Source organism: Ovis aries, chromosome 8 (assembly GCF_016772045.2).
Source record: "Ovis aries strain OAR_USU_Benz2616 breed Rambouillet chromosome 8, ARS-UI_Ramb_v3.0, whole genome shotgun sequence".
In the NCBI taxonomy this organism is placed as follows: Eukaryota; Metazoa; Chordata; class Mammalia; order Artiodactyla; family Bovidae; genus Ovis; species Ovis aries.
This window is the reverse complement of record NC_056061.1, coordinates 17,050,282-17,338,639: the sequence shown is the minus strand read 5'-3', so window position 1 is coordinate 17,338,639 and position 288,358 is coordinate 17,050,282. Positions and strand designations below refer to the sequence as shown.

Genomic DNA, 288,358 nt, shown 5'->3' with positions numbered 1-288,358 from the left:
AGATCCAAATAGCCACAGCAATCCTGAAAAAGAAGAACAAAGCTGGATACATCATACTTTCTGATTTCAAGTTTTACTATAAAGCTATAGTAATCAAAACAGTATCACATCAGTATACAAATATAGACACAGAGACTAACTAGAGAGAATTGAGAACCCAGAAGTAAACTTGCACATACAAAGTCAACTATTTGACAAGAGCCAAGGAATACTCAAAGGGGAAAGAGTAAGTCTCTTCAGTAAATAGGACTGGGAAACCAGATAATCATATGTAAAAGAATGAAACTGGACCACTCTCTTACACTACTTACAAAAATCAACTTGAAATGGACTAAAACCTTACATTTAAGACCCAAAATTGTAAAACTACTAGAAGAAAACATAGGGGAAAACTCCTTGACACAAGTCTTGGCAATAGTTTTTTGGATATGACATGTAAAGCATAAGCAACAAAAGCAGAAATAAAAAAAAGTGGGGACACTAAACTAAAAAGCCCCTGCACAACAAAAGAAGTAATCAGCAAAATTAAAAAGTCAACCTATGGAATAGGAGAAAATATTTAAGCTATTTAGCTAATAAGGAGTTAACATCCAAAATATATAAACTCATACAATAGCTATATATATATATATAAAGTTTTTAAATGGGCAAAGGACTTGAATAGGTATTTTTTCGAAGAAGACATACAAATGGCCAACAGATATCTAAAAAGAAGCTCAATCACTAAACAGGGTAATGCAAATTAAAACCACAAGATATCATAAGACATCTGTTAAACTGGCTATTATAAAAAAAGACACAAAAGTCCAAAGCTGTGGAGAAAAAATAACTCTTGTGCACTGTCGGTATGCATGTAAGTTGGTTTAGCCATTATGGAAAAGAGTATGAATGTTCCTCAAAAATAATACCTTTGCATGATCCAGCAATCTCACTTCTGAGTATATTTCCAAAGAAAATAAAATCACTACGTTGAAAAGGCTATCTGCAACCCCATGTTGCCTGCAGCATTATTCACAAGAGCCAAAATATGAAAACCACCTAAGCATCCATTGATGAAGAATGGATCAAGAAAATTTCAGAGTGAGATTGATAAAACACTGATAATCTGGTTGAAAGGAGGTTGTCCTTTGAGGTAACATATCAGAATGTCTGTGTGGGAAGGAGCCCCCTCTTATGTTTCTTTCAATAGGATATCTTAGGAAGGCATCTGCTGAAATGGTCACAGGGGCAGTTATTTCTTTTACTTTTAGCAGTTTTAGCTTCTGTTTTTTAACGTGTAAGATAGTAAATTTTATTTCTTTCCAACTTTATTGAGATATTGACAAGTACCATATTTGCTGCTGTTGTACAATGTGATACTTTGCTACAAGTGTATATTGTAAAATGATTGCCACAGTAAAGTTAGCTAACACCTCTGCCTCATTACAGGACCACTATTTTCTGCGTTTGGTGATAAATTTAAGCTCTACTTTGAACAACTTTCAAATACATGGCACAATATTGCTAATTATAGTTACATGCTGTATGTTAGATTCCCAGAACTTATTCATCTAATTGATGGAAGTTCATACCCCTTGAAAAACAGCCCCCTTTTCCCCCATGACCCAACCCCTGGTAACGGCCACTTTACCCTGGGTCTATGAGTTTGGCTTTATTTAGATTCTACATACAAATGATATCATACGTATTTGTCCTTCTCTGTCTGACTTTTCTCATTTTACATAATACCCTTAAGATCCCTCCATGCTCTTGCAAATGGCAGGCTTTTCTTCTTTTATATGGCTGTATGGCTAACAAAAACTGAAGATATTAAGAACAGATGGCAAGAATACACAGAAGAACTGTACAAAAAGATCTTCACAACACAGATAATCACGATGGTGTGATCACTCACCTAGAGTCAGACATCCTGGAATGTGAAGTCAAGTGAGCCTTAGAAAGCATCACTATGAACAAAGCTAGTGGAGGTGATGGAATTCCAGTTGAGCTATTTCAAATCCTGAAAGATGATGCTGTGAAAGTGCTGCACTCAATATGCCAGCAAATTTGGAAAATTCAGCAGTGTCCAAAGAACTGCAAAAGGTCAGTTTTCATTCCAATCCTAAAGAAAGGCAATGCCAAAGAATGCTCAAACTACCGCACAATTGCACTCATCTTACATACTAGCAAAGTAATGCTCAAAATTCTCCAAACAAGGATTCAACAGTACATGAACCGAGAACTTGCAGAGGTTCAAGCTGGATTTAAAAAAAGGCAGAGGAACCAGAGATCAAATTGCCAACATCCGTTGGATCATAGCAGTGAATAAATAGCAACAGATCATAGCCAAAGCAAGAGTTCCAGAAAAACATCTACTTTGGCTTTATTTATTCTGCTTTATTGACTACAACAAAGACTTTGACTGTGTGGATCACAACAAACTGTGGAAAATTCATAAAGAGATGGGAATACCACACCACCTTATCTGCCTTCTGAGAAATTTGTATAAAGGTCAAGAAGCAACAGCTAGAACTGAACATGGAACAATGGACTGGTTCGAAATCTGGAAAGGAGTATATCAAGGCTGTATATTGTCACTCTGATTATTCAACTTATATGCAGAGGATATCATGAGAAATGCTGGGCTAGATGAAGCACACGCTGGAATCAAGATTGCCAGGAGAAATATAAATAACTTCAGATATGCAGATAACACCACCCTTATGGCAGAAAGTGAGGAACTAAAGAGCCTCGTGCTGAAAGTGAAAGAGGAGAGTGAAAAAGTTGGCTTAAAGCTCAACATTTAGAAAACTAAAATCATGGCATCTGGTCCCATCACTTCATGGGAAATAGATGGGAAAACAGTGACAGACTACTTTTGGGGGCTCCAAAATCACTGCAGATTGTGACTGCAGCCATGAAATTAAGATGCTTACTCCTTGGAAGAAAAGTTATGACCAACTTAGACAGCATATTAAAAAGCAGAGACATTACTTTGCCAACAAAGGTCCGTCTGGTCAAGGCTATGGTTTTTCCAGTAGTCATGTATGGATGTGAGAGTTGGACTATAAAGAAAGCTGAACACCGAAGAATTGATTCTTTTGAACTGTGGTGTTGGAGAAGACTCTTGAGAGTCCCTTCTACTGCAAGGAGATCCAACCAGCCCAACCTAAAGGAGATCATTCCTGAATACTCATTGGAAGGACTGATGCTAAAGCTGAAACTCCAATACTTTGGCCACCTGATGCAAAGAACTGACTCATTTGGAAAGCCCCTGATGCTAGGAAAGATTGAAGGTGGGAGGAGAAAGGGACCACAGAGGATGAAATGGTTGAATGGCAACACCGACTCAATGGACATGAGTTCGAGTAAACTCTGGGAGTTGGTGATGAACAGAGAGGCCTGGCGTGCTGCAGTCCATGGGGTCGCAAAGAGTCAGACATGACTGAGCAACTAAAGTGACTCTGTGTGTATGTGTGTGTGTGTGTATGTATACATATATATAAAATCACATTTTCTTTATGCATTCATCAACAGATACCTCAGTATAATGCCATAATTTCACTCCATCAATCGACACTTGAGTATGCTTAAACGATATATATATAACTTCTTTTACTCCCTTATCCCTACTAGCTATAAAAAGGAAAGGGAAACCAAGGAGGTCGCACTAAATTGCATTTTAAAATAACAGAATTCTTCCCTGTGCAATAATAGGACAAAACTCAAGCCCTTCCTACAAGTGCAAATTAAGGGAGATAAACAAAAATGAGACTAATTCAGTCCAATGTGTGCACACATTAAATGTGTATCTTTTAGCCAGTGATATGAACTGCTTAAACAGATACTAGTTCAGCACATGTTACTTTCTACTCCAATACATTTCCTTAAAAGGACACCGAAACATTCATCAATACTTCTCAATATATGTAACTCTACAATAGTCAAGTTAGTATTCTGGTCCCTATGTTTTCTGCAGTCAGCTTCCTTTACAGCTCCACGTTCTAACACTGCAAATGCGAGTAGTTTACTGGCAACCTGCTAAAAATTTCCTGTGGCCTTTGCGCTAAGAAAGCAAAGTCATTCGCTTTAGCCCTTGTACCAGAATATCACAAGCTGGAAGTCAATGTCTCCCCAGGTGGAATTGAACTATTGCTTTGTCTCTATCTTCAGGAGGAATAATACAGCTCCCACAAAATCCATGAGAGTTAAATATTTGCTAAAAATAACACTGGTATTTGGAATTCATTATTAGAACTTGTTCTAACGGATTTCTCAGACTGTTCCTTGGGTAAACCTTCTCACTACCCCCTGACGAGCAGGAGAAATGCAACAATTCTTACCTTGGCATGAATAACCTGACTTTTAAGTTGACAACATGTTTTGTGCCATATCTCTTTTTCAACTTTGAAACTAACAAACTCTTCCCATAAAAAAACACAAGAATCCTATACATTTTACCACTTTAACATAATTATCATATCACTTCACTTTATTATCAAGAGTGAGACTTGCATACATAACTCTGGAATAATCTACAGAAAGTGTAAACTGCTATACAAATATGTTAGCATCTGCATTGCTATCACCATCAACCTTAACAATGTGTCATTTTTTTCTCCAAAATTTCCCTGTGAATCACTATTTCTTCTCCTGTATATAATCATCATGCTTCTAGACATTCATTGCTTTAGGCATGAATCTCACAATATGTTTATAAACATATCTCCCAGCCCCTAATCATTCTATACAAAACCACTGATTTATCTTGCTTAAACAAAATTCATTCACGATGTTTGAAATACTCTAATTCAAGTCAATATCCACCTATTGAAAACATAATATGTATAAACATTTGCTAGATAAACAAGACAGGAAATGTAAACACACAATATTATAGTCCTAGGCAGAACTAATAGGTGACAGAGCAGAATTTAAATACAGTGCTACGGAAACTCAGAGATGAGAAAGCTTACTTGGTTGAGCAGATTTAGAAAGGCTTAATCGAGGTGGTGAGGTATGGAGGTAGCTTCAAACACACACACAAAAAAGATGAGTTTTTAAAGGTAGGTAGGGAAAGGGGAGCCTGGTGGGCTGCCGTCTATGGGGTCGCACAGAGTTGGACACGGCTGAAGTAACTTAGCAGCAGCAAGGAAAGCTAAAGGAGAAGAAAATTGTGAGCAGAAACACTCAAGAAGAAGAGTGCATATTATATATTGTAAACAGCAACTGAATGATTATACCAAGATTGTAGAGTGTGTAAGGGGCTGCTGCTGCTAAGTTGTGGCTTCCTATATCCATTTCCACTGTAGATACAGAGATCACAGTGTCCTCAGGCCATCCGTCATTAAGCATCCAAGTTAGACATCACAGGGGGAGAGTTGAATATGGAGGAAAAATTAGAGTTCCTTTACTGTTTTTTTAGGTTTTTCTTTTGGGGCGGGGGGCTGGCCACAAGGTACCTGGGATCTTAGCTCCCCGACCAGGGATGAAATCGGCACATCCTGCATCGGAAACCCAAGTCTTAACCTCGGGACCACCAGCGAAGTCCCCAGCACTCCTTGACTCATAAGTGACCTGTCGAATGAAGTTTTTGTGTTGTTGTTGTTGTTGTTTTAATATTACCAGGCCAAAATTGTTAACTTATCTTAAAATAGAACAAAGCAGTTTCCAAGAGAGAAACACTCAGTTCTTTTTGAAGAAAACAGTGACTCAGATAACTAATAAGGAAAAAGTTTGGGATAGTTATCTTCCTTATACCTAGCATAGGCATAATGTAAAAAAAAGGAAATACTTTACTCCTAAAATCAGAAACAAGCAAGGTTATCGGCTCTCAGTCAACATTAGTTTAGTAAACACTAACTGCAGTAAAATTAAAAAAAAAAAAAACCATATAGATTAAAAGGAAGTTAAACTGTCTCTCTTCCCAAACAATATGATTATTTACATTATAAATTCTAGAGAATATACAAAAAAGTTAGCAGAACTGATAACTGGATTTAGCAAGGTCTCAGGATGCAAGATAAATATTTTAAATCAACTGTTATTCCATATCACAGAAGACAATAGTACCCCATTCCAGTACTCTTGCCTGGAAAACCCCATGGATGGAGGAGTCTGGTAGGCTGCAGTCCAAGGGGTCACAAAGAGTCGGACACAACTGAGCAACTTCACTTTCACTTTTCACTTTCATGCATTGGAGAAGGAAATGGCAACCCACTCCAGTGTTCTTGCCTGGAGAATCCCAGGGATGGGGGAGCCTGCTGGGCTGCTGTCTATGAGGTTGCACAGAGTTGGACACGACTGAAGCGATTTAGCAGCAGCAGCAATTTGTCCATATCCTAGCAACAAACAATTGAAAATTGAAATTTAACATACAATATAACTTAGAATACCAAACCAATATGAAAATATAAATTTCACAAAATATATGCAATGCCTGTACTCTGAAAACTAAAACAATGCTGAGAGAATTTAAAGACAGGAATAAATGAAAAGATACACTGTGTTCATAAATTACAAGACTTAACTCTGCTAAGGTGATTTGTCAGTTGATAGACTGATCTCTCAATTAAATGTAATCCCAATCAAAACACCAGTAAATATTTTGTTTTAGAAATTAACAAGCTAATTCTAAAACAAGCTAATTCAAAATGCAGAGGACCTACACCTAGAATATCCAGAACAATTTTGAAAAATAAGTTGAGGCCTAAAATATCTGTTTCTAAGATTTCATAAAAAGTTACAGTAACTAAGGATAGACATAGAGATCAACAAAAAAAAAGATGGTTCATTAAAAATATTAACATATATGACCAACTGATTTTAAATAAAGGTGCTCAAATAACTCAATGGAGAAAGGATAGTCTAAGAAATGGCGTTGGAACAATTGGACATGGATATGCAAACATGAAGTTCAATTCATATTTCCTAACAGAAAATTAGAGATACCAAGGGAACATTTCATGCAAAGATGGGCTCGATAAAGGACAGAAATGGTCTGGACCTAACAGAAGCAGAAGAGATTAAGAAGAGGTGGCAAGAATACACAGAAGAACTGTACAAAAACAATCTTCATGACCCAGATAATCACAATGGTGTGATTACTCACCTAGAGCCAGACATCCTGGAATGTGAAGTCAAGTGGGCCTTAGACAGCATCACTACGAACAAAGCCCTAGTGGAGATGATGGAATTCCAGTTGAGCTATTTCAAATCCTGGAAGATGATGCTGTGAAAGTGCTGTACTCAATATGCCAGCAAAACTCAGCAGTGGCAACAAGACTGGAAAAGGTCACTTTTCATTCCAATCCCAAAGAAAGGCAATGCCAAAGAATGCTCAAACTACCTCACAATTGCACTCATCTCACATGCTAGTAAAGTAATGCTCAAAATTCTCCAAGCCAGGCTTCAGCAATACGTGACCCATGAACTTCCAGATGTTCAAGCTGGTTTTAGAAAAGGCAGAGGAACCAGAGATCAAATTGCCAACATCCGCTGGATCATGGAAAAAGCAAGAGAGTTCCAGAAAAACATCTATTTCTGCTTTATTGACTATGCCAAAGCCTTTGACTGTGTGGATCACAATAAACTATGGAAAATTCTGAAAGAGATGGGAATACCAGACCACCTTATCTGCCTTCTCAGAAATAGCCTAGATAGGATATTAAAAAGCAGACACATTACTTTGCCAACAAAGGTCCATCTAGTCAACGCTATGGTTTTTCCAGTGGTCATGTATGGATGTGAGGGTTGGACTGTGAAGAAAGCTGAGTGCCGAAGAATTGATGCTTTTGAACTGTGGTGTTGGAGAAGACTCTTGAGAGTCCCTTGGACTGCGAGGAGATCCAACCAGATCATTCTAAAGGAGATCAGTCCTGGGTGTACATTGGAAGGACTGATGCTAAAGCTGAAACTCCAATACTTTGGCCAACTCATGCGAAGAGTTGACTCATTTGAAAAGACTCTGATGCTGTGACGGATAGGGGGCCAGAGGGATTGTGGACGACAGAGAATGAGATGGCTGGATGGCATCACTGACTCGATGAGTTTGGGTGAACTCTGGGAGTTGGTGATGGACAGGGAGGCCTGGTGTGCTGCGATTCATGGGGTCACAAAAAGTCAGACACAACTGAGTGACTGAATTGAACTGAACAGAAAAATTAACCCTAAATGTATCACAGACCCAATTGTGGGAGCTCTAACTATAAAATTTCTGGAAGACAATATAGAAGAAAACCGTTGTGACCTCTAGTTAGTCAAATATTTTTACATAACATAAACAAATCACTAGCCATAAAAGAATATAGATAACTTTGACTTCACCAAATTTAACAACTTTCTTCTTCGAAAACTCATTAAGGAAAAAAAACCATAAGCACGGAGAAATCATTTGCAAAATTCATGTGATAAATAGTCTGTATCTAAAATATGTCAAAAACAACCGAAAGCCTCTTATACCTCAGTAATCTAAAGTTCAGAGAACAGTCTAGTACCCATTATCCATATTTGAATATTATCAATACGTTGCTACTCTTATTTCATCTCCCTTTCCACGTTCTTCATGCAGTCTTAAGCACCATATGACTTCCCTAAAAATATTTCAGTATTTCAAGTGATGTGGATTTCTTAGCATAACCACATATCATTGTCACCTGAGACAAAAATCTATGGCAAGTCCTTAATATCATCCAATAGATAGTAAGTTTTGCTTTGTTTTTTTATTTGGAGGAAATGATAGGGTGTTTCTATGATAATGAAAATAATCTAGTAGAGAAAACAATGATGATGCAAGTCAGACAAAATAATATTGTTGGAGCAACGTACTGGAGCAGTCAGTAGAGACATGGGATCCAGTGAACAAGTAGAGGAATGAGCTTTAGATAAGAACATGGATAGTTCACCTATGGTAATAAATGAGAAGGCATGATATTTGTTGTGATTAGAGATGATGGGTACCTTGACAAATAGTGTGGTAAGAGTGTATGAAATTTGTCTTCCATTTGCATCTATTTTTAGTGAATAAGATTTGAGTCATTGCAGAATGGACTGGATGGTGCTGGGGAATGACCAAGAGAAAATTATCAAATAGCATCCAAGAAAATAAGAAAGTGAATAACAACGAGCAACCACTATGATTTTAAGAGCACACTTGAGAGCTGTAGACATATACTTAGGATGAAACTAATCAACTTAATTGGGCGTTTTCCTTTACCACATTCAGCTCCATAATGGTGGGGATATCCAAGAATATTACAGATTTACGTGGATCTCTAATCCCAATAGTCAGATAAAATGCATTTTGAATGATGCAACACCAAATCTGAGTCGAAAGAATAAGTAGAGATTATCAGAAAAATAAAAGCAGTAAAAGGAAGGGTCAAACTCAAAGTGTTAGTCACTTAGTAGTGTCTGACTCTGCGACCCCATGGATTGTAGCTTGCCAGGCTCCTCTGTCCATGAGGATTCTCCAGGCAAGAATACTGGGTTGTCATTCCCTTCTCCATGGGATCTTCCTGACTCAGGGATCAAATCCTGGTCTCCCGCATTGCAGGCCGATTCTTTATCACCTGAGCCACCAGGTGGCACTAAAAATACACACAAAGAGGCACTAAAAATACACAAAGGAACAGAGATGACAAGTGAGTTAATAAAGTACAGCGGTTTGTGCTGAAGATTAAAATGTAAAGAGTGGAAGGGTAACACATCTGGCTATAGAGGGATATTGATCATGGAAAGCTTTAAACAGAGCTTAGATAATGAAAGGGTAATGAATGGTCTTAAGCATGAAAGTAAACTAGTTTAATTGTAGAGTCTGAATAAAATATTAAAATAAAATACCACACATGTAAAGATTTGGGGAAGACACATGCAGAGTCAAGAAACCACAAATTGAGTAATTTGCAGCAGTTCAGACAAGTAGGTCTGAATCAGAGCATGGAAAGAGGTAAGAAACGAGAGGAAACCAATTAAACAAATACTTCAGGGTCTAATTAGCAGATTTAACATTACAATATGTTGGTTATGGGCAATAAATATTAGAACTTTTAAATTATGTTAAAATATTAAAAATAGGCTTTCCTTATATTTAAAACATGAATAATACACATAAATAATATCTAATAACTCATTTTGGAGTGCTTAATTAGTATATTTTACTAAGTAAGAAGACCGAGAGTTTGAACACATTAATTCACTAGATATAAGTAGGAAGCAGGAAGGGAAAGGAATATGGAGGACTATGGTTTCTACTTAAGTGATGAGATGCCTTTGCGCTGTTGTTATTAAATGTGACTGAAAACAACAGATCAGAAGCCAGTTTTAGGGAGAATAGATTTCCTGGAGAAGGAAATGGCAACCCACTCCAGTATTCTTGACTGGAGAATCCCTGATGGACCACAGCCTATGGGGTCACAGAGAGTCAGACATGACTGAGCGACACACACACACACACGCAAAATCGATTTAATTTTGAATGTATGTGGAGGTATCTGAAGGACACCTTAGTAGAGCTTTCGTGATAGTTGAATTAATAGTCTTAAAGTTCAGAAACAATATGTAGATTTGGAAACTATCAGGTAAGTGGAAGAACCCTGGGTGGGGTTAATAACAATATCCGGTTGCAGAGGTGGTAGTATCATTGGTGATGAGTGGTGCATGAAAGAAAAGATGCTCCAGGTGGAAACAAAAAAGAAAGAGAGACCCGTGAAGAGAACTAGAAGAGACGGATACACAAATGGAAAGTGTGGAACACTTTACGGAGGAGTATCTGATCAGTATACTCAACGCAGGAAAAGGCCAATGAAAATAAGAAGTATCAATGGGGTTTTTTGCAACTGGTATATTTACATCCTCTATGAGAGCAGCAATGAAGGAACAGTAATTGGTAGCAGAAAGAAAACTAGTTGGCTGAGAAGTGACTGGGAGTAACAAAAGGGAGAGGGTAAATATAGACCTTTTCAGGGCATTTTGGATGAGCAGGGGAAGAGAAAGATTAATTCTACACATGCCTCCTTCATCGTCTGGCTCATTAAATGTCCATGCCCATAAATCCTACTCATCTTTAGCTGGATTACTGCAATAATACTATCTCCTAGCAATGAGAAAAATGAAGAACATAGAGAAACAGTATCAATGATAGCAATAATAAATACAACAAAAATATTTAACATTTAATTCTCATTAGGGCAACTCATTTAGGTAGGCCAATTTTTCCACTTTTGTAGATGAGCAAACTGAACAAAGTAGTGAAGTTATTTGTCGAAAGTCACACAGACAGTATTATAGAAATGATTGCTGAATACCCTGAGATCAAACCATGTGTAACACAGAGTCAGCTTGGTTCACCTTACTTCCCAGAATCTAAAGACTGGGATTCTACCAGAGCCATCTCTGGCTGAAATCTTCTATTAAGTCTACTGAATTTTTAGTCTTGATTCTGTGTCGTGAAGTTGTTCTTTTCTGTCCACTCTGTGTGCTGTCCTAAGTCACTTCAGTAGTGTCTGACTCTGTGCGGCCCGATGGACTGCAGCCCGCCAGGCTCCTCTGTCCACGGGACTCTCCAGGCACGACTCTTGGAGAGGGTTTCTGGGCCCTTCTCCAGAGGACCTTCCCAACCCAGGGATGGAACCTGTGTCTCTTACATCTGCCTGCATTGGCAGGTGGGTTCTTTACCACTCAGTGCCACCTGGGAAGCCCTTCTGTCCTCGAGGTACTAGCTAAAAATGAGGAATTCAATCACTCCTCTCTAGCTTTCACAAAAAATGAATTCCATTTCATGCGTTGAAAGTCCATACTTTAGAGAAAACTCAGCTAAGTGGAGAACAAGAAGGTCAGCAAAGAGAACAACTTCACATTCAGTATCATTTTTTATTATGCTCCTTTGGAAAATTCTTCCATGTTGCTTGATTTCATCTCTCTCCTGCTCCTCTCATTGGTACTATCAAGACTCAAAATGCTGGCATATATATTTTTTTTACACAGAATAACTTTGCTCTAGCATTAAAACAACAACAAAACTCCTTCAGTCTTATTTCCCTGGTATCTTTCCTTCCAATCTCAGTTTATCAAAATCATTTATCTGTATTTATTTTCCTAGGCAAATAAAGTTCCTTTCCTAAAAGGAACTCTATTTCCAGTGAATAAAAATATACCTTTTCCCCATTCAGCCATACATATAAAAGGTTTTGGGTATGCATGTTTTGATCTAGGGTCACAATTGATTAAGCCAGTTGTTTTTGCTGACTATAGCCATATTTAAAAATTAACAACTACAAATGTAACTTCAAAATAGCTAAAGCAAAGTTGAAACCATGCCAAAACTCATGGTTGACAACTTAATTATTTTCTAATTTAATACATGTTTGATGTTATTTCCGATGAATGATTTAGTACAAAAATGAATTTTGTAAGAATCCACCAGTTCATAATTTGAATAGAAATATACTTAATATAAGCTGCACTGTAAGAAAGCAAAAATTAAAACAATAGCATGTTTAAATTGTGAATCGCTATTTTGTATACTGGAAACTTTTATAATATAGTACATCAACTATACCTCAATAAAAATAATAAAAAATAATAAACTTTGGAGGAAAAAAAATTTACTGAAAGAGAAAGTACTTGTTAAGCAAATAACAGTATTCTCTCAGTTGGTTATTCCATTTCTCACCATATCACATAAAGAATAGAAGTGGAATAATTATAATATACCTTCAAGGCAGAGTTAAATTACAATCTACATGAAGGCAGGCATTGTACTGACAAAGTTTCAAGGAAGTTATAGAACATTCCCTAGTCACACAACTGTAGATGACTGAATTTTCTAATTAGCTTTGTTGTTCTAAATACCACACCTAACTTGGACATTAGTGACAGTGTGAGAATTAGAATATTCTACTAAAAATCTCATTTACCTACCCACTTAACAAATTGCCTTCTTAAAGCTTCTAAGAGTCAGCTTAGCTGCATTTTAGTAGAATTTTCCAGGGTCCTTGACAGTGCTAAATCTTATATCAAGAGAGAGTACTTCTGTATCAGTAAACTACTTTTTAAACTTAATGTTCTATTCTTTCTTGATTCAGTTATCCCCAGAATCCAAATGGACACACATTCTCTAGACTCCTGTTGGTACATATTGGCTAAGTCCTTCCTCTTACAGAGTTAAGTCCTCTGTCATCCTGCTTGGGTTTTTTTGATACCTGATAAGCAGAGAAGTGGAGGAGAATGCTATTTTCAAGAAGAGGTGGAGTGCTAGGTTTCAAAAAGGAAGAGGGGTCACAGCCAAAGCTTTAGAGTGTTCAGGGAATGTGAGGATTCAAAGTTTCCAATTGTGTGGACCCAGATATCCCCATTACAAATAATAAGATTCCACATCTTTCCAAAACAGACTTGACCTTGGTATGGAAGATTTGCAGGGTTGAAAAGAAAGCAGTCTCTGAAGATCTATTTCCCTTATAGTCAAATTCTAGGCCTGATTCTCAGCATATTCTGTGCTCCATCTGCAGAAAATGTATCTACTCCTATAGAGTTTACCATTTACCTTCACTCAACAGTGAGTGATAAACCTGAGAATCATTATTACCCTTAACATATATACCCCTCACTTTTTGAAATATTGAAATTCCCTTTTCTGATTCAACTTCCTACTCCTACAGTTGGACCTACTGATCTGCTCTAAACTCAACATAATTTAATGCTGAGACTACTATCCCTTCCTGATTTCATTTCCTTCCCTATCCAGTCTAAATTTCACTTCTTCTCTTACAAACATTCACAAATCCCAGGTCTTTCCCAACTTGAAGCACACCAACATTTCTAATCAGTCCTTGAGAACCACCATGGTTTTTTGTTGTTGTTTTTTTTTTTTCTCCAGACTATTGCACATGTTGGAGAAAATTCACATAACAGCAGAGATCAGCTACAATAAAATTGATTTTCAACTTCCATAATCCTCAGAGTTTTCTATCTACCATTGTACTCATCAATTTCTCATTGTCAATAGAATAAAGTTGCTTCAAGCCAAATCTAACAAGATTAAGCCCTCATTCTCAATATATAATTAAACTCCCTTCTTTGTTTAAAAAAAAAAAAGGCAAAAATCTGAGTCCATGTGATATTTTCTCCTTCAGTTTCAGCTTGCCTCCCAGGTGTAATCTATAACATCAGTCCCATCTTCCTAAGTGAGGAAAAATGTTTCTGTTCTGCACACCATCACCTCCATCTATGATTTTTATTTATTCCTAACAATAACTTTGATAGCTATTACCTATTGAATGTTAATGGAGTGCCAGGCATTAGAATAAACACTTCAACTGTAAAATTTAATCTTCACCATAATCCTAAATTGGGTTTCCCTGATAGCTCAGTTGGTCAAGAATCCACCTGCAATGCAGGAAACCTGGGTTCAATTCCTGGGTCAGGAAGATCCACTGGAGAAGGGATAGGCTACCCACTCCAGTATTGTTGGGTTTTCCTTGTGGCTCAGCTGGTAAAGAATCCTCCCACAATGCAGGAGACCTGAGTTCAACCCCTGGGTTGGGAAGATCCCCTGGTAGAAGGGAAAGGCTACCCACTCCAGTATTCTATCAGACTCCCTAACAAAATAATATAGTTTACCTCTAGTTTCTCCTTTCCAATCCATTCATTTATCCTCTACAGTCTGCCTTATTCTCTTATCACTCTAATAAAATTGCCATCAATCATTTCCTTGAAAACCAGTAGCCTCCTGTCAACCCAATCCTGTTCAACCTCTCTGTGGTATTTGATTCATCTCTCAGTCATCTCATTCTACAGTCTTTTCTTAACTCATGATATCATTCTCTTTGGCTTTCTTCTTACTTCCTAAGTCCTCTAATTCTCAGTATTATTTATTGCTCTTTTTTTTTTTTTGCTAAAATATTGGCCTCCTTGCCCTTCTTTCCCATTATCCCTCCCCTACATGCACCCCAGTACAAACAATGTAAAGAGCTGAGCACTATCCTGAAGAAGCTCATTAACCAGTTCACTGAGCCATACTATACATAATACTCCAAATACATTTACAGAACTTGTAGTGACCAGATATAAATTACTGTACAAAGCATTATGGTACATTAAGTGTTTGAAGAAGCACAGGGTAGAAGATTCAATTGTTAAGGTAATTCATTAAGGTAGATTTCTCAGAGGAGCTATATGTTGAAGCTGAGGAAAATGACTTCTCTCTCTCATCTACTTAACTTGGAAAAGATGGTCATTCATTTTCCCACATCTTCAAAGAGAGCCAAAGAAAACAATTCAGCAAGCTGCTTTAGTAATCAATCCTGTGTGCTTAATGATCCTTCAGCTATTTGAATTCAGTCATCCATGAATTCATGAAAAAAATGTCTGGTTAAATTCAAATTCATAGACTTTACCATCACTTTGTACATGATCCACATCATGACTAATTAAGTAAAACTGTCTCTGCTTTTATCAAATGCTGGAATGGATAAATTTGAAGATACTGAATGTTCTTTTCATAACTGACTTATTAATATGCTCACAGTCACTCTATGGATTCCATTTCCCCCCTCCTCCAGACCCCACAGCCACTGCATTATTACCATCCAGCGCTGGTGTCACACAGGGTTAGTTCAATTCCTTCCATGACCTTTTATTAGCAATGCAACCTTCTGCTTAATACTTGAGTCTTTGTTTGTTCATATATATGGTAGAGACTGTGATATACACATAAAATAATTAGAGGAGATTGTTGTAAGAATCAGTGAAATAATTTGTGTGAAAGATCTTGACCTAAAGAGAGTATTCCAAGAAAAGGCCCCCTTCTGTTTCTTCCATTTTCATCACAAACCAGAACTATCTCTTTTTTTTGCCTGTTTTATGCTTCATTTATAGTGAATAAGGCATTAGTCTTGAAAAATTTTCATAATTAAGTTGTTTTCCATTTGTTGGTATTATGAATGTGCAGCAATACACTCTGCACCTCTAACATACTGTGTTTGACATTCCCAAGAAGACTTAAATACATATATCTTCTGTTGAAGTCACTCTGTGCTATCACTATAAGAGTTATGATAGAAATAATTATAAAGATATTGCCCATCTATCACGTTGATGGCTCTGCACACTTTCCTGTTGCTTATTCTCTCCTTTCCATTTTATTTAAAGAAATATTATATGGTTCTTTTTAATATAGAGAAGACAGTGAAAATTAGAAATCCAAGTAGGAAAATATGCAAGGGAAATTATGTGAATAAGAATTCAAAGGACATTAAAATTTGAAAAAAAAATGTTGGAGTCTATAGATGGTAAAGCATCTGCCTGCAACCCAGAAGACCCAGATTCAATCCCTGGGTCGGGAAGATCCCCTGGAGAAGGAAATGGCAACCCACTCCAGTATTCTTGCCTGGGAAGTTCCATGGATGGAGGAGCCTGGTAGCCTACAGTCCATGGGATCACAAAGAGTCAGACACGACTGAGCAACTTCACATGGTAAAGTTAAAGTCTCTAACATGCAGTAAGAATAAGATGTTATGGAGAAGGCTTAAAATCTTGGTAGCCACTGAGACTTTAAGGTAGACCAAGGTTAATTTAATGATAATGTAGAGTGCTTCTTGGGGGGGGGGGGGAACACAATGTACTTTTTTCCTTGTCCACTAAAAATGACTATATAGGATACACTGAAGAAATGAAGATGTCTATTTTTCTAGAATAGAAAGAAATGGATTTGAAGAAGATCAATAATGTTTAAAGAGCAGAAGAAATATGTAAAATTATAAAATCAAGTCCATTTGGGATTCATCCCAAAGGTGAAGAAGTAGCAAATATTAGGAAAAATCTTTATTAGCTATATTTCATATCTCCCTATAAATTGGTGAGGGAGCTATAATAAATAGGCATAGCTCTATATAGAAAAACATCTTTAAAAACAATAATGAAAGTCTTATTTTCAGAGAGTAGCAGTGTTAAAGAATGTGCTAGAATCTTTTTCTGACCCATTTTGTGTCATGGTTTTCATTTACTGCCTCTAAATGGTATGTCTCCTTCAGCAATTTCTAAATTTTTAAAGTTAAGATTGCTTTGCATTTAAGATGCTTTGGCAAGGACTCTAATGAGAATTTTAAATCTGAGCAAAATCTCTTGAAGTTCTAAATGAGACCATCAAAGAGAACATTCACCAGATGGAACCAGTGATTGATCTAAAGCCTGGAGTCTTACTTTTAATCTCTTGTTTCCCAGCAAAGAGAAATTTTACAGAATCTTCTCTCTTCTTAAAGACTTAAACTAAAATACATAGTTAAAATAGAGGCAGTATACTTTAGGGATATTTACAGAGTGGAAAGCAAAATAATCTTGCACCACATCCCAATCAAGAGATAGGATATTCTCAACAGAATGTGGATGCTTCCAGTTGGGGTCCCTGATCTGTTCCTACTCCTGGGTTCATTCGTCATCGCTGGATAGAGGGCAGTCTCCAGAGTTCCCACACTCTGAGGTGATGGCCTCTGTCTGAACTTAAAATTGCTCACCAAGATCTAGAATTACCTTGATTCCTTGTGACAGCCTTAGGTGGCATTTCTTACTCCTTCCCACCTAGGCTTTATCCTCACTCTCCTTTCCCCACGTACTAGCTGAGTAGAGAGGACGTTGAGAATGTAAAAAACGCACCAAATAGTCCAATGAGGAGGAAACTGAAATACAGACAGTAGCTGTCTGAGATAATTTCACAAGTAAAACTGGTTTAAAGGATTTTAGCAGTCCTAGTGAGAACAATGATACCTCCATCATTAATATCTGTGATGGTTAATTTTATGTTATATTTGCTATGCCATAGTACTCAGATATTTGGTCAAACACATATCAGCACATTTCTGTGAAGGCATATTTTTAGATGAGATTAACATTTAAATCAGTAGAATGAGCAAAGTAAATTACCATCCATAATGTGGAAAGTCAAATCAGTTGAAGGCCTTCAGAAAAAGAACAGCCTACCCTGAAGAAAAGGGAATTCTGCTATCAGACTGCCTTTCAGTTCAGTTTGCATCAACTTTTCCCTTGGTCTCTAGCCTGCTGGCCAACCTTACAAATTTTGAACTTGCCAGCACCTACAATCACAGAAACCAGTTCCTTAAAACTCTCTTTCTGCCTTCCTCATCCCTATGTGTGTGTTAATTAGCCAATGTCAATCAAATGACATCTTTCATTTTGGAATTAATATACTTGTCACAGAAATATGTTTAGATATTCTTCATGAGTCTTGCTACTGCTTTTTGTACCACAAGAGTATCTCATCTTTTCAATTGTAATTATAAAAAGTTAAAATTTTAAAAAGCCTGCCCCTAACAGGTTCAAATGGGAACATACATACATACACACAAACTTGAGAGTAATCACTCTATTTGAAAGTTGGTTAAGTTATTGGACATCTGTTCATTTTGATCACTGTTACGCATAAGGGATATAAAAACATAAAGGAAACACAGTTCCTGCCTATGGAAAGTCATGTTTTCCAAAAATAGCAGTAATAGCACCTTCTAACTTTCATTCCCTTTTTACTGTGATTTTGATATTTCTCCCATTGGGAGGCAGAGTCTACCTCTCCTTCACATGCACCTGTTGAAGCTTTTGCTTCAACAAATACAGTATGTCAGAAGAGACAGAAGTTTCAAGGTAGGGCCGTAACAATGCCATCATGTTCTTCTGCCTTGCTCTCTTGAGGCCTGTGCTCTGGGGAAAGCCAGATGCCATGTAAGTAGTCCAACAACCCTCAGATTTCTATGCTGAGGCCAAAACGGTTCTCATAGAGACCACAGAGAAACATCCTAAGAAAATATGGGGAGAGAGTGAAACTCAAACAGTTCCCATCTGCTGCAGCACCCCCCGCCCACCGTGTTTCAGCTCCATCCACTGACTGACTAGTCTCCATGAGAGACTGTTATGAACTGAATTGTGTAACCCTTGCCCAACCTTCATACGTTGATGCCCTAAACCTCAAAGTGACTTTTAAGGAGAAAGGGCCTTTAAGAAGGTAATTAAGGCTAAACGGAGTCACAGGGGTAGAGCTATAATCCAACAGAACTAGTGTCCTTAGGAGAGGAGGAAAAGGCAGCAGAGAGCCCTCTCTCCACGTGTATACAGACCATGTGGGGACACAGTGAGAAGCCAGGCATATGTAAGCCAGGAAAGGAGGCCTGACAAGAAACCAACTCTGCAAGCACCCTGATCTCAAACTTCTTGTTACAGCAGCCTGAGCAGAGTCCGTCAGAAACTCTGGGCCAGAACCATACAGTCAAGCCCTCCCCAAACTCCTGACCCACAAAAGCCATGCAAGGCAATAAAATGACGATCCTTATTTTAAGTCACTAAGCTTTGGTATGATTTGTTATCCAGTTACAGATAATTGGGATGCTGTCCTTGAGGCACTCAGGGAGATAAAACATAACTAATTATACATCAAAATGTAACACCAGTTATATATGAAATTCTAAGAGCTAGGAAGTAAGCAAACGGAGAGCAGAAGGTATTTTTGAGCTGGAAGTTTTTAAATAGTACATCATTAATCAGAGGTGCACTTAGGATGATAAAAGCTTAAACAAGTTTGAACTAGAAGATGGTAGGTTTCACTGAAGGAGATATCACTCAGATATACTATGAACTGAATTATGTCCTCCAAATGTCATATGTTGAAGCTTTAACCCCCATGACATGTATTACAGATAGGGATTGTTAAGGAGGTGATTAAGGTCAAGTGAGACCATGAGTATGGAGTCCTGATCGAGTTGAACTGCTGCTGCTAAGTTGCTTCAGTTATGTCTGACTCTGTGCGACCCCATAGATGGCAGCCCACTAGGCTCCCCCCAGTCCCTGGAACGCTCTAGGCAAGAATACTGGAGTGGGTTGCCATTTTCTTCTCCAATGCATGAAAATGAAAAGTGAAAGTGAAGTCGCTCAGTAAAGACTCTTAGCGACCCCATGGACTGCAGCCTACCAGGCTCCTCTGTCCATGGGATTTTCCAGGCAAGAGTACTGGAGTGGATTGCCATTGCCTTCTCCTCAAGTAGAACTAGTACCCTTATAAGAAGAGGAAGCCACCTAAGTTCTCCAAGCCAAGAAAAGGGAGTTCATGAGAACCTGATCATTCTGGCACCCTGATCTCAGGTTTCCAGCTTCCAGAACCATGAGAAAACAAATTTCTTTTGTTTAAGCCAACCAGGCTATGGAATTTTGTTATGGCAACTTAGCTTACTAATACAGGTACTTCATATGTTTTTCAGGACTTAATTAGATTAGGCGTCAAGCCCTTTGTATATGTGGAGAAAAATAAAAGCATATGTATCATTTATCTGATCCACACATTAGTCTATGAACAACTTCAAAGTAGGAGTTGTGTTCCCTGAAGTATCTCCAGCACCCAGATCATGATGATGGCCTGTATCTGAGCCACACCAATTGCTAAAGGAAAGGAGAAAAGGGGGGAGAAAAGAGGATTTAGAAAGCTGAAGGATTTTTTAATAGAAAGCCATAAAACTGCAGTACAAAGAGTTACTTGTCAAACATGACACAAATCGCTAAAATATTGGCTTCTGTAGCCTGGTTCATCTGAAGTAGTTTTCAACTTTGTTTTACTTGGATCCTTTATGATGTCCAAGAGGAGATTAGCACACACAGTACCTGAAATTGTCCTTTCCACATGAGCTACAATAGGAAAGACAAATGTGGCTGTTCCTCCAGCAAAGCCAAATTTGGCAATCTATGTATACTTCCCTTCAATCTAAATAATTACACCTTTTAATCACATTGACAATAATATGGTAGTATCACTCAAAAAGAACTTAACAGACCACGGAATTATAATAACATAAACCCTCCTGTCAAATGTGAAGCAAGGACATGGTAGATTGGAAGTGCAAGGGGGTATCACTAACTTATAAGTAGTAACTTATAACTATGATTTTTATTCGAAAGACTTCTAACTCACCAGAAAAATGTTAACATTTTCACATACTCTAAAAGGAGGGAAACAACAAGTTCCTCACTCAGAATTTTCTGAGAACCCAAGTAACTGTTATAGTGTCAGTACCCTATGTTATACACATGGCATGAACTGCCAGGAAGTATGTATACTGTGCAGGATGCTGGACCCTGAGTGGCAATGACCGCCAGTAAGGCTCCATGGTTGTAGGAATGACCACAGCACAGTTCTCAACTGGGACGCCTAGGTTTAAGTTTGAAGCTGTTTGCTCTGCTACAGTGAGGTGCTGCTGCTGCTGCTGCTGCTAAGTCACTTCAGTCGTGTCCAACTCTGTGTGACCCCAGAGATGGCAGCCCACCAGGCTCCCCCGTCCCTGGGACTCTCCAGGCAAGAACACTGGAGAGGGTTGCCATTTCCTTCTCCAATGCATGAAAGTGAAAAGTGAAAATGAAGTCATTCAGTTGTGTCCAACTCCTAGCAATCCCATGGACTTCAGCCTACCAGGCTCCTCTGTCCATGGGGTTTGCCAGGCAAGATTACTGGAGTCCCTTCATTATTCTAACACTGAGGTAAAGTTGACTATACACATAAAAACTAGATGACAGGTAGATGGAGAGAATGAATGGGAAAACAAAATGGAAGCAATGTTTTGTTCTGCTTTGAGGCAGGATTTAGGATATGACATTGGTGAGATTCCTAAAAACTATATACATTTCTTCCTCATTCCTTTCCAGATTCTGAATAAAGTCCTACATTTGAGAGACAAAAACTCAGACTCAAAGGCAATCTTTCAGACTGACTTCCATGATATCAACCTGTGATTTTCTAAACACAGAAAACTCTTAACTTAGCCTTTCATTACAAAAAGCAATAGATGGTAGATTATAAAACTAATGCCCCAACTGATATAGATCCAAACACACACACACACCATAAACCCCACATTCATATACAATAGAGTGTTTTGATTCAATAATTACACCAACTTCACCACATTACTGAATATAGCTTTAAGTAGCTCAAAACGGAATTCTAAAATGTAGTATATTCCTGGAGAGTAATAACTCCCAGAGCAAAACAAGAGTTCATACCTAAAGCAACAAGTCTGGCCTTGGACCATATCTTCTATCAGATTCAGTCAAGATGACTTCATCTCATAAGGTCCACACAGCTCATCAAGAAATGGCTAGAAAAGGTGAAACTGTTTTCATCTTCCCATCATCAGAAAGTTCTGTAACACAATAAGCTCTGTATTCTCTACTCAAGTGTTTTGACTTGGTCAAAGACTAATACACAATTTTGATGAAGTGTAGAAATTAATTTGGAATGGAATAATTGATGCAATTCTTTTTATTCTAAGAAAAATTAAAAGAAAATTACTACTTTTCCTTTATTAAGGAGGTGATGCTAATTCGCTTCAGTGCTATCCATCTCTTGCATTGGTAGGTGGGTTCTATACCACTAGCATCACCTGGGAAGCTCCTTATTAAGCAGGCACTTGGAGCTAATGAGTCCTCCCAGGTGGTGGTAGTGATAAAGAATTCACCTCATGGTGCAGGAGACACAAGAGTGGGGAACCCTGGTTCGACCCCTGGATGGGGAAGATCACCTGGAGAAAGAAATTGTAACCCACTCCACTATTTCTGCCTGGGAAATTTCATGGACAGAGAAGCCTGATGGGCTACAGTCCATGAGGTTGAGAGAGAGTCCAACACGACTAAGCACATTTTGCTAATGAGCATGCTTAACTACTAGGGCCCAAGAAAAAGAACAGATACGCCTAGTGTGTAAACACAAAAAGTTACACGCTGCCCCTTAGAACTAAATGCAAGAAACAGCATCAGGACTCAATAAAATTGTTTTTAAAAGAGCGTAGGGCTTCCCTGCTGGCTCAGTGGTAAAGAATCCACCTGACAAAGCAGGAGATTCAGGTTTGATCCCTGATCTGAGAAGATCCCACATGCCTCATTGTAAGTAAGCCTACGCACCACGACACTGAGTCTGTGCTCTGGAGCCCATGCACCACAACCACTGAAGCCTTCAAGCCCTGGAGCCTGTGCTCTACAACAAGAAGCCACCGCAACCAGACGCCTGCGCTCCACAGCTAGAAAGTAGTCCTGCTCACCACTACAGAAAAGCCCAGGCAGCAACAAAGACCCAGCATAGTCATAAATAAATAAACCTTTAAAAACTCAAAAAATGAAATACTTATAAAAAAAAGCGTTACTTACTTTTACCATCAGGCTAACAGGACTGTGTCTGGTGCTTCTTGGTCTGCACTTGGCCACCCACAGTGAGTCTTCTAAATAAACCAATGCAGAACAAGCAAATGCATTGCCTCCTATCTGCATAAAGCTCTTCAGGATACATTTCCCTTGGTCAGAAGGTGGAAATTCTTGGCAGAAGTGATTCTCTCTGCCTCTTCACAAGAACACTTGGTTGGATGCAACTCCATGGAGTGTAACTGTGTGTGCACCTCTCAAGTTCTGTTGCAGGAAGGGGGACGCTTTCCAGGGCCTGAGAGTAGGCTCTTGTCTAACACTCAGCAATGAATGGCCCAGGGAGACACAAGTGCTAATAAAGCAAAAGATCATTATAGGGAAGGAGAGCAGAGAGCAGCAAAATAAGGCAACCCAGGAGAACTGCTCTGCAATGCGGCTCACAGTCCCAGCTTTAATGGCGATGGGAGTAGTTTCCGGGTTGTTTCTGGCCAATTGGGGGCCTTTCCTGGTGGCTCGTGCAGTGCTCAATCAAGAAGGATTCCAGCAAACCCTCTCCAGCTGGTGGTAACTTGCGAGTTCTGTGTTCCCCACTCAGACCTCCAATCATAAAATACCTCAGGCAAATGGTTACTATTATGCGTGGCCAAGGTGGGCAGTTTCAGTCAGTGTATTTCCCCTAACAACCAGCAGAGTTCAGGAAAGGTCAAAAGGAGACGCCACATGTCCTACCACCTCCCAGAATTCTTCTCTTTGAAATCCATCTTGGTTGAGCGACGCACGAGCCAGCAGGAAGGACCCTGAGTCAGAATGATTGGCCAGAGACAACCCAGAAACTAATTCCATGACCGTAAAACCTGGGACTTTGAACCCCATGGCTGAGAAGTCTTCCTAAATTCCCTTAATCTGCTTGTCTCTGTCTGAGCATCCCTTCCCAATAAAATCTCTTGCTTTGTCAGAACATGTGTCTCCTTGGACAATTCATTTCCAAGTGTTAGATACAGAGCCCACTCTTGGGCCCAGGAAATGGTCCCTCTTCCTGCAACAGTTCCACCAGGGCTGCAGTCACTGCATTTGTCCCAAGAGCACCAGCCCGTAGCTTTTCAATTGTCTTTAGACAAGTCCACTTGCATACCCATTTATACGCCTTAGCTTTGTATTCCGAATGATAGCCTGCACCTGCATGCAACAAGACAAAGCCCCCTGGCTTCTCTTTATGGGACTCCTTTGCTTCCAACTCTTCAGTTATTTTAATAGCTGAAACCTGAGAATATCTGGAAGGCTGCCCTTCTCCAGAACCCATCCCCTTCTCCATGGTCAATCTCCAAGATTACCATCTTCTACTGGGAAAAGAGTATATTCTCATCCAAAAGTAACTGCAGGAAAGGAACTACCCTGCGTCAGCCCCAAGCCCTCACAGCACCGGAAGCAGAAAACCTGAAATCTTTCAATGATAGAGAACCGAATACCATCTGGTGGAATCTCTAAAATAACTGAGAGAAAGTAACCTTCCAAAGAGGAAAAAGTGGAACAGATCACTTAATGGAATGGGGCCTGCCAAAACGGAGAAAACCTCTATGAATCACTGGGTTTATGAGTGTTGGCAGTATGCAAAAGGCTGATTTGATTTTTTGCCTGTACTTTAGGCCACACATTCTTAAAACTTTATTCCTACTTATTATTCCCTAATAATTATTCAGTGCTGGTAGAATAATTTGTTGTGACCAAACTAGGGTACATAGCCTCCTGCTAGTCTATATCTTGCTTTCCAGTCTCCAACAGCTCTTTCTCTGCTGACTCCAGTGTTACTCCATAGGCCTCCTCACACTCACTGGTCAAATCCTAACTGCTAATATGCATCTAGATTGGAACACTTTTAAATACAAAGAGTGTAAATAAATGCAAGTCATTTTAAAAGAATTTAAAATGTTTTTAAGGCTGAATGCCTGTGAAATAATCATCAGAAGGAAAAGACCATTAATTGCATGTTTAAGAATTCAAAAGGGAGTGTAAGCAGGAAGTGAAAGATATGCAGAAAAGGAAATTCAAGTCCAAGATCTCTTAGAACAGCATTTCTCTTTGTCTTTGTGATTGTAAGCACTCATTTATAATATGTGGAATCTTTAGTGAATTTATTCTAGACTCAATTTTCACCTGGCCTTCTTACTGTGATCAAACATGAATGTAGGAAGATAGATTAGGCCAACGCTTAATGCCTGTGGGTTCTGCTCTTTGATTCCATAACTCTGGGGCAGATTTGGATTTACCTGTTTGATAGTGTATGGGGGAAATTTTTTGAATTGGAACTTCAATTTCTGTTAGACTGAATATTAATTTATAATGGTTTGCTGCCTAATCTTAGGTGTAAATTGACCAGTTATACTCCACAGTTTCCCTCAAGGGAGCTACTTTTTATTGAGATAGGACTAGATGTCCAAATTTACTTTCTATTTAGATGCATATATCCTACTGGATCTCTTATTGGGTAGGTCTCTGCAGCAGTGGAACCTATTGGGATGTGGATTACGTATGAAGGATACATATTTCTGAAAATGACCCAACAGTAAATGTGTGATGAGTTGAGTGCTGCACTGCAAAATAAGCTAGCCTATTATCATTTATTTTATTATGCCTTTATTATACATTTATTTTTATTTTATTATGTGGCTTAACTATAAGCCACACAACAACTCTATAGTACAGACAAACCCTGAGAGAGAATAGGATTGAATCATGGATGACAAGCATTACTTTCCAGCTAGAAGGCAAAACCTCTGTGTTTCAGTAAAAATAGGTGACATCTATCTTATATACAACAACTTGTAGAACCATTCTGATTATAGCCCATCTTCAAAAACAACTTCAGATACAACTGGACCACCGTGGCCATAAATATTGACTGGTCTGAATTAAAGATGTGCAATTGGTTCAAGAGGAAAAAAACTTTTCTTGCACAATTTTAATAGATATATGTGATAGATATAACTATAATTTTTTAAGTTTCCACAAACTACACACTGAAATCAATATATTACTTAGCAAGTGAAATGTTGCATCCTATATTCATATTTAATATTTTCTTGATGCTGGGAGGGATTGGGGGCAGGAGGAGAAGGGGACGACAGAAGATGAGATGGCTGGATGGCATCACTGACTCGATGGACGTGAATCTGAGTGAACTCCGGGAGTTGGTGATGGACAGGGAGGCCTGGCGTGCTGTGATTCATGGGGTCGCAAAGAGTCGGACACGACTGAGCGACTGAACTGAACTGAACTGAATGTTAACAGAGTACAGAATAATCCATAGTATAATATCATAGATGGAATTATGATTATTTCAAAGTTTGTCTCTGACAGAAATATTTTAACATGCCACTTAGCACTGCTTCGGGTTTATAATTATTTTTGTCCTTGAGAATTTTGCAAATAAGTTGGCATGAATTTTTATTTACATCCTTAATGTAAGTAGATTTTAGCTTCTGGAAAACAAAAGTGTTTCTGGGCTCTGATGACTTCTCATGGATTTGATCTCTGTAGCACTGATATATGCTAATTTGACAGTGACTCCTTTGCAAGTTTGTAGCCCCAGACTTCCTGTTTACCCTGCTTCAACTAGAATTCTTACTGCACTTGGTTCCTGGGCATGCGGCTCACTCATTCCACGTCCTCACTCCTTATCCCCTGTTCCTTGACAATCTCTGAATAATGAGTGAGTCTATACTGGGTGATTGCTTTGTGAAGAGAAATGAATAATTTACCTGATAATCATAGTCATCTATCAGACTATGCATTTTTTCCTAATAAGTGATTTTGCTATGTTTGCTTAAAACTTAACGCTGAATTTTTCATGAATTGGAGGAGTGCTTTCCAGCATCTGTTTATATGTCAACCAACATTTTTTATGAGATGAAACCTTGGGAGATGAGAACAGAAAAACTGGATGTTTAAAAAGATATAGTACCTTTCAGAATGGGGGCTCTCTGTACCTGAATTATAAGGTCTCCAGAGGATTCAGAGTTGTTTTCAGATCTTTTGTTCATGCTGTTCAGTATATTGTGCATCATTTGTACACTTCTCAAAAGATCAGCTTGTACTTAATGCTTTGGAAAGGGGGAATCATGGGAGCTAGAACTTATATTCAAGTATTCTTGCTGAGTAACACCTGAAGGTCTGAACACTAAAATCTTCTATTTAAAAACCTAGCTTAAAGCTTAACAAAGAAGCTAATGTATCAGTTTGAGAGTATTGAAGGCATAAACATATTTTATTTGCTGTGATTACTCCTTAAGAAATGAAAAATTAAATAGAATACACAGTAAAGAAACTTTAATTATAAAAAGAGATACAATTTATACATCTCTAAGGAAGAATTAATATTGTAAAAAAAATCTGCATAGTAATTTGTAGTTTCAAAAGTACTTTTAAAGTGTTTATCATGTTTAATATATTTTTAAAAATTAGAAATTCAGAATTTTACCTTATTAAAAACATATTCAACTTAAATATCATTAATTTTAGAAGATGAGTAGGAACAAAATGCATTTAATTCTTTAGTTAATATGTACATGAGAATTATATTTGATCAATGTGTTTGTTTTTGTTGTATAATAATCATTTTAGCTTCTTTTATTTAAAGAAAAGTAGGACACTAGAGTAATTGTATCATAATTGAGTTACTGACTAAAATATCAATATAAGGGAAGAGATAATGTCTTCTTTAAATTTGTATCACCATTGCTTAGGAAAGTGTTTGGCATATATTAGGCATGTCACTTCATGGGAAATAGATGGGGAAACAGGGGAAACAGTGTCAGACTTTATTTTTGGGGGCTCCAAAATCAATGCAGATGGTGACTGCAGCCATGAAATTAAAAGACGCTTACTCCTTGGAAGAAAAGTTATGACCAACCTAGAGAGCATATTCAAAAGCAGAGACATTACTTTGCCAACAAAGGTCCGTCTAGTCAAGGCTATGGTTTTTCCTGTGGTCATGTATGGATGTGAGAGTTGGACTGTGAAGAAAGCTGAGTGCCAAAGAATTGATGCTTTTGCACTGTGGTGTTGGAGAAGACTCTTGAGAGTCCCTTGGACTGCAAGGAGATCCAACCAGTCCATTCTGAAGGAGATCAGCCCTGGGATTTCTTTGGAAGGAATGATGCTAAAGCTGAAATTCCAGGACTTTGGCCACCTCATGCAAAGAGTTGACTCATTGGAAAAGACTCTGATGCTGGGAGGGATTGGGGGCAAGAGGAGAAAGGGACAACAGAGGATGAATGGCTGGATGGTATCACTGACTTATGGACGTGAGTCTGAGTGAACATGGAGGCCTTGGCGTGCTGCGATTCATGGGGTCGCAAAGAGTCGGACACAACTAAGTGACTGAACTGAACTAAACTATTTCATGAATGTTTGACAATGGCAAATCAATAGAAATATACAATTTTTCCACTACCAATGGAACATTGCTATTGATATTTTAAGAATATTTTAAGATACTTTATGATTGTAGTAAGGCTAGTCCAAAATGGATAGGATTTATGGAAAATGTGGGGCAAACTGTGTAAATAATACTGATCAAACTTAAAATGTACTCTTGCTTTTAGAAAAATTTTTAGAATTTAACTTAGAAAATGATAATATTTGAAGTTTGTATAGTTATAATTAAGTGAAGAATTTCACATTATTTTATTTGCTCATCCCTCCTGAGATTTGGATATTAATACCTTATTTACTCTATTTAATTGAAGGGTAAGATACAAGAAAATGCATAAAAAACTCTCATCAGAAGTATATAGCATGATATTTTTAAGGTATTTATAGATCTGACTAACTAAGCTTCCCAGGTGGCTGACTCGGTAGTAAAAGAATCTGCTTGCCAATGCAGGAGCCACAGAAGACATGAGTTCAATCCCTGGGTCAGGAAGATCCTCTGGAGGAAGAAATGGCAACCCACTGCAGTATTCTGGCTGGGATAATTCCATGGACAGAGGAGCCTGGCAGGCTATAGTCCATGGGGTCGAAAAGAGTTGGATATGGCTGAGTGACTGAGCAAGAGCAAAAACAAGAGAACTGATTAACTACACCAACATCAAGATATAAAACATTTCCAGAATCCTATATGCTTTTCACTGTTCTTCATCTATTGTCATTGACTAGTTATGCCTGTTGTTTTACTTCATACAGATAACCACAGAATAAACATGTCTCTGTGCTTAACTATTTTCTGTCAGCATAACATCTGCTGTAGCATGTAGCAGAATTCATTAATTTTTATTGCTGCATAGCATTTTTTGCATGAATATACAATGTTTATTTAACTACTCTCCTATTGAGGTTGTTGTCATTATTAATAAAACAATATTTTGTATATATATTTTTGCTGACATATGCACTCATATGTATTTTGTATGTAACTAGGAGTGGAATTGCTTGCCCATAGATTACATGCATGTGCAGAAGATGCTAACAGTTTTCCAAAGGTTTTATACAATTTTATATTCCTACCAATAATCTATGTTCTATTTGTTCCACATGCTTGCCAATACTTCACACTGCCAGCCATTTTTAATTATAAGGTAGACATGTAGTAAAATTTCATTGTAGATTATGCCTGTTTTAAAAATGAGGATACTAAATTCAGAGCAATTACATGGCTTATCCATCAGTTCAGTTCAGTTCAGTCGCTCAGTCGTGTCCGACTCTTTGCGACCCCATGAGTCGCAGCATGCCAGGTCTCCCTGTCCATCACCAACTCCCAGAGTTCACTCAAACTCACGTCCATCGAGTTGGTGATACCATCCAGCCATCTCATCTTCTGTCATCCCCTTCTCCTCCTGCCCCTAATCCCTTCCAACATCAGAGTCTTTTCCAATGAGTCAACTCTTCGCATGAGGTGGACAAAGTACTGGAGTTTCAGCTTCAGCATCATTCCTTCCAAAGAACACCCAGGACTGATCTCCTTTAGAATGGACTGGCTGGATCTCCTTGCAGTCCAAGGGACTCTCAAGAGTCTTCAACACCACAGTTCAAAAGCATCAATTCTTCGGCGCTCAGCATTCTTCACAGTCCAACTCTCACATCCATACATGACCACTGGAAAAACCATAGCCTTGACTAGACGGACCTTTGTTGACAAAGTAATGTCTCTGCTTTTCAATATGCTATCTAGGTTGGTCATAACTTTTCTTCCAAGGAATAAGCGTCTTCTAATTTCATGGCTGCAGTCACCATCTGCAGTGATTTTGGAGCCCAACAAAATAAAGTCTGACACTGTTTCCACTGTTTCCCCATCTATTTCCCATGAACTGATGGGACTGGATGCCATAATCTTCGTTTTTTGAATGTTGAGCTTTAAGCCAAGTTTTTCACTCTCCTCTTTCACTTTCATCAAGAGGCTTTTAGTTCCTCTTCACTTTCTGCCATAAGGGTGGTGTCATCTGCATGTCTGAGGTTATTGATATTTCTCCCGGCAATCTTGATTCCAGGTTGTGCTTCTTCCAGTCCAGAGTTTCTCATGATGTACTCTAACTGCATATATAATAGAAGCTATGATCTTCATCTTCGTTTCCTGATTCTATATTCATTGCTTTTTCTGTTACATGGTTCTAGTGTTTTTACTTCTATCTCCCCTTTCTGTCTTTTCTTGTCACTGTAATTTTCATTATGAAAAATTTCAAATATGCAAAAAACTAGAGAGGAGTATAAAAAATAGCTATATACCATTGTTGGATAGAACAATTGTTTACCCTCTGCCATATTTAATTCATGTATTTTTTGCTAAAAACTTAAAAGTACATTGTAAACATCATAACATTTCAGCCCTAAATATTTCATTATGAATTTTTACAGTATAAGGATATTTTCTTACATGAAGTAAAAACGTTACATCCAAGCAAAATAATTAACAATAAGTTCCTAATAATAACGAACACCTACTCCTTAATCAAATTTATCCAATTATAATAAGTACTTTCAGCAGCTGTTTTGTTCAAAGTAAGATTCAATCAAGACCACATATTTACTTGCTACAACTCTGTCATACTTTTAAGAATTCAAAGGTAAGTTTCATACTTTGAAAATAAAGTAATTATTTTATTATTATTAGACAAAGTATATTAAGCCATATAAGGGTTTTTATCTTCACAAACCCCTTTTTATTCAAAGTATTATATGTAACATAGCATAGCTAAATGTTCTCTTATTTAACATTTATTAAACTCTGATATATGGAGACAATACAGTGAAAGACAATGTATATTACTTGAGATACCACATACTTTATCTTGAAAAAATACCCCAATGATGTTCAAGTAAAAATATGAAAATTACAAGTGATAACTGAGCAAAAGAATTAGTAAATTAAAGAACTAATTTTGTCTTGCTCTTCAAAATGATTACTATTAATAATTACTATCAGTCTTTTTCTCACATATAATTTCCATTCTCAGTAGGAATTGATTAACCTTTTTTGCTACTGTCATTCCTAGTGGGTAGAACACCAGATGAAAGGACTCTACATTCATTCTGAATATAAAATACACTATTCTCAGTGCAGAACTGCATTAGACTTTTCTTGTTGCTTCAATTAAAATCTGAGTGTGTTTAAATACTCATGACATATCTAGAGCAAATATGTGCAACAGAAGTACTGTATTTTGAGGTATCTAGCAAGGAGATCCAACCAGTCCATTCTGAAGGAGATCAGCCCTGGGATTTCTTTGGAGGGAATGATGCTAAAGGTGAAACTCCAGTACTTTGGCCACCTCATGCGAAGAGTTGACTCATTGGAAAAGACTGATGCTGGGAGTGATTGGGGGCAAGAAGATAAGGGGATGACAGAGGATGAGATGGCTAGATGGCACCACCGACTTGATGGACGTGAGTCTGAGTGAACTCCGGGAGCTGGTGATGGACAGGGAGGCCTGGCATGCTGCAATTCATGAGGTCACAAAGAGTCGGACATGACTGAGCAACTCAACTGAACTGAACTGATTCCCTATAAGTAGAGAAGGTGATCGCACCCCACTCCAGTACTCTTGCCTGGAAAATCCCATGGACGGAGGAGCCTGGTGGGCTGCAGTCCATGGGGTCACTAAGAATCAGACATGACTGAGCGACTTCAATTTCACTTTTCCCTTTCATGCATTGGAGAAGGAAATGGCAGCCCACTCCAGTGTTCTTGCCTGGAGAATCCCAGGGACGGTGGAGCCTGGTGGGCTGCCGTCTATGGGGTTGCACAGAGTAGGATACGACTGACGCGACTTAGCAGCAGCAGCATTCCCTATAAGATCTCAAGCCAATTAGTGTGCCAGAAAGAGCAGCCCCCATGCTCATAAAATAACATGTGGTTGACCAACTGTTTTGACGTGGCTACTATTTTTTTTATCCCTACTACTTTTGAAACTACTGTCTACCACATCAGTCAGTTCCGTTAACTCAGTCATGTCTGGCTCTTTGGGACCCCCTAGACTGCAGCATGCCAGGCTTCCCTGTCCATCACCAACTCCTGGAGCTTGTTCAGACTCGTGTACATCAAGTCAGTGATGCCATCCAACCATCTCTACCATATGTGGTAGTAATATGTCTACCACATATTACTGCTCAGTTACATTTGGATTATTTAGATTTGCATTACCCCCATCTTAAAGAGGAAAACAAAAAAATCAAGGATTACTAGCTGCTTGATAGAGTTCCTCTAAACTGAAGAGAAAGATAAAAATGATTTTTTCTTAAGAAGGAATTCTTCATGCCCCCTTTGACCTCAGTTACACATCTGCCAGCCATCTCAAAGTATTGCCGATCTCAGTCTCCTCAACATTTGCTCTTTTCTAGAGGTTGTACCAAGAGTAGAATAGGAGCCAACTTGCCAACCTGAGGAAGTGAGTGCCCAGATATAGATAAGGAAGAGAGTGGACCTCAACTTTCAAACAGCTGGTTCAGTATCTGATAGGAATACAGTCCATCCCTGTCAGACCCAAGATAGAAATTATTCCTCAAGAGCTGAAGACATGTCCAGAAAGCACACGTTTTGTTTATAAGAGCCACTGACTCTCCCCAGGTGTTCAACATGTTGAGAATTGTGGTTGATTGCTCAGTCCCTGGTTGGTTGGCTGTTTGGCTGGTTTTGAGAAGGGAGGTTGTCAGAATATGACCTTCAGGGGAAATGAAGTCTCCACAAAACCAAATGTTTGTTACTAAAACTTTTGCACCATGACTAACATTCAAACCGTATTTTAAAAAGAAATCAATTCAATCAAAACACACTGCTTCAGAATCAATAGCTTCTTCGAATCCACAGTAAGTGGCATGAATTAAATGCCTATGTTTGGTTGGCTGGAAAGCAAATTACTTCCAACTTGCTCAAACAGAATTTCAAAAAACATGAAGAGTCCACCGAAATCAGCATTGCACAGTTGCTAATATTTAGTCTTGTTGTAACAAGGAACACACCCACTGTCCCACGATCTTCTACCTGTCCTTTCTGCTTAGTTCCATAGTGTGTGGAAATATACTAGCAATAGCAACTCTTGCCTAGATGATAACCCAATTCTTCCTCACCACGAACTGTCAGGTGCAAGTGAGGAGGGGATAGAATCTCCACGTACAGTTTTTTACTGCTTTTTGGTCTGCACACATGCCTCTACTGTGAGGATCTCTAGGACGATGCCCAGTACGTGGGCAGTCGTGGCTGCACGCATCCTGCCATAACTGGTCGTCCCATGTTTCCCGTACACTGGAGAGCTCCCATGGGGACACCACCCAGCTTGGCTTTCAGGAGTCTCTTCCAGTCTTGCTGTCATTTCCATTTCTGCTGAAATTTACTTGAGTGAGGGAGGCAGAGAAAGCCCTCGTGGAACACCCACTGCCTCTTCCTCTGCTCTACGATTCATGCCTGCACTCTTCTGCCTTCCTGCTCGCTTCTTCCAGAATTGAGGTTTGGGAGAAAAAGATTGCAAACTCTCCCAAAACCTTATGAATAGATGAATCTGACGTATGATCCATTTATATAGAGCATCTAATATTTTCATTTCTCCATAGCAATAATACTTTAACTTATGAAGTTAATATTATATTCCGTTTAAATTATGGAATGTGTGCCAAACATGATGCAGGGCTTTTAGTTCTTGCCAAAATTTAGAAAAGGAGCACCAGGGGCTGGAGCCTTCTGTAAAGTCAACTACAGAGAAACCATAAAGGGAAAAAGTGTTAGTTGCTCAGTCATGTCCTACTCTTTTTGACACCATGGACTTCAGACTCCAGCCCACCAGACTCCTCTGTCCATGGGAATTTTCCAGGCAAGAATGCTGGAGGGGGTTGCCATTCCCTTGTCCAGGGGATCTTCCCCACCCAGGGATGGAACCCAGGCCTCCTTCATCACAGGCAGATTCTTTACTGTCTGAGCCACCAGGGAAACCCAAAGGTAAAAAAAGGTATCTAGAAATGAGGGCAGGGAATCCATGAAAAATCTTTAGAGAGATCGAAGGTGGATTTAACTACTAAGTGTCAAAGTAACCTCAGGTTGAGTTTGGTTTGTGGCATGACAAAATAATGTATTTTAAGCTTTATTTTGACCATTCCCTGCTATTAGTTTGGAATCACGCCTACATTTTCGCTACAGAAATAAGAGAAATTGATCATATTGATGAAGTTGTCCATCAGAATAATATGAAGGGTGTGTACAAGTTCTACTTGGGGAGCTGTCCATTAAAATAACTATTAGAATTGACAGTCTGGATACTCTCTTCTTCCCCTCCCTCTGTAAAGTACGAGGCTCTTAGATTACAAACTGCAGTGTCTACCTCCTTCCAAAACCATTTATTTTAAAAAAAGCGTTCATCTAGGAGAGACTTATTGAAAAGTTAAATAGCAAAGACTACCCATTGTCTAGGGGAACCTGGGCTTCCCAGGTGGTACAGTGGTAAAAGAATCTGCCTGCAAATGCAGGAGCTGTGGGTTCAATCGTTGGGTCAGGAATATCTCATGGAGTAGGAAATGGCAGCCCACTCTAGTTCCTGGAAAATCCCATGGATGGAGGAGCCTGGCAGGCTATAGTCTATGAGATCACAAAGCATTGGACACAACTGAACATGCACACACACACACACACACACAAGGGAACCGAGTGTGCTTCTGTCTTAAGGCTTGTCGCCTCCTTTATTCTCAGTTTAACTAAAGGGGAAGCACATTAGGGTCTACATTAGGGAGCACATTTGTGCGCCCCTAACACATTTCACCATATACAGACATGCAGTGTCTCCAGGTGGTACAAACGCACAGGCCCAAACTATAGGGAAAACAATTATCTCAGCTATTACAACCTGAGAAGCAGGCACTTTCTGAAATAGAACTAGTAGAACACATGGACTAAGTGGCTTAAATTAACTTCTTCAGAAGCAGAACCTGAGATAAAAAATCTTGTGCAAATGACTCTCAGAAAAAAAAAAAAAAAAGACTGATGAAAGTGTTCAGTCAGTTGAGTTCAGTTCAGTCACTCAGTCATGTCTGACTCTTTGCGACCCCATGAATCGCGGCACACCAGGCCTCCCAGTCCATCACCAACTCCCGGACTTCACCCAAACACATGTCCATCGAGATGGTGATGCCATCCAGCCATCTCATCCTCGGTCGTCCCCTTCTCCTCCTGCCCCCAGTCCCTCCCAGCATCAGGGTCTTTTCCAATGAGTCAACTCTTCGCATGAGGTGGCCAAAGTACTGGAGTTTCAGCCTCAGCATCATTCCCTCCAAAGAAACCCCAGGGCTGATCTCCTTCAGAATGGACTGGTTGGATCTCCTTGCAGTCCAAGGGACTCCCAAGAGTCTTCTCCAACACCGCAGTTCAAAACCATCAATTCTTCGGCACTCAGCTTTCTTCACAGTCCAGCTCTCACATCCGTACATGACCACTGGGGGCACATAATAAGAATGTAGTAATATGTGAGTGCTCAGTCATGTCTGACTCATTGCAACCCCATGGGCTGTAGCCTTCCAGGCTCCTCTGTCCAAGATTTCCCAGGCAAGAATACTGGAGTGGGTTGCCATTTTCTATGCCAGGGGATCATCCCTACCCAGGGAACCAGCCCGAGTCTCTTGCGTGTCCTGCACTGGCAGGCAGATTCTTTACCACTGGGTCACCTGGGAAGCCGATAAGCCAATCAGGCAAAGAAGGACAGAGAAGCCTGGTGTGCTGCAGTCCACGGGGTCACAAAGAGCTGGACATGGCTGAGCAACTGAACAACATCAGGCAAAACACTGTAAACTGTAGATTCAGTCTGATCCTTTGAAAGTCACCACTTCTCAGAGTCCTCCTGACTCAAGGCAAGATAGAACCTTTCATAGTCACATCGTTTATTGGGAAGAAAGGAGAGGCAAAAGGCAATTTGCCTTTTCTGGATCTCCTTAGGCAATGGACCCTGGTATTTAATGACAGTTCTCTGAAAAAGAACTGTGGTGCTACCTGTTAGAAAAGAAAACTCGCCAAATACTAGAGGATCTAAGTGGAGCTCTAACATCATCTACTTAAATCCTCCTCTTGTCTTGAATACCATTCATGCTATGTCTACTCCATCCTGTTATGGATTGAATTATTTAATTTTTCCTTATATTGAACTATACTTGATTAACAATGTTTTGTTAGTTTCATGTGTACAGCAAAGGGATTCAGTTATACATATCCACGTATCTCTTCTTTTTCAAATCCTTTTCTCATTTAGATTGTTATGGAATATTGAGCAGACTTCCCTGTTTTATACAGTAGGTCTTGATGGTTATCTATTTTAAATATAGTAGTATGCATATGTCAATCCCAAACTCCCAAGCTATTCCTTCCCTCCAACCTTTCCCTTGGTAACCATAAGTTTGTTTCCTAAGTCTATGAGTTTCTGTTTTGTAAATAAGTTACTTGTATCATTTTTAAAGATTTTTCATGTAAGCAATATCATATGATATTTGTCTTTCTCTGTCTGACTTACTTCACTTAGTTTGATAATCTCCAGGTCCCTCAATGTTGCTGCAAATGGCACCATTCCATTCTTTTTCATGGCTGTGTAATAGTCTATTGTGTATATGTACCATATCTTCTTTATCCATTCATCTGTCAATGGACATTTACTGCTTACCCACTGTAAATAGCACTTGCAATAAACATTGGGGTGCATGTTTTCTTTCAAACCATGATTTTCTCTGGATATATACCCAGGAGTGGGATTGCTGGATGATATGGTAACTCTGTGTTTAGGTTTTTAAGGAACTTCCATACTGTTCTCCATAGTGTCTGTACCAATTTACATTCCCACCAACAGTGTAAGAGGGTACCATTATCTCCACACCCACTCCAGCTTTTAATTTTTGTAGATATTTTGATGATGGCCATTCTGACTGGTGTGAGGTGATATCTCATTGTAGTTGTGATGTGCATTTCTCTAATAATTAGCTATGTCGAGCATCTTTTCATGTGCCTCTTCATGGCCATCTGTTCTTTGGAGAAATATCTATTTAGGTCTTCTGCCCATTTTTTGATTGGGTTGTTTTTGTTTTGTTTTTTTTGATATTCAGTTGCATGAACTGTTCAGGATCCAACCACACAGTAATCCAAGTTGGGTGATATAAAGAATTATTCATTATAATAGGGGATTGAGATAACAAAGAATTGGCTAGTGGAAGCAAAGAGAATGCAAAATAATATAGGAATGCCAAAAATAGGGAATAACTTCTACTACCAAGGCTGAGATAGAGCCCCAGAGAAAATCCTACTTAATATAAATTCATGAGCATTTGGGAGAAGATAAGGAAGAATAGACACATTTAGAAAATGTTAAACTGCATTTTTTGTTAAAGAAATATAAATATTAATTTTATATAAATATTAATATAAATATTAAGAAATATAAATATTAATTTTCAAATAGGCAAGAAAGTAGAAAAAACAGAGGAAGAACGGGATAAATTAAAATAAAAATATAAGATTACAAACAGGCAAATACATAATCATTGTCAACTTACATTGATTTAATTAAAAACACATCCTCTCAGATTGTATCTTTTAAAAATATGGCTACATGCTCTTTATAAAAGATATGTCTAAAATATAGATTATGTAAAGTTTGAAAGTTAAACAATGGAAAAGTATGTAACAGAAACAAATGAACAAATGATATTGCCCAACTAACATGAGAGAAGGCAATTTTGGATCAAATAAGTTCATTTGAATCTCAAAATAATACTAAAATATTTAATTCCCCAAGAAGATATAAACTATTCTAAATATGCATGCATAAAGTGAAATACCCTCAAAATATGGAAAGCAAAAATTGAATTCTAGGAAGACATTAACAAATCCACCATCATGGCAGGTAGGTGATTTCAGCATAGCTCTAAAGCACTGCTGTGTCATAAGAAGATATATAAGGAAATTAAAAATATATTTATAAACTGCTAACAAGCATAATTTTATATACACACATTCAACAAGTACAAATCACATTCTCTAATGACAACAATTAAAGTAGAAGTTAATAACAAGATTAATTTTTTAAGATCTCTATGCATATTAAAAATTATAAATACTTTAAAATTCTAATCAAGCTATTATAATTTTTAAATCCATAGAAGTGAATGATAATGAAATACTAACATATGAAATCTTTAAAGCTGCAGCAATTGCAGATCTACAGGGGGAAATTTTAACCTTAAATGTATATTATACACAAGAAATTCTGAAAATTAACAAATTAAGTGTTTCACATATAACTTAAAAAGAGAATAAGTCTGGACAAAAAGAAAAGGAAAGAATGTAGTTTAGAGCAGAATTTTTAAAAAATTAATAACAAAACACATTGTAGATGATCAACAAAGTCAAAAATTGAGTCTTTGAAAAGAATAATGTACTAGACAAACACCTAGTTAAAAACATAAAAAAAGGAGGAGAGAAGGCACAGATAAAAAGAATTTTAATGCAAACAGGAACATAACTATAGAAACAAAAGAGTCTTTTCTTAATAAGAGAAAGCTCCTGACTGTGCCAGTATAGTTAGTGCTTAACAAAATGGATATATCAGTTTAAAATGTAACTTAATAACTTACAAAAGAAATAATAAAAAGCAAATACTACAATTTTCCCCAAAGAAACCACCTAACAATTTCAAGGCAGATTTCACCAAATTTTCAGGAAAGAGCATTTCAGTTTTGTGCACTTCTGAAAAACAGATAAAAATACAGTTTCAATTGTTTAATACAGAGTAATCACTGGTCATAGCAAATACCCTCTTCCAACAACACAAGAGAAGACTCTACACATGGACATCACTAAATGGTCAACACCAAAATCAGATTGATTATATTCTTTGCAGCCAAAGATGGAGAAGTTCTACACAGTGAGCAAAAACAAGACTGGGAGCTGACTGTGGCTCAGATCATAAACTCCTTATTGCCAAATTCAGACTTAAATTGAAAAAGTAGGGAAAACCATGAGACCATTCAGGTATGACCTAAATCAAATCCCTTATGATTATACAGTGGGAGTGACAAACAGATTTAAGGGACTAGATCTGATAGATAGATTGCCTGATGAATTATGGATGAAGGTTTGTGACATTGTATAGGAGACAGGGATCAAGACCATCCCCATGGAAAAGAAATGCAAGAAAGCAAAATGGCTATCTGGGGAGGCCTTACAAATAGCTGTGAAAAGAAGAAATATGAAAAGCAAAGGAGAAAAGGAAAGATATAAGCATCTGAATGCAGAGTTCCAAAGAATAGCAAGAAGAGATAAGAAAGCCTTCTTCAGCGATCAATGCAAAGAAATAGAGGAAAACAACAGAATGGGAAAGACTAGAGATCTCTTCAAAAAGTTAGAGATACCAAGGGAACATTTCATGCAAAGATGGGCTTGATAAAAGACAGAAATGGTATGGACCTAACAGAAGCAGAAGATATTAAGAAGAGGTGGCAAGAATATACAGAAGAACTGTACAAAAAAGATCTTATTGACCTGGATAAAACTGATGGTGTGATCACTCACCTAGAGCCAGACTTCCTGGAATGTGAAGTCAAGTGGGCCTTAGAAAGCATCACTATGAACAAAGCTAGTGGAGGTGATGGAATTCCAATTGAGCTACTTCAAATCCTGGAAGATGATGCTGTCAAAGTGCTGCACTCAATATGCCAGCAAATTTGGAAAACTCAGCAGTGGCCACAGGACTGGAAAAGATCAGTTTTCATTCCAATTCCAAATAAAGGCAATGCCAAAGAATGCTCAAACTACCACACAACTGCACTCATCTCGCTCGTTAGTAAAGTAATGCTCAAAATTCTCCAAGCCAGGCTTCAGCAATATGTGAACCATGAACTTCCAGATGTTCAAGCTGGTTTTAGAAAAGGCAGAGGAACCAGAGAACAAATTGCCAACATCTGTTGGATCATGGAAAAAGCAAGAGAGTTCCAGAAAAACATCTATTTCTGCTTTATTGACTATGCCAAAGCCTTTGACTGTGCGGATCACAATAAACTATGGAAAATTCTGAAAGAGATGGGAATACCAGACCACCTGACCTGCCTCTTGAGAAACTTATATGCATGTCAGGAAGCAACAGTTAGAACTGGACATGGAAAAATAGACTGCTTCCAAATAGCAAAGGAGTGCGTCAAGGCTGTATATTGTCACCCTGCTTATTTAACTTTTATGCAGAGTATATCATGAGAAACGCTGGGCTGGAAGAAGCACAAGCTGGAATCAAGATTGCCAGGAGAAATATCAATAAGCTCAGATATGCAGATGACACCATCCTTATGGCAGAAAATGAAGGGGAACTAAAAAGCCTTTTGATTCAGAAAACTAAAATCATGGCATCTGGTCCCATCTCTTCATAGGAAATAGATGAGGAAACAGTGGAAACAGTGTCAGACTTTCTTTTGGGGGGCTCCAAAATCACTGCAAATGGGGATTGCAGCCATGAAATTAAAAGACACTTACTCCTTGGAAGGAAAGTTATGACCACCTAAATAGCATATTCAAAAGCAGAGACATTCCTTTGCCAACAAAGGTCTAGTCAAGGCTATGGTTTTTCCAGTGATCATGTATGGATGTGAGTGTTGGACTGTGAAGAAAGCTGAGCGCCAAAGAATTGATGCTTTTGAACTGTGGTGTTGGAGAAGACTCTTTGAGAGTCCCTTGGACTGCAAGGAGATCCAACCCGTCCATTCTAAAGGAGGTCAGTCCTGGGTGTTCTTTGGAAGAAATGATGCTAAAGCTGAAACTCCAGTACTTTGGCCACCTCATGCGAAGAGCTAACTCATTGGAAAAGACTCTGATGCTGGGAGGGATCGGGGGCAGGAGGAGAAGAGGCAAAAGAGGATGAGATGGCTGGATGGCATCACCAACTCGATGGATATGAGTTTGGGTGAAGTCCAGGAGTTGGTGATGGACAGGGAGGCCTGGCGTGCTGCAATTCATGGGATTGCAATGAGTCAGACATGACTGCGTGAATGAACTGAACTGAACTGAATCTAATAATCTTAATACTAAATTGAAAAAACATGTTATAAGAAAAAAAAGTTCTGGCCAATCTTTCTCAAAAACATAAAATCAAAATCACAATCAATATTTTGACAAATCAAGTCCAGAAATTTATTGAAAAAATAATGTTTATTAAAGTATAATTTGTTCTAGGAATTCAAAAAAGGCTTAATATTTAAAAAGAAATCAAAGTAGTTCACCAGATTTATAGAATTAGGGGCCAAATATACATCAGTTGATGAGGAAGAACTTAATCAAATTAAATATATATTCCTGATTTTTTTTTAAAAAGCTACCAACTAGGGGAAAACTTGAATTTCTTTAAACTGAAATATATATATATATATATATATAATTCTATTATAAATATTATATTAAATAGTGAATGTTTAAATGATTTACTTTTATGATTGAAGGAAGACAAGCGAATCCACCATTACCAGTTTTATTCAGCATTATACTAGGTGCATAGCAAATTATATTACATATTCTAGCTAGAGAATAAAAAGAAAATAAATAAATAGTACAAAGACTGGAAAATTTCATTTCTAATCATATCAAAAATGACTGTATATAAAGGAAATCTCCCCAAAATACAGATAAATTGCTAAGATAGATGGCAGATAGAAGACTGCTTTCCACAAATTATTTTCATTTTTACATACCAACAGGAAACAGAAAATAAAATTTTAAAAGAGATTTTGGATAGCATGAAAATATTAAATACCTAGAAATAAATAGACCAAAAGTTATGTGAAACCTTGATGCAGATTTTTATTAAAAGTGATTGAGATTAAAAGAAGAAAAAAATAAAGAAATGAGGGATTAGAAGATTCAATATTATTGTCTCTAAATTGATCTATCCATTCTGTTCAATGCCAAACACAACCTTATCAGATTTCCATGTTTGAACTGGGATAGAACTGATAAGCTGATCCTGAAATTTGTTTGTAATACAGATAACTAAAAATATCCAAGAAACTCTTGAAGTAGAAAGTCAGATAAAATTACTTGATCTACTCCATATCAAGCTTATATTAAAATATAATAACTAAGGCACTGCGATATTGCTATAAAACTGGGCATATATACAAGAAAAAGCAAGTAGGGAGCCCAGGAACAAAACTTAAACATACAGAGACCTTGATAATTTACAAAAATATCACTTTAGAGCAAAATAATTTCTATAAATCAATAATAAGATAGGCAACCCAATTATAAACATCAGCAACAAAACAGGCAATACGCTTTGACACACAATATACAAACAGCCAGTAAATATATGAAAAGTTTCTAACCTGAATAGTAAACAGAGAAATACAAACTAAAACCATAATATACAATTCCAGTTTGAAAGAAAAGAACCATACTCCACTGTCGGGAGCTGCATTAGGCATTACTGACAAAATGGAGGCACGACCCCAACCCCCTATTCTCATCTCGCAGGCACGGTCCTGGGGTGAAGGAGTTAGGTTTTGTGATTCTGACTTGCTCTTTCCTTTCTTTGGTTGAGTTGGCTGGAAAGAATGTTAAGGTGCTTATTGTTCTTGAGAGAAGCATGAGAAAGCACAAAGCCTTCTGCAGTTGTGCCCAGAAGATAATCTATAAAGTAACCATTGACATTTGTTCAAGGATTTTTTACAAAGAATGCCCCAGGATGAGCACGTAGGCCGCAGCTTTAGGCCATGGGAAGGATTGTTATCTGAGACCTGTTTGTGAGGGAAATGTTTATGGCAAAGGAAGTTTGCTGAGTTTAGGGTTTAGGATTAGTTCGTCTAATCAAGGCTATGGTTTTTCCTGTGGTCATGTATGGATGTGAGAGTCGGACTGTGAAGAAGGCTGAGCGCTGAAGAATTGATGCTTTTGAACTGTGGTGTTGGAGAAGACTCTTGAGAGTCCCTTGGACTGCAAGGAGATCCAACCAGTCTATTCTGAAGGAGATCAGCCCTGGGATTTCTTTGGAAGGAACGATGCTAAAGCTGAAACTCCAGTACTTTGGCCACCTCATGCAAACAGTTGACTCATTGGAAAAGACTCTGATGATGGGAGGGATTGGAGGCAGGAGGAGAAGGGGACGACAGAGGATGAGATGGCTGGGTGGCATCACTGACTCGATGGATGTGAGTCTGAGTGAACTCCGGGAGTTGGTGATGGATAGGGAGGCCTTGGCGTGCTGTGATTCATGGGGTCGCAAAGAGTCAGACACGACTGAGCGACTGAACTGAAGAATAGTTAGAAGCCTTTTTAGGAGGTAGTGAGCTTAGGATACTAGGGGCAAGAAGGATTTAGAAAGATAAAAAATAAACTGAGGAATGTGGTATAATTTACATAAGCATGATTTACAATGTAATCACAAGTAAATACCATTCTGAGGGAATCACTGAAGCAGGAACTCTGTTTGAAGGGCAACAAATAAATCTTGGTGAGGGGGAACTAAAAATGTCAAACCTCTGACCTAATGCTTTTGTCAAAGTATAAAAGAAGATCTAATGCTTGAAATAAACATGTAGTCCTGTACCTCGAGTCAGAGGCTACATCATTCTTTGCCGACACCGCTCATCCCTTCAGGTTGATTCCCCGGCTGCCGGAGCTGGACTCCGGCACTCCACTCTGTATCCTTCAATGAATACAACTATAAAATGTTGAAAGACTGTGTGAAACAGCAAGACACATAAAATTAAATATCAGAGGAAGATTGCAGAAGACCTAATTAAAAGTGCTACTGAATTGTCAGTGACTTTGACATTTTCTTTCAGTATTCTGTGAAAGTGAAGGTGAAAGTTGTTCAGTCCTGTCTGACTCTTTGCGACCCCATGGACTATATAGTCCATGGAATTTTTCAGGCCAGAATACTGGAGTGGGTAACCTTTCCCTTCTCCAGGGGATCTTCCCAACCCAGGGATTGAACCCAAGTCTTCCACACTGCAGGTAGATTCTTTACCAGCTGAGCCTCTCTGACTGGAACTCAAATCACCAACCACCCCCAAAATGGGTACCTGCCACAGATTCCATCTGGTTCTGGCTCAAGGAGCTGGAAAGGAAACACCTAATCTTCAGAGAGAGAGCACAACATTCTATTTTCTTTCTCTTTTATCTCAACTATTGTCTGGTATTCCAGCCCCCAAGCACTTCCCTGGTGATGCTGTTGGTAGCAATGACTGGTAAAGAGAATCCACAGAAAAAAAAATTGATAATAGGTAGCTTCCTGTCCAGTTGGTAAAGCTGGGGTTCCAAGAAGATGGAGCCAACCTACATTTTTTTTTCTCTGTGCCCTCCCTCCCATCTATCACTTGACACTAAGTGTGAACACAGTCTTGCAATTACACCATGTAGTAGAGGGGGATTGTTAGTTAAACCCCAGACTTCTAATCAGAAGATCAAAAACAGTATTCGACTACCATAGCAAAAGTAGTAGCAATAGAGTAAAATGTGTGGCAACATTGCAGGAAGGATGGAGAAATTGGGGATACATGGTCTTAAAATTCTTGTGTGTGAAAGCAGTGTATTATTGGAAAGTAGGTGGTGATTAAAGATAAAAGGTACATATAACTGTCATATAAGTTATAATAGCTATATTATATAGTATATATACTATGCATGCTGTATAAATATTATATATATACTATATAGTATATATACATATTATATATGGTTATGACAGTTTTATCTGTTATCACTAAAGTATTTTATCTTTTACCATTACCTACATTCCAATAATATACTGTTTCACTATAAGAATTTTATGACCTTCTATTCCTAATTCTTCCTATTCTTACAATGTTGCCACACATTTTACTATATGTATGTATGTGAAGTCACTCAGTCATGTCCGACTCTTTGCGACCCCATGGACTGAAGCCTACCAGGCTCCTTAGCCTGTAGAATTTTCCAGGCAAGGGTATTGGAGTGGGTTGCCATTATTGCTACTCATTTTGCTATTGGTAGTCAAATACTGTTTTTGATCTTCTGGTTAGAAGTGGGGGGTTTAACTAACAATCCCCCTCTACTGTGTAATTTCACAGCTGTGATATATATCTAATAATACGACAATATTTATATAAGTATCTATAACTGTGTATGTGTGTGTGTGTGTGCTGTGGCTTCAGTTTTGTCTGACTCTTTGCAACCCCATGGACTGAAGCCCACCAGGCTCCTCTGTCCATGGGATTCTCCAGGCAAGAATACTGGAGTGGGTTGCCATGCCCTTCTCCAGGGCATCTTTCCAACCCAGGGATCCAACCTGCATCTCCTGCATCTCCTGCATGGCAGGTGGAGGTTTTACTGCTGAGCCACGAAGCTCCACTGCTATGTAGATAACTAATAATGTGATGACAATGGAGATAAAATGAAACATGAAAAATATTCAATTAACCATAAATAGGCAGAAAAAGAGGTAAGTTAAAGAAAAGAAGAAATAGAAAAAAAATTGCAAGATAGTAGGTTTCTATCTAATTATATCAATTATTACATTACATATAAAAGATCTGGGGCTTCCCAGGTGGTGCTAGTGATAAAGAATCCACCTGCCAATGCAGGGGATATAATGAGTCGTGGGTTCAATCCCTGGGTTGGGAAGATCCCCTGAAGTAGGACATGGCAACCCACTCCAGTATTCTTGCCTGGAGAATTCCATGGACAGAGGAGCCTGGAGGTCAACAGTTCATGGGATTGCAAAGAGTTGGACACAACTGAAGCAACTTAGCACATGCACACATAAAATATCTGACCAGTAACTGAAAGATTGGATCAAATGCAAGGCTCACCTACATGCTGTCTACAAAAAACTCACATTAAATACAAAGATACAGGTTTTAAGTAAAAAGATAGAATAAGATAATACATTGCAAAACTAATTAAAAGGGAGCTGGTATTTCTTTATTAATAAAAGGCAAGATAGACTGAGAACAAAGAATTATTATCAAGAACAAAGTGGGATATTTCATAATGGGGCTAGTTCACCTAAAAGATATAAAAATCCTAAATGTGTATGCATCTAACAACAAAGCTTCAAAATGCGTGAAGCAGAAACTGAGAGAATTGAAAGCAAAAATTGGCAATGTGCAAGTATAGTTGTAGATCTTATCATTCTAGCTCAGTAATTTATAAAACAGGTAGACAGAAAATCAGTTAGAATATAAAGTCCTAAATAAGATTATGAACCAACTTGACCTAATTAATATTTATAGCATACTTCATCAATAACATCAGAGTCAGTTCAATTAGTCAGTTCAGTTGCTCAGTCATGTCCGACTCTTTGTGACCCCATGAATCGCTGCACGCCAGGCCTCCCTGTCCATCACCAACTCCTGGTCACTCAGATTCATGTCCATCGAGTCAGTGATGCCATCCAGCCATCTCATCCTCTGTCATCCCCTTCTCCTCCTGCCCCCAATCCCTCCCAGCACCAGAGTCTTTTCCAATGAGTCAACTCTTCGCATGAGGTGGCCAAAGTACTGGAGCTTCAGCTTCAGCATCATTCCTTCCAAAGAAATCCCAGGGCTGATCTCCTTCAGGATGGACTGGTTGGATCTCCTTGCAGTCCAAGGAACTCTCAAGGGTCTTCTCCAACACCACAGTTCAAAAGCATCAATTCTTTGGCATTCAGCTTTCTTCACAGTCCAACTCTCACATCCATATATAACCACTGGACACAGTCTTAAAAACTGTCGTGAAACAATCACCAAATAGTCGATACTCTAGGCCTTTAAAAAGGCTTAACAGATTTTAAATGATTAATATAAAACATGTTTTCTGATCATAATGGATTTAAGTTAGAAACTAATAACTGTAAAATATCTGGAAAATCCTCAAATATTTGGAAATTAAATAGCAGACTTTTAAATACCTCAGGGGTCAGAGAGGAAAACATGGAAATTAGAGAATACTAATTCTGTTTCTTGAGCTGAGTTGTGGTTACATGAGGTTTCACTTTGTGAAAACTCATAAGGTGTACATTTGGTTTTGTGCACTTTTCTGTATATATGTTATATTCTCAACAAAATGAAACAAAAATGGACAAATTCCTAGAAAGTATAATTTAGCAGAGAGTCAAGTAGAAATAAATAGGGAAGTTGGAGCAAGACTGCAAGCTGTAGTGGGCAGCCTAGTTGGGTAAATTCCAAAACCCCACAAAATCCAAGTGAGTAAGATAGCACAGAAAAAAAAAAAAAAACCTATCAGTTCAGTTCAGTCACTCAATCTTGTACGACTCTTTGTGACCCTATGAGTTGCAGCATGCCAGGCCTCCCTGTCCATCACCAACTCCTGGAGTTCACCTAAATTCATGTGCATCGTGTCAGTGATGCCATCAAGCCTCTGTAGTCCCCTTCTCCTGCCCCCAATCCCTCCCAGCATCAGGGTCTTTTTCAACGAGTCAACTCTTTTGCATGAGGTGGCCAAAGTATTGGAATTTCAGCCTCAGCATCATCTTTCCAATGAACAACCAGGACTGATCTGCTTTAGGATGGACTGGTTGCATCTCCTTGCAGTCCAAGGGACTCTCAAGAGTCCTCTCCAACACCACAGTTCAAAAGCATCAATTCTTTGGCACTCAGCTTTTTTTGTAGTCCAACTCTCACATCCATACATGACCACTGGAAAAACCATAACCTTGACTAGATGGACCTTTGTTGGCAAAGTAATGTCTCAGCTTTTGAAAATGCTCTCTAGGTTGGTCATAACTTTCCTGCCAAGGAGTAAGTGTCTTTTAATTTCATGGCTGCAATCACCATCTGCGGTGATTTTGGAGCCCCCCAAAATGATGTCTGACACCGTATCCACTGTTTCCACATCTATTTCCCATGAAGTGATTGGACCAGATATCATGATCCTATTTTTCTGAGTGCTGAGCTTTAACCCAACTTTTTCACTCTCCTCTTTAACTTTCATCAAGAGGCTTTTTAGTTCCCCTTCACTTTCTGCCATAAGGGTGGTGTCATCTGCATCTCTGAGGTTATTGATATTTCTCCTGGCAATCTTGATTCCAGCTTGTGCTTCTTCCAGCCCAGCGTTTCTCATGATGTACTCTGCATAGAAGTTAAATAAGCAGGGTGACAATATACAACTTTGATGTACTCCTTTTCCTATTTGGAACCAGTCTATTTTTCCATGTCCAGTTCTAACTGTTGCTTCCTGACCTGCATATAAGTTTCTCAAGAGGCAGGTCAGTTGGTCTGGTATTCCCATCTTTTGAAAATTTTCCAATAGTTTATTGTGATCCACACAGTCAAAGGCTTTGGCATAGTCCATAAGGCAGAAATAGATGTGGTTTTTTTTTTTGGAACTCTCTTGCTTTTTCCATGATCCAGCAGATGTTGGCACTTTGATCTCTGGTTCCTCTGCCTTTTCTAAAACCAGCTTGAACATCTGGAAGTTCATGGTTCACATATTGCTGAAGCCTGGCTTGGAGAATTTTGAGCATTACTTTACTAGCGTGTGAGATGAGTGCAATTGTAAAACCCATAGACAAAAGCTAAAACAAACGAAATGACTTGTTTTCATCACAGACTCCAGAATACAAGTAGGTGCAGCCAAACTGCTTCAGCAAGAAGACAAGTGTGGTATTAGTGAAAATCCGAACAAAAACAAAGGTAAGGCAAAAAGACTTCTAAGAACCCCAGAAACCAAATTGTCAGCATGTATTCACTTCTAAGGAGAAGGCAATGGCACCCCACTCCAGTACTCTTGCCTGGAAACTCCCATGGATGGAGGAGCCTGGTAGGCTGCAGTCCATAGGGTCGCTAAGTCAGACATGACTGAGCAACTTCACTTTCACATTTTGCTTTCATGCATTGGAGAAGGAAATGGCAGCCCACTCCAGTGTTCTTGCCTGGAGGATCCCTGGGACGGGGGAGCCTGGTGGGCTGCCGTCTATGGGGTCGCACAGAGTCGGACATGACTGAAGTGACTTAGCAACTTAGCAATTCACTTCTTAAGCAGAGTTCCTAATCCCCATACAATGCTCACGTGATATGAGCAGACAGATCTACAGCAGAGCTCAGTAAGTGAGAAGGAAACACCAAATTAAATTCAGGTGGTGGTGAGTTGATGTGGGTCGTAGGAATTTTCGAAGTTAGCCAGGTGAAGCTCTCTTCCAGGACAGAGCCTGACAGAGGAGAGTTTACTTGGAGAATTAAATTGAGAAAGAGAAGGATGAAATGGTCAAGAAAAGGGACATTACAGATAAAATTGGTGAAGGAGAGGAGACACATCTCAAAAAGGTCAGATTTTGAACAGATCAGAATAACCACAGGGGAGGAAGGGGAAGCTAGGTATGTCTCCTTGCCCTCACTTCCCTGCTGAGTTCAGGAAAATCATCTTGCTTTATACTTGAGCAACAGAAAAATATGTCAAATCCTGAATAGAGTTATGTAACAAAGTTATGGAAAAGCCTCCTTTTTAAGAAGACTAGAAAATTACTGAACCAAATCCTTTATTAAGTGGTAACAATTGATTGTGTTATAAGATCATATGGTAGATGAGAGAAAGATGATGTTTTCTGTGGGGCTTATTTGCATTAGTTGTTCTCAAGTTTTGGCAAAAAAAAAAAAAAAAAGCTATACTAATATAACTACCACAACATACATAAAACTTAGAGAGGTGGAATTTTTTGCTTGGTGGTTTCTCATAGTTAAAATGCATCACTGGGTCAGTAAAATATCTTAAAACTTCAAGAAACTTTTCATGATATTCGAGAAGACAGAAGATGTTTGCACAGTGATGGATGATGACATAAACGTAGATCTATTAAATTCAGGAGCTAGCATCATTAATGCCAGTAATTATTTCAAGCAGTGACTGCCCAGAGGAAAAGTGGTCTGAGCCACCACAGAAAACAACTTAGCAATAGCTTTTGGGCATTGTACAGATTTACAACTCTATATACACTCATTACTTGGGCTTTCCTTTTCTTTCTTCAAACACCTATGGTGAGTATAATGAAACTGGACTAAATGGTTGAAAGAAATAGGCACACGCTTGTAGTGGCACTTACAGATAGGATACAGGTTTTGATTAAATATGAAGCCTTTGACCCTTTTTCCAGCTGGGCCCTAACTGAACTTCCATTTTTTCTAGGCTCAGCTTCTGAAATTTTCAGCTTACTTTTTTCTTTCCTCTTACATTTTGTTGATTGGTACATCTTTAATGAAAAAAAAAAAGTATTTCGTTTTGTTTATTGCATGAATATGCGTCTATTTGGCATGATTGCAGCACTTATGTAACTGCCAAAGACAAGCTTGTCAAAACTGATGTTTGAGATAATTATCAAGATATCAAGCATATACTTAAAATATTTAATACACTAATAAGTTATAGCATCAACAGTAACATTTTTAACTGAGGAAGACTGATGGCATTTTTACAAATAAATCCAGTGATAAAAATTCTGAAATAATGCCTCACTGTTAAGGTTTGGGTAATGTATTAAATTACTCTTTGCAACTTTTTTTAACTGTTTAACTTTTCCAATTCCAATTTTCCATTGATTCATTAAAATAAAAACTTCTCAGTTCAAATAAAAAGGAAAAGCAACAAAAGAAACAGAAAAGCAAACTCTTTTGGCTTGGACTGCTGATGTAGCCTATTTAATCTCACCTCCACTTCTGCCTCTGCTCTACACTGGACCACCAACTATTCTGTTACCAAAATGTCTTCCTGTCACATTTATCATCCTTCCTTCCAAAGTCCCATCAAAATATTATAGCAAATGGGTGCAAAAAAAATTAGCCTGTAACAGTTTTGTGCATTGGATTTGGGAATATCAGAAAACTAAAGGATCAAGATGATGTCTGCAAGATGGAAAGAAGGAACTATTGAGAGATAAGCCAGGGTTGGAAGTAAATCTTGAATAGATACAGAGAAAGGGGCTCATCAAAAATAGCTATTCCTGCTATAGTCATCAGGTATGGAGGGCAGGTTAGGCAATGGGGGCAGAGGTCAAAGTTGGGTACTTTCTGAGAACATGGGACATTATACTCAGGAAGAGCTAGGGCTGATTGGGAGTCCAGGGGTTAATACATAGTCAGTCTACCTGCTTAGTTCATACTTTCACAAAGTAAAATCTACCAGTGGACAATATTAAGACATATTTGTTAAACAAATTAATAAACAAATGTGGAATGATTATTTCTGTTGTAATCAGAAGTAACTGTAAGGAAAATCATTGACTGAGCCACACACCTGAAAGCCCTCAGTTCCAGACCCACAGTTATAGAAATTCCAACTCCACTCATTCTTCAGATGAGACTGGAAAAGTCAGGATAAAATCCTCATCAACAACCTTTTTCAAGAGTTCACACTTTCTCAGCCCCCAATATCAATTCATGATTGCTCCTAAGCTTCTACTCTCCAGCCTCAACCATTATTGTAATAGTAGGTTTGACTCCTCTCCAGTTGTTCATAATTGTGCAGTGTTGTAAGTGCCTACCATCCTGCTCCAGATCATTCCATGGGAGCTTTCGCTCCTTCCACTGCAACAGAGAAATTTCTCTCAGTGACATTCATTTCAGTCACTTTAGAAAATTGGATTTCTAAATGATGACACTCTTTTGTTCCACCCTAAATAGCTATATTCTTTTAGGAAGTTACCTCACCTGCCTCAACTAGGCTTGAACTCTGTCCTGGTCTTGGCCAAATTTTTTCCCTCAAGACACTTCATCCTGGTATTTGCACACATGATCGTCAGTTTTAGTCTTACTGTCTCTTTGAACTGCCTAGTGGATCTCATGTACAGAGAATTCCAGTGGCCTACTAAGATGATTCAGATTTCCTGAAATGAATGGACCCTCTAAAGAGAATTGTCATCATTGTCATTGTCTACTTAAGGTGTTTGGACATTTTCTATTTGAGTAGCACACTATTGAATGGGGCTTCACTGGTGGCTCAGAGGTTAAAGCGTCTGCCTGCAATGCAGGAGACCTGGGTTCAATCCCTGGGTCGGGAAGATTCCCCTGGAGAAGGAAATGGCAACCCATTCCAGTATTCTTGCCTGGAGAATCCCATGGACAGAGGAACCTGGTGGGCTATAGTCCATGGGGTCGCAAAGAGTTGGACACGACTATTGAATATATTATTTGTTAATTATGAAGTATTTTAGTGTCTGATGGAAGAAATTTTCACATATAGAGGTATAGAAAAGTTATTCTGGCTTATATATGATTTAAGTTGAACTTTATTTTTATTGGAAGACTCTGTTTGTGACCTATTAAACATGCATGGTACATCTGCTTTAACCATTAAATAAAACAATATATTTAAAAGTGAAAATGGATTAACTGTGGTTCAGACATTCAAAATGGATGTGAGTGGCCATTGCGGATATGTTTTTAGACACATTCCTGCATCACTGAGATTTTAATTTTCTGAACCCTATCAGACTCAAGGACATCAGCAGCCATTCTCAAAATAGTATCTGCTAGTAGCTGCCAGATGCAATCTTATGGTCTCAAGGTCTCCCCTTGTAACTCCACAACTATTTCAGACCCGAACAATCCTTGTTTAATGTGCATCCTTAATTCTTGCCAGATCAAATCTTACTGACAATTTATGTAATATTGTGGGCTTTGCCTTTATAAGGTTCCCCATTTTGTAGTCTGCTGTTGTTGTTTAGTCACTAAGTCATGTCTGACTCTTTGTGACTCCATGGACAGCAGCATGCCAGGCTTTCCTGTCCTTCACTATCTCCTGGAGTTGCTCAAACTCATGTCCACTGAGGCAATGATTCCATCCAATTATCGCATCCTCTGTTGCACCCTTCTCCTCTTGCTCTCAGTTTTTCCTAGCATCAAGGTTAATGAGTCAGCTCTTATCAGGTGGCCAAAGTACTGGGGCTCAGCTTCAGTATTAGTCCTTCTAATGAATATATCAGAGAAGGCAATGGCAACCCACTCCAGTACTCTTGCCTGGAAAATCCCATGGATGAAGGAGCTTCGTAGGCTGCAGTTCATGGGGCACGACTGAACAACTTCACTTTCACTTTTCACTTTCATGCATTAGAGAAGGAAATGGCAACCCACTCCAGTATTGTTGCCTGGAGAATCCCAGGGACAGAGGAGCCGAATGGGCTGCCATCTATGGGGTCGCACTGAGTTGGACATGACTGAAGCGACTTAGCAGTAGCAGCAGCAGTGAATATTCAGGGTTGATTTCCTTTAGGATTGACTGGTTTGATTTACTTCTGTCTAAGGGACTCGCAAGAGTCTTCTCAAGCACCACAATTCAAAAGCATCAGTTCTTCGGTTTTCAGCCTACTTTATGGTCCAACTATCACACTGGTACATGACTACCAGAAAAACCATAGCTTTCATGAGGTGGACCTTTGTCGGCAAAGTGATGTCTCTGTTTTTTGATATACTGCGTAGGTTGTCTTTGCTTTTCTCCCAAGAAGCAAGTGTCTTTTAATTTCATGGCTGCAGTCACCATCTGCAGTGATTTTTGGAGGACCCCAAAATAAAATTTGTCACTCTTTCCACTTTTTCCCTATCTATTTTCTATGGAGTGATGGGACCAGATGCCATGATCTTAGTTTTTTAAATGTTGAGTTTTAAGCTTTTTCACTCTTCTCTTTCACCCTCATCAAGAGGCTCCTTAGTTCCTCTTTGCTTTCTGTCATAAAGGTGGTATCATGTGCATATCTGAGATTGTTGATATTTCTCACAGCAATCTATGCCAGCTTGAGCTTTATCCAGCCTGGCATTTTGCATGATGTACTCGGCATAGTACATCACTGAGGATGGTGACTGCAGCTATAAAATCAAAAGATGATTGCTTCTTGGCAGGAAAGCTACGACAAACCTAGACAGTTTGTTGAAAAGCAGAGACATTACTCTGTTGACAAAGCTCCATATATTCAAGGCTATGGTCTTCCCAGTGGTCACGTATGGTTGTGAGAGCTGGACTATAAAGAAGGCAGAGCACCAAATAATTGATGCCTTTGAGCTGTGGTACTGGAGAAGACTCCTGAAAGTCCCTTGGACAGCCAGATCAAACCAGTAAATCGTAAGAGAAATAAACCCTGAATACTCATTGAAAGGACTGATGCTGAAGCTGAAGTTCAAGCATTTTGGTCATATGATGTGAACAGCTGACTTATAGATTGCTGGGATAGATTGAGGGCAGAAGGAGAAGAGAGTGTCAGAGGATGAGATGGCTTGATGGCATCAACAATTCAATGGACCTGAACTTGGGCAAACTTTAGGAGACGGTGAGTGACAGGGAGGCCTAGAGTGCTACAGTTCATGCGGTAGCAAAGAGTTGGACATGACTGAGTGACTGAACAACAACACTCTTCATAGAAGTTAAATAAGCAGGGTGACAATATAAAGCCTTGATGTACTTCTTTCCCAATTTGGACCAGTCAGTTGTTCCACGTCTAGTTCTAACTTTTACTTCTTGACCTGCATACAGGTTTCTCAGGAGGCAGGTAAGATGGTTTGGTATCCCCATCTCTTTAAGAATTTTCCAGTTTGTTGTGATCCACATGAAAGCTTTAGCCAAGTCAGTGAAACAGATTTTTTTCTGGAATTCTGTTGCTCTATGATCCAGTGGATGTTGGCAATTTGATCTCTGGTTCCACTGTCTTTACTAAATCCAGCTTGTACATCTGGAAGTTCTTGGTTCATGTACTGATGAAATCTAGCTTGAAAGATTTTGAGCATTACCTTGTTGACATATGAAAAGAGTGCAATTGAACTTTGAACATTCTTTGGCATTTCCCTTCTTCGAGAATGGAATGAAAACTTCGTATTTTCTAGTCCTGTGGCCACTGCTGAGTTTTCCAAATTTGCTGGCATATTGAGTGCAGTACTTTCACAGCATCATCTTAGAGGTTTTGAAAGAGCTCAGCTGGAATTCCATCACCTCCACTAGCTTTGTTTGTAGTAATACTTCCTAAAGCCCCTTGACATCACACTGCAGGATGTCTGGCTCTAGGTGAGTGACCACACCATCGTGGTTATCTGGGTCATTAAGACTTTTTTTGCATAGTTCTTCTGTATGTTCTTGCCACCTCTTCTTAACCTCTTCTGCTTCTGTCAGGTCCTTGACATTACTGTCCTTTATTGTGCCCATCTTTGCATGAAATGTTTCTTTGGTATCTCCAGTTTTCTTGAAGAGATCTCTAGTTTTGCCATTCCACTATTTTCCTCTATTTCTCGGCATTGTTCACATAAGAAGACTTTATCTCTCCTTGCTATTCTCTGAAACTCTGCATTGAATTGTCTATTTCTTTCCCTTTCTCCTTTGCCTTTCACGTCTTTTCTCAGCTCTTTGTAAGGTCTCTCAGACAACCACTTTGCCTTGTTGCATCTCTCTATCTTTGGGATGGTTTTGGTCACTGTTGCCCTGTACAATGTTATGAACCTCCATCCATCATTCTTCAGGCACTCTATCTACAAGATTTTGTAGTCTGGTGGTACACAATTCAAGTGCTTCTTGAATCTCTCTACCAGGCTACAGTCTTCAGTGGTTCAAATAAAACTCTTTCCTATTCCTATTACAGATTGGTCTGCTGATTATTTTAATTGACATATCAATTATTTTTTACTCCTGAAAAGCAATTATATATTATGAATTTATTCACTTGAAAATATCAGTTCACTTGGTTTACCTAGTCATACCATGTTATTTTGACCTCAGATCCCTCATTGCCTTTTTCTCACTTATCTAATTTTTTTTTCACCATGTTCCAAAGGTTAAGATTGGTCTAGCCATACTGATTGTAGTTAATTCTCAGTGGTTTAACACTGGGCAGTCAAAACATTTTACAACTTAAAAAGTTGCAAGAATATCTGACAGAGAAATTTGAGCCAAAAAAATTAAATTTATGCTGTGTATTTTGTTTCTTGATCTTTGTTCCACCACTAGAGACTTTTTCATCTCTTTTATCCCCCTTCCATTCCTATGAGAACCCCTGCAGCCTCTACCATATTGATGCTAACAACCTAATCTGTATTTTTCTGTATTTTTGTGTTCATATAACAATTCACACACACACACAGGTGTACACATATACACTTTGTTTAACAATGGAATAGGCTCATAGACATATTTGTGTGTGTGTGTGTGTGTTTTTTTTTTTTTTTGGGCATTCAAGAATACTTCTTGAGAATCTTTCAGTTTAGTTGATAGATCTCTAAGTCATTCATTTTAGTGGTATAGTGTGTGCGGATGCACTTTTTAGTTAGCCCTTCTGTTGATGGACATCCACTTTGTTTGCAGTTTTTCATCATTAGAAACAATGCTGCCATAAATATCCTTGTACTAATGTCTTTCATATGGGTACCTTTATTCCTGTGAGCATCAGCTCCTAGGAGAGGAATTGCTGGGTCTATAGGTATATGTATTTCTAATATTACTAGGCGTTGTTGAATTGCTTTCCAGGACTTTGCTTCTCTGCCAACTATACACAAAAAGTATTGCTCTAGAGGTTTTCCTTCTTACCAAGTACAAAATTTTAAAGGTCTATCTCACTAAACTTCAAATGCTCAATAGTTTAAAGGATGAATTGTTATCAACAATATTGCTTTTCATTAAACATGGTTCAATATAAATTTTATGAACCCAAGCACTATAGTTTCTCTTAATTTTCCAACCTTATCTGCACTAGCAATTTAACCATCAGATTTAGAAAACAAAGGAGACTAAACAGATGTTCTTTCCTACTATTTTCCTGGATACTCAATATCCTTAAAACTCAATTTACTGCCAAATTTACTTTAATGCTTTAAAATCTTGCCTTGCAGGATTCAAATAAAGAATTCACTCCCCTTCCTACCTCTGTGCTTAACATGGTTTTCCTGTTGGTTAGGGATTTTGTTTAAACTGAAATTAAGGAGGATGGGAATAAGATGAGGCCACATAATAACATCTCAGTCATAATGAATTCTCAATAAGGGAATCTAATAAGCACAAGTTTTTCTGCTGTTGTCTCTACTGTTTTAAGACAATCTTTCTTGTTTAACACCTGGGTATCATTTCTGAAGTGTCAGATGCCCATCAAGTACTGGTTAATTATAATTATAGACCAGATTCAAAAAGTATTCACTTATTTCACTGATACATCTATAAAAGAGTAGCTCAGGATTATAATATTCTCACAATCTTAAAATAATGTTTTAAACTAAAAATTATGTGTATTCATAAAATAGGTCAAGTTTCCATGACTGCACAATAAAGGTATCATCTCTGTCACTATCCTACATTTATAACTCCTGAGTAATTTTTTTAATGAGAAATAACAAAGGAGATTTGTATTTTAGTACTTAGTATGTCCATAACCCTTGTTGTTTTGTAATCTCATTTAACAAGTCTACTTGGAAAATGCCAGTGGAACCGGAGAATCATCACTTGAAACTTTTGGTCAGCAATCTGTGCCTCACTATGGATTAAGCTGCAGTAATATGGTATATAGTATTATAGGAAAAGTTAGGCTAGGATGACCCTAAGAAGTCACGTACCCTTGACTACACCAGAAGACATGAGGTCTACAAACATTCAGGTGCTGAGGTGACCTGGTTAGTTGTTTACGGTACCAAGACCAGAGTACATGGTTATTGACATTCTATCCTAGTGTTCTTCACTGCACAATGTAATGTGATTATATGTGAAGAAATTAAAGTTACATAAAGTTCTAGACTGTGAAATACAGAACAGAGGTGACTCAGGAGGAGAACTGATAGGATTAAATTAGTTGGTTCCCTTAGGAAAATTGATGGCAAATAAAGAGGTGGAAGGGTGATGGAGAAGAGACATTGATAACAAGTTTCCTAAGTGACAACTTTGTCCAGGGCCTATGCTGTAGACATACAGCATTTTAAATCAGTAGTAAATCTATTGTTAAGACCCTCTCACAAAGTAAATGTAGTATGGATAGTTGCTTTCAAGGTTACATCCTTTCATCTACTCTCCAAGGCTGTTTTACAACAGTCAAGAGGATTCTGTATAGGCTTTGTTTTAGTTTTTGCTCTCATTAAGGACTCATAAGCTTAATTACTCAATATTCCTTAAGAAACACAGTTTGAAATAATTACTTCATTAGAAAAATTTAGCAGTGCTCATTTGGACTCTCTTGAACAGATTCCTGTTCTAGAACTCCTAAAGGTTTTATTTATCCTTTTGTTCTGAATGTAAACCTCTTAACCTTCACATGGCTTGTAGAATTGCATTTCAAATACCAGTTAACGATAAATTTTTTAAAAACCTACATGAGGTCACTTTGAAGGATGTTCCTTATTAGCATAACTCTGTGTGTGTGTGTGTGTGTGTGTGTGTGCGTGCGCGCGCGCGCACGCACGCTCAGTTGCTTTGCAATCCCATGGACTGTAGCCCACCATACTCCTCTCTCCATGGCACTCTCCAGGCAAGAATACTGGAGGGACTTATCATTTGCTCCTTCAGGGGAATCTTCCTAACCCAAGGATCGAACTCCCCTCTCTTGCCTCTCCTGCGCTGGCAGGCAGATTCTTAACTACTGGGCCATGTGGGAAGCCCTATTAGCATAAATCACAGCTTAAAAGTTCTAGAGATGTGAACCAGTAGTTCACATCTGTAGAACTTTTAAGCTGTGATTTATGGTACTATGTTGAGGTATATGCTATATGGTAAAAGAATAAAGAAAAACATGGTCTTAAGTAAATTGTTTTAAGCATAGCATTTCATTCATAATGGATCAATAAAATTTGTTGAATAAATAAAATACAGTATGTTACTCTACTGCTGAAACATTTTCAGTATTACAGGAGAAAGTCTGAATTATTTGGCCAATCAAGCTTATCTTCCAGTACTTTTTCCCTTAAGCAAAACCTTCGTTCTAACCAGAGCTCTCTACTGAAGTTCCACTGCTCCTTGCAGTCTCACTCCGTCCAGGCTGTTCCCTCTGCAGCTCCATCCCCTGTGCTCCTTGGTGCTTTACTCCTGTCCCTTTAGATGAAAATCCTGCCCCTCCCACAATCAGCTGAAGGTATTTACCCCTCCCTCTGAATCCTCCTATCACCAATTGCTCTGGATATTGCTCAAGATTTTAAAAATAGCAACTTGTACACTTGTCTTTTCTGTTGTATGGGTTTTATCCCTCTCAGTCATATTATAAGCATCTCGAAGGTAGAGACTAATTGTCTTATATTTGATGTTGTAGACTCTCAAATACTCATCAGTTTGAAATGTATTTCGTTATCAAACAATCCTATAATATGGAAGTCAATAATTTCCATGTATAGCACATGAGTTTAAATATTCATCACTGATTAATAAAAATAAGAATTTTCAAATGATTATACAATATGATCACAATTTTGTCCATACATAAAAATTATGTCACTTCATGATAAATACTGGATATATATATTTATATATATATACACACACACACATATGTATTAATGTTAAAAGAGATTATATTTGGGTGGTAGAGTTGTAAAGATGAAATATGAATAGAGGTACATTGAAAACAATAAATTACTATACAAAACTACTTTTGACACTTATTCCTTACATTTATTCTGTCTTTTCAGTGATGGTATTAGATGTATTTTGTTTATTCTTCTAGATTTGTCACTTCTATTTCCTGTTTTCTCTCTTTTTTTTGCATTTAATTCTTTGGGTAAAATTGGGCTTTCTGAAATCCTGGTGAGCCTAAGGATGTGATGATGTTCAAGTATGCCTGAGCCCTGTTTCAGCTTTTTTCCCTAGGATGGACATGGAGTTTGGATCAAGAACCAGCAAAACCAAAGGTTGTAAATATTTCTTTAACCAGAAGAACATGAATAGTTTGAGCAAGCTCTTCCTGAATAATGATATGTGCTCAAAGAATAAAATAATGGTAACAAAAGAAATTGAGCTTTTTGGAATCTTAGAACACATTTTGCCGATTCACTGGTAGATAACCTTCCCTTGTTATTGACTTAGCGGCCAAGAAAGTAGAAATAGGTTACAAATGGTTTAAAAAATATCAAAAGAATAATATTCAATATACCTAACTCTGGTCAAATTTGAGTTCAAGGATGAGATTGATACCCTAAATGGCTGTATCTTTAGATGTCCCAGCCTTCATCTATAGAAACAAGGCTTCCTTGATAGTACAATTATCTGCTAGTCAGATGGTATCTATTATATCTAGAAAAGTGTTTGCTAATTGCTAAAATATCAATGAAGGGTATGATGGAACATTCTTAATTTTGTTTGTTCTAGAAAATACATTCAGATTTTCAATATGAAATCTCATAAAAAACTATAAAATTAAGATTTTACCTATCTAGGGACATAAAATATTCTGAAAGAGGAGCAGAAATGGGGAAACTCAAAGAAGAAGCTGGCAGCATATTTAATGCTAGATACAATTTAAAATATATATATATGATTTCAGTCACTTAACGCAAGGTTGATTTTTTCCTCAGGTCACTGTCCAATGTGGGCTGACAGGGAGGATTTTGCTCTTCAAAAATGTAAGCATCCAGGCTTCAGGGGTACCAGGAAAGAGAAAAGAAAGCTCACCTGCTCCTTAGGCTTTGGTCTGCTCACTTAACACTAGTTAAGCTGATTAAGTGATCTGTAATATACTTAATCCAGGAAGAAGTAACTGATTAGTGAACTAGTTTCTGCTATCCATCATCCATTCTAATGAATACTTTTCAAATCAAAATAATTTGATAGTAAAATACTAATTTGAAAACTTTCCTTTGAGAAAAATAAGAAAAACGTAGTTATGGAGATCATTTTGGTTTGGAGCATTTCGGTTTCCATTATTTGATGATTTTCAGTGAAACTGTAGTTAATTACATTTGATGTTGTAAGAGGAATGACTATATTTTAGAGATGCCTCAAAAAGATCAACTTTAACATTTTAAGAACAGGCTAAATATTAAATGCGTTATTCAACAGAGAACAGCTGACACATATTATGGTAGCAGATAAATGCTTAAATCCTGGATTAGATGATCAAACAGCCAACATTTTAATAAGTCTCCTCCAATGTATCTCAAAAGCACTCTATTAGCAAACATGACAGTCCAATTATTTCTATGGTGCTTAGTATTTCATGGTGGCCCATTGCCAGTGGTAGAATATGGGGTGGGAAATGTTCCAGTGATGTTAACTCATTTTAAAAGCTAAAATATTGCTAGCGCTGAAAATGCATGGTTTATGTGAGGCTAACTGCCCTGACCCTGGTTTAAACTCATCAGTTGAGTAAATACATCAGCATCTATTTTAATAACTTTCTCTTAATATTCTGCTGAAAAAAATGTAGGTAGGTTAATTTTGCTACAAAGAACACATGAATAAAGTTTATGTCACAAAAAAGGAAACGTTTATCTATCACTGTAGAATATAAAACAACTCAGAAATATATCAATAATTCCATATACATTGATCTGGTCTACACTGACTAATCTACAGTATAAAAAATTAACCTTTCAAAATAGGAAAGAAATATGGGAAAATTAAATAAACTACAATAAATGTCTCATCTTGGACTGCACAGAACTTCTATTTTTTTCCTGCCACTTTTAAACTAGTAAGGAAAACATAAATAAGAAAATATAAAATTACTCCATGAAAAGTCTGAATGAGGGACAACGTTAGAACCGTAACTAACAGAGTGCCTGATCAACAGGAGGAATTTAATAAAGGTACACTGAAGGACTAAATGAATGATTAAACAATGGAGCTGAAAGAGGATTGAACTCTGAAGGACAAGGCTCAGACTATGCTATCACTAGCTAGCCACATAGTAGCAAGTAAAAGTTCAGTTCAGTTGCTCGGTCATGTCCAACTCTTTGCGACCCCATGGACTGCAGCACACCAGGCTTCCCTGTCTATCACCAACTCTCAGAGCTTGCTCAAACTCATATCCAATCAAATCAGTGATAGCATCCAACAATCTCATCCTCTGTCATCCCCGTCTCCTCCTGCCTTCAATCTTTCCCAGTATTAGGGTCTTTTCCAGTGAGTCAGTTCTTCACATTAGCTGGCCAAAGTTTTAGCTTCAGCATCAGTCCTTCTGATGAATATTCTAGACTGATTTCCTTTAGGGTTGAGTGGTTGGACCTCCTTGCAGTCCAAGGGACTCTCAAGAGTCTTCTCCAACACCAGAGTTCAAAAGCATCAATTCTTCTGCACTCTGCTTTCTTTACAGTCTAACTCTCATGACCATACATGGCTACTGGAAAAACCATAGCTTTGACTATGTGGACCTTTGTTGGCAAAGTAATGTCTCTGCTTTTTAATATGCTGTCTAGGTTGGTCATAGCTTTTCTTCCAAGGAGCAAGCATCTTAATTTCACAGCTGCAGTCAATATCCACAGTGATTTTGGAGCTCAAGAAAATAAACTCTCTCACTGTTTCCCCATCTATTTGCCATGAAGTCATGGGACTGGATGCCATGATCTTAGCTTTCTGAATGTTGAATTTTAAGCCAACTTTTTCACTCTTCTCTTTCATTTTCATCAAAAGCCTCTTTAGTTCTTCTTTGCTTTCTGCCATAAGGGTGGTGTCATCTGCATATCTGAAGTTATTGATATTTCTCCCAGTAATCTTGATTCTAGCTTGTGCTTCATCCAGCCCAGCATTTCACATGATGCATTCTGCATATAACTTAAATAAGCAGGATGACAATATATAGCCTTGACGTACTCCTTTCCTGATTTGGAACCAGTCTGTTATTCCACGTCCAGTTCTAACTATCACTTCTTGGCCTGCATACAGATTTCTCAAGAGGCAGGTAAGGTGGTCAGGTAGTCCCATCTCTTGAAGAATTTTCCAGTTTGTTGTGATACACACAGTCAAAGGCTTTGGTGTAGTCAATAAAGCAGAAGTAGGTGTTTTTCTGGAACTCTCTTGCTTTTTTGATGATCCAACAGATGTTGGCAATTTATCTCTGATTCCTCTGCCTTTTCTAAATCCAGTTTGATCATCTGGAATTTTGAGCATTACTTTTCCAGCATGTGAGATGAATGCAATTGTGCGGTAGTTTGAACATTTCTTTGGCATTGCCCTTCTTTGGGATTGACAAAGAAAGGCAGTCCAGTGACCAATGCTGAGTTTTCCAAATTTGCTGATATACTGAGTGCAGCACTTTCACAGCATCATCCTTTAGGGTTTGAAATAGCTCCACTGAAATTCCATCAGCTTCACTAGCTTTGTTCATAGTGATGCTTCCTAAGGCCCACTTGATTTCACATTCTAGTATGTCTGGCTCTAGGTGAGTGATCACACCATCATGGTTATCTGGGTCATGAAGATTTTTTTTTGGATAGTTCTTCTGTGGATTCTTTCCACCTCTTCTTAATATCTTCTGCTTCTGTTATGTCCATACCATTTCTGTCCTTTATTGTGCCCATCTTGGCATGAAATATTCCCTTGGTATCTCTAACTTTCTGGAAAAGATCTCTAGTCTTTCCCATTCTCTTATTTTCCTCTATTTCTTTGCACTGAGGAAGGCTTTGCACTGATCACTGAGGAAGGCTTTCTTATCTCTCCTTGCTATTCTTTGGAAGAGATATTTGAAGATGGATATAAGAACATTTAAATTTTTCACAAATTTGTTTACACTGTAACAAAATATAATTATAATAAATCCTGTAAAATATATAAGGTCCTCCCTCACAAATAAGTCCTAGGAACTTACTTTAATTAAAAATAAAATTGAGAGGTAAGACAGGGCTATATTTATTTCTACTCTAAAGAGTAATTTTAAAGTAAAAAAGGTACAAAAATAATTCACAATGGTAGTTACAAAAAATACTGTTACTTTATATGTTATTTCACCAACCTGCTGAGTCATTGTTCATAAGATATTTATCAAAGAAAAACAAAAGCCCTCTGGCTCTAGCTGAAGTTGCTTTTGCAAAATGTAATTATAATCTAGATCTTAAGTTTCTGATCAAAATCACCAATGAATATTATAAAATTAAGTTATAGCTCCTTCTCCAATTGTATTTCCAATTACCATGTTAGAGCTTTTAAAAAGAAATAAAGCTGCAAGTTTCTCAAGACCAGTAACAGTATCTCAGGAACAGAATGGGAAGAAACATAAACATAATCATGTATTATTACAGGTTCTGTGGAACAGCTTTTCAAAATTAAGTTTAAAAGTAGACAAAACTTGGTGTTTTGAGTAACCTGGGGCTTTCTTCCTTAATTCATTTCAGCCAGAGCTAAAGTGAGCAATATGTCAAATTAACTTGCTCAATTTTCTTTTCTCAACTTTTTCAATGCCCTTTAGGAACATCATTACTGAGAAGCTATTGTTGGCATTTACTGCACAAAACCTGATTCTAGAAGGTTGATACTGCAATGGCCTAAATATCACAAAACTGAGGAAAATTGTATGGTACCAGTTATTTCACCATACTAAAAGGAAAAATAGTCTGGAGATAAGCCATTTTTGGTTGAAAAGAAAAAAGGCTTTAGAATGGTTTTAATGGTTGATTTACATTTAAATATAAGCAATGAATACAAAATGACCTTTACTAATAATTTTAAAAACCTGTTGAAATTGCCAACTGAAAAATTAGTATTTTTGTGTCTTTATCTTTCACATATTAGAAGTGATGGTTCTAAGAAAAGAGACCCTAGCATATTGTATTAATCTCAACGGAGCAGAGCCTTGTATTTAAATAAACAAAACACTGTGTTGGTCATTTGAAATAATTTACAAATCTATTCTCTTTAATGTTTTTAAGTTCATTACAAATCAAATCTATCAATAAGGAAACTGCATAAAAAATGAGTGTTAAATGCATACCAGTATGAAATAATCAATCTATCTTTTAAATGAACCATGTTGAGACTACATTTCACATGAAAAATTATAAATTGGTATAGGTGTCAAAAGCAATTCCTAGAAAAACAATTATGCCTGACAAAAATAATTTTCCTACCACTTTTCACGATAAATATGATTTGTTCCTCTATATGTAAAATAAGCAGTTATGGTTTTGCCTATTTTCTTTTATACGTACAGACATAAAAACAAAGAAAGCAACTGTCTTATCTCCATGGACTCTCTTTGGATAGTAGCTATTTACAGTAATGTTGCTATTGAAAGCGGCATATCCAAGCTCATTGGAAAAAAAAAATATTAATCATCCTGGGAAGAAGGAAATGTAGGTTAAGGTTAACTCTTAAACATAAAGAACTATAAATAAGCTGGATTTGATTATAAAACAACCTTGTGTTAGTTGCTCAGTCATGTCCAACTCTTTGCAATCCGAAGGACTGTAGCCTGCCAGGCTCCTCTGCCCATAGAATTCTCCAGGCAAGAGTACTGGAATGGGCTGCCATTCCTGTCTCCAGGGGATCTTCCCAGCCCAGGGACCAAACCTAGGTCTTCTGCATTGCAGGCAGATTCTTTATTGTTTGAGCCACCAGGGAAAGCCAAAACAATCTTACATAACAACAAACTTACAAAAATCACTTTGAGGTGATACCTACTTGAATATATTATTATATTCAAAAACTCTCAGTACTGATCTATAGTATTGTGTATTCACAAAGCATATGTTGTTCTGGACACAGAAAATAATCAAATCCTTGTTTCCTTTAAAAATAAACATAAAAATAAATTGTGTGTTCCATGATCTATGTGCTTTGCACTCTAATGTTCCGCATGTCTCTCAGTAACACTGGTCGGTAGTTTTGTTCCAAAATTTCCATGTATTCAAAGTAATCACTCACTCGAAACCCATGCAGTGCTTCTTCCTGTCAAAAGATATAAAGAAACATTCATTTGCTTGGGAAAGACACACAGTTCTAAGTTAATGGGTTTTAAACAGTTGATACATAATTTTATTTATGTTGCTAGTAAATGCTTTTTATTTAGTAAGCTATATATATATATATATGTGTGTATATATATATGATATATGTATATATATGATAGCAAAAAACCATGTCCCTGTGATAACTAGGTTGTCTGTTTTCAAAACCAAAACTGCTTTATAGCTAACAACAACAAAAAACACTTAGATAATGAAACCTTCCTAATGTTTTAGATATAATAGTTCCAATTATAGAATGATTGCTTACATCTGTAATTAGTAAAGACTTTAAAGCTTATCAAAGAACACTTAAAATATTACATGGAATATCTATTCTACAGCTATGTTCATAAAATCTCCAGCAGTCTGTAATTCATAATGTTGGTATTATGTATATCTATACTAATTTGGAATTTAATGGCTAGTGTCCCAAATGTGGCACTCAAGAATGAAAAATAACAAAGCATCCATTTAGAATCTTATACACTTTTAGGAAATTTTAGGGCTATTTTTATTTTAGTATCTCCAAATACTAGCTGTGGAATGCCAACCTTTCAAAGTAACAACAACAAAATTCTGCAAAACAAACTTGATCCTTGATTCAATGTAACATGTTCGAAATTTTGGATGTTAAAAAAAATTTTGACAATTCATGCCTTTCTGGAGATAACAGCTTAAAGGCAAAAACTACTAACAATAAATACAAACAATTCAAAAGAATTAAAGATAATATATTATCATATACCAAATACTGTGTTTAGAGACAAATCAGTTTGTAGATGAGAGACATAAATGTAGGGTACTAGGAAAATATCACAAATTCTCAGTAAGAATGGATGTTTTTAGGGATTTCCCCGGCGGCCCAGTTATTAAGACTCCATACTTCCAATGCAAGGGTTAAGGGTTTGATCCCTGGTTGGGGAATTATGATCCCCAAAGCCACATGATACAGCCAAAAAAAGAATGCATGTTTTTAAAGGCCTCAGATGTCACTAGTGATGACTAGATTAGTAATAGTTCACAGATAACTTGGGAGAAGAGTATATTACTTGCCACATATTACCAAAAATCTGGATAATCTGAGAGATAAGTTAATTGGTACCTTAAAAACAGAAGCATTCTTAGTGATCTATAAAACTGATATCATAACTAAGAAAATTAGATGTTAAATTAGATGAATAAGATTATACTTTAAGAGTTAATACCTCTGAATGTAAAAATTTGAACTACTCTTAATTTTAAAATACTTGTGACATTATCCGTTTCTTCATTCATTAACCTCATTCATTCCCTGATTGTATGTAAGGTTCTTGGTTATACAGTGAAGACCCAAAGATGAATGAGACAGGTCTCTGTTCTAAAACATTAACAGCTAAGGTATATATCATATTTCCAGTTTTATGTATAAGCAACTGAATCAAAAGGAAGATGTTCATCTTAAGAAGAGCAGAAATACCTCATGTTTGTAAATTTCTCTATCAAACATATTTCATTTTTTTCTTTGGTGTAAAAGTAGGAATGAAGTAAGACTAATCTTGCTATTCAAGAATTCACTTTAACTGTTGTAGTCATGGAACTATTTAAATTATGTGTGATTTGACATTAATCACCCCTTCACTAAAACTATACCTAAGTTGGAAAAGAATTATAGTAATGCGTTATTCTAACTAGAAGAAAAAAACCTTAATGACAGAAAAACTGTCTTTGTGCATATTTATGATTTTTAAAAGAATGCTTATTGTTCATTATATGTGAATTACAATAGGAAATCACCGCATTTGAAAAATAGCACTAATAATTCTTCCTGAGCAAAAGTAAGTAAAACCTACTTTAACATCTTTTAATTATTGCTCTACTTTAGTTTAAAAATAAAAACTACCTATGGAGAACCATAGCTATTACTTTGTTTAAAAATACCTTTTCCTTAAAACATGTTTTTTAAATTGTGGCTCCCATTTTAGACATTAATACTAAAATAAAGAGAAAATACTCTGATAACTATATTGAAGAGACACCCATAAAAATGGCAAATAAGGTTATTAAGGCCTTGTTTCATAAGATAAATATAAAATATTAATTTTAAAAGAAATGTCTTTAAATTATATAGATTTAAAATTCACAGGCAATATTAATTCTGAATAAAATTTCAGAACCTCTGGATTCCACTTTGTCTTCGAAGTGGAATATTTTCCATTTTATCCTGCTGTTGCTGCTGCTGCTGCTAAGTTGCTCCAGTTGTGTCCGATTCTGTGCAACCCGATAGATGGCAGCCCACCAGGCTCCCCCGTCCCTGGGATTCTCCAGGCAAGAACACTGGAGTGGGTTGCCATTTCCTTCTATAATGCATGAAAGTGAAAAGTGAAAGTGAAGTCGCTCAGTCGTGTCTGACTCCTCACGACCCCATGGACCGCAGCCCACCAGGCTCCTCCATCCATGGGATTCTCCAGGCAAGAGTACTGGCTGCTGCTGCTGCTAAGTCGCTTCAGTCGTGTCCTACTCTGTGCGACCCCATAGAGGGCAGCTCAACAGGCTCCGCCGTCCCTGGGATTCACCACTGGAGTGGGGTGCTATTGCCTTCTCCGATTTTATCCTAAATATTCTCTAATTGCCTTTTAGTGAATTACTTTTCTTTGTAATTATGACCACTTAGACTGCCAGCCAATCATTCAAGTTATAAAGGGGCCATTTCCTCAGAATACTGTTTTATTATCTTTTTATTTATAGACCTAAGTATATTGGACTGTGGATAAAAATAAGAATTCCCTTATTCTTTAAATAGGCAGACATATACAATTATATAAGGTAACTATCACATTTTATACAGACAGTACTCTATTCAAGTTTTTTCTTTTTAATAAATTACTTCTGGACAATTTATATCTTGGTTGGGGAGTTCATTTTGAACATATTGCGTTCTCTTTTTCTATGCAGTGGATTTTCAACTGAAGTGCCTTAAACGATTTGCTCTTTTCATTAATGTTGAGTTTCAAACGTTGAACCATGAAAAAAGTATTAAAAATTACCATCCTAAACCACAATGTTGTGTGTGTATTCAATATTATACAATATGGCATATATGCAGCTTCCCTCTCTCCTTTGTACACAGAATCTAGTTTCAAGTATGTATCCACTGGTTTCCTTTTACTAGTGAGAGCATTTAATTAGAAAGCCCACTGAATTTAGGGTCCTTTTTTTTTTTTTTTAAAGTAAACAGATTAGTTAGGGATACACTAGAAAGAGCATTGGAGAAGGCAATGGCAACCCAACCCAGTACTCTTGCCCGGAAAATCCCACGGACGGAGGAGCCTGGTAGGCTGCAGTCCATGGGGTCGCTAAGAGTCAGGCACGACTGAGAATATTCACTTTCACTTTTCACTTTCATGCATTGGAGAAGGAAATGGCAACCCACTCCAGTGTTCTTGCCTGGAGAATCCCAGGGACGGGGGAGCCTGGTGGGCTGCTGTCTATGGGGTCGCACAGAGTCGGACACGACTGAAGCGACTTAGCAGCAGCAGCAGCAGAAAGGGCATAGAATTTGGATTCAGACCAAAATGGGTTCAAACTCACCTGTGATAGTTAGTTTTACCTGGGGAAGTTTACAGATTCTTCAAGCCTCAATTTTTCACTTGTATATATAGACAATAACAACATAAACTGTGTTTTCTAAACTCTTTTCCATGAACTAGAAAGCTTTCTGTGATCTGATTCCTGCCTCATCCCTGACCATTCTTAGTCCCTCACCTTGTTTTGGGCACAGTGGCCCTCTCAACACTTTATAAGTGGGCCAAGCCCATTCTTACCTCTGAGCGTTTACACTTGCCTTTCTTCTCATTCAGAAGGATTTTGCACAGAAGTCTTTGCATTGCTTTCCTTTTTCCTTTGCTTCATTCAGTCTCTGATTACCCACTCACAGCAGCCTTCACTAGACTCTATCTAAATAGCACTTATGAATCTGACTCTCTGACTCCCTTACCATGTTTGATTTCTTTATATTTAAGATCTATCAGTACCTGAGATATTATATATTCATTCACACATTGTTTATCTACTAGTAGAACTAGATGGGGAAAAAATGGCAACAGTGGCAGATTTTATTTTCTTGGTCTCCAAAATTACTGCAGGCAGTGACTGCAGCCATGATTAAAAGATGCTTGATCTTAGGAAGAAAAGCTATTATAAACCTGGACAGCATATTAAAAAGCAGAGACATCACTTTGCCAACAAAGGTCCATATAGTCAAAGGTATGGCTTTTCCAGTAGTCCTGTATGGGTGTGAAAGTTGGACCATAGAGAAGGCTGAGTGCCAAAGAACTGATGCTTCTGAACTGTGGTGTTGGAGAAGACTCTTGAGAGTTCTTTGGACAGCAAGGAGATTAAACCAGTCAATCCTAAAGGAAATCAACCCTGAATATTCGTTGGAAGGAGTGATGCTGAAGCTGAAGCTCCAATACTTTGAACACCTGATGTGGAGAGCTTTCTCACTGGAAAAGACCCTGATGCTGGGAAAGACTGAAGGCACGAAGGGAAGGGAATGACATAGGAGGAGATGACTGGATGACATCCCTGACTCAGTGGATAAGAGTTTGAGCAAACTTTGGGAGAGTGAAGGAGAGGGAAGCCTGATGTGCTGCAGCCCAGGTGGTCACAAAGACTCAGACATGACTTCGTGACTGAACAACAGTAATAAGTAAAACGTTAAAGTCAATGCGGTAGGCCATGGCCTAGCTTGTAACTAGAACGATGCTTGGAACACAGGTGCTGGACAGGGTCAGTGAGTGGATGAGCAATCCTTTTGCCCAGTGCCTGTCATTCAGTAAGCATTCACAGCATCAACGGTGGTCAGAATGTTTTCATTAAGCTACATTCTCTGAAATGATTGAGCTAGATTTTCTTGATTGCACTACAAATTTATAATGTTAAGCATGGATGGGTTCACTAAAAGGAGGATGAACAGAGATGGAGAAACAAGTCACTAGTTTTTTTTTTTTAAAGCACTTTCAATGTACCAGATAATGCTGTACAAGTATTTCACAGATATCACCTCATTTTATTCCTCCACAACTCTAAGTGATAGGTAATATTTCATACTCAATTAACATATGAGAAAAATTAGGCATATGGAGGTAAGCAACATGCCCAAACTTATACAGAGTGGCAGAATTTAACTTGAGGTGGGCTCAAATGATGTAAGGTGAAGGTAAAAAACCTAACCGAAAACCACAGTTGAATAACACACTGAATATCTTGCATCTGTTCCTTCAGATGGTGAATTATTTTTAATACTATAAACACTTCTGCCTTTTAAGAGCTTACTATACAATTAGTTGTTGTTTTTTTTTTTTTCCTTCAGTCTGATCTCTATTTCTTATGCCAACATGTTCGAGTAACCACAGCTGCAAGTAGAAACAACAGAAAAACTCACTTGACAATTTACTGATGGGATGAAATTAATCTGATTTTTACATAATTATAAATTGATTTCTCTGTAATATGCAGGATTTACTTGAAGCATTTTAATTAAGTATTTTGAGTCTTCACAGCCTAATTTTCACTGGAAGGCAATCTTTTCCCCCAGCCTGGCATTTCAGTGATGTTTTTCCCCGGGTTGAATTCATAAACTAAAACCAAGATCACTGCCAGCCTATTAGCATGCAGAAAGCAATGAAATATAGCTAGTCTGCCAAAACAGTGGGTCTTCTTAAATACCATCAAAGTAAGGCTACCTAAACTTGCTTTTGTGTGTGTCTGTATGTATGTGTGTGGGGGAGCGAGGGAATGCATATGAGAGAGAAAAAGGGAGAGAGATTCATTAAAAAACAAACCAAACCAACTTTAGATTTTCGAGTCTGAGATATTGAGAAAATTAATTTTTGTTAAATGTTTTTGTTTCTGAAAGTTTGATGCCTACAAATTTTCTGAACTATCATCTGTCACAGAAAAATGTTAGGTTCAAGGACTAAGATTTTCAGCACATCTTTAGAAGTTGTCTTCTAGCTCAGCAGTAATTTATCCAATGCCATAGTGTGAGAATAATGCACTTAGCTGCTCTTATTATCCAACCCACATTTTTGTTGTGTCTAAAAAGATACTGCCTTTTAAAGACAACACCTTGCTGATAAACTTACACCCATGGCATTTATCTAATCTTTTAGTGGTTTAATCAAATTAGGAAATATAAACAAGTTATTCTGCTTGTTTTTTTTTTAATTAGGTGAAACTTAGTTAAGAAATTCCAAGTCATCTTTTTTAATATACTGATCATGAAGAATTATTCGGGGAGTTACCATAAATTCAAGCAATGAGTCTAGACTCAATTACTTAATTTCAAATCTTGAGCCTAAACCAAAGTGAATACAGAATGAGTTGGTATTTTCTCTATACTATATGCTTCAGAGACATTTTTATTCCTAAAGCAATGCTTCTATCATATCTCTTTCTGTCAATACGTGAAATCAAACAAGGAAAAGAATTTCATATTTTCAATTTTCTGGAATCATCTCATTTTCTCAAGTTTCTCAGAATAACTGATAATACTGTAATTGAAAACATGTATGTGGTTTATCAATATTTTGGAAACTATTTCAACTGGGTCTAATTATTTGAACTCATTTAGCACAGTTGATGCTTGTTCTATCTATTTTTATATAATGATTAATATCCTTTTTAAAAATAGCTTTATTACAAAAGTAGGGGCTCATTCTTCAAAAATTAAAAAAAAAAGAGCCCTCATAAATATATACAATAAACAGTAAAAGTCCCCTGAACTACTCTATGTCCTCTTTCCTCTCAGAAACAGTCATTAACTAAATATGTAGAGTCAGGGCATAACATGTAATCTACATAAGAATATCATTATGGCTGTGGTATGTAGTTATATGGAGAATTATTGATAAGTTTTTTTCCTTTGTACAAGTCTGAGATTTTGGACCAGAAAGTATAAAACATAATTTCAAAGGTTTAATCCCCATAACAACAACAGTTTAATGAGGATTTGTAAAATCCTATGTCTTTCTGACTTGGTGGATTTTCTGAGGAAAGGAAGAATAAAATCACTTCCTTAATCGAAATTTCATTATTGGTTAATATGTGAATAAGTGAAAAATAGTGTATGTATGTTTACATACTTTTCAAAGAAGACATTTTAACTGGGCTTAATGGAGTAGTTAATGGGGTATGTAAATGCATACTTAATAGAGTACACTGGAATTTATCTCACAAGAAAAATAACTGCTCATAAAAGAGATCAGTGACCCTAAGATCTATTTGCTGGAAACAAAAAATAACATGAAGTCATGGTATTAGAAAGGCATTTTCCCTAATACCTCAGGTGAATGTAAACAGCAGGAGTAAGAAGTAAGGTTAGCTCCAGGACAACTGCTAAAATTAATTCTTTGCCAACATGCTCTTACTTTGGATTTAAGCCAATTCAATTAAAATTTTAGTAATTTAAGTAGGACTTAGTAAAGATAATCTTTTATCTTTAAAAAACCCTCATTTTAAAATTCTTTAGTTTTAAATTGATAGCATTATGCCTAGAGCATAATAGAGTTTGGGAAATATTTAAAGAGGTCATCATTTGTAAACTCTATTATTATTCCTGGCAGCAATCAGGAAGAGGTGAGACTGCAATAATCACCAGCATCTATCAGGTTTAAAGATGATGAAATATATGGACACCCCTCTGGTGGAAAGGAAGCTGTTAATAATTTTTGTTATTCAATGTGAATAAAATTAAGTCCATTAATCTCTCCCTTTATATTTATTTACATTCTTTGTTTACTCTAACAAGTATTTATTGAGTACCTGCTATGTTCCAGGTGCTGTTTAAATCACTGAAAAATACACTAGTAACTGAGATAGACAGAATCACAATCCTTGTGGAGCTTACACATTATACTGGGGAAGACTGACAAAAATATATCTAAAATAATTTCAGTCAGTGACAGATACTATAAAAGAAACTAAAGTAGGATAAGAGATTAGATAATTATAGGTAAGGAGGCATTCAAACCTAAGTATTTTGGGAAATTTTAGGCCCTGAAATCCCTTTACCTGACCACTGCAACTAATGAAAATGCCCCTTACTGAAAAGGAACCCATATTTTGTCCTCAATATAATTCTCACTTACTTAACCATCCCTGTTCTCCAAATTACCTTTTATAGATAATTTTTTTTTTCTTTTTCTACCTAACTTTTCCTTCTGCTTGTATGGCCATGGTTGTGTTATACTTTATTTCATTAAGAATGTTTCTAAGATCATAGTTCTATGATACATGTAGGAAGTTTGAGACCTTTTGGATTTAGTATTAATGAAATAAAAATAATTGACAGTTTATCAATCTTAAATGATCAATGACATTTACTTACAAAAGACATCATCAAATGACAAGTGAATCAGAAAGAGAAAGATAAATACCATATTCTAACACATATATATGGAATCTAGAAAAATGGCAACAATGGAGAAACAGACAAAGAGAACAGACTCATGGACATGGGGAGAGGGGAGGAGAAGGTGAGGTGTATGGGAAGAGCAACAAGGAAACTTGCACTACAATATGTGAAATAGATAGCCAACAGGAATCTGCTGTCTGTCTCAGGAAACTGAAACAGGGCTCTGTGTCAGCCTGAAGGGGTGGGATAGGGAGGGAGATGGGAGGGAGGCTCGAAAGCGAGGGGATATATATATTCCTATGGCTGATTCATGTTGAGGTTTGACAGAAAATAGCAAAATTCTGTAAAGCAATTATCCTTTAATAAAAGTAAATAAATGAGAAACAAAAAAAGAAAAATGACTGAAAAAAATCTAAAAATAAATAATAAAAATAAAATTAATTCACATGGAAATTATTTGTCCACCTAGAAAAAAGCTACATATGACAAATGTTGGTTCTGGGGTAAGTGTATATATATATGCATATGTATCTGAGGGTAGCAGGGGGCAGGAAATATACTTTAAATTCAAGGAAATATTTAAACTTAAAACAAAGTTGGATTTACAGCAAGAATCACACATAGGGAGGTATTTATATATATTTTCCAAAGTCCAGAGTTTCAAAAGTCACATTATTGTGAGAAAGAAAGCTATTAGATCTTGCTTTAAAATATTAACTTCTGTACTTCTATATAATAATGACTTTAAAAACAGTGTTAAGATAGATTCTTTCATAGAAACCTTTCAAAAAATATTTTAAAATTTAGAAAAATAGAGTATGAAGGTATAAGAAATTACATTTTTTAAAAAGTTTCAAAGCTGTGTATTAACACATAGTAACTTGAACTTTTATTAGCTAAATAAGATGCAGGAGTATTAAAAAAAAAAAAAAAGTCCTTTAGGCACAGCATACTGGTTAAAAGCAAAATTTTGTAGCCGGACAGCTTAACTTCACATCCCAGCCCCATCACAGTTCAGCAGCATTCACCAGCTGTAAAATCTTGGGCAATGTACTTAATACCTGTTTCCTCACCTCTAAAATAAAGATAATAATACCTACCTCTCAAGGTTGTTTTTAGGATTGCATGAGCATACAGAAAAATATCTGGCACTAGGCACCCCATCAAAGTTGACAACTTTCAACCAAAATTTTTCCTCTAGAAATAAAGTTACTCACTTTTAGGAAAACCTGCAGATCTTGAGTCTGAGTGTGCTGTAGAATATCTTGTTGAAGATGTTTGAATATAGCTATACAGATATACACTTGATAATCTGGACCAAGAAAAACACAGGTCGCAATGTAATGGCAGATTTCTATCCAATCTAAATAATTCCAAAAACACTGAGTTATCCACTGCATGCAAATCTAGGAAAAAAAAAAAAAAGTTAGGTCATTAGAAAGCTGATATAGCCATTTTGACGTTTAAAAAGCAGTACTCAATAACTCACAAAAAACCATTCAATCAAAATATACTGTCTGACTACAAGAAGCTTAATAAGGATATAAGGATGCCTCACCTACTTGCCTAATGTGTGAAAAAACTCTAATGGGCTTGGGACTCAGGCCTTAGGGGTTAACTGACGGTGTTCATATTGTTCCTATGCTACTGCTAAATGCCTTCTTGATTCGTATTGTCCTTCTCTTACCTATAACACCAGTCTGCTCTCTTCAGATAACAAATGCTGAGACTATTTTAATTCAGAAATGGGAGCATCTTCTATCCTACCTAGAATCACAGATGTATAATTATGCAGATGACAGATTGCTAAATGTTACATTAATGCAAATGGACTCTTGCTGAATAATAAAACAATTTAAATCAACCAGAATTATATAACATAGAAACTGAGAGCTAATGTACAGAATTCAAAAATGAGACTTTTTACAAAAATCATTTGTTTTACTTTCTGAAAAACATTTTTCAGATTATAAAAGCAATACATACCTACTAAAAAATAGAAAATTTTTAAAAATGATACAGTGATTACCATTGCTAATGTTTTGGTACATTAATGTTATGGGTGGAATTGTATCTCTCCCCTCAAAATAAGTCAAAGTCCTAACTCCCAGGACCTATGAATGTGACATTATTTGAAAACAAAGTCTTTACAGAGGTAATCAAGTGAAAATGAGGTCATTAGGCTGAGCCTTATTCCAACATGCCTTATATCAAATAAACTGAAAATGCGAACACACAGCGGGAAGGCCCTGAAAAGACACACGTGGACGCTGTCAGGTGCAGACAGAAGACTGGAGCGATGTATCTATAAGCTGAGGCCTATCAGTGGCTACCGGAAGAGAGGAAAGAGGCAGCGAACAGTTCTTTCTCAGTGCTGTCTAAGTGAACACAGCCCTGCCAACACTCATCCTCTCAAACTTTGAGATGATAAATTGCTGTTGTTTAAGCTACTGAGTTCGTGGTACTTTGATATGACAGTCCTGGGAAACTGAGACAATTACTTTCAAATATTTTAATTTTCATTTATGACTTAAAAATTACCACTGAGGAGAATTTTCTTTTATTTAACTTCTCTTCACTACAGTTTTGATTTTTAGGGGTGAGGAGGGAGGAATGGGAACAGATATAGCAGCATATCTCAATCTGTCATACAAAGATAAAGAAGACACACACAGATTTTCCTTTTTTGTTCTACTGTGTTGACCTTTAAAAAATACATTTGCCAATAGTTTCTAAACTTTGCTTTTATATCCCTGACTCAATTTGGGGGGAATGTTGATTCTGCTTTTAACTGCCTTTAACATGGGTATTAGTTTAAGATTGTACACTGGGTGACTTAACAGAAATTGATCTCATAATTCTGGAGAAGTCCAGGATCAAGGTACTGGCAGGGCTTGTTTCTTCTGAGGCCTCTCTTCTTGGCTTATAAATGGCCTTCTTCTCCCTACGTTTTCACATTTCATTGAACAGAGGTTTTCCCTCTATAAATGGCCATCTTCTCCCTACATTTTCACATTTCATTGAACAGAGGTCTTCCTTCTGTATGTGTCTGGTATCCAAATTACTTCCTGTAAGGATAATGGTAATATTGAATTCAGACCGACCCTAATGACCTCTGTGCTGTTTTTAGTCACTCAGTAGTGTCTGACTCTGTAACCCCATGAATGTAGCCTGCCAGTATCCTCCATCCATGGGGATTCTCCAGGCAAAAATACTGGAGTGGGTTGCCATGCCCTCATCCAGGGAATCTTCCTAACCCAGGGACTGAACCACGCCTCCCTCACTGCAGGCAGATTCTTTACTGTCTGAGCCACCAGGGAAGCCCATTTCAATGACCTTATAATTAAGTTTAATGACCTCATTGTAACTTAATAACCCCTTTAAAGCTTCCCAGGTGGCACTAGTGGTAAAGAACCTGCTTGCCAATGCAAGAGACATGTGTTCAATCCCTGGGTTGGGAAGATCCCCTGGAGAAGGGCATGGCAACCCACTCCAGTATTTTTGCCTGGAGAATCCCATGGATAGAAGTGCCTGGCAGGCTACAGCCCTTGGGATCACAAAGAGTCAGACAACTGAAGTGACTTAGCACACACACACTGCTTTACAGACTCCATATCCAAATATAGCCTCATTCTGAGATACTGAGGCTTAGAATTTCAACATATGATTTTTTTTTTTTTTTTTTTGCAGGGAGTATACTATGGTTTTTTCAGTAGTCATGTACAAGTGTGAGAGTTGGACCATAAGGAAAGCTGAGTGCCTCAGAACTGATGCTTTCGAATTGTGGTGCTGGAGAAGACACTTGCGAGTCCCTTGGACTACAAGGAGATCTAACCTGTCAGGAAATCAATCCTGAGCATTCACTGAAGGACTGATGCTGAAGCAGAAGCTCTAACACTTTGGCCACCTGAGGGAGGGGTGAATCTGGACATGAATCTGGACAGACTGTGGGAGACAGTGGAGGACAGAGGAGCCTGGCATGCTGCAGTCCATGGGGTCGTGAAGAGTCAGACATGGCTTAGTGACTGAACAACAAATCCCGTATCAGATGATATTACATTTTTGTTTTCCATACATCATTACTCAAGTCAACCATTAACACTGTAATTTCAGCTATTATAGGCATTTTTTTTTTCTCATCTTCTGGTCATATTTCTTATTATTGATAATGCCAACTATATATAACCAAGTATTTTTTGTAACTGTAATTCTGTTCTCAGGATCAGATTTTTCTTTACAAATATGTTCCCTTCTATTATGTTCTAAAATATTTTTATAGAGCCATAGGTTAACTCAATATTGAATTTGAATATATATATATATATGAACATTCAGTATTTGTCAATGGACAGGATATATTTATTTTGGTCCTAACTTTATTATTTTTTTTCTTTTAGTTTTTTATTTTTTAAATTTTAAAATCTTTAATTCTTACATGCGTTCCCAAACATGAACCCCCTCCCACCTCCCCTCCCCATAACATCTCTCTGGGTCATCCCCATGCACCAGCCCCAAGCATGCTGTATCCTGCATCAGACATAGACTGGCGATTCAATTCTTACTTGATAGTATACATGTTAGAATGCCATTCTCCCAAATCATCCCACCCTCTCCCTCTCCCTCTGAGTCCAAAAAGTCCGTTATACACATCTGTGTCTTTTTTCCTATCTTGCATACAGGGTCGTCATTGCCATCTTCCTAAATTCCATATATATGTGTTAGTATACTTTATTGGTGTTTTTCTTTCTGGCTTACTTCACTCTGTATAATTGGCTCCAGTGTCATCCATCTCATCAGAACTGATTCAAATGAATTCTTTTTAACGGCTGAGTAATACTCCATTGTGTATATGTACCACAGCTTTCTTATCCATTCATCTGCTGATGGACATCTAGTTGTTTCCATGTCCTGGCTATTATAAACAGTGCTGCGATGAACATTGGGGTACATGTGTCTCTTTCAATTCACACACATATGGACACCTTATCTTTGACAAAGGAGGCAAGAATATACAATGGAGTAAAGACAATCTCTTTAACAAGTGGTGCTGGGAAAACTGGTCAACCACTTGTAAAAGAATGAAACTAGATCACTTTCTAATACCGCACACAAAAATAAACTCAAAATGGATTAAAGATCTAAATGTAAGATCAGAAACTATAAAACTCCTAGAGGAGAACATAGGCAAAACACTCTCAGACATAAATCACAGCAGGATCCTCTATGATCCACCTCCCAGAATTCTGGAAATAAAAGCAAAAATAAACAAATGGGATCTAATTAAAATTAAAAGCTTCTGCACAACAAAGGAAAATATAAGCAAGGTGAAAAGACAGCCTTCGGAATGGGAGAAAATAATAGCAAATGAAGCAACTGACAAACAACTCATCTCAAAAATATACAAGCAACTTATGCAGCTCAATTCCAGAAAAATAAACAACCCAATCAAAAAATGGGCCAAAGAACTAAATAGACATTTCTCCAAAGAAGACATACGGATGGCTAACAAACACATGAAAAGATGCTCAACATCACTCATTATTAGAGAAATGCAAATCAAAACCACAATGAGGTACCACTTCACACCAGTCAGAATGGCTGCGATCCAAAAGTCTGCAAGCTATAAATGCTGGAGAGGGTGTGGAGAAAAGGGAACCCTCCTACACTGTTGGTGGGAATGCAAACTAGTACAGCCACTATGGAGGACTGTGTGGAGATTCCTTAAAAAACTGGAAATAGAACTACCTTATGACCCAGCAATCCCACTGCTGGGCATACACACCGAGGAAACCAGAACTGAAACAGACACATGGTCCTAACTTTAAATTTCATTTGGCAGCAATAGGATTCTTCTCCTAGATCTGGACCTGGAGAGCAGATTGGCACGCAAAGTTAATTACCAAACTTCCATTGCCCAATCAAGTATCTACACAGTATGGCTCTGCTGCATTGGGGAGGATGTAACTCTTGCTCCTACTTGACTAGATGGGTTGAAGCAGTCAATGGCTCTTTTAACTCCCTAATGCACTGCTGCCAGGGTTCTGTTCATGCTTTGTCACTATAGATACTAGTCAACCAAGGGCCATGCTTTGTTAATGAAAATGAAAGATTCTAGATGAATGAATAAAAAGAAACAATTAAAGAATGAAAATTAATGCAAATGATCTGGGCAGCCAGAGAAATCAGTTTCCATTCAGCTGTCAGCTTCATGGGTGACTAGCAAGTTGATAATGATGAAGGGATAACAGTTTCCATCTTCTTTCTAGTTGGTCTGACTATTCTACAGGTTGAAAGGTATGAAACTGTTGACCACTGACTCATTTTGACCTTTAAACCTACCAATTTTATGATTCAAACAAAGACAAAATATTTTTTATTCAAAATATTTACTTATTCATAAAGCTTTATCCATATTGGTTAAAAGAAAGTTGTCCCCAAATCTGTAATTACTTATTTATTATACATGGTTTCTAAAGCAACTGCAATTTTCTGGGATTTACGTGACATTCAAGCACTATTTTCTATGTTTTGTTTTGTTTTTTCATTAAATGGAGACTGTGCGTGTGTGCTGAGTCACTTAAGTCGCAGCCAACTCTTTGCAACCCTATGGACAATAACCCGTCAGGCTCCTCTGTCCATGGGGTTTTTCAGGCAAGAATACTGGAGTGGCTTGCCATGCCCTCCTCCAGGGGATCTTCCTAACCCAGGGATTGAACAAGCAGCTCTTACATCTTCTTCACTGATAGGCAGGTTCTTTACCTGCACCATTTGGGAAGCCCCAAATGGAGAATAATACCAGCCTTTTCAACATGTGGGAAATTTGAGAGAGGAAAAATGAAAGATTACAATTGAAAGCATTTTGAAAATATATCAAGTGCTATGTAAATGTTATTCTATAACAAAGGCACAGATGTTTATTATTCATTTAACAAACACTTATGTACCTAATATACAACAAGCATTATTATAATCCTTAAGTGAACAAAATACATTTAGTCCCTGTCCCAACAGAACTTGCACTTAAAGAGGAGACATACACCTTTTAAATATATGAGCTTCTTCATCTGGCGGAAACTGTACCAGCTACTGCTAATACATGAGCAAAATATTCCAGAATTATTCAATTGTGATAGAATTCAAAACACTATATCCCTGGAAGAATGCTAAACTATGAGTTATGCCTTTTAAACCTTAAGCAAATAGCTGCTCTATTTTTATAAGATGAAATTATCTATACATTAGCTGATAGTCTAGGGCTCTAACAGGACAAAAGAAATAATACGTATCCAAACAGACATGATGAACTCTTTTCTGTAACATTTTTATTATGTAATTATTCCAAATACACATAATAGGAAGAAAGCATTATATAAACCAGAGCCATCACAGTTTCAAAATTTGGATTGATTGACATGTCTCTGAAATCCATTTTCCTCTACAGGTTTCCCTTCTTAAAGCTTTTAAGATAAAACACATTATAAATTGCTATATATTATATCTGTGCTTTCATTAAAACAAACTGAAGATCTGAGTTATCAATGGTATCAGTTTTTTGTTTCATTTACTGAACAAGACAAAAATAAGAATCCAGAATAATACCAGCACTACCATAAGCAACATGAATACTTAGAACAGTAATATTTCTATTGTTTTCTTTGTCATTTAGACAACATATCACTTGGCATGTACAGTCAAATGCCTATGTTTTAAAGTGCCTTAAAAAAAAATTAAGTGCCTTTCAGGGTGTGGAGAAAAAGAAACCCTCCTATACTGTTGGTGGGAATGTAAATTTGTACAGACACTATGGAGAACGGTATAGAGGCTCTGTAAAAACTAAAAACAGAGTTACCATATGATCTAGCAATCCTACTCTTGCGCATATGTGTGAAGAAAATTCTAATTCAAAAAGACACATGCACCTCAATGATCACTGCAGCACTATTTACAATAGCCAAGACATGGAAGCATCTTAAGTGTCTAGAGATGAATAGATAAAGAAGATGTGGTATATGTATACACAATGGACTATGAGTCATAAAGAAAGAATGCAATAATGCTATTTGCAGCACATGGGTGGACCTAGAGAGTATCATACTCAGGGAAGCTAGAGAAAGACAACCATCTTAAGATATCACTTATACGTGGAATCTAAAAAAATGATATAAATGAAATTATTTACATAACAGAGAATAAGACATAGAAAACAAGCTTTCTCTGGTTACCAGAGGACACAATAACGGTGTGTGGGAGATAAATTAGGAGTGTGGGATTAACATATAACCACCACTATATATTAAATAGATAAATAACAAGGACCTACTAGAGAGCACAGGGAACTATATTCAATACCTTATAATAACCTATAATGGAAAATATTCTAAAAATTACATATATATATATATATATAACTGAATTACTTTGACATACATCTGAAATTAACACATTGAAAAATTACTATACTTTAAAAATGGTTAAAAAATTAAAGTGCTTCTTACAAGGTTATACTGTCAAGTAGGTACGTTAGGTTCATTTAATTATATGTATTTATGATATGAACTATTTAAATAACTCCAAAGTAAGGTATATTTCCTGACTCTTCAGTTCATTCCTTACTTATCCCTATAAGCAATCACTTAACAAAATATGATACATTCTTTCATTTTTTAATACAAGCACATTTGAACTTGTATTATATTCCCACCTTTTCCCATATAAATAGTAACATTCTAAACACTCTTTTGTTTTTGGTCTCCACCTTTATCTCTCTTAACAAAAGATCCTGAGTATCACTCCATGGCAATATACAGAGGTATTTCTTATTCAGTTTTATAACTGCATAGTACTACCCTGTAAATAAACCATAACTAACTCAACAAGTCCCTATTTACAGACATGTGCATTATTCCTAGTCTTTTTATAGTTATTGTTGTTGTTTAGCTGTTAAGTCATGGCCAACTCTTTTGCAACTCTATAGACTGTAGCCCGCCAAGCTCCTCTGTCCATGCGATTTCCCAGGCAAGAACACTGGAGTGGATTGCCATTTCTTCCTCCAGGGAATCCTCCCAATCCAGGTATTGAACGTGTGTCTCCTGCACTGACAGGCAGATTCTTTACCACTGAGCCACCAGGGAAGTCCCAGTCTTTATACTATATGCTCTTATATGCTATAAAACATATCTGTACACATGCATTTTCAAAATTTTTGTCAGTGTATTTCTGGGATAGATTTCTATAAATGAGATGGCTGGATGAAAGGGTAAATGCATGTGTGCTTTTGCTAGAAACTGCAAAATTCCCTCACAGAAGTCTCAAAAATATACTATTAATGAAATTGCTATTAGCAATTAATGGACTAGATGACAAAGAAAGTAAAATAAACTAATTATGTTTTTATGGTAAACCAATATTCCTTACACTTAATTATATTTGAAACATTTAAATGACTTTTTCAGCCACTAACACATTCGCTTTAGGATAAAAAGGGAGGAAAATCCCTCACACAGTATGTATCAAAATGTACCACAGCCTTCCTAGAAAAGTTTGCTCCTTATACTTAAGCATATGCCAAACGCCACAGGCTTCCCTGATAGCTCAGCTGGTAAAGAACCCACCTGCAATGCAGGAGACCCTGGTTTGATTCCTGGGTTAGGAAGATCCACTGGAGAAGGGATAGGCTACCCACTTCAGTATTCTTGGGCTTCCCTTGTGGCTCAGCTGGTAAAGAATCTGCCTGCAGGAGATCTGGGTTCGATCCCTGGGTTGAGAAGATCCCCTGGAGAAGGGAAAGGCTACCCACACCAGTATTCTGGCCTGGAGAATTCCATGGACTGTATAGTCCATGGGGTTGCAAAGAGCTGGAAACAACTGAGTGACTTTCATTTTCATGACAAAGGACATTATGATGCAACACTGATAAAAACATTATTGTATCTAAGGTAAATTATTCTCAGCTGTATCTAGATATAAAATAATCTTCAAAAAATGTACTTAATTCTTTACTAAAAACATTAGTTAGAACAATTACTTAAGAATACCTGATTAAGTCAAAATAGGTATGCCCTAAATGACTAAGTTTTATGATACAAAGATGGTATTTTTAACAACTCTTCTGGCATTATTTTATTTATTCACCATAGAAAGAATATTAATAAAGTAAGATGTGGTTTAAAGTGAAGTCCTTGCTATTAGGGTTATATCAATAAATCAATTCACTCACTTCACTGATCCTGAATGTCCCTGAATTTCTCCATCTGTCAGATGAAGTTAAAATTTTAAATGAAATAAGATCTGATGACATGATCCTCTACATAGAAAACCCTAAAGACTCCACCAGAAAATTACTAGAGCTAATCAATGAATATAGTAAAGTTGCAGGATATAAAATCAACAAGCAGAAATCCCTTGCATTCCTATACACTAACAATGAGAAAACAGAAAGAGGAATTAAGGAAACAATTCCATTCACCATTGCAACGAAAACAATAAAATACTTAGGAATATATCTACCTAAAGAAACTAAAGACCTATATATAGAAAACTATAAAACACTGGCAAAAGAAATCAAAGAGGATGCTAATAGATGGAGAAATATACTATGTTCATGGATCAGAAGAATCAATACAGTGAAAATAAGTATACTACCCAAAGCAATCTATAGATTCAATGCAATCCCTATCAAGCTACCAGCAGTATTTTTCACAGAGCTAGAACAAATAATTTCATAATTTGTATGGAAATACAGAAAACCTCGAATAGCCAAAGTAATCTTGAGAAAGAAGAATGGAACTGGAGGAATCAACCTGCCTGACTTCAGGCTCTACTACAAAGCCACAGTCATCAAGACAGTATGGTACTGGCACAAAGACAGAAATATAGTTCAATGGAACAAAATAGAAAGCCCAGAGATAAATCCACACACCTATGGACACCTTATCTTTGACAAAGGAGGCAAGAATATACAATGGAGTAAAGACAATCTCTTTAAACTGGTCAACCACTTGTAAAATAACGAAACTAGAACACTTTCTAATACCATACACAAAAATAAATTCAAAATGGATTAAAGATCTAAACATAAGACCAGAAACTAAAACTCCTAGAGGAGAACATAGGAAAAACACTCTCCGACATAAACCACAGCAGGATCCTCTATGACCCACCTCCCAGAATACTAGAAATAAAAGCAAAAATAAACAAATGGGACCTAATTAAAATTAAAAGCTTCTGCACAACAAAGGAAACTATAAGCAAGGTGAAAAGACAGCCTTCGGAATGGGAGAAAATAATAGCAAATGAAGCAACTGACAAACAACTAATCTCAAACATATACAAGCAACTCCTGCAGCTCAATTCCAGAAAAATAAAAGACTCAATGAAAAAATGGGCCAAAGAACTAAATAGACATTTCTCCAAAGAAGACATACGGATGGCTAACAAACACATGGAAAGATGCTCAACATCACTCATTATCAGAGAAATGCAAATCAAGACCCCAGTGAGGTACCATTTCATGCCAGTCAGAATGGCTGTGATCCAAAAGTCTGCAAGCAATAAATGCTGGAGAGGGTGTGGAGAAAAGGGAACCCTCTTGCACTGTTGGTGGGAATGCAAACTAGTACAGCCACTATGGAGAACAGTGTGGAGATTCCTTAAAAAAATGGAAATAGAACTACCTTATGACCCAGCAATCCCCCTGCTGGGCATACACACTGAGGAAACCAGAACTGAAAGAGACATGTGTACCCCAATGTTCATCGCAGCACTGTTTATAATAGCCAGGACATGGAAGCAACCCAGATGTCCAGCAGCAGATGAATGGATAAGAAAGCTGTGGTATATATACACAATGGAGTATTACTCAGCCATTAAAAAGAATACATTTGAATCAGTTCTAATGAGGTGGATGAAACTGCAGCTGATATACAGAGTGAAGTAAGCCAGAAAGAAAAACACCAATACAGTATACTAACACATATATATGGAATTTAGAAAGATGGTAATGATAACCCAGTATGTGAGACAGCAAAAGAGACACAGATGTATAGAATGGACTTTTGGACTCTGTGGGAGAGGGAGAGGGTGGGATGATTTAGGAGAATGGCACTGAAACATGTATAATATCATATAAGAAACTAATCACCAGTCTAGGTTCGATGCAGGATACAGGATGCCTGGGGCTTGTGCATTGGGATGACCCAGAGGGATGGTATGGGGAGGGAGGAGGGAGGGGGGTTCAGGATGGGGAACACGTGTACACCTGTGAAGGATTCATGTTGATGTATGGCAAAACCAATAAAATATTGTAAAGTAATTAGCCTCTAATTAAAATAAATAAATTTAAATTTAAAAAATAAATGAAATAAGATCTGAAAACACACTTTTATACTCTGAAGCACTGATATAAATAAAAAAGTATATTTATTGTACTTCTAGACAAGACACTGTGTCAAGATACTTAAAAAGACTTGAAGATATGTCAGGCATACATATCTTTAAAAAACTTCAACTAGTAAGAAAGAGGTAAACCCACAAATAATGATTCCACAAAGCAAAAGATAAATTTCTACTAGAAGAGTAACACAGAAATTGCACACAATTCAAAGAAGAATCATCTACTTATAAGTGATGCTAAAAGTTTCCATTTAGACAGATATCAAAGATAAGTATGACAAGTAAAGTTGGGGCACAAGGAGGGAGAAGGTATCATTTCAAATAGCAACATCAACAACATAAAGAAAGGGAAAGCTTCAGTACATGCACATACAAGGGGCATTCCTAGTCTTGAAATCTTGCTTTACATTTGTATACTTTGCATTTTCAAAATGCACTGTCACAAAATATGAAACAATAAAATAGTTTTCTTTAATCCTGCTTTCATGGAGGGGAGAAAAGTAGCAATGAGAAGAATCAAGAGATTTTTCTGGAGTATATTTGGAGGATTATCCATGTTAGCTCACTTGCTGACACAATATAGTACAATAATCAATGATATGCAAAATGATAACCCCAAGGAATTACAAAAGTTAAGCCATTAAAGATATGGGGTACTTCTTAGGAGAGGAAAATTACTAAAATACAATACAGTTTTTTCTTTTAAATTAAAGAATAAAATTCTACATTTTCATTAGAATATATGATTTTCTGTTCATTTTAAAAGTATGTTTTCATTTTGACTTTCCTTCCAATCTCAAATGCTAATCAACAAATACGTATTTCTAACTACATTTAATTTTTTGTATTCTAGTTGAGCTTATTACTTTTAGTCTAGAGATCTGTATATTTTATTTAGCAATCTGCTCACAAATTCTTTCATTAATCAACCAATCCCTTAATGTCTATAAGTATACAACTTTAAAAAGTATGGCTCCTAATTAGATCAGAATGAGTAAACTTTGAAATACAAAATTTGTATTTAAATAATTACTTAACTACATATACCAAGTTATTTAAATGTTATTTTCATATTTCATAATTAGCAATAAAATTAATAACAAAACAATGATACATATTTCTTAAGATGCAAAATGATTAGTTCACATAAGGAGCCATAGAAAGGCATTTTTACATTAGATAATTTAAGAAATATAATAACATTACTACTCAGAAATAATGCAGTAGTTTTTTATTAGGTAAATCTACATGTATGCAGCTTCAAATTGATAATAACATATCAAATGGTTAAAGAGAAGCCAGAACAATAAAGAGGTACCAAATTGATATCATGGGGCCTTGGGTACTGAAAGTTTTCCCCAGTTTTTGGTCATACATTCCTAAATGTTTGGCGCAGATGGTAAAGAATCTGCCTGCAGTGTGGGAGACCTGGGTTCAATCCCTGGTTGGGAAGATCCCCTGTAGAAGGGAATGGCAACCCACTCTGGTATTCTCGTCGGGAAAATCCCATGGACAGAGGATCCCGGCGGGCTACAGTCCATGGGGTCCAAAGAGTCAGACACAACTGACTGACTGAGTACAGCACATATTCTAGAATGACAAAGGAACTCTCCTTGGCTTGAATTATATACACATATATATATACAAATAGAAAGGATTGTTGAACTTATTGTAACTAATTCCAAGCAGAATTAAACATTTTGTGATTCAAAATTCTCAGAAGAGTTTTAGGTAAAAACAGTCAGAGTCAGAATTGGCTAAGAAAGAATTGGCCTTTCCACTACATGCAATTCCTTTGTTATATCTGAACGTCTTATTAAACTTCAGGAAATTTAAAATTCAACAGGCAGAGTAACCTGATACAAGTAAATGTAATAAATGACATAAGGTCTCTTCAAAGTAAGCATAAAAGCATATATCATAATGTGAAGAATAATGTGATGTGAACATAATTTTTTTCAAAGTATCTATATTTTAACATAATAAAAATCTAAATTTCAAATTCAAATACCCACTTTGACCTGAGAAAAATCTCCTTAAAGTGCACATAAGAGGAACCAACAGGTAGAAATAGCTAAATTAACTTTTTTAGGAGAGCATTAGGAAGTAAATAATAGGTTTATTTACTCTTACCCCATGTTAAGATGCAATAATAAAGTTCAATAAGCAAAATAGAATAGTAAATACAAATATAATAAGAAATAAGTAGATAGGTCAAATTATAAAATAAGTAAAAAATTATTACTCAAGAACTGAAGGGAATTGGATAGTGGAGGTTACTTTTAAAGGATATTTACAAGTTAATAGGAAGTCCACTAAGACAGATGGGCAATGAATAAAAAGATACAATTAGTTAACAAAGCTGTGGAATTAAAATCAACCTTATTAATGTTCAAAAAAGCCTCAAACCCTGCAAATTTTAAAAATTTAGCCATTAGTTTTGAAAAACCCAAGTACCCAGTGCTGGAGAACAGACACTCTCTTCATTTCTACTAGAAGAATACAAAATTAAAGCAACTTAGGATGCATCAAGAACCTTAAAAGTGTTCATATCTTTTGATTAAGTATCTACCTTCTGGGACTCTGACCTAGAGATTAAATTCTAAAAACGGAAGAAAGATGTAAGTTTTAAAATATTAAATTTTAGCCTGATAACATAGTAAAGAAGTAATCCACACTCTACCACTGAAAGACTAAGCACAGGAGGGAGACATCTTTGGCTACTGCAAATAACCACATGCCCAATTCCAGGCCCTCAAGACTTCATTAAACCTTCCCAGACTCCAAAAGGGAGCTTACTGTTAGATAAGATACAATATCTCACATACCAGATACTCAGTGGTGATAAGAATTCTTGCCCTCAGTTAGTCTACCTAATCCTTGCAGAAGCCTTATGAAGGAGATACTATCATCTCCATTAAAACGTCTACATGTCATAGATTTCCAGAATGTCTGTCTTGAACAGCTGAAACAGAACTCAAAATCTGTGAATGCCAGAGATCAACTATAACAGAAATGTGTATTATGCAAGACCTAGGGGAAGCCAGTTTAAAGATTTAAACACTGTAGTCCGTGGGGTCGCTAAGAGTCGGACACAACTGAGCAACTTCCCTTTCACTTTTCACTTTCATGCATTGGAGAAGGAAATATCAACCCACTCCAGTGTTCTTGCCTGGAGAATCCCAGGGATGGGGGAGCCTGATGCGCTTCCGTGGGGTCGCACAGAGTTGGACACGACTGAAGTGACTTAACAGCAGCAGCAGCAGCAGCAGCAGCAGCAGACATATAACTATTTACAAAATGATGTGATTAACTTTAATGTATTTCTTGTATTTGATGAGAATATAATTTTCTTTGCAAAGACACTGAGCTCTGGGAGTTGAAGAAATACTATTTTCCATGAATTACCTGTGATGGTGCAAAACCAGACATGTGAAAAGCTGAAAATACAAGCGGCACCTCCGCCTTCAGTAGCATTTCAATATAGTGAGTGCTGCAAAAATACACTGGATGAATGCCAGATTCTATAGTGTCAGCAGGTAGGTACCTCTGCATGGAGAAAAATCGAGAATTAATGAATTTTAAAACAAACTCATCTAAATCTTATGCTTTAAATTACTACTTCAAAATTAACATGGTGGCATAACAACCCACTGCAAATTTAATGTAAATTAAAAAGTTAGAATGTTAAACACCAAAGAAAGATAGGGGCTTCCCTGGTGGCTCAGAGGTTAAAGTGTCTGCCTGGAATGCAGGAGACCTGGGTTCGATCCCTGGGTCGGGAAGATCCCGTGGAGAAGGAAATGGCAACCCACTCCAGTACTCTTGCCTGGAGAATCCCATGGACAAAGGAGCCTGGTGAGCTACAGTCCGCGGGGTCACAAAGAGTCGGACACGACTGAGCAACTTCACACACACAAAGAAAGATTAAATCTCAATAAAGGCAGTATGATACTTTCCTTCTGAGATAATGAATACAATTAACAGTTTGTAATTTTGACAAATTCAGTCTCTATGGAATAACGGAGATAGGTATTACATGAAAGAATAAATATATAAATAAGTACATTAGTAATAAATGCTTTACATTTTAATTCTAAGCATATTTCAATGTATTTATATTATCCTTGGCTTTAGTTAATGACTCTAAAATATCAAAAGAGTTTATTTAGTTTGTCAGCTCTTAAGATATTTGCCTAATCAGCTTTTTCTAAGCTAATGTCAAATAACCCAAATCTAAACCTGAGGTACTAATAATTGAACTGAGAAATCCATAAGAAATTCATCTCTAAAACTGTGGTGCATCCTCATTAATGAACCCAGGCTATCTATCTATCTATCTATAATTTATTTCATATATTTTGTATTTATTTATATTTATATGTGTATATATCATATATGTATAGATACATATACACATATATTTACAAATGCATTTTTCAGCAATTTCTTCATAAAGTAGGTTATTTCAATTTAGTTCTTTAGTACAATTTATCATCATGAATGCTGTATGTTTTAATGTTACTGTAAACTCAACATCTAACCACAATACATTTTTTAAACAAAGAACAAACTTGATGTAATTTTGAGTTAAGAAAAATTATTAGACTAGCAATTATATCCTATAGACTGATAAAAAATTTGATACTCAAATTGGATCTGCTATCATAATGAATAATAAAACATGAAAACTACTGATAAAATACTGATTTCAGAAATTTTCATATATAACTCAAATTTAAATTTACCTTTTTATCTTTATTGGGCAGCTCAAATTTTTTTAATAAAGGAAAGTTAATATTTTAAAATCAAATGCACACATAACAATTACATGAGTTAAAATAAGAATTGTTTCAAATTTCATTGCTAAACTGTTTTTAAGAATTTATGTTTGAGTTATATAAGAAAATCAGTGATTTACCAGTAGTTTTCATGTTTTATCATTCATTATGATAAATAATGATTTATCATTTCATATTGGAGAAATATGTATTTGTGGAAACATACAGGTATAAATACATATTTTATAATAGGTTCTTAGGGATTTATCTCACAGCACACACACAAATTAATATTACATATTGATGACTGAAGACATATGCATCATATTAAATGAACATCCTGTAGTCAACTTCAGATGGATGTTCAGACAAAGAAAATTACTTTATGAAATAGTTAAGAATAAAAATATGAACTGAATGAGAATTAGCATCCTTTGATTTATCTTCTTTTGTTGAGTACACAATGTGTTTTCACTGATTACTAGTTGCAGAGTAGAATTAATGAGTCTAATAAATATATGTAAGAGCAAAAAAATCAACTCATACATACACAATACTTTAATTTTCAAGGCAAATTAGATAACAACTTTCTGAATATATATAATAAGAATGCAAAAATAATATATTTTAGAAATATTCTTACACAGTGTTCTCTAAGTTGCTTAATACAATATATTTAAGTTTGTATAGACATGGGGACAATAAGTTAATTAATTATCTCAAAGAAAAAAACATTATTATGTAATGGATTCCCAAAGATAAGGCAAGAATTCTTCTACTTTTATGAATTATACTCTGTTGGAAGAAATTTGCCACGAATTTGGTAAACAACAAAACTCCGAGCACCAAGGCCTACACAGAATAGCTACTCAACAAACTGACTGAATGACAATAAGATACTAATGATTACACCCTGTAATTATAATAAACTCTCTTATAACAACAGAAGTTTTGTTAACTGGTCTATTATCATTTCATAACTCTAATTTACAGTTAATGATATTCATAAACCAGATCAATGACTGCTCTGAGCCACGTGAATATAACAAAGAATTTTCTGAATCATCAAACTATAAATTATATTTGTTATACTTCTAGTGTTCTGATATATTTTGGTTAGTCACAACTCTTGAAAAGGATGGTAACTCAATAAAAGGTAACTAGAAAGAAAATTCAGAACATAGAATTAGGCAGAACACATACAGGATCACATCATTTAACAGATCACCTAAGTAACATATAAACTAGCCTAATATCATGGAAAAAGTTATCAGGAAAACTTTTGGTTTGGGATATACTAAAACTGGCATGATATGAACCCATATGTTCATGTTATGCCATTTCTTTTTAATGATTAAAAATGAAAGATATGTGCTTAAAGAAAAACACAGTATGCAGTCTTAGTTTTTTTTTTTCTTTCATTACAGGCAGTTTTGATGACTCATTTTATTCCTAACACTTAGGAAAACTTATGGATATTAAATAGAAAGATGCTAATATAAAGACAAACTTTCCAAACCCATCCAAACTGATCCAATCCAACCCACTCTAGGGATCTGCAGGCAGAGAACAGGCCATATTTAGTTGGCGTTGCTGCAGTTACTCTGTGAAGCATGTGCAACACGCACACCATGCAGAGGCCTGAGCAGAAAACTCGGAGCTCCCTTTTTGATTCAATTAATTCTAAAAAACAGTATTTCTCCTCTCAGAAAAAAAGAGAACCACACATAGGAAAAAGGAATCTTCTAAGATTCAAAGTCACATATATGAAGGGGAAAGGACTTTAATGCTTACCCTCTTCCCAGTAAGTGACTGGTTACATGACTTACTACTGTTAATCCCTTGCAAATAGGTTACAAGTGTGCCATGACATGCACACTTATGATTATAACATTTAAATTATAACATTTAATGATTATAACATTTAAATCTAAATGAACATTTCAATGCTATTAGAATTTTTAACTTTAAACCTCCTGTGTTGGATTATTATTATTTTATGAAAAGGAAGAATCAGATATTCACACACTTATCTATGTAAAATAATTAAATGAATATAAAGTGACTATCCTATTCCATGATACTTTCTTGTAGAACTACTCTAGTTAATTAGAATGAAACTTTATCCTGATTTATCATCAAGGAAGTTTTGTTTCTAAGTGAATTAAAATACTTCAGTTTTTATTTGAATTTAATTTGTTATCCTTTCTCATCTTTCAACTAACAGAGAAGGCATACATGATTGCTATTTTTATTATAATTATTATTTGAGATTAGGTATTCCTCCATGGAAATAACTGATTTCTTGATCTTTCTTAATCTATATTTATTAACAGCTTTGATGTTAACAATTAATCAAACTGATTCTTGACGAAATTCCATAAAGAATGATTATTTTATCATTCATGAAGAATTTTCTTAAAGACAAAATTGGAAGATAAGTTTAACTATATCAGTACATTAAAGGGTTCTTCTTGTCTAAATGGCTTAAGGACACATTTTTTTTCAAATTATTTTTATCTCACAGTAATAGAGTTTATAAATTTTTGAAAACTTTAATATTTCATTATTTCCTATATTGTTTCTCCTAAGCCAAATTTTAAAATCTTTTTGATGCAATTTGTTTATAACACTTTTAAGAATGTAGGGGAACTCTCTTAAATATATTTTCTAAAGTAATAAAAGCCTACTGTCTTTTACATTTGTTGCTATTGCTCAGTCACTCAGTCCTACCTTACTCTTTTACCCATGGACTGCGAAGAGCTGGACACAACTGAAGTGATTTACTGCATATGCACACACATGGACTGCAGCACAGCAGGCTTTCCTGTCCAAAACCAACTCCCGGAGCTTGCTCAAATTCATGTCCATTGATGAAATTCATGTCCAGTGATGCCATCCAACCATCTCATCCTCTGCTGCTCCCTTTTCCTCTTGCCCTCAGTCTTTCCCAGTATGAGGGCCTTTTCCAATCAGTCAGCTCATCAGGTGGCCAAAGTATTGAAGTTTCAGCATCAGTCCTTCCAATGAATATTCAGGGTTGATTTCCTTCAGGATTGATTTGATCTTCTTGCAGTCCAAGGGACTCTCAAAAGTCCTCCAGCACCAGTTCAAAAACATCAATTTTCAGTGTCAGCCTTCTTTGTGGTTCAACCCTCACATATGTACATAACTACTGGAAAAACCAGTTTTGACTAGGCAGACCTTTGTTGGCAAAATGATGTCTCTGCTTTTTAATATGCTGTATAGGTTGATTATTGGAGAAGGAAATGGCAACCCACTCCAGTACTCTTGCCTGGAGAATCCCATGGTCGGCTACAGTCCATGGGGTCACAAGGAGTCGGACATGATGGAGCGACTTCACTTTTCACTTTCATAGGTTGATTATAGCTTTTTTTCCAAGGAGCAAGCGTCTTTTAATTTCATGGCTGCAGTCACCATGTGCAGTGATTTTGAGCACAAGGAAATAAAGTCTGTCACTATTTCCACATTTTACCCATCTATTTGCTATGAAGTGATGGGACTGGATGCCATGATCTTAGTTTTTTGAATGCTGAGTTTTAAGCCAGCTTTTTCACTCTCCTGTTTCACTTTCATCAAAAGGTTCTTTAATTCCTCTTCGCTTTCTGCAATTAGGGTGGTATACCTGAGGTTATTGATATTTCTCCCGGCAATCTTGATTCCAGCTTGTGTTTCATTCAGCCTGGAATTTCACATGATGTACTCTGCATATAGGTTAAATAAGCCAGGTGACAATATACAGCCTTGAGATACCCCTTTTCCAATTTTGAACCAGTTCATTATTCCATTGCTCCCTGACTTGCATACAGGTTTCTTGAGACAGGTAAAGTGGCCCGGTATTCCCATCTCTTTAAGAATTTCCCACAGTTTGTTGTGATTCACAAAGTCAAAGGCTTTAGCGTTGTCAATGAAGCAGAAGGAGATGTGTGTCTGGAATTCCCTTACTTTTTCTATAATCCAAAGGATGTTGGCAATTTGATCTCTGGTTCCTCTGCCTTTTCTAAATCTACCTTTATATCTGGAATTTATCAGTTCACATACTGATGAAGCCTAGCTTGAAAGATTTTGAGCATTACCCTGCTAGCATGTGAAATGAGCACAACTGTACGGCAGTTTGAGCATTCTTTGGCATTGCCTTCCTTTGGGACTGGAATGAAAACTGACCTTTTCCAGTCCTGTGGCCATTGCTGAATTTTTTAAATTTGCCGGCATACTGAATGAAGTACTTTAACAGAATCATCTTTTAGGGTTTAAAATAGCTCAGATGGAATTCCATCACCTCTACTGGCTTTGTATGCAGTAATGCTTCTAAAGGCTCACTTGACTTCACACTGCAAATGTCTGGCTCTAGGTGAGTGATCACACCATCATGTTTATCCAGGTCAATAAGATCTTTTTTGTACAGTTCTTCTGTGTATTTTCGCCACCTCTTAATATCTTCTGCTTCTGTTAGGTCATACCATTCGTGCCATTTACTGGGCTCATCTTGGCATGAAATGTTCTCTTGGTATCTCTCATTTTCTTAAGGAGATCTCTAGTCTTTTCCCATTCTATTGTTTCCTCTATTTCTTTGCACTGATTGCTGAGGAAGGCTTTCTTATCTCTCCTTGCTATTCTTTGGAACTCTGCATTCAAACAAGTATATCTTTCCTTTTCTCCTTTGTCTTTTACTTCTTTTCTTAGTGATTTTTAAGGCCTCCTCAGACAACCATTTTGCCTTATTGCATTTCTTTCTCTTGGGGATGCTTTGGTCACCATTTCCTGTACAATGTTATGAACCTCCATCCATAGTTCTTCAGGCACTCTATCAGATGTAATCCCTTGAATCTATTTGTTACTTCAACTGTATAATCATAAGGGACTTGAATGACCTAGTAGTTTTCCCTACTTTCTTCAATGAAAGTATGAATTTCATACATATCTATCTAAATATTAATTCATATATTCAGCATATTTACTGAATAATTATGGTGGGGCATGTCAGTGGACAAAACCTTGCCCCAGAGAGATTACATTTAAGTGTGTAAGTAATAAATAAATACACAAATTAAGGAGCATATTTGGAATCAATACAGGCCATGGAACAAAAGGAAAAAAAAAAACAGAACAAGGGAATGGGGTTCAGGGCAAACAGGCTGAAGCTATTTTGAGGTTAATTACATTAACATGGTATTGTGCTAAAGATGGTGGAAAAGTCTGTGCTATTAATGGCTAAAGCTAAAGTGTCTTTAACATGTCTTTTGGCAAATGCAGATTTGTATCTTTTGTCAACCTGCATAGAAAGTATCAATGTAATGCTTACAACCAATGGAACAAATATCATAGAAAAGGGCCACTTTTAAAGTAATATATTAAGTCGTCTATCGCATGCACTAACAAGTAAAAGGACACAGCAAAAACAAAAACAAAAAACCCAATCCAAAAGATTAAATTAAAAGTTTAAATAAAAAACATTTAAACTATGGAGTGGTGATTATACAGACATTAGTAACTGCACTTAGCTAACAGTTCTAGACAGAATCCTGAAAGAGCAATGTTAGCAGAATGTTATTTGCTTTACAAAGACAGTAAAACAAACTACTGGTAATAAAATATTCAACCTTGTTTATCTACAGTTGAAAAGAAAAAAATGATACTACAGAAGGCACTGCATGAGTCCTCACTGACGTTATAGCTGCACTAACAGAAAGGTATAAAGCTTTACATTGAGTTCATTCTAAAACCCTTGAGTAATGTCACTCCATTCCATTCACAGATCTATATTACATATCAAATGATGCTATCAAAACGGTTAATCTAATAAACTCAAAGCAATTAGAGTACTGCCTGATTTCAGTTTTAGGGGAAGAAATGCTATTAGAGCAACTCGTGTTAAAAGTAAAATAATGTGTCAGAAAAAAGGTTTAAAGTGTCAAAGCAGAAATGCAACTTTGTAAAATTATAGTTAAAAGCAGTACCCTGGTGATGTCTGGCAGGGTCACAATCTGAACACTAAAGTAGAATACTTAAAACTAGTGGCATGTAGGTATCTTTTCAAAATACTTGACTTGAAAGTGTATGATGGACCTAAAATTTTTTCTCTCATTTACAAATGTAAGGTAAAAACTCTTTTGATGAGCATTTTAAGATATTCTGAATCTTCATGTACAATTTAAAGCATTGTCCAAATTCTGGTTAACAGAAGGAAAACAGTTCCACTGATTGGAGAAAAGCTAGTACATACTCTTTTGTCTTTGGTTCCTCCTTTTATGTGAGCAAATTTCTAGTTACAGTTAAGTACAAGCAGGAGAAAGTCTTATGCAGTAAGTAAGTAAAGCAAAATGTAGAATCATGAATAAATTAGGAATACACTTACCTCTAAACTAAACTTGGTTCCCATAGAGCTAGTAAAATCTTTAAATAAAAAATACACTATAATATCTTAAACAAAACTCATCATAGATTGGCAAAATGTATAGAAAATTAGTATGCTTTTCCTCTATACAATATGGATAAAATTTCAACTAACATATTATTTTCTTATACTATAATTTAACCAGAGATTATAACAAAGTAACAATAAAAATATCCATTCAAAGGTTTTCTATTTATATATGGAATTTTCCAATTAAATGACAAGTTTAAAATTTAATAATGTACTTATTATTATTAATTCTTCATTCAGTTATCATTAGGTAAGACAGCAATTATTTGAGAAAATACCAAATGTGTATCTTCGAAACAATTCACTCAAAACTGCGTTCAGATAGAAAATGAATATAGAGTTATTATAACACACTTTACAAATAAAATAATAAGATCCTATTGAATCTAAAGAGGATTTTCCTTAAAATTTAAAACATTCCTATAAAACAGACTGAGAAGTCTTACAGAAATATGTAGTCTTGGCAACCAAAGGAAAGCTGAAGTCAGAAGCCTGGAGAACTGCTGAAGAAATCGGAATGTTTTGTCTTTGTCCCCCAACATTATTATGAACAAAGAAGATACAAACCAGTCATGGCTAGTGTAATTCCTCTGCAAGCAGACTGAAAAGCACGGTTAAGGAACTGCTATAATGTTTTATCTTACATGGTGAAATATTAGAACTCTATAAATATCCATTTCCAGAATCTCTATCAACAAAGATATTAATGATACTTAGCCCTCATTTTGTCTTCAACCAGCTTATAAGCTACTGATGTAAACGCCTGTGTGCATGCTCAGTTGTGTCTGACTCTTTGCCACCCCATGGACTGTAGCCTGCCAGGCTCCTCTTTTGCCATTTCCTTTTCCAGCAGATCTTCCCAACCCAGGGATCAAACCTGCATCTCCTGTGCCTCCTACATTGGCAAGAAGATTCTAAAATTAAACTTTATTAATTAAAAAAAAACTACCTGCACAGTAACTATTTTAATATACTATTTGCTGACACGTCCAGGGGAGGCCAAAATCACCAGCAACTAGAGGAAAAAACTATATGCTTTGTGGAAACACACTGTTCAAGTCATTAACACAACAGTACCATCCTTTCTCTAGATTAGGTTATCTGTCAAATTACTAGCATAATCAAGTATTTTAAAAGTCCACATATTTTTAGAATTCAGTAAAGCTCAACATTCAGAAAATGAAGATCATGGCATCTGGTCCCATCACTTCATGGGACATAGATGGGGAAACAGTGGAACCAGTATCAGACTTTATTTTTTTGCGCTCCATAATCATTGCAGATGGTGATTGCAGCCATGAAATTAAAAGACGCTTACTCCTTGGAAGGAAAGTTATGACCAATCTAGATAGCATATTGAAAAGCAGAAACATTACTTTGCCAACTAAGGTCTGTCTAGTCAAGGCTATGGTTTTTCCAGTGGTCATGTATAGATGTGAGAGTTGGACTGTGAAGAAAGCTGAGCGCTGAAGAATTGATGCTTTTGAACTGTGGTGTTGGGGAAGACTCTTGAGAGTCCCTTGGACTGCAAGGAGATCCAGCCAGTCCATTCTGAAGGAGATCAGCCCTGGGATTTCTTTGGAAGGAATGATGCTGAAGCTGAAACTCCAGTACTTTGGCCACCTCATGTGAAGAGTTGACCCATTGGAAAAGACTCTGATGCTGGGAGGGATTGGGGGCAGGAGGAGAAGGGGATGACAGAGGATGAGATGGCTAGATGGCATCACGGACTCAATGGACATGAGTCTGAGTGAACTCCGGGAGTTGGTGATGGACACGGAGGCCTGGCGTGCTGCGATTCATGGGGTTGCAAAGAGTCGGACATGACTGAGCGACTGAATTGAACTGAACTGAAACCTATTTTAAATCTTCTCTATATACACCTGAAAATACGTTCTAATAACTAATTATTCAAGATTTAACTAATACGGTTGAATTTAATCATTACTACTCAATCTAATAAAGTATCTATTTAAAATAATAGAATAAAATACTATAAAGATATAGCAAATCACTAATATAGGTTAAAGTATTATTTTCCTACAAAAGTTTTAAAGTATTCCGTCCAAAAATTCTGAAAGGCATATGAAGAGAGTTAAAGTACTGTCAGTCATTTAGAAAGGATATGAAGAGGAGATTTTATAGAAGCTTGCTGCTGTTTCAGGAATCTCTCACAATGCTTTAAAACCATGGTAAGATCATTTTCTGCACCATCTTTTAACAGGTTGAGGAACTTGCCATATCTAAATTAAATGTCCAGAAAACATACAAAATGAAAAATGTCAGGCCCTGCATAGTAAATTCATTTTTTAAAATTCATCAAACTGTAGTTCTCTTGAGATCTCATAGTTTCAAGTTTTCAAATTTCTACTTTTGGCATAACTATTATACAGAGCACTCATGAAAGAATAACACCTAATATATGTACCTGATAATTATGATATATCAGAATTTGCAGTATTCACCTGATAAAAACAGTAACTTTAAAGGAAAATGAAGTAGTAATGAAAGAATAAAACATGGATACTATAGATGAGTAGTAGAATATAAGCACTTTTTTTCTTGAATTTAATCTATAACATGGAATGCTGACAGGCTAGCTTGACAGAATGCTAAGTCTAGAAGCAATTTTAGGGTTCATTTAGTCCAGTGATTCTACATGAGCATGGCACTGTTTTGGAAGTTTATGGGAGTGTTTTCGTTTGCCACAGTGACTGGAGGACCACTGATACTTGATGAGTGAGTGTCAGGAGGTTAGACTTGGGACAGTCAGCCCTGCACAGTAACAACTTATAAATGCCCTACCCATTATTTGTATAGATAAAAAATTTATTTATAATTATCTGAAACTAATTGTGCTTCATATAAAACCATAATATATTAGTCTTATTTATCATACACTGAACGAAACCAAGTGTAAGTTAGGGAAAGAGTTCCTTCGCTTTGCCTGAAGCCTTCCTAAGACTTTTCATCATTTTGCAAATTCACTTTGTTAGTGGCAACCCTCTTGTAATATTTGAAACACCAAAATAAAATCCACCTCCATTTGTAGCTGCCCCACAGCTACAATGATTCATAGGTGCCAGCTATGTCTCATAGTGTAGCTGTATACAAACATTTCATTATAAATCACTTTCTGTTTATGTCTTAACAATAAGACATCATGCTGAATTAAAAAAAAATATGTGACTAGCTTGCTCATATTATCTATGGATTCCATTTTAGAATGGAAATAGGTCATTACAGTATAAAAGGCAGGTATAGGGTCACAAAACATAATCAGTGGGTTATATAACCTACGTGATATAGGTGGGTGTGCTAGAATCACTATCACAGTTTTTATTATAATGCTATCAATCTACAGTCTTTTTAAAAAACTTTCACATGTATCTTCTTTATACTTAATTCTGAAGATGATCCCCATTTAATAATGAAGGGCTCATACCTTAACACCCAATCTGTTTAGCTTGTCCATTTCTTTTGAAAATTGTAATTTGAGTATGAAAAATTCAAACTACTATAATTTATTTATTCTGCTTTTACTTATGCATCTATCATTAAGATACTTTTATAATCATTAACTATAGTTATAGCCTGAAAATAAAAATTAATCATAGTTTAGCGAGTGGTATGACTTTGCTACCAATGTGCTGATACTTAGAATGTTTCTTTGGAAAAAACCTGATCATCATAGAGACTTAAATATGCTGTAATTAGCCTCTGAAATAATAATGAACCATAAGTGATTTACCTGCAAGGGTAATTTAACCATGTGCCAATATCCTCAAAACAAAGTTATCACTTTCTGAATGATAAACTCTGTATTTAAACTATACAAAACAGTTGATTGTTAACTTAAAATACTATTAAGCACATATTAGCTAGATAAAAACAAATTCTAGAAATGCACAGGGAAATATTTCCCTATAATATACCTGACAGTCATTTTAATGCCAAGCTGTTGCACAGATGAAAGATTTTCATTCTTCACATTTGCATCAGTAGCTAAAAACAATAGAACACTGGGTTATAAAAATGTATAAAAGTCTGTATAATAATCACATTTTAATTGAAAACTGATGAAAGCAATATTTTTACATATTTTAATGTGAATCTTCAAAACACACTGATGAATCCTGTTCTTGTAAGAGAAGTCAGTTACAGTTTTCAAAAAAATTAACAGGAAACCTTTTACAAAATAGTTTTTTTGGCCTATAAAATAGCATTTAAAAATATATTAAATACAAAACAAATAATCATAATTTTCAAGCAATCTACTTTTACTTGGTTTTCCAAACACAAAAGTCATAACACAAAAATGGTCTAGAATATTGTATTTTTATCAAGCAATGCATATATAAGATTCTGAATTACAAATATAGGTAAGTATGGCTGTTTACATCTTAAATATTTAAATGGTCAGTGTCAAAAAGGAATAATTGGTATTATTTCACTTAAAATGTACAGCAATTTACAAAGGTGGACTGAACAAGTTTATTCCTGCATACAGATATTCTTGATAGAGTACAAATTGCGGTCATCTTCCAAAAGTGAAAAAGGGGGTATACAGTACAGAGGACTGACTACAGGATAGGCTGAAAGTTTGGACTGGTCTTTGATAACATTGGATGACCAAATAAAAACTAGAGTCAATAGCATCACTAGACAGCAAGGAGGGTCTAGCTGAAACTTTCAGTTTGGGGCTGACAAAACTGTAGTGTGTACACATTTGTGTACACACACACACATATAAATAAGGGAACTGCCAAGAATCACAAATTTACCTAGTGACAGATCTAGGTTTTCTGAACTCTGTATTGGCAGTTTTTTTTTCCTGTTATACACTGTACATCTCATATTACAATACACCTATTTCACTCATGAATTTATTCCATAGTTTTAATAAATCCCTTCTTATAAAGCAGGTGTGGAGCACCATGCTAGAATCTATAAGGGATAAAAGATAAATCATACATCATGACATAACAGAACTTTCCATGCAGTGTCAGAGATAAAATTTGTATATAGAAAATTCAGATAAAGATGTTTTAAAGTGCAAAGTGGAACAAAAATGATACAGGTAAAGAATTACATGAATTCATAAGAGGAAGAGATTAGAAAGAAGTGGCATTCAAACTGAATTTTAAAATATGGGTAGACAGGTAGAGAGATAGGTATAAATAAATTAAATATCACTGTTATTGACTATCTACTCTTTAAAGCAATAATAATTCATCTTTCTGCACTCCTGGTAAAGGTAACCTACTTCTAGTTTGGCAAAGCCTTGCATGGACTTAGTACTTAAAGTCTCAAGCCCTTAGGAACCTCTCACTGTCCTGGGCAAACCAGACTGGTTGGTCAACTACCTAGCCTAAAGGGGTAATTTCTTAAACAAAAATAAATAACAATTAAAAAAAATAAGTGTTTGTTAATTTCTTGATAAGCTACATCTGACTTATACTTATTTTGATCAGAATATAGTCTTAGCAATATTGCTAAATTTCATAATGATAGCAATTAAGCTACAGTTTATATAGCTAAGAATCCCTTGCTACTTATAACCATTATGGTGCTGGAAGATGAACCTCTGCATCTAGTGAAGGAGGATACCACTTCTGCACTTCTCCTAGCAAGAGGCTGAGCAAGGAAGACTACTCAATGTTTTCTACAGGTTTTTGAAACTAGAGTGACGATCGTATTCACTGACAGTGCTCTGCATTAATTATAGGGCTATGCCCCAAGCCAGGCTTCAGCAATACATGAACCGTGAACTTCCAGATGTTTAAGTTGGCTTTAGAAAAAGTAGAGGAACCAGAGATCAAATTGCCAACATCTGTTGAATCATCGAAAAAGCAAGGGAGTTCCAGAAAAACATTTATTTCTGCTTTACTGACTATGTTAAAGCCTTTGACTGTGTGGATCACAAATAAACTGTGGAAAATTCTGAAAGAGATGGGAATGCCAGACCACCTGATCTGTCTATTGAGAAACCTACATGCAGGTCAGGAAGCAACAGTTAGAACTGGACATGGAACAACAGACTGCTTCCAAATAGGAAAGGTAGTACTTCAAGGCTGTATATTGTCACCCTGCTTATTTGACTTATATGCAGCGTACATCATGAGAAACGGCAATCAAGATTGCCGGGAGAAATATCAATCACCTCAGATATGCAGATGATACCACCCTTATGGCACAAAGTGGAAAGGAACTAAAAAGCTTCTTGATGAAAGTGAAAGAGGAGAGTGAAAAAGTTGCCTTAAAGCTCAACATTCAGAAAACTAAGATCATGGCATCTGGTCCCATCACTTCATGCGAAATACATGGGGAAACAGTGTAAACAGTGGCAGGCTTTTTTTTGGGCTCCAAAATCACTGCAGATGGTGATTGCAGGCATGAAATTAAAAGATGGTTACTCCTTGAAAGGAAAGTTAAGACCAACCTAGATAGCACATTCAAAAGCAGAGACATTACTTTGCCAACAAAGGTCTGTCTAGTCAAGGCTATGGTTTTTCCAGTGGTCATGTATTGATGTGAGAGTTGGACTGTGAAGAAAGCTGAGCACTGAAGAATTGATGCTTTTGAACTGTGGTGTTGGAGAAGACTCTTGAGAGTCCCTTGGACAAAAATAAATAACAATTTAAAAAAATAAGTGTCTGTTCATTTCTTGATAAGCTACATCTGACTTATACTTATTTTGTTCACAATACAGTCTTAGCAATGTTGCTAAATTTCATAATGACAGCTACAGTTTAGATGGACCTCTACAGTTTACTTCTATGCACTGAGTTGAAATCTACACTTAAAGAAGTAAAACAGAACTTTAGAGAGAGTTTCAATTGGACAGTCATAGCTTGCTGCACAAATTTTATTTTAAAGAAGGTACCAGTTAAATCTCCAAAAAGATTTTTAAAGGAGAATATATGACCTATTAAGTATACCAAAACAAACATCACATATCCACTCAAAAAATTACTAGGATGATAAAGATTTAGGTGACTTCAGAGTGAATAAAATTCTACTGAATGTTTCTTTTAGTAGGATGTCGGTCAGAAAATGGTTTATGGGTATACATCTAAAAAGAAGCTTCAATTTTAATTTGTATTTGACATACAGTATGACAACCTGACAGGCAGAAATGGATCTTGGACCACAAAAGTTGAGTGAAAAAAATCTTTTGTTACACTTAACTTGGACTAAATACAATTTATTAAGCAGGAATTAAAATCTTAAGAAATAAAATGGAGCAAAATGATTAACTGAAATTCAATTATAAAAATAGATGTATTCAGGGGACCCTGATACACTGCTGGCAACCAGTGTTTTACTGAAATGTGGATAATAGTGTGCGATACATAGCAATAAGTGATACACTGCTTAATAAACACCAAGAGGATGAATGAGGGGTTGAATGAATAAATGAACAAACATCCAGTGAACAACAAAAACTGTGCTTTACATATCAAACAAGATGCAAGGTGGAGATGCAAATAGATATGAATTTAACATCTTTTTTCCTGTATATTACAATCAGGAAACAAAAAGATAATATAACTCCCATTCCCCAGAGTCACTGAGAAGCATAACAAAATAAGTTACTGAATAAAGGTCCATCAACCAATGACACCTATAGCATCAGACTTACCCTACTTACTCATCAATGCCTAATTCATTCTCAGCATTAACTATTTACACTAACCAATCATTTTAATTACAAATATAATAATCTCAGAACAAAATGAGTTGAAAAAATTAACTTAATGTTGACTGAAATTACTCATTGTGGTAATACATACTGTTCTACTTTTAATATAGAAAGCTAGCACAGAGCAGGAGTAGAAGAAATTAAATCTGTTTTGCTGGCACTTGGCTAATAGTGAGAAACTAAAATTTTCTGGAGAAGGAAATGGCAACCCACTGCAATATTCTTGCCTCGAGAATCCTGAGGACAGAGGAGCCTGGTGGGCTGCTGTCCATAGGGTCACACAGACTTGGATACAAGTGAAGCGACTTAACATGCATGCATGCACTGGAGAAGGAAATGGCAACCCACTCCAGTATTCTTGCCTGGAGAATCCCAAGGCCAGAGGAGCCTGGTGGGCTGCCATCTATGGGGTGACACGGAGTCAGACATGACTGAAGCGACTTAGCAGCAACAGCAGCAAACAAATTTTCAGAAGAGTAAAGCATATCTCCACTGGATGACAAATACAGTATTAGAAGAGCTGTTATAGTGCGACTGTTTACTGACTCTCCTGAAAGCCCTGCTATATCAGTAGCAGAGCTAGAAAACTTTTACTTCTAAAGAAGCCAACCAGTCCATTTCCTCCTGCCTTCTTCCTTACCCAAAATAAGCATGAAGGTTCTGTACCTTCTTTTTAAATATAGGGTTGCTATCTATCCATTTTATTCAGTTTTTACCGCTATAAAATTTAATTTCTTATGACCAGTAAGCTAGTGTAAGTATCTCAGTCTCCTAACTTACGTGTGTTAAATCACTTCAGTCATGTCCAACTCTTTGCGACCCTATGGACTGTAGACGACCAGGCTCCTCTGTCCATGGGGATTCTCCAGGCAAGAATACTGGAGTGGATTGCCATGCTCTCCTCCAGGGGATCTTCCCCACCCAGGGACTGAACCAGTGTCTCCTGTGGCTCCTGCACTGCAGGCAGATTCTTTACCACTGAGCTACCAGGAAAGCCCGACTAATATAGTCAGCATTATTTGGAAAAAAGTGTTATTCTTTTTCATGTCATTGATTACACAATTGCCCTTGCCTGCAAGACTCTTTCCCTTTCCTATTTCTTTCAGCTGTCATAGCCCAGGAGGCAGTTCTATCATTGTTTTTTCCTTTATTTTTCCACTATGATATTAGTTAACACCGATCACTCTCCACTGAATACCTATGGCATTACCACACAATCCCTCATTTGACAAAATCTCAACTCAAAAAGCTAACCTAATCGTTCTAGTACATTGCCTGAAACAAAGCAGCCAGCTGAGAAATGTCAGTTTTCCATTTCTTTACTTTCTATTTACCATGTGCTGCAAATTAAATTCAATTCATCATTTTAGATACATGCTCTATTTCCCCCCTCCTTGCGGACAGGGTCATTCATATTATATACCTCCTTGCGATTATCTAGCACACTCACAAATATCCTCCATAAAATTAAGACAGAAAAGAGCATATTTGCTGAATATCAAAAGAAAGTATAATGGATATTTAACTGTATATAATAAATTTTAAAATATTTTAATAATGGAAAGGTGAAACAATGCAAAGTTCCCTGATATTTTTCCAAAATTTTGTTTAACATAAAGAGAAAAAGGATAAAATTGAAATATTTACCACCCTGAAAGGATTACTTAATTTATCATTTTAAAGAAGCAATTATAGAAGGAAAAATCTCCAACACGTTCCAGGAAAATGAGCTGACAAATAGTTAATGTCTGTTAGGACTTGGAAAGGCACCTGTGTGGAGTTACAAACTGCAAATGTGCAGAACTTTTATCTGTTTGTTCTCTCCTCTTTCTTTAAGGGGATAAACAGCCAAACTAATTTGATTTTTCCAGATTTGCAAATTTTATAATGGATTGAAATCCTGAGGGAGCTAACAACAGATGGATAACTGTGTTATTCTAATTTCAGCTACCTTAGGGTTTAGCAAGCTGTCATTTTTTAAAAGCCAATCAATTTCTCATTTCAAGAAACATGAAAAAACACTAAATATATCTATCTAGCGACTGCTTTGAAACATCTTTTATATCAAAACATGGTTTTTGTTTACTTAAAGTAAATAGAGTAAAAGTTTGTGATTGCAAACCATTGTTTCACTAGCCAAAAAATTAACGATAAAGGACGGGGATATCTAAAGCCATGAGAAGAAAACAATACTAGCAACAAACTTAGCACATGTCATAATAATAAATAGTAATCAATCAACAGGAAGCCACTTTATTTTCATTCATTCTCTGAAACACCACTGGATAGTTGTTTACCTGGAGCCTCTTAAGTATTTAAATTCACATTCAGGGTTTATCTGCCTAGATAACAGGCTTCCCCAGTAGCTCAGTGGTAAAGAATCTGCCTGCAATGCAGGAGACACATGTTCCATCCCTGGGTCAGGAAGATCCCCTGGAGCAGGAAATGGCAACCCACTCCAGTATTCTTGCCTGGGAAATCTCAAGGACAGAGGAGACTGGTGGGCTACAGTCCATGGGGTCACAGAGAGTTGGACATAACTTAGTGACTAAACAACAACAACTGCCTAGATAATACATTCAGTAAAGCCAACATCTGAGATCTCTTCATCATAATTTAGAAATATAACAGAGGGTAGTAAATGCATGCACACTGAGCAATCAGCCTTGCTGAATATTTAGATAACATATACAACATAATGTTAATTTTAGATTATCTACAGAACATATAACCCAATAGAACAATGTACCAAAGAGAGCTGTACAATTTGAAGATTATATTACTGAAGATAGCCCCTCTGGCCATTCAAATTTCCATGATTACCACTTCTTACTTATTTCCTCTCTTACAGACTTGATCATTAATCCCTGTATGTTTTTTCACATACTTTTTCAGGTTTGTTCATAAAGTTGTAATTTCTTCACAGACAGTTTTCTTCAGAATTTTCTTCATTAGTCCTAATTTCTTCCCTCTGAATCTCAGTTTCCCAATTTTTAAATGTGATGATTATACACCTGCTCTCACAGAATACAGCTGATCCTTGAACAATGCAAGGGTTAGGGTGCCAACCCCATGCAGCAGGTAAAAATTCAAGTATAACTTTATAATTGGCCTTCCATATCCTCAGCTCTACATCAATGGATTCAGCAAACCATGGATTTGGTGGTACTGTAGTAGGTATTTATTGGAAAAAAAAAATCTGCATGCTGAACCTCCACAGTTCAAAATCACATTGTTCAAGGGTAGTTCCAGGGTTGAACAATATAATGCACATCAGATGCCTCGGTGCATTATTCCACTCACAAGCAGGAAGCAAGGTATCAGTTCTCTTCACCTACCTTAATTTCTGTTTTATTCTACCGTGTGTTTTCCTCTCATTTCTTTGCTTTCATTTTCTTATGATCACTTTTATCCCTTTCCCAAATCTGCATTAGATGTCACTATGATTTAATTACATATATGTGTACTTGTAAATCACACCAGATTTAGAATTATTATACAGATGTACTGTGTGAACATAGATGTTATTTAATGGTATGGATAATTAATCTAACAAAATATCTCAAAAGCTGTATTAAAGATAAAGAGGCATTTGAGACTAATGAAATACTTTAAATTAGTCATACGTGTGTTCAGTTGTTTAGTCCTGTCCGACTTTTTGCTACTCCATGGACTGTAGCCCACTGGGCTCCTCTGTCCATGGGATTCTCCAGGGAAGAATACTAGAGTGGGTTGCCATTTCCCTCTCCACGGGATCTCTCCAACCCAGGGAGTAAATCCGGTCTCCTGCATTGCAGGTGGCTTCTTTACCAACTGAGCCACCAGGAAAGCACAATGTGATAAATATCAGATTGGTAGTTTAAGATGAATGCAATAGGAGCACAGAGGAGGGACTTATGATTGGGAGAAAGAGGGAAGGTGACATTCTAGCTGCAGCTTTACAGTAGTTGGACATCATCGCATGGATGTCATGAGGAAGAAAGTTTATCCAGAATGAACACTAGGAGCACAACAGGTTCAATGATACGAATGCACTGGATATGTTTGGGCAGTGATGAATCATAGAGTTAAAAAAAATAAGTAACCCAGACTGAGAATATATCTTTAAAATTTTCTTTCTTTCTATGGAGATTTGAAACATTATGTTTAACTTGAGTAAATGCATATTTGAAGGATGGTTTCTTCAGCAAACAGAAAAGTCATGTTAGTCTTATGAGGAAGAGGGGCAATATCCCATGATGGTCTATTACTGTGAATCTAGGCTGCCTCTCTGCTTTCTTCACAGTGTCTTCACCTACTGGATAGTCACCTTTGGGAAAGTTCAGTTCTTCCCTCTACCTCATCCTTTACATAGTTACTAAATTAATCATCCTAAAGAACGGATGAATCAAGTAAAGCTTCTGGTCCAAAATCTTAAACGTTTTCATTTTTAATAGGCAATAGAGTAAATTAAATTCACTGACACAGTATACAAAGCTCTTACCCTTCATTCCATTCTTTCCTTTTTTGTCAAACAATTATTATTGTTACTCTAGGTGCAGAGGACTAGATCAGTAAGACACAGAAACTACCCTACAGGAGTGTGCTGCCACATGAAGGATTAGACATTAAGTCAGAATACGAGAAAAACAGGACAAAGAGGTGTGTATTAGTTTTATACAGTAAGCTGAAGATTTAGTAATTGGTATTTTCAACCCATACTTTCCCCCTAAATTCCAGATTCAAACAGCCAACATGTACAGAGCATGTCTACTTAAATGTGTAACAAGTATTCAAAATATAACATAAAAGCAAGCTCCTAATCTCCTCTCTGAACCTTATTCTTCACGCATTCTTCTCTATCTCAGTGTTTGATAATCCACCCTTTCAGTGGCTCAGATCACTAACTTAGGTCTTTGACCCCTCTTTCTCACTCTATCTTCTGTCTGTCAGCCTGTTCTGTCGGTCCTATTTTCAAAATATACCTAGAATCCGTGTGTGTGTGTGTGTTAGTCACTCAGTCATGTCTGACTTTTTCAGCCCATGGAAAGTAGCCCACCAGGCTCCTCTGTCCATGGGATTATCCAGGCAAGAATACCAGAGTGGGTTGCCATTTCCTTCTCCAGGGGATCTTCCTGATCCAGGGATTGAACCTGGGTCTCCTGAATTGCAAGTGTACGCTTTACCATCTGAGCTAGAATCCAAATACTTTTGACCAGCTCCACTGACATCCCCATCCAAGCCATTGCCAATTTTCATCATTATGTTTTCAATAGCCTCCTAACTCATCTTCCTTGTACTTCAGTCTTTTCCCAATACAGCAGCCACAGTGATATTTTAAAAATGTAAATCTGAGGATGTCACTCCTATGTTCAAGATTCTGCAATAACTTTAAAATCCCTCTATCAGGGACTTCCCCAGAAGTCCAGTGGTCAAGACTGTGCTTTCATTGCCGAGGGCGCAGATTCAACGCCTGGTCAGGGATCTAAGATCCCACAAGCCATGCAGTGTGCACCCATCTGCCTTCCATCCACATATCATCCTCTCTAACTTCAACACCAAAAATTGTCCCCCTTACTCTTTTTGACCTATACCGGTCTCCTTCCTAGTTAACTGCTGGAATTTTCTCTGAAAACATTCATATATCTTGCTGCCAACTTCTGCTGGTCCAAACACTATTTAACATTGGAACCTCCAACAGCAACCAGCACTTCGTAGATCCCTTCCCTGCTGTGCATTTCTCACTTACCACCATACCACTTGACATACCGGATGTTTTACTTATCTACTGTCTATCTCCCAATAAAAAGGTAAACTCTATCAAGGCAAGACTTTTTTCCTCTCTTTTGTTCATTGATGTGTCTAAGTGCTTTGAGCGATTCTATTATATAGTAGAGGAAAATATCGATTTGCTGAATAAATGAATGTGTATCTGGAGAAGAGAGGGTGAGGCTGGCAATGCTGCTAACAGTTTAGTGTTTTGAAAAACAAATGAGGCATGGAGAAAAGGGGATGATGCTAGAGAAGAAAGAAGAACAGTAACCTAAGGCCTTGGGTGTCATGATAAGAATCTTAAACTGCATGCAGTGGTCCATGGTAAACTTCTAAAAGGTAGACGAATAAAGAGGTCAGATTTACACTTCCTATATCATTCTGAAAGCAACATAAATACTACTTCTGAAAAAAAAAATGAGACTCCAATTAGAGAAATGAGGTAAAGACAATGTTGCAATAACCTAGGCAAAAAGTAACGGTGGCTTAAAGTAACACAAAGAAGAGGAGAGATAGAGGTAAGGGGATAAATTTGAAATATATTAAGAACATAGACTATGGTTTGCTGACTAGGCGGGAAGCTGGTTTAGATGCCCACCAAAATAGTGTCGGTGGAGGAAGTATCTCAATGAGGTCTGATAAAGTAATGCTCTTGTTGGACATTTTGAGCCTGAGGGTTCTTCAGCACATTCAGGTGATGTTTGCCTATCAAGTATCTGGAAATATGAGAATGAAGCTTATGGATATTTGAGTAGAAGAGATAAACTTAGAAGTCATCAATATATAAGGTATGCAAAATAAAACAGTATAAACAGATGAGATCACTATGAGACAGTGGATAAAACCTGAAGAACAGAAGATACTGCCATTAGGAAAAACAAATTTCAATGGGTAGACAGAAGGAAAAAAAAAAAAAAGAGTTAACAACAACAGCAAAGCTAGAAAGTAACGAGGAAACAGAGATATTTGCACAGAAAAGATGAGAAGATATCTGGTATGTATATAACCCAAAGTGAGAGATTTTAAGAATGGAAAACCTTGTGTATATTTGCATCGAATTACACTTGTCTATGAAACATTATCTATTTGCATACCAAGCACTTTCCAAAATTCAAAATGTTTAAATTGTACCTGTATATTCCACTGAAGGGAAGTAGCATTCAGATGGGCTTTCAGAAAGATGAAGTACAAATTTTTCAAGCAATTCTACTAAAGCTGTAATAAACAAGAGAATAATTAGGATATTAAAGGTCAAGAATCATACATGATACTGTATCTTTAAATCACAGACCAGTAGGTAAAAGTCATTAGAACTTCTTCACAATTATGCTCTTGAGGGGAGCCAATTCAAAACATATCGTTTTAATATTCACAACAATCTTTCCCATGTAAATTAAATTTTAAATAGCTTCACTGCAAACCTATTCAATGTGAAACTGGAAAAGGACCATCTGTTATCTTTAGATCCTCTAAGGATTACTTCAGAATTTTCTAAATGATTTCAATTCAGAAAAAAATTATCACAAATTAGGCTACAATATCTTACCATCATTATTCATACCTGCAGAAAAAACATCACATGAACTTCAAGACCAGAATCAATGCATAGCTCACATCCCTTTCAAAAGCACATTTTATATGTTTTATATACTTGACAACAGACCTAATCTGTTCAGGGTAAACAAATCAAAGGTAAGATAGGCAGGAGCTGTAAAGAGGGAGGGATGAATAGGCAGAGCAGAGAATTTCTAGGGCAGTGAAACTCTTTTGTAAGACACTACAGTGGTAGATACATGTCATCATTATGACATCTGCTAAAATTCATAGAATGTGAAACATCAAGAGTGAACCCTAATATAAACTATGGACTCTTGATGATAATGACATGTCAATGTAGTTTCATCAGTTGTGACAAGTATACCACTCTGGTATGAGATGTTGTTAGTTGGGGAGGTTTTAAATGTGTAAGGAGAGAATATGCAAGAACTTTCTGTATTTCCTGCTCAATTTTGCTGTGAATCTAAAATTGCTCTAAAAGTTTATTAATTCAAAGAAAAGTTGAAAAAAAGATGCCTGTCAATGTAACAGTATATAAATATTTGCATATATTACCGCCAAAATGGATATAACCAAGTGAATTATAATGAATATGCAATTTAGAATTATTTTTGCTGGAAATAAATGTATCTGAAGAGTAACTGATATGCTTGTAATTAGGGCAAGTAAGTTCTAGTCACTTTTAAAACTTGTGCCCTGGTTATATTCAGGATATTGACTGTGACACATGTTAACTGAATGTACCCTTTATCACATCTAAGAGCATTTTAAGATATAATTCATGAGGAAAAGTTAGTGTTCAACATGCCAGAAATGTAAAGTCAAAGAGGGATAACATATGCTTTCCAACAACTACAGGTCTAACAAGCTACATCTCATGATACAGCTTAAGCAACATCTCTAGATAAAAATGAATTTTTTTTTAAAATTTGTGGAACTCTATTCATATTGATTTCAAGTTGAAATATTTAAATATTTAAACATGAAAATGCAATAGTTAAGGATCAGAAAGAACACTAGTATTGTAGATTATTTATAGATTGGTTCTATCTTCACACACATAAGCCCAAATACTCCCACTTTTGGAGAAATCTTTCAAGTGGTTTCTTTTCTATGAACCTATATGTAAATAATAGCCTTTCAGTGAGAGCTTTCAACTTCTATGTGTTCGTTTATAAGTCACAAAATGCTGTCTCTTAAGATTATAATTTTTCAGAAATCAGGTGAAGAGAAGTGTGTGACTGCTGGCATGAGAAAAGCAGTGAACAGGATCAGGTTCAGCCATCAGACAGTTAGAAATATGTCAGTGAAGAGAAAACACACATCTGTGAAGGTGCTAAAACAATAAAACATTTGAAACTTGAGTCACCAGGCTAACTTCAGACTTTACAAGGCATACTACTGATTCTGAAATATGAAATTATGCTATTAGATCATAATATATTGGAGGCTTATAAAGTAATTTATGCATCCTATATAAAGATGACATCACTGAATCAACCAGAGAAAGTTCATAATTTCTATTGATTCCAATATATTTGTTTTGCCCAGCAATCCAAACAGCACTATGTACTTCCAAATATTTTGAGAGATAAACTACAGTCATGAAACAATGTTAAAAACCAATTCACATGTGGTAGGTGAACCCACAGTTACAATTTATTGGCACCATCTCTCTAACAATGACAACAACAAAACTGCATAATTACTAACATGGCTATCAGCACAACTCACTACCTGTCAGTTCACTAGAAATTCCATTATCTGAGACTCCAGGAAATTAATTCACATAAAACATTTCTTAACTTTTAAGAGTACATTAACTCCAGGATATTGCTATCTAGAAAGTAAACTGTTGAATATTGTTTTAGGTGGATTTTTATTTTGAATGACAGACTTGGAATCTCTATAAAGGATTTTAAATTAGAAACCATCTCCTTTTAATTATACTCAGTCCCTAGGGTTGGACTATGACATCAGTAGACTATAAAACCAAAGTTTATGGTATCTATATGATAAAAGAGGACCTGGGTTTTACTGCTGTGGAAAAACCAAAGGCAGATTGTTCAGGGATAAGTGTATTTTCCCTTGGGCATTGCCATCACAACAGCAGCAGGTTCCAAAAAATTCAGTGTTTGTAAATAGGCATGGTTTCTCCAGGATTCACTCTTTAATTCTTTTGTCTTTATCACTGCTGGCACATCCTCAGATCACAAGGAAATCACACTATGTGCTCAGTTTTTTCCTGATCGTTATCCTGCATACAACCACCAGATGTTTGCTGCTTGAACACTTGATTATTCAGAATATACCACACCTTTCATGTGTGAAACAGATACATGAGTGGAGGGAAAGAAAGTAGAGTTTGTGGCCTCTTTACCACCGGGTGATGGTGAAAGTCCTGACTCTCTACTTAGGTCTCCCTGACACCACCTATCAGGGAGAGGCAGGGTGTCTCATCACTGTCAGGTGAGAAGAGAAGTGCAGGCTGCAACCCAAGTCTTGTTTGCAAGACTTCTACAGTGGTGTCTGGCTAGATTAAAGTGCTCACTTTCTACAAGTTTTGTCTTGGTAAGACTGCCCTTATCCTGGTCCTTTGGTTAGAAGGAGCAGGCTTTTATTGCCCAGTCCTCATTTTTTCCCTTGCATCCATTGATATTCTTCATCACTCAGCCTAGGATATATGAGGCAAAAACAAAACCCAAGAAATGTCATCTTTGTTCCTTGGATCCCAAGGTCCCTAGTCAGTTTGTCTTTTCAATCCAGAGTCACATATGAAACATAGGATTATGTCCACAAATCTCAGATGTACATAGTAGGAGAGAAAAGGGAAAGATCATCTACTCCATCTTTCAAAAGTAGATATAATCTCTTTTCTTTCCCATTATGAATATTTAGACCCCTTACAGGCTGGATGTAAGTTCTGCATCCAGTAATGCAGAATGCAGTAATGCAGAATCTGTAATGATAAATTAGACCACCACACACAATTTAAAACAAATCCTCAGCCAATTTCAAATCATGCTTTATTCTTATATTATTCACCATTAATACTGAATCTTAGAAAATTATCTGATGTATCAAGTACAGCTGCTTTACAGCCATAAGCAGATACAAGACAGGTCGATTTGAAGTCCATGTAAGTAAGTAAGTAGGTGAAGTTGCTCAGTCGTGTCCAACTCTTTGCAACCCCATGGACTGCAGCCTACCAGGCTCCTCCATCCATGGAATTTTCCAAGAAACAGTACTGGAGTGGGTTGCCATTTCCTTCTCCAGGTGATCTTCCCAATCCAGGGGTTGAACCTTGGTCTCCCGCACTGCAGGCAGACGTTTTACCATCTGAGCCACCAGGGGTGCCCTAAAGTCCATGGATACATAGCAATTATGAGTATTCTTTGAGTACAGCTGAAGTTCAGGATTCAGAAGGTGATAGATTAGAAATTGTGCTAAATTCCTCTTCCCTTTGATTAATTGTCAAGAAGAGGGTCTAAAAAAAAGAGGAGCTTTGGTAACAGAATCACATGATGGGTAGAACCACTAGAATACCACTAAGGCTAGCCCAATAACGATATATGATGGTGCTCACAGCATAAAGTGAGTGGAAAAAAACCAGAATTGATGCTTTTGTCCCTTTAGGCGCCATCAGTGATCCTCCTTTCAGGTCTCAGGCTTCCATCATAGCACCTCTTATGTTTCCTTTGGTGCCTTAATATCTCTCTTTCTGCCTAGAGCAGTCTGTACTAAACCTGTATGTCTCTCATTTTTTTTAAGCTGATTTACTAGCACTTTGATATTATCAGATAACATAAATTATTAAAGATTTTTGTCTCCTTATTGTATATTGGAAATCATAACTGGCTAGGAAAAAGGAAAGTGTTATAGGAATCAGATCCAGAGATAAATGAGCAGACTTTAAAATTACTTTGTGTAAGTACATTTATTGACATGGAAATTCTATACAATATGGTATTGAGTGAACTGACAAAAGAAAATAGCATGCTAGGTATTAACTCTTTGGGGCTAAGAATAATTTAGTGATAATCTTATCCTGCAGAGATTATAAGGCAAATTTCAGTCTCTTCATTTTGTTTATACTTTCTAATCTTCCTAGAATGATTATATATTTCACACAATAACTTAGTTGCTAAAAGGTTAATACTAGAATCAAAGTAGTAACAGATGAAAGGGATGAGAAAGAACAGATTTTAAAAATTTAAGAATAAACTCTATAAGACATGGTAACCAAATACATGAAAGTCAGAAGATGAAAGAAAGAGATAAGTCAAGAAGAAATAGGTTGTTCCCTTCAATTACTGTACTAGGTACAGGCTAGTGACTACAGGCAGAAAAAATGCAAGAAGAACATATTTTAATACTTTCCATGGCATCTCATACAGATAAAATCTAAATGGCAGGACAAAATGACAATACTCGATCAAATGCTCAGAGGAAAATTTTTTAAAAAGTATATCAGTTCAGTTCATATCAGTTGCTCAGTTGTGTCCGACTCTTTGTGACCCCATGAGTCACAGCACGCCAGGCCTCCCTGTCCATCACCAACTCCCGAAGTTCACTCAAACTCACGTCCATTGAGTCGGTGATACCATCCAGCCATCTCATCCTCTGTCGTCCCCTTCTCCTCCCGCCCCCAATCCCTCCCAGCATCAGAGTCTTTTCCAATGAGTCAACTCTTTGCATGCAGTGGCCAAAGCACAGGAGTTTCAGCTTCAGCATCATTCCTTCCAAAGAACACCCAGGGCTGATCTCCTTTAGAATGGACAGGTTGGATCTCCCTGCGGTCCAAGGGACTCTCAAGAGTCTTCTCCAACACCACAGTTCAAAAGCATCAATTCTTCAGCGCTCAGCTTTTTTCACAATCCAACTCTCACATCCATACATGACCACTGGGAAAACCATAGCCTTGACTAGATGAACCTTTGTTGGCAAAGTAATGTCTCTGCTTTTAAATATGCTATCTAGATTGATCATAACTTTCCTTCCAAGGGGTAAGCATCTTTTAATTTCATGGCTGCAATCACCATCTGCAGTGATTTTGGAGCCCCAAAAAATAAAGTCTGACACTATTTCCACTGTTTCCCATCTAGTTCCCATGAAGTGATGCGACCAGATGCCTTTCACTTTCATCAAGAGGCTTTTTAGTTCTTCACTTTCTGCCATAAGGGTGGGGTCATCTGCGTATCTGAGGTGATTGATATTTCTCCTGGAAATCTTGATTCCAGCTTGTGCTTCTTCCAGCCCAGCGTTTCTCAAGATGTACTCTGCATAGAAGTTAAACAAGCAGGGTGAAAATATACAGCCTTGATGTACTCCTTTTCCTATTTGGAATCAGTATGTTGTTCCATGTCCAGTTCTAACTGTTGCTTCCTGACCTGCATACAGGTTTCTCAAGAAACAGGTCAGGTGGTCTGGTCTTCCCATCTCTTTCAGAATTTTCCACAGATTTCTCAGTTTCCCTCTCAGTCAGTCTCTCCCATCAGGAAGCTTCCATAAGTCTCTTATCCTTCTCCATCAGAGGGCAAACAAACTGAAAATCACAATCACAGAAAACTAACCAATCTGATCATATGGACCACAGCCCTGTTTAACTCAATGAAACTATGAGACATGCCATATAGAGCCACCCAAGATGGGCAGGTCATGGTGGAGAGTTTTGATGAAACATAGCCCACTGGAGAAGGGGATGGCAAACCACTTCAGTATTCTTGCCTTGAGAACCCCATGGACAGTATGAAAAGGCAAAAAGATAGGACACTGAAAATGTCCCCAGGTCGGTAGGTGCCCAATATGCTACTGGAGATCAGTGGAGAAATAACTCCAGAAAGAATGAAAAGACAGAATCAGAGCAACAACACCATCCAGCTGTGGATGTGACTGGTAATAGAAGTAAAGTCTGATGCTGTAAAGAGCAATATTGCATAGGAACCTCTAATGTTAAGGCATTCCAGGTAAACATGTTAACATTAACATGTTAATGTTAATCTAAGGCACATTTTTGCTCAAATTCTGCCCCCAGTGCTATTCTCCCCACTAAAAGGAACCAGAATCCCTTGAACTACATTTAGGAGCCAGAAACATGAGTCCAGATGACCTCATTGCTGCTATGCCAGGATTCTTTCAGAGAAAAACAGAAAAAAATAAAACAAAATTTAAAGGACAAAGAGGGCATCTTAAACAAAAACTCTTAAAAGTCCAAGTACTAATAATTTAGGCATTTGAAGTATAGAGTTAGCCAAAATGTATTACAGTTACAAAGCATACCAGTTTCCAATATTGTCTATAAGACATATGTTATTTAGTGGCCAACTCAAATTAAATGCATTCTACACTGTATGCGTGTGTGTGCTTCAGTCATCTTTGACTCTTTGCAACCCAATGGACTGCAGCTGGCCAGGCTCCTGTGTCCTGGGATTCTCCGGGCAAGAATACTGGAGTGGGTTGCCATCCTCTCCTCCAGGCAATCTCTCCAACCTAGGGATGGAACTCATCATTCGTATGTTTCCTACAATGGCAGGTGGGTTCTTCACCACTAGCGCCACCTAGGAACCCATATTATCAACACCGGAGAACAAAACCAGGAAGAATATACCTGGAACATACTTAATTACATAATTATTAGGTCACAAAAGACTAGTGGGAAATAAGGATTAGAAGATAATGTGAAAAACAGAAACATTTTTATAGGGAAATTACTCCAGGAAGATATAAGAGTAGGAAAAAAATTAAACAAGCAATTGATGATGGAATCTGATGTTTAGAGTGAACAGAAAACAAGCAGCTAGTATAGTAAACTCAGCAGAAACTAGAAGTCAATCAGGCCTACAGGAACCTTCCTGACAAGAAGAAGAAAAAAAAGGAACTGTGGAATGATTTATATTTTAACAAAGAAAAAGAGGCAGTTAAAAAAAAAAAAAGAAAGAAAGAAAGAAAAGAAAAAGAGGCAGTCCATGAGTACATTTGAAATTTAGCCTAATGGAATCGAGGATCTACCTATGTTCTCTCCTGAAGTTGAATGAAATAAACACATGAAAATGAATGAAATTTATAGAAGTTCAGGGAACATGTAATTAGTTCTATGTTAGGAAAAAGGTCTCAGAATAGCTGGCGGTGGGGTAGAAGGTACATACAGAACAAAAATAAGGTTACGAAAAAGAAAAAATGTGACTTACGTTTTAAAAAATTAACTTCAGCCTATGGGTCTTAGGTCATATAATGTATTGCTTCTCCCAATGACTCATTACAAGAAAGTGCAGGAATATCATGTGATTGTACATCTACATGGTCTCATTTATTCTTATAAGCTGAAAATCTGGAAAGAAAACTCTGGAAACAGCAGGAGCCCAAGCTGAAGAAAGCTGGAATATCTCTCTTCTGATAGCTGTCTAGACGACTTGGGTTTAAATCAGTTTGGAAAGACTACTGAATGTCTGCTCTCTCCTTTCTTATCATTACCTACAAAAGGAGAGTAGCTGCCCATAGCAGGGAGCAGGACAGGGAGTCAACAAGTAGGTTCTCATTAAGTTCTTGTTAAGTGAATTTCCTTTGCCTACCTCCTTTTGGATTCAGAGTATATAATTTATAGAGAATTTAAGACATTCATTTACTCATTATCATAATTATGAAAAATATTAATGGAGGTACATGGTATTTATTGTGCACTGCAGGGTTTTATATAGAGATTTTGGGGAGAAATTGCAGCATAAGTAATGATAATTCAAAAACCTTTGGTTCTTGATAACTGTAGATTGCTTATATTTAAAACCCAAATTGAATCAGATTATAGAGTCAGTCTGTACATGTGCATGAACATAAACAAATAAATAAGCATGCTTGCCTTACAAAAGCATGTATTTGTTTAGTGTTCTTCCCTTGAGCTTACCCCCCAAAATGGTTCAAGTTTTAGCTTAATAAAAGGGAAACTATGCTATGAGATTGGAGATATTAAAAATATTTTTCATCTTCTATCTCACCAGTATTATGCTCACCTGGGCTTATTTCATAAATGCTTTCCTCCCATGTGCAAAACATTAGGTGTTAAAGAGAAAGTGCAGTTTACTACTACAAACTGATCCTGAGCATGGTTTCGGTGTCAGATTGTTTGGTTAACTTCTTGGATCTAAGACTGTACTGAGCTCATTACCTAAAATTTCCAGGCCTTTGTTTCCTTATCCATAAAATGCAGATTATCTTATAAAGTTGCTATGAAGAGTAACTGAATTTTGTGTAACCAAGTAGACCTTGCTGGGCAGAGAGGTTACGATCTATTTTTAAAAGTAGCTCAAAATCTAATGATGGACACAGTATCAGAGTAATGTATAACTGAGACCAAGACTTGTGGGAAGCGCCCCAAGATTCCAAACAGAACACGGCTTTAATGATAATGTTCCGCTCCTTTCTCCTGTTTCAGAGTTGTGAACAGTCTATCCCTGTAACAAAGAAACTCAGAAAACTACACCTTTCAGTTTAGTTGCTCAATCATATCTGACTCCGAAACCCTATGGACTGCAGCACGCCAGGCCTCCCTGTCCATCACCAACTCCCGGAGTCCACCCAAATCCATGCCCATCAAGTCGGTGATGCCATCCAACCATCTCATCCTCTGTCGTTCCCTTCTCCTCCTGCCCTCAATCTTTCCCAGCATCAGGGTCTTTTCAAATGAGTAAGCTCTTCTTATCAGGTGGCCGAAGTATTGGAGTTTCAGCTTCAGCATCAGTCCCTCCAATGAACACCCAGGACTGATCTCCTTTAGGATGGACTGGTTGCATCTCCTTGCAGTCCAAGGGACTCTCAAGAGTCTTCTCCAACACCACAGCTCAAAAGCATCAATTCTTCAGTGCTCAGCTTTCTTCACAGTTAAACTCTCACATCCATACATGACCACAGGAAAAACCATAGTCTTGACTAGATGGATCTTTGTTGACAAAGTAATGTCTCTGCTTTTTAATATGCTGTCTAGGTTGGTCATAACTTTCCTTCCAAGGAGCAAGCGTCTTTTAATTTCATGGCTGCAGTCACCATCTGCAGTGATTTTGGAGCCCCCAAAAATAAAGTTGGTCACCGTTTCCGTTGTTTCTCCATCTATTTGCCGTGAAGTGATGGGAGCAGATGCCATGACCTTAGTTTTCTGAATGTTGAGCTTTAAGCCAACTTTTTCACTCTCTTCTTTCACTTTCATCAAGAGGCTCTTTAGTTCTTCCTCACTTTCTGCCACAAGGGTGGTGTACTCTGCATAAATCGCTAAATAAGCAGGGTGACAATATACGGCCTTGACATACTCCTTTCCCTATTTGGAACCAGTCTGTTGTTCCATGTCCAGTTCGAACTGTTGCTTCCCAACCTGCATATAGGTTTCTCAAGAGGCAGGTCAGGTGGTCTGGTATTCCCATCTCTTTCAGAATTTTCCACAGTTTATTGTGATCCACACAGTCAAAGGCTTTGGCATAGTCAATAAAGCAGAAATAGATGTTCTTCTGGAACTCTCTTGCTTTTTCGATGATCCAGAGGATGTTGGCAATTTGATCTCTGGTTCCTCTGCCTTTTCTAAAACCAGCTTGAACATCTGGAAGTTCACGGTTCACATATTGCTGAAGCCTGGCTTGGAGAATTTTAAGCATTACTTTACTACTGTGTGAGATGAGTGCGATTATTCTCCAAAATTTTAGTGTAAAATGAGCAGTTCAACTCTTTTAGACCCTCCCAAAGACCGTAAAAATGGCTATTATATATACGTATATATGTTTATCTCTGGTTGCATAACAGGAAATACTTAAAATAGGTTTTGCAAATGCCAAAAGGTATAGAACAAAATGAGAAAACAGCAGCTTTAGTTACTGTGTTTAAATAATATACCAAGGTGCTGTTTTTTCATTTTGTTCTGTACCTTTTGGCATCTGCAAAACCTATTTTAAATATTTTCTGTTATGCAACCAGAGATAAACATATATATATATATATATGTTTCTAATAGCCATTTTTAAGGTCTTTGGGAGTGTCTAAAACAGTTGAACTGCTCATTTTACACTAAAATTTTGGAAAAAAATATTTGATTTTCTTGCCCTAAAAATATAATTTCTCCAACAAAATATAAACTAATTTTTATTTCCCATTTTTAATTTTATAGCAACTGATACAAACATAAGAACCATAAAGCATGACTGATAAATAGAACAATTATTTTTAAATTACAGCTCTCAAGAAATCTAGCTTATATTGACATTAAAACTTATTTCTTGGAGTATCTTTTTCAAGATAATGTTAATTAAAACAAGATGTGTTTACGAAACCGAGCACACATATAAATATCTGAGTATAAAACAATTTGCTTACTGGTCGAGAAAACATAGCTGTCCCACCTTCCTCCCCACCCCCTCCCCCCACACCGCCCAACAAATTTCCTTAGGAGTCACTAAATTTATTTGGCTGGATGTGGTAGAGTTTCAGAGTATGTCAAAACATTCAATAAAGTTCCAAAACAGTATAGTATAGTCAGGTGAAAGCTGGTGAAATCAAGCAAACGATTACCTAGGCAAGGTAGATTTAGCTTAATAAGACCTCTGAGACAGTATCAAAAAAAAAAAAAAAATCTGCAGTTTCTCAAATTTTAATTTCTGCTCTCTAGGATCACAAATTTCCCAGAAGGCAATGAACTTCTGGAATTAATGTTATGTATTCTAGATATGCCAGTATTAATCTTCAGGAAACCACAGTTTCTGTTAATAAACTTTTCAAGCCAAAAAACCCCCACAAAAATTAAAAAAATACTCACCACTTCCACTGATTATATCAGGTTTGGCCTTCATTATTTTGCAGAATTGTCTTCGGCAGTTTTCTATCCATGCAGTTTGTTTATCAGACATTTTGAAGCGCAATAAAAGTTTGCCAAGATCATTGTCTAATAAGAAAGATGTCTTGTTATATTATTTTATCAAAACATGCTAGATACACTGAAAAACAAGTATTAATGTTAATAATGTAAACAGTTATAAGTTCCAGAAAAAGTATTTTATATGGGTTTCAAAAGGAAACAGACATTTTTCTGTCATTATATCTTACACCATCAAACTGCTATCACCATATTAATCAAAAACTCATAAAATGGACTGATTTATAACCATTACTCTTTCTTACACAAATATTATTCATTACTGAGTATTTGATTTAATATACAGTGAGGACCTTAAGATTTCACTACAGAGACTGATGTAAACATTATACTAATTCTTCATCTACATTCAGGTCCAGTTTTATTCATTTCTTTAAAGCAAAAAGAAAGCATAAATGTAGAAAATCTTTAGTCAGTTATTTATTTCCTCTTTTTGGTAAAAGAAAAGAAAAACTAGGCTGAAAATGAATCATGCTAAAAAAGCATGCATGCACGGGCTCAGCCCAACTCTTTGCAACCCTTCAGACTGCAGCCCACCAGGCTCCTCTGTCCATGGGATTCTCCAAGCAAGAATACTGGAACAAGTTGCCATTGCCTCCTCCAGGGGATCTTCCTGACCCGGGGATGGAACCCATGTCTCCTATGTCTCTTGCACTGGCAGGTGAGTTCTTTTACCACTGAGTTACCTGGTTAAGTCCCGGTAAAAGAGCACCTATTGCTAAAATATAATTTTTCTTCTTTCTTAGCAATTTTATGAATACGGTAATATTAACTTTATCTTTTCCTTTTATTCTCATGAGATTTTTCCATCTTCCATTTTAATTGTATTCCCATCAGATTTTGCATTAGAAAACATCTATAAATATATTGAAGATTTAGGTGTCATTTAGAAAGGATATACAAGTACATATACATATAAGCATATATACTATTTACTCACACATATATGTATGAGTAAAGGGGAGGAGGAAAAAAAAGTTTCTTTGTAGAAGAGCAGAGGGTGGGGGGATAGACAGTCACATGAACTCATACACTTTACCACTTTCCTTGAAGGAGATTTTGAGGAAAGAGGAACAAGACATTTCCACATATGAAGTCAAAGGCCTGATTGCTTCTGCCCAAAGACATGGTTTGGAACAAAATGAATTCCACCAAGAAAATATCAGTAGTCAACTTAATACTAAAGAGGATTTCAACCAACTCCTGGTCCTTTGAAATGAATACAATTATAATAAAGAAGTAAGTCCTTATTCTTAGGAATTAAAAAAAAATTAAACTTTTTACCATACTATACTATTTTATTTTTCCACCTAATTTTTGGAAAAATACATTCAATAAACATGTATGGAATTCCTATGTGGCTATAACACTCCAGACAGACAAGGTCACTGGCTCTCATGAAACTTATATGTGTGCGTAATTGTGCATAAACAGACAGGAATACAACTGAGTATAATCAAGATATATTAATACATATCATTCCAATGCTCTAAGCTGGTTTTATTTAGCCTAAAAAAGCAGCTACATATCCTCACTTAATCCTCATGGTTATCATATACAAAATTATATGACTGATTGTACAAATCATAATTTATGTAACTATTTCCACATTTGACAATTAGGTCACCAGAAAAGCCTTCTCATATCAAAACTACAGAAATATTCTTTTGTACTAACATAAATATACAAGGGGCTTCCCAGGTGGCACTGGTGGCAAACCCACCTGCAAATGCAGGAGACATAAAGAGACGTGGGTTTGATCCCTTGGTTGGGAAGACCTCCTGGAGAAGGAAATGGCAACCCACTCCAGTGTTCTTGCCTGGAGAATCCCATGGACAGAGGAGCTTGGTGGGCTACAGCACACGGGGTTGCAAAGAGCCGGACATGACTGAAGTAATTTAGCATGCATGCACATGAGTATACAAATGTATCAAATATATGCACACTCATAAATATACATATAAATCAGAAAGAACTGTTCTGTTGGAAGACTGCAGAATTCTGATACTTAGTAGTAATCTAACATATTCTCTTTAAATATCAAGAGCAAAATGATCCTATAATATTCCATAAATGGCCTCAATCAGAGGCAATAGCTAGAGAAAAATGAAACTGATTTAGTCAAAGAAGAAAATTATTATTTCTAATAAAAACTCAAAACCTTTAAACAAGAAATATCATAGCTGGTAATTTTGTTGGAAATTATATTATTAACAGCAGAGTATTAACGTTAAATGCTTGATATTAATGTTAAATAACTTGATATGTTAGGTAAAAGACAACTGAACAGCATTAAATGGAATTTTTATAGTTTCCATTTAGAATATCTACATCATTTATTCCCTAAGAACAAACTATCTAGAACCTACTAAGAATCACTAATTATTTGTACCTCTTAATCCCCTTTACCTATTTAGCCCCACTCCATAAGTATAAAGTAAGATACAAGGATATAATTATAGCACAGAGAATGCAGTCAAGATCTTATATAAAAAACTTTATATGTCTCCAGGGGATCTTCCCGACCCAGGGATTGAACCTGGGTCTCAAGCATTGTAGACAGACGCTTTACCGTCTGAGCCACCAGGGAAGTCCTATGTGGAGTATAATCTATGAAAATATTGAAGTACTATGTTGTACACCTGAAACTGATATAATACTGTAAGAGTCAGTTATACTTCTATAAAAAATCACTAGTGGTACATGACTGAAAAGACAAAAGCAGTTTGTTTTTCATCTTTGTTTCCTTCTGTGTCAATTCTTTCTATCCATATGTGACCCTGTCTTTTATAACCACCACCATCCCTTAAGGCAAAAATGCCCATAAAGTTCTTCTGTAAATTACTTGCTATTTAAAAATCCTGTTATCTTCTCTTCTTCCCTCCTGCTCACACCCTCTTTTTGCTCTCCTGTCTCTTTCCTTTCACATTTGCGATTCTATTTTGCTCTTGCATCTCCTTCCAAGGAAAAGAGCACAGCCACTAGACTGTAAACAGTCCTGAAGCAGTAAATGTGGTATGCATCTGAATCTACCAACTGGGAGAAAGGCTAAAAGTCCCAATTTAGTGCCTGGAAATTTGATTTGAGGCAATTAACAAATGCTGAGCTGGAGACAGAGTGCCTAGAAGACTCCTAGAGAGATAACTTTATATCCTCATAACCTCTGGTTATGGTTTCCCCCAGCTCTCAGTGGGAATGTGAGCTCTTCAATGTACATGTATCACAGCTAATAATATTTAGTGATTTGATATGTTTACTGAAAATTTGATTCTGTAATGTCAACAAGCTTGAGGAAAACAATTCCTTTATTCTCCCCCTCCAAATCTGGAACCAAATGAGAAGTAGACAGGAGGAGATAAATAGAGTTCAAAATATCAGTGCTAGTACCATAACAGTTAAATTAAGCACCTTAACTTGGATCTCCTGCCACATGGACTTAACAAATCTCTCCCCTGCAGTGAAAAAATATATTCAATCATAGACAATGATGAGACAACCAAAGGTCTCTCCTGATTGCTCTTGTTAGGAAAGCTATGAGTATAATGCTAACTGAAAAAAAAAAATTGATTTAAACAAAAATTAACGAAAAGATAGGCTAACTTGGAAATACAGCCTTTAAGTAGTCTAATCCAAGATTTTTCACTCCTTCTCCAAGGTTCACCTAACAAACAATTTTCCTTACTAACTTAATGCATAATAAGTGAGGAAGTCCAGACAGAGGCCAGTAAATCTACTCTAGCAAAAGCCCTTGGGCATGGAGAATGAGGCAAGGAGAAATGGAATTACAGGAATGGTATCATAGGAACACAACAATTCTAAATCAGTGATTTGGGGAGTAGAACAAACCTGGATGATACATAAAATTTAATGTTTACCAAAATTTCTTTATCATCACATAAAAAATTTAAAAACCTTAGTTTTGCTTCTGGTCATGATGGAGAAACTGGAAATATACTTGCCTTCCTGCCATAAATAACTCAAGAAATGGTTAAAATATATCAAAACACTGTTTTCAGACACTGGTCAACAATAGGCAGCATAGGACTGTCATGTCTGAGAAAAGGAAAACTAACAAGGTACCTTTACAACTGGGCTTTGTTTTTTTCTAGAATTACTTTCAACATCATTATGTAGGAAGTGGGGCACTGAGTTAAAGAGACAAAAGTCAAACTGCAGAGAGACTGAGGAGACTAAAATTTGTGGAAGAGGAAGAACAAAGAACTCCAGAAATCTGTGCAAGATTTTGTCAAGGTGGTTGCAAAGAATTGGCTGTGCAGATGAAGAGTGAAGCTCCACAAGACTGGGCAGAGAACATGAACAATTCTCAGAGTATAAAGTGAGGAGATATCCAAGTTACAGAAAGACTATGAAGAGTCCTCCTCATAGTTCCAAAGACACGGGGCTTCCCAGGTGTTGCACTGGTAAAGAATCTGTTTGCCAATGCAGGAGATGTGGGTTCAATCCTTGGGCTGGGAAGATCCCCCAGAGTAGGAAATGGCAACCCACTCCAGTATTCTTCCCTGGAGAATTCCATGAGCAGAAAAGCCTGGTGGGCTACAGTCCATGGGGTCACACATAGTCAGATACGACTGAGTGACTAAGCACACACACACACAAAGGCAACTTTACACTCACCCTAATAAAAAAAATGAAAGCCCCGAATGAACAAACCGATTTCACAAGTAACTTGACTGCAAGGCCCAAAATGTCCATTACTCTTTAAAGAAAACAAAATCTAGCACTTAACTATGTAAAATTAATAATGCTGAATATTCAACTAAAAATTACTAACCAGTAGTTGAATCAATTAATATAAAGACACAGAAAGGACCTTGGTGATACAATTACCAGGTAAAATTTTAATGCAGTTGTTTTTAAGAATTTTAAGAAAATATAAACAAAAAGTGATATTAAATCAAACTGTAGTTAATCTATACTGGAATCCTCCTGAGTAAAATGGTACACACAAATGGTACATATAACAAATTAGATGAATCTTGAACTCATTATGCTTAAAGAAATCAAGCACAAATAAAGTATCTTATGTGAGTCTATCTATATGAAGTGCTAGAATGCAAAAGCAAATCTACAGCTATAGTTCTCAAATGGACTAAGTTTTGCTCGCTATATTTCACTAATGTCTACAGACATTCCTGGCTGGGAGGGGTGGGTGCAAATAGAGACTTCTATGGGTACCTAGTGAACAGAGATCATGAAAGCTGCTAAAAAAAAAAAAAATCGTACAATGCCCAGGACAGTTCTCTTTGGCAATAAGCACTTTTTACCCAACCCACTTACTACTTGCTACTACTGAGGAAAATAGGAAACATCAAGTTTCATGTTTATAAAATTCAATTACAACTGATAATAGTTCATATCTAAATCCTGAAATTCTTTGTTATGGTAACTACTATAATCTTTTCATACTTGATGATATTGTATAATTGGTTTTTCAAAAGATTACTATATAGAAGGAGAGATTATACTTATTATCACAGATAATGTAAAAATAAAGAACCTCCATTTCAAGGACAAGAAAAATGTAAGCTCAATATAAAGGCAAAGAAAATCTATGCAAAAAACTTTTAATACTTCTTTCTGAATGCCCATTTTATACAGAATATCATAAACAGCTGCTATAAAAGAAACAAAAGAAATGGAAGATTTAATAAATTAACTTGCAACAGATTTCTAGGCTTAATTTGGAAAGTCACCCATCTATTAGACTGAATCTTATTCGTGAAACATTTGCTTCCAATTTGTGTTTCTGCTTTTCTTCTTCCATGTAGGTTAATACAGTTATGCCACTTTATTCTTAATATTTACAGTATTTAAGCAAAGACTCTGGAGTAGTCTCCAAGAAGTAACTGAAAAGATGCTTTAATTCTCTATATTAGTTCTCCCTACATTTCTAAATGGGAGAGTATCTATATTATAACAGTCTTTATTTGGTTTGAACTGTGAGTTCTTAAACATATGATATCTATATTTAATACAGATTATACTTTATGTTAGAATTATCATATCACTTTTCATTTTAATATGTGATAATTAAGCATGTACTATAGGAGGTATCAGTGAAGAGTTTTAAAAAAATGAGCAATTAGTTCTTCCTTATCACCTGCACCTAAACTAGCAGGTGATTTATTTCTGCAAGCTGCCATTGATGCTTGTTTCAAACATGCAAGAAGTACATGAAGAGTTTTACCATTCAAAAGCACGCACTTATTCTGATTTTTAAACTAAGTATCTCAACAACTACAGTTCAAGATTTATGACATTGGAAAGGAACCATAATCATATTTTCTTATTCTCTCAGTTAACAGAATGATGCCAAACAAAAGCCATTTACCTTTTATCTGCAGAAAATAAATTTTAATTCCAAGGGAAGAAACAATACAGAAAGAAAAAAAATGAGAAAGTGCCTAACTTGACACAAAACCCTAGAAAAATATTTGATTAAAAAGGAGAATTCATCACCAAAAATATTTATAGACTAACTATATGGGCAAGACATAATACAAAGGCTTTCAAAATCAGAACAAACAATACCTGTCATCACGCTGTATTATATTTTATGTAGTACATATTATTTTTCAAAGCACTTTTTTTTTCTCATGGGATTCTATCTTTGGTTGATTAGAGGAAGAGCAGTAATCCTAAATCTTACATAATTTATCAGACTAGGAATAAAAGCAATCCAACCTACTCATTTGTTAATTTGGCAATTTTCATTCTTTTATTAAAATGTAGTTGCTATTATAAGTCATCCCATTCTCCTTTTTCTCTTAGGCTCATTTTTACCTCAGAACATTCATAAGTTTACTTGCATCAGGAGTTACTAATATGTTTGAGGTTTTCAATGAATAGCCATTTGAATTTCTAAGACAAAATAAAAGCAATCACTGTCAGCGGCCTGGCCATCAATGATCTTGTGAATCAATGCTGTGCATCTGCTGGCACTGCTAGGGATAAGAGAAACATAAAGGCAATGACAAAACAACATACTTTCTACTTTGAAGATATCAGCCCCAACAAAGTAAATGTATTTCTGAGTGATTTCTTGATAAAGATGGAAATTCTACAGTAATAAGGTAGACAGGATATAGGCATGAATTAGATTGCTGTTTTTTATAATTCAGCCTGAATAAACTTTACAAAATAAAAAATAAAGTGAATGGAAGATGCTAGAAATGGAAGTAAGAAGAGCTTATTTCTCATTTTATTATGTTATGTCTTACCAGTGACCAGAGTGTGCTGGCCAACTCAAGGCATTTTTATTTCTCAGTATGGAAGTACTGAATTTCCCTTCCTCCTAAAAGAAAGAAGTCCCCATCCTGAACACACCAAAATGGAACACTGAGGAGCACACTCACTGATTAGTGATGCAATTAATAACTCCTGGGAAACCTGTTTTAGCTTCAGCTCAGTTCAGTTGCTCAGTTGTGTCTGACTCTTTGTGATCCCATGAATCACAGCACGCCAGGCCTCCCTGTCCATCACCAACTCCCGGAGTTCACTCAAACTCATGTGCATCGAGTCGGTGATGCCATCCAGCCATCTCATCCTTTGTCGTTCCCTTCTCTTCCTGCCCTCAATCCCTCCCAGAATCAGAGTCTTTTCCATTGAGTCAACTCTTTGCATGAGGTGACCAAAGTACTGGAGTTTCAGCCTCAGCATCAGTCCTTCCAAAGAACACCCAAGACTGGTCTACTTTAGGATGGACTGGTTGGATCTCCTTGCAGTCCAAGGGACTCTCAAGAGTCTTCTCCAACACCACAGTTCAAAAGCATCAATTCTTCAGTGCTCAGCTTTCTTCACAGTCCAACTCTCACATCCATACATGACCACTGGAAAAACCATAGCCTTGACTAGATGGACCTTTGTTGACAAAGTAATGTCTCTGCTTTTGAATATACTATCTAGGTTGGTGTAACTTTCCTTCCAAGGAGTAAGGGTCTTTTAATTTCATGGCTGCAATCACCATTTCCAGTGATTTTGGAGCCCCCCAAAATAAAGTCTGACACTGGTTCCACTGTTTCCCCATCTATTTGCCATGAAGTGATGGGACCAGATGCCATGATCTTTGTTTTCTGAATGTTGAGCTTTAAGCCAACTTTTTCACTCTCCTCTTTCACTTTCATCAAGAGGCTTTTTAGTTCCTCTTCACTTTCTGCCATAAGGGTGGTGTCATCTGCATATCTGAGGTGATTGATATTTCTCCCGGCAATCTTGATTCCAGCTTGTGCTTCTTCCAGTCCAGCGTTTCTCATGATGTACTCTGCATAGAAGTTAAATAAGCAGGGTGACAATATACAGCCTTGACATACTCCTTTCCCTATTTGGAACCAGTCTGTTGTTCCATGTCCAGTTCTAACTGTTGCTTCCTGGCCTGCATACACATTTCTCAAGAGGCAGGTCAGGTGGTCTGGTCTTCCCATCTCTTTCAGAATTTTCCACAGTTGATTGTGATCCGCACAGTCAAAGGCTTTGGCATAGTCAATAAAGCAGAAATAGATGTTTTTCTAGAATTCTCTTGCTTTTTCGATGATCCAATGGATGATGGCAATTTGATTTCTGGTTCTTCTGCCTTTTCTAAAACCAGCTTGAACATCTTGAAGTTCACGGTTCATGTATTGCTGAAGCCTAGCTTGAAGAATTTTGAGCATTATTTTACTAGCATGTGAGATGAGTGCAATTGTGCGCTTGTTTGAGCATTCTCTGGCATTGCCTTTCTATGGGATTGGAATGAAAACTGACCTTTTCCTTGGGTGTCTCAGTCTTTCTGTTTCATATAGGAAAGGAATTATGAGTTAATCTCTAGCAGTTCACTGACATGCTAACTGGCATTTGGTTTTAACCACTGCGCAACTCTTTCTCCAACTCTCCTTCCCTCTTTCTTATCTTCTATACAGGAACGATAAGTTACTGTACTAACACATTTCTTCCTACTTTTCTCAACTCTCAGATAACAGAGAGATGATATTTTGGAAGAAAAATTTTCATGTTAGTTGATTTATGATTATTGACATATGTGACATATATACATAAATAATACTTATCAGTTTTTCTAAAGGCTTTTACATTTTAATATGGTGACCTTAAAAATGTGTACAAAGAAAAGTAACTAAATCAAATGGTGCCTCAAGATTCTTATTTACAGATGAAAATAAATTGTCTAATAGCTAACACTGATGCCAAGGAACTAACAAGAGGCAATTTAACAGATGAGGAAATGCTAACTGTAGCAAGGAGGATAAATCTAAAAGTTGAGAGAGAAATTAGGTGAATGTCAGCATGTGCACACAACTAAAGTGATTTTTTTCCACAACAATGAAATGATATCTCAGAATACTGCACTGCAAATGACTAAAACAACACCTATCAGAATCAGTGAATCATTACCTGCAAATTGAAAAAGCAAAATGTCAAGTATATGAACTCTTGCTTTTAAAACAGTTATTACTAGCTTAAACAGCTTAAATGCATAATTACTAGCTTAAATGCATAATTTATGTTCAACTTATTGAACAGTGTTTATCGAGGAACATTACTTTCAATTTAGTTTTGTATCTGCTAAAAATATGTCTGGCTCCATTATTCTCACAGAGGTTACAGGGACATCATCAGTATACTCCTTTAGGTACCATGGAAATTTGGATATGCTTCTGATTTCCTCTCCCATTTTCTGCTATTCTTCTATAAGTATAGGGTCAGTGAAATATCTGCAATATCAGAATGACATAGGTATGATTCATATTTGACTGAAAATGTATCTATGTAAAATCCCTTCCTGTGGTACCTCTTGGGCTATCCACTGACTGGCTAGATCATTCTGTCCTGCTTATCAGAATCACATTAATGTCAGGACCACCATTAGTAGTAAGTATTAAGTATTGCTGTAAAATTGAGAAAAATATCTTATTCAAACACTTGGGTTCTAGGCACTAACAGAAAGGTAACTAGAAGTTGCTGCCCGGTATGGTAGGAAAATATGAAATAAAATAAAGAGACCTGAAATTGTATTAAACTAAAATAGGACATGTGACAGAAATTGGGCCTTGTAGATTATAGGGAAGTCATTAGAGGGTTTCAGTTAGAGGAGTAAAAATAATTCAACCACATTTCAAGAGCATTACTCTTGCTGCTGCATTAACAAACTGAACAGGTTACTAAAACAGTACAGTGAGAGAAGAGAGTGAGTAGTGGATGAGAGAAAAGTGGTTTTGTTTGAGGTATGGAGAATCAAGAGCATTTGCAACAGAAACGGCTCAGCCAGTAAAGAGTCTGCCTGCAATGTGGGAGACATGAGTTTGATCCTGGGTCAGGAAGATCCCCTGCAGAAGGAAATGACAACCCATTCCAGTATTCTTGGAAATATCCCATGGATATTTTGGAAATTCCCATTGATGGAGGATTTTGGATATTCCCATGGATGGAAATATCCCATGGATATTCTGGAAAATCCCATGGATAGAGGATCCTGGAGGGCTACATTCCCTGAGGTTGCAAAGAGTCAGACACGACTGAGCAATTTCACTCACTCACAGATGCAGGTTATGAAGAGAAAAAGAGTCAATAAAAAGTCTTCAACTTTACTGCCTAAAGAAATGGAAGCACAAAGTTGTCATTTCTTCCCTGGTGGCTCAGAGGGTAAAGCGTCTGCCTGCAGTGCGGAAGACCCAGATTTGATCCCTAGGTTGGGAAGATCCCCTGGAGAAGGAAATGGCAACCCACTCCAGTACTCTTGCCTGGAAAATCCCATGGACAGAGGAGCCTGGTAGGCTACAGTCCATGGGGTCGCAAGGAGTTGGACACAACTGAGCGACTTCACTTACTTACTTACTTACTTACTTACCAAAGGAACAGACTTTGAAAGAGTATCAGAAGTTTATCTCAGAGTCGTTAAATTTGATATATTTACTAACCACCCTAGCAAAGGTATCAAGTAAACAGATATGAGTACAGAGTCAACTAGAGACACAGGTTAAAGATATAAATTTGTGTATACTGGACAGTATTTTAGTCATAATACTAGATGAAATCCCCAAAAGAATACACTCACTCACAAAACAAGACAACTGAGAACTGAGGGATACTCCAAAGTTTAGAGTTTGGACAGACCTGAAAGATCTGACAAAGATGAAGAATTTGCCAGAAATTCAAGGGGGTAGGGGGAATAATCAGATAACGTACTTTCTGAAAGCCAAATAAGAAAATGTTTCAAAGAGCAGAGGCATCAAACATGTCAAGTGATAATGCTAAGTGTAACAGGATGAGTACTGAGATCTGACGCACTGATTTAACCCTGGTAGAATGGCAGAGGTGAAAGCCTGATTAGCTTTCAAGAGAATTCAAGAGAACATGGAAAGAGAATAACTACAACACTGCTGCTGCTGCTAAGTCGCTTCAGTCATGTCCGACTCTGTGCGACCCCATAGACGGCATCCCACCAGGCGCCCCGTCCCTGGGATTCTCCAGGCAAGAATACTGGAGTGGGTTGCCATTGCCTTCTCCAACGCATGAAAGTGAAAAGTGAAAGTGAAGTCGCTCAGTCGTGTCTGACTCTTCATGACCCCGTGGACTGCAGCCTACCAGGCTCCTCCATCCATGGGATTTTCCAGGCAAGAGTACTGGAGCGGGATACCACTGCAACTACAATACTAAGATTAGACAATTCCTTGAAGGAATTTTGCAGTGGGAGAACATAAATGGAATTGTAGAGAGAGGAAAGCAAGTTCAAAAGAAGATATTTTAAATATGGAAAAACTAATAGCATGCTGGTTGGCTTATGGAAAAGCTACAGTGGAGAGCTGTACCAAGCTCCCATCCCCTAACCCCATAATCCCATGAAAAAGCAATAAGGAAAAAGGGAGAACTGTTAGGAGCAATATCTTTGCTGAGAAAGAGGATGGAATGCATTGCACAACTGAAGAACCTGGCCTGTGTAAGTAACATTTGCAGTTTCACTCATAGTAATGCAAAACCTAAACTGGTACAGATGTAGCTGAGTCAGCCAGTATGTATCAGGAGTATATGGAAGCTGATAGCTCCTATTTCCTCAGTTTGGGGGGGAAAAAAAAAGGAAAACAGTTATCTGATAGGAAAGATAGGGAAGAGGTGAGGAAGGGTCAATTAACGAGAAGATTTGAAAATAAGTCATCTAGGAGAGTACACTGAACTGGGGACACACCGTGCGGCTGCCTGGAAGCACTACGGGCTCACTAGAGGTTAATAACCATTCTGCAAGTGATCTTCTGGGCTAGAAAGAGAAGCTATTATTACTCCCTTTTCTAAATCACTTACAAGAGTAGAACAGGGAATAAAGTTATACTCCTCTGAGCTTCTCAGGGAACTATCAATTTAATCTTATCTTCTGATTTGTCTGCCTTGGTCTTTTTCAAATAAAGCATATTTTTTATCAAACTAATTTGAAGAAACAAATTATCTAATATGGCAGGCACAAAATAATATTGATAACGAGTCAATCTGCTGTTCAAAAGAAAAGATATATTTGTTTCCAAGTGAAACTTAGCAAAGATAGCAATGTTATTTCGAGACAAGGAAAAGGGTTGAAGGGTTGGGGCAGGGAGAATAGACCATGTCTTAACACCTCATCTTATCTCCAGGGCTCAGTGAAGTAACTGATAATCAGCACTCACAAAACATGCTGAATACAGGAATGAGTAGATGAATAAATGATGAAACCTGAAGAAAGAATGTCAGAATACTTAAGACTGGCTAAAAGACTGCAAGTAGCATAGAAAAACATAAGAGTAAAGATTGGGTTCACTGAGAGATGCAAGTCAGTGTGAAGAGTCCAAAACGATATTCTTTCAAGGGTCTCTTCTTAAAAAATACTTAATCTTAACCCCACATCTCTGAATTAGGTCAAACAGAAAAACACACAGGCAAAATTATAGAAGACAATATTAAAAGCTTTTAAAATTCCCTTGTGTTCTCTTTCCCTAACCTCTAGATAAAGAGAAAAAAAAAATAGAATTTTTGCCTCTGTACAACTGTGAGGCACATAGTGTATATATTGAACACTGGATAGAAATAAAAATGTTTATCAGTTGATGGCCTCTATTAATTGAGGGAAAGGTAAATGGCTTTTTGAAAGAAGAAAAATGTCTTACTTGTCAATAATAACTGTGGAATCTAACCCAGTGAAATCAATTATATGTTATTTTTTTCCAATGCAAATTTGATGGTAATGCAAAGATCATGTTGATATCAAGAGTTAACTTCTCAAATTAATGGTTTAATATCTTCATATCTCATCTTAGAATTCACAAGTCTAAAAACTGCTTGATTTTTTAATTGCTCTTATGATAAGGTCTAAATACCTGAACTTGAGGTACCTAGGCCTTATGATTAAACTTGGCTTACCTGTCTAAGTCTTATCTCTGGTCACACTTGTCCTCACATATCATATCTCACACATCCTTGAACTACTTATACTTAATTCAATTTTCTCCTTTTAGTCTCACTGCTGGTTCCTGTCAAAAATGCTCTTTTAATACCCAGAAAATACCTACTTCATGTCTTACATTAAACTTAATGTTCTTTGGAAGAGCATCTGCTTTATGAACTATCCTAGCATGCTACATTTTCTACTTAGTTCCTATCACACTGTCAGTTCAGTCAGTTCAATCACTCAGCCGTGTCCGACTCTGCGACCCCATGAATCGCAGCACGCCAGGCCTCCCTGTCCATCACCATCTCCCGGAGTTCACTCAAACCCATGTCCATCGAGTCAGTGATGCCATCCAGCCATCTCAGCCTCTGTCGTCCCCTTCTCCTCCTGCCCCCAATCCTTCCCAGCATCAGAGTTTTCCCAATGAGTCAACTCTTTGCATGAGGTGGCCGAAGTACTGGAGCTTCAGCCTCAGCATCAGTCCTTCCAAAGAACACCCAGGATTGGTCTACTTTAGGATGGACTGGTTGGATCTCCTTGCAGTCCAAGGGACTCTCAAGAGTCTTCTCCAGCACCACACTTCAAAAGCATCAATCCTTCGGCGCTCAGCTTTCTTCACAGTCCAACTCTCACATCCATACATGACTACTGGAAAAACCATAGCCTTGACTAGATGGACCTTTGTTGACAAAGTAATGTCTCTGCTTTTGAATATGCTATCTAGGTTGGTCACACTGTAATACTATACAATTGTCTAATTACTTGACTGTGTTCTCTAAAAGGTCATGAATAGCTGACATTTAAAATTTTTTTGTTTTACTACATTTATATAACATTTCTATTTCAAGTCTCGAGCACACAGGACTTACATGTGGCACAAGTATAAAAAAAAAATTAACCTGTTGAATAAAGTTTTGAGGAGGGCATGGCAACCCACTCCAGTATTCTTGCTTGGAGAATGTGCAGGGACAGAGAAGCCTGGTGGGCTACTTCTACATATCTAGAATTAATTCATCGAAAATCACTAATTCCCCTTTTAAAACAAACACAAAAGGTTCTGATAAGAATTATTCAGCAACATATAAATATTAGTTTAGTAAAGAATATGTGAAATAAGGAAAACTTACAAAGAAATAGACATAAATCTATCCACATGTACAAACTGAAAGAAAAGCAGTGTTAACATCTTCAAATTACTTTATGTCTTTTTTTTCAAAGTATTAAAAAACAAGCACTAAAACATGGCACTTGATGACAAATATTTTACCTTGTTTTAGATCAGTACTTCTTGTAACACAGTCTGACAAATAGCAGTTTGGTAAAGGGTATGATGAAAACATTGGCCAAGGATATGGTTCATCACCCTAAAAAAGAAGCCAAACAGATGACTTTAGGAAGTAGTTTAATATCAAATTTTAAGACTTTTTGAAGTGACATTTAAATTGGCTCTTGTTTCGCAAATTCTAGAGTTGTAATGTAACTAACTTAAAGCTATCTTATAATTCAATATTCTAATGGATACTAACTAAAATGAAATACAGAAACATTAAATACTGAAGACAAATATGACAATTCTATAATCAGACTGCTCACAAAGCTACTTCTCTTGCACCGTAATCATTTCGACCTCACTATTCTTGGTGTGAAGAGTTAAAACAAGTGTACTTCATACAACAACAACAAAAAACCCTTCCAGAGAAAACCAAACTCTATGGATTCTGATGAAAAAAGAGGTACTCAATATTGCCAATGAAATTCAACAAAATTAGTCATGTGGCTCAGACGGTAAAGTGTCTGTCTACAATGCGGGAGACCTGGGTTCAATTCTTGGGTCGGGAAGATCTCCTGGAGAAGGAAATGGCAATCTACTCCAGTACTTTGCCTGGAAAATTCCATGGACAGAGGAGCCTGGTAGGCTACAGTCAATGGGGTCACAAAGAGTCGGACACGACTGAGCGACTACACTTCACTTCACAAAACCAATACAGTATTGTAAAAGTAAAATAAAGTAAAAATAAAAAATAAATATATATACATTAAAAAAAATTAAGTATCATGAGGGAGAAAGATTTTAAAAGTGAAAAAAATTCAAAGACACATAAGGAAAATGACTAGTTTTTTTATAAAATAATATCCTATTCTGCAACACAAACTACCACTTGTGACATCTTGTCATGAAAAATACTATATTCATTAGGAACTGTTTACTTGTATCCTAACTGTCATTTGAGTTGGCTACCTTGCTTTAAAATACATTTGAAAAACATTCTCCCCTCCATTTACTCCACTTACCTTCTCCAGTAACCTTGGAGGCAAAATTCTTTCCATTGGCCCACCAATAAGATTTATTCTAACAAGAACATGATTTCTCTCTACTGATAAGCTATCAATTATAAACTCCCTGAAAAATAAACATACCAATTGTTACTGCCTTAATTAAATATGATTTAATTTTAAGAGCATGTCAGTACAATGCATAAGGAAAAAAGCAATACAGTTTCTATAGAAAGGGGAGAGATAAATTCACCTTTATCTTACAGCTTTCCAACCTAAGGAGCAAAGAATTGGAGATATAATTGATATAATGAAAGGAATGTTATGAAGAATATTTTCTTGACAAATGCTATATGTCAAAAAGAAATGACATGAAGACAGGCATTACTTCCACAACAACTTTACCACATTTTTAGTCAATGTTCCCTTCAGTTCTAGTTGTTGTTACTCAGTTGCTAAGTCGTGTCTGACTTTTTGTGTCCCCACGGACTGTAGCATCCCAGGCTCCTCTGTCTTCCACTAAGTTCCAGAGTTTACTTAAATTCATGTCCATCAAGTCAGTGATGATATCTAACCATCTCATTCTCCACTGTTCCCTTCTCGTTTTGCCTTCAATCTTTCCTAGCATCAGGGTCCTTTCCAGTGAATCAGCTCTTCGCATCAGGTGGCCAAAATATTGGAGCTTCAGCTTCAGCATCAGTCTTTTCAATGAATTTTCAGGTTGATTTCCTTTAGGATTGACTGTTTTCATCTCCCTGCAGTCTGAGGGACTCTAGCACCACAGTTCAAAAGCATCAATTCTAAAGCATCAATTCTTTGGCAGTCAAACTTCTTTATGGTCCAACTCTCACATCTGTACATGACTGCAGAAAAAACTATAGCTTCGACTGTACAGATCTTTGCTAGCAAAGTGATGTTTTTGCTTTCTAATACACCACCTAGGATTGTCACAGCTTTCCTTCCAAGGAGCAAGCGTCTTTGAATTTCATGGCTGCAGTCATTGTTCACAGTGATTTTGGAGTCCAAGAAAAGAAAACCTATCATTGTTTTCACTTTTCCCCTTTCTTTTTGCGATGAACTGATGGGACAGGATGCCATGATCTTAGTTTTCTGAATGCTGAGTTTTACACCAGCTTCTTCATTCTCCTCTTTCACCATCATCAAGAGGCTCTTTAGTTTCTCTTTGCTTTCTGCTGTAAGTTCTAGGCCAAGTATCCTATTTCAAATTCTAAATGTTGCATCCTCCACACTTCTTGCAGCTGTTAATGAAGTGAAGTGAAGTCGCTCAGTCGTGTCCGACTCTTTGTGACCCCATGGACTGTAGCCTACCAGGCTCCTCTGTCTATGGGATTTTCTAGGCAAGATTACTGGAGTGGGCTGTCATTTTCTTCTCCAGGGCATCTTCCCAACCTAGGGATCGAACCTGGGTCTCCTGCATTGCAGACAGGCGCTTTACCATCTGAGTCACTAGGGCAGCTGTTAATACTATCCTCTATATCAAAACTAGAGTATTCAGCAATATAGCCTGATCTATACTACTTTTCCAAGGCCTAGCTAGGGTGAAGCAACACTTTTTTTTAAATTACGGACACAAAAATAATGCCAGCTATTGAATGTGTATTCAGCATATGTCAAACAATTCAAGGTAATGTCAAGTATGACATTTTAGTAGAAAGAAGTTTTGAAGATATTACCATAACATTGTTTCATAATAATCAGAATTTATGACTGTGAACTAACATAATTAAGAAAAGGAAGTAAAAATTGCCTCTATAAGAGACACAAAAATCAGACATTTTGTTTAGTGGGTCATCTTTCTCATGTAGTCTGAATTTAAAGGTGACACAACTTAATAAAGTCAGTATTTAACTAAAACATAAAAAACTAAACAGAAACTTAGAAAGTAGTACTCTGAAAGCCATTCCAAAAACGTCATTCACAATCTTTCTAACTGACATTTATGCTTTAATTGCTTTTTACTCTTATTTAAATCTACTGAATTCAAATAATGGAAAACATGAAATAAACTGTACCAAAATTACTGTCTTAACAGAATATCTGTAAAGAAAGCTATTATTCTGTCTTAGTAATTTTTTTTTTTTTACCTGTGACTTTCAGAGGTTTCTAGGGTATTTTCTTCTTGAGCATTTAGTAACATTTCAGATACTTGATACTGAGCCTCCAATAGAAGAAGAGTGTCTAGATCACAGCATACCACACTTAACAACCTATATAAAAAGGAACAATAAAAATAGATATTCTAAAATACATCCTAAAAGTTTAGAGAGTCTCTTGGTGTCTCAAACACCTATACATGGAAACACAAATTTTGTAAGTAAAATTAGGCAGTTATTTCACATATATTTTAAATAACTGACTTCAAAAGATTTTCTTATTGAAATACTATTTAAGGACCAAGGGTAATTTCTAATCTATGTTAAAAATTGATTTAAATCTAGGAATCTTCTCAACTAATAATTTAAAAGTTAAGGGGTCTTTTCCCTGGTGGCTCAGCAGTAAAGAATTCACCCTGCCAATGAGAAAGACATGACTCAATTCCTAACCTGGGAAGATTTCACATGCCGTGGAGCAACTAAGCCCATACTCCACAACTACAGAGCCTGTGGGCTACAACTACTGAAGCCGACTCCCTCTAGAGCCCATGCTCCACAGCAAGAGACGCCACCACAAGGAGAAGCCCATGCACGGCAACTAGAGGGCACCCTCACTTGCTGCGACTAGAGAGAAGCCCAAGCAGCAACCAAGACCAGCACAGCCATAAATAAATAAATAAAACTATTAAAAAAGACAGCGCTCTTAAAAAAAAGAGGGAACATTAGCAAACCTGTAAAAACTACAGATTGCCATCACTTTACACCAAATTAAATATAGAAGGGAAGACAGGATTTTTTCGCTATCAATACAGGAAATGTTCACCAGGTGAAATGTCAATGGCTAACTTTATCACGGTCAGACAGAGCTGAAAACACCTAAACACACTGATCTATCTTAACATCACTGAACACAGAAATCACATGGCCCCTACTGTGATGCAAGAGGATGTACAGTGCACCGTCTATGAAATATTCTTGCCAAGAAAGCTGAACCTGAAACTAACCAATCCAAGATATCTCATTATCAGTTTACAGGAAATATAAGGCTCAGAGAAATATGGTAAAAAGACACCCAAGGGAGAAAGAGTCAACCCAAAGCTAGAATTTGGAGACTTCTGCACATTATGTATTTCTTCAGGAAAAAAAGAAAAGAAAAAAGAAGGTTCACTTAAAAAAGAGGGGGTAAAGGAAGTTATAAATTAAAAAGAAAAATAAAAGAAATCTGAAGATTCTGTCTTGACTCATGATTCAACCAAAAACTGTAAAAGTATATTTTTGAGTAACACAGGAATCATCTCCAAGGTATGTTAAGTAAAAAAGCAGAGGCACAAAATGTGTACAGTGATAGCATTTGAACAAAAATTGAGAAACATTTAATATACATGTAAATACATATTTGTTTTTACATAGAATTTCTCTCCAAGAACAGAATGAAACTGGCAATAACTGTTAGATGGGGCGGGGGTGTAATCTGACAGACTAAGGGAAAATATTTCTCACAGTACATCTTTTATAGTTTTTCAATTTTGGTGCAATCACGTGCTTTACCTATTCGATAGCATCTGCAGAAAAATATCTAATGGACGCATTTAAGAACAATTCAATATCACTCCCCAGAACTTAGTGAAAATGACCAAATGCATATAAAACTAAGAGAAAATCTACTATCACCAATTTAGATAATGTTTAATATTTAGTTTATAAAAAAATATTTGTGCTAGATAAAACAAACAAAAAAAACTACTTAGACTTCTAGTTTAAAGATGGTAGTATAAATTGGTATTTCCCTTCTCTAAGTCTAAAAATAACCTCAAGAATTGAGAAGGAAAGAAAAGATTATAAAAATATTTAGCTATAAAATGAGCTGAAGGACAGTCAAGGGCACTCAAACTTGGGCAAAGATGACTATGGGAGGAAAGAAACTAAGAAAGGACATCATGGCTGCCAATGAAAAATAAAAAGTTTAATTTCCCCCCCAAATTCATAAAAACATTAAAAAAAATGAGTATACTCAGATGAAAAACCTAATCCTCTGTTTGCAACAATGGAAACAGAATTCATGAGACAGAAGCAGGAAAATCTCTGGTCCTTTTATGGTTCCTATAATAAAACAAACAGGTAGAAGGTGGAGTCACAGACAAATCAATTATTAGTTACTGGTTATAGGTTATAGAGACAATTATTAATAGTTAAAACTGACTACCCTCCATATTGAGATTAGCAGGGACATACACATACACAAATCCCAAAACTGAGGCCCACAAGAAGGGTTCAACTAATTGGGAATATGACCGTAATTTCTCTTCAACACAAGCTTCCAATAATAGCTGATGAAAAAACTCACATCCCTCCAAAAAGAAATACCACAGGATGCATCCAAAGGTGCTCCAAGAATAAGGACGAAATAACAGGATGAGCAGATGGCAAACACAAACACACATATACATATACACACAGAGAGCTGTCATTATAACTTGAAAACTATGACCAAATAATTGTCTGTAATTTTTAAGTTATATAAAATGTATCAGATCAACAGGCTGTATAACTTACAGAATATTATACATCAATTATCTCTTTATTTAAAACGTTTAATGTTAAGCAATAGTGTCCAACAAGTTCTTTGTACAAAGTAGAGCTGTATAAACACAGGGAAGAAGCAGCAAAACAACCAGAAAAAATAAAACATGAACTGGCCGAGCTAAGGAAAGAAGCAGAAGAAATAAAAGTGTCATAGGAATTAAAGCACAACTACAAATAGCAAAAAAAGGACAGATGCTGCTAAAAGCAGAACAGATGCTATAGGGAACAGAGAAGTACGAAAAATATAATGAAAACAGAGAGTTTAAATTATTGTTTGAAGAGAAAACCGAAATAACCAAACAGGACACACCTTTAGAGACACTAGTCAAATTCTTTCCAAGAAAAAATCACCACAAATCTAAGTATATAAAGTGACAGCATGTCCATAGGTAAACTGAAATCAGAAGAGTCAACACTGAGACAGAGCCCAGTAAAGCTATTACATTTAGAGAAAGACCATTGGGGTATCCAGGAAGAGTCACTAAGAGAGGTGGGGCTGGGGGCAGGGAATCAAGCTGTTCTCAGACATATCCATAGCAACATTCAACACCAGCAGGACAACAAAACCACACTGGGAGGAGGTCTAAAATCAGATATTAACACACATTATAAAACTGTGATCATTTTTAACCTGTAGTAATGACATGAATAAACAAAAGAAAATACAAACAGATGCAAATATATAGAGGAATTTAAAATATGTCAGGGGCAGATAGAATTTCCTGATAGACTGAATATTTGGAACAAAAATAAGAAAAATACTAAGGATAACTCTAGATGTTTTGTTAGAAAAATAAGAATCAAGTTGAGGGAAACTAAGTAATAAGGCTTAAAGATTTAGGGTGCATCTAGTAACCTTTCTGCTTTCTTCAGGCTATTAAATCAGTGAACGGGTAGTGAAAACAACCTCAGCATGCTCTAGTTTATGATTTAAAAGGAGGAGTCCATAGAATCTAGATGAACAATAAGATGATCCAAGGTGAGTTAGAGTATCTGTGAAAGCAAATGCATGCCCAGACTGAATTCTCATTAGAGAATGAGTAAATAGAAACTTTCAGAGAAGTAAACGGCAACCCACTCCAGTGTTCTTGCCTGGAGAATCCCAGGGACAGGGGAGCCTGGTGGGCTGCCGTCTATGGGGTCGCACAGAGTCAGACATGACTGAAGCGACTTAGCAGCAGCAGCAGCAGCAGCAACAAATAGAAATTTTCACAAATGAGGTAAGACTTTTAAAATCTTACTTTTAAAATCAAATACTCGGAATAATGGAGAGTTTCACAAATTTGATCCAGCAATAAATTAAAAGAACAGCATACTGTGATCAAATACAGTTCATTCCAGGAAGAAAAGGCTAGCTTAATGTTAAAACATCTCCTGAGGTAATTCATGGCATCCATATGCAATAGAAAATAATCAAATAATCATCTGACCAGATGCCTAAAAGCTCCTTGATTTAAGATTCAACATTCACAGTCTACTCCATATTTTCAAAAAAAATGTTAATTAAATTTAAAAAAAGGTTATTTCTTTAAGGAGACAAATTCATTTCAATGCAAGAGCTGAAAGTATAAAGGGGAAAAGCATTCCCACTGAGGTAAGGAGAAAAGCAAAACTGTCCATTATTTAGCATTGTTTTAGAAGTTTAAGCCAATGCAAAAAAGATGAGAAAAAGAATGTTACCTGAAAAGAAATAATGCTGTTCATTATCAGAAGATGATAAAACTGTTTATTTGGAGACTACTCATCCCCATGATATAAAATTCAATTTACTTAATTTTAAGAAATACTGGCTAAATACCTACTAAGTGCCTACTACTGCTTTAAGTGCTGAAGATACCTTAACAAACACAAATAGACAAAAATCCCAGTCCTTACGGAATGCCAAAATACTAGAAGAGGGAACAAGGAACAAAATGTAAACTTAAAACACAGCACGGATACAACTAAAGCAGGGAAATGAGTAAGGAGTCGTAACAAGAGAGCAGCAGGGATGGATCACTGCACCCAATTTAAAATAAGGCAGTTAGGACAAGGTGACACTGGGTAAAGACCTAAAAGAAATAAAGAAACAACCCATGGAGCTATCTGAGGAAAAACTGCTCTAAGACAGCAAATAGCTTGAGCTAGCGACTAAAGGTGAGAGCACACCTGCCTGTCTGAAGAACAGGAAAGGAATCAGTGTGGCGCTAGAGGTAAAGAATCTGCCTGCCAAAGCAGGGGATGCACCAGACGCGAGTTCAACCCCTGGGTTGCGAAGATCCCCTGGAGTAGGAAGTGGCTCCCCACTCCAGGGGTTCTTTCCTGGAAAATTCCATGGGCAGAGGAGCCTGGCCGGCTATAGCCCATGGGCCACAAAGAGTCGGAAATGACTGAGCAACTGAGCACAAGGAAGCCAATGTACCTGAAGTGGAAAAAGCAAAGGAGAAGTATTCGGAGATGGGGTTAGAGTAAAATTAGGGGTCAAGATCATACAGGACTCTCAGGTCACTGTAGGAAGTCTGTACCTTACTTTGGTGACACATAAATTCCACTGAAGTCTTGCCTTATCCTGATAATATGAGGAACTTGGTAAGTACAGAACTGAGACTACTTGATTTGCATTTTACTGGGATCACTCTGACTGCTGCGTACAGAACAGGCCAAAATTAGGCAGGGACACAAGCAGAGGTACCACTGTAGAAAAAGATATAGTGATAATTTAGATAAGGCACTAGCTTAAAACAGGGTATTGTCATAGAGGATCTATTTATTAGAAAAAAAATGGCTCTGTGGCAGGTAGACATTTAGGGTAGTCCTCATGATCCCACCCTCCTGGTACCTATGTCTTTGTGTGATTTTCTTTTCTAAAATGTATGTAGGATCTGTGTCTCGCTTCTAGTCAGAGTAGTTAAAGGTGATTGGACAGATGGAATTACCTGAACGTGATTACAGAAGACTATGTCATTCTTATCCTGATAATATGAGGAACTTGCTAAGTACAGAACTGAGATTACTTATGCCATTCTTATCCCCAATCAGTAACGCTGAAGAAGCTGAAATTAAACGGTTCTATGAAGACCTACAAGACCTTTTAGAACTAACACCCAAAAAAGATGTCCTTTTCATTATAGGGGACTGGAATGCAAAAGTAGGAAATCAAGAAACACCTGGAGCAACAGGCAAATTTGGCCTTGGAATACAGAATGAAGCAGGACAAAGACTAATAGAGTTTTGCCAAGAAAATGCACTGGTCATAGCAAACACCCTCTTCCAACAACACAAGAGAAGGCTCTACACATGGACATCACCAGATGGTCAACACTGAAATCAGATTGATTATATTCTCTGCAGCAAAAGATGGAGAAGCTCTATACAGTCAGCAAACATAAGACCAGGAGCTGACTGTGGCTCAGATCATGAACTCCTTATTACCAAATTCAGACTGAAATTGAAGAAAACAGGGAAAACCGCTAGACCATCCAAGTATGACCTAAATCAAATCCCTAATGATTATACAGTGGAAGTGAGAAATAGATTTAAGGGCCTAGATCTGATAGATAGAGTGCCTGATGAACTATGGAATGAAGTTTGTGACATTGTGCAGGAGACAGGGATCAAGACCATCCCCATGGAGAAGAAATGCAAAAAAGCAAAATGGCTGTCTGGGGAGGCCTTACAAATAGATGTGAAAAGAAGAGAAGCGAAAAGCATAGGAGAAAAGGAAAGATATAAGCATCTGAATGCAGAGTTTCAAAGAATAGCAAGAAGATATAAGAAAGCCTTCTTCAATGCAAAGAAATAGAGGAAAAGAACAGAATGGGAAAGACTAGAGATCTCTTCAAGAAAATTAGAGATACCAAGGGAACATTTCATGCAAAGATGGGTTCAATAAAGGACAGAAATGGTATGGACCTAACAGAAGCAGAAGATATTAAGAAGAGATGGCAAGAATACACAGAACTGTACAAAAGGATCTTCACAACCCGGATAATCACGATGGCGTAATCACTCATCTAGAGCCAGACATCCTGGAATGTGAAGTCAAGTGGGCCTTAGAAAGCATCACTATGAACAAAGCTAGTGGAGGTGATGGAATTCCAGTTGAACTATTTCAAATCCTGAAAGATGATGCTGTGAAAGTGCTGCACTCAATATGCCAGCAAATTTGGAAAACTTAGCAGAGGCCACAGGACTGGAAAAGGTCAGTTTTCATTCCAATCCCAAAGAATGGCAATGCCAAAGAATGCTCAAACTACCGCACAACTGCACTCATCTCACACGCTAGTAAAGTAATGCTCAAAATTCTCCAAGGCAGGCTTCAGCAATACGTGAACTTCGTGAACTTCCAGATGTTCAAGGTGGTTTTAGAAAAGGCAGAGGAACCAGAGTTCAAATTGCCAACATCCGCTGGATCATGGAAAAAGCAACAGAGTTTCAGAAGAACATCTATTTCTGCTTTATTGACTATGCCGAAGCCTTTGACTGTGTGGATCACAATAAACTGTGGAAAATTCTGAAAGAGATGGGAATACCAGACCACCTAACCTGCCTCTTGAGAAACCTGTATGCAGGCCGGGAAGCAACAGTTAGAACTGGACATGGAACAACAGACTGGTTCCAAATAGGAAAAGGAGTACGTCAAGGCTGTATATTGTCACCCTGCTTATTTAACTTCTATGCAGAGTACATCATGAGAAACGCTGGGCTGGAAGAAACAAGCTGGAATCAAGATTGCCGGGAGAAATATCAATCACCTCAGATATGCAGATGACACCACCCTTATGGCAGAAAGTGAAGAGGAACTAAAGAGCCTCTTGATGAAAGTGAAAGAGGAGAGTGAAAAAGTTGCCTTAAAGCTCAACATTCAGAAAACTAAGATCATGGCATCTGGTCCCATCACTTCATGGGAAATAGATGGGGAAACAGTGGAAACAGTGTCAGACTTTATTTTTTGGGACTCCAAAATCACTGCAGATGGTGACTGCAGCCATGAAATTAAAAGACGCTTACTCCTTGGAAGAAAAGTTATGATCAACCTAGATAGCATATTCAAAAGCAGAGACATTATTTTGCCGACTAAGGTCCGTCTAGTCAAGGCTATGGTTTTTCCTGTGGTCATGTATGGATGTGAGAGTTGGACTGTGAAGAAGGCTGAGTGCCAAAGAATTGATGCTTTTGAACTGTGGTGTTGGAGAAGACTCTTGAGAGTCCCTTGGACTGCAAGGAGATCCAACATGTCCTTTCTAAAGGAGATCAACCCAGAGATTTCTTTGGAAGGAATGATGCTAAAGCTGAAACTCCAGTACTTTGGCCACCTCATGCGAAGAGTTGACTCACTGGAGAAGACTTTGATGCTGGGAGGGACTAGGGGCAGGAGGAGAAGGGGACGACCCAGGATGAGATGGCTGGATGGCATCACTGACTTGATGGATGCGAGTCTGAGTGAACTCCGGGAGTTGGTGTTGGACAGGGAGGCCTGGGGTGCTGCGATTCATGTGGTCGAAAGAGTCGGACACGACTGAGCGACTGAACTGAACTGATGCCATTCTTGGTGGAGTGTCTCTTTCTTCTGTTGGCTTTGAAGAAGCAAGCAGCTATGTTGGGGAAGACCAAGTGACAAGGAAGCACTGATGGCACACTTACACTGGCAAGCTCCAAGGGCTTCTGGCCTCTAAGCAGCAAGAAAACTAGACCCTCTGTGCTAAAATCATGGAACTACATTCTGTCAACAATCTATGAGTTTAGAAACGGACCGTTTTCTACTTGAGCTTCAAATAAGATCACAGCCCCATCTGACACCTTGTTTGCAGCCTTATGAGACTATGCAAAAGGACCAAGCTAGGGTGTACCTTGACAGAAATTGAGATAAATGTGTGTTATTTTAAGCTACAAAGCTTCTGGTTAGAGTTCAACAAAATGCCTCCACTAACAAGCTAAAAGCATTTAAAACAGAATAACTGAATGACTTAATAATTTGTACATCTATACAATCTCAGACATTTATCAGATGCTTGGGCTTTCCTGGTCGCTCAGCTGGTAAAGAATTCTGCCTGCAATGAGGGAGACCTGGGTACTGTCCTTGGGTTGGGAAGATCCCCTGGAGAAGGGAAAGGCTACCCACTCTAGTATTCTGGCCTGGAGAATTCCATACACTGTATAGGTCCATGGGGTTTCAAAGAGTCAGACATGACTGAGCGACTCTCACTACCAGTTCTAGATTTATGTGACATATTTAGTCTCACAGTAATTCTGAGGAAGGTATAGTTACTGTCTCCATTTCACAGATGAGGAAATGGAAGCATTGAGAGTTACGAATCTTGTCTAAAATCATTCTGGCAATGTTGTTCCACAGTCCATGCTCTTAAAGGACTGGGAGATACTGCCATGCACTGTAGTATATACCAAGGAACATAAGGCTACAGATATTAACAAAATATATACAAGACCTATGGAAAAAACCCAATGTTCTAATGAGGGTAATTAAAGAATACTTAAATGGAGATATACGCCATGTTTACAGATTGGAAACTCATTATAAAGATGCCAGTTCACTCACTATTGATCTAAAGATTCAATCCAATGATAATTAAAATCCCAATGGGTTGATTTGTGTGACAAGGTGATATTAAACTTTACATGGGAAGAAAAGGACTAAAAGTAGCCAATATGTTTGAAAAACAACAAAGTAGAAGGAATCATCCTATAATTACTGTAACATATTATAAAGCTATAGTAATTAAAACAATGCAATATTTGCACAAAGATGAACAAAAATCTAACTGAATAGAATAGGAAGTTCAGAAATCTCTTTAAATATTTAGATATCTTTTCTGTAACACAAAAGAATTATGTATATGTATGTACACAGAGATATGTATCTATATGTTCCATGTGGAGCAAGTTGTTTATGACAGCTAAAACTAAAGAACTGTAAATACCCCAAAAGTCTGGTAGTAGCATAATATATAAACAAAATACAGTCTACACCTGCTAATGGCATATTATATAGCAACGAGCATTGACCTTAGAAATATAATGCTACAAATAAGACGTCAGATGTGACAGGATATAGTCTATGCTAAAACTAAAATAAACAACAAAAAGCAACAAAATTAAAATGTATTTTTTGGAAATACAAAAATAAGGAGTAAAAAATAAAAATAAGTCAAAGTAGTAAATAGCATAAAAGTCAGAATAATGTTTACCCATTAGCAAGAAGGGAGGCAGTCATGATCAACAAATGCATGGTACTAGTAAGTTTTCTTTATTTAGTTGACTGGGATTTTATGTAGACATTTAATTTACAATACCTTGTTAAGCTCATGTTTTATGTAGTATTTGTATTTTTAATATTTCATTTAAAAACTTATGTTATGCTAGAGTGGATAATGTGAAAAAGTATAGCATTTTATTCATATGAAGTATAAACATATATGTAATATGAACAAATTAAAAATATCAATAAAAGAATGTATACTTTAATAATCATGCATAAAGCCTTGACAACAAGTGCCATTTAATACTCAATCATGTAATCATCTAATAAACAGATCTTAATGGGTTCATTAATTACATCAGCATATCTGTATAAGCTAGCAGCTACAGTAAATATGGAAGAAAAAGTCACTTGAGTAAGACCATCTTTTTAGGCTAACCATGACATTAAAGCTAGGTTTACAAAGTGAATTGGAGTGGGCAAATTTTATATCCATTAATTTTTAAAAAGTGATCAGAAAAACATGTCTCAAAACTTACATATTATTAGGCTTGCAAATAACAAATCGTGCAGCTTAATTTTTGTTGACTCCAACCCATATTTCCCAAAGTTAAGAAGAAAAATGCTACTTATTTCATACATAAAGTTGGTTATATCAAGAAGTGTTTCAAAGAAAATCAACAATTATCCAAGATGAATCCACATTCAAGAGTAAACTAGATAAATGTTTTAATGGTATATTTTCATTTTTTTATAAACAGATAAAGTAGTAATAACAAAGTTAATGTAAAGATACCAACAGTTTCACAGAAGAAATTTCAGAAGTGTCCATGTATATGTATGTGTCTCTCTCAGAATAGTTAGAAGTAGATTGATTCTACCTACTTCAGACACAAACTCCCTTAGGTTGTTACTTAGGCATTATAGGTTACTTTTATCAAAATAAGAGAAGTTCCTGTACACCAAAAGACAGACAGTAATCACAGACCTTAGCTGTTCATTCTCTATTTCCTACAGTTCTAAACAATGTGCAAATATTACCCATATTATTATAGTCTTGCAGTTCCCAGGAACCCAAACAGTCTAGTATCCCAGGGATATGGTGTTGCTGGTTGAAGGCAGTGAGACATAAGAGTTTGTTTGCCTATAGCAAAGCTTTTGGAGGCGTAACACAATTATTTAAAGTGGGGAAGGATTCAGCCCTTGCAGTAATTCCATGAAAGCATTTGTACAGCTGTGGGGATAATCAAATCTATTGCCTTGTTTGAGTCAGGTTTATTGATGATATCTAATAACATCTTTCTCATCTTACCTCGGGCACTGAAGACTAAGCCCCTATCTCTATTAGACACTTTATACAGCATTGCTCAGAGGGCATGCTTTCTGCCTTTGTGTATCTGTTCATTATAAGTAACAAAAGGCATAATCAAGATGAACACGAGTGAATTAACAAAATCTCTCACTGGTAAGTAAAAGTCACTTGTTAGTGTCCGACTCTTTGTGATCCCATGGACTATAGAGCCCATGGAATTCTCCAGGCTACAATACTGGAGTGAGTAGCCTTTCCCTTTTCCAGGGGATCTTCCCAACGCAGAGATCGAACCCAGGTCTCCACCATTGCAGGCAGATTCTTTACCAGCGGAGCCACAAGGGAAGCCCTCTCAGTGGTAAGATACTGCTGCTGCTGCTGCTGCTGCTGCTGCTGCTAAGTCACTTCAGTCGTGTCCGACCCTGTGCGACCCCAGAGATGGCAGCCCACCAGGCTCTGCCATCCCTGGGATTCTACAGGCAAGAACACTGGAGTGGGTAAGATACTGCTAATACAGCTAATGTGAAAAGCAAGAGCAGCTTGCTTTCATTGAACATGGACAGTAACACATCCTTCATTTTATCAAAATTTAGTCCTATCATCCCTCAAATTATCATGAAAAACTACTCTACTGATGATACGTTGTGAAAAGGACAGCTTGTCTTCTACACGTTCTAGCTAAGAGTAGGTGTGCCAGAGAGAAATATCCAAAAACTCATGGCCATCTCAGTGAAGTTTCTGAGTTCTAGTGGCCTAAAATGTCAAGATACACATGCAATATACATGATGTATTATTAAATTTTACACTATTTACCACCAAAGAAGTGACATAATGCATGACTCTGTGAATTTTAGCAACAACCCCTACAATATTTGGGTATGCTTCTCTGATTCATATCAAGTAATCCCTAACTCTCAACTTTAGGTGACCTAAAGGCTAGAATAAGGTCTAAAACTTGAGATGGAAATTCTGTCACTTGAGCTTTAACCCAGCAGATTCAATGCTGTCAAATCATATTGTCAGGAGATATCAATATATCCTTGAAACTGTTATCAATAAGCGTAACTACCATAATCTAGTTATAACCAAAGATAACTAGGCCAGATTGTTTTCACTAACAATGTGATCAAGCTGTGAGGTGAACCAGCTCACGTTAGTCATGCTGTGAGCCTCTGTGAGGTTCCCCTGTGAGGGCTGACTCAAGGAAAGCCCATTTGCCCTAAATGAGTTGGGATAATGAAAGTAATGCAACTGAGCCATAAACCCTGCTCTGAACATGGAAGATACACTGTTTTGCCTCAGATGCAAAGGGAGCCTCCCAACCTAGTGTGGAAATGGGTATCTTACATCACTGAAAAGTTGGATTTTCAAATACTACACATTATATAATTTTTCTTTCCCAAAAGTCTCCCTCTCCTTAAACTTCAGTGACTTAAAAATTGCAAAGTTAAAAAAAAAATTTGCAAAGTTATGATGTAAAGGTCTATAATTCCGTATCCGTAAACCTTAGGACCAAGAATTTAAATTTTTATGCATTTAGCAACAAAATAGTATACATGGAGTCTGGAGCAATACCTCATAATCAAGCATATTAATATTTCTTTGGCAAAATATATTGATATTCAAATTAGGCAGGCTAAATAAAGACTACAAAAAATCTCATCACCTGAGGTTAAGATTAGATGCAGGTAGCAAATAAATTCGTAGAATTTTAGAATTTCAAATCAGAAACTGTGGCACTTGAGCCTGCATAATGCCATGTTAATATCCATTATAATATTCGTAAGTTTAAAAGAATGTGTGTCTATAATGCATGGTATAGATAAATTTATTTTTAAAATCCAACCAAACATTCTGAATTTCAATTCATTTCTGGAAGTGAAAATCAGTGTCTCCTTAATATGAATGTTTATTTGAACTGTTTCAAGGAATAAAATGGCCTCAAATTTGGGCCTAACCTTTTCACTAGGTTTGGGATGTATTTTGAACATAGTCTATTGCCCCATGAATTTGCTAATAACCTAAATCAAATCTCAACACCAGAATAATTCCCTATTCTTAATTACCACATTCTTTGTACGTCACTTTTTAATCATTACCATCGTATCATTAACGTGAGCAAATGGGCACTTGTGCAGGCTACCAGAATGGTTCTGGGCAGTATACTCTTAGCTATCATCTCTATTTGAATGAAGTCCAAAAATGTTCATTGCTTTCCTCATGCTAGGAGTCACATGCCTCTTCTCTTCACCCTGCCATTTTTTCCCTAGATTTTCTTCCTTGAATACACTGAAACAACACATTTCTAATAACATTTTAACTATTTTCAAAAATGTATCATCATAAATTACATAAGTTTTACTTCTATCAACTTGAATCAAATGCATCATGTATACTTTACTTAACCAAACAATACAAAAATCCAATACAGAAGATTTCCTTCTGATTAGTACACACAAACTAGCTAGTGAAAATGCAATACCCAGTTCTCTGCCATTTGATCAAACCCAACAATGAGACATGAATTACGAGCACACTAACCACACGTACAAATCTGGAGCTTAAAGATTCTGATATGCCTATAACTGTTTATGAAGAATAAAAAAGGTGGCAAGGTCAGTTTGCCCATAAAACTAGTGAACAGCAAAAAGAGTGAGCAGGGGCTGTGGAAAGCCTCATTTGAGCTACATACCAAATTCACATCATAGTTTCAGAAAGTGCTCTGGGATCTCCTGAAGCTGGCTGTTTGGATTTCCCTAAGTACACACAGAGTATAGCTTTGGAATACAACAAGTTTGCTAAACTTGTGTGGTGTGCTGTGCTGTGCTTAGTTGCTCAGTTGTGTCTGACTCTTTGAGACCCTATGCACTATAGACCACCAGGCTCCTTTGTCTATGGGGATTCTCCAGGCAAGAATACTAGAGTGGGTTGCCATGCCCTCCTGCAGGGGATCTTCCCAACCCAGAGATCACATTGCAGGCAGATTCTTCACCATCTGAGTCACCAGGGAAGCCCAAGAAAAATGGAATTAGTAGCCTATCCCTTCTTCAGGGGAACTTCCTGACCCAAGAATCGAACCAGGGTCTACTGCACTGCAGGCAGATTCTTTACCAGCTGAGTCACTGGGGAAGCCCAAACTTGTGTGTGCATATCCAAATGGTCAATAAAATCTGGACATATGGTCAAGAGATAGCATAGAGGATAGACACAAAGATACAAGGTTAAGCTAGTAAAGAAGTGAAAATTGAAACCACTGTAGAAAATAAAAATAATAATAATTTAAAAAATGGGTAAAGGACCAAAGACATATTCTAGAATTCAGTCAGAAAGGTGGGTAGTAAAAGAGGAAAAGTCATCAAAAATGATTCATAAAAAGGACTCCAGAAATAAAGAGACAGATGCCATACAATTCTCCCAAACAGACCATACATAGCAGTGCAGCACTTAGTAGGAATTCAATAACTATTTTCTCAATGAATGAACCAAATGAAAGGAAACCGTCAAAGTTTGGAAGAATATAAAATGGTACAGAGAGGTCAGGCAAAATGAGTCATAGGAGGAGGGCATATAGAAAAACATAAGGTAGGAAATATGCCTAAACTTGAACTCAGTTTAGTTCAGTTGCTTAGCGGCGTCTGACTCTTTGTTACCCCATGAACCGCAGCATGCCAGGCCTCCCTGTCCATCATCAGCTCGCGGAGTTTACCCATACTCATGCCCATTGAGTCAGTGATGCCATCCAACCATCTCATCCTCTGTCATTCCCTTCTCTTCCTGCCTTCAATCTTTCCCAGCATCAGAGTCTTTTCAAATGAGTTAGCTCTTCACATCAGGTGGCCAAAGTATTGGAGTTTCAGCTTCAACATCAGTCCTTCCAATGAACACCCAGGACTGATCTCTTTTAGAATGGACTGGCTACATCTCTTTGTAGTCCAAGGGACTCTCAAGAGTCTTCTCCAACACCACAGTTCAAAAGCATCAATTCTTTGGCGCTCAGCTTTCTTTATAGTCCAACTCTCACATCCATACATGACTACTGGAAAAACCATAGCCTTGACTAGATGGACCTTTGCTGACAAAGTAATGTCTCTGCTTTTTAATATGCTGTCTAGGTTGGTCATAACTTTCCTTCCAAGGAGTAAGCATCTTTTAATTTCATTGCTGCAATCACCATCTGCAGTGATTTTGGAGCCCCCAAAAATAAAGTCTGACACTGTTTCCACTGTTTACCAACCTATTTGCCATGAAGTGATGAGACTGGATGCCATGATCTTCGTTTTCTGAATGTTGAGCTTTAAGCCAACTTTTTCACTCTCCACTTTCACTTTCATCAAGAGGCTTTTTAGTTCCTCTTCACTTTGCCATAAGAGTGGTATCATCCACATATCTGAGGTTATTGATATTTCTCCCAGCAATCTTGATTCCAGCTTGTGCTTCTTCCAGCCCAGCGTTTCTCATGATGTACTCTGCATATAAGTTAAATAAGCAGAGTGACAATATACAGCCTTGACATACTCCTTTTCCTATTTGGAACCAGTCTGTTCTTCCATGTCCAGTTCTAACTGTTGCTTCCTGACCTGCATACAGGTTTCTCAAGAGGCAGGTCAGGTGGTCTGGTATTCCCATCTCTTTCAGAATGTTCCACAGTTTATTGCTCCACAGTCAAAGGCTTTCGCATAGTCAGTAAGCATAAACTAAGCAAGCCCATTTCTAAAGAATAGTTTTAAGAAATAAATATGGAATGAGATATTTATAAAGATGCAAATTTTTTAAAAGCTACATTTATAAACAAACAGAAAGCTGGGATAGGCACTGGAATATTATTCATCCCTTTAAAATTATGGTATAGATGAATATTTATAGATATGAGAGAATAATTTAAAATAAGTAAAAAAGGCAGATTAAAAACAATAAGCCTATTGTTCAAAAAGAATTTTCAATCAAAGGAACTATAGGCATGAAGAGACAGTGGTGGTGATCTTCAAGAGGTATGAGTTTTCCCTTAGGATAATGAATATTGTTTTCATTATAATCATTCTATACAAACAAGAACTCTTTGATAGAGAATTCTAAGTTGGTTATTTTAATTAGTTAGATATCATTTGATTGTCTTCTTTCTGTTCAGTTCAGTCTCTCAGTCAGGTCCGACTCTGTGACTCCATGGACAGCAGTACGCCAGGCTTCCCTATCTGTCCCCAACTCCCAGAGCTTACTCAGATGTGTGTCCATCGAGTTGCTGATGCCATCCAACAATCTCATCCTCTGTCATCCCCTTCTCCTCTTGCCTTCAATCTTACCCAGTATCAGGGTCTTTTCAAATGATTCAGTTCTTCACATTGGCTGATCAAAGTATCAGAGCTTCATCTTCAGCATCAGTCTTGCCAATGAATATTCAGGATTAATTTCTCTTAGGATTGACCTTTTGTACTCCTTATTGTCCAAGGGACTATCAAGAGTCTTCTCCAACACCAAAGATAGAGGCATCAATTTTTCAGTGCTCAGCCTTCTTTATGGTCTAACTCTCACATCCATACATGACTACTGGAAAAACCATAGCTTTGACTATATGGATCATCTTTGGTAAAGTAATCTCTCCGTTTTTAAAAGTGCTGTAAAGGGTGGTCATAGCTTTTCTTCCAAGGAGCAATCACCTTTTAATTTCATGGCTGCAGTCACAATCTGCAGTGATTTTGGAGCCCAAGAAAATAAAGTCTCCCACTGCTTTCATTGTTTCCCCATCTATTTGCTATGAAGTGAAGGGACCAGATGTCATGATCTTCAATTTTTGAATGCTAACTTTTAAGTCAGCTTTTCCAAACTCCTCTTTCACTTTCATCAAGAGGCTTTCAGTTCCTCTTTGCTTTCTGCCATAAGGGTGGTGTCATCTACATATGTGAGGCTACTGATATTTCTTCCAGCAATCTTGATTCCAGCTTGTGCTTCATCTAGTCTGGCATTTTGTATGATGTACTCTGCATAGAGGTTAAATAAGCAGGCTGACAATGTACAACCTTGATGTACTCCTTTCCCAATTTGGAACCAGTCCATCGTTCCATGTCCAGTTCTAACTATTGCTTCTTGACCTGAATAAAGATATTTCAGGGGGCAAGTAAGGAGGTCTGGTATTCTCATCTCTTCCACAGTTTGTTGTGATCCACACAGTCAAAAGCTTTAGCATAGTCAATGAAGCAGAAGTACATGTTTTTCTGGGATTCTGTTGCTTTTTCTATGGTTCAGTGGATGTTGGCAATTTGCTCTCTGGTTCCTCTGCCTTTTCTAAATCCAGCTTGACATTCTGCAAGTTCTCAGTTCATGTACTGTTGAAGCCTTGCTTAGAGAATTTTGAGCATCACTTGCTAGCATGTGAGATGAGTGCACATGAGTTTGAACATTATCTGGCATTACCTTTCCTTGGGATTAGAATGAAAACTGACCTTTTCCAGTCCTGTGGCCACTGCTGAGTTTTCCAAATTTGCTGGCATATTGAGTACAGCATTTCACAGCATCACCTTTTAGGATTTGAAATAGCTCAGCTGGAATTCCATCACCTTCACTAGCTTTGTTCATAGTAATGCTTCCCTAAGGCCCACCTGACTTCACACTCCAGCATATCTGGCTCTAGGTGAGTCATCACACCATCGCAGTTACCTAGGGTCATGAAGACCTACTTCTGTGTACTCTTGTCACCTCTTCTAAATATTGTCTGCTTCTGTTAGGTTCATACTGTTTCTGTCCTTTCTTGCGCCCATCTTTACATGAAATGTTCCCTTGGTATCTTTAATTTTCTTGAAGAGATTGCTAGTCTTTCCCATTCTATTGTTTTCCTCTATTTCTTTGCACTGATCACTTAGGAAGGCTTTCTTATCTCTCTCCTTGCTATTCTTAGGAACTCTCCATTCATACGGATACATCTTTCCTTTTCTCCTTTGTCTTTCACTTCTCTTCTTTTCTTAACTAGTTGTAAGGGCTCCTCAGACAATCATTTTGCCTTTTTGCATTTCTTTTTCTTGTGGATGGTTTTGAGCACCGCCTCCTGTACAATGTTTAGAATCTCTGTCCACAGTTCTTCAGGCACTCTATCAGATCTAATTCTTTGAATCTCCTTGTCACTTCTACTGTATTATCATAAGGGATTTGATTTAGGTCATATCTGAATGGTCTAGTGGTTTTCCCTACTTTCTTCAATTTAAGTCTCAATTTGGCAATAAAGAGTTCATGATCTGAGGCACAGTCAGCTCCTGGTCTTGTTTTTGTTGACTGTATAGAGCTTCTCCATCTTTAGCTGCAAAGAATCTTGCAATTCTAGCAGAATCTGCTAATCAATCTTACTTCGGTATTGACCATCTGGTGATGTTCATGTGTAGTCATCTCTTGTATTGCTGGAAGTGGGTGTTTGCTATGACCAGCACATTCTCTTGGCAAAACTCTGTTAGCTTTTGCCCTGTCTCATTTTGTACTCCAAGGCCAAACTTGCCTGTTACTACAAGGATCTCTTGACTTCCTACTTTTGCATTCCAGTTATCTTTGATGAAAAGGACATCTTTTTCTGGTGTTAGTTCTAGAAGGTCTTGTAGGTCTTCACAGAACCATTCAACTTCAGTTTCTTTGGCATTAGTGGCTGGGGCATAGACTTAGATTACTGTGATATTGAATGGTTTGCCTAGGAAACGAACAGAGATCATTCTGTCATTTTTGAGATGGTACCCAATTACTGCATTTTGGACTCTTTTGTTGACTATGAGAGCTACTTCATTTCTTCTTAGGGATTCTTGCCCACAGTAGTAGATACGGGGGTCATCTGAATTAAATTTACCCATTCCGATCCATTTAGCTCATTGATTCTTAAAATATCTATGTTCACTCTTGCAATCTTCTGTTTGACCTGAGATGTTTAAAGATTACCTTCTTTAAATTAACTTAATAGAATAAAATTATGTTTTTGATACATGCATGTGTGTATATCCAGAATCCAAAATGTGGACAGTTTTGTGGTTATATTCTAATTTTTGATGTTAAAGATTACAAAAGAATTGTAAAATTATTTCTTATTACCAGTGTTAATAAGATTTAAGTTTACTTGGCATCTGTGTCACTGGGAATAAATAGTTTGGTGTTTGCTGCAATGGAATATTAACACTTTTCTATGTTCAAGATAACCAGACTGTTTCTAAACTGAAAAACAAATATGTATTTTTTACTTTTCCTCTTCAAGTCATCTTCCAGGTCAAACTTTTTATAAAGAAGTTAGTTATGCAAAAAATTATTCATCATACTGTGTATAAAATTTACTATTCATTGATATAAAATAAAATAGCAAGTGATTAATTTTAAAGGCTGTTCTTTAAATTTGGACTCACCTAACCCTAACCCTAACCCTAAACTCTTGAGTTTTATTTTGAAGAAAATTAACAAATAGGCCACATTAGAGTTTCAAATGAAGACGTATTGTAATAGATTTTAGGAGAACTATATTAATATTTTTAACCATATTAAATTTTAATGTGTATAATTAAGAATGACTACCTAAGATTTAAGATGTTAAAAATAAGCAATTCTACAGTCAATAACTAAAACATAATTTACAGTTTGAGATAAAGACTACTATTAATATTAATAACGATTAACTTTTTTCTCTATAAAATACAGTTTTCATATTGAAATAAAATAGTCTAGGGAAGAGTATAACGTTCCTCTAGCCTAAAGGTGGTTGCTGCTTAGTCACTCAGTCATGTCCGACTCCTTGCGACCCCATGGACCGCAGCCTACCAGGCTCCTCTGTCCGTGAGATTCTCCAGGCAAGAATACTGGAGTGGGTTGCCATTCCGTTCTCCAAAAAGATGGTTAAGAAAATCTTAAAACTGCTAAACCTTGAACAACATCATGTTGCTCGTGGGATCTGACAACAAAAAAAGGCAAGAACAAAAATAACCAAGTGGGAAAAGATGAAACTAAGAAAATCAACAGAATGAAAGACAACCTATATAATGAGAGAGAAAAAGCTGCACATCATATAGCTGATGAGCAGCTACATTTTGATACAATCCAAAATGTATAAAGAACTCATCCAACTCAAAAACAAACAAAAAAATATAATTTAAAAATGGGCAGAGGGTCTAATATACATTTTCCCAAAGACAACAGACAAATGGCCAATAAGTACATGAAAAGATGCTCAGATTCCCTAATCATCAGGGTAATGCAAATCAAAACTACAATGAGATCACCTCACACTTGTTAGAATGGCTATTACCCAAACACCAAGAAATAATGTTAGGATATGGAGAAAAGGGAGCTCTTGTTCACTGTTGGTGGAAATACAAGTTGGCACAGACATCACAGAATACAGTACAGAGGTTCCTCAAAAAATTAAAAATGTAAGTACCATATGATGCAGCAATTTTGCTTCTGGATATTTTACCCCAAGAAAATGAAAACACTAATTCAAAAAGATACATATACCACCAAGTTCACAGCAGCATTGTTTACAAAAGGCAAGAGTTGAAACAATTAAATTTCAATTGATGTATAACTGGATAATGAAAAAATATATACATATATATAATGAGATTATTCAGCCATACAAAACAAACTCTTTCCACTTGCAACATGAATGGACCTTAAGGGAATTATAGTAAGTGAAGTAAGTCTGAAAGACAAATACTGTATGATCACTTACATGTGGAATTAAAAAAACAAAAAACAAAAAACTTCATACATAGAGAACAGACTGACTGCCAAAGGACGGCGGAAGGGCAAGATGGGTGAAGAGAACGTGTACTACATTTGAAAGTCACTAAGACAGTAAATCTTAAAAGTTCTCAACACAAGAAAAAAAAACGATTCCTATTAACTATGCATGCATGCTGATTTTAAGTAGACTTCTGTGTTAAAGTCTACTTCACACATTTATACACAATATATACAAGTATATTCACAATATATACAACTATCATTTGAACTATGTCAATTACACCTCAAATTATAGAGGATAAAAATCTTACTGTGCCTTAATTAGTGTCCTTAAAAGACATGTTTAAGAAAATAATTTGCACCTAGCATATAATAAATGCACAGCTTCTTTGAAAAAGTTTCCAGGCAACTGTCTTAATCGTTAGCAAATGAATATTAGCCCAATAACCAAAAAATACTGGGCAGTGAGGTGGCATGAAAGTAAAAGAAAATGATACTCCCTCAGGAAGTTTTAAGTTTTAGTCGGAGAGAAAAATAAAATTAAGTCCTTGTGAATGACCAAAAACGCAATGGACATCCAGGAAAATTATAAGATCAGAGTATGCTATAATAGGGCTTACTCTGGGGCTCAGCTAGTAAAGAATCTGCCTGCAATGTGGGAGAACTGGGTTTGACCCCTGGGTTGGGAAGATCCCCTGGAGAAGAGAAAGGGTACCCACTCCAGTATTCTGGCCTGGAGAATTCCATAGACTGTATAGTCCATGGGGTTGCAAAGAGTCAGACACGACTGAGCGATTTTCACTTTATTCTATAGTAAGTCAAGGAGAAAGTAATTCATAGAGAAAGCTTTGCCTTGAAACAGGATGATCCACATTTTAACAAAGATGGCAGACGTGAAGATAACATTCAAGACAAACAGGTATAGAGGCAATAATAAACACTGTCCTTGATGGAGCTAAATCTAACCTACATTAGTTCAGGCTGAGGAAGGTAGAAAATATTAATAATATACATAGGAAAGGTGAAGATGTTATGGAGCTCCTTGAAAGCCACATAAAGAGTCTGGAATTGTCAAGTTATTTAAAATGGGATGATGGAGAGCTTTATAAAGATGCTATTCTTTTCTGCATTAATTACCTCACACTTTTCATTATCACCATCCAATTTCTCACTAGGTAGCGAGATTAAAGAGAATGAGCATCGCATCATATTTATACATTATTACATCTCCTACATGTAGCACAGAACAACATATTCAAAGAGTTCAAAAGTGCTGGTTGTTAGGTCATTGCAAAGAAGGCAAATGGGACCAAATCTGGGAACCCTTAATGCTGTGACCAAAGACTGAGTTCTTCCTTGGGTATCACAGTCACTCGAGGCTGCTATGCTTTCCTCATAGAGATACAGGCCACTCACAGAGGATGAGATGGTTGGATGGCATCACCACTCAATGGACGTGAGTGTGAGCAAACTCTGGGAGATGGTGAAGGACAGGGAAGCCTGGTGTGCTGCAGTCCATGGGGTCACAGAGTTGGACACGACTGAGCAACTGAGCAACAACAACAACATATGCACAGCTGGCAATTTGAGAAAGTAAATATAAATGTGAACGTCTTCCAAGTTAAAAAAAAAAAAACTGGCCAAGTAAATAGAGAAAACTAAAAATTTTTTAATGTTACTCTGTAGTCAAATATAAAAAGTATTACTCATCTTAGGTCACTACAAGAAACCCAGATTAGCTTCATTTCCTTCCTGGGTAGAGAGGAAAATAGAGTCTCTGACTCATGAAGGTAGGTCAGGAAATGGCAGGAGTACATCCTTGTAACACAGGTGAATACAAGGAAGCTGGGAGGCCAAATCAATGAGAACATTAATGTCCTCAGCTTTTTTACAGCAGAGAGTCAATCAATACTTTATAAAAGTGAGATATAATGCTCAGACCACTTGAAATATTTTATATAATCTTTTTTCTTAACCTTAGAGGAAATGCTGGGGATATAATTACCTCTCAAGTGAAAAGACAGCTATTTGAAATTCAGCAGTTCTTTCTGTCTTACTAGGGTTTCTTTTTCTTTTCTATGAAATTCATTTTGAATTTTAAATGAAAACAATGACTCCATTTTTATAAACTATTTCCACATATCTATTCTTCTGTCTGTATATGCGTAGAAAGACATCTAGAATGATTTTCCTCAATGTTGATAATGTCACTTTCAGAGTTAGAAGGAATTTCATTTATTATATTTAATTACCTGCATTGGTTAATTTCTTTATAATAAAGACAAATTATTTTTTGAAATGCAAAGAAAATTAAGATGACTCAATGAGTTTTCTGGTAGCTCCGAATAATGGATTACATTAGGGATAAAAACTGGGACATCCAGCAACTGTCCTGTGAGTGAGGACACAGAGACTAGCGAAACCTGGGGAAACATGTGAGAGGCTTTCCTGCAGGGATCTTCTTTCTTAGAGTCAGACAATAAAGAATGAGACAACCTAACAAAAAAAACAAAAACAAAAACTGGGACATCCACTGGCATACAGATGTACTAAAAGGCAAAGGCATAAGTGAATGAACTAGGGGTAGAGTATAAAGGAAAAAAGTGGATTCAGGACCAAGCCCCGAGTATTCTATCAATCAGAGGTTGCCTAGAAAATGAAAAGGAGCAGAAACTGCAGCCATAGGAGTATGTGCTATCACCGAAGGTAAAAGAACTCTCACATAGAAAGAAATGTCCCATTATGTCAATGTCTTGCTTACAGTAAGATGAGAATATAGAATCCACTAGATTCATCAGCATAGAAGTTGCAAGTGACCTTAAGATGAACAGGATGTACAGTTCTGACAGAGCTGTATAAGGCAATATCAAATCTTAAGTGGGCTGAGGAGAAAACAGAGGTGAGCAAACGGGGACAGTTTGTGCAGCTATGTTTTGCTGCAAGAGAAAAAGAAATAGGACAGTGACGGCAGAGAGACATGATATCAAGAGAAGTTTCTTTGTGCATGTGTTTTGCTGCATTTCAATATAAACTGGGACATATAAAGGCAAGTCTGCACAGTGTTGATGTGGAAACAGAGGTTAGGAGAACTAATCAAAGAAGCAACCTTCTTGAGTATTAGTTACTTACAATATAAGACTTATAAGAAGACCCTGGCAAATAAAAATTCAGAAACTTAAATAGGATGTGATGCTACTGAAAGTATAAATCCACATTTCCCTAAGCCCCAAATTAGCCTTATCAAAGTGCTGTGGAAAACCTAAAGCAATTATATAAAACTTATCATTACGCTAGTCTAGATTTTTGAAGCAAGGGAAAAAAATGAAATGAATGGAAGAAAGCAATGCTAAATGAAGAAATCAAACACATTACTAAGATGATCTACTGAAGGGAATGGTACAGTTAGAAACAAACCAAAAAATTGTGTGAGTGAGAAAAAAAATGATACAGGCAAAAATCCCAAATACAAAGAAACGGGATTTATATAATACTGAACTGAAGTTATGACTTAAATTATCACCACTGGACCTTAGTGACCAATGATAGAATCAGTAGAAAAATGAAAATAAACTAACTTGAGATGCATAACTTAAAAACATAACTATTATAAGGATGGACTTTAAAATACAATGAAATAAACTTCCTGCCAAAGAAAAATTTGTTAAAAGGAACATAAAATTAAAATATGAATTTTTCTTCAAAAAGTTGTTTGAATGTGGACATTATAAATAGCATATTACCTGGCAGCATCTAGAAGACTACAGAGATACTGAAAAAATGAAGTTAAAATTTATTTTGTAAGTAAAAATAAAAAATAGTATAGAGCAAGTAGACAGATATAAAGAAACACTTGAAGTACTGCTTCTCTATATCTATTACTAACATTTTTATAGTGCTTTCTATGTGTCAAGCACTGCTATGCCCTTCTAATTTTTCATATGTAAGCCTCAGGTTAACTCTATGAGGAAATATATAATTATCCTCCATTTTACAGATGGTAACTGACATCTCACTTTCAGTTCAGGTTAGTCACTCAGTCACGTCTGACTCTGCGACCCCATGGACTGCAGCACGTGAGGCCTCCCTGCCCATCACCAGCTCTGGGAGTTTACTCAAACTTATGTCCATCAAGTCGGTGATGCCATCCAACTATCTCATCCTCTGTCATCCCCTTTTCCTCCTGCCTTCAATCATTCCCAGCATCAGGGTCTTTTCAAATGAGTCAGCTCTTCGCATCAGGTGGCCAAAGTATTGGAGTTTCAGCTTCAACATCAGTCTTTCCAATGAATATTCAGGACTGATTTCCTTTAGAATGGACTGGTTGGATCTTTTTTGCAGTCCAAGAGATCTCACTTTACACAACTAGTAAACAGCAGGCAGTCTGACTCCATGTTGCTAACCACTATATATATTGATGGTTATTACATGCATCAACAATGGAATGGTAAATCTTTTTCATGTAGGAGAGAATGACTCCATTTAAACATTATAAGAAAGCACACACACACATCAATATACTTTATCCTCAGGAGCATTTTACTTCTTGGATTGCTTTTTATGTGACTTAAAATCCTACTGTTAAAAATTTAGCCAGAATACCAGAGGAAAATATTACCTTATAAAAGAAAGAAAAGATACAGAAAAAAATTCATTCAATGTATTAATAAGAAGAGGGCAAAATCTATGGTCTACAATTAGAAAACTCAGAAAAACACTTGCTATGCAAAAGGAGGATCTACTGGTATGATTTCCCCAGAAATCCTCATCACTGCTTGCTATGTGATTATCTGATGCTATTCACAGAAAATTAAAATTGAATGTGAAAACACATTTTGAGATAAAGAGCACACTACCCAAAAAAGTTTAATAGCTGTATGTTTTTTTTTCTACCTTCTTTGAACTAGAAAGTCCAAAAATGAAGCTCAGCTATTAATGAGTGTAATTTTAAAAAAGGTTTAAGACTTATATGCTACCATTAGAGAATTCTAATTTTAGAAAAGTAATTGCTTTCTTCTCAGGTTGAACATTCTCACTGACTCCTCCACCATACTTGAAAAAGTTACTTTGCTAGTCAAAAGGAAACCATGAACCTATGAAAGTGAACATTTCTTTAATTCAGCTGCTTTTAAATGTTAAGGAGTATAAATTCAACCAGAAAATATTTAAACCTTGGGTTAAAAAGTATGATAAATATTGAGGAGCAAAATCTGGGCAAGATATCATCCATTTCTAGGCCTCTTTTTAAAAAGACCACATTTTGGCAGGAATTCAACCCAATACCGAGGGAGGAAAGGAACAGGCCGAGCTGCCTCCATCTTGAAAAAGAAGGAAACTCCATCTTCCACGTTCAGTGAGCTTTGGACCATGTGCCTAGGAGCCATGGGGATAACATACCTATTGCCAAACTGGCCTCCGGGACTGATAAACACCAGATTCCATATCAAGATTTCCTGTCGCCAAAAAGAATGTAATAATCCTCTATGTAGTCAATCACCTTTGTAATCTTTATGGCACCCATTGGTGTAGGCTACAGTGTATAACCAGCTGACCCTTCTGATTATGAATCATGGCTGTAACCTGATTGTATCCCCCTTTACCATTTTCCAGGTTAGGTTTAAGGAATTTGGGGATGTGGGCTTGAGCAGTACACTTAAGATACATAAGGTTTTCACAAAAGTCCGTTGGTTTCCTTAGCTAGGAGGAGACTCTGCCTTGGGCCCACAGGTGTACTAAACTGCACTCCACTATCTGCATTGTCCTTCTGAGTGAGTTTGTTTCCCGGATCGTGTGGCTACAATGATACCAATGCAGGGAAGCCCCAGTTGACTCCTGAGAAAACTGAATAGTAAACAAAACGCCTCTAATAAATCAAGCAAAAGTGCTAATACAGAACCTAAATGCAGCAAAGACTATAATGTAAAAATCTAATGACTATAATTTACTCTGTAATATTACAGAAGACAAATTACCTTTAAACATTTTTTAAAAATTATTCCAAATATTATAAAATAATTTTAAATATTATATTATAAATATTATAAAATTTAAAATATTATAACAATTTAAATATCATAAAATTATTTTAAATATTATAAATATAGAACATACGCTCAACTATTTCTACAACACAGAAAACACCAAGTGAAATTCAGCATCTTACCTTAGACCAAAGATGTGTGATTGTTCGTAGTTGAATAAAGAACGAATCTTGGCTTCAGAATTCAAAATTATAAGTCTGTCAATAATATCCTATAAAATAGTCTTAGAGTTAGACTGTACTTGGCTGAAACCATTTAAAGAAAATCAAATTGACAAATAGCTAGATTTGTGCTTTACATGTAAACGTATGGAGCTTTACATTTGAATGTAGAGAGCCATTTAAAAAAGGAATTTTTTTTTTTTTTAATTAATAGCTGAGTCTCACCCCTAGATTCTAAATTAATTGGTCTGGGTGTGATATGGACATTAAGACTTGTAAACATTCTTGAAATGAATCAAATGTTTAGCCAAAAAGGAGAATCATTAGTTTATAACCCACTTTGGTACTGTGTGAGCAGCTTACTGTAACCAGTTAAATACTGCTTAAACTGCTAAAAATGTAAACTACTTTCAAAAACAAATTTGAATTCTACAAATGTGAAGCATAAACAGTGGATTTAGTTTTATCTGGAACTATTTGAGATTTTGTTAATACATATCGTCTTCTCATGTAAATCAGTGGTTTCCAACCCTGAACACGACCCTATAGAACTTAAAAAAGTAAACAGCTGTCCAGGCTCTGCTGCTGCGGCTGCTAAGTTGCTTCAGTCATGTCCGACTCTGTGCAACCCCATAGACAGCAGCCCACCAGGCTCCCCCGTCCCTGGGATTCTCCAGGCAAGAACACTAGAGTGGGGTGCCATTTCCTTCTCCAATGCATAAAAGTGAAGAGTGAAATTGAAGTAGCTCAATCCTGTCTGACTCTTAGCGACCCCATGGACTGCAGCCTACCAGGCTCCTCCATCCATGGGATTTTCCAGGCAAGGGTACTGGAGTGGGGTGCCATTGCCTTCTCCTACCCCAAAGCAATTACCTCACTATTCCTGAGGGGAGGATTCTGGCATTAACATCCTTGTAAAAGCTTCCCCAAGTTGTTGCAATGGGTAACCAGGTTTAAAAATCACTGATGCAGAGAGAACTTGATGCCTAGGTGTCATCAGCTGTCCCAAGCAATGACAACAAAATACAAGCCCAACACAAAATTTTGAGCATTCTCTAAGAGGTTTTCTTTCTATAATGCATGACTTTTGTGCATATCTTTGGGCTTAGGCCGAAGAAATTTATTTATAGACAAATACCTTTCTCTCTCATTGTTCATTTTCCTGACCAACAAACTTGCTACATTTCATGAGTTTAAATTTAAGATACTTCTGTAACCAATATGGCAAAAGGAGGAAGGTTATACTAGGAAATAAAGTCACATATTTACTGAGGTCAATGTAGATAATAGTACAAACATATCAAATAACTTAAGAGGCCAAGAAATAAGTCTGTAAGAAGGAGGAAATAATGGACTTAAAATCACATCTCAAAAATAATAAACAAGACACAGTAAATACAGGAGTTTTAATAAACTTACAAAGTGTTTACATGGAACACTTAGGAAGGCATTTACCATTCCACAGATATCTTGAAAAATGTGTAAATAATATAAGCATAAGAATTTACAATCAGCCTAACAATGAAGAATGAAAGAATTGCTAACTTTAAGAATCTGTTATTGTTGTCTGCTTCTTAGCAAGTGTTGACTTAAAAATAGTCACAACCTTAAAGTTGAGAGTTATGTTTTATCCAGTGCAAATTTTTAGGACTTAAGCTCAGGAGGCAACATCTCAAGAAACCCTGAGAAAACTGCTCTAGAGGGGTGGGTCGGGATGTGAGTCAGGTTACATAGAAGTTTGCAACAAAAGGCAGGTAAGCTTATACAGAAGTTTGCAACAAAAGGCAGGTAGTCTGAACATCTTTGTGAATTAAAGAAAACTAGATATCCCAAGTTAAGGAAATTAGCACTTTTCTATGTATGGAAAGATACAAGAGTCTGGACTCACAGAAATCATTCCTTTTATTAGCATCTCAGCTATCCTAGGGCCAGTATCCTGAGTTCACATCCTGAGTTCTTAAGTGCTCGCCACAGGGAGAGGCTGGAGCCCAATGGCTGCCTGATCTCTCTAAGGTATTTTTCTCCTTCCTGAGTGCCCTCAGGGTTCAGGAATTCACCTTTGGAGGCCCAGAATCCCTGATGCCTGTGACATCCTTGTTTACTGATACAGAAGGAAATACTCCATTTCTCACTGCTGCTGCTGCTGCTAAGTCGCTTCAGTCATGTCCGATTCTGTGCGACCGCATAGACGGCAGCCCACCAGGCTCCCCCGTCCCTAGGATTCTCCAGGCAAGAACACTGAAGTGGCTCGCCATTTCCTTCTCCAATGCATGAAAGTAAAAAGTGAACGTGAAGTCGCTCAGTCGTGTCAGACCGACTCTTCACAACTAGACACTCCTCGTTTCAAAACACTTCTTGACACTTCATGGTTCAAAAGTTTTAGCTCTGAATCTAAGTATTAGATATTGTAAGAATACAGCATAGAGAATGTATTTCCAATAAGCTAACTGCAGCAATCTATCAATGATATTGCATTTTTCAGAGAACAAATGTTACAGTAAATGAATTCTTCTTCAAAGAGGATTATATTGATGGATCACCACTTAGGGAAGAAAAGGAAACTCCTGAGAAGTCTGCCCTATGGAGAAATTCAGTTTCTAAGCAAAATGAGTGTCAAGAAGGCAATGTTTCCTAAAATAAGCAGTAGCTTTCCAGTAACAAATTAGTGCAAGTAAGGCTTGGGACTTGCAAAAAGGAGTCAGAAACTCTGTACTTTTTTTTTTAAAGCATATTGTCTAGCTTGAGAATACGTTAAATGACCAAGTAAGCCAGAATGAAACCAAGACTGGAAAAACAAAGACGAATATTCATTTCCTAAAACTCAATATATGTTTGAGTGCCTATTGTGTTTAAAATTGTCCCAAAGCTTGTGTTTGTGCTATTTGATGCCTTTTACTTAAGAAAGAGCCAAGTGAAGGATAAAGAACAGATAAAACATAATGCCAATATTCCCATACTTGCATTATTAGGAGTAGCTTGCAACTAGTTAGTCCATGAACATCTATAAGCAAAGTTCAGTCTATTAAAAGTCCTTCCTTGTACTTCGTCAAAGAAGGGAATGTCTTAGTCCATTCTGGACACTATAATAAAATTCCATAGACTGGGTAGTTTAGAAACAACAGAAGTTTATTTCTCCCATTTCTGGAGGCAGAGAAGTACAAGATCAAGTTGTCAAATTTTGTGTCTGATGAGGATCTATTTTCTAGCTCACAGACAGTCATTTTTTGCTGTGTCCACAGATGGTAGAAGGGGCAAGGGTCTTTTTTTTTTTTAGGCACTATTCACCCCTTAAAGGGCTTCCCCTGTGGCTCAGCTGATAAGGAATCCACCTGCAATGTGGGAGACCTGGGCTGAATCCCTGGGTTGGGAAGATCCCCTGGAGAAGGGAATGGCCACCCACTCCAGTAATCCGGCCTGGAGAATTCCATGGACTGTATAATCTATGGGGTCACAAAGAGGCAGACATGACTGAGAGACTTTTCACTTCACTTCACTTCACTTCACTTCACTTCACTTCACCCCTTAAAGACGCCACCTCCAAATACCATCATACTGGGAATGAAGTTTCAATAAATGAATTTAGGGGTATACAAACATTTAGTCTATAGACAAGAGGTAGATGAAAATGCCATTCTGGCGGTGTGGTGAGTTGAATGGTAACTATCCCTGAAAAAGCATGTCTATGTTCTAATCCCAAAAATCCATGATTGTTACCCTATTGAGAAAAAGGGTCTTTGCAGAGGTAACTAAGAATCGAGGTAAGATCATCTTGGCTTAAGCAAGTAGGCCCTAAATCTAATGACAAGTGTTCTTGTAAGAAAAAGACAAAGGGATATTTAAAAAAGAAGAGGAGAAAGCCTAAACCAGAAAATGTATACAATGAACCTGGAATATCCTATCAAATAAATCAATAAAGAAAAATACCAAATAACAAAAGGAGTCAGTAGACAAAGAAAGAATATTTTGACCATCAAAAGCAATAATGACTGCACTGAGTTGAAATACATGTGTAAAAACCAAAAGTTCATTATGATAATAACCATCATAAAACCTCCCTTTTACAGATTACTAGAACACAAATTCATTACTCTGCATATTTTTGCTATTTCTGAAAGAACTGTATTTCAGATTCCCTTATTAAATAATTTCAGTTAAATATAAAAAGGAACAACAAATAGAATCACCATTTCACATCTCTTAATGATACAATTAGTACAACTTATAGCAAAAGTAGCCTAGTTTCTCCAATAAGTTAACTGCATGGAAACAAAAAGGGGAAAATGTTTTAGAAAATGACTGAAGAGGATATAATGACTGAATACAACATCTGGACCTTGTTTGGATCATGACTTGAGAAACTGAAAAAAACAAAGACATCTTTGACACAACAGAGGAAACTTCTATACAGACTATACTAGATATTAGATAATGGGAAGGAGCATGGACTGTGTATGGAGACAAAGGGAAAAAGGAAATAAACAGAATGACTGCATCTGGCTTTCACTTTTAAAGGATCATTGTGAGGATAACTTATGAGCTAAGACTGGAAGAAAAAACAGTTAACATATCACTGGAGTAATCTAGACAAGAAACCAAGGTCTAAACTAAGATAGTCTTAATATAAACAAAGTAAATAAGACCAAGTCATGAAGGAGAGAAAAATTTATAAATAGTGAAAAATTACCATAAAAAGGAGTCAAAAATGACTTTCCAGCGTGTAGTTCATTCAACTATGTGAATGATAGTGCCATATGCTGAGATAGAAAAATAAGAAATGGAACTGATTTAAGACAGACAAAAACATAATATTCAGTTGCGGACATGGTTAAATTTAAGATTTCTATGAGTTTTCCTAATGTCCATTATCTGGTAGAAATATGGGTATAGATCTGGCAGTCAAGTAAGTGATACAGTTCAGAGAGTTATCAATGTAGAACCGAAGCCACAGAATTGGATGAAATGAACCTAAAGGTGTGGTACTGTGGTGCTGGAGAAGACTCTTAAGAGTCCCTTGGACTGTAAAGAGATCAAACCAGTCAATACTAAAGGAAATCAGTCCTGAATATTCAATGGAAGGGCTGATGCTGAAACTGAAACTCCCAATACTTTGGCCACCTGATATGAAGAGCTGACTTACTGGAAAAAACCCTGATGCTGGGAAGAATTGAAGTCAGGAGGAGAAGGGGATGACAGAGGATGAGATAGTTAGATGGAATGACAGACAAGACTTTGAACAAGCTCCAGGAGTTGGTGATGGACAGGGAAGCCTGATGTGCTGCAGTCCATGGGGTCAAAGAGTCAGACACAACTGAGTGACTGAACTGACGGAACCTAAAGGACATTAGAAAGCAGACGAGAAGTCCATGAAGGAGACCACAGAAGCTGTAAGAGACCTACAACTAGTGCCACAGAAAAGAATGACAATGAGGAGGAATGAATCAACTCCACTAAATGCCACAAGATGGTAAATAAAGTTAAATATAGGGGAAGGTTATTTAGCTTATATGCAGAGTACATCATGAGGAACGCTAGGCGGGAAGAAGCACAAGCTGGAATCAAGATTGCCGGGAGAAATATCAATCACCTCAGATATGCAGATGATACCACCCTTATGGCAGAAAGTGAAGAGGAACTAAAAGCCTCTTGATGAAAGTGAAAGAGGAGAGTGAAAAAGTTGGCTTAAAGCTTAACATTCAGAAAACGAAGATCATGGCATCTGGTCCCATCACTTCATGGGAAATAGATGGGGAAACAGTGGAAACAGTGTCAGACTTTATTTTGGGGGGCTCCAAAATCATGGCTGCAGATGGTGATTGCAGCCATGAAATTAAAAGACGCTTACTCCTTGGAAGGAAGGTTATGACCAATCTAGATAGCATATTCAAAAGCAGAGACATTACTTTGCTGACTAAGATCCGTCTAGTCAAGGCTATGCTTTTTCCAGTGGTCATGTATGGATGTGAGAGTTTGACTGTGAAGAAAGCTGAGCACTAAAGAACTGATGCTTTTGAACTGTGGAGTTGGAGAAGACTCTTGAGAGTCCCTTGGACTGCAAGGAGATCCAACCAGTCCATTCTAAAGGACATCAGCCCTGGGATTTCTTTGGAAGGACTGATGCTAAAGCTGAAACTCCAATACTTTGGCCACCTCATGCAAAGAGTTGACTCATTGGAAAAGACCTTGATGCTGGGAGGGATTAGGGGCAGGAGGAGAAGGAGACAACAGAGGATGAGATGGCTGGATGGCATCACCAACTCAATGGACATGAGTTTGAGTGAACTCTGGGAGTTGGTGATGGACAGGGAGGTCTGCTGTGCTGCAATTCATGGGGTCGCAGAGTCGGACACAACTGAGCACCTAACTGAACTGAACTGAGGGCAAGGCTCCATTAGATTAGGGAATTACATATTTATCAGTGACTTCTGGCAGAACAATTTCAGTAGTTGGTTAGGCAAGACTCCAGATTATGGTGACTTCTAGAGTTGATACAAGAGAAAGAAGTTGAGAATTCAAATATAGGCAATTTTTTCAAGATACTTTCTGACAAAGAAACAAAAAAGAAAACTATAGGGTGATAGCTAATAGACAACATAGATCAAGGGAGGTTTTTTTTTTTTTTTAATAAGAATTTATACTTGTTTAAATGATGACTGGAAGCAGTGATTCACTTACAGGGTTAAAATGTAGTGTCATTAAGAAGATGAACTAGCAAAACTATATGCAGTTAATCATTTTAAGACTATATTAAAGACAAATCCTTTACTTAAGTGAACAGGTATTTTTGACTATGCACTATAGCACATCTACAAAAACTTGAGAACAAACGCCAAAGCCATTGCTCAAGATTAAATAACAGCACATTTGTATTAATATAATACTTGTCTTCCACAACAGATTTCAATGAAGGTAATAATATTAGAAATACTTTCGAAAACCATTCACTGGGTATCTACTATCAAGTTATTACTAAATGTAAATATGACCAAGATATTCTACTCACTTTCAGGTCCTCACATTGTAATAGGGAAGACAGGCAGATAAATGGTTAATTATAAAACTACTTAAGAAGTACCAAGATATAAGTAAGTATAAGCTAAAACTGTGACACTTCAAGAATATAAAAGTTTATAGAGAAAAATATTTTATTTGTATTTCATTCATATAAATTATCAAAAAATTTCCAAAGTAGAGCAAATTTTTAAAAATAAAATGTTTAGGGTCAACAAGAATTAGAAGAATTCAAAATGTCAAAATGATATAAGAAAAACAACACACTGGACAAACTGACCAAAAGATAAATGCAATGATCAGAATTTCAGAATTAAATGATTCCTTAATAATGCATATATACACATATTTAATTTGTATTTAAATACAAATCGGTGTTTAATTCATAAATTTAACAAAAGATGAGGAACTTAATACACTTGAATGATTAAAATAAGTTACCCATTTTGAAATATGAATATAAAATAAGTTTCAAATAAATATTCATATACTGTTCTCATAGGGCAGTAATACACAGATCATTTAAAATATAAACAGAAAACATATTGGACTCTTTAGATACAATTTATTCCTAATTATCTTAGTCAATGAAGGAGCAATAATCGTATGACTAATAACATGAGTCATCTAAAAATAATTAATACACTAACTTTTATATATGCTGGATCTCTTCCTTATTTGGGAAACATTTCAGTTCAGTCGCTCAGTCATGTCCAACTCTTTGAAACCCCATGGACTGCAGCACGCCAGGCTTCCCTGCCCATCACTAACTACTGGAGCTTACTCAAACTCACGTTAACCTTGTTATTTCAATAGGTGCTGCCATTTTTAAACAGCCAGGATCAAAGATTCCATTTATAGATAATTTGGAAGCTAACATTCTATATTGGAGAAGGAAATGGAAACCCACTCCAGTACTCTTGCCTGGAAAATTCCATGGACTGAGGAGCCTGGTAGGCTACAGTCCATGGGGTCACAAAGAGTTGGACATGACTGAGTGACTTCACTTTCACTTATAGCTAAATAAATCAAATAGGTTTTCAAATGTGATTTATTGTACCATTTTTTTTCTGTTACACTGCATTTTTACTACATATCTTAAAAAGTAGCACTGTAAAAGTGAAAGATTAAAAGAAAATAACTTACAATAATACTTGTTGGGACTTCACGAAGAGAGTATTCTGTTTTATTAGGAAGACTTTGATTGCCAACCAGCTCAAAAACAGCAGGATAAGATAACAGGTTCACCAGTGCTAGAAAAGACTAGGCGGGAAGAAAAAAAACTGTTCAAATCATTCATTTTTTTTTTTTTTTCTCAGTCACATCTACTGAAGAGTCATTAATGCAAATGGGAGTTTTTAAAATAAGCCTAATCAACCCGTAAAACTGAAATATATGCTTCTATGACAAGTACAAAATAGTTAACAACAATAATCTATGTACTGACAATGCATAAAAACTATAAGAAAATGTAACTGAGAGTTGGAAAATGTTTTAAAATATGTATCTCTGACAGTTTGGTTCTGACAAAAATGAAATGATACATTTTTCTCATTCTTTGGATTGTTATATCTGATGTGTAAGAAAATATAATACTTCAGGGCTCTGGGGCAAGATGACAAATTCTATATATTACGGCACTCAGGTCACAAGGCTATTTTCAGTGTTTAACTGTTGATACATTCACTGGAAATTCAAGTAATATATTAATAATTACAGTTAATTAGAAAAAGCTATGGCTTTTCCTATCAAAATCAGCTCGTTTTCTCATGCAATTTTACCAAGTTAATCTCTCCATGAAAACTTTAAGCTCCTGCTCTTCTCTCATTGTCAAGAATCCGAATATTTTTCTCAGGCACAGGTCATTCTTTCGATGCCCTGTGTAAAAGTATGCAGTGGGTGCCCATTACTAAACATCAGATCTAAACTTCTTAGCATGACTTTCAAGGCACTTTATTGACACTTTTCTTCCCTTCAGTCTCAAAAGCCTCAGTTGCCATTAAGTTTCCTCAGCCTGAAATCATCACTGCAGTCAATCAAATCTGCCTGCTGTCTCCTTCAAGTGACTGCCACATATACAAACTTTTCTTATCCTACTAAGGAGCTCCCTTTTAGCCCTCCCATTGACCTATTATGTTACTTTATAAGCTTTCAAAAGTTTGCCACATATTTTCTAGAAGGCTTTCTTATTAAGTCTATCCACATCTAGAAGCCCTATATTCTGTTAATACGTGTATATTTAGTTTTTATTATATTAATTGCACTTATTTGTAACTATTAAGTTTTCCTCTTGCCAGTTTAAAATGTTCACTAGTCTCAGAAATTCTGAAGATCAAACACATAAAGAATTTTCACTACAATAAAAAATGATTATACTACGAAATGCAATCTACAGATTCAATGAGATCCCTATCAAATTACCAATGGCATTTTTCACAAAAATAGGACAAAAAACTTCACACCTCATATGGAAACACAAAAGACCCCGAATAGCCAAAGCAATCTTGAAAAGTAGAATGGAGCTGGAGGAATCAATCTTCCTGACTTCAGACTATACTACAAAGCTACAGTCATCAAGACAGTATGGTCTGGCACAAAAACAGAAATACAGACCAATGCAACAAGACAGAACCCCCAGAGATAAATCCACACACCTAAGGTTACCTTATTTTTAACAAAGGAGGCAAGAATATACAATGGGGCAAAAATAGCCTCTTCAATAAGTGTTGCTGGGAAAACTGGACAGCTATGTGTAACAGAATGAAATTAGAACACTTCCTAACACCATACACAAATATAAACTCAAAATGGATTAAAGACCTAAATGTAAGATCATAAACTATAAAACTCTTAGAGGAAAACATAGGCAGAACACTCTGAGACATAAATCACACCAAGATCCTCTGTGATCTACCTCCTAGAGTAATAGAAATAAAAACAAAAATAAACAGTGGGATCTAGCTAAACTTAAAAGCTTTTGAACAGCAAAGGAAACTATAAGCAAGGTGAAAAGACAACCCTCGGAATGGGAGAAAATAACAGCAAATGAGACAATAGAAAAAGGATTAATTTCCAAAATACAGAAGCCGCTCATACAAGTCAATACCAGAAAAACAGCCAATCAAAACAGTGGGAAAAATACCTAAATAGACATTTCTCCAAAGAAAATATACAGATGGATAACAAACACATGAAAAGATGCTCAACATCGCTCATTATTAGAGAAATGCAAATCAAACTATGATGAGATATCATCTCATACTGGTCAGAATGGCCATCATCAAAATGTTTACAAACAATAAATGCTGGAGAGGGTGTGGAGAAAAGGGAACAGTCTTGAACTGTTGGTGGGAATGTAAATTGAGACAGCCACTATGGAACTCAGTATGGAGATTCCTTAAAAAAACTAGGAATAAAGCCACTACAGGACCCAGCAATCCCACTATTAAGCATATACCCTGAGGAAACCAAAACTGAAAAAGACACATGTACCCCAAGGTTCACTGTGGCACCACTTACAATAGCTAGTACATGGAAGCAACCTAGATGTCCACTGACAAATCAATGAGTGAAGAAGCTGTGGTACATATATACAATGGAACGTTACTCAGCCATAAAAAGGAATCTATCTGGGCCAGTTCAAATGAGATGGATGAACCTAGAGCCTATTAAATAGAGTGAAGTCAGTCAGAAAGAGAAAACAGATATCATATACCAATATATATACAGAATATGGAAATACGGTACTGATGCAATTATTTCCAAGGCAGCAATGGAGTTACAGACATAAAAAACAGACTTATGGGCACACAGGTCGGGGGCAGTGAGTAAGGAGAGGGTGGGATCTATGGAGAGAGTAACATGGAAACTTACATTAGTATATGTAAAATAGACAGCCAATGGGAATTTGCTGTATGACTCAGGGAGCTCAAACCAGGGCTCTGTAACAACCTAAAGGGGTGGGATGGGGAGTGAAGTGGGGGGAAGGTTCAAAGGGAAGGGACATATGTATACCTATGGCTGATTCATTTTGATGTTTGGCAGAAACCAGCACAATTCTGTAAAACAATTATCCTTCAATTTAAAAATCAATAAATTTTTAAAAAGGAAAGGAAAAAAAAAGAATTTTCACAAAAATCAGAACACTGAGATAATGGAAAGAATAGTTTAATTCAATTTCTCATTTAATAGATGAGAAAACTTGAGGACCAGAGAAGCAAAAGGGTCTTGGTCAAAGACATATAATCAAAAATTTGATAGCAGAACTAATTGCATCTCCTTATTCACAGGCTAAGATTACTCACTACAAAATAAATAATCTTCAGATACTATTTAACAGTATCACCCTAGCTCCACAGTCCTGGTTATTCAATAAAATTTTCTGTGGTGATGGAAATTTTATGTTCTAAACTGTACAATATGATAGTCACTAGCTACATGTGACTACAGATAAGCACTTAAGATATGATTAATGTAACTGAGACTGAATTTTTACTTTTAGTTTTAATTTAAATTTACACAGCTATGTGTTATTGTCTAGCATACAGCAAAAGCAAAGCTACAGAGAGAAGGAAGGAGAAACTGGATTAAAACTTTTAAATGAACCTCTTTATATATGGAAGCTACGTCATTGTTTCCTAAAATTTAAATGACAATAAAATTAAATGCCCCCAAAAATAAAATCCACATATAAATGAAATCATATGGTATTTGTCTTTCTCAATCTGACTTTTCTCGCTTAGTATAATACTTTCTGGGTCCATTCATGTCACAAATGACAAGATTTCATTTTATTGTATAGCTGAGTAATATTTCATTCTATATCTATACCACATTTTCTTTATCCAGTCATCAGTGAATGTTGAGTTTCATAAATGAATGTTGAATTTTGTCAAAAGCTCTTTCTGTATCTACTGAGATGATGTGATTTTTATCCTTCAATTGTTAATGTAGACTATCACACCAACTAATTTTCAGATGCTGAACCATCCTTGTAACCCTGGGATAAATCCACTTGATCATGGTGTATGACCCCTTTAATATACGGTTGAGTTTGATTTGCCAGTATTTTATTGAGGATTTTTGCAACTACCTTCAGTGATACTGGTCTATATATTTTTTTCATAGTCTTATTTCTGAATCAGGGTGATGTGGGCCTCACAGACTGAATTCTGAAATATTTCTTCATCTCAAGCGTGGAATAGTTTAAGGAGAAGGATTAATTGTTTAAATGTCTGATATAATTCACCTGTGAAGCCATCTGATCCTAGATTTTTGTCTGTTGGGAGTCTTTTAAAAATTACTAATTCAATTTCATTATTGGTCATCTGACTGTTCACTGTTCATATTTTGTATTCCTGATTCAATCTTGAAAGATGGGTAAAATCCTAGAAATATACAATTTCTCCTAGGTTGTCCACTTAATTGGCATATAATTGTCCATAGTAATATCATGACTTCTGTGATACTAGTTGTAACTTCTTTTCCATTTCCAATCTATTTGGGTCCTCTCTTTTTTGGAGAAGTCTAGCTAACGGTTTATTAATTTTGTTTATCTTTTTAAAAAATCAGCTGTTAGTTTTACTGATCTTTTCTATTGGTTTTTTAGTCTCTATTTCTGTTTCAATTTTTATTATTTCTTTCCTTCTATTAAATTTGGATTTGTTTGTTCTTTTTCTAGTTCCTTTAAGTCCACGTTTATTATTTTGTCTGATGTCTATGATATTTATTAACTGAAAAAAATTATACTATAAAATATAGTTCAGTTCAGTCGCTCAGTAGTGTCCGACTCTTTGTGACCCAATGAATCACAGCACGCCCATCACCAACTCCCGGAGTTCACTCAGACTCATGTCCATCGAGTCAGTGATGCCATCCAGCCATCTCATCCTCTGTCATCCCCTTCTCCTCCTGCCCCCAATCCCTCCCAACATCAGAGTCTTTTCCAATGAGTCAACTCTTTGCATGAGGTGGCCAAAGTTCTGGAGTTTCAGCTTCAGCATCATTCCCTCCAAAGAAATCCCAAATAAAATAAAGTAGGAATATCATAAAAAAAGAATGTCCTTGCAAGACAATTGCCAAGAAACACTGGTATTTCTGTCTGTTTATTTTAAAAACACAAAGTTAGAAATGAAAGAAAGGAGGGAAAGGACAAACTTAGGAAAGGCTGCTGATTGTAACTGAATATGGATTAAAGTCTGGATGAAGCAATTTGAGAGATACTTAAAATCTATACATTATTAGATAAATCATTTCTTACCTTTTGACAGCTTTGGTCAATAGGGTCCACTGGAGTAGATCTGGGATGGGTTACTCTAACATCATCTCTTCCACATTCCAGATTGGCCCATAATTCAGTTATAAGTGCATTAATAAACCCTAAGAAGAATTTTACATCATATTTATAGTATATTACTTCTTTGAATTGTGGTAGAAAGACATAATTATCCTTCTGACGAGACTGTTCCACAATGACAAAAGACATACTTGAATCCTGTATAAGAAATAAACTCTAACCTTGGTAGAAATTAGTGCTGATATTGTTAATATATGCTTATGATAAAACTATGTAATGACTAAACTCTCATTATTATGAAACCATGTAATGACTAAACTCTCAAAACTATTCCCCTAGGGGACTGAATTTTGAGTCCCAGTTTTTAATCCTCTAGTCAATAATCTCTCAGTATGTTTTCCTGAAAAAAAGCAAAAAAGTTAACACGTTACTCTGCAAATGAGCTAACAGTGAAATGCAGCCTGGAAGGAGGCATCAGGAGGCACCAAAAGCAACTGAACAGTACATGTGTTCTCTTTCTCTAATGTAACTATCCTTTTGTATTTCCATATGCTTAGAACAGTTCTCTATTTCATACAACTTTTGGTTCCATACAGTCTTCAAATTTTCCTGAGTCAGATACTACATATCTAAATGAAAGTGACCATTAAGTTTGATTATCAAATTATTTTATGAGGAATCAAAGCATATGGAAAAGTGTAAAACAGAATACCTAATCATAAAATCAGTAATTTAGCAGTAACACATTACAGCAGAATGGGTTTCTAGTGTAACAAAATATACAGGCTCTGAAATCAAGACTAACAGCATTCAAATTACTAATCTGCCAGCTTATTAAGTTATATATCCTTGAATCTTTTGAATTCTAACAGCATCAGTTACCAATGTGAAAACTGAAAAAGTGCTACATTTGAAGGTTGCCGTAAAGTATAAATGAAACGATATACATAGAGTTCTCAATGCAGTGTCTAAGACATCATAGGAACTCAGGCAGTGTCAGTCTTCCTTCCTTTGTCCTATGAAAAATTGCATTTAATCCTTTGAAGGAAAGCTGGATACTATAAGGTTTAGAAGCTTAATGACTCGACCAACAGGGAAATCTGGGATTGAATCTAGTCTTCAAATGTTTCCATTAATGTGCCCCTGAGTACTATAAATAACTTTGATTTTATTCTAAGTAAAGCAGTAAGTGGTTCGCTTAGGACAGCTTCTGCCAAGAAATATGTTTCATAATATAAGCAGTTCAAGTAAGTTAAGCCAAAAAATACTTAAGATTTAGGTACACCATAGAAAAATATTTTCATTTGAGGAGAGACTCAATAGTGACCACTGAGGTTATGATTCTTCACTTCTAAGGTTTAAATATAATCACAGCATCTCTATCAGAGACTACATCTGGTCTCTGGTGCAGGGTTCAGGTAACTTTACAATATATTAAGTCTTCAACATTTGAACATCTTAAAAATCCAATCTGTAGTAGATAATACATGCTGACTATAAACTCCAGAAATAGTGGTGAAAATTAAGTGGGTGAGAATCTTTCAAGAAAGGAAGAGAAAAGGGAATAAGAAAATGATATGTATGTGTGATAACTATTATGACTATAAATATTGATTCATATATAAAACACTGAAACTGAGCATTAAAGCCTATCAGATGGAACTATTCAAGAAAAGATGATATACTTTTGATTTATGAAGCAACGGGTTCTTAAAGCCATTAGGTATATCTTAGTTTAGGTTCATTATGTACCATTGTTCTGAGGAAAGAAAAAATTGCATATATTTTACAGAAAAAAAATTCCTAGTGAGATTTCATGGAAGCGAAAAGGATATACCATTAATACTCTTTTACCTATGGCCTAACTTGGGAAGAAGAACTTCAGAGTGAAATAGCTGATACTTGATCATGGCAGCTGAATTTTGTATCGACTGGCTCATTTTATTTAAATTATATTTTTAAAGAACTTACCTGAATTTTGTAGAGCTATTGCACCTGCTGCTGTTGATGCCACTTGTGTAACCAAAACTCCATAACCAAACTTTTTATGCCTGCTGATCTAATGTAAATAAGAAAACATGAGAAGCAGGAAAACATAGCATGCTAATATTTTATTTACATTTTATATGCAGACTTACTGATTTCTTTATTAAAATGCTAGACAGTGTTTCAAGTAAAGATAATAAGAGCAGGAAAAAAAAAACTATAGTGATCAGTGAGTTCAACTAACAAATATTTTTGACAATCTTATTTCAGAACTAGGCTCTGATACCAGCCCTAAAACTAAGAAGCTTCATGACCTTAAACAAGTCACTATGTCTCTAAGTCTCTTTATATATAAAATAAGGGACTTTGGACTAAATGAAAAGAGATTCCTTCTAACTCTTATTTCTGTTATCTTACTATTTTATCCTTTAATGGTTCTTCAATAATAAATTATCATTGATTAATCTGTATTGACTGCCAATTTTTGCACTGGGCTTTCAAATAAACAGCTTTAAAAAGAACAATGGTATCTTCTTAAAAATCATCCTTTTAGAGGCAATATGATTTTTTTTTCCCAAAGGAGGAAGTTATACACACATGCACACATAAGCCTCATTTAATATACATTGTAGAAAACCAGAAATAATTGCTACTTCACAGAGAATATTATACATATACTCATGGTAAAGTTCAGAAGTATCTCTTAGCAAAAATCACAATAAGGAAATAACAAAGACACTATAAAATGTTCCTCCTTCCTCAGATTTCATAGGTCAGCCTGATCTTAGCCAAAGTGTTTGACTTCTAAATAGAGCTAACCATTTAGAATTTGTATTTTTCAACATTTTATTAAAAGGATAAGCATATATTTCAATCAAATATTTAAAATATAAACTATACATTCTGTTTTAAGGGCAAAAAAGGGGGGGAACTAAAAGACTGGGAAAAAAATAAGGCTTATTTCTTCAATTTTTTTGCTGCTCACAACTCTATAAATTTGCCTTCCAAATCTCATTCTCCATGTTCCTTACTTTACCATCCATTAATTCAGCAAGTAGATAACATAGAAGTACAGCAAAGTAAGTGTTTATCTTTTCCCACATGGCTTTTTCCATGACAGGAAGAAAAACACCTTACTCATCAATCATCCCAAATGACCCTACTAATTCAGATACGTAGCCATAGGGGTCTCCCAATCAAAACTAAATACTAAAAAAGAAGAGGCAAAGAAAACCTTCAGAGAAGTTACAGGGGCTTCATTAAATAAGACTTAGATTTCACGGACACTGTTAAAATATAAGACCAGAATCTCAGTTCTAGAATTACTGCCATCAATAACCACATGTGTGAACGCAGGCAGATCATTTATACCAGCTTGAATCTCAACATTATTTTCAGCAAAATTAAAGAAAGTCTAGCTGCTTTCTTACAAGACAACACAGAGTCTAAATTTTCAAAAAATGTCTTGAATGGTATAAATTGATATTAAAGTATTATACTAAATTATATGGTTGTAATTTACTGAGGTCCAGGGAACATCTTCTATTACAACTAACATCACAATACAAAGGAAGATCAGATTGCTTTAAATTTTATGAATATAAAAAAAATATCATCTAATCCTAGGTATATTATCACAATAGTAAAAAGTTGTATCTGAATGGTCTCAAGCATCTGAATGAGAAAGAAAAATGTCTTTGAACTGCTTGAATATTTTCAGAAATGGAACAAAAATGAAAACCCAAATGGTTAACTAGCATACAAGGAGAAATTCAAACTCACCAACAGATCAAAACACAATTTATATAAACTTTAAAAGCCTGTAAACTTCTACATTTGCTATATTATGAATGTCTGTGTCCTGCAAAAATTCCTAAGTTGAAATCCTAAGCCCCAGAGGGGATGGTAGGAAGTGGGGCCTTTGGGAAGCTATTTGTGAAGGTAGAGAGTGATCATGAAAGGGATTAATGCTCTTCTATAAAAATAAATAAATAAAAGATCCCCAAGAGGCCCTAGCCCTTTCTGCTAAGCTACAATAAGAACATCAAGAAACAGCAACTTCCAGAGATAAAAGGAAACACTTTTAAAAGCATACCTATGCTGATTCACTTCCCTGTACACTGGAAATCGACACAACATTGTAAAGCAACTATATCCCAATTAAAAAAAAAAAGCAAACAAAAACAACAGCAACAACAACAAAAAGTACACCTATGATCCTAAGAAGCTCTGAAGTCTAGGGATATTTACTGTAATAGCAAAAAAAAAAAAAAAAAAGTCAATGATCTCTGTGAGAAAGGCCTAGATTTTAAATTTAAACAGTAGCAATAATAAAAGCCCTCTACAAATATATTTATTTATTTCAAAATGTGAATGCTAAACTCTCATTGACACATTTAGACCCCAAAATGGAATTCCATTGAGTTTTAATATATCCAGATGTCTGATATATTTATAAAACATCTGGATGAATGAGTTTTTCAATTTCATTCAGTTGTTTCATCTTGTAGAATAGTCATAGATACCAATATCAACTCTAATGCTTTCTTGAAAAAATATCAAGTTAAATATAATGCTATATGAGTTTTTAATTGAAGTTTAATAATCTCTTCACACAAAGAAACCAGAATGATGTTCTTAATGTCTACAGAAACAAAAGTTCCTTTTGCCTGTGGCAGATGATAATTCGCACCTGTAATTTTTTTGCATATCGGTTGAACATAAATGTCACACATTCGTTGATGGCACCTGTTCTTTGAAGAAGCAGTAGTCCTTTGGGAGTGGCAGCAAAATTTAGTAAATCATCTAACAAATTCTCTTCCCAAGCCATACTGAAAGAGGTAAAAAGAAAGGTATAAATGTCTTTACTATTCTCAAAACTGGAAAAAAAAAAAAAAAACTCAGCTTAATACTACCAACAATTAAATTTACAAAGAACACACTGGCTGCAAAGTATTTAACTGTTTGAAAATAAGATAAACAGCATGACTTCCTTAACAGTGAGCTGTTATTCTTTTTTCTACTATCTAATAATTTTCCTTCACTAAATGAATCGAATATTAACTGCACATATCAGCATTTCATCATACCAAAATTCTCTCAACCAGGTCTTAATCTCATTCCACATCTCCTATTAAAATTCTGCTGTGCCTAAATTCCCCAAGCCCCAGCTCTCCATTATTTCTATACATCCTTTTCATTAAGGAGTATTTGTCTTTTGACTTTCTAAAGTGTATCAGGCACTTTATTTTCACTGGTTATTAGTTTTACTTTTGGAGAATGACATGTTTTTCCTCAGAATACTTCTAAAAGGCCAGTAGCATTCTCCAGAGAAAAAGAAAAGGACAACAACTCAAAACACTCAGAAGTCACACAGTAAACAGGAGAGTCAGAGCTAGAAATCTGGAACCACAGGAAGGGATATCAGCACTTCATCTGAAGTATCAAAGTGAGATAAAATTTCCTACCCATCCTATTCCTACTTGCTTGGAAAAACAAGCTGGATATTAAAATAGGTAAAAATGAAATGTTTATATGTACAATGAAACAGTGTGGAAATGTCTGTCCTTTTGTTGCCCAAGGAAGTTTCAGAAGTATGTTTTGAAACTGGTAAGAGATTTGAAATCCAGGACTTTTCTGATTAAAAAAGAAACAATCAGTACATGTTGACAGATGAGAGATCACAAACCAATGGTCAAAGATATAACCATGTTAAAACACAAAATAAGTATCTCTTGGATAAAGAAGGACAAAGAAGTAGGACTGGTTTTGAAGTAAATACAGATGAGACAGAACATACTAAAAGCTTTCAAATACATCTAATCAAGAGTCCAAGAGAACAGAAGAAATATTTGAAAAATACTAAGAATTTTCTAGATCAAAAAAAAGGTATCAGTCCAGTCTATTGATTAAAAAAAAAAAATCAAAGTACTAAGCAGGACTTAACCTATATCCCAATATAAAATTAAAAAAAAAAAAGTTTTAAAGTATCAAGCAGGATAAACTTAAATCACACAGAAGTAGCAAATATCCAAAGAAAGAAATTAAAAGCTATGAGAGAAAAGATATGACCTATACAAGTGGTTATACTAACAGATTTATCAGTTACTACTTACTCCAGAAGACACTGGAGTAAAACCTCAAATAGTACCAAGAAAGGATGGTCTATCCAAACTTTTATGCCCAGATAAACTACCATTTAGAGGAGAGAAAATGTGAGATCTCAAAAGCTCTGAACAGGAGGTGGGGGTGGTTTGTGTGGGCTGGAAGGAGAATAGCTATTCCAGACACAGAAAGATCAGTTTGCTTTCCTAAAGCCTTAAGAACAATTAAACAGTTTAGTTCTATTACCTTAAGACTTATAGTTAGAAACTTAAATACATCTTTCAGTAAGGGAAAAAAAGGAGCCTGTCAGAAAGAATGGCCTACAAGCTTCAAAAATGGTGTAAAACAATAGATACAAATTTAATTTCTGTGTGAAGACATAAACTAGGTGATTAAAAATATTAAACCAAAATTCTAGATAACTACAACAAGACAGAACTATAGAGTATTTAAAGGAGCAGTAACTGGTCAAGGTATGTTAAACTCCATACTGCTTTTCAAAACATGATATAAATACCCAATTACTTTATACTTTCTTAGAAAAATATATGGTTAAATGTATATTGAGAAATTAGGAACAATCACTTAAAGAAACATAACAGTGATTTATAAAGTCAAAAGAAAGGGGAAAATAGGATAAAATGTACTGATCTAAGATAAGGAAGTAAAGGAGAAAAGTAAAGAAAACAGAATAGAAATAGAAAATACAAAAAGAAAAATAAGACCCAAACATCAGCATTGCAAAAATGTAAAAAACTTAAAACTCATCTAATAAAAAATAGGAACTGTCAGATTGGATAAAAAATTCAAAATTTACTACTCTGAGTGACAGAAAATAAAGAGATGAAAAAAAAAATACTTTAATAGGCTGACCTAATCTCCATCTAAGCTCCTTTTTCATCAACTCCCATACAGCAAGAAATGGCCATAGGGCACATCCAGCAAGATGTTCACAAAAATGTTAATGAGAAGAGATTTCTTTCCTAGATAAAAGTAAAGAATGAAAAGAAGCCATTTGTCTCTACAACCTTTTTCCTCTTTGAAAGCTGTGAGCTCTAGAGGTTAGCCATTGTGCAACCTTGAGTGCAAAAAGAAAACATTAGTGATGTTTTCTCCCAAGAAAAGGAGGCTGGATCTCAAACTGCATCAATAAGTCAATGCCTGACAATATTTCATGAGATTTCTTTGCTTTATGAAAAAAAGAAAGCCTTACTGAGCTATCTGAAAATAGATATATCCTTAACTAATGTACTCTGCAAATACTAACTAAAGCAAAGTATATATACAATACTAGTATCATATAATATAAAACTTAATGGAAAGAAGTAATGAGATACTACTGTAAAAGTTCCCAAGAAACAGTGAATTTTTATGTTCCTAAGGGATTGGGGGCAGGAGGAGAAGGGGACGACAGAGGATGAGATGGTTGGATGGCATCACTGACTCAATGGACGTGAGTCTGAGTGGACTCCGGGAGTTGGTGATGGACAGGGAGGCCTGGCATGCTGCGATTCATGGGGTCGCAAAGAGTTGGACACGACTGAGCGACTGAACTGAACTGAAGAGCATAAAATGCAAGTATGTAAAACAAAACCCCAGAATTACAGAGAAAAATGGACAAATCAACTTTCAAAGTGAATGATTATACATAAGCGGACAAAATATTGGTGGTGATATTAAAAAATCTGGAATATCTCTATCTACTTCCAATGAAGAACATAAAATAGTATTTTCAAGTAAAGACAGATTTTTAACTGATCCTGTACTACAACACAAAATCTCAACCCACCCAAAAGTATATATATCTACAATGTTTTCTGAAAAGAACAGAAATGAATTAGAAGTCAACAGTATAATACAGTAGTTAAAAAACTATATTTGGAAAGTTAAATACATTCCAAATATTTCATGGATTTAAAGGGCAAAATCAAGATAACAGTATTTTTAAGAGCTTAATAATGAAAGTGTTACATATGAAAATGTATTAAAGTTAGAATGTCTGATGTAGATTTCTTCTATTGATATCCATTCTCAGTTGTCTTTTCACTTGCTCTCCTATCCTACTAAAGTGAAAGGAGAGAAGATAGAGAAGGAAAGAGAACATCAGCAAAATCAAAACCTGGTCTTTGCATAAACTAATGCAAATAAATTGGTCAGGGGAAGTAATGGCTGCAAAAAATACTAAGAATAAAAAAATGAGAAATAATTACAGCTAAAGAATTGTCTAACATCACAAAAATACTTCAAACAAATTAACACCAATACAGCAAATATTCAGATTTAAAAATATGCTTTTTTAAAAAAATATTCATTCAGAAATAAAAAATCTTGAATGAACCATTAGCCATTAAAGAAATTATGTTTTTAAAAAGTCTACTCTGACTCTCCAAAACGTAAAACACAGGCAAAAACTTGCAGGTTGTATCACAGAATCCTGAGAAAGAGTTAATATATTTTAGTTTACTGTTTCTATTAACTTAGCATTTAACTCTTCCTTCAAATTACAATGAAAACACTCAATGTTTCAAAACAGAAAATCTAAGCTATAGAATTTGCCTCCTGTCTTTGGAGAACCCTTCCCGGAGGACAACAGGTAACAATCTCACCGCTTTGTTAGCTTATGTGAACTCCAGTTTTTGAGTGGTCAGATATTAACAGAGGGTTAGACACTCTCATGGACTTAAGTTTTAGATGTTTATTCATAGGCTGTTTTTGCAGACCAAAGATACCTGTTACTTCCCTGTCGAGATTTACCAAAGGCCCCGTGTAACTGGTAGGGGCAGGGTGGGCATCTTTGGTTTTTCTGTGATTATGTTCTTCTCTACAGTCACCCTAAGGATGGCCCCTAAGCAGTCTGTGAAAGTGAAAAGTGAAAGTGTTACTCCCTCAGCCGTGTCCAATACTTCGAGACCCCGTGGACTGTAGCCTGCCAGGCTTCTCTGTTCATGGGATTTTCCAGGCAAGAATACTGGAGTGGGTTGCCATTCCCTTCTCCAGGGGATCTTCCCAACCCAGGGATCGAACCTGTGACTCTGTACTGCAGGCAGATTCTTTACCATCTGAGCCACTAGGTAAGTCCCATATAGTCTGTAGTCATTGCAATCACTGATATCAAACTAGCCTTGATAAATCTTACTTGGGGTTACATTTCAATGTCCAGATTTAGGGATATCACCTATGATGACTACACAGTAGCTTCTACCTTCCCTATAGAATTGTAAGCACCAATAAATGAAAGGACGGAGAGGAAATCTCCAACATAAGCTCTCAGGAAATAAGATCAAACTACCGCACATTAGTCTGTCACAGGCTCAAAAATACAGATTTTAGCAACTCTTCATTTTACCTTCTTCAGTAAGACTAAGTAAATGTTATGGTCCATGTCATTATTTAGAAACTAGTGCCTGGTGGCAGGAGAGGTGTTATTCATTCTTTTACCCATTCAACCAAGCTATCAAGCACCTGCTACATGCCAGAGAAAGGCTAGTCTAGTTAACTGACCAAAATGGTTCTACACTCAAGTGTTACCAAACTACAAAGGAAAAATAATGCCCACACATACCAATGTTTCAAAAATACAAAAGATACTCAACTCCATGAGGTATTTTGATGACAAAAATGAAAACAGTTCTATTATATCAAAAACCATTAAACCTCTGTTTCTAAGAGTAATATCAGATGTTGAAGGAAACTCCTTTTCCTCTAGCATCAAGTTCACACATGGAGCACATTCCCCAGTTTAATACTGCTTGCCGCTCTTCACCTAATCACTCACTTTCCCCCTTGAAGGGACTCGGGAGACTTGGAGGAGGACTAAGAAGGCTAGGCTAGGTGATGCCTCTCCCCAAATCCAGCACTTCTTTGCAACCCAGGGACCTGTAGGAAGCACACAGTCTGCTCTGTTCTACTATGCAGTTATGGTTGATCTTTGTAAGCTCTGCTTCTGAGGGTGAGGAAAGTCTCACAGTTGATTGGGACAGAAATGTTCAGTTCAGTTCAGTCAGAGTCGTGTTGGACTCTTTGCAACCCCATGGTCTGCAGCACTCCAGGCCTCCCTGTCCATCACTAACTCCTGCAGTTTATTCAAACTCATGTCCCTTCAGTCGGTGATTCCATCCAACCATCTCATCTTCCATCATCACCTTCTCCTCCCACCTTCAATCTTTCTCAGCATCAGGGTCTTTTCCAGTGAGTCCATTCTCCAGATCAGGTGGCTAAAGTTTAAGAGTTTCAGCTTCAGCATCAGTCCTTCTGATGAGTATTCAGAATTGATTTCCTTCAGGATTGGCTGGTTAGATCTCCTTGCAGTCCAAGAGACTCTCAGTCTTCTCCAACACCACAGTTAAAAAGCATCGATTCTCTGGCGCTCAGCTTCCTTTATAGTCAAACTCTTACATCCATACATGACTACTGGGAAAACTATAGCTTTCACTAGTCATACCTTTGTTGGCAAAGTAATGTCTCTACTTTTTAAGATGCTGACTAGGTTAGTCATGGCTCTTCTCCCATGGAGCAAGCATCTTTTAATTTCATGGTTGCAGTCACCATCTGCACTGATTTTGGAGCCCAAGAAAATAAAGTCTGTCACTGTTTCCATTGTTTCTCCATCTATTTGCCATGTAGTGATGGGACTGGATGCCATGATCTTCATTTTTTGAATGCTGAGTTTTAACTCAGCTTTTTCACTCTCCTCTTTCACTTTCATCAAGAGGCCCTCCAGTTCCTCTTCACTTTCTGCCAAAAGGGTGGTGTCATCTGCATATCTGAGGTTATTGATATTTCTCCTGGCAATCTTCATTCCAGCTTGTGATTCATCCAGCTTGGAAGTTCGCATGATGTACTCTGAATATAAAGTAAATAAGGCAGAGTGACAATATACAGCCTTGATGTATTCCTTTCCCAATTTGGAAAAATTTGTTGTTCCATGTCCAGTTCTAACTGTTGCTTCTTGACCTGCATACAGGTTTCTTAGGAGGCATGTAAGGTGGTCTAGTATTTCTACCTCTTGAAGAAGTTTTCAGTTTGCTGTGATCCACACAGCCAAAGTCTTTGGAGTAGTCAATAAAGCAGAAGTAGATGTTTTTTCTGGAACTCTCTTGCTTTTTTTCAATGTTCCAACGGATGTTGGCAATTTGATGTCTGCTTCCTCTGCCTTTTCTAAATCCAGCTTGAACACGTGGAAGTTCTCGGTTCATGTACTATTCATGTACATTCTCCAGGCTTGTAGAATTTTGAGCATTACTTTGCTGTTGTGTGAGATGAGTGCAGTTGTGCAGTATTCTGAACATTCTCTGGCATTGCCCGTCTTTGGGATTGGAATGAAAACTGACCTTTTCCAGTCCTGTGGCCACTGCTGAGTTTTCCAAATTTGAGGGCATATTGAGTGCTGCACTTTCACAGCATCATCTTTTAGGATTTGAAATATCTCATCTGGAATTCCATTACCTCCACTAGCTTTGTTTGGAGTGATGCTTCCTAAGACCCACTTGATTTCACATTTCAGAATGTCTGGCTCTCGGTGAGTGATCACACTACTGTGGTTATCTGGGTCAGGAAGACCTTTTTTGTATAGTTCTTCTGTGTATTTTTGCCACTTTTTCTTAATATCTTCTGCTAAATGCATGGATTATGGTGGCTCAGACTGTAAAGAATCTGTCTGCCATGCAAGAGACCTGGCTTGTTCCTAGAGTCAGGAAAATCCCCTGGTGTAAGGAATGGCTACCCACTCCAGTATCCTTGCCTGGAAAACTCCATGCACAGAGAAGCATGGTGGGCTACAGTCTATGGACCACAAAGAGTCAGACAAGACTGAGCGACTCACAACACTTTCATGCGGCCTCTCACTTACAGCCCACTGACCACACTATGTCTTCCACCGGAAATAATGTTCTACCCTTTCTAGACAATTAATATCCATGTATTAACTTTAACTTACTTTAACTATAACTTCTTCTGGAAAGATTTCCCCAAGTTAGCCTGTATGAACCCTCTATGATTTGTGTCATAAATTTAGTATACTATATTGCCATATTATATTTACTTATTTGTATTTTATACTATATAATAAGTTCTCTAAGGTATGTAGGCATCCACAGAGCTCAGCAAAGCATTCAGTCCAATAAATACCTAAATACATGAGTAGAAAATGAATGCATGAATGAAGACAATAAATCATAAATCAAAGAAAACAGACATAAAAATTACCTGAAAAATTAATTGCAGCAACATTTTTACTCACCCCTTCATGTAAGGAAAGAGTTGTAGTTAATTTAAGTTTCACAACTATATCAAAAAAAATTATAGCTGACATTTAGAAAATTAACTATTTGTTAAGCATTACACCATTAAGGAAATGAAAAAGATTTTGTTTGATTGACTGGCTTTTTTTTAGTTAAACAATGCCTATCTAAAGACACATTTTTTTTTTCAATTTCTCTAGACTACCACTTAAAAAGAGACTCCATGAATATATGACCTTAATTTTAAAAAATATATGTTTATATGGTTCCCATTAATCTGATTCCATATCCTATTGATAACTGTGGGAAAAAATATGAAAGCATCTAAATTAAAACATTATTATAGAGACTTCCCTAGTGGTCCAGTGGTTGAGAATCCGCCTGCCAATGCAAGGGTTCTATCCTTGCTCTGGCAAGATGCCACATGCAGCGGGGCAACTAAGGACGTGGGCCACAACCACTGAGCCCCTGTGCCCTAGAGCCAGGGCTCCACAACAAGAGAAGTCACCAGAAAGGGAAGCCTATGCACTGCAACTAGAGAGTAGCTCCTGGTCACGGCAACTAGTCTTTGTGCAGGGCAGCAAAGACCCAGCACAGCCAAAAATAAACAAATAAAAATTTTTACAAATTAGTATAAATAATGATTTAAAGAATTCTCCAATGCTGAAATCTAATTAAACAGTACTCCCACACATTTTGAAGTTATATTTTAAATGTAAACAGACTTCATTGGCCATTGGAAAAGTTCTACTGAATTTCCAATTTTAGTATTTGGTAATTTTCCAAGTTTTCTGAAAGCGCTATAACATGTCACATTTCCTAACTCCAAATGTAAATACAGGTTGAAATATAATAAATATTGCTATTTTTTTCTTATAAAAAATACAAGTATATATGATCTCTAAAGTTTCCCCTAGATGCACTTTTCTTTGTTTTTTTTTGCCACAGTATCTATACATTTCTCATTTTAAAACTATTTCAGCAAATGTGAAAAACAGATGCGCTTAAGTCAATCATACTTACATGTTCTGGGATTCCTGGCTAACCAAAGAAATAGAATCAGAACCCTCTACTGGAGTAGGAATTCTTTCTGATAGCAGACTTGTCTAAAATATAAGAAATATACATTTTTCTTACTTATAGCATTACTCATAAGCTGTCATGCTACATCTTTATATTTGACTCTTACTGTAATTAAAGACTAAATTACTTGCATATCTTAAATTATTTGATTCTTAAATATCATGCAAAACTAATTCATAAATAATGCACACACATAATGTAGGGGGAAGATACTGATATATACTATATTTGAATATTGCTCCACTATGATCTCCAGTGTCCATATAAAAACCCAGCTATCTGTAAGAATTGCTCAGAAATAACTTCCAAAGAGTAAATCTATATAGAGACGGTCTATTTTAAGTCCCTTTTACCTGAAGAAATGAAAGCAAGGCAAAGGCTAACAGAGTTTTATCAAGATAATGCACTAGTCATAGCAAACAATGCTTCCAACCACACAAGAGAGGACTCTACACATGAACGTTACCAGAGTCAATACCGAAATTAGACTGATTGATTATATTCTTTGCAGCTGAAGATGGAAAAGCTCTATACAGTCAGCAAAAACAAGACCAGGAGCTTACTGTGGCTTAGATCACAAACTCCTTATTGCCAAACCCAGACTTAAATTGAAGAAAGTAGGGAAAACCACTAGACCATTCAGGTATGATCTAAATTAAATCCCTTATGATTATACCATAGAATTGCCAAACAGACTTAAGGGATTAGATCTGACAGAGTGCCTGAAGAACTATGGAATAAGGTTCGGTAACACAGTACAGGAGGCAGTGATCAAAACCATATCCAAGAAAAAGAAGTGCAAAAAAAAAAAAAAAAAGACAAATGGTTGTCTGAAGAGGCCTTACAAACAGCTGAGAAAAGAAGAAGAGTGAAAGGCAAAGGAGAAAAGCAAAGATTTATCCATCCGAATGCAGAGTTACAAAGAGGAGCAAGGAGAAATAAGAAAGCCTTCCCAAGTGATCAGCTCAAAGAAATAGAGGGAAAAATAGAATGGGAAAGACTAGAGATCTCTTTAAGAAAATTAGAGATACCAAGGGAACATTTCATGCAAAGATGGGCACAATAAAGGTCAGAAATGGTATGGACATGAGAGAAGCAGAAGATATTAAGAGGTGGCAAGAATACACAGAAGAACTATATAAAAAAGATCTTCATGACCCACATAACCACAGTGATGTGAGCCAGACATCCTGGTGTCCAAAGTCAAGCGGGCCTTAGGAAGCATCACTACGAACAAAGCTACTGGGGGTAATGGAATTTCAGCTGAGCTATTTCAAATCTTAAAAGATGATGCTGTGAAAGTGCTGCACTCAATATGCCAGCAAATTTGGAAAACTCAGCATGACCACAGGACTGGAAAAGGTCAGTTTTCATTTCAATCCCAAAGAGAGGCAATGCCAAAGAATGCTCAAACTACTGCACAGTGCACTCGTCTCATACTCTAGCAAGTAACGCTCAAAATTCTCCAAGCGAGGTTTCAACAATAAGTGAACCATGAACTTCCAGATGTTCAAACTGGATTTAGAAAAGGCAGAGGAACCAGAGATCAAATTGCCAATGTCTGTTGGATCAAAGAAAAAGCATGAGAGTTCCAGAATAACATCTACTTCTGCTTCACTGACTACACTAAAGCCTTTGACTGTGTGGATCACGGCAAACTGTGGAAAATTCTTCGAGAGATGGGAATACCCGACCACCTTATCTGCCTCCTGCAAAACCTGTTTACAGGTCAAGAAGCAACAGTTAGAACTGGACATGGAACAATGGACTGTTTCCAAATTTGGAAAGGTTAAGGCTGTATCCTGTCACCCTGCTTATTTAACTTCTATGCAAAATACATCATGAGAAATGCCAGGCTGGATGAAGCACAAGCTGGAATGAAGATTGCTGGGAGAAATATCAATAACATCAAATATGTAGATGACACCACTCTTATGGAAGAAAGTGAAGAGGAACTAAAAAGTCTCTTGATGAAAGTGAAAGAGGAGAGTGAAAACAGCTGGCTTAAAACTCAACATTCAAAAAACGAAGATCATGGCATCCAATCCCATCACTTCATAACAAACAGATGGGAAACAATGGAAACAGTGACAGACTTTTTATTTTGGGGGCTCCAAAATCAGATGTAGATGGTGACTGCAGCTATGAAATAAAAGACGCTTATTCTTTGGAAGAAAAGCTATGACAAACCTAGACAGCATATTAAAAAGCAGAGACATTACTTTACCAACAAAGGTCCATCTAGTCAAAGTTATGGTTTTTCCAGTAGGCAAGAATGGATGTGAGATTGGACCATAAAGAAAGTTGAGTGCCAAAGAACTGATGCTGTTGAGCTATGGTGTTGGAGAAGACTCTTGAAAGTCCTTTGGACAGCAAGGAGATCAAATCAGCCAACCTGAAAGGAAATCAATCCTGAATATTCATTGGAAGGACAGATGCTGAAGCTGAAGCTCCAATACTTTGGCCACTTGGTACTTCTAATGAGAAGAGATGAATCATTAGAAAAGACACTGATGCTGGGAAAGACTGAAGGCAGGAAGAGAAGGCGATGACAGAGAATGAGATGGTTGGATGATATCACTGACTCAATGGACATTACTTGAACAAACTCCAGGAGATGGTGAAGGACAGGGAAGCCTGGCATGCTACAGTCTATGGGGTCTCAAAGAGTCAGACACAACTGAGCAACTGAACAACAACAATAACCAGAAGAAAAGACTGCAGCACCCAGTTATGTTGTAGAGCTCTATCCTATAGGGACAGGATGTACTGAAGTCATCTTTTGACAAGTTAGAAATCATTATGTCCTTTGGAATACTGTGATGCTAAAGAAGTCCAGTAAAATATTTTAACTGTAGTTAAATATTATAACACTGAACATATATGAAATAAAGATTTTCAGGGAAGAAAAAAGATTGAAAATACTTACCTTCTTCCAAGCCTTTGCTATAGATTCATGCAAACTATAAGGAATTAACACCTGTAAGCCTTCACATGTACCGTATATTTGACGACACACAGAAGTAAAAGCTCCTTTAACCACAGGAAACATTTCTGATCCAGAAAAAATAGAAATATCTTCATCAAGAAGTTTTTTCGAAAACTGGGCAATTAGATGAGCACCTGTAGGACTAAAAGATGATACCAAAACAATGTACTTCAAGTGACCTAATTTGACTGAATTGCTTTCTCTGCACAGGTATGTCACTAACTTGTCTGTTTGGTAGTAAAGCTCACTTATTTCCATTTGTTTTACTTTTTTTTTAAATTCTACTTTTTAACTTTAACATTTAGTATATAAAACATACTCATGATTCTAAAGTCAAGTCTAGGTACAATCAAGGAATAATCCCAGATATCTTTTATCTATGCCTCTTAACCCAAATTTTTTTTTTCCTTTCCTCTAAACTATTGCTTTTCTTTCCTTTAAAGCTATTACTACTCTTTTATCATTTCCTTTTGAAAATAAGACAAATTTTATTTATTCATATTCCCTTCTACTATACAAAGGGTAACTTTTCTATAAACTTTATTCTGTTTTGTTTTTTCACTATATATCCTGATGACAACTCTACAGCCGTACATAAAAAAAATTTCTCATCCCCTTTTCACTACTGCTAAGCACTCCTTTGTATAAACATAATTCAATCTATTAGTCTCTTGTGATTGAATATCTGGGATGTTTCTAATCTTTCCCTAATAAAACTAGAAACTCTAAACCACTGCACAATGAGGATTCAGAAGAAATTCTAACATTTTATGTCTTTTCTGTTTAACTTCAATGGGAGGAGACATCTAAAAAAAAGAAACCTAGAAATCATAATGATAATAATGGGAGAAAATTAACTACATACAATTAAATGATGTCTATATAAAAGAAAAAAATAAGGAAGTGATGAACAATAAAAAGAACCTTAGAACTCATGGCAAAGAGTTAGTCTTCCTAATTTTAAAAGAATTATTATATATGGATAATGGATAAGAATATTTCCATATTATATATGGATATATGGATAAGAAAAAGGTTTATTATGTATGGATATATGGATAAGAAAAAGGCTTTCCAGATATATGGCTGGAAAAAGGCTTCCAGGTTAAATATGTCAGATTGAACACATTACATTTCTATCTACTCCCTTCTGAAATATTAAAATATAACAGTAAACAAAATTTTCAGAAGGCTCTTGTCGCCATCAAGGACAAGGAGGAAAAATAAAAGGGTATTATAAGTAACAAAGTTTAGGAATGTAGGAAAAAATGAGTAATTTAGGATCCAGAAAAATTGAATAATCAAAAATAAAACAATTAGAAACAAGAATTACACTTCTATTAATACTGAATCAAAGTTATAGAAATCCAACCTCAGTGTTTCCATCTATATAACAGAGATAACCATAGAGGCCTCTTCCTTAGTCACTGTGAGGATTAAATGGTTACCACCGCCCCACCAATCTCACCCAAAGACTTTGATCCTATGTGAGTATTGTCAGCAAGACAATATGTTCCCAGATGTAAACATATTAAAACACATGATGGAAAAAAATAACAACAGATGGCAGGAAAAGTTTGGAACACACAAAAAAGGAAGAATAGAGGCAAAATAGAAAACAGTAACAAATATGGTAAACATTAATCCAATCATATCATACTCTAAATGACAAGGATCAATTAAAAGAAAGACTATCAGAGTAGATAAAAAAACAAGATCCAGTCATGTGGTATCTATAGAAGCCTATTAAATATAATGATAAAGACAGATTAAAAGTAAACAGATAAAGACATCATGCTGATGATCATGAGAAAGCTATACTAGCTATATTAATTTCAGATATCACAGCAAGGAAAATTACCCAAAAGTCATATTATGTAATAAAGGGGGTCAATTTTGCAAAAAGATGTAACAATCCTTAATGTGTACCTGACAGTGTCAAAGTGCATGAAGGAAAAATGGACAGAATTGCAAGGAGAAAAAGATGAGTTCACTGATGCAGTCTGAAATTTCCGCACTTTTCTGTCAGTAATTGATAGATCCAGCATGAGGACATAGCTGAACTGAACACCACAAACTACCAACAGCATATAATTGGTACCTACAGAATACTTCCAGCAGCAGAATATACATTTTGCTCAAGCTCACATAGAACATTCACTGAGAGATCACATTCTGGGCCATAAAACACATTTTAACAAATTAAAAATATCAATCATACAAAATATGCTCTCAGAACCATAAATAACTCATAGGCCAAAGAAGTATCCAGCGAAGTCTAAAACTATCCTGAACTGCTGCTGCTGCTGCTAAGTCACTTCAGTCGTGTCCGACTCTGTGTGACCCCATAGACGGCAGCCCACCAGGCTCCCCCGTCCCGGGGATTCTCCAGGCAAGAACACTGGAGTGGGTTGCCATTTCCTTCTCCAGTGCATGAAAGTGAAAAGTGAAAGTGAAGTCGCTCAGTCGTGTCCGACTGTTCGCGATCCCATGGACTGCAGCCTACCAGGCTCCCCCGTCCATGGGATTTTCCAGGCAACAGTACTGAACTAATGAAAATGAAAACACAACTCATTTGTTGGATGCAGCAAAAGCAGTGTTTAGAGGGGGAAGTTTACAGCACTGAATGCATATAATAGAAAGATGATCTAAAATTCAATAATCTATAAACTTTCATCATAGAAAGCGAAATTAAACCTAAAACAAAGCAGAAAATAAAAATTAGAACAGAAATCAATGAAATTAAAACAGGAAATGAGTGGGGAGTGGAAAGCTAGTCTTTTGAAAGATCAGTAAAAGTGAAAAGACTCTAATGAGGTTAGAGAGAAAAAAAGACACAAATTAATAATATGAGTGGCTATCTCTACTAATTCCATTGATTTTAAACAGGTAATAAAGGAATGCTGTAAAAAAACAAATATATCAATAAAAAGTCTATGCCCACACATTAGAAAACTTAGATAAGTGGACCGGTTCCTTGAAAGACACAACCTGCCAAAACACAAACGACCTGAATAAACCTACCTAGTAACGAAATAGAACAAATAATAAACTTCCTAAATAGAAACCACTTTGCCCAAATAGGTACACTGGTGAACTCTATCAAACATTCAAGAAATTATGCCAAATCTCTTTTAAAATCTAGAAGTAGAATATTTCCTAAATTATGAGACTAGTGTTACAGCAAGGCCAGACAAGAATCATGAAAACCACAGACTGGTCTCTCTCATAAATGCAGACAAAAATCCTTAAATATTAGTAAATCAAATCTAACAATGTATAAAAAGAAATATTCTAGGTATGCAAGGTGGTTCAATATTTTAAAAAATCAATTAATGTAATCTACCACATCAATAGAGTAAAAGGACATTCATTGCGGTGTTATCTGTGGAGGCAAAAGCATAGACACTACCTAATATCCAATAATGTAGAGAAATTTGAATAAATTATGGTAAAATCATACAAAAATGTATTGTAGAGCTATTAAAAATGTTTCATTCTATATTCACCTAGGTAGGAAGAGGTTATGGTTACACACAAAAAACCCACAAGTAATGTATATACCATTTTTGAAAAAAAAGAATTCTATGACTATGAACATGTATATTTGATGCATCATTACAGGTACAGAGAAAGTCAGAAGCATAAACATACTGTTATCACTGGCTGACCCAGGTGATAAAACTGAATAAGGGTTAGAGAAGGAAGATGGGGAAGTAGTTAGCTTTCCTTTGTATGGTTTAACTTAAAGTCAGTCATTTGTGGCTTTAGAAGTTCCAAGAGTATAGTCCAAGGGAGCAAAAATGATCCTATGTAGAGTGAACCATTCTATTTTTCTTTTGAAGTTACAGACATCAAGACCTACTCTGCCTGTAGAATTCATAATCCTGGTTATTCCTTCAAATTTCTGATGATCTAATATGTTAGTAGTTGATCAAGAAACCTAACTAGATAACTATCTAGAATAGCTATCCCAATTTTCATTGATATATGACAAGACTTTTGGAAATTTTAAATCGTATTTGAGAAAACACACTAAAAAATTCTGCAAATTATTCAAAACAGAAACATACCTTTTTTCTTCAGAAGAGTTCATATTTTCTCCATAAAGTAGTAGGGTAAGTCCTTCTTCCACAGATGCAATTCTTGCCAAAATATGAGCTATATGAATTAAAGCTGTTTCAGAGCAATTTGGAGCAGCCTGTATGTTAAAGATATCATATAATTTTATGACATGCTAACATATCACAGACTAACATTCAAGGATGGTACTGTAATCTAATAAAGTTATATTATCACAACAAAAAAGAAAGTAATGGTTGTTAGGCTGTGAAATATGTCTGAACTAAATGCATCATTAGATTATATTCTCGTACTAGCACAGTTGATGGAGAAGGAAATGGCAACCCACTCCAGTGTTCTTGCCTGGAGAATCCCAGGGACGGGGGAGCCTGGTGGGCTGCAGTCTATGGGGTCACACAGAGTCAGATACGACTGAAGTGACTTAGCAGCAGCAGCACAGTTGATAAGGCAAAAACATACATACTTTTTACCCAAAGCTATTACTGTTTATTAAGACAGCTGAAACAACTGCTGCTATTACAATTTTATATGCATATAATTCTAGATGACAAATGCAGTAGCTCTTCTTTGCCCTTTACTTCTCACTCACTGGGCTATATTGGATCTAATTTCATTGTATATGCTATTTAACATATTACTATCTTTTCTAAGGGACACCATCTTTTCCTATAACTGACTGGGTCATAAGTTATAGGTGTGACTGCTGCTGCTACTGCTATTAAGTCGCTTCAGTCATGTCCGACTCTCTGCAACCCCATAGACGGCAGCCCACCAGGTTCCTCTGTCCCTGGGATTTTCCAGGCAAGAATACTGGAGTGGGTTGCCATTTCCTTCTCCAATGCATGAAAGTGAAAAGTGAAAGTGAAGTCACTCAGTTGTGCCTGACTCTTAGCAACCCCATGGACTGCAGCCCACCAGGCTCCTCCATCCGTGGGATTCTCCAGGCAAGAGCTGCTGGAGTGGGTGCCACTGCCGTCTCCATAGGTGTGACTAAGGACTATCAATTCATGAGTTGGCCAATAGCTAATGATGTCAACTAATGAGAAAACATAAGTGGAACTGATCATATTTTCCCATTCTTTATTGTTAAAAGTAGTAAAACTAGTTTTACCAGTATATAGCAAATTAGTACACAGGAAATACTAAAAACTAGAGAGTGCTGTCAATGCTAGAGACTATCTAGAAGTCTAAGTCTACTAAAGTTTCTGTTCTTTCTGGGACCTACTTATGACCTGTACCTACATGGATGCAATGCACCTATTCTCTACGATAATTTTGAATATATCTATACAATAACTGCAGCTAGGAAATTAAAAGATACTTTCTCCTTCAAAGGAAAGCTATGACAAACCTAGACAGTGTATTAATAAGCAGAGACATCACTTTGCTAACAAAGGTCCATATAGTCAAAGCTATGATTTTCCAGTAGTCATGTACAGATGAGAGAGTTGGATCACAGGCTGAGTTCCACAGAATTGATGCATTTGAACTGTAGTTCTAGAGAAGACTCTTGAGAGTCCCTTGGACAGTAAAGGAGATCAAACCAGTTAATCCTAAAGGAAATCAACCCTGAATATTCACTTGAAGGACTGATCTGAAGCTGAAGCTCCAAAACTTTGGCCACCTGATTGTGAAGAGCCTACTCACTGGAAAAGACACTGATGCTGGGAAAAAACTGAAGGCAAAAGAAGAAAGGGGTGACAGAGAATGAGATGGTTGGATGGCATCACTGACTCAGTGGACATGAATTTGAGTAAACTCTGGGACAGAGTGGAGGACAGAGGAGCCTGGCATGCTGTAGCCATGGAGTTGCAAAGAGTCGGGCATGACTTAGTGAGTGAACGAAAAACACGCTGCAACCAATACATTCTAATAAATTCAGTGGGTTAGTTTAACTAATGAGGGGTCAGGTATATTCACCTGAAGAATTCTTAACTAGATGATCTAATGTTTAATTTGTTACTTTCACACTAAATATCTTTCCTGAAAGAACTTCTCTACTTTCCTTCATTCATACACACATTTTTAAATTTTCTTTTTCCTCATTTTCAATATTTTATTTGTTTAATATTCTGTCTTTCCTATCAGAGCAGGTTCCTTAAAAAGCAATGACCATGTCTTAGTCATTTCTATAGTTCAACTACCCAGCACAGAGCCAGTGATGCAGCAGGGGCTCCGTGGGTAGTGCTCAATGTCTTACATGAGATAATGAATGTCTATTATGTGCCAGACAGTTGTTTTTTACTCTCAAGAATCATTGCAACTTAGGTACAATTACAGAAGTACATAATGTGAGAATATAGACAAACACCTAAATCTGTCAGGGAGAATTGAGAGAAAATTTCAAGATACAATAAACTATGGTCTGAAGAACAAACAGACCAAGTTAGAGACTTTCCAGGACAAGGAAAAAGTGTTTGAAGATAGGGAAATACTATAACCTGACTTAGAAATTACAAATGATCTCTTATAACTGGAATATACAGGAAAGAAACAGGTACAATATAAGAAAATGGAAAACTCAATATAAATATCTAGTTGAAAAGTCTGAAGTTGATCCAGCAAGCAACAAGTAGCCTTAGTGGCAAAACAGGAATAGGCTGGAAAGTGGAAAAACTGAACAAGAAAAAAATGTGTATATTCCAAGCAAGAAATTATCGGGGCTTAAACAAAAGTAATAACTACACTCGTGGCTCAGCAGTAAAGAATCTGCCTGCAATACAGGAGATTCTGGAGATGCATGTTTGATCTCTGGGTTGGGAAAATCCCACAGAGGAGGAAATGGCAACCCATTCCCATAATCTCGCTGGGAAAATCCTATGGACAGGAGTCTAGCCAGTGGGCAACAGTCCCTGGGGTCACAAAAGAGTCGGAATTGACTGAGCATGCATGCGCACACACAAACAAAAGCAAAAACAGTGGGGATTAAGAGAAATACCTGGATTTTAGACATATACAGGGGGTGGGGGGAATCTATAGGTCCTAAATACAAATTGAATGTAGAGAATGAAGGAGTTCCCATTTACAGAACAGAGCAAGGGCAGGAAAAAAAAAACTGTTTTGAAAATGCTGTTTGGCTCATGGAATAAATAACAAAAAAAGGTGTTCAGTAGGTACCTGAAGTTAGTAAGCAGCTAAAGAAGTCTGGAGCTGAAGAGATCTAATCATCAAGGAAAGTATACTAAGAGAAAGAAAAGTGAACTAGGTCCTGAATCGCTGAGACAGCAGGGACTTGGAAGGGAAACCACAGAGGTAACAAAGAATATTTAGAAAGGGACAGAAAAAAACAGAAAGATTGTAGGAAAGCTAAGGAAACATAATTCAGAAGTGATCTATTGTGTTAATGATCAAATCTGAATAGTTACATGTTTTAAAATTGTACAGGCAACTGCAATCAAAGCTATATCAGTGATATTATGAAGGCAAGATTATAATACAATGAGGTGAGAAACAATGGGAAGAGAAGGGGCCAAGAAAAGAATGGTAACCTGCCATAATTAAAACTTATTGTTAAAAACATCAGATATAGGGTGGTAGTTAAAATTGTGCACTGGGTAATCAAGAGTTTCCCCCATCCCAACACATTTACAGGTAAAAGAAAGATGCCGATAAAACAGAAAGTTAAAGATAGATAGATGAAAGCTAAGAAGCAATACAGGAAATAGATGGGGAAACAATGGAAACAGTGGCAGACTTTATTTTGGGGGGCTCCAAAATCACTGCAGATGGTGACTGCAGCCATGAAATTAAAAGACGCTTACTCCTTGGAAGGAAAGTTATAACCAAACTAGACAGCATATTCAAAAGCAGAGACGTTACTTTGACAACAAAGGTCCGTTTAGTCAAGGCTATGGTTTTTCCAGTATCATGTATGGATGTGAAAGTTGGACTGTGAAGAAAGCTGAGGACCAAAGAATTGATGCTTTTGAACTACGGTGTTGGAGAAGACTCCTGAGAGGCCCTTGGACTGCAAGGAGGTCCAACCTGTCCATCCTAAAGGAGATCAGTCCTGGATGTCCACTGGAAGGACTGATGCTAAAGATGAAACTCCAGTATTTTGGCCACCTCATGCGAAGAGTTGACTCATTGGAAAAGACCCTGATGCTGGGAGGGATTGGGGGCAAGGAAGAGAAGGGGACGACAGAGGATGAGATGGCTGGATGGCATCACCGACTCGACGGACATGAGTTTGAGTGAACTCCGGGAGTTGGTGATGGACAGGGAGGCCTGGCGTGCTGCGATTCATGGGGTCGCAAACAGTCGGACATGACTGAGCGACTAAACTGAACTGAACTGAAGAAGCAATAGCTATGGTTCAAGATCCAGGAGTACGTTTCTTAACTCTGGTATATGGTTTACATTTCGAAATTTATGTTATGGCACTCTATAATATTGAGTTGTATATTATGATCTACTTATTTCTTCTCTGGTCATCCTGTTTTCCTGAGGCTGACTAAGATCAAAATGTTTTCATTGTAACCACTTACTTTCCCAGAATTCCACACTTTGTACCACAGTCACATAAATATTTAAAGCTTTCTAAATGAGCAATAAATGATGAATATGTGAGTGGGTGAACAGTTGCCCATCCCACTGAGAGGTGGGTAAAGGGAGAAGAAATCAATAAAAACACTACAAAACACAGACAGGGAAAATCAAAACCTTTAGTCTATTGCTAAGGCTTTCAGTAATTTCCCGGAAATTTAGTCACAGGAGTGGAGAGACATATTACACAGGCTGCACTAGTGGTAATGGTACCAACTCTTCCACCTATTAAATGTCTGACACTAAGCAGTTTCTTTCAGCCTCGGGTGTGATGGATACAGTATATAATGTAAGGTAATATACTGCACAAACTGCAGAGACATACATATGTTCAGAACTGGGATGCTTATAAGTTTATCTAAAATAATACTTGTTCTTCATATTTTAAAAAAAGCTGACGCCAGGAAAATATTTCCAAAGGCTATACAGTTGTCATTAAAACAAACAACAAAGTACTCATAAGACTTAAAAGATTTATAAAACAAATATCTTAATAGAAAACTTCAGTCCTTGCCTGACCAGAAACAAAGATTAAGATGTTATATGGACTTTTCTCTGACACAGTCTTAACCAAAATCAACTAACTGTATGAAGATTTAAAATACATTTATATGGAAAATAGTATAATACTTCAAATGATGAAATTTAGAAGTCCCATTGAATATTCACTAATACCCAATTAAGAGACTCTTTAATACCAACCTTAGTTCCTTTCATTAAGTTATGAATAGGCTGAAGAAGAGCCTCAATCACAGTGTTGTTATATAAGCATTCAATTGCACATTCTTTCTGATCACAGAGTATACACAGAACTTCAGTTGCCATACTTGCAGGAGAATAATCCTCTGATGAAGAAGAAGTATTTTTTGAAAATTTAATAAGACATTACTTACATCTTTTGTTCTGTGTTAGCTATTGCTGTTTCAAAAAGCTCATCAAGGTTAATTAAAGAGTTTAAAAATCATACAATTCAATGCTCGGAGGATGATTTATTACCAAATTATGACCTGAAACTTGAGAATATTTGCTTAATGTATCTTCAAGTTAATGAAACTAAATGACATTATAAACACCAAAAGACATCATTAGATCATTTGCTGTTTGACATTAAAGCTCTGCTTGATAGTGAGGATGTGGCTTGAAGCAAATTCACAACTACTCCCCTCCTGGCAAACATCTTTCTTATTGCATTCACTTTTCTTCTTTTTCTTGAAAAAAGAAGAAAGTATATTCAGGTGGCAAGCCTGGGAGAAAACTAGAATCATTAAAAAATATAAAACACAGCCAAAAAGAAAGCAGAGGAGAAACTGTAATGGAAACTAGCATATTTCTTGTATTAGCATAAAACCAATGAAATAAATGAACATTTTTTAAGACTTTTAAAAATATATATATTCAGGAAGACACAGATATAAATAAATATAATATAGAGAACAGTCCCAAAATTAATGTGGTATTTTTAGTTTCATAAGTTAACATTTGCAGATATTTGCCTCCTAATATACTAAACAAAATAGCGTTTTACATGAAGAAATTAAGGAACCAAAAGTTAGTAATGTAAGGTTTTCCTAGTAATATACAATATAAAAACACTAAAGTTCTTAATTTATACTCTAATATTCCATACTCCATAAATTCACTAAGCAAATACTTGACAGGACCAATTTAATTTATTATGAATAATGTTATCTTAATGAAATCTCTTTACCAAATGAGGTCTGTCAAAACCTCCAGAAAATAGAATATTTTTCCATGGTTTCTATTTCTCTATTTATAATAGAAGCAGATTACCTAAATGACCAGGTGACGTCATCTTTGGACAAGCTGGTGAACGATAGATAAGTCGGGTAAACAGAACCAGAAGATCTGTAAGGGATACTGAATCTTCAAAAAGGAAGAAAAAGAAAGTCATTTTCTAGCATATGTTTACAAGTTAGAAAATTTTAAACTAATCATCCATCCTCCCAATCTGAGTTTTCATAGAGACTATGGGACAATTAAGAAAAAAGGGTCTATAATACAAGATTATATCCAGAAGAATAAATTAGACATAGTTGCCTAAAAATCACAGCTAGTTTTTAGTGGAATCAGAACAAGGACTTCTCGTTCTGAATCCAGACTTGAATCATCCAATATATCTAGGATTTTAAAAGGCAGAGAAAAAAAATAAGGAAAACATTAAAGACAGGGGAAATAGAATTATACAAAGGAAGAAGTACATACTGGGAGAAAAAAAATAATAATAACAATACTTTACACAAGCCTGTCAGCAAACTGAAAGGTATCTTGCTCAGTATCCTAGGAGAGACCAAGCCAAATCTCTAAACTAAAAAATCATAGCACAAATTTTATCATACCTGAACATATTCGTATGTCCTAGTTGCACTTACCTTTTCTAGTCTTTAACTTTATAGGAAATAGCTTTCGGCCTTGTGTATAGATCAGTAATCTTCCCAAAAGGCTCAGTGAGTGAATGAAATAAATGTATTGTAATTCTTGTCCTGAGTAGTAGAAAGTTTTCTGCTTAATCCCTTAAAAGAAAAACAATTACATTTGTTTCAATGCTATTATATTTCATTGTACCTGTTTTTATTTCTCTCTGAACATTAAACAAGGTTGCAGTCGGTGGAGACACTTGGTATAAATTTCTTTAAAAATCCTTTACTGTCTCCCAAGATTTAATACACTTAAATCTAAAGAAAAGCATTCATTATAAAATTTATCAAATCTCAGAAAAGTATAACAGGCATACAGTGATCATTCTAAATCAAATACCATAAGATTGTTAGTTATCTGTCATTATAAAGAGACTTTGAATTAAGGAAGGAAGGAACTCAATATAAAACATTATTACTGCATAATTCCACCAGTTAAACGCCAGTAGCACAACCATATTTATAACCATGTTAGTAGATGAAATTAGAATTGCTAAAATAAAGGCACCTTCTAACATATATCATTTATTCACTCACTCATCCATACATTTGAGATCTACTGAGTACCTGTTTATATAACACCTTGAACTATTTGCTGGTATCAAAAACGAAGAAGAGTGAAACCAGGCTTCCAACGGCAAACAGCCTGATATGAACAGAGGATGGGGAAGATAAGTAGGAGAAACAAATGGCTAGAGGATAGCAGCAACGTATCAGGACTTAGCTTCAGAAAGAGTATGGGCTTTATTATAGAAGCAACTGGGATGATACTAAAGGGTTTCAGCAGAAAAGTAATCAAATATGCTTGTGGAAAACTGACTGATGGCAATATGGAAAGGTGAATAGAAGAAGGTCAAGGCTTAAAGTAACACTCATTAGGAAAATCATGAACAAAAGCATCCATTAGAAAAAAGAATGGAGAAGATGAGACAAAAAATAAATGTTCAAGGAAATAAAATCAATGTGCCTTAGCTAGAATTACATGTAGACCATGAAAAGATTAAAAAAAAATTCTCAAGTTTCTGCGTATACAGTAAATTCTTATTCTATTTATTTCTGAAGAAAAAAATGTTTAGAAAGATAATAATGATTTCAGTCCTTGATATTTTAATATTGACGTTCCCAAGGATCTTCCAAATAGAATATTAAGTATGAGTACATTGGTCTGGGACTCAGGAAAGGAATACAGACTTAAACATTTCAGGGTGATCATTTATATATAAAAATATGTAATACTTGAAACCATGAGAGTGAATGGGTTCCCTCAAGAGACAACAGGTAGACTAAGCTGAAAAAAAAAGCAAAGAGCAAAACTTTTTTAAGTACAGACATAAAAAGAGCCTTTCAAATGACTAAGAAAAATGTGTTAGATGAGAATGAAGAACTCTAAGAAATAATGGTACCAGGAAGATGAGGGAAAGTCAAGAGAGGCAAATGCTGCAAAATGAGGGCAAGAAAGAAGAGAAAGTTAACCATGGAGCTGCAGAAATAAGTCTCATTGCCGTGGCTGAGAAGTGAATAGGAGATAAAGAAATGGGGCCTGGGTATATATTCAATAGTTAGAAGGCCTTTTCTCTTAAGGAAAGCAAAGAGAAGTAAGGTACATATGAAATCACTCAGCTTTTTATATGAAAAATATGAGCAGGTTTAGAGAATGCAAGGAAAGGTACCAATAGAAAGGAAGACAACAACAAATGAAACAATGGTTCTTAAACAAAACAAAACCCCAGATAGGAACAGAATCAAGAGCAGACAAGCAGTTCAATCTGGAACAGAAGGATTACCTCTTCATTCTAACTGGGAGAAAGGGAACATTGATAGGGCACATAAATATGCATCTGTATGCATAAATGCACGACATCTAGGAATTCCATATCTAAAAACTTCCATTTCTCCCAGTGAGATAGGATGTAAGATTTCCTCTTAGAAAAATGCAGGCAGGGCCAAGACAGTGAGTTTGATGAAATTCATTGAACACTGAAGAAAGAATATCTAAAATGATTCCAAAGCAACACAAAGAGCTGCTGAAGCTAGAGAAATACATCAGTGCACCATCAATTTAATGTTACAACACTCTGCTCAATTTTTCTGAGGACCGGAAGTGACCTAGAGTCTCTGCTCAATTTCAAGAGGACCAGAGGTGATCTAGCGTCTCTGCTCAATATCCTGAGGACCAGAGGTGACCTAGAGTCTCTGCTCAATTTCCTGGAGACCACAGGTGACCTAGAGCCTCTGCTTAATTTTCTGAAGACCAGAGATGACCTAGAGTAGAGGAACTGTAGGCAGGAAACTCTGAAAGAGAAGAAAGCAAAAATTTTGAAAGAAGTGTTGAAAGACTGCAGTGAAGCACCCTGAAGTCTTCACTAGACAGGGAAAAAACCAAGGCAATGAAGGGCTGGGAGAGTGGTAGGGAAAAAAAGCTAGATACAATATCTTAATATTGATTAGAAAAATTTATGAATTTACAGATTATACACACACACACACACACAGAGGCTTTGCTGTCAGCTAAGACATTAAAGAATATGCCTGCAATGCAGGAGACCCAGGTTTGATCCCTGGGTTGGTAATATCTCCTGGAGAAGGGAATGACTACCCACTCCAGCATTCTTGCCTGGAGAATTCCATGGACAGAGGAGCCTGGTGGACTACAGTCCATGCGGTCACAGAGAGTCAGACATGACTGAGTGACTAACACTTTTACTCTCATATGCTTATAAACTTATATATCTTTGTCTTCTCTCAAAATTCTGGCTTCTTTCTGTACTTCCTCCTTTACTACAAAACATTTATATTTTGAAACCTGTTAATAACTGGTCTTTGGCCATTTTTCTTGAGTAAAGAATTTATTAAGGGATAAAAAAAATTATAAGATATCTTCATATTCTCAAAGAACTTAATATATCCCTAAAGAAGTGAGGTAGAATGATAAAAGATATCAAATTCACATACAAAGCTGTATGAAGTCAGCAAGAACAATAAAAATTCACCCAAGGCAAAGAAGCCTTCTTGAAAAACTCAAAGTTTACTCTTTCACAGTAAGATTTTTACCAGTGTTGGGATTATGGATAGTGGCAGCAAGAGCAGGAATAACCAAAGTGTAGGCACTGGTGTGCCTTCTAAGAGAAGTTTCACTTCTATCAATAACTAGATATGAGATTAGATAGATATATAAGGGCCAGGCTATGAAACATCTAGAATATTTTAGCTCAGACTGAGGATAAGCAGAGAAGAATCATAAAATGGGGCAAAGTGTTCAATAATAGAACAGTATTCTGTAGAAATTTTCCTCCCACTAAAATGCACCTGATATATTTTCATCCTTTCTTCCTCTAGTGTGTTACTGCAGTGTAACTCACGAGGATATACACTGTGTTATGAACTGAAAAACTGCAGATTGTATGAATCACTATGATAACTTCAAATGTAGATCTGCTACAAAAGGTCACATTATGCTGTATCTTAAATCTGTGGAAAGTCTCTTGTTTTAGCCAAAGCAATCTAATTTATTATGATATTAAAAAATAAATTACAAATCTGTTTATTAATAAAATTTACCATTTTCTAAAATGTAACAAAATATAATACTTACCACAAGACTTTGAATGTCCCAAAACTTCATCACCTTTCATGGTTTCACACAACTCAAAGTACTGAACACACTGCTGAACCGCTGTAGTTATCTAATAAAATAACAGCTTATTAATCCTAAAATTTTAAGCACACAAGTCCATGTATTAAAGAAGTTAGTCAAGGCTGTAAAATATGTTGAGAAAATATCTAAGAAAAATATTCAGAAAATTCAGAATAGCACCTTTCCACTGAAGCTCAGTCTCTGCAGTTACATTTTAACTACGGCTTCATTCCAGGAAACATGGAAAATATTTGTAGACCAATAAATATACTATTGTTATGTTTGGGAACGCATGTAAGAATTAAAGATTTTAAAATTTAAAAAAATAATAATAATAATCTTTTGATGTTCTAAAAAAAAGACAAAAATACAAATGTATTTTACATTTTATAGTGAACGATGAAAAAATTCTGGTCATGACTTTAAAAATTCTCTTGTCAATATCCCCAATTTCCTTGCCTTAAGAGTCTTTTCTTCCTACCTAGCCAGTAAAACGTGACCTGTATCTAGCTTTCATTTCCATCTTAGATACCAGAATTGCTAAAAGCTGATAAAGAAAATTCTCAATACAAAGAACAGTCATAAAAAACGATCTCCAACTTCTGTACCCAGTGATTCTCTGGTAGTCTTCATTCTACCTCCTTTTCCCACTCTCCTCAAGCAAAGATTTCAAATGTTCTTCCTTTCCTCTGCACCTACATACTTCCTGTAGATACCATCTCATTCTGCCCTCAGATAAAATAGAGGTAACCAGTGAGTTAAGGAGCAATAATTGCTAGATGTAGTAATAAAGAGGGTTTTGTTGATCTTCAAAAGATCAATTTCAAGGGAGCTTGGGGAACAGAACTAACTATAAGGAAAGGGAACAGGAACTGAAAAATTAAAGGCAGATAGTATAATTTTCATTTTCAAGAAGGCTGGCCATGAAAGAAAAAAAGGGTAAAACATAGGGGTGAGGTCTTAGGTCAAGAATGAATTCTTCAGGTTGAAAGGATATAGGCTTACTTAAGTAGAAAGGAAGTTAAGAGTATATAGAAGAGAAAGGATAATTGATAGAATAGTGTCTAAGAGCAGGAGCAGCTAGGACCTAAAGGAAAGGAAAGGTTAAGCTTTAGATGGGAAAACGAAGGAGGCTATGTGGACAGAGATGAGTTCATAATGATGGAATCAAGGAATTGACAGATTTCCTAGTCTCATTCATTCTTATGGCCATATTTCATGTAGAAGAATTAGCATGGCAGGATTACCATCATTAGAATGGCCCGCCTGTAAGACTGGACCTTGACCATCATCTGAAAACTTGGATTTCAGGATTTTTCCTACCATTCTAAAAACTGTACCTCAACAAACAATGTGGTTTTTATGCTGAACGTCTGTTTTCCTTCTGGGTGTGTGGAATTCCTGGTATATAGTAGGCAGAAGGTGCGAACATGATTAATCCCTGATTTAAAAAGAAAATGGGCACTAAATCTCTAATAAATTTCTCTGGTAGACAACATTTCACATGAGCTGTCATAATTTGACACTGGAGAAATTAAGATGAGTCCTGTGTGACTCTGCTGGGAAAAAAGACTCTTAGAAGTTCATGCTTGTGGAAACATGTATAATATCATATAAGAAATGAATCGCCAGTCCAGGTTCAATACAGGATCCTTGGGGCTGGTGCACTGGGATGACCCGGAGGGATGGTTCAGGTAGGGAGATGGGAAGGGGGGTTCAGGATGGGGAACATGTGTATGCCCATGGCGGATTCATGTTGATGTGTGGCAGAACCAATACAATATTGTAAAGTAAAAAATAAAATAAAATAAGTTCATGCTTGGTATCTTCTCCAGTGTGCCTTATCCTTACACCAGTTCTGTTTTGCATCGTTTTTTGGTAAGAAACCATAGCTGGGAGTACAACTACATGCTGAGTGCTAGAAATTCTCCCAGCAAATCATCAAATCTAGGGATGGGCTTTGGGAACCCCCTTCCATATCTATGTCTAAATCAATCTTTAGGATCCAGATCAATAAAATGAAATCTCCCCACCAGGAAATCTGGATCTCAAACTTGATACAACCAAATCTACCAAATCTAAAGTCATAACCTTTTTCAAAATCCTGTTTTCTTCCTACTGTGTTACTTATATCAATGAATGACAAATATTCAAATGAGTAAGTCCTGACCCAAAGTATGAGTCACTAAGTCGTGTCTGACTCTTTGCGACCCCATGGACTGTAGCTCAGCAGGCTCCTCTGTCCATGGAATTCTCCAGACAAGAATACTGGAGTGGGTAGCCATTTCCTTCTCCAGGGGAACTTCTTGACCCACGGATTGAACCTGCGCCTCCTGCATTGCAGGTGGATTCTTTATCACTGAGCCACCACGGAAATGCAAGTCCTTACCTAACCCCCATTCAAAAAGTCAAGTCCTCTAAAACTTATATTCAAAATATAGTACTCCTAAGTCCATCCATTTATCCCAATTCACTGTCATAGCCTTAATTCATGTTTCCATCATCTTTTGCCTCTTAGGAAAGATGTATTGAAGTAAAAACTATCTCCGCCTACACCTTCAGCCCATTTTCCAAATATTCCAAAGCTCTAATATAATGTTACTTCAGTACATGAGACTCTATCAGTGGATTACTAAATCTCCAGAATAAAGGTCAATCACCTAAATTTGACAATAAGAACTTTCTAATGACCTAACATTACTTTTATTCCTATTACCCTCCAGATGCCCCTCTCCCAAGATACACACACAGGCACAGAGAAATACATCTACCTGTGTAAAAAGTCAGTCACCAAAAGCCAATTCAGCAGTTATTTGACTAGTCAAATAACCAGTTCATTAAAAGCAAATCCACCAAAAATCTCACCAATCAGTACACATCAATTAATTCTGAAACACATTCAAAGCTGAAATGTACAACAAACTCATTTTTATCTGCAAAAGGGAAAAGGGTGAAGATTCCCTTCAAGTAGGTCTTATTTATTCTTCATGAAATTATGAGGCCTTATCCTGCCTCATACATGATGAAAAAAGCTAAGGTCAGCTGACACAGACCCAATTTAAAGTATCTAAGAATTTTTCAAAAACCATCATCCACTTAATACTAGTTTTAAGGTAACTGGTTTTCAGGAAATTTTTCTAATACTAACTCACACTTCTCTTAGCAATTTATATCCAGCCCTATTAATTATGTGCAGTTCCCAAGTGTACTATGTATTTTCCAATCCCTAAAGCCTTTAAAACATGCTATTCCATGGCCCTGAAATATTTTCCCACCACTACAACACCTTCCCTCCTTTCCAGAATAACACCTATTCATTAATTTAAAAATTTTCCCACAATTCTTGGAAATGAGTGGTTGTTCTATGGATAAAAGTCAGAACAACCATAATTTTATATAACCATGGTTAACAGGTATCTAGAACAAATTTAAAATCTTGTAAATCACTGTATGTCAACAGATCTCAATGAACTTTACTTCTGAGAACCAACCAATCAGTAGCCCCTTCCTTCTAAAAGTCAGCCAACAACAGACATGTTCTGGGAAATTTACAGTTGGCGTGAACTCACTTATCACCTCTAAAAGCCCATCAGACCAGTTCCAAGTTTTCTCCAAAATCCTGTATTAACATCTGCTTTGCCTAATTAAGTAAGCAACAAATACAGTTTGATGCTTTGTTTCAGATACTGAACAGTGCTTTTGAACTTCGACATTTCTGGAGCTTCCATGGAGATTACCTTGAGGACTCTCAATTGGCATCATTCCATGGGGTCCTCAAAGAAAAGTGTCTACTGGGGCCACAAGTCCCAAGCTTTGATAATCCTTCAGATTAGCCACCACTCGAGTCTAAGATCTAAGATTCATCTTGCTTTATTGAGCTCTCATTGCTAGATTTTATTATCCTTGGATTTATTATGAAATAGGTCTTTGTACAAAGAAGCCTCGTTTTGGAGGAGCACCACTGTGTCATTAGTTCTATTATTGTTCTATTATTTACGTGCCTATTCTTTTGTGCTCATTTTGCTTTTGTCGTTAGTTGTACAGACTCTGAACTCCTGTTTTTGGGGGGTTAGCTTGCATCTACTGAATGAATACATAAAAGAATGCTCAGAAGAAGGCATAGTCCAAGATTTAGTCAATTCGATCCAGTCCAGCCCTGAGATGAGTGGCTATCAGCAATAAACTCATTTAAAGGAAACTGGTCATATTGCCTTGGGTCTTCCACAAAAATGTCATGACTACACTCCCTGACTTGTCAATTCTTGAAAAAAAGGGAATCAATGATTATTCTGTCACCAATCACACAGCCCCTCCCTCACTTCAGCTTAGTCAGAACCTGAAACACCATTCATAAGCACACACTTTTACCCAAAAGTATAGTGATTTGTTTCATGTTTATCAGAAGTTTGTCTAGGATGCAGCCTCTGCTTGATAGAAATACTTCTGAGATTAAATTATATTAAAATCCTAATTCTTCAAAAAACTGCCATTATGGGGAAATTTTGATATGACAAACATAGTTACAACAGGCTCTAAAGAATTAGAAGACAAATGAACAAACAGCTTCTCTGTGCACTCAAAGCACTATCTCCAAGATAATCTAACTCAGACATTCTTTAGCTTACTTCCACTCAAATCTTCAAAAACTCATTCTTCCTTGCACTCATTTCTCTTACATGTGTTATCTTTGGTTTGAGAAGGATAACAATCACTGAAAAAACCACATCTCAGAAGAGGAACAATATAAGACATAATATCCCCTTTAAATTGCAGGAGTAGAAACCAAATCTATAGCAAGTAAATTTAAATACTAAAGATTCAAGTTGAGGATATAAAAAAAGGAGTATTCTAAACCTTCAGTTCAGTTCATTTCAGTCGCTCAGTAGTGCCTGACTCTTTGCGATCCCATGGACTGCAGCACACCAGGCCTCCCTGTCCATCAACAACTCCCAGTGTTCACTCAAACTCATGTCCATCAAGTCAGTGATGCCACCCAGCCATCTCATCCTCTGTCATCCCCTTTTCTTCCTGCCTTCAATGTTTCCCAGCATCAGTGTCTTTTCTAATGAGTCAGTTCTTCACATCAAGTGGCCAAAATACTGAAGTTTCAGCTTCAGCATCAGTTCTTCCAATGAACACAGAGGACTGATTTCCTTTAAGATTGACTGTTTGGATCTCCTTGCAGTCCAAGGGACTCTCAAGAGTCTTCTCCAACACCACGGTTCAAAAGCATCAATTCTTCAGTGCTCAGCTTTCTCTATAGTCCAACTCTCACATCCATACATGACTACTGGAAAAACCATAGCCTCGGCTAGACGGATCTTTGTTGGCAAAGTAATGTCTCTGCTTTTGAATATGCTATCTAGGTTGGTCATAATTTTTCTTCCAAGGAGCGAGCGTCTTTTAATTTCAAGGCTGTAGTCACCATCTACATTGATCTTGGAGACCCCCAAAATAAAATCTGCCACTGTTACCACTGTTTTCCCATCTATTTGCCATGAAGTGATGGGACCAGATGCCATGATCTTGGTTTTCTGAATGTTGAGCTTTAAGGCAACTTTTTCACTCTCCTCTTTCACTTTCATCAAGAGGCTCTTTAGTTCTTCTTCACTTTCTGCCATAAGGGTGGTGTCATCAGCATATCTGAGGTTATTGATATTTCTCCCAGCAATCTTCATTCCAGCTTATATTTCTTCCAGCTCAGCATGTCTCATGATGTATTCTGCCTAAGTTAAATAAGCAAGGTGACAATATACATCCTTGACGTACTCCTTTTCCTATTTGGAACCAGTCTGTTGTTCCAAGTCCAGTTCTAACTGTTGCTTCCTGACACGCATACAGGTTTCTCAGGAGGCAGGTCAGGTGGTCTGGTATTCCCCTCTCTTTCAGAATTTTCCAGAGTTTATTGTGATCCACACAGTCAAAGGCTTTGGCATAGTCGATAAAGCAGAAATTCTAAACCTTACGAAAGATATATTTGCTGTAAAATTCAGGATTTTATTTCATACTTATTCTCCTGCAGGAGAATATTTCCTGTAGGAAATATGTACCAGCCAGTTCACTTAACTATTAATCTCTAAGATTGGGGCGGTGGGGTGTGGGGGGTGGGTGGAGAGGAGGAGTGGAGTGGTGGTGGTATGAAAACAGTAAGGTAGGAAAAACCAAGGAAAAATTTGAATAACTTACCTGTCAACATTTTTTTTAGCAACCTGAAGAGGCCAAGGAAAATGGGAAATGTACTACATAAGGCCATCTCAGAAGCCATTCTCTTAAGGGTAAACTGGACAAAAGATTCCAATTGTTAAAAGATTAAATATCTCTGCTGATAGCCAAAATGCTTTTCAACTAGTTCATAAAAACAAAGTTCTTAACTTCCTCAGATATGGCTTTAAAAAAACTGGCAACACATACTTGAATGATCTGTCGCCCAGTGCTACCTATTGAATCTTCCCCTATGGCTCAGCCGTAGAGAATCCACCTGCAATGCAGGAGACACAGGAGATGCAAGTTCAATCCCTGGTGGGGAAAATCCCCTGCAGGAGGGTATAGCAACCCACTCCAGTATTCTTGCCAGGAGAAGCCCATGGACAGAGGAGCCTGGCGGGCTACAGTCCATAGTGACGCAAAGAGTCAGAAACTACTGAAGTGACTGAGCATGCACGCACATTACCCATTGAAAATGTCACACTTTTCACAGAACAAACTGCACAGAGTAGCTACTAACACATATTAGTTTTAAATGTAATTAAGATATCAAAAATTTAGTCTCTTAGTTTCCCTAATCACATTAAGTTTCAGTGGATATATATCTTTCACTGTTGTACAAAATATTATCAGATAGCACCTATAAGAAGCTAGAGGACATGCTTTAGCAGATACTCATATCACGCTGCTGTGACTGAAGTTCTTTCACAAGGATCTCTTATAAAACAAAAGACAAATCCACGAGTGACTCAGAGTTCCCACTACTACTGCTGCTTAGTCTCTTAAGCTGTGTCCAACTCTTCGCAACCCCATGGACTGTAGTCCACCAGGATCCTCTATCCATGGTATTTCCCAGACGAGAATACTCGGACGAGTTGCCATTTCCTTCTCCAGGGGATCTTCCCAACCCAGGGATCTAACCTGTGTCTCCTGCATTGGCAGGTGGATTCTTTACCACTGAGACACCTGGGAAACCTGTGTGTGCGTGTGTGTTTGTGTGTGTCTATGTGTGTTTATGTATGCACATATACGTACACCCATAAGTACAACCATTAAAAAAATACCTTTTAGTATTTCGGTAAATTTAGGAAAACTTTAAGAAAAAATAAGATTTAGGATGAAACCTCATGCAAGATGCAAGTTTGGTTCATTATGTATATGAGGTAAAATATCTGAACAAGTTGGTAGAATATTGAAGCTGATAATATTTGTGGGCTAAGAACTGACTATAGTAATTCAGTTTTCAAATAAGGAACATATTTTAAGAGTTAACCTAAAAGAAACATTTGAAATACTTCCACCAGGGCCTTTCTGACAGCAAGAGTGAGATATCTGTATGTCAAATCATGCAAGGAAAAAATCATTCCTGTTTTTTCTTCTTTCTCTATTCTAGCAAGATCACTTTATGCTCACATGGCAGCAACAAATTTCCATTAAAAATGGGAATGAGAGAGAAATAGAGAAAGACTTTCAGTTTCTCTAAGGATTTTTAAATACCTATTACCTCTACAAATAAATTCCCATCCTAATAGTCAATATCTCCATCTTCTCCTTTCTGAATCCCAATTCTTTAAATTATCAAACAGAAAACAATTATTGTTCTCCTTTTTTCAATTTATGTCCTAGTACAGTATTCTTAAAATTCACAATTCTAGGAATCTTTCTCTTCACTTCTCAAGATTTTACTTAAGTACATAAACTGTATTTATTATCTGAAAGTCATATCAGTATAACCATAATTTCACAATTTTCATATTTGTCAATTATTCACTAGACTTGCTGAATTCATTCCTTTCAGTGCTCTAACACGTTGTTCTACCAATAGCATTAAAAGCTGAAAATTTTACTAACATATTTTACAGTATTAGTTTGTATTTAGTATAACTTGAATCAATATGTGTGAATACAAATGCACTTACCATTCTGAGTTTTTTAATGCAACTTTCAGTCAAAAGCATGGGTAAATTTTGTAGAATGAAATTGAGTGGAGGTGGGGGGGGAACGCTACAAACACCTGATCTGAATTAAACTATATGATAATACTTAATGGCTTATCCCAAAGTATCTTGTTGCAGCTCAATTTATTAATACTATGAAGTTATAGACTTTCTAACTGTTATCTTGACTGCATTTTAAGTCTCTACTTTAATCCTTTTATGTTTCACAGAACGGTAGTTTAAAAGTCACATAAAAGGGGGATTACTTCATTATCCAACATTAATTATCACTCAACTTTGCACATCCAAGTTATTACATCATATATCTTCTTGCGATTTTATTTCTCAAGATAAGAACAAAAACATAGACTTACCAGAGATTTATATTTCTTTTCGAGAAGTCTTAGTACTGTAGTTCTGCTATAATATGCATGCTAAAATTAGGAGGAAAATGACATTTAATATTCAGGCTATACCATTCAAAATCTATTTTTCCTACATCATTTCTTTCTAATAACATAAATCACAAAATAACTTAATTTAAATTATTGTAATCAAAGCAAAACAGGTTTTTCTAAATACAATGATTTATAAGCATAGCAATCACAAGAATGCAAATCATATTAAAAACTGGAGCATTTACTAATAGACCAGTATCCCTGATTTATCCAGGGATAGATTCTATCCTTTGGTTGTGTCCAGATACCATACTAAGTTATTTTAAAACCAAAAAATATGCCTGACTGCCAGTTTATGACAGAGCCTAAAGGGAAGATTAAGAAATGAGGGCAAGGAGGGGCGAGGGGAGAACTTGCAACTCTCACAACAAGGAGGGAACTATAATGTTTACATACACATAAGAATGCCAAGGTTGAAATGCTCTCACGGACAGTATCTTAATCATTCCCTGCCGACCATATTTTAAACCACTTCAAAGTGCCAAAAGAAACTCTCCTTAGAACTAAACAAAAATGAGATTAAAATGTTTTTTATGCATTGTACAAAAGGGAAATTTTACATAAATATTACTTAGGTTCAATATCATTAGCCTTTAATGTAGTTTTTCATTTTACTTTAAAAAATAATATTCTGTAAAAGCTATCAGAACTTCTGGGGAATAGAATTTAATCAAATAAGTTTTCCATTAATTGAGAGATAATCAAAACCCTTTGTTTTTTGGGGGCTTCTCTTGTGGCTCAGTTCACCTGCAATGAAGAAGACCTGGGTTCAGCCCCTGGGTTGGGAAGATCCCCTGGAGAAGGGAAAGGCTACCCACTCCAGTATTCCTGCCTGGAGAATTCCATGGACTGTATAGTCCATGGGGTCGCAAAGAGTTGTACACGACTGAGTGACTTTCACTCTCACTTTCTGTGTTTTAACCCTTGTAGCTTAAAATGTTTTTTAAAAAAATCATTAATTCATTTTTCAGGTTTAGTAAGAGAAATATGCTGCCTTATAATTAAACTATTGACCATGTTCTGAAAAGAAAGCCTCATAGTACATCCCTTAGATCACAGTTCACATACCACAACCCTCAGGTCAAAGTTAGCTGCCTCCTGATATTTGTTGAACAATGTTTTATCTATAGGTGCTTCTTGGCTATGGCAGAGAACAGATTAGTTGCATCAGAGACAGGACAGTCTACAAAGTCAGAAATATTTACTGCCTGGCTCTTAAAGTATGACAACTTCTGCCTTAGAGGAATGAAGAAATGTGATAAATTTTAGTAATACTAGAACACAATGGGAGCTATTTAGTAATTTTCTGTTGGTTGGATTTCCTATGATGTCTCATTTTCTTTAGAATAAAGTGCTGACATTATAATGTTAAGTGAAAAAAGTTAATTATAAGCGCTTAATGGCAACCCACTCTGGTACTCTTGCCTTGAAAATCCCATGGACGGAGGAGCCTGGTAGGCTGCAGTCCATGGAGTCATTTGGACACGACTGAGTGACTTCATTTTCACTGTTTACTGTCATGCGCTGGAGAAGGAAATGGCAACCCACTCCAGTGTTCTTGCCTGGAGAATCCCAGGGACGGGGGAGCCTGGTAGGCTGCGGTCCATGGGGTCGCACAGAGTCGGACACGACTGAAGCGACTTGGCAGCAGCAGAAGCAGAATATGATGTGTTAAAATTAATCTGTTTAGGTCTTTTTAAAAGCATACAGCTACATAAAATAAAATCTCAATAGCTGTTATGCCCATGTATAGAATTACAGATATTTCATTTTATTTCTGCTTTTACATGTTTTGCATATGTTCTATAACAGTGGTATAATTTGATAATCAAAAAAAGAAAAAAGTCAAATATCAGATTGAGGAACAAAGTTTCAGTTTCAGTTCAGTGGCTCAGTCATGTCCAACTCTTTGTGACCCCATGTACTGCAGCACACCAGGCTTCCCTGCCCATCACCAACTCCTGGAGTTTACTCAAACTCCTGTCCATTGAGTCAGTGATGCCATCCAACAATCTCATCCTTTGCCGTTCCCATCTCCTCCTGCCCCCAATCCCTCCCAGCATCAGGGTCTTTTCTAATGAGTCAATTCTTCGCATCAGGTGGCCAAAGTATTAAAGTTTCAGCTTCAGCATCAGTCCTTCCAATGAATATTCAGGACTGATTTCCTTTAGGATGGACGTCTTGGATCCGCTTGCAGTTCAAGGGACTCTCAAGAGTCTTCTTCAACACCACAGTTCAAAAGCATCAATTCTACAGTGCTCATCTTTCTTTAACTCCAACTCTCACATCCATATGTGACTACTGGAAAAACCACAGCTTTCACTAGATGGACCTTTGTTGGCAAAGTAATATCTCTGCTTTTTAATATGTTATCTAGGTTGGTCATAACTTTTCTTCCAAGGAGCAAGCATCTTTTAATTTCATGGCTGCAGTCACAATCTGCAGTGATTTTGGAGGCTAAAAAAATACTCCGTCACTGTTTTCACTGTTTCCCCATCTATTTGCCATGAGGAACAAAGAGTTCAAGCTAAATTAAGTTGAGTAAGCATTTACCAAACATATACCATACAGAGCTCAGGTAAATGTTAAGTACCAAACAAATGCTTTGGTTAACTGGGCATTATCATACAGTTGATATGATAATGCAGACCATTCACTGTCACAGTATCCAAGTCTATGCCCCAACCAGTAATGCTGAAGAAGCTTAAATTGAAGGGGTCTATGAAGACCTACAAAACCTTCTAGAACTAACACTCAAAAATGAGGTCCTTTTCATTATAGGGAACTGGAATGCAAAAGTGGTAAGCTAAGAGATACCTAGAGTAACAGGCAAATTTGCCCTTGGAATACAGAATGAAGCAGGACAAAGGCTAATAGAGTTTTCCCAAGAGAACACACTGGTCACAGCAAATGCCCTCTTCCAACAACGCAGGAGAAGACTCTACACACGAACAGCATCAGATGGCCAACAATGATGTCAGATTAATTATACTCTTTGCAGCCAAACATGGAGAAGCTCTATACAGTCAGCAAAAATAAGACTGAGAGCTGACTGTGGCTCAGATAATGAACGCCTTATTGCCAAACTCAGACTTAAACTGAAGAAAGTAGGGAAACTCACCAGACCATTCAGGTATGACTTAAATCAAATCCCTTAAGATAATATAATGGAACTGACAAGGATATTCAAGGCATTAGATATGATAGAGTAGCTGAAGAACTATGGACGGAGGTTCGTGACACTGTACAGGAGGCAATGATCAAGACCAAGTAACTGAGGAAAGAAAACAGGCGAAAGGGAAAGGAGAAAAGGAAACACAGGTCCATTTGAATGCAGAGTTCCAAAGGATAGCAAGGAGAGATAAAAAAAAAGCCTTCCTCAGTGATCAATGAAAAGAAATAGAGGAAAACAATAGAATGGGATAGACTAGAGAACTCAAGAAAATCAGAGATACCAAGGGAACATTTCATGCTAAGATGGACACAATTAAGGACAGAAATGGTATGGACCTAATAGAAGCAAAAGATACTAAGAAGAGGTGGCAACAATACACAGAAGAACTATACAAAAAAGATCTTCATGACTCAGGTAATCATGATGGTATGATCACTCACCTAGAGCCATACATCCTGGAATGTGAAGTCAAGTAGGCCTTAGGAAGTATCACTACAAAGCTAGTGGAAGTTATGGAATTCCAGTTGAGCTCTTTCAAATCCTAAAAGATGGTGCTGTTAAGTGCTACACTCAGTATGCCAGCAAATTTGGAAAACTCAACAGTGGCCACAGGACTGGAAAAGGTCAGTTTTCATTCCAATTCCAAGGAAAGGTAATTCCAAAGAATTTTCAAACTACCACACAATTGCACTCATCTCACACGCTAGCGAAGTAATGCTCAAAATTCTCCAAGCCAGGCTTCAACAGTACGTGAACCATGAACTTCAGATGTTCAAGTTGGATTTAGAAAAGGCAGAAGAAGCAGAGATCAAATTGCCAATATCCGTTGGATCATCAAAAAAGCAAGAGAGTTCTAGAAAAACATCTACTTCTGCTTTATTGATTATGCCAAAGCCTTTGACTATGTACATCACCACAAATTGTGAAAAATTCTTAAAGAGATGTGGATACCAGACCACCTGACCTGCCTCCTGAGAAATTTGTAGGCAGGTCAAGAAGTAACAGTTAGAACTGTACATGGAACAACAGACTGGTTCCAAATCCGGAAAGGAGTACATCAAGGCTGTGTATTGTCACCCTGCTTACTTAACTTCTATGCAGAGTACATCATGAGAAACGCTAGGCTGGAAGCACAAGCTGGAATCAAGATTGCCAGGAGAAATATCAGATATGCAGATGACACCACCCTTATGGCAGAAAGTGAAGAAGAATTAAAGAGCCTCTTGATGAAAGTGAAAGAGGAGAGTGAAAAAGTTGGTTTAAAACTCAACGTTCAGACAACTAAGATCATGGCATCTGCTCCTATCACTTCATGGCAAATAAATGGGGAAACAATGGAAACAGTGTCAGACTTTATTTTGGGGGGCTCCAAAATCACTGCAGATGGTGATTGCAGCCATGAAATTAAAAGACGCTTACTCCTTGGAAGAAAAGCTATGACCAATCTAGACAGCATATTAAAAAGCAGAGACACTACTTTGCTGACAAAAATCTGTCTAGTCAAAGCTATGGTTTTTCTAGTAGTCATGTATGGTTTGAGAGTTGGACTATAAAGAAAGCTGAGTGCTGAAGAATTGATGCTTTTGAACCATGGTGTTAGAGAAGACACTTGAGAGTCACTTGGGCTGGAAGGAGATCCAACCAGTCAATCCTAAAGGAAATCAGTCCGAATATTCATTGGAAGGACTGATGCTAAAGCTGAAATTCCAATTCTTTGGCCACCTGATGCCAAGCACTGATGATGTATTTGAAAAGACCCTGATTCTGGAAAACATTGAAGGTGGGAGGAGAAGGGGCTGACAGAGGATGAGATGGTTGTATGTCATCACCGACTCAATGGACATGAGTTTGAGTAAACCATGGGAGCTGGTGATGGACAGGGAAGCCTGGAGTGCTGCAGTCCATGGGGTCGCAAAGAGTCGGACACGACTGAGTGACTGAACTGAACTGATACAGTTGAGATAAAAATAAAATTTTAAAAAAAGGAAAGCATCAGCTAGATAACATCTAAGTCATGCCAAGTAGCAATGAAGCATGTTGCTGCTTTGCATGGTTTGCATGGCAAGATATGGCCCCATTCCCATCCTTCCCACTGCAACAAAGACATGTTGAGAGGGATAAAGACATAGGAACACAATCCAATATAACTATGACTACTGTCAGACACAGGCTACCCTTACTCAACAGCAGAAGAGGGAGGTAATGGTGTTTAACAATCTTTTAATATTAGTACAGTTCTAAGGCAGTGGTCAGTTCCACAGGAAGTTACCAGCATTCAGGCATTAAACACATTTTCTAAACTGCAGATTCAGGAAGTGGCAAATGAAGAGATGTTTCCAGACATCTATAAGCCAGAGAAAAGTGAAATTGAACCCTTCTGGTTTACCAGATCTTCTTTAAAAATTCATAGCTGTAGAACTAAGATATACGACTTCTCTGGCAGTCCAACAGTTAACTCTGCTCTTCCAATGCAGGGGGCACAGGTTTCATTCCTGGTCGGGGAACTAAGATTTCATACGTGGAGTGGCAAGGCCAAAAGATTTCAAAAATTTAAAAATAAAATAAAATAAGACATGATTTGGAATAGGTCATTCAGTTTAGTAGATTCAAATGAATTACCATTAAAATCCTATTCTGAATCTGTCACCTACTAGGTAAAGAATACAGAGCAAGTTACCGCTCTATGCCTCAGGTGCTGCATCTGTAAAATAGGTTAATAATACTGTCTATGTCATGAACTGTTATAAGAATTAAATGAGTTAACACATGTAAACGTGATTAGAATTCTTGATACTGTAAACAAACAGCAGCTATTCTTTAAAGCAATACAGCATGCAAAGAAAGGTAGAAAAACATTCCGTATTTCCTTACCATCCACTTTTTGAACCACACAGCTTTGGTATCCACCAATGCAAGAAAATATATCGGATCCAAAATTTTTTGTGAGACAAGATGGCTTTGATCATGTTTAACTGATAACAAAGACAAAGTACTCTCCACAATTTCTTCCATATACCTAATAGTTTGGGAAAGAAGTGATCTTTAGAAAAAAAATATATAATAGTGACTTTTATTTATTTTTTATTTATGGAATGATAAAGTAATAGGTAATATTTAGAAACATCATTTTTTAATATTTCAGTAAATGGCAGAGATGAGATTCACCCCCAATTTCCTCTGCTCTTAAAACTTATGTTCTACTTCAGCACTGGCTGTTCAAATTTAAATTTCCTCTTTAGACCATAGTTACCCTTACAACCTCATTAAACATCTTAGAATTAAAAAGGGAAAAGCTTAAAGAACACTGAAGGAACTTCACCAAAGTATCAAAGACTCAGGGACCAGTAATGAAAGAACCTGAGGCTGCAGCACCCTCTTTTTACCTTGTTGTGATAGTTTTGTGGCTGTTTAGTCGCTGAGTTGTGCCTGACTCTTGTTGCAACCCCATGGACTGTAGCCTATCAGGTTCCTCTCTTCATGGGATTAACCAGGCAAGAATACCAAACGGGGTTACATTTACTTCTCCAGGGGATCTCTCAGACCCATGGATCAAACCCACAATCTCCTGCATTGGCAGGTGGATTTTTTACAGCTGAGCCACTTAGGAAACACATTGTGATAATTAAACTGTATTATATATACTGGTATAGAGCCATTCACATAGCTAAGTACAAAACATGGAAAGCTAAAAACAAACCACATAAAATCAGTTGACTATCTACTTTTTGAAATTTATGTGGCCAGTAAGATTCCTAATCTTATTACTGATATAAATTACGGGGCTTACTTTTCTGGGTGTCGAATCCAAAAAGATGGAGCCTCTTTCTGATATTCATTTAGAAGACGAATCTATAAAACAGTGTATAACCATTCTCAAAAGGTTAGAATTCTTAAATACAGAATTACATCAAGAGAAATAAAAGCATATTACAGAAAGTAAATACCTTTTTAAGTAAATGGTTGACATTAGGATTACTTATGTCTATGCCAGTTGAAAGAGTAGGAATATTATTTTCTCTAGAAAGAAAGTATAACTCCAAATATTTAGCTAAAAAGGAACAGTAAAAATAAGATTATTATGCCATTCAGTTATAGTGCTTTCTAAAAAGTTATTTCCTATCCATTTTTCTTAAGTACAAGTTTTCAAAAGTTTTGAAAATGATATAATCAACATACCTAAGCTTGTATAAATTTCCTTGGTCATATGTAATGGTGAAAGTGTAAACGTCTGTGCATAGAATTTTAAAATCCGGTCCTATGGAAATGAAACAAAATTTGTATACAAGATTATTTCATCATCTATTTTCATTAAGAATGATTTTTTCACATAGCGAAAACCTTAAATACATGACCATTCAAAAACTTCAACAGAAATATAACTAAAATGGCACATTCTTGTGTTGGTTGGCAAAAGTAAAGTCAACCAAAACTAAGAGTCAATCTAATGTAGCAGAACATTGTAAAATTTGGTAATAGTGGGGATACTGACAGGAGGAGGCAGAGTGAGGTTCCCTAAAGGAAGGAAACAATATAATTTGTTATAATCTGACACAATGTAAAGGTGTCAGACAAGGAAACAGTAGGAGGACTAAATGTGAAAAACAAAAAACCCACTCCTTTCCAAATCCATTATCTGCTTTTGTTTTAATTGCTTACATGGAAAGTTTAGACTTTTAGGACTTCAATAATTTTACCTACTCCCAGGAAAAATATTATATTGTAAAATTTACATTATTAAAACATAAAGTAGGAACTATCACAATGTAAAAAAATTAAATGAGATAATAGAAGTAGTCAGTACGTGACACTAACAGGTACTTAGAAATGACAGCTTATCATTTTAATTATACCAACTTTGATGGAATTAATCTTAATAGTGAAATTCAATTTCTCATTAAAAAAATAAAATTCCCTCAAATACTCTACTTTGAGGAAAAAACTAACAACCTTGCCTATATCAAATATTCAGTTCAGTTCAGTTCAGTCACTCAATCGTGTCTGACTTTTTGCGACCCCATGAATTGCAGCATGCCAGGCCTCCCTGTCCATCCCCATCTCCCGGAATTCACCCAAACTAACATCCATTGAGTCGGTGATGCCATCCAGCCATCTCATCCTCTGTCGTCCCCTTCTCCTCCTGCCCCCAATCCCTCCCAGCATCAGAGTCTTTTCCAATGAGTCAACTCTTCGCATGAAGTCGCCAAAGTACTGCAGTTTCAGCTTCAGCACCATTCCTTCCAAAGAACACCCGGTGCTGATCTACTATAGAATGGACTGGTTGGATCTCCTTGCAGTCCAAGGGACTCTCAAGAGTCTTCTCCAACACCACAGTATCAAATATTAGATTAATACATTTAAGAAAATGGTTATCCAAGAAGATGTACATGGCTCAGATGGTAAAGAATCTGCCCACAATGCGGGAGACCTGGGTTCAGTCCCTGGGTTGGGAAGACACCCTGGAGAAAGGAATGGCAACTCATTCCAATATTCTTGCCCGGAGAACTCCATGGGCAGAGGAGCCTGGTGGTATATAGTCCATGGGGTCGCAAAGAGTCACATACAGTAGAACGACTAACACACGCACACACAAATGACTAAAAATATATTGCAATAACCCAAGAAATTCTTACTGAACATAGGGCATTAATTAATTTGGGAAGCATGTTTTCATAGTTGCAGCAATTGGTAAGCATTAATATTTGTCACACTTTCAAACACTACATACTTCACTCAGTTACATGTAAGCATCCTTCGGAGTAGAAAATGAAGAAACAATTGAACTCAAGAATTTGGATAAAGCATACGTTCTAGACAAAAAGAACATCATGCCTTGTTTCCTATTCAAATGATTGGTTCTGTTTGTCATCTCTCCTCAGGTGACTGCTTCTTCCAATTTTATTGCCTTAAGTACTAACACAAACTCTTGCCGAATATAATGGCCAAACCAAACCACTTAAATTGACCCGGCATGATCTTTACAATGTTTATAAAAAGAATAAAGAAAACCTATTAGAGCATTATTCTATCTTTAGAAGGGAAACTTAATTGTATTTCCAGTTAGGATGCGTTGAAGTGAAAAGGTAGCCGTGAAATATCTTCCCCCTTGAATCCTTCAGAATTTTTGAGAAGTCTGCATCACCCTCTGGTGTTAGTATTGTTGAACTGCATCCAGGATTGAGTAAACACCATTTTCCCTCTAACAAAAACATGAACAAATCACTTGTTTCCAAATCCCTTCTGTTTACCAGTACAATTATACTTTCATTGATGAAAGAGTATGTTTAAGTGGTAAAAAGGTATTGAGATTTATTTTTATGAACTGTTTACTGTCTCATCTTCTAGAATATAAGTTCTATGCAGGCAAAGGTTTCTGTCTTGCTCAGTGTGTTCCCAGCATCTGATCTAGAATGATGTGTACTGTAGGTAAATTTATCTTTTACTAATACCTTAAAAAATTCTATATAAAAAAACCTTATATATTTTTAAGGACAATTTTTTCCTTCACTGATATATCATTTATGAAGAAAAAGGCAGTTAAAAAATTTAAGTTTGTAGTTAAATGTGATGCTGGAATACAGTCAGGATGTTTTTTTAATCCCATGTAATTACTGCACTTTTTAACGTAACCTTGCTTTTCATCACATAGTGTTTCTGAGAAGTCATACGTGAATCATTTTTTACATAACTACCTCTACTACTTTGCAGCCTTAATTTTTGTGATTATCTATATTTTCTGTATAATTCATCTCTATTATCTTCTAATGTCTTATCTTTACAGTTTTCTAACTTCTCTTTCTAGGCAGTTGGTAGTAGTGGTTTAGTGGCTAAGTCATGTCCAACTCTTGCGATCATGAACTGTAGCCTGCCAGGCTCCTCTGTCCATGGGATTCTCCAGGCAAGAATACTAGAGTGAGCTGTCATTTCCATTTCCAGGGGATCTTTGAGACCTAGGAACCGAACGTGGGTCACTTGCATTGTAGGCAGATTCTTTACCAACTGAGTTAGGAGGGAAGCCATGCTAAGCACTTAAGCAATCTCTAACAGTTAAATACATAAGGAAAATGCTTATTCAAATCTTTCATAGTAAATTTTAATCATTCCAAGTTCAAGTTTTCACATATGAATTCTTTCAAAAACACACTCTTTCTTTTAATATATTTTTCTTAATTGAAAAACAATGACACAGATACTTGGATGTCCCTTTAGAAGATAAAAACAAAACGTATACGCTAATAAAGTCTGTCTTGGCAATGAAGTGTGATAATAACCAGACCCTGAATCTAATCATGATGTGGTAAGCTAATTCCCTTTAAAAAAAAGAAAAAAAGTTGACAATTCAAAAGCTGGAGGTGAATTTCCATAAATATTTGAGCTACTATTAAAGAAAATTATATTCCATTTGCTTCTAGAATGGTAGGGAAAAAAAACAGAAAATGTTTATACTTCTGTAAGCATTTCCTTACACTAAACACAGGATCAGGATCTGAAAGATACACTGTCAGCTTCTCACAGAGAGTGGTCCAATTTTCACAGTTCAGGACATCAGATGGAGGAGCTGAACACAATGTTTGCAAGGCTTCATATCTCACCTATAATTTTTTAAAAGAATTTTTATTAATAATCAGCTACCAAAATAACAGCAATTCTCAAAATATTTAACAAACATTGAAAGGTGGATAATTGCTTTGAAGAGCCAATTGAAAATCAGATGCCCCTTCATGAAACAATTCTTGATAACTGATTTTTTTAGACTGCTTAGCAGAGAAACAAAATAGGTTATTTTATGTAATGCAAAAACTAAAAAACATTAAAAGTTCATTAGGGTTTTTCCACAAGATGTTGCAGAAAAACAAATTTTTTTGCCCATCCAATATACTGGGAGATTCTGGGTCACATGTCTGAGGGGAACAGGAGAAGGAATGGTGGTCAAATCTGAAAAGCCAGAATAAAGTGTCCCAGTGTCTCCTCCCATAGACTTTCCTCACTAGAACCATCCCCCACACGCGGTCCTGAGGCAGGAGGCAGATGGGTGCCCCCAGGGTAAAGCAACTGGAGATTCATTCTCTATTGATGGAAACTCCAAGACAAGAACAGATGGCAATTAAGGGAGGAGGCTGGACCCTGCAGAGAACACATATTTCTCATTCCTGCAGTCAGGAGACCTCCCAGACCACAAGTGTGCAGAAAAGGCCCCTTGGAAACAAAACTGGAGCCAAGTCAAGGGATGTTCTACCCAGAAGCCTTTTCAGTAGGATCCATCTTGGCTAAGAGATGCACGTGTACATAAGAATCCTGAGATATACCAAATATGGACTGCAAACCAGGCAAATCATAATGACTGGTCAAAGGAAACCTGAAAAAAATGCTCCACATAAGTGATTCAAACTGCCATGTGGGCACAGCTCAGGGAGTCTCCCTCTGAGTCTGCCAAAATGTCTATCCATATGTACTGTACTTTTTCCTAATAAATACTTCACTTGCTTCACTACTTTCTGTCTTTGTGGAAATTCTTTGCTGCAAAGTGCAAGGGCCAGGACCCTTGTCACTGACCACTGGTCTAGTGGCTAGGATCTGGTGCTCTCACTACCACGACCCAGCCCAATCTCTGGTTGGGAACCAAGCCCCACTCTAAGCCATTGCAGGCCAAGGTCACCCAATTTCAGTCCTACAGTTTGAGGACTCGAATTCTAAAACACTTGGAGTGGTAAGGCATTCCCACTCCAAGACATATGAACAATTCTCACAAAACAATTTATTTTAACTTGCTTTTGCTTCTACATCATATTTTCTGACCTAGTAACCACTGCAGGAGGCGGGGGTAGTCATTCAGCAGTGTGATGCAAAACTGAATTTCTGAATTTTCATATAAATCTTTTTGAGAAGAAATCCAATCAGAATTCCCAAAATCCAATCAGAATTCAGTTAGGACAGTATGACCCAAGAGACAGCAGTGGCAAAAAGCTCTATTCCAATCAGAAGTGGAATAAAACTTCTCTGCCTCTCACTCTCCAACTAGTGAGTTCCTCAAAATTTGGTTGTTTTCTGGCTGACTGAAGCCTAGTGAGGGGGAAAAAAAAAAAAAAAAAGAGTCAAAAAGCTAAGACCTTAGGACATCAGGCACTCCAAATCATGATGTCAAGTTTTAGATGAAAGATACAATACACATATGTTTTTAAATGTCTATATATTCATATGAAAGACTTCTAAGTACAATTTTATTTGGGATAAGGATAAGCAGGACTAGAAAGAAAATTTGAAAACATAAGTAAATTTCTCCTTTTCAGTTAATTTTTAGGACAAAACTCCATTAACAATTTACTACTTGTTCAGAACAAAAGTTTCTGATCATGTACAGATTTCCAAACAATCCACTTAAAAACAATAATACTGCTTATCATATAAAGTCAGGTCCCATTGCTGATCTGTTGAAACATTTACTAAAAATCTGAAAATAAATCAGAATGTGAAATGCTGAGAGAAAAATAAAGATCAGTGAGAGTAAATCATAGCTATTCATTTGGTTTAAAATAAAAAGTTAAAGAAAAACAACATATTTCAAAATTGAGACCAAATGGTAAGATGTACGAGATGTCAGGTACTTCAGAAACCCTATAATTTTCTATGTCAAGAGAAACAGACACTGTCAAATGAAAGAAAACTTCATAAAAATTAATTTATATAGTTATTACAATATAAAGAAATATATTAAGTAAAGCTGCTTTTAAAAAATCTTTTCAAATAAATGAATATATGTGTCAAAGTTGCTCATACTTTCCAAAGTAGAAAGAGCATTAAATGAAGTTTTTTTCCTTCAAAGAAATCACTAAATTATCACATACAAAGCAACAGTGAAGGAACAGTTTGGGGGGAAACTGCTCATAACTTCATCTCCTTGAAAACTGAAACTAGAAATAAAAATTTCCTCTTATAAACTGTGACAATTGTCTAAAGAGAACATCTCTTATTCTGCGACTCTTCATTTCAAGACTAGAAGGCCTAGAAGGGAAGTAAACCTAGAACTGTCATGATATTAAAGGATTATCTTGAAGAGAAATAATCCAGCTGCTATTTATTATAATACATATACATAATACATATAATATATAATAAGTATATCTCAGTGAATTTGACACTTGTCCTTTAAACTTACCTCTTTAGGTTGCCCAGGATCCAACTGGTCTAAAATCAATTGTAGTTTTCCTTGACAAAATTTGTAACTCTGTAACACAATTAACAGGACATTCATTCCTTCACTCATTTAGTAGACTTTTAGAGGTATTATTATAAATGATTTTAATATAATTCCAAGCACAAAATGCATTCTGAACAAGAGAAGGGAATGAACTAGTTTGGTTTGGCAGCAAACTTAGATTTTTTGTATCCCAAGGCATTTAAGTGAGAACTTAATGTTCTACTAGGACAGTGTACCTTCCTAAATATGAAGGTTGTCATTTGCTGAGCAATTGAAACATGCAGAACATTGTAAGACTCAAAAGACATAAAAAAGTAAAAAGTATTTTACACCCAGGAATCTGAGATCTATGAAACAAAGACACAACAACATAAACAAATAAGGTACTAAAGGTACCCAAACCTTAACTATAATGCGGACTGAACTTTTTTGTCCCTTTTCTTTTCTGTACTTTTCCGTAACCTTTCTTCATGCCTCCTCTTAAGTGAAGAATTCATGAAGTAAAAACTTTCATCTAGAAAAAAGCTTATAGTAGACCATAAGCTGTTTTGGAAAAGGAAAGACTCTTTTTTCTTTTCAAAGCAATTTAAATAATACCTAAAATAACCACTTTAAAAGCTGCCATCATTACGGAGTAGCCTCATTAATATGCTTACTAACCTATATAAGATATTGGGTTCCCAGGTAGTACAGTGGTAAAGAATACACCTGCCAATGCAAGAGATGCAAGAGACTCAGGTTCGATCCCTGGGTCAGAAAGATTCCCTGAAGTAGGAAATGGCAACCCACTGGGGAAATCCCAAAGACAGAGGGGCCTGGTGGGCTACAGTCCATGGGGTGGCAACAAGTCGGACAAAATTGAGCATGCATGCATCACTATACAAGATTCCTTTGTCATCTTAAACACAGTATAAATTATTCCTAAAATATTACATAAGCAATGAAATAACTTATTACACTAGAAATCAGAACAAGTCTAAAAGTGTGGAAAGTGGGAATACGTACCTTAGTTTTCTCTATTTAACATTTCCTCTAGTGTTGTTGTGTATCAGTGGATGGGCAAATTTCCATTGCAACTAACTGCAATAATTGACTTAACTATAGCATGCAGGTAATGTGTTCCATTGAATACAGATTTGTTAGAAGTATTTAGAACAGCTGAAAGAGTTATATTAAAAATGCCTGCCCCTCTGCCCCACCAAAAAAGGGCAGCCCGGTGGTTAAGACTCCATGCTTGCAATGCAGGGACCATGGGTTCAATCCCTGGTCCAAAAACTAAGATCCCACATGCCATACAGCACAGTCAAAAAATAAATAAATAGATAAATTCCTGAGGGAGCAGGATCTGCTAACTTCATTGCTGCTGCTACTGCTGCTGCTAAGTCACTTCAGTCATGTCCGACTCTGTGAGACCCCAGAGACAGCAGCCCACCAGGCTCCTCCGTCACTGGGATTCTCCAGGCAAGAACACTGGAGTGGGTTGCCATTTCCTTCTCCAATGCATGCAAGTGAAAAGTGAAAGTGAAGTCACTCAGTCGTTTCTGACTCTTAGCGACCCCGTGGTCTGAAGCCTACCAGGCTCTTCCATCCATGGGATTTTCCAGGCAAGAGTACTGGAGTGGGGTGCCATTGCTTTCTCCGAACTTCACTGCTAAAGCAACACAAAATAGATCTGTTGGTGATATCAATATAGGTAGATAACTCCAAAAGGAAAAATATCTTTCCTTGGATGTTTCAAACTTTGGATCATTTTGATATTCTAAAACCCTGGCAGATAATTTATGGTTCCTGCTACTACCAGCTCACATTGTTGAATAAATTGTTACTTTGCTAAAATTAAAAAAAAAAAACATATTCACATGTATGAAATTATAATCCAAGCAAACAATTTCTGAGCAAACTCTACAGAGAAAAGGGCAAGAAGTAGAACAGGCTGATAATCTAAGATGAATTTGGTCCTACTGCATGATCATACAGATACTAATTAAAGGTCTTTAAATGCCAAAGTAAGATTTGTATACATTTCTGTCAAACAAGGTATATCTAAAGATAGTGAACACAAGATGCATTCTGTAACTTTTGTTGTTTTACAGAGATGTACTCACTTTATTCAACACAAACTGAAGATTACTCACATTAGTTAATAACTGTACTAAGTTCAAAATTCACACCACCCTCAAAATTAATTACTCTAGAAACCTCTTTTTAAATTTTTGGTTTGTAAATTGTATAAACCACTGAAATACAACTAGTGAAAGAAAGACACCGTTCTGTTGTTGAAACAAATGGCTATGGGAAATAAAATATATAAATATTAAACCTAGTTCATTGGAAGGACTGATGCTGAAGCTGAAACTCCAATACTTTGGCCACCTCATGTGAAGAGTTGACTCATTGGAAAAGACCCTGATGCTGGGAGGGATTGCGGGCAGGAGAAGGGGACAACAGAGGATGAGATGGCTGGATGGCATCATGGACTCGATGGACATGAGTTTGGGTGAACTCCAGGAGTTGGTGATGGACAGGAGGCCTGGCATGCTGCAGTTCATGGGGTCGCAAAGAGTCGGACATGACCGAGTGACTGAACTGAACTGAACTGAAACCTAGTTATTCCTCAGGCTTTAATATGTCTAACTGCACAGTGAGTTCTTCCCTATTCTCACAAAAGGAAAAGAAAAAAAAAAAAAAAACCAACCAGGGATGAGGACAATAACAGCAAACACTTACATAAGAGCTTAATATGAGGCAAGTTTAATGTGTGCAAGATGCTTTATGTACATTAAACCTGCAAAGCAATCTTATAAGGTAAATGTTATTACTGTCTCTTCTATAACAATTAAGAAAATTGAGACACAGACAGCAGAGCCAGAGTATGACTTGTTTTCACGATTCAGAAGGAATTAGCTTCATGTAAAAGAGCTTTTCAAAATTGTAGTGCATCTAAAACTTCTTAAAACTATGCACCCACTCTTCATTAAGTCTTAAATATAGAACAAAGCTATTAATTCAAAACAAAAACAAGTTTTTTAAATATTTTCAAATGATAAAGTTCTTAATTTCCTAGATACTTAAGTTATGTGAAAAGTGCTACCATTGAGAAATAGAAACAAAAACCTATTAATATTTAACAGTATAAAGGAACACATATTCATGAAGGTATTAGCACTGTTAATTAAAGAAATTAGCTTTTCTGGTATCAAATTGTCTCAAGACATTACTATTAAACAAGCAAGCAAGCGAGCTCACACCTGCACCTAACCAATTCTCCTCCCAATCCACCTGTCTCCAGCTTAACTCTAGGCAGATGCACTATGGATACTACTGTGTTCTTTTTTTCTAGTCTAAAATGCCTTTCCTTTTCTACATTTTTAGGATTTTAGGTTTTATCTTTTTCTGTTTATAAGGCAAATAGTAATAATAAAAGTCTGATCAATTGAGGATAGCTAGAGAAGGAGGAACTTCTGAACAACAGTCTGGGCTGCGGTTATCCTGTTGCTCTAGCCAATGCTACTGAACAAGAGAATCCTGTGATTCTCCAGCAGTACTATTACAACCTAAAAAGCAGAATTCCTCACCAAAAAGAACACTGTAAAACTCCAAAGATTTTAAGTGAGGCCAAAAATGGGGTTGAACTCAAGATACTCTAAGATTTGAGAAGTTAGGGAAAAACACAAATTAGAGTGATCCAGTGCATAGCACAAAGGCTTCCCCAGTAGCTCAGCTGTAAAGAACCTGCATGCTAATGCAGGAGACATAAGAGATGCGGTTCAATCCTTAGGTCAGGAAGATTCCCTGCAAGATCCTGGGAATGGCAACCCACTCCAGTGTTTTTGCCTGGAGAATCCCATGGACAAAGGAGCCTGGCAGGCTACAGTCCACAGGGTTGCAAAGCATAGCACATACTCAGGGCAAAGGTCTCACCCAACAGAAGAAAAGAGCTACTTAAGAAAAGTCTTACTGAAAGATTCAAAACCTAGTAACAAGGTGGAGTTCAAATTGTTTCCAGGAAGCAGTTCAAACACAAAGTCCAAGTAATAGCTTCTTTTCCAGAAAGTAAAAAACAGAAACAACAAACCTGGCCTGCAGGTGAACAACTAACAATGGGAAGATATTAGTTTCGGCACTGCTACTGTAACAAGTTACCATAAACTTCATGACTTCAGAAAACACCAATTTATTTTTTTTAACTGTTAGTTGTTCCCAGGGACCCATTTTTTTCCCTTCTATAGCCACATATTTTTATTTATATTTTGACTGTGCTGGGCCTTCACTCCTACACGTGGGCTTACTCTAGTTTCGGAGAGGTGCAGTGGCTTCTCTTGCTGCAGAGCACGGACCCTAGAAGGAGTGAGCTTCAGCAGCCGCAGCACAAGAGTTTAGCTGCCCCACTGCATGTAGAATCTTCCTGGACCAGTGACTGAACCCGTGTCCCCTGCATTGGCAGGCGGATTCTTAACTACTGGACCACCAGGGAAGTTCTCAACACCAATTTACAGTTCTAGAGTTCAGAATACATCCACAGAGCTGTGTTGCTTTGCCTTCTGGGGAGAATCTATTTCCTTACCTTTTCTAGCTTCTAGGGACTGCCTGCATCTTGGGATCATGGGCCACCTTCCCTCTTCAAAGCCAACAAGCACTCTGACATCTACTTCAGCCTACCCAGCACTTTCTCTGCCTCTGACCTTCCTGAGTCTCTCTCATATGGATGCCTGTGATTACATTTGGCTCACCTGAATAATCCAGAATAATCTCCCATCTTAATTTAATCATATTTACAAGTCCCTTGGGCTATGTAAGGTAACACGTTACAAATTCTGGGGATTAAGACATGGATTTTTTTTGAAAGGGCTGTTATTCTGCCTGCCATAGGGACCAAAGGATGGGCTTCAAGGAGAGGTAGCCATGAGAGCAAAGAAATGCCTTACATAGGTTCACGTTACAAAAGAACAGCAGTGGACTGTTAGACTAAACGCACCCTCTCCATACAAAGTGTACATCTATCTTTTCAGCATTATTTTGCAGACTTTTCCATGTTTAATCACAGTATCAAATCCTTTGAGAATTCTCTGCTCACAACTATAGTAAAAATCAGCCAACTTTATTCTTTAATATGCTCAAATGTACACAAATAGTCTCCAAGGAAGTCATGTCCAAAGTTTTTTTAATAATGGATCAATACACAATCAGGATTCAATATTTAAAATATCAAGGAAATAAAGCCTACTCTATTTATAAAATACAAGTGTTCTACTAATATCAAAACAGCAGCATCAAAATTGTTGACTAAATATTATTCACAGAACAATTCAGTTTTTTAAAGCCCAGTTCAAGTAACATCAATTTTGAAGGCATCAATAATAACATCAATATTTAATGGAATGAATGATTGATATATCTTCAGAGACTCTTTCAATTCTGAGCATATTAATTCAGCCTCTCTTTGGTCAGTTAAAGCAAAAGAATCTTTTTTTACTAAACGAAAGCATACCCAAACATCTCAGCCACACTAACAGATCTTTCAGGACAGTTCTGGCATTTATGTGATTTCTTACCCAAAGGTCCAGGGATCCCATGCCTTGTTGCTGGTGGGCCTAGTTCAAATTCAATTCAATTAGTCCCTTCTGAAACAAAGTCATATTCATAAGGCAGGTACTGTAACATGCAGATATACTCTGTGGACATTCCAACGGAAGCCATATAAACTTAAAGCAAGATCCTTCTCAAGAATCAAAATAAAAAAACAAAAATATCTTCTGGAAGTATGATTCCATTTCTACCAAAGCTTTGAATTTCTTCAAAAATCTATGATTCTATGATGGGAAATAACTTGGCATTTGAGATTAACATGCTTAACTGCCAGCTAATCAATCCTATTTAGATCTAAATATTTGTACTTCTTACAACAAAATTGAGCTATTTCAAATCCTAAAAGATGATGCTGTGAAAGTGCTGCACTCAATATGCCAGCAAATTTAGAAAACTCAGCAGTGGCCACAGGACTGGAAAAGGTCAGTTTTCATTCCAATCCCAAAGAAAGGCAATGCCAAAGAATGCTCAAACTACTGCACAATTGCATTCATCTCACATGCTAGTAAAGTAATGCTCAACATTCTCCAAGCCAGGCTTCAGCAATACGTGAACCGTGAACTCCCTGATGTTCAAGCTGGTTTTAGAAAAGGCAGGGGAACCAGAGATCAAACTGTCAACATCTGCTGTACCATGGAAAAAGCAAGAGAGTTCCAGAAAAACATCTATTTCTGCTTTATATTGACTATGCCAAAGCCTTTGACTGTGTGGATCACAATAAACTGTGGGAAATTCTGAAAGAGATGGGAATACCAGACCACCTGACCTACCTCTTGAAAATATGCAGGTTAGGAAGCAACAGTTAGAACTGGACATGGAACAAACTGGTTCCAAATAGGAAAAGGAGTATGTCAAGGCTGTATATTGTCACCCTGCTTATTTAACTTATATGCAGAGTACATCATGAGAAACGCTAGGCTGGAAGAAGCACAAGCTGGAATCAAGACTGCCAGGAGAAATATCAATAACCTCAGAGATGCAGATGACATCACCCTTATGGCAGAAAGTGAAGAGGAACTCAAAAGCCTCTTGATGAAAGTGAAAGAGGAGAGTGAAAAAGTTGGCTTAAAGCTCAACATTCAGAAAACTAAGATCATGGCATCTGGTCCCATCACTTCATGGCAAATAGATGGGGAAACAGTGGAAACAGAGGCTGACTATTTTGGGGGGGCTCCAAAATCACTGCAGATGGTTGTTGCAGCCATGATATTAAAAGATGCTTACTCCTTGGAAGGAAAGTTATGACCAACCTAGATAGCATATTAAAAAGCCGAGACATTACTGTCAACAAAGGTCCGTCTAGCCAAGGCTATGGTTTTTCCACTGGTCATGTATGGATGTGAGAGTTGGACTATAAAGAAAGCTGAGCGCCAAAGAATTGATGCTTTTGAACTGTGGTGTTGGAGAAGACTCTTGAGAGTCCCTTGGACTGCAAGGAGATCCAACCAGTCCATCCTGAAGGAGGTCAATCCTGGGTGTTCACTTGAAGGACTGATGTTGAAGCTGAAACTCCAATACTTTTGCCACCTGATGCAAAGAACTGACTCATTAGAAAAGACCCTGATGCTGGGAAAGATTGAGGGCAGGAGGAGAAGGGGATGACAGAGGATGAGATGGTTGGATGGCATCACTGACTCAACAGATATGAGTTTGGGTGAACTCTGGGTTTGGTGATGGACAGGGAGGCCTGGGAGTGCTGCTGTTCATGGGGTCGCAGAGTCAGACACAATAGAGCAACTGAACTGAACTGAATAACTAAGTATAATCTTATGAGTCCTCAGAGTTCTAAAGTTAGAGGTTTCTGTGCCTTTCCTTTCCAGAATGTCCTTGAAAAGTAGCTATTCAGTAAACCTATTGAATAAGCCATCTGACTGCATTAAAGTGAACTAAAATCTCTATAGCCTACTCTTCTCCCAAAGAGTACATCAACAAGCGATGATTTATAGCCACAACATGAAGAAAATTCACAACCTTTGTCATTTTCTCCATCACATCAGATAATTAACTGGACTTATAAAAAATTTAAAACTCAGCACAGTATCTCCTGGTAAATAATGTAGTGATAACTTTTACATTCTGCCTTGACTAATTCCAAAGCCATTTTTCCTTCAAAAGTGTGGTCTTAACTGCAATTAATATACATATACATTTCATGTCTCACTCAAACTTTCCATATCCCTTTTTGGTATGCATTTAGGATCTATGTTACAGTTATGTCCCTATGTTAGAACTAATTAGGTGAAAATGTTTTGCTAAAAATATCAGGTGGGATTCATATGAAGGTCAAACAGACTCCACGTGGCCTGAAAGTTTCTGTTTGGAAATTTATGGTGCATTCATAGGCTCTACTCCAACCAGTTTCGTTTTCTATTAGGACTAATCTAGACACTGGACTCTTAGCTCTGTTGTAGCCAAATGACAAGGATTCCAATAAATGGGAAGGATAAAATATAAAGCTTCAAATCTTTGAACATAAAAAAAAAGCTTATGCTTTGAAAATAACAATTCATAGCAACTGTCATCTCCAGAAGATAAGGGAAATATTGTATCTCCATATCTCATCTATAGTGTAGTTAATATTTGATTAATAAGGATTAACTGGGAATAAGATATTTTGTTTAACTAAAGATTAAGCAGATTGTTTCATTATTTTTTTATCCAAAATCTACCAGTTTATTTCCTCATCTCATTAACAACTGTTCAGATATAATTTGCTGTACATATAATTCTAGAAGATATTATTTCATGAACTAAATGTTTTATATCAGATTATGTTATTGCTTATTCTTCTGAATCTTAAAACTAGAAAGTAGAAAAAAAAATCTGGCTAATAAAGAATGTATTGAAGCTAATGATTACTAAACACCATTTCAAGACATAAAGGCAAAATTAAACAACACACCTGATTGAAGGACGAATCACTATCAGAGCAATTGTCTGTGCAATAACTACTGCTTTTCTCCTTTTGGATTTTTTTCTGCCTCTCTTGACTTCGTATTTCGTCTTCTTCAAACTTGTTAATCATAGATTCCACCACTATCATCATGATGTTCTTCAGAGAATGAATCATCTCTTTGTATCTTTAAATTCAAAGCAATCTTTGTAAGAGAAAGACTATTAGCACAAATTAAAATATTCAACTAAATTGAACTTATTATTTTCTTCCATAAAGTCCCTCTAAGAATACAATCCTAAAGGCAAAACTCAGTTTTTCTGAAAGACAAATGACACAACAAAATTCACACAACAGGAAAATACTTAATAGGAAATCTAAAATATGTTATTTCCCAAGTTTTTCCATCTGGTTACATGAACCAAGGCAGTAAAATTAACAGAACCCAAGGCAAGATGTTCCAAAGGCAGACTCCAGTAATTAGCAACAAAGTCAACTGCTAATATCAAACTACCAAAACCCAGCCTATATTACATGACACTTTCACTCCTTTTTAAAATTTCTCTTTCTCTATTCTCTCTTCCTCTATTTTTACCTTCCCTTTACACCTGCCTATAATTTGTATCTATAGGCATCCATCACCACAACTGAGAACCAAATAGGAATTAAAATATCAGTGGATCCTTTCAAATAGAGAAACCTCTATCAGAGATGTTAGGAAAAGGATTCCTAAAATTTAGTAAAATTTTGAAATGGATAATTTCTAAGGTCCATTTTAGCTCTCTGGGTCTATCTATCTATCTGTCTATCTATTTTTTAAAAACTTGTAATAAATTTCTGTTTATTAAGTGCAAACTCTCAAACACCCATACTAACATTAAACTAAGATGCTCCAAAACCCTACAGGTAGAATTTTAGAGCTAGATGGAAATATAAAAATAATCTAGTCTACCCTTTATTTTACAAATGAGGAATATGAGATGTGTACTACTGAAATTTCTATACTTAAAAAGGCAAAAATTAAAAGCAACAAGGCATGAAGATTTAAATAAAAATAGTGAATAAAATGGGCTTCCCTGGTGGCTCAGACATTAAACTAAATAAAATACTAAATTTGAAATCAGAAAACTTGGACTGGAGTCCTCACTACTTTACCTGCAGGCTCTATCATTATAAATAAGTCTCTTTTTTCTTAACTATACATGAGAAAAAGAAAACAATCTAGGACTTCCCTAGTGGCACAGTGGATAGGAATCCTCTTCCCAATGCAGGACACATGGGTTCAATCACTGGTCCCAGAGGATTCCATATGCTGCGGAGCAACTAAGACCATGCCCCACAACTTTGAGCCTACAAGCTGCAACTACTGAACCCATGTACTACTGAAGGCTGCACGTTTCTAAGGCCACGAGCCACCAACTACTGAAGCCCATGAGCCTAGAGCCTGTACTCCACAACAACAGAAGCAACCTCAATGGGAAGCCTGCACACTGCAACAAAGAGTAGCCCCTACTCACCACAACTAACCCCTACTCACCACCACAACACCCAGGCGCAGCAACAAAGACTCAGTGCAACCAAAAAATAAAAATAAAAAAATAAAACCTAGGCGCACTCTTCTATTTACTAGATGGGATGCTGTCCAATTCATGAATCACTGAATAAAGGCACTTAGGGCTTTAAATTAAAAAAACACACACACACACAATCAAAGCTGATCTAGTTCACATGGTCATAGCAAGAAATAAATAAGAGTATATATCTGAAAGTTCTTTGTAAATATAAAGCATGATAAAACATATGTCCATTGCTATCATTACAATAATGGAAATACATTAGAAAATAAACACAGAAACTTCCTTTTCTTTATATCCTGGTTAGTGGGTCATTTTAACTACATAAATCTAAGAAAGGATAGGTAAGGTACTCTCCCATAGAAGTAATAAAATCATGCTGAGGGATTTGGATAAAAATAGTAGACTGAGATTTTAAAGTTTAAAGAAATTTTAAAATATATTTTAAGTTATATATTATATATATTATACAGCATCAAATACATGATTTCTATATGTAACTTATACATTATATATTTAATAATGTTATTTAATAATGCATAATTTACATATTATATAACTATAAATAGAAATATACATATAGCTATACATGTGTATATTTTTAAAGTCTCAGAAATTATGAGAAAATACAAAAATACTGTAAGAAAATAAGAATAGATTAGGAACAATACAGAGGGAAAACACTACAGAAAAGAACTATAGAAATGAGAAGCAGCCCAGGGAAAATTCAAGTTCAAAAGTTTATAAAGAGCAAGAAGGATAACACAACACTGTTAAGTAAGCCAGAAAGAAAAACACCAATACAGTATACTAACACATATATATGGAATTTAGGAAGATGGCAATAACGACCCTGTATGCAAGACAGGGAAAGAGACACAGATGTGTATAACGGACCTTTGGACTCGGAGAGGGAGAGGGTGGGATGATTTGGGAGAATGACATTCTAACATGTATACTATCATGTAAGAATTGAATCGCCAGTCTATGTCTGACGCAGGATGCAGCATGCTTGGGGCTGGTGCATGGAGATGACCCAGAGAGATGTTATGGGGAGGGGAGGTGGGAGGGGGGTTCATGTTTGGGAACGCATGTAAGAATTAAAGATATTAAAAAAATAATAATAAAAATTTTAAAAAAATCAACCATAATCCAATATAAAGTAATTTTTTTAAAAAAGGCAAGAAGAAATTGAATTCTAAGACACTCTTTAGACTAGCTGCTGAAGTACATATAGGAACTAAGTTAGGAGGCCCCAGCTTCCTCCTTAACACATTCCAAGCACCAAGAAACAGGGAAGTATAACAATGTCCTGGTAGCAATCAAAAGCTATCCACCACAGCTGTGCTCCCTTTCCACAGTAACTGGACTGTACAGCTGGGCACAGGAGTGAACTACACTCCCCAGATGCCATTCCAGTTAGGCATAGCCATGTGAACATATAAACTCCTGTCCCCTTAAATCTTACAATAGAGTGGGACTTCCCGGGTGGCACAGTTGATAAGGTCTGCTTGCTAATGCAGGGAACATGGGTTCGATCCCTGGTTCAGGAAGATGCCACAGAGCAACTAAGCCTGTGTGCCACAACTCCTCAGCCTGTGCTGTAGAGTCCACGAGCAGCACCTACTGAGCCCACGTGCTGCAACTACTGAAGTCTATTTGCAACAAGAGAAGGCACTGCAAGGAGAAGCCCATGCACCACAACAAAGAGCAGCCCTGGCGTCCTGCAGCTAGAGAAAGCTTGAGTGCAGCGAAGATCCAATGCAGTCAAAAATAAACTAAACTGTTTTTTAAAAAAGCCTACAACATATTGACTTAATAAAGGAGAATAAAAGTAAATCTCAATAACTTATACAGGGTAAGGGTAATTAAAATCCATAAAGTTTCATTTTAGACATATTTTCTCCAAAAAATATAAATTACTAAAATACAGAATTCTTCTGCAAGACGTATCAGCAAACTAGCTAAAGGAAGACAGAAAAAAAAAAACAAAAAACTAGAGAGTAAGACCCTCAATATCAACAGCTAAACAAACTGGAACTCAATAGCAACTGTAGGTTTGGAAAAAGCCTAGGACAGAATATGGACACCACTGAGAAGATTCCCATGTAAAACTCTGCTTTTAGCATTAAAAAGTTTCCATTTTTTGACTAAGAGTTCTAGTCCTCCTTTTAGAATATTTAATGATATTGCCATAAATAGACGATTAGAAATTATAAAAAAGAGAGTTTCCCTTACCTGTGGTTTCACTTTCCATAGTTTCAGTTATTAAATGGAAAATGCCAGAAATAAACAGTAAGTTTTAAATTGTGTGCAGTTCTGAATAGGTGATGAAACCTCTCAGTCCTGCCCAGCATGTGAACCATCCCTTTATCCAGCCCTGCCTGGTAGTCACTTAGTACCCATTTAGCCTATCAGATCGACTGGTCAAGTCATCATTATTTTACTTAAAGCTGAGTGGAAGAGTGGCATGATCTGACTCATTGGTTTAAAGAATCATTCTGGCTGGTAAGAGAAAAAGAGACTGCAGGAGACATGGGTTAAGGGTGCTTTCAGGGAGCCCTGTTGAGGGAAAAACTACTTTAAAATATTATTGTAGGCATACTCACTCTTTAGATTCCTGAGTTCTTTTAGTAACATGCTGTACAACTGTGTCATAGCCAAATTCCTCACCCTGATTCTGATCAGATGTCCATTTTTCCATTTCTTCTTCAATCATAGACCCCAAAGTGTTGCATATATACTGTCTAAGGTACTTCACAAATTCATAGCTGAAACAAATATTTGAAAAATAAATGCAGTAAATATCATGAATTCATCTATCAACCATACCCAGAAAAAATGTTAGCACAGAAAAGATCTATAACATAATGAGATTTCTTACCTTACTCTAGGATTAAATTAGTTATTCATCCCAAATCATTCAGCTAATCTAAAATTTTGTTGTTTGGTTGGTTTTTTTTTCTGAGAAAACTGGCAAATTCACATTTAAAAATGACAATGGTGGATAGCAAACTTCAGGACCAACACAAACTTTAATGGGTTAGGACCTTTCCATACTTTGTTATGGTTTGCATGTGATGCTTAAGCATAGGGAAAGCAGTTGTTAGACTTTTATAATTGTTCAAGTTGATGAAGAAAACCAGATTAGAATAACAGTAATTATAAAAGAATTAAATAGGAAAAGGTTAAGCTCCAATCATAAGTCTTTTGCATATTTGGAAACTGTGTACATTTTGAACTGCCCTAAATTTCACCTAATCAGTTTTTGCCTATGTTCACAAAAAGAAGCATCTTAGAAAATCCAACACATTGGACATTTTCCTTCATACTTTTAGGGTGATGCCACCATGAAAATCCATTTGCTAACTCACAACAATATAGCAAACATCAGAGGGCAAGAGTTCCAAAAGTGGGTAATTATTTTATGAAACACATTTAATAAAAGTAAAGAGCAATGGTTGTAATTAATATCATGATTGTAAATGGTTTTAAAAGTTTTTTTGGTCTCTTAAATGACAAAGGTAATTTAGAACAGGTCATTTTTGTAAATGCCACTATGTTCAAGACTTGTAGTTCGTATATATACCTGTACAAAGAGCCTTGCATATAATATATAGCATAGAAGCTCAAGGAGGGCCTGAATAATTTTCTTCAACATAAGCCCATCATAGTATCCAGCATAGAGTCTTCAGTTTAATATTTATGAAGAGATTGTATGTCTGCTAAGAAACAGCCATCTTACCCAGGTAGCCAAGGGATCTCATTTTCAATTTTAACTGCTTTTGACTGAGATTTCCTGCCCTGCCCATTTCCCCTGAGCTCTGAACAATCTGCTGCTTCCCTGGAATCTCTCTGTCTGCTTCAGAAATGTAAGTGGCAGCCCTGCCATAGACAGTGCAGGCCCCAAACGACAAGTAGAGATATTTATTATGAAACATGTAGTATTACAGAAAAAGTACAAGCTCAGAGTCAAAACAGCCTGAATGCCAGCTCCAGCTGGTAAACTCTAGCTGGAGTGGCCTGGAACAAATCTGTTTTCTCATTTGAAATTTGGAAACAATGTCTACTTCATCCCTAGACAAGAAACCAAATTTAAAAAGATATTCTTCACTCCCATAGCTTCAATTTCAGATTCAACACTAACAAGTGATTTCTTCAGCTCTTCCTTCAGCCAAAATGTCTCCCCAGAACAAAGGCACACCTGTTATTATATAGGCACACCCCACTTTATTGCACCTTACTGCACTTCACAGATATTTGAGTTTTCCACAGACTGAAGATCTGTGGCAACCCTGTGTCACAGCAAGTCTATCAGCACCAAGAACATTTACTCACTTTGTGTCTCTGTCACATTTTGGTAATTCTCACAGTATTTCAAACTTTTCCATTATTATTATATTTGTTATGGCAATCTGTCAACAGTAACCTTTGATTTTACTACTGCTGCTGCTGCTGCTAAGTCGCTTCAGTCGTGTCCGACTCTGTGTGACCTCATAGATGGCAGCCCACCAGGCTCCCCAGTCCCTGGGATTCTCCAGGCAAGAACACTGGAGTGGGTTGCCATTTCCTTCTCCAATGCACAAAAGTGAAAAGTGAAAGTGAAGTTGCTCAGTCGTGTCCGACTCTTAGCGACCCTATGGACCGCAGCCCACCAAGCTGCCCTGTCCATGGGATTTTCCAGGCAAGAGTACTGGAGTGGGGTGCCATTGCCTTCTCCAGCTACAATTTGCTAAAGGCTCAGATGACAGTACTTATAACAATAACATATACACAAATGAATTCTTTTAACGGCTGAGTAATACTCCATTGTGTATATGTGCCACAGCTTTCTTATCCATTCATCTGCTGATGGACATCTAGGTTGTTTCCATGTCCTGGCTATTATAAACAGTGCTGCGATGAACATTGGGGTACAGGTGTCTCTTTCAATTCTACTGCTGGGGTCATAAGGTAGTTCTATTTGCAATTTTTAAGGAATCTCCACACTGTTCTCCATAGTGGCTGTACTAGTTTGCATTCCCACCAACAGTGTAGGAGGGTTCCCTTTTCTCCACACCCTCTCCAGCATTTATTGCTTGCAGATTTTTGGATCGCAGCCATTCTGACTGGTGTGAAGTGGTACCTCATTGTGGTTTTGATTTGCATTTCTCTAATAATGAGTGATGTTGAGCATCTTTTCATGTGTTTGTTAGCCATCCGTATGTCTTCTTTGGAGAAATGTCTATTTAAATTGCATAAGTTGCTTGTATGAGATGAGTTGTTTGTCAGTTGCTTCATTTGCTATTATTTTCTCCCATTCAGAAGGCTGTCTTTCACCTTGCTTATATTTTCCTTTGTTGTGCAGAAGCTTTTAATTTTAATTAGATCCCATTTGTTTATTTTTGCTTTATTTCCAGAATTCTGATCTTTAGATCTCTTTTACGTTGTATATTCTTGCCTCCTTTGTCAAAGATAAGGTGTCCATATGTGTGGATTTATCTCTGGGCTTTCTATTTTGTTCCATTGATCTATATGTCTGTCTTTGTGCCAGTACCATACTGTCTTGATGACTGTGGCTTTGTAGTAGAGCCTGAAGTCAGGCAAGTTGATTCCTCCAGTTCCATTCTTCTTTCTCAAGATTGCTTTGGCTATTTGAGGTTTTTTGTATTTCCATACAAATCTTGAAATTATTTGTTCTAGTTCTGTGACTGGTAATAGGCTACTATTGGTATGTGCTACAGCACAGTTAATAGGCTACATATAATACTTGCTTCATTTCAGTGGTCTGGAACCAAACATACAATATCTCTGAGGTAAACCAGTATATTAACTACCTATTGGACAAGGCTACTTTGTTTTATCCCCATATCAATCAGCACAACCTGTACCAAATCTTTCACCCTATCTACTGGCTGCAAGCCATGTCCTCCTCTGACATATCTTTGTTAATGGTACCATCCTTCAATCGGATATCTGTGTATAGCCTCAAACAATTTTCTCCATTACATCTCAGATCTAACTAGTTAGCAAATGCTATAATTATGTAAATTCTTCTTCTATAACTTTCCTTTCCCACTGCCACCAGATTAATGTGCATAATTTTGTAACTGTAGCTAAACAAATACAACGGCCCTCATAAGTCATCCTGTAAATGAGTGGTTCTTGAAATATAACATGAATAAGAATCACCAGAAGGGCTTATTAAAACACAAATTGTTGGGCCTCACTCTCAGAGCCTCAATTCGGGTACACTGTGGGCACAGGTATTCACATTTCTAACGAGTTCCCAGGTGATTCTGATGCAGATGCCTAAGCTGCTGGTCCTAGGACTGATATTTGAGAATCACTGATCTAGACAGATTCTGTACTCAGATGACTTTTAAACTAGTCTAAATTTCTTGGAGCTTCGATCAGCAAATTCCTACAATGTTGTGTTGTTTCTGGTGTACCTGCTGCACACTCAGTCACTTAAATTGTGTCTGACTCTTTGTGACCCCATGGACTGTAGCCTGCCAGGTTCCTCTGTTCATGCGATTCTCCAGGCAAGAATATTGGAGTGGGTTGCCATGCCCTTCTCCAGGGGATCTTCCCAACCCACGGATCAAACCCATGTCTCTTATATCTCCTGCAACGGTAGGCAGGTTCTTTACCACTAGTGCCACCTGGGAACTCACCCCTTTAGTACAGTGAAGTGAATTTCTGACATTTCAAATTTTTATTTCAAAATATACACAACTGTATTATTATAAGGAAAAAAATATATAAAACATCCAGTACAAGTTTGTTCCAGGAAATCATCCTCTTAGCTACTATAAACAGAATTTTTTTGATCAGATTAGAAAAAGTATCAGTAATGATTTATCTTAAAAAGATAACTTATTAACTTATGTATTATAATACTGATATGTGGAAGTCTTAAAATAGATTATATTCCAGGATTTATAGGATTATAGGATTTATTATATGATAAACAACTTCATATATTAGTATATAAAAGATTATATACTGAAAAAAAGAATGAATATTTGACACTACCTACAACCTTTTAGGTCAAAGAATAAGCCTCTGAATCATGATGTGAGTGCTCAGTCACTCAGTCGTATCCAATTCTTTGCAACACCTTAAACTGTAGCCCACCAGTCTCCTCTGTCAGTGGGATTTTTCAGGCAAGAATACTGGAGTGGGCTGCCATTTTCTCCTCCAGGAGATATTCCGAACCCAGGGATCAAACTCCTGCAACTCCTTCATTGGCAAGCTGATTCTTTAACACTGGACTACCTGGGCTTGGCCTGAATCATAATGAACAGTTATTTAATGCATAATTAATTATTGAAGCACACATATAATTCTTAGCGATTTCCTATGCAGGGATAACACTCTACATAATGAATGTTTTCCTGAAGTAACCACTTAAACACACTAGAGTTCACTAATTTAGAAAATCATTGGTAGATTCTTCTGTAAAACCAAAAATAAAGCCAATTCAATAAATATTGTATTCCTTCTCTATCACACTAAAAATATGCCAGATTAGAGGGCCACAAAGATGAACACCTATATTAAAGACTGCTACAATCATGAGGGCTGCCAAGTATTTTATAGAGAGCTAACTAGTGAGCAATTCTCATTGAAATGCAAGTAAGTAAGCTCTAACTCACGCTTCCCAGGTGGCACTAAGGGTAAAGAATCCACTTGCCAATGCAGGAGACATAAGAGATGTGGGTTTGTTCCCTGGGTTGGAAAGATCCCCTGTAGAAGGGCATGGAAACCGGCTCAAGTATTCTTGCATAGAGAATCCCATGGACATTGGAGCCTGGTGGGCTATAGCCCAGAGGGTCGCAAAGAGCTGGACACAGCTAAAGCAACTTAGCATCCATGCATGCTCTAACTCTGAGGTTCTCAACACTGCTGTATATACCTAGAGAGCTTTTAAAGAGATAGGAATACCAGACCACCTGGCCTGCCCCCTGAGAAATCTGTATGCAGGTCAGGAAGCAACAGTTAGAACTGGACATGGGACAACAGACTGGTTCCAAATCGAGAAAGGAGTACGTCAAGACTGTATATTATCACTCTGCTTATTTAACTTATATGCAGAGTACATCATGAGAAATGCTGGGCTGGAAGAAACACAAACTGGAATCAAGATTGCCGGGAGAAATATCAATAACCTCAGATATGCAGATGATACCACCCTTGTGGTAGAAAGTGAGGAAGAACTAAAGAGCCTCTTAATGAAAGTGAAAGAGGAGAGTGAACCGTTGGCTTAAAGCTCAACATTCAGAAATCTAAGATCATGGCATCTGGTCCCATCACTTCACAACAAATAGATGGGGAAGCAATGGAAACAGTGACCGACTTTATTTTCTTGGGCTCCAAAATCACTGCAGATGGTGACTGCAGCCAGGAAATTAAGACACTTGCTCCTTGGAAGAAAAGTTATGACCAACCTAGACAGCATATTAAAAAGCAAAGACATTACTTTGCCAACTAAGGTCCATCTAGTCAAAGATATGGTTTTTACAGTAGTCAGGTATGGATGTGAGATTTGGACTATAAAGAAAGCTGAGCACTGAAGAATTGATGCTTTTGAACCGTGGTTTTGGAGAAGACTCTTGAGAGTCCCTTGGACTGCAAGGAGATCCAACCAGTCCATCCTAAAGGAAATCAGTCCTGAATATTCATTGGAAGGACTGATGCTGAAGCTGAAACTCCAATACTTTGACCACCTGATTTGAAGAACTGATTCATTTGAAGACCCTGATGCTGGGAAAGACTGAAGTGGGGAGAAAGGGAGGACAGAGGATGAGATTGTTGGATGGCATCACTGACTCAATGGACATGAGTTTTAGTAAACTCTAGGAGTTGGTGACGGACAGGGAGGCCTGGTATGCTGCAGTTCAGGGGGTCACAAAGAGTCGGACACGACTGAGCGACTGAACTGAACTGAGAAAGCTTTTATGAAAAATACCTAGGCCAGGCCTCTACCACTCCCCATCTACCAAACTCCTGGGAAATTGTGATACATTTATGGTTAAGGTTCATCATCAGTATTTTTTTAAATGAACTCTAATCAATCCTACTCTAGTCAAGATTGAAAACCAGGGATTTTTTCTTTTTTAATAGGGGGTCAATCTGAGTATAAAAATTTATACAATGCATACACACATAATCAAAGCAATGTCTTCTTCCCTACAGTTCTCTTCTCCTCAAGGCTCAAATCCTAGCTGCTAGTTTCAAAGAAAAGAAAGGAAGTCTGGATCTTTTAGAGAACATGTACAGTTTTGAGTAAAAAAAAGTTTTTTAAAGGCTATGGAAAGCATAGATTAGGGCAGCTGCATGTGGAGCAAATCCTCAGTAAGGCTGGTCTGCCTATACAATGACTTCTCAAATGACTGCATTTTCCCCTTGTCACTTTATTATACTACCTGATATTCTATCATTCATGGACTCAATTCTCTTAACAGTCATCATCTTACAAAAATGCCAATAGCCTAGAGATACTGGTTCCCCCTGTTAATCTATTTATCAAGATTATTTTTCTTGCTAATACATCAAGACAACATCAGGCAGATTTAAAGAACTAATGTTCTGATAGTGGAGATGGGATGACATAATTCTGATACATAATATGAAACACTTTGGATGGCAATATATACCTAAGTGACTCGAGGACATTTAAAGTTCAAGGAGAGTTTGTCAGTGAGTAGAAAGATAAATCAAGATATGAGTACCTGGACTGACAGGATCTCATCAAACTCTAAGACTGTAAAATGCTATGTAAACACCAAACACAAGCATCTCCTCCTCTTTGCTTCTTCATAAGGACTTCCTTCCTCCTAAGACAAAGATTTTAAGCTAGTGCAGCTAACACATGAATTTTGCTATCTGTACTTTTAAGACTATAAATGACTCAAACTATTTTTAGAATTGTAAATTGTACTTTTAAGACTACAAACTTGCTATAATTTGATTGTGTCTGGGTTTTTCCAGGTCGGTCACAAGTAAATCAAATAGTAAACCTTAATGATGCAAGCTAATCAGCAGGCATTTAATCTATCTAATAAACTGATGAAGACGAGTTGACATTATTACAATAGTAATTGCACTGCTGAGAAGAACCATCATGATTCCATTTTAACTTGGAAAGCATTTAAAAACTGACACAGCTAAAGCAATACTTACAGGCAAATGTGTAGCCTTAAATACTTACATTAAAAAAAAAGAAGAAGAAAAGCTGCTGTAAATAAAGGAGCTAAATAAACATCATCACAAATTTTAAAGTTTCCCAGGAAGGGAAAAAAGAGCAGAAATGTTATGATGTATAACATAAATACATAATAGAAAGGAAAATCAAAGCTAACAGCTAGTTCTTTGAAAAGACTAATAAAGTTGATAAACCTCTAGCAAAACAGATGAAGAACAAAGGAGGAAAGACACAAATTTTTAAAAAAGAATAAAAAATATTATGTTTCAAAAAAGTAATAGGATATTAAGGGCTTCTCCTGGTGGCTCAATGGTAAAGAATTCACCTGCAATGCAGGAGACATGGGTTCCATCCCTGGTTGGGAAGATCCCTTGGAAAAGGAAATGGCCACCCACTCCAATATTCTTGCCTAGGAAATCCCACAGACACAGGAGCCTGGTGGGCTACAGTACATGGGGTTGCAGAAGAGTCAGACATGGCTTAGTAACTAAACAACAACAACATTAGAATATTAACAAAAACTTTTATACAGATAAGTTTGAAAATCTAGATTAAATAGATAAACTCCCAGGATATGATCCTAACAAAAACTCAATAATTTAAAAATATTTTAAAGAAGTATTTGTGTGTGAACTAAAAAACAGAAATTAAACCCCAAATTTAATGCTTGATGTGGCTCTGTTTGAGGCAAATCAGTATTACATGATTACATTAATGACCAAATCTGAATTTGAGAGAGGTGCAATTTTCTTATATTTTTCTGTTTAAGTAATGAATCAATAGCTAACCAATAAAAGCTGGTCTCTGGTATCTCCCAAAGAGGGCAATGGCAACCCACTCCAGTACTCTCGCCTGGAAAATACCAGGGAAGGGGGAGCATAGTGGGCTGCCGTCTATGGGGTCGCACACAGTCGGACACGATTGAAGCGACTTAGCAGCAGCAGCAGCTGGTATATCCAAAATAAAGAATATTATCATGCAATATCAACTATCAGTAGTAGATTTAATGAAGAAATAAAAAATCATGGAAATACAAAAGAAACCATATGTATAACGAGAAATACTAATTAACAAAAAACCTCTCCCACACTTCTTAAAACTTCCTTGAGAATCGGTAGAAAACTGTAATGTTTTCCAAAAAAACTGAAAATAAACACAAATTTTTGCACAGAATATTAAAAGGGCTCAAGGATCCCCTGATGCCCACATAAAAGCAGGTAAGAATTCCAGATAAGAATTTCAGAGCACCCAAAAGTCAGTAAAGCTAACATAACAAGAAAAATGTTAAATGCCATCCTCTTGAGAACAAATTCAATCAAAAATATCACTACTAATAATAAATTGAGGCACCTGGAGGTAAATTTTCATTGGAGAGGCTTAAATTATACATATGAATCAAATCAAAAGAAAAAATACACATCTCTAAAGAAACACACTTGTCAAGATTTATCGCAAATGATTTCTCTCTCATTAAACTTCCTACCTACTGCTTCCAACCTAGAGCACGCTGTACCTTATCGAAATCCCTCATATCCCTGACATGTATCACAGACTTCTGAGTAGGCGCCTTCTCCCTTCGTAGGCACTTTCGATATCCCGTGAGCTTCCCTGGTGGCTCAGTGGTAAATAATCCGCCTGTCAAGCAGGAGACACAGGTTCAATCCCCGGGTTGGGAAGATCCCATGGAGAAGGAAATGGCAACCAACTGCAGTAGTCTTGCCTGGGAAACCATGGACAGGAGAGCCTTGTGGGCTACACTGTATGGGCTCGCAAAGAGTAAACAAACAACAACAAAGCTATTCCACAAGAAATTAATCTCTCGTGTATTCCTGCAGTGCTCAGAAGCCAAAATCGGTGCAGCCACTGAAATATCAGATCAGCAACGAAACAAGGATCTTGTGAACTCAAAGCTTTAGAGGTTTAGTGACAGAAATCACTTGTAACAGAACTATTCTTAAGCGAACAAGAATAATTTACAACAAGAATAATTTACAATAATTTACTATGTTGCCCAGGAGAAAAAAATATATAATTAGGATATGTCGGTCACGTCATTAAAAACACAGGGGAAGCAGAAAGTTTAGAAAATAAGAATAATAAATAAATTCGGTATCTGAGTAAATAAACGAAAATGTAAACCTCCAACTTGGACGCTGTTTTGACAACTATCATATAACATTCTTTATCCAACTGCATTTAGACCTTTTCTGGATCAGCTGATTTGTTCGCTTAAAACATCAAAAGGAATTTTACTTGTGAAAATTTTCATCAGTTTCCTCCAGATGTAAGAGGATCTCCTCGGCGCACTCCAGGGAGGGAGCACCCGTGATTTTCTCCTTCACGCTCTGGAACAACTGCCTCAACATCGCCTGCAGCATCGCTTCGTCCTCACCGGAGAAGTGAGCCATTCTCTGTCAAAATCAACGTCCACACCCGTTACCGAGGGTCCAAGCGAACGCCGCGCCCCGCGCCCCGCGCACGCGCGTTCCCACCCAGCAGCCGGCGTACAGCGCCGTTTCCCGGGAGACCGCGGCCAGCGCTCAGGGGCGGGCCCTCGGCTGCCGGCGTGTCGTTCAGGAAAGCAACTTACCTTGCGTTGGGGAAGCAAGAATCTTTGAAGTCTCACCTTTGGCACTCGTCGCTTTTTTACCAACAGAATTCAAGCTGCCCCGATTAACGGCAAAAAAGAGATTCCAAAATCTCTGCCGGTGGGCCTGACGGCGGGACGTCAGCGCTACGCGTGACGTCAGCGCGTTGACGTGACAAATCCCTACGTGGGAGTGAGTGTGGCTTGACACCCTGCCCGGTCACTTACAGAAGTTTTAGGTGCGCTACTTGAAAAGGTTGTAGGTGGGAGGGAAAAGAGAGTGCGAAGAGAAAGGGGTCAATAAAAGAAAGTTATTGAAGTGAAACTGAAAGCAGCTTGAAAAGTTTTAATCGAGTGACTGGTATTGAAGTGTTACAATGCTTTCTCCTTCAAACAGCTAACATCCGTTGACTCCTTACCAATCATCTTGCTAGGAACTATGGAGAAAAGGACACTTTAACAGTCTAAAAGACAAGGAGTCAGCGATTGCAAAACAGTGTAATTAAGTGTTATGCTAGAGAAATGCACCAGGTAGGTGCTGGAAAAAATCCCAAATCACCTATTAACCCAAAGGAGGAGTCAAGGAAGGAACTAAAGAGAACATAAACTGGACGTGCAGAGGGTAGGGGCCTGAGAAAGTGTAGCATATTCCAGTACTTGAATTTGTAGAATTAGAAAGAGGAGGTGAGAAGTCTGTAAAAGTAAAAGGGCCACATAAGAAAGGGTCATATTTGGCACTTTCAAGGGATTAGAGATCCAACCAGTCCATCCTAAAGGAAATCAGTTCTGTATAGACAATGGAAGGGCTGATGCTGATGCTGAAGCTCCAATAGTTGGGCCACCTGATGCGAAGAACTGACTCATTGGGAATGAGCGTGATCCTGGGAAAGATTGAAGGCAGAAGGGGAAGGAGACGACAGAGGATGGGTGGCATCACCGACTCGATGGACATGAGTTTGAGTAGGCTCTGGGAGTTGGTGATGGACAGGGAGGTCTGGCATACGGCAGTCCACGCGGTCGCAAGGAGTCAGACTCAACTGAGTGACTGAACTGAACTGAACTGACTTTCTTCTAAGTCGGACATGACCTATTGTATAGCATATGGCACTCAGTTCAATGTTACGTGCCAACTTCAGTGGGAGAGGGGATTGTGCTGGGGGAAATGGATACATGTATATGTATGGCTGAGCCCTATGCTGTTCACCTGAAACTACCACAATATTGTTAACTGGCTAAATCTCAATACAAAATAAAAAGTTTGCAAAACAAATTTTTTTTAAAAAGCAAGCTAAAGCAAGGTAGCCATTTTAAATTTACAAAATTAGCAGAGTTTTAGAGCATATATACATTTAGGGTTGAACAATATGCAGTGAAATAATTACTCCTTTATTGTGTGATTACCAGTACACATAGGCAAAATCTTGAAAATGAAACTGGCAATATATATTAAGAACTTTTGACTCAGTAATTTCTAATAAGCTACTCCAAGGATCAGAGATGTAGTTTATTATGAGAATGTTTACTGATAGGTTATTTGTAACTTTAAAAAAACTGGAAAACCTCCTAACTATTTCAGAATACATTGAAGGTTAAATAAATTATGGCATAGGCATATGCTGTTAATATCAGTCATTCTAAAAAGACGTTTCCTATGAATGTTTAATAAGAAGGAATTATTCACATTTTAAGTGGAAAAGTTTGAACCTAAAATTGTATACATTCACTCTATTTACTGAGTGTCTGTAATGTGCAATGCATATTTATATACTAAGTAATACACATATCTTGGGCTTCCTGGTGGCTCAGTGGTAAAGAATCCTCCTGCCACTGCAAGAGACCCAGGAAAGGGAGTTGCAATTCAACCCCTGGTTCAGGAAGATCCCCTGGAGGAGGAAATGGCAACCACTCCAGTATTCTGGCCTGGAAAATTCTGTGGATAGAGGAGACTGGCAGGCTACAGTCCAAAGGGTCGCAAAGAGTCAGGCTGTAAGACACACACACACACATCTTACAATCTCGGATGAAAACGTCTTCACCATAATTGTGATATTAGTATATATAATGCTATCCCTAACAAATTCTTAGTCCAAGGATAGAATAAACGCACTAAATCCTCCTGCAATATAGAAGAAAGTCAATTCAGTTCAGTTCAGTCACTCAGTCCTGTCTGACTCTTTGACCCCATGGAGTGCAGCATACCAGACCGCCCTGTCCATCATCAACTCCCAGAGTTTACTCAAACTCATGTCCATTGAGTCAGTGATGCCATCCAACCATCTCATCCTCTGTCATCCCCTTCTCCTCCTGCCCTCAATCCCTCCCAGCATCAGGGTCTTTCAAAATGAGTCAGCTGTTTGCATGAGGTGGCCAAAGTACTGGAGTTTCAGTTTCAGCATCAGTCCTTCCAATGAACACTCAGGATTAATCTCCTTTAGGATGGATTGATTAAATCTCCTTGCTTTCCAAGGGACTCTCAAGAATCTTCTCCAACACCACAGTTCAAAAGCATCAATTCTTTGGTGCTCAGCTTTCTTTATAGATTAAGTCTAAAGTTAGTAAGTTGCTAAATAAAGGTTGAATTGTATTGAATTAATGAGAAAACTATCAAGACAAGTATTAATAAAAACAAACATTTGAGTATGGTTGCCTCTGAGAGGTTGGAACAGCAATGGAGTTGGGGCAGCAATGAGGCAGAGGTACTTGCTTTTTGTTATAAGTCCTGCTACACTGACTTTTATTAATGTATATTTTTACTTTCATTTTAAAAACAGAATGCCCTTTTAGAGTTGGTAGTACATGGAGATACAATAAATGGCACTATTCTTTCCCAACCAAGGTTAGAACTGAGAGGCAAACATAGGACTCCAACAGCTGGAGATAAAATAACAAATTCATTACAAGTTTAATTCAGAAATGTGACTGATGTATGTAGCACAACAGGCTTGCTGATGTTTCACCACTAAATTAGCATTTACCCACCCAGCCACATGTGTAACTATAAAATAATAGGCCACCCCTACTGAAGTAGATGGAAAGCAGAAAATAGTGCATGTAACCTGCACATCAGTTCAGTTCAGTCACATAGTCGTGTCCGACTTTTTGTGACCCCATGAATCGCAGCACGCCAGGCCTCCCTGTCCATCACCAACTCCGAGTTCACTCAGACTCACGTCCATCGAGTCAGTGATGCCATCCAGCCATCTCATCCTCTGTCGTCCCCTTTTCCTCCTGCCCCCAATCCCTCCCAGCATCACAGTCTTTTCCAATGAGTCAACTCTTCTCATGAGGTGGCCAAAGTACTGGAGTTTCAGCTTTAGCATCATTCCTTCCAAAGAACACCCAGGATTGATCTCCTTTAGAATGGACTGGTTGGATCTCCTTGCAGTCCAAGGGACTCTCAAGAGTCTTCTCCAACACCACAGTTCAAACGCATCAATTCTTCAGTGCTCAGCTTTCTTCACAGCCCAACTCTCCCATCCATACATGACCACTGGAAAAACCATACCCTTGACTAGACGGACCTTTGTTGGCAAAGTAATGTCTCTGCTTTTGAATATGCTATCTAGGTTGGTCATAACTTTCCTTCCAAGGAGTAAGAGTCTTTTAATTTCATGGCTGCAGTCACCATCTGCAGTGATTTTGGAGCCCTAAAAAATAAAGTCTAACACTGTTTTCACTGTTTCCCCATCTATTTGCCATGAAGTGATGGGACCAGATGCCATGATCTTTGTTTTCTGAATGTTGAGCTTTAAGCCAACACTCTCCTCTTTCACTTTCCTCTCTCTTTCACTCTCTTTCCTCTCCTCTTTCACTTTCATCAAGAGGCTTTTAGTTCCTCTTCACTTTCTGCCATAGGGGTGGTGTCATCTGCATATCTGAGGTTATTGATATTTCTCCTGGCAGTCTTGATTCCAGCTTGTGCTTCCTCCAGCCCAGCATTTCTCATGATGTACTCTGCATAGAAGTTAAATAAGCAGGGTGACAATATACAGCCTTGACGTACTCCTTTCCTGATTTGGAACCAGTCTGTTGTTCCATGTCCAGTTCTAACTGTTGCTTCCTGACCTGCATACAGATTTCTCAAGAAGCAGGTTAGGTGGTCTGGTATTCCCATCTCTTTCAGAATTTTCCACAGTTGATTGTGATCCACACAGTCAAAGGCTTTGACATAGTCAATAAAGCAGAAATAGATGTTTTTCTGGAACTCTCTTGCTTTTTCCATGGTGCAGCGGATGTTGGCAATTTGATCTCTGCACATAGGCTGAGGCTGAAAAAAAAAAAAAAGGAAAGAATTCAGCAGACATACTCTGTTTCTTTTCCCAGAGTCATTGATCATCTCTATAAAATTACTCACAGCCTATCTCTTACTCAAATACATTAACTTCCATGTGCTAGGTACTCTGCTATCTGCTATGCTCGCATCAGTGAACAATAAGATATGTAAGACAAGTCTGCTGTCCTCAATAGCTCACAGTCTGATAGACATGTTACACGTAAGGAAGACATATTTACAAATAATTAGGCAAGATGCTCTGTATCTGAATGATTCCCTCCAGTTCTAAGCACCTGTGTTTGGAGAGTCTGTTCAGTTCATCAATTAGTTGTCCATAGTAATTTTATTGATTTTCCTTAACCTTGGTTTGCAATACTTGCATTATCTAAGTGAAGCTGTAATAGTTTAATTGAAAATCTTCAGTTGCCTGTGTTTATCCCTTTATTATTTTTGAAATTATTTTCTAGGCCAGTTTTCTTTCATATAGAGATTTTAAATAGCCTTTGTGTTCTATAGTAGTTAATATTTGTAGTTGCATGTCCTTTCATTAGGATAATACATTTTAAAGATAGAAAGGAACTAAAATAATATTGAATTGCCGTAAGTAATCAATTTAATAGAATTTGGTAACTTGAGATTTTCCATAAAATCTGAGTTATCATTTTTCTATTAGGTTGGTGCCAAAGTAATTGCTCCAAATCATTCAAGCTAGGCTTCAGCATTCCGTGAATCTCCAGATGTACAAGCTAGATTTAGAAAAGGCACAGGAACAAGAGATCAAATTGCCAACATCTGTTAGATCATAGAGAAAGCAAGGGAATTCCAGAAAAATATCTGCTTCATTGTCTATGCCAGAGCCTTTGACTGTGGGGATCACAACAAACTGTGGAAAATTCTTCAGGACACGGGAACACCAGAATTCTTATCTGCCTCCTGAGAAACCTGTACGCAGGTCAAGAAGCAACAATTAGAACTGGATATGAAACAGTGGACTGGTTCAAAATTGGGAAAGGAGTACAACATAGCTCTATATTGTCATCCTGCTTATTTAACTTCTATGCAAAGTACACCATGAGAAAGGCAAGGCTGGATGAAGCGCAAGCTGAAATCAAGATTGCCAGGAGAAATATCAACAACCTCAGATATGCAGATGATACCACTCTAATGGCAGAAAGCAAAGAGAAGCCAAAGAACCTCTTCATGAGGATGAAAGAGGAGAGTGAAAAAGCTGGCCTAAAACTCAGTATTCAGAAAACGAAGATCATGGCTTCTGGTCCCATCACTTCATGGCAAATAGAAGGGGAAAAAGTGGAAACAGTGGCAAATTTTATTTTCTTGGGCTCAAAAATCATTGTGGATTGGGACTGCAGACACAAAATTAAAAGATGCTTGATCTTTGGAAGAAAAGCTATGACAAACCTAGACAGCATATTAAAAAACAGAGACATCACTTTGCTGACAAAGATCCATCTAGTCAAAGCTAAGGGTTTTTCAGTAGTCATCTAAAAATGTGAGAGTTGGACCATAAAGAAGGCTGAGCACTGAAGAATTTATGCTTTCAAACTGTGGTGCTGGAGAAGACTTTTGAGAATCCCTTGGACAGCAAGGAGATCAAACCAGTCAACCTAAAAGGAATTCAACCTTTCCAAATTTGGAAGGACTTATGCTGTAGCTGAAGCTCCAATATTTTGGCTGCCTTATGTGAAGAACCAACTCATTTGAAAAGACCCTGATGCTGGAAAAAAAACTGAGGGCAGGAGGAGAAGGGGGCAACAGAGGATGAGATGGTTGTATGGCATCACCAACTCAATGGACATGAGTTTGAGCAAACTCTGGGAGATAGTGAAGGATAGGGAAATTGGCCATGCTGCAATCTTTGGGGTCACAAGAGTCAGACATGACTTAGCATCTGAACAACTCTAGTATCCATAATTCTGCATGGTATATAACTTTTTAGAATATTTGTTGAATGGATGGATGAATAAATGAACATAGAAGTGAGGAAATTATCTGGATGATGGCAAAGACAGATGTCACAATGGCAGACCTGGTAAAGTGGAGTGAGACTCCAGCTATCCACACACAAAAAGAGCTCTGGAGTCCAACTTTAGCAACACAGTGCAACAAACAAAGAAGAAAACCTGAGAATCACTGCACATCAAGAGAAGGAAGACAGCTTCATTTTGTCTGCATCATCCATTACTCAGCACCAAGAGGGAACTTCCCAGATAAGAAGAGCTCCTCTCACCAGGAAAGGAAAAGTAGCTTCCCCAGCCTTTAGGGCACCACATGAAATTCCCTTTTTGATTTTACCCCACCTAGATTCAGCAAAGCTGAGACATATATAGAGACTACAGAGATGGCTAGGGACATGGAAGAAAACCACAGGTTACCAATTGCAGTCATGCAGTGAGAGAGACTGTGGTGTATACTGACCCATGTTTCAGACAAATGAAGATTTTACTACTGAAAAAATCAGAAAACAACAACAAAAAAAAACAGACAGCACAGCTGTGGCAAACCTCCCAGCAGTGATGCTCTACTCAGGATGACAGACTGGATCCCTGCAGCTGACTCCTACCACTATATGCACACCTGGGGTTACCTCCCCCAGCTGTGCACTTGCACACTGCCAACCTGATATTTATCATTAACATCCACTGCAGTGCTCATATCTGCAGACACGGGAGAGCATGCCAATAGCCAGGGCCCCACAGCTGCTTTGGGACCTGGCTCAGGCTTTCTCTCTGTCACTGGTCTGCAGAATTGTGCTCCAGGGCCTACTCTCACCACTACTATTCAACAAAGTACTGGAAATCCTAACCAGAGAAATTGGGCAAGAAAAAGAAAAAGTCTCTTATTTGGAAATGAACAAAGTAAAATTGTCTTTGTTTGCAGGTAATATAATCTTAAATACAGAAAATCCTGAAGCCTCCACCAAAAGACTGTTGGAACTAATAAATATTGTGAAGTTGTAGGATACAAAATCAACATAGAGAAATTATAATAGTTGTTTTTCTATATTCTAACTGCAATATATCCAAAAATAAATTTTTAAAAATATCTTATTCACAATAACTTCAAAAAACAATAAAATACTTAGGAATAAATTTAACCAAGAAAGTGAAAGATCTATATACTAAAACAATAAGACTTCAATGAAAGAAACTGAAACACACACAACCAAATGGAAAGATATCCCATGTTTATGGGTCAAGAATTAATATTGTTAAAATGTTTATACTCTCCAAAGTCATCTATAGATTCAATACAGTATCTATAAAAATTCTAATACATTTTCACAGAAATAGAAAAAGCAGTTCTAAAAATTGTATGGAACCATAAAAGACCCCAAATAGCCAAAGCAGTCCTGAGAAAAAGGAACAGAGCTAGATGTATCAGGCTCCTGATTTCAAAATCATACTATAAAACTATAGAAATCAAAACAATATGAGACTGACATAAAAATAAACAGTATAGACCAATGGAAGAGAATCTAGAGCCCAGAAATAAGTACTCACAATAAAGTCAACTAATATTTAACAAGAGAGTTCTTCAATAAATAGTGCTGGGATATGTATGCGGTGAGGTGAAGTCGCTCAGTCGTGTCCGACTCTTTGCAACCCTGTGGACTGTAGCCTACCAGGCTCCTCCGTCCATGGGATTCTCCAGGCAAGAATACTGGAGTGGGCTGCCATTTCCTTCTCCAAGGGATCTTCCCGACCCATGGATCGAACCCAGGTCTCCCGCAATGGAGGCGGACACTTAACCCTCTGAGACACCAGGGAAGCATGCAAAAGAATAACACGAATGTCTATCTTACACCACTCACAAAAACTGAAAAGCCCAGAACTTAAACATAAAAACTGAAATCATAAAACTCTTATAAAATATGTAAGTGAAAAGCTTCTTGACAAAACTGTGGCAAATTGTCTTTTTGTGTATGACACCAAAAGCAAAAATAAATAAGTGGGAGCAAATAAAACTAAAAAAAGATTTTAAAATTTAAAAAATAAAAAACTAAAATTGAAAAAAAAAAACTAAAAAGCACAGCAAAAGAAACAAGAAAGTGAAAAGTTGGCCTACCAAATGGGAGTAAACATTTACAAATTATATCTGATAAGGGGATAATATCCAAAATACATTTAAAAAATTCATACAACTCAATAGCAAACCATCCAGTTAAAAACTGAGCAGAGGAACTAATTGAAGACCCACAAGTGGCCAATAGATATATGAAAAGTTGATCAACATCACTAGTCACTATGCAAATACAAGTCAGAACCACAGTGAGATATTATCTCACACCTCTTAAAATGGCAGTCATCAAAATGATAAGAGATTAAAAAGTACTGGTAAATATGTGGAGAAAAGGGAACCTTCGTGCACTGTTGATGGCAATGTATAAATTGGTTCATCCACTATAGAAAGCAGTATGGAAGTTCCTCAAAAAATCAAAAATTGAACTTCCTTGGTAGTGCAGTGGATGAGAATCCATCCGCCAATGCAGGGTACATGGATTCAATCCCTGGTCCAGGAAGGTTCCCTGTACGAAAGAGCGACTAAGCCCGTGTGTCACAACTGCTGAACTTGCATTCTAGAACTGAACTGAACTGAACTGAACCGGAGCCTCAGCTACTGAGCCTGCATGCCACAACTACCCTGCCTAGAGCCTGCGTTTCACAAGAGAAGCCACCTCAGTGAGAAGCTCACACACCACAATGGAGAGTAGCCCGCCACTCGCCACAACTAGAGAAAGCTGGAGGCCTGAGCAGAGCAATGAAGACCCAGCCTAGTCAAAAATAAATTTTTTTTAAAAATCACCATTATAAAAGATCAACCTAACCCAGTCACCACATGTTAAAAATAAAGTCTCTTAAACAATGTAACACAGTTATTTTAAAAAATCAAAAAATTGCTCCAATTTTCTCATACACATATTTGTGTATGTGTAACATACAAATCAACCAAGATCAACCCAAGAAAGTAGGTTGCCAATAATTTTTTGTCACTGTATGCGCTGCTGCTGCTAAGTCACGTCAGTCGTGTCCGACTCTGTGCAACCCCATAGACGGCAGCCCACCAGGTTCCCCCGTCCCTGGGATTCTCCAGGCAAGAACACTGGAGTGGGTTGCCATTTCCTTCTCCAATGCATGAAAGTGAAAAGTGAAAGTGAAGTCGCTCAGTTGTATCTGACTCTTAGCAACCCCATGGACTGCAGCCCACCAGGCTCCTCCGTCCATGGGATTTTCCAGGCAAGAGCACTGGAGTGGGGTGCCATGGCCTTCTCCGTGTCACTGTATACAATTTGTTTTTTTCTCTGTGCCACATTATTTTGTTCAAACTATTCTCAGTGTGTGAGTTATTTCCATTATTTTTGCCATTACAAATAAAACTCTCAAATCATATAGAATTGTATTTGCATATTAATATTGTAGCCACCAACCTTATTAAAATGTCTTCTTCTGTTAGTTTGTCTTTAAATTTTTTACTGTTCTATGTCTATTTATAAAAACCACAAATAATGAGATCTTTGCTTCTTTTTTCCAATCCATATATCCTTTATTTTTCTTTCTTACTATAAATGCTGGGAGGGATTGACGGCAGGAGAAAAAGGGGACGACCGAGGATGAGATGGCTGGATGGCATCATTCACTCGATGGACACAACTCTGAGTGAACTCCGGGAGTTGGTGATGGACAGGGAGGCCTGGCGTGCTGCAATTCATGGGGTCGCAAAGAGTCGGACATGACTGAGCGACTGAAATGAACTGAACTGAAATGATACTGGACCTGTGGTACAGATTGAGTCTACCAATCAGAATGTGGTTCAAATTCTCAGTTACAGCTTTTTATTCTTCTCAGCATAGCATTTATGTTCAAGAAAGTTCATTTTCCTTGTTACATTCTGGGGTGTCACGTAGAGAGGGAAGGTTTAATCCTGGCTCACCATCCATTTGACATCCTAGTTTTATGGGAGAGGCATGTTTTTCTATTAGACTCCTTATTTTGAACAAGTCTTGGGCTGTGGTTCCTGTTGTAATATCCTGTGGGGCCATGGAGAAACACGGTTAGAAACACAAGCCAGTTCTATTTCTCAATTTACCTTTCTGAGCTCTTGACTTAGATAATTGACCTGAAATTTTCTTACATTATTACCAGTTCACTGATGCATTTAAGAAAGTTTCATTAACTATATTTTATGAGAAATATTTAGTCCTTTTTATTGGCAAATCAGTCCAGGCACCCAGCCATATTTCCAGAAAAAAACCAGGTGAGTGGAAGAGCTATGAAAACAAACTAGGTTGCTGATTCTTCAGACAAGATGCAAGAACTAGTTTAAGCATACGCTTTAAAGTAACGCCAGTTTTCTAAACAACTTTGAAATCCTTTCTCAAAAAGTAATAACAACGCCAAATATTTTTTCCTTTTCCAGTAAAAGCTCTATACGACATATCTGACAGTAGGTAAAAATATCAGGAGAAATGTATTCATTTCACCCTGATGTCACTTCTCTCAGTGAAAACACTTTTACATTTTTATTCAGAAAAACTATCTCCATGCCAACACGTATTATGCCAGTCAGTTACACACCAACTTTTGAACTCTAAACACCCACACAAAGTTCTTCATGATTGACTCTCACTTCTCAGAAATAAAATAGTAATGTTCCAGGATTCATGAGAGATCATAGTATTCTTTTATAGTCCATTTGATGTATGGTTCCAAAATGCCAGACAGAAACTCATAATGCCTTCAGAATTTGTGCCAAGTACACATAGTTGAGATTACTCAGATAAAGTAGTGTTAATCTTCAAGACATTTACTATTTTCTTAGAATGACAAAAGGGCATTCATAAAATTTTATGTCTAACTCACTTTGTTTATTCTATGGGTGTGACCTTTGTTTGTTTAGCTATTTAATTCAATGTTTGCCAAACAAAATGACAGGGATTTTGAGTCCCATATTACTGCCTCCAGCATAACTCAAGTTACCAATCTTGACTCACATATTCAGAAGAGGAAAACAGTCACTAAAATAAGGAACCAAGAACTCCACTTTTGTATCCATAATGTCACTACCCCTGGCATGTGGGAGAAGCTAAATCTTTATGACTTTATGTCTGTGTAACTTTCCAACAGCAGCCACTCAGAATGTGTACCTCTCTCAGAGCCCTTGCTGAAGTGATGTGTTTAGGTGGTCATGCTTGTACTGTGCAGTTCCATGATTCCATGATGAGTAGACAATCTGTATATAAACCTAATCTCCACTGAGAGATTTTAAATAGAATTCCCCCTTGCATCAGGAAGAAAGTGACAGAGAAAGAAGATAGTCTCTGCGGTTTGATAGATATGGGTTTATATTTCAGCAAAATGTTGTTCATGAACTTTGTGGCACTAACAAGCGAACGTGAGCTTCCTAATCTCCAAGGAAGGGTATAATGCCTAATTTACAGGGCTGTTGTGGGGAACGAGTGAGGTGGCACAGAAACAACTAGCTTACTTCCTGGCACAAAGTTGTAATTCAGCAAGTTATTTTCCTACTCATCACCCACCTTTTCAAACACTATTTAAAAATTATCTTTTTTTACCTTTTGGTATTGAATATGTTGCCTGTATCTGATGTCCATCATGGTGCTGCTTCTTTATAATAGCCCTTCTCTTACAGTACATGTAAGCCGTGTCTAGTTTCTGGCCAAATGGCAAAAGATTATTTTTAAAACAGAAGGAACACTCTGTATAGGACTCCCATTTTTTCCCACTGATTTCATCCCTGGTCATGGCTTCTTCAATGAACAATATACACAAATTTCAAACTATTTCACGTCTGCATCCCTTGGTTCAAATCCTAAATACTGAGACTCGATGATTAGGTTTATATATAGATTGTCTAGTCATCATGGAATCGCACAGTACAAACATCATCACCCCAGCCCATCACTCCAACAAGGGCTCTGAGACGGGGTACAAATTCAAAGAAGTGGCTGCTGTTGGAAAGTTACATAGACACACCTAGTTCACCTTATCTGATTCATGCTCAACAAATTGTTTATTAGGTTTACCTTGACATTTGCCTATTGAGGAAATATGCACTGCCATTTGGCTGTTATATTTCTCTTTGTAAATTAATATATTGGCTTCAATAATATAAGCAAAAGTAAAGAAGATAAACATAGAGGATCAATCTATAAAAGGAAAGTAGAAAAAATACATAAGAGGAAGTAAGGAAGAGGGAGAACTAGAAAATTACTTGACTTTTTGTCCTTGAGCTTTGGCTTTTCATTCTGAACTTCTTTCCTTGAAATTCCACTGTAGCCTGCAGAAATATCACATTTTTGCTTGATCTACTTTGAATAAGTTTTTGGTTTTTCAACTGTGGCACATTGAAAAAAATTCTTTTTTTAATTTTAAAAGCCTGAAACTGTGTCAGACCTGGTGTCACACCATAATAAATTATCCAAGGTAGTGCTGTCCTGTGAGGTTTCTTGCCTGTCAGCCAACTTTAGCTAAACTTCTTTAACTCAACACTATTCATAGATTTGCTTATTCAAACAAATAATCACCAAGAAGGCATCTATGGTAAAATATTTACTTGTAAAAAGAAAATCATGTGTCCTGAAGATTTTCATTAACAGTAAACTATGAAATGTTGTCACTGAGTTTTGCTTCCTCAGTCAATTTCTTTTTAATGCAAGAAATGATAGCAAGAAGGGTATGGGAGTGGTACGAATAAAATTATAAACATAGCATTTTTGCATTTTACAGATAATAAAGACAGTGATAGAATCTAAAATCTCAGTATCTTTAATATATGTAATAGGTTTCACATTGGCTTCCTGTGTAGTTTCATCTGAAACATGTTTAGTTCTAACTTCAAGTGTCAAGACATAGAATAAAACAATGGTTATCAATACTCATCACCACTTCAATTGATTGCAGTAGACATAAGGAAAAGAATAACTCAGTATTGTAAGTACTTGCATTCAAGTACTAGCTACAAGCCATGGCATGTGGGTAGAAAAAAAGTGCTTTTAAGACACATAAGGCACAATATTATATAATTACTAACTGAAGAATTAAGAATCCTGGAGGGGCAGTTAAAAAAAATGAACTTCAATGGGTTTAAGTGTTAGAATAAAAGAAGAAAAATGAAGAAAAAAGCGTAAGGTAACAGAAAATGTATTCCCTCAAGTTGAATCAGTAAATGCAAGCAAACAGTGTTCTACCCAATGTCACATAACTAATTTATTCTATCAATGTTTCATTATTTTTCTTAGCCTGACAGGTTGGGAAAATATGTTACAATAGTTCATAAAATCTTTGCTAATGCCCCTACCTTGTCCAGTAGTTAGTGATCTGGAACCAATGGGAAAAAAAAAAAAAAAGCGCAGATTTTATGTTTTGTTTTGTTTTGTTTTGTTGCTTGCTAGTTAACTCATGCCTACCAAAACTCTGGTCTTACTTTCTGATATCAAGACAGAGCTGTCTCAAGGCAAATTTGTTAGGGCTTGAGATTTCTTTTTCAGTAATACTAGACTTGAAGGGTTAGAATACCAGTGAAGAAAATACCCTGCCATTAGCTTCTTCACATTTTGGAACACAGCAGACATCTCAGGGGAACTGTGGGTAAACAACAAATGACAACCAAAATTCTGCCCATTAATTCAGTATCTTACTGTTTGTTGTTTGGTTTTCTGCAGAAACAAAACTCATAATTAGGCTAGGCAGTTGAGGACCTACAATTGCCTCTCTCTACCTTATTATGTTGAACTCTTTGCTTCCCTTTGCTTTAAATATTACAGAAAAATAATTTCATATGGGTATAAAAAGCAGCCAATAAAAGAAAGTCATAAAAAAATCACTATTGATTTGTATACTGTGCACTGTCATTCCTGTGGTAACGACTAGTTTATGATACAACTTTATAATCTGCACATGTCTTCAAAATTACTAAACATGACTAACAGAAATAAAGAATAGGCCTGTGGAATAAGTCTTCAAGCATTATCTGACAGCTTGGCTAATGGTAACAGAATTTCCTCTAAATAGCTTAGACTTTACAATAGTACTTAAATGAGAACTCATCCTTTCATATAGCAATAGTTTTGTCTTCTGGGCTAATTTTCTTACAAGCATAAAACACTACTTATACTCACTGTGAAAAACTGTTAATATACAGTTGTGGTGGAGACAAAGAATTATACACAGAAGAACTGAATGATTTATTTTTCTTTCCCAAAGGCCTACACCTTAGATATACCTTAAACTTTTATCTGAGGCAAAAAGTCAAGACAAATAATTTGTTTAGCTGGTAAGGCTTTATATAAAAGTGTGATTTTATAGCAAAGAGTCAGACACTAGACTGAGGCTCAGAAACTCTTGCTATTGGTTGTAATCATTTTTATTTTAGAAGTTAAGTGTATATCAGAAAAATGCTTCCTTTTGGTAGAGAGTAACTTTCTTGTAAATATTCAAAGGAATGCTCAGAGAAACCTATATTTTACTCAATAAGTTGCTTGTAAGTATGAACCAAAGAAGTGTCATTCTCATCCCTAGGATGAAATTCCTAGCTTTTTTACATGAAGAATATTTTCAACTATTGATTCATCTTCGTTTAAACCTCAGACATTTTTCAAATGATCACACAGTCTGTAACACAATATAATACCTCAAAACTTACTCCTGCCTTCTCAGTCACTTACTCATCAGTCATGCCCGACTCTTTGTGGCCCCATGGACTGTAGCCTGCCAGGATCCTCTGTCCATGGGATTTCCCAGACAAGAATACTGGAATAGGTTGCCATTTCCTCCTCCAGGGGATCTTTCCACCCCAGGGATAGAAACGAGGTCTCTTGCGTCTCCTGCATTGGCAGGCAGACTCTTTGCCACTGTGCCACCTGGGAAGCCCCAAAACCTATTACTTATCTCAAAACTTATTTTGGGGTGTGTTTAGCAGTAATATAAAGAAATCAAATGTTTTATCACTTGGTAATAACATTATATCAAATTATCCACTCCTGATTTTACTTTCTCATCATGAAATGACATATCAGCAATAAGCTGAGTCAGAGAAACTGAAAAGTAAGTAAGATTTACTGAACAGGGTACTAGTCAGTACTGCTGTTCTGACCCTCCCTTTCTTGTTCACGTTCCAATAGAATGTTACAAATTAGCAGAAATTCTTTCCTAATGAATTTAAAAGATCATCTGACTGATAAGGCATTAAGTTCTTTTGTTTAAACAAAATAAGGGAAAAAATGATCAGAGGTTCAAAAAATGGCTTAACAATTCAAAAGGGTAGCTCAACTAAATATTCTGATAAAGCAGAATTTTAGTATTGTTTTTGTTAAATTTGGAAATAAAGGACAGTAGCTAAAACACATGCTTATACTTATGAAACTACTTTAAGATATAAAATAGCATTATTTTTTGACTAGGATCAATTACTCTTCATTTTATTTGTTAAAATAGGCCTAAGTGTTAGTAAGCCTGCCATATGTCTAAAGTCATGATTTTGTAATTAGTTATTTTTTATATTTATTTTACCAGTTGAATAGTAAACATAATTGTATAATAACTGAATGATAAATAATACATATTTATATAAGTATATGTTTATTTTGGGCTTCTCAGGTGGCTCAGTTGGATAAAGAACCCATCTACAATGCAGGCGACAGAGGAGATGTGGGTTCAATCCCTGGGTCAGAAAGATTCCCCGAAGGGAGGCATGGCAAACCACTCCAGTATTCTTGCCTGGAGAATCTCATGGATAGGGGAGCCTGTCAGAGTACAATTCATAGGGTCACAAAGAGTTGGACATGACTAAAGCAACTGAGTACGCGCGCCCGCGCACACACACACACACACACGTCTATATCAATTATCATATATTCTGATTTTCCCCCTGTATTACAACTCAATTTGCTTCAGAAAAAAATAGTAAGATATTTTCATATCCTCTTTCTTTCCCTGCCCACTAAAAAGATTTCTCTTTTGCCTCTTAATTTCCTGGGACTTACGCAGTCAGAGTACCAGAAAAAAATTGAACAGGGTTCAAGCCAGTTGAGCTAGTTGGATTGCTTTAAATTGGAGATGACAAAGAGCTGCCAAAGAAAATCACGGAAAAAAAAAGAAAAAAAGAAAAGAGAAAAGAAAAGGAGGGCAAGCAAGATAAAGATCAACCCAGGATGACTTTAGGGGATGTTTGAAGCCCTGGGGATGACAGTTTACGGTGATTTGCTCTACTATGTGGGGCAGGACTCTAAGAAGATAGGTGGAAAAGAGGACTCAAATAATTTTGTTGTATATTATGACTGAAACTTCTCTTTGGTGGCTTTTGGGGGAATATATTGGTAAATTACTTTCTAAATTTTTAGGAAAGTTGTATTATGTTTTTCATTTGTATATTTGTTTTCCAATTACACACCATATTCAGGTTGATTTCACAGTGAGAATGAGGTCCAGTTTTATCCAAATGATAATATAGATTAAGGATTATTGTTCCATGAAGTGATAGATATTTGATCTATAACTTCTAAGAAAATCATCTTACTTTTCAATTTCTTTCAAGTTTTGTTGTAAGCTAGAACATAACAATCCAGATGATTGAGAAACCAGTAAATCTAGTAGCATCTATTTGTTAAGTAAGATTCACATAAATTAAAATGGATTGTTCCAGACACTATAAAATTCTTATTAGAGGGAAAACAAAGGCAGAACACTCTTTGACATAACATGCAGCAATATATTTTTCGATGCACCTCCTAGAGTAAAGGAAACAAAGGCAAAAATAAACAAATGGGACCTAATTAAAGTTCAAAGCATCTGCACAGTTTGGAAACCCACAGAATGAGAGAAAATATTTGTAAATGATGCAACTGACAAAGAATTAATCTCCAAAATATACAAAGAGCTCATGCAGCTCTATATTAAAAAAAAAAAAAACTCAAGCAATCCAATCAAAAATGAGCATAAAATGTAAATAGACAGTTCTCCAAAGAAGACATTCATATGGGGAAAAAAGCACATGAAAAGATGCTCAACATCACTAATTATCAGAGAAATTCAAATCAAAATTACAGTGAGGTATCACCTCACAATGGTCAGAACGGCCATCACCGAAAAAGTCTACAGAAAATAAATGCTGGAGAAGATGTGGAGAAAAGGGAACCCTCCTACACTGTTGGCTGGAATGTAAATTGATACAATCACTATAGAGAACAATAAGGAGGTTCCCTAAAAAACTTAAAATAGAACTATCATATGATCCATCAATCCTACTCTTGAGAAAACTGTAATTCAAAAGGATATATGTACCCCCAAGGTTCACTGTAATACTATTTACCATAGCCAAGACATGTCCTTCAAAAGAAGGATGGGTAAAGAAATCATCGTATATATATATATATATATATATATATATACACAATGGAATATTACTCAGCCATAAAAAGAACAAAATAATGCCATTTCTAGCAACATGGATGGACCTGGAGATTATTATATTAAGTGAAATAAGTCAGACAGAGAAAAGCAAATATATGATATAACTCATATGTGAAATCTATTTTTTAAAAGATACAAAAGAACTTATTTGCAAAACAGGAGTAGAATTATAGATATTAAAAACAAACTTACGGTTACCAACAGGGAAACGTGGCAGAAGGAATAAATTAGGAACACACACACACACAATAAAACATATAAGGTAGATGACAGATGGGGACCCACTGTATAGCACAGGGAACTCTACCCAATATTCTGTGATGACTTGTATGAGAAATGAATCTTAAAAAGAATAAATATATGTATATGCATAACTAAATCACTTTGCTGTATACCTGAAACTAACACATCGCAAATCAGCTGTATTCCAATATAATAAAATTTTTCTGGATTATCTTTTTTCTAAAGGTTCAGTGAAGCAAGAGGTTTATTTATTTGGCCTCCCTCAACATGTGGGACCTTAATTCCCTAACCAGGGATCGAACCCACACATTGCATTGGAAGCTCAGAGTCTTAATCACTGGACCACCAGGGAAGTGCTAAAATTTTTTTTTAAAAAAAAGGTTGTGGCATTATAAGACCAAAATATTGCATAATTAACATTTATTGAATGCTTATTTTTTGCCTGTTTTATTCTATGCACTAATTAATTTGATATGCTCACCATAACTCCATGATGTAGAACTGGGCTTTTCTCTGTTTCCAAAGAGGAAACTGAGCAGCAATATTGTCAGGTTGCAGAGCCTGTCTTCTAGATTATACCATCTCTTTAATCAAGGCTTATATTTTAATCTCTAAAGTATAAAACATTATATTACTGGTACTTACCCGAATAGAAAAACATATAATAACATTTCATCAGTTCAGTTCAGTTCAGTTCAGTTTAGTCTCTCAGTCATGTCTGACTCTTTGCGACCCCATGAATCACAGCACGCCAGGACTCCCTGTCCATCACCAACTCCCAGAGTTCACTCAGACTCGCGTCCATCGAGTCCATGATGCCATCCAGCCATCTTATCCTCGGTCGTCCCCTTCTCCTCCTGCCCCCAATCCCTCCCAGCATCAAAGTATTTTCCAATGAGTCAACTCTTCACATGAGGTGGCCAAAGTACTGGAGCTTCAGCTTTAGCATCATTCCTTCCAAAGAAATCCCAGAGTTGATCTCCTTCAGAATGGACTGGTTGGATCTCCTTGCAGTCCAAGGGACTCTCAAGAGTCTTCTCCAACACCACAGTTCAAAACCATCAATTCTTCAGCACTCAGCCTTCTTCAGTCCAACTCTCACATCCATACATGACTACAATTAATAACAAAGCATATATATAGGGAAATCTATTTTCACAGTATGGATTTCAAAACAATCTTATTCTCAATAATACAAACAGTATCTTTGTATTGTATTCTGTTTATGTTCTACCTAATCCATCTATTCACCTTGCTTTCTGGCTAGACCTGTCATTATTACAACTACTGAGTAATGCACACATCAATCTTCGTGCAATTTATTTGAGAAAAAAGTAGCAAAGTCACTTTTTTCCATATTTTCTTTTAAGTGAGGAAAAATACATGTGTCAGGTTGTCTCAGACTTATAAAGGGAAAATTTGACTCAGGGCATCTAAGAACACATAGTTTCTACTCATGTATATTACAAAAAATGGAGGCTGTCTGCAGAGAGTGATGATAAATAGATTGATAGATAAATAATTATATATTGCAAATTATTTAATATATATCATATATACACCTTGGGCTTCCCCAGTGGCTGAGCAGTAAAGAATCCACCTGCAATGTAGGAGATGTGTGTTCGATCCTGGGTCAGGAAGATCTCCTAGAGAACAAAACGGCAACCCACTCCAGTGTTCTTGCCTGGAAAAAGCCATGGACAGTGGAGCCTGGTGGGTTACAGGGTGGGTCATAAAAGAGTCAGACACAACTTGGCAACTGAACAGCTGCAGCAGTAGCAGCAGCATGTATATTTGGCAACACTAATAGAGATAAATCATATTGTCGAATCAGATTGATAATTATGTTATATGCTGTAACTTTTATTTATACAATAGGTAACTGGCAAAACTAATAGACAAAAATCCTATTGTTGAATCTATTGTTGTTCTAGGGGCATAATAGGGGACACAGACATATCAGTTAAAATTTAGGGTCACCTTAAAAAGTAATGTATATAACAGAAATGTGGAAATAGTCAGAGAAAGGCACTAAAACGGTCAATCTTTGAACAAATATATCTAATGATCACCATGGTAACAATCATGATGGGGTAGCTATGGAGAAACATTTCTTTCACCATCTCAATAGATAATTTTCCTGAGGATGACCTATATTGAGGCTTTAACACGATCACCTCTGTAGTTGAAAGAAAATTGCCACTTCCATAGGAAATTGCCTAGAAAATGACTTTCTCATAGAACAACCACCTGAGTCACTTCAAAATATAGTACTTAAGGGACTGTTTTGAGAATGGTAAGAGCATTACTAGCATTCTAGGAGAGTGTTACCAGAATCACTTAGAGTAGGCTGCGTTCCAAACCATCCTTTTGTGTTGTTCCCCAAGACTCTATAAATGAGGGATTTAAAACCCAGAAACTTCTCAAAGTGTGGATGCGTCCATTAATAAGAGTATTTAGTTGATTCTGAAAATATTTTATGATATTTGTGTGTGTATGAGTGATCTTATTGGTGCAGAGAGATGAATGCCTTATAGGAGGAACTCAAAAAAATCTCATTTGCGAAATTTGAAATATCCACCGCCACCTTGTAATGTTTTTTTTTCCTGCACATGGGAAAAGGTGAAATTGATGAGCCATGATTTTTGTCTATTGTTCTTACTTAAAGAAGTATCAAGATACTTTCCTAAAAAATATGCTGTTATCTCTGCTGGGAAAGAGAATTTCTTGTGGTGTGTAAATCCTCAGCTCATAGCAGCTGGGATTAGGTATCAGTCTTGTTTTTTGTGTGTTTCTGTGAAGGGATAAGGAGAAACTTGCCCTCAGTGCCCCAAATGAGGTGTGATGATTGTGAGTGGGTCTGATCATGGGCCCTCAATTTTTCCCTAAGGGAAGTAATAAAACGGGTTGAAACACCTTAATTCCTTCTGACATTAACCCAGTACTGCTGGTAGAAAACTCTGCTGTACATGCTCAGCAAGTCATTTGCCATTCACTCCCACTTACTTCTGGGACTCCAAACCATCTGGAAGATTAAAGAATCCCACTTCCAGCAGAGGGCAGGACAGTACAGGTAGTATCTGGATATTGCTTGTCACTGTGGTTGAGATGGAATAAAGGGACAATGAAACTTTTGGCTGATGTTTATGTCTTGAGGACTTACTATTTTTCTCTTCGTGATATAGCAGTTTCAACAAGCAGACTAACCCCAAATGGGAAGTATCTCTATTTTTGAAAAGCCCTAGAACTATGTTCCCTTGCTATCTCCAGTTTTCTTGAAGAGATCTCTAGTCTTTTCCATTCTATTGGTTTCCTTTACTTTGCATTTTTCATTTAAAAAGGCCTTCTCATCTCTCCTTGCTATTCTCTGGAACTCTGAATTCAGTTGGGTATATCTGTCCCTTTCTCCCTTATATTTTGCTTCTCTTCTTTCCTCGGTTATGTGTAAAGCTTCCTCAGACAACCACTTTGTGTGATGCTGGGAAAGATTGAAGACAAAAAAGGGTGGCAGAGGATAAGATGGTTAGATAGCATCACCGACTCAATGGACATGAATCTAAGAACTCCAAAAGACAGTGAAGGACAGGGAAGCCTGGTGTGCTGCAGTCCATGGGGTTGCAAAGAGTCAGAAATGACTTAGCGACTGAACAACAACAAAGAACTATACAGAAGCTACCCAATTTTTGACTGAATTTCTTCAAATATTGATCCCATGTACATGCATATCTGAAATAAGGTGACAAACAAATATTTAAAAATTTTAAAAATAAGGATAGTGGATGGGTGGAAAATGTGCTAAACTGATAACTTTGGAAGCGTGTGGAATTTTTAACACTAAAGGCAAAAAAATAAACACAAAAACTGTGCATAAGTACTTTGGTTGGTAATACTTTTTCTTCACAATGGTTTAGGGTGACAATTTTAATACTGCTATTCATATATGTATGTTGGAATTGAAAATTTAAGTAAATAGATGGCAGGTGGTAAGAGCCAGGTGTCTCACTATAGGAGTGAGACTTTATGGATAGACAAGTAGAGGAGGCCAGAATGAGCCATGTGGTAGTGGATTATAAAGTTGGAGATACCAGTATGAACTCATGTTTAGCTTAAGCTTAATATAGATACAGATGGTTACATACAGAAATATTTGTGTGTGTGTGTGCGTGTGTGCGTGCATGCGCCTTCTGTTGCTCAGTTGTGTCCAACACTTTGTGACTCCATGGACTGTAGCCCACCAGGTTCCTCTGTCCATTGGATTCTCCAGGCAAATATTTATAGATATGTGTATATTTACAGGTCAATATACACACAGATATTTCCTTGCTCTATCAGCTGAGAAGGCCTGGAGGCAATGACACCTCAAAAGTAAAGAGGACAACCAGTGCTCAGATCTGGTTTCTAAGACCATTCTCCAGTAAAAGTAACAAGAGATTGTTGGATAAATGGCTAATTCTAGGACTGGCTCAGGCAATATGCCACATGGAGTGGATTTCTTGTAGTGTCAGAAAGTAAGGAAGTAAAATGAAACAAAAATCTGCAATAATGGGGGTATGTCAAAGGAACACAGAAGCCAACTATAAGAGATCCTAAGTGTCAGACTTTTTTTTTTTTTTTTTTGCTCCAAAATCATTGCAGATTGTGACTGCAGCCATGAAATTAAAAGACACGTACTCTTTGGAAGGAAAGCTATGATCAACCTAGAGAGCATATTCAAAAGCAGAAACATTACTTTGCCAACTAAGGTCCGTCTAGTCAAGGCTATGGTTTTTCCAGTGGTCATGTATGGATGGGAGAGTTGGACTGTGAAGAAAGCTGAGCACCGAAGAATTGATACTTTGAACTGTGGTGTTGGAGAAGACTCTTGAGAGTCCCTTGGACTGCAAGGAGATCCAACCAGTCCATTCTGAAGGAGATCAGCCCTGGGGTTTCTTTGGAAGGAATGATGCTGAAGCTGAAACTCCAGTACTTTGGCCACCTCATGTGAAGTGTTGACTCATTGGAAAAGACTCTGATGCTGGGAGGGATTGGGGGCAGGAGGAGAAGGGGACGACCAAGGATGAGATGGCTGGATGGCATCACTGAGTCGATGGACGTGAGTCTGAGTGAACTCTGGGAGTTGGTGATGGACAGGGAGGCCCGGTGTGCTGCGATTCATGGGGTCGCAAAGAGTCGGACACGACAGAGTGACTGAACTGGAGTGTACAGATGTATGACTGAGTCACTCTCCTGTGCACCTGCAGCTCTCACGGCATTGTTAATCGGCTATGCTGCTGCTGCTGCTAAGTCACTTCAGTCGTGTCCAACTCTGTGTGACCCCAGACGGCAGCCCACCAGGCTCCCCCGTCCCTGGGATTCTCCAGGCAAGAACACTGGAGTGGGTTGCCATTTCCTTCTCCAATGCATGAAAGTGAAAAGTGAAGGTGAAGTCGCTCAGTCGTGTCCGACTCTTAGCGACCCCATGGACTACAGCCGACCAGGCTCCTCCATCCATTGGGTTTTCCAGTCAAGAGTACTGGAGTGGGGTGCCATTGCCTTCTCTGCAATCAGCTATACTCCAATACAGAATAAAAAGGTTTTAAAGAGAGAGAAGATGATAGGTGCCAGTTTCTTTTCCTTTTCCCCTTCTCTAATTTAAGTGTATATTACAAGGCATTCAGCATGGTGCCATATCCTATGAGAACTAAAGAAGACTAGAACAATTTATGGGGAGATGAAAATTGGGATGGAGAGGCATTATAATCAAGCGACAAAACATTGCGTCCAGTATCTCAGAGCCTTCATGGCAGTCGCTTCCAAACTGTCAAGCTCCGAGCCTGTCTTCTTGAGATGTACCTACTTCAGCCATGCGGGAAGGCTTTCCACGCCCCAGACTTTCCAGTCTCTGTGCTTTTGGTCTCTCTTCTCTACCTATCGAAATTCTACTCACTCTTCCAGAATTATCTCAAATGTTACCTCTGGGAACCATTCCCTGGTTATGCCAGGTGAGATTAATTACCACTTCTCTCTGGTTCCACACCTTGCTTATAACACTAGACCCAACACTTCCTGAAGATGGGATCTTGTCTTACTAATGTATTTATCCTTGGCAAGGAAATTCAGTTAATTTTTATAGAAGAATAAAAAGGAAAGGTCTATGTATTATAGTAGGCATCCTATAGTCACACTGTTCTTAAATTTATTCCAATAATATTTTATGGATGCTGAGTGCTTAAAAGATATTTATTCCACTTTGCCTGCATAGCAACCCACTTTTTGAGATTCCCTGATGTCAGCAAAGTCACTAACAAGAAACAGAGATGTGTGGAGAGAGCACTGCAATGGAAGACTGGAAATCCGGTTAACCTGGTTCTATTTCCGCTTTGCCCCTCGCTAACTGTATTGCCCTGAGAAGATCATGTCTTTGGGCCACAAGCAATTCATTTGTAAAGTAAAAAGCTCAGCTAGATGATTTCTAAGATCCTGTCCAGCTGTCAGATTCTACCATTCTACAACTACCAGTCCTGAGGGCTTCCTATTACATTGCTTTCACACAAGGACTTATTGATAATACTGAATTTAAGTAAAAGTTTAAAATAAGATGAGGGTGGTGACTTCAAAACAACTGGACAATACTTATCTGTGGGACTTCTTGGCAGTCCAGTGGTTAAGACTCCACGCTTCCACTGTAGGGGGCATGCATTTCATCCCTGGCCAGGGAATTAAGATCATGGCGCAGCCAAAAAAGAAGAGCTATCTGTGATTAGGATGCTGTAGCATTGTTTTCTATTTTTCTGAAAAATGTGGGAAAGATAATCAATGTGACATGTGGTCTTGAGAGCTCTGAGTATGCAATCAATGAACCTTAGATCATATTCCCTAGAAGAAGAGCCAGAAATGGAGATTCCTGTTCAAATGACTTGTTGGAGGAATGTTCCCAGAAGGTGAGGGGCAGGGGATATTCTTTTATTTGTTAGTAGTTAACATTCTGAGCCCCGGTAGGATGGGTACTTCATCTAACAAATGTATTCTAACCAAGCACAGGCGCCATCCTATGATTAAATTCCTTCAAGTCTAAGCTATTCTTCCTGCAAAGGGAGAACTGAATGGATAGCTGTCCACCAAAGGGAGGACCTGAGCCTACCAGGAGAAACAATAACTGACCTGTCGATGTCAAGACCCAGGACCCATGGATAATACTTTTGATAAAAACAGAGCCCTTGACAGTTTACGAACCTCTATATAACACATGGGGCTTTGGATTCATTTGCTTTACAAGTTTGGTGCTTCCTCTTGCAGCAAATCTAAAATACTGATGTATTTTTCCTCTTGACTAAACTTTTTGGGTTATTTTTGGACTGGAGAATTCCATGGACTGTACAGTCCATGGGGTCACAAAGAGTCGCACATGACTGAGCGACTTTCACTTTCACTTTCATTCTTGCAAGTAAGGAGGTTATTGCCAGCCTACTGGGATGTGCAGAGTGTTCACTACAACTCTCAATATAAGCTAGGTCCTGTGCGTCAAAAATGTGTCTAATAGATAGGCAAAGTCCTACTTAAATCACTTCCTTCCTGAAAGAGAGAGACTGCAAAGGATGACTCCAGGGCTTCTAACCCTGGAGAATAGTACTAGCAAGTGAGACAGAAAATACTGGAAAAGAAAGCTTGTAGGACAAGCATTTGAATTTGTTCAAAGAACTTAGTCCTTTACTGTGCATACAGCTGTCTCTTGAGTTCTCCCCTTGTGGAAGGCTTTACCCCATTTTTATTGTTGTTTGCTTGGGCTTTGCTTCTTGAATCTTATAACTCCTTGCCTAACATCATCTCTGTAACCCCTCTGGATTCAACTCTTACTCTTTTCTCCCTAATTGCAAAGTTTCAAACTGTTTCTTGCATTCTTAGCCACTTTGATGGGTGTTACAATATGTGCTGTCCTTTATCCATATGTCTTTTATAAACAGGGACTAACCTCATTTTTCCATGTATAGCCTTGAATTGAGGAACCCCAACCAAGAAGAAGCCCAGATTTCCCAGTCACCAGGGAAAAGAAATATTTTCTTTATCTTTGAGGACTCAAGTCTTCAGGAAATTTTGGATTGCTAAGACAGTGGTTCTCAGTTAGGGGCAATTTTGCCCCAGGGACATCTGGCAATGTCTGCACATTTTTGATTTTCACCGTTGGGAAAAGAGTGCTACTGGTATCTAGTAGGTAGAGACTGGGCTTTCCCTGGTGACTCAGCAGTAAGGAATCTACATGCAATGCAGAAGACACAAGTTCAATCCCTGGGTCAGGATGATCCCCTGGAGAAGGAAATAATAAATGCCTGGCAAATCCCTTGAACAGAGGAGACTGGTGAGCTACAGTCCATGGGTTCACAAAAGAGTCGGAAAGGACTTAGCGACTAAACAACAACAGGAAGAGGCCAGGGATGCTGCGAAGCATCTTATGATGCACAGAACAACCCCTAAGAATGAAGAATTGTCTAGCCTAAAACGTCAACAGTGCAGAAGATCAAATCTAGAATACTAAGCATATTAGCCTCTCTCACGTCAAGGCTCCACAACTTGGCTCTTCTCTTTACTGGAATTGCAAAATCATCTCTTGCGGATAACAAGAAGACATCTGTTTTATTAACAAAGGCCCCCCAATTTCTTGCTCAGGCTACTTCAGCTGCCAATGCAGGCGGTGACCAAGGAATTCCTTAGTGGACTTGCCGCTGCTCTCCATGGTCTGATCTCTCCCTCTAGTGGTAAGCATTGAAAATGCAGCTCAGTTCAGTTCAGTCGCCCAATCGTGTCGAACGGACTCTGTGGCCCCATAGACTGCAGCACACAGGCCTTCCTGTCCATCACCAACTCCCAGAGTTTACTCCAACTCATGTCCATTGAGTCAGTGATGCCATCCAACCATCTCATCTTCTGTCGTCCCCTTCTCCTCCCACCTTCAATCCTTCCCAGCATCAGGGTCTTTTCAAATGAGTCAGCTCTTCACATCAGGTGGCCAAAGTACTAGAGTTTCAGTTTCAGTGTCAGTCCGTCCAATGAACACTCAGGACTGATCTCCTTTAGGATGGACTGGTTGGATCTCCTTGCAGTCCAAGGGACTCTCAAGAGTCTTTTCCAACACCACAGTTCAAAAGCATCAATTCTTCGGTGCTCAGCTTTCTTTATGGTCCAACTCTCATATGCATACATGACTACTGGAAAAACCATAGCTTTGACTAGATGGACCTTTGCTGGCAAAGTAATGTCTCTGCTTTTTAATATGCTGTCTATGTAGATCATAACTTTTGTTCAGCTAGGACAGAATTCCCCAACCTCTGGCATCAATGCAAGGAGAGTGGTATTGGGAATTAGTTTAAGATATTTTAATAGATTGTCATGCTAGTGGTAAAGGACCTGCGTGCCAATGCTGGAGACAAAGAGACGTGGGTTTGACCCTGGGTCGTGAAGATTTCCTGGAGGAGGGCATAGCAACCCACTCCAGTATTCTTGTCTGGAGAATCCCATGGACAGAGGAGCCTGGTGGACTTCAGTCCACAGCGTTGTGAACAGTCAGACACAACTAAAGCGACTTAGTATGCACACTTAATCGAGTATCCCCATGCCTTCAACTTCCAAAAACAAACATATTTTTTTAGGCCTTGCTGAGTGGCATGCAAGATGTTAAGTTCCCCAATCAGGGATCCAACCTGTGCCCCCTGCATTGGGAGCATGGAATCTTAACCACTGGACTGGCAGGGAAATCCCAAGAATATATATTTTAAAAACACACCAGAACTTTAAAAAAAAAAAGCCACCATGAGATCAGCTTGTAAAAATATTTATTTATTCAGTTACAGTGTAAAAATTATTTTTTATGATGAACCCCTTGGATTCAGAGCATGAATATGAGCTCAGACGTTTAGTAACTGTATGATCTAGGTTAAGTAACTTTTCAAAGCCTCAGTTTCTTCATTTATTAAAAAAAAAAGAAAGAAAGAGAAAAGTTCCTTTTCCTGTGTAATAGTACCTATCCTATATGGTTTAGTTACAAGCAAGTGAACTGTTGTGTGTGAATCACTAAGAATGGTCTTTGGCATTCAATAAATGGCAGACTCAATGCACATTAAGTTATTTGGACAGGCAGCATTTGTCACTTTCTTGCTTTGCAGTATGTGGGGGAAATAAGACGGGTACAATGCCTCCCCTCTGGCCTGCTCAAAAACTACCCCAGGCTATTGCAACACAAAGGTGCCTGCTTTGTGACATTATAGAAACATCCCACGGTTACTGTTAACAATCCCATTGGAAGTTTCAAGCTGGAAACCTCTGCCTACATCTCTATCTTTGAGAGCTGGCCGCAGCAGTCTCCTTGATGGTTTGGGTGCATTGCCTCCCCAGATAATGTCCTCTCATGATCTGAAATTTCAGGGTGTGCAAGCCATAAAATCTGACCAGAAGATCCTTTAGTCAGACAACTTTGTAACCTTTTATTCCCTTTGAGCCAGCAGGTGGAATGAAAATTATTCCTAAGTAAGTGTGGTGTTGCTGTCCAGTCACTCAGTCGTGTCCAACTCTGAAACATCATGGACTGCAGCAGGCCAGACTTCCATCCACGCTCTTCACTCTCTTCCAGAGCTTGCTCAAACTCATGCCCATCGATTCGGTGATGATGTCCAATCATCTCATCCTCTGTTGCCCTCGTCTCTCCTGCCCTCGATCTTTCCCGGCATCAAGGTATTTTCTAATGAGTCGGCTCTTTGCATCAGGTGGCCAAAATATTGGAGTTCCAGCTTCAGCAACAGTCCTTCCAATGAATATTCGGACTTGATTTCCTTTAGGATTGACTGGTTTGATCTTCTTGCAGTCCAAGGGACTGTCAAGAGTCTTCTTCAGCACCATAATTTGAAAGCATCATTTCTTTGGCACTCAGCCTTCTTTATAGTCCAACTCTGACATCCACACATGACTAATAGAACTAGAGCTTTGACTAGATGGACCTTTGTCAGCAAAGTAATGTTTCTGCTTTTTAAAACACTGTCTAGGTTTGTCATAGCTTTTCTTCCAAGGAGCAAGTGTCTTTTAACTTTGTGTGTAGAAAATAAATTAACTCTGAATATATTTAACATATATATAATATATATATATGCATTAATAATACATTTAAATATTAATAATACAATATAATAATTCCAAAATCTTGCAGAAAGACCATTTACACAATAAATGAATTTTATGATTGCCACTGAATGCTACTGTGCATAATCTCTTTACACACAGTAACTCTGACAAAATTGCTGACATTCATGTAACTATTTACTTAAAGTGAAAAATAATTAACATCTTCTAATCACAGCAAAAATCTGTTCACTGACCTATGACAATTTAAAAGCTTTCTTACCTTTCCAACTTTGGGAAATTTCTTCAGGGGTTATTTTCTAATCCCTTCAACAACTTATAGGTGGTGACTAGATAAATGAACATATGAATCACTCTGTCAATCAACAGATTTACAGCTCCTTTAGAAGGAAAATATTCCTGTGGAGCAAATAGACCTGACAACTAATTTCATAAGGGACACACTGATTGAGACAGTGTACCTGAAAGCACTTTAGAATGATGTTTGGAACATAATCAGGATTTAAGTAAGATCATTAGAATTTCAATCTAAATGTAATGTACCTCTCAGTTGCTTATTTTAACATATATAAAAATACAGAAATTATAGAGACAATAATAATCACAGTAAAAATTTCTGCATAGGTTATTCTAAAAATATTTTTGAATAAGTGAATTTCAAAAGTTTCTTAGAGCTAATTATTATTTTAATAATTTTTAAAAATTATTTTTCTTTTTTTTCTGTATAATTTCTTACAGAGGTGAGATCATATTCTAAATTATCTCATTCTGCCATTATGGCTTCCTATTATAATATATTCTTTCCTTATAAGCACTAAAAAACATTTGAAAATATAATTTTAACAGCTCCCTAAAGCAATTTTAATTTTTTGATTTACAATTTCCCTGTTGTTGGGCAATAAGTCTGTTTTTTATTGTCTGTTGTTTGTTGTTTTTTAACATTATCAGGTCAGCTCAATTGCTCAGTCATGTCCGACTCTGTGA

General features: G+C 37.0%; 1 protein-coding gene across 3 annotated transcripts; it reads right to left on the bottom strand.

Annotated features, from left to right (window-relative positions):
* Window positions 1–60,027: 60,027 nt before the first annotated feature.
* TBC1D32 (TBC1 domain family member 32) lies at window positions 60,028–258,464 on the bottom strand. 3 transcript variants are annotated; one of them, XM_004011160.6, is made up of 34 exons: window positions 258,317–258,464; window positions 257,980–258,137; window positions 248,147–248,308; window positions 243,973–244,150; window positions 235,443–235,511; window positions 232,756–232,881; window positions 229,469–229,547; window positions 229,237–229,340; window positions 229,080–229,141; window positions 228,164–228,308; window positions 222,034–222,093; window positions 213,477–213,567; window positions 209,840–209,980; window positions 209,241–209,333; window positions 208,152–208,294; window positions 202,895–203,022; window positions 198,762–198,963; window positions 195,773–195,855; window positions 187,099–187,237; window positions 184,392–184,479; window positions 182,385–182,503; window positions 177,272–177,388; window positions 169,079–169,167; window positions 142,132–142,254; window positions 140,045–140,153; window positions 139,020–139,116; window positions 124,216–124,341; window positions 113,007–113,090; window positions 102,355–102,424; window positions 100,547–100,662; window positions 98,866–99,020; window positions 90,602–90,742; window positions 76,021–76,209; window positions 60,028–66,349 (listed from the first exon to the last, which is right to left on the bottom strand). In XM_004011160.6, exons 2-34 carry the CDS (start codon window positions 258,132–258,134, stop codon window positions 66,230–66,232), a joined length of 3,903 nt encoding a protein of 1,300 aa, XP_004011209.4. In that variant the 5' UTR covers window positions 258,135–258,137; window positions 258,317–258,464; the 3' UTR covers window positions 60,028–66,229. The 3 variants fall into 3 exon arrangements, with proteins under 3 accessions (XP_004011209.4, XP_014952812.3, XP_060275192.1); XM_015097326.4 differs by lacking the exon at window positions 258,317–258,464 and having other exon boundaries at window positions 257,980–258,186; XM_060419209.1 differs by lacking the exons at window positions 60,028–66,349; window positions 76,021–76,209; window positions 98,866–99,020; window positions 100,547–100,662; window positions 258,317–258,464 and having other exon boundaries at window positions 257,980–258,186.
* Between the last annotated feature and the right edge of the window lie 29,894 nt (window positions 258,465–288,358).

Coding starts and splice junctions, on each gene's coding strand:
- TBC1D32 (XM_004011160.6), bottom strand. CDS start 258,134: ATGGCTCACTTCTCCGGTGAGGACGAAGCGATGCTGCAGGCGATGTTG. Junction 235,512..243,972: donor GTGATTCGTCCTTCAATCAG/GTGTGTTGTTTA, acceptor ATTGTGTTACAG/AGTTACAAATTTTGTCAAGG. Junction 184,480..187,098: donor GATATGCAAAAAAATTACAG/GTGCGAATTATC, acceptor TATTTACATTAG/ATCAGCAGGCATAAAAAGTT.